We start from the raw sequence: 268,071 nt of genomic DNA on the forward strand, positions 1-268,071 counted from the left end.
GGGATGGGTGTGGGGTCTGGTGGTGAGATTTGAATAATAATATTTAAAATGTAACCGCTGCTGTTTGATTAAATCATCTCTCTGCCCCTGCAACTTTTCCTCCTCCTCCACTCTTTCTCCCTAGAGCCTCACAAGAAGTAGTTAAATGAGTGCAGACTATCAGGCCACCTTCGTCACTCTCATTTCATGGCTACCTCAAAGCAATTAACTGAGAACCTAAGTTACATTCTGCCACTCTCTCCTTCATCTTATTAAGCTGGGCTGCGAAGATGGGATCAATACCTGGAGCGAGCTGAAATCCACACCACTGCATACCCTAAAGTTTCAGAAGCACAAACACATTATTTTGCATGTGTATTCCCTTTATGACCTCCACTTTAGGACTTTTTTCTTAAATGATTTTGACAAAAATGATTTGTACAGTGGTGCAGTGGTCAGCACGGTAGCCTTCTGGGTTCAAATCTGCCCGACCGGCTGGGCCCTTCACGTGGTGTATAAATGGTAGGTGTGATTGTGAGTGTGAAATATTGTCTGTCTTTTTGTGTCAGCCCTATAATTGACTGGTGACCTATCCAGGGTGTACCCTGCCTCTCACTAAATGTCGTGACCCTTCAAATAATACGCGGGGATAGCTAAAGAATGAATGGATGGCGCAGCATAAGACTATATCTCCACAAAATGCAATTTAGTAATCTTGCAAAGCTGCAAACTCCCCACACTTTGAAGAGGTCATATTTCAAAACTCAAAGGAGAATTAACAAATTACTGAGTTCAAAAAGATCAACTTCAACAAAATACTATACACAGGAATTTCATTTGCCATTCCAAAGGCATCACCCCATGGTGAATCTATGATTTCACAGAGTGTGGTCACCCACTTGTTTTCACTGAAATACACATGCGCACAGACACACACTAACTCACACAAACAGCAGGTAAACAGCAGAATGTGCAAACACACATGCAATACTACCACTCTGTCCAACTCCCACCACAACCAGAATACACTTACGGGCTCTGGTGTGCCAGACAGAAGAAGATCTTTTACAGTCAGCGGGAAGCCAGAGGACAGCTGCGGTCTATGTATATCAGACGGATATTGTGTAATCCTTGTCCTGCCTGTTGGGAAGTCGGGCTCCCAGCCATCTGCACCCACACAGACACAAGGATACACATGAAGCCCATGCAAACAAAGATCATTAAGACACACTAGTATCATTGTTTGGATTAAGTGATAAAACTAACAAATGACATTTAGACAAATAGTAATTACTGTGTTTGGTCCTCAATATGTGTACTTTTGTATAATGTGTAATTGTTTGAATATTTTTGTACAACATTATCCTACTTTATAAATTGTCATATTACAATTACATTCATCATAGTCTGCTCACAACTATGACAGGAAATCCCTATTTCATAAAGTGTAATCAGAATGAAATGATGATGTTATCAGAGCATAGTCCATTAACAGAATACTAACTGGCAACAATATGATGTCAAGTTTGAACTGATTAACTGTTTAAGTAATTTTTAGTGGAGAAAATGTGTAGGTTCTCAAGTGTGAATATTTTGCTGATTTAATTTTGTTTTTCTCCTTTATAATACATTGTATATGTTTAGGTTTATGACACATCTGTTTGGACTCTAGGAACTTATGACAAGCATTTTTTTCACAATTTGCTAACATTTTATTGGCCAAACAATATATTAACTGAATGAGAAAATAATCATTAGTAGCATACCTATATGTTATAATGTGTGCCATTATGAATGTTTTTCTAGTGGTTATTTGTGACTCACTGATGTCAATGGAGACGTTGGCTTCCAGGGCTGCCTTAGTTTGTGGCCTCGTACCGAAATACTGAGTGTCCCCATGGGGGCTCTCAGGGCGCTGAGGGCTGTCCATCTGGTCTGAAGGAGGGTCCTCGCTGATCCCGCTGTCACTGGGAGAAGGGGACCACAGAGGCGAGCCCGACACAGAATCACTTCCACTCAGGAGGGCATTGAGGAAGTCATTGTCTGCCTGTTCGGCTGGCTGCAGCATCTGCTGGGTGAAAATCCTAAGTGTTATCATTAGTCTGTCTATGTGAGATGACAACATGGCCAGAGGTGGGACAGGCTTTTAAAAACAGACAAAGACCCACAGTATGTCAAGGACAAACTATACAGTAAACACAAAGAAATGGCTACTCATAGCATGTATGAGTGACGGTCTCACGCACAATTGGGTCCTGCATTGGCCAGGTGTGATGGTTGCCTGTTTCCTCATGACGGAGAATTCCATCGTTTTGATCAAACAGCCAGTCAAGCAGCTCGATGCCATCACAACCCTAAAATGAGATCATGACATTTAATGACAGCGTGCAGCACTATCATTTCATGCTTTTAGAAGCAAAGACAACAAGACTAAAGGTTTCAAATCCCGCCCCAGCTGGAGACGGCCATGATTACTGCCATGATCCTCCCTGAACACGCTGTACAATGTTTCCCCAATCTGACCAGTTATCTGTCTGCCTCTGTGAACATTTTTATGTAGTAATTATCCCCAGCCCTTTCTAAATACAGGTATTTCTCTATAGATTTAGGTAGACTGAAGATTTTGATGTAGGCTTTTAATTTGCTCTTAACCCATAACTGGCAAACTGCAATACAATAAAAAGGATAATGTTTGGTTATTTACCTGATCTCGGTAGAGCTCCATTGTTTTTTCTTGCTTGGGTGGCACACCAAAGAAGCTCCCAAGATACTGAGATCCAGCCAAAATATCCAATTTACTTTGTTGTGGATGAGCTTCGTCTCTGTTCCTAAAGGGTCTCCACTGAATCTCTCAACTCTTCATCTAGGGTCCAAAGTTTAAACTCCAACACAACACACCCAGTCAACTAGCTTGCTTTGTCCCCATTGGCTACAAGTAGATAAAATCGGACTGGTAGCCAAGAGTACACAACTAAGGAACTTCACAAGTTGGTCTATCTGGTGACGGAGGACATAAAGTCTCCACTAAGATGTAAAAAAACAGAAAGGTCAAAGTCTGTTGTTTTCTTTCCTCTTATTTTTTGATACCTTATTGACATAAGGCTAGCTCTGACCTTTGGCATATATTCATAACAATGGTCATACAATGGCCAGGTTCTAGAAAACAAAAGTCAACAACATTGCTTTAAAAATATTGCAGAATAAGAACACATCTGCCAATCTGTAACCGACTGAAGTATGTGTCAAAAATCATATCGTTTAAGTAAATAAATAAATAAATAACTGCACATAGTTTGCATTAGTGTGTAATGGTTCAGTTCTTCAGGAAACTGGATTATCAAGGAAATAATTTATTTGTACAATTGGGAATAACAAAAAAAGCATCCTGAGGCCTCTTAAAGCACTAATCAGCCTTTAAGGAGGCTTAAAAATATAAATGTACTGCAAAGTAATTGATGAAAACATAATTACAAAGACACAATTTGCACCCTCTCTTTATAATCTGGGATTTGTTTGAGGGTCTAATTATTTTTTTTCACCAAACCCGGAGTGTACCTCAGCAGTACGCAAACAAACTGCAAGTGTGCACTCAGTAGAGTACAGATATCTGCCAGATGTTTCTGGGGGCGTGTTAGTGGGGAACAGGAAGTGCTGGGCAGACTGTATGCATGAGAGTAGTGGAATGAAGAGGAGAAAGTATTTGTTGTGTAGTATTGTGCATGTTTTCTTATATATGTGTTTCAATAAATATTTTAGTGTAGTAGTCTCAGTTTTCTCTGAGATGCATAGAATAGTGTAATGGTATTATAACAGAGCATCATGTGTTCGCTTAACTGTAGCTATAAACTTAATAAGGAAACAATAAACAATGACAAGTCCAAACTTTAAATGTAAACATTATCATATATTTAGAACATTTTGTTGTAACCACACAAAATAACACCCCCAAACAAAGGACAGTTAAATCGCACTCATTCGCAACACAATCAGCCTACCAGCACAGGAAACCTGGATTAAACTAACAAGAGTATATATGTGAGCTTCAGAGGTGCATTGCGTTTATTTGACTTGGTACATGGATCTTCTCGAATGAGACTCCCTGCTGCAGCACTACAGCATACATACAATAGGGTAGACAACACATGATAAATAACATGGAGGGAGCACATTATTTGTCCTGTATTTAACTTAGCGATACAACCTCAGCAGGGAAGATTAAACCGAGCAGAGCCATGAGGAGGTGAAGGCTGTTGCTGAGGTTTATGTGATACAGCTACAGCGGCAGCAGTGATTATGAGCATGAAGGCCTTTAAATAGACCAACACATCAGCTCGCTGAGATTTGATGGGAATGATAAGCTATAGCTGTCAGCTGACACAGCACAGAGTTAGTGTCTTGCTGGGACTGGTCTATTGGTTTTTCATAAAAGAATGACATAATCATTATTGCTTTATTATCTGATGGAGGAAGGTTCCAAAGGGCAAAACCTCTGCAATTACTCTACAAGCTGTTTTTTAAAACTTCAGCTCTGAAATAAAGCTCTATGACAAACACAGAATGTGTGTACAGTAGAAAACTGTTAAGGTCAGGTTTCATAGACCCTACTTCTCTTTCTGTTATTGACTGTTTGTAGGTGTTTGTCAGGGTCTTCCCTCCAGGAATCTTACTCATGCTGTAAACATTTTTTAAAATGCATCAGTAATTGTTCAATAGTATGAACAAAAACAAATACGATGTATACTATGAGGTGTGTCATAAAATGCTGTACTAAATGTTGAAATTTGTCCACCACTTTGGTCTAGATTAAAATATCTCACCAACTATTGCATATATATTTATTTTTAAAATTGGCAACAGACATTCATGTCCCACTGAGGATTTCGTTATTATAACGTTGTTGATCCCCTGATTTTTAGTTTCACACCATCAGCATGCCTAAAAAATAATTTTTTAATTTGGGAAATGAATCACATTTCCATCAGCCTTAGCTGTGTTTAGTGCTAATTAGCAGATCTAAGCATGCTAACACGGTAAACTTACATAGTGAAAAGGTAAACATAATACTTGCTAAACATCAGCATATTAGCGCTTTCATTGTGAGCATATTAGTATTTAGCTCAAAGATCTTAGTCTTATTGAATGTTATATGTTAACCTCTAAGGTCAAGGTAAGATGAGAGGTCTGATGAAGATACACATTAGAGACAATCAGAAGTTTTTTTTCTGGTTATTGTATGTTGTACATTATACCTCAGTAAAATATCAAGACTTGCTCACCAGCATCAATCCAAAAGTGTTTTTTTATGTTGAATAACAGCTACAGAACAAGATAAACTCACACTTTGCTGTGTAAGTCTCTATTTTGTGGGTTTGAAGTGGGTGTTGGGCTGGGATACATCAATTTCAAGAGCATACTGTACCACCGTGCACACTGCATATGCCTTTACCTGTTCCTCAGGAGACAATGTCTTCAAACTATAAGGTCAGCAGCTTGACAGCACTGTGAAATATTAATTTGAAGGTGTCTGGAGGGATGCAGCTGGATACTTAACTTACTATTACTACAACACCTACCTTTTTTAAATTAATTTACTATATGTCAGGCCATTAAAATTCCAGTCTCTAGGGAAGTCATAGACAGTTGTGATCCTTGTGAAGTGATAAGAGCCCTACAGGGGAAATAACAGCTAAAGATTCATGTAGGATGAATTGGATAGACTGACTACCTGTTGTTGTTGAGTTTTGACAGAGCACTATTTATCCTCATTTAAACGCTAATCTCTGCTGTGTTTCATATTCCACAAAATTTCAAATGAGGGTCAGATGACAACATATTCCTAATTGAAAGTTGGGGGAAAGATATATGGTAATGAGCCTCTGAAAACATTACCGTACTGAGATTTACAGATGGAGAAGACCAAATGCCAATCATTACAGTAAATGGCAGTGTGACAAGAGCTTAAGACCTCACATGTGGCATGCACAATTTGAAAGAAAAAAAATCCCAGAAAACACACATAAACACACATCCCTCAAAAAACAAATAACAAAAGCTAATGAAATGAGATTTAAATAGTCTGTGTTGTACATCAGTACTGATGCTTTTCATTCTTTTAAAAAAGGTTCAGTGTGTTACATCTCTGAGGATCTATCGACAAAAATGCAAAATAAGATCCATAACTATGTTGTCAGTGGTGTGAGACTTTACATAATAAACATTATGTTTTTATAACCTTAGAATGAGCCATTTATATCTACATAACCGCGGGTCCCCCCTTACATGGACATTACCATGTTGCGTCGTCATGTTTCTACAGCAGCTAAAAACTGATAAACAGCACTACAGAGCACGTTTCATCACTATGTTTTTCTAGTTCTACTTCTGGTAGAATTCAGGCAGTGTAGACACTTATCACTATGTTTTTATACAGACGTTCAAAGAAGAAGAAGTAATAATAATTTACGGGTCGGGTCGGCAAAGAAGTTTTGCATCGGAGCAATATTTTCAACCATTAGATTGATGAGAATATGAGTCATAATATTGACTATTACTGACATGTTGTTTGGTTAGCTCAGTAAAGTGCAGGACTTGCAACCAATGGTTGAGTGTTGAATCCCACCTCGGGACAACCTTTATTTTTCTCTCTTCAACAAATGGATTCTGCAGCGAATGTTTCTCAGATCACGACATGTGCTACACTGTTTGTGTTTCGGTGTTTAATCCACAACTATCAACCTACGGACGCTATTAACTAATTCCCCAGTATCCCCAGACAGACAACATTTAGGGGAAACGTTTTCTGATGGCTCTTTCAGAGGTGTGTCAAGCAGTCAGCAGACTCTTTTAATGTCGTTCAGAAGTAAAAAGCTTAGTTCAACTCCAAATACAACATTACAGTAAACAAGCTTCTTACGCTTTTATTTTGTTATTATTAATTTATATATATATATATATATATATATATATATAAATAAATATACCTAAAGAAACCTCATTTCTTGTCTGGCTACTCTCTGCTGTCTTAGAAGGGACACCTTTTGTACTGTTTCAGCCACCGTAGCTGTCTTGCACTCTTTGAAAGGGTAGGGGGTAGTAGTAGACTGTAAAGTTGGTGGCAATTCACAACCCTCACCACTAGATGCCACTAAATCTTACACACTCAACCTTTAAATAGTTTTAGCATGTCATTAATGCATGCAATTTATTACAAAATGAGTTCAGATAGCTGAACACATGTCTCTTATTGTAAACTGTGTAAATGATTGTGGGGGAGCATTTTACTTTTGCATATTAACCATATGCTTTTTGTCAATGCCTTACACTACATTAGTGTATCTTATATGGTATTTAAATAAAGGAGGAGAAAAACAATTCTGTTGAACAATACACCACATAATACTGCATCTGCCAAGCATACAAAGTACCACCCAATGACTTGCTCTGAGAGACTATTAGCATATCAGACCAGAAATGTGACAATAGGCTAATTTGCATTAACTCTCTTGTGCAAGTTAAGGTCGACATCAAGGCTGTATGAATAACTCTGATCTGAGATCTGTATGATGTTGTGGGGTTTTTTTTTCTAAAGCTATTCTGTTGCAGGAGGCTTTATACACTGGAAGAAAGAATATATCCAGTATTTCTGAAACAATACTTTTCTAAGACCTTAAGTTCAGCACTACTTGCCAGTAGCACGGAACAGATCAGTCAGTTATTTGATCAACAGATAATTAATCAAAGAAAATGTGATAATCATTTAATTATAAGTGAAAATACCAAACTTTTAATGGCTTAAGATTTTAAAATATTAATATTTGCTTACCTTTCTCTGCTTCATTAATATCAACTGATTTCCTTTGAGCTTTTCTTTTCTTTTTTTTTTTTTTACTTTTGGTTGCACAAAACATGCAGTTACATGATCACTTTGGCCATTTGACATCATATTTGACAGTTTATAGAGTTGATTCTCTCAAAGCACCGAGAGATTCAACGAGAACACATATATAAAGTATAAAATTTTTTATTGTTTTACAAGCATTTGTCAATATATTCAGTGAGTGTGGCAAAAAGCATTGTCAAAATGTCATAGGAACTTTCTTTGTCAAAATAATGAGTTTAAACTTTACTAGCAAATAGACCAACCCCACCGGTATATGAACAGAAAATGAGAAAGACAGTGAAAAGAAGCCTTTTGCGAGACATGACATGAGTAATAAAGATTAGTGCGACCAGAATCTAAACCTAAAGTCTATCCACAGCTTGATGTTTGTTTGTCTGTCACTCAGCTATCTTCACAGTAACACATATGCTTCATGCTAATTAACCATGCTGAGCATGGACATGTCTGGCCGAAAGTTCATACATACACATATCACATCATGCAGTTCACACTTTGGCTGCAGTAAAGAACTGAAAAGTTGGAGCTACTTAAAAATACAAAGCTGATTGTGTTGTCCCTGTACCTGCCATATAAATTGCTGATGCCACACACCTTATCTCAGTTTACAGCACATCAATACAGTTTCAGTTCACCATTGAGATACATTTGCCTCTGGAGAAAAGAAAATTACTTGAGCATAAACAGCTCTAGCACAGTAATCAGATGGGAACAGTGTGAAACGTTTTATATTATTGAGTCAGCCTGCAACCATATAGCTTAATTGGAAGAATTACCTTGGATTTCATTATTTTTCCAGGATATAAAGAAGAGATAGAAACACATTCAACAAAGTTACAGTACCTCAGGGCATGTTCTACCTGTCTGCATTTCTTTAGGGTGCAGCATGTTGGTATAGGCTGCAGCCCCCTGCGATCCTGATCAGGTTTAACTGTCCAGAAGGTGAGAGATAAATGGAGTGGTCTGAATTTAGCATTTCAAGCCATGTGTGATGTTCCAATAATATGACCAAGGGCATAATTGTAACCCAGACATTTGTGACAACATCTCGCTGCAAACCCCAAGTGGAAGCCTTCTCACTTGAGGTTCTCTCTTTTCTGGCGTGTGACATTTTTCAGATTAAATGTAGGTTTGTTTTTTATGACATTTACAATTGCTGTATGCAGTGTATTTAAGCTGCAAATGTTTTCAGAGAGAGATAACACTTAATTAATTGGATTAGCAAGAGCTGAAGTAAATAGGGGACTGGTGAAGAGTCATCTAGACAGCTAGTGGCACCCAAAGGATTTGGCAGGATCAAACCACAGTTAAAAGGTGAGTGACTATTAGACATTTATCAGGTATGAGAAAAAAAGACTCCAACGGGATGCTCATATTGCTGTGTCCCCTGGATGGTTAGGCAAGAGTTTGCTAACATGCTCGTCATGAGAACACAAGGAGCTGGTACTATAAAAGAGCTGTGGTGCTGTGGTTTAAGTCTATCTGCCCTGCAGTGGTCACAATCTCTAATGCAGCCTTTTGGTGTTACTAACTTATCTATATAAACAGGCATTTCTTGCAGATATTTTGACCAATGTTGACCCAGAGCATGTGTAACAGATAACATTAATGATTGCTCAGTTTTATTAATCTGTGCCAGTATGTCAGTGAACCAGCATGCACAACAGCGAGGCCCTGGCAATTTCACAATGGCTCTTACTAAATGGAATCCAGCCATAATTAATGTTGCAGCTGTGTTTGACAAGTCATAATATTGTGCTTGGAGAAAGCTCACAGTTTTCTCTCCTTCTATGTGTGTCTCTCTTTGCTCAAAGACAGGCAGTGTAGCACAGGCCTTTTCAGGCATGCTGTTCATGGGGTTGTTATGTTGAGTCGATTTTTGGGCACATCACATAATACTGTAAAATTGGTGCATTCATGCTCCGTTGGCATTCAAAATAAAGACGCTGACTTTTGATGCTTAAACATAGTGACGCTTCACAGCATTTTCAGCTTCTCCATGGTGTTAAAACTACTCTTGCCAAAACCAGCATCTATTGGGGTTTTCGGCTACCTTCATACTGTACACCGTTATTAACCAGCCACTGTCGCCTAGCAACCTCAACCATGAGCAAGTGTTTTTGTATGACGTCTAGAGGTCATTTGCATTAATTATTTGGCCTTCTTTATATCATTTGCATACAGAAGGAATCTGTTTGTGTGCACCTCCTTTAAGAAAAGACAGCTTATTTGTTTTTCTTTATAATAATTTGACATTTTTAGTAACTTGAGATGCTTTGCACAGCACTGAAGATCAGTCTTTCCATCAGTGCTGGCCGATAAATTGTATTTTCATCGTCATCGTGATATGAACATGCACAATAAATACATTGCGAAAGACCTGAAATGCAATGAATATGCCTGTTCTTTGTGTTGAGGCTGAGCTAGGCAATCACATGCAGCGGACAGCAGAGCAGAGGGACAGTGAAGTGAACCTCAAAGCTAACGTAAAGATATTTCAAATTGATAACAACTACACTTGCTACTGTAAGTAAGTGCAAAAAAATAGCTTTTGTGAACTCAGCTGCTGGCTGAGACAAACCAGCCCCTCCTCTCTCTATAAGCGGCAAGTGCAGGCAATGAATCCACCAGCATTTTGAGGTCAGGTATATGATTTATTTTATTGACATTTTAGATTTGCTTCCAGTGAAATACTATTGACTTTGCTGTTGCTGCTCTAGATACAATATTTAGTTATGTTTAAAATATTCTAATCCTGAAGACAGCCAGGCTGACATACTGTAGGAACTGTAAACAGCTAATTTGCACACTTCAATATTTGTTCATTTATCGCAAGTCATAGGCTATCATAATTGCAATCTTAGACAGTGTTATAGCACAATGCAGATTTTCCTCATATCGTGCCTACTTTCTATAGCTTCAAACATTGCATCTGGTGTTCACACATACTGCAGGGACCTCGATGTGAATGTCTAGGGAATCAACCATGGCAGAGCTTGAGGGGTTCTGCTCAAAAGAACATCTGGGTTGCTTTGCTCTCTTGTCACAATGTGCCAACAAAATATATTTTTTTCTTTTTTATATTTATATTATTCATGTTGTTTTTCATGCAATATGTGGACTGTAGAATGTTTTAGTTGAAGATAATGTTGTTGTGCCCGTTAAACACCATTATTATCAATTACACTGTGTTTAGTTTAGAGTATTGTTGCTTTCCCTTGCTCTGCTCCATGTAGTGAAGTCACTTGCAGTGTTTCTGGCTGAGTGAGTGAAAGATGCAAAATGTTGCTAGCCTCAAACTTGCACCTTTGTGGTGTGTCTAATATTTTTTTGTAAATGCAAATGCTTTCTATTTGGATACCGCCTTTCTAGTCTTTGCGACCACTCAAAAGGCTTCCACACTACATCACATTTACCCATTCACACACTGATGGCAGAGATACTAAGCCAACTACACATCCGAAAATAAATAACATTCATACTCATTCACACAACATTTCAACATGCAGCCTGGGGGTAGACAGGGATCGAACCACAGCCCCTCCGGTTAATAGACAACTGCTCTACCCACGAGTCACAGCCGCCCCAATTGTAGTCTTCATGTATGTAAATTGTGACGGACAAAATGTATGAATACCTTTTCATATGATGCAGTTAAATGCAACACAACCACCAAAAACTGCCTAAAGAAATCATTACCTCTGAGAAATTAGACATAAATGCACGAGATAATATTTTTAATATTATGATATCATTGCACAACCATAGCAGTACAATCTAAACTGTTACCAGTTTACATGTCAGTTATTGTTATAATCATGAATTAAGCTGGCTACAAGCAAAGTTACAAAATGTGTTTCTGTGGTAAGTGGTCATTTTATAAGCTGAATAAAACACTGTATGCTGTCCTGGTATAAACAGCAATTAACTTAGCAGAGGGAACACAACTCTGCCTAATGTTGTGGGAAATAGGAAAAAATAAATTAGAACCACAAAACTGTGGAAATCACCAGAGATTGCTGCCAAACAACATGAAAATCAGTTCCAATTCATTTGTTCATTTGTTTTTCCTCCCTTTTAGTGAAGACGGATACACTTTATTCTTTCACCATGAAATGTATCCCACAGTTCACTGCAATGTAAGATCGCAGACACTGCAGTTGGACTGTTATAAATATATTATTTCATATAAAATTTGTGAATCTTCTGCGGTCATAGTCTATTCATTTGCAATTCTGGCACTTCGGACAGGTTGCAGTTAAAATAAGGACAGGCCTAAGAAAAGTTGTGTTTTTCACCTCAATGCAGAGTCAATGTAATTATATGTATCATACAGGCAGGAAAGTAGCCACAAATTGTATAAAAATAAAGAAAGCTGAAAAAGATATTGTCAGTGTTTGGGATATATAACCGATAGTGCCACTATGGCTGATGAATTCAATTCATATTTTGTACAATCAGTTGAAGAATTATCAAAAGATTTTCAGCCAGTTGATTCTCTCAATCATTCATTGAGTCACCTCAATAGATTCCTTTTATATTAAAGAGGTGCTGGATACAAAAGTTGCAGAAATAATCAATAAACTTTAAAATTCCAAATCTAATGACATTTTTAGGATGAATAGCTGTTTTCTTAAAAAGTATAAAGATGTTCTTGTCAAACCATTGACCCATCTTGTTAATCTTTCCATAAGAAACAGTACATTTCCCAGTGCATGGAAAAAAGGAATAATCATCCCTGTGTTCAAAAGTGGTAGCCAAGACTCAGTGAGCAACTATCGCCCTATATCGATTTTACCAATTTTATCTAAAATAATTGAATAAGTTGTAGCAGCGCAACTGATTGACCACTTAGAAGCCAGACAGCTCCTCCATCCACACCAGTTTGGGTTTAGACCAGGTTATTCAACTGTAGCAATAACAATAGCAAACTGCTGTTTAACTGAAAATGTAAAAAAGTCCCTGGACAAGGGCAATGTGGTGGGAGCTGTATTTATCGACCTTAAAAAGGCATCCGACACGGTCAAACACAGTTTGCTTTCATTTAAAATGTTACATTTTAATTTCTCAGATGAGGCAGTGTTGTGGTTTACATCTTATCCCCAGTCTAGAGTATAATGTGTTAAAGTTGATCAAGACATATCTGCACTCTCAAACATAAAAATGGGCATTCCGCAAGGCTCTATACTTGGCCCTTTGCTGTTTAGTCTCTTTATAAATGACTTACCTCTGCACTGCTCAGGTGCCAGTTGTCAGCTCTATGCGGATGATGCAGTTCTTTATGCACCTGCCAAGTCACCTGAGCAGGCTGCAGCTGTCCTGTCCACCAGTATGACATCCAACAGTGGCTCATTCAAAATCAGTTAGTTCTAAATCTCTCAAAAACAGTCTCGGTGTGCTTTTCCATTAAAAAAACTTGATTTAAAAGAAAGATTTAATATTAATTTACAAAATAAAGAAATTCATCCAGTTACAGAATTTAAATATTTCTCGGGTTAGTTTTAGATCCTCAACTTAAATTTGACAAGCATATAAAGAAAATCTCAAAAACAATACAGAGTAATCTCAGCTGTTTCAAACTAATCAGAAGCTACATATCAAACCAGGCAGCCCTGCTGTACATGCATGCTATGATTTTTTCTCATATCATACTGCATGACAGCATGGGCACAAGCCGCTCCCACTGCAACCAAACGCATAGGCTCTCTATACAACCGAGCAATAAAAATTATGGATAAAAAACCAATACGCCATCATCACTGTACCATCCTTAAGAAATATAATTTAATGAATTTTGATAGCTTTAGCAATCTTTGCTTCCTTAAATTGATTCACAAGTGCATTAATCACTTAGCACCTCAGCCACTAAGTTCATTTGTTGAGAGACAAAACAGCATTCGAGTCACTAGGAGCTCCACAAATCATGACTGTAAAATACCATACTGCAGGACCAGCTTTGGACAGACGACCTTCTCTGTGAAGAGCTCTAAACTCTGGAACTCATTACCATCTGACATCAAGACTGTACCTGACTTTAAAATGTTTACTTCCAGGCTTAAAAAGACAAACCAAAAGTGTACTCATTTTTAATTATTGTAAGTAGGTAAGAGTTGTATATGATATGCATGTTTATACATCATGTTTATATTATTTTTTTAAATTGAAGTAGTAAAGTATTGTCAGGGTTTGCTGAGTGAGTGCAGCAGGAGTGAGCCGAAACACATGACACTGTGAGCTGAGATTGAGTTCCAGGGTTTATTTATCCCAAGCACCACAAACAGAACTCACAACTACAGGAACTGGTACATCCAAAAGGTAGCAACGGGTAGAAACACGACATCCGGCAGGACAGGACAGGACAGGACATGCGACATGCGACATGCGACATGCGACATGCGACATGCGACATGCGACAGGACAGGACTGACATGAGACAATGACCAGACAGGAAATGAACAGAAACACCAGACATTTATACACAGTGACTAACGAGCAGGGCGGGAGCAACACAGGTGACTGGGATCAGGGTTAAAAAGGCAGAGAGACAGAAGGGAAAACAGACTAGCAGGCAGGCAGATTACTGAGGGGAGTTACTCAACACTAAACATCAGAGTAATATAAACAAGCGGACAGATCACAAATGAACTAACACCAACAAGGAACACAGACAGAAGCTAAGACTTGAACAGAACTCAGAACAGACATGGGCAAAACACAGAAGTACACAGACCAGGAGTAAACACTTAAGACATGAACTAAGGCACAGGACTAGGAACACAGACATGGAACAAAAACCCAGACTCCGCAACAAGACACACAGACTGAAACCCAGACACGCACAGGACAGGATTGTGACAAGTATGTAAATTCTATTGTTTATAAAAGCCCAACCAGTGACAGGAGTTGAAAATTAGCATTGGCTACAAACTTTATATGCAGCACTTCAGTGACAAGCTTTGTTTTGACACTATAATTGTTTGCATTGTCCCTGTCAAATAAATAAATATAAAATACATTCCACCAATGTCTCCTTGTGGCCTAACATCCAGGCCTTTCCATACATGTACATTGGTATCGTAATGTTTCCCGCAACAGTCGATTTAACACACTATAAAAGTTGTGCAAAGCCTCAACCGCGTACACTGTGCCAAAGCAGAGTGATAACCAGCCAACTAAGTAGGCCAAATTTCCCGAGCTATCTACTAAACCCTGCTTGTTTGGCTGGCAGTTTCTGTCAGAGAATGATGTCTGTCGATATGGATTATTAACAGCAAATGTGATATTTAAGACACAGCTTTAGGGGAACTGGCAAGAATTTATTACAGGTTAGTCATTATGAAGACAAGGGTGTCCTTTCATGACTGGTTGGATAGGAGGGGAAATCACAAAGGAACACAGCTTCCATCTGGTGGTTAGAAAATGCAAGTACAAACTAAACACTGCCTCAATAGCCACTGATACTTTTTTATATGTGCTGTAGTGGTGATGGGAAAATAGCCGCACAGGCCCAGATACTCTGGATAATCAAAAAGTCACCAAGTAAACTTATTTCTTTAAATCACTGTGAATTGTGTGCTCTGTAAAGATACACACTTGGCCACCATGACCATACACACTGGCTGTGACCAGACTTTAGATTTCATGACTACAGAGTCATGCTATGGCAGTCCAACAACACAACACAGAATTTCTTATAATGGTGGAGATTATAGTATATGTATTGTTTGCATTGCCTGTGCAGATGTGTATTCATTTTTTCCAAAAAATGCTTAAGGAACCTGGATCCTTTTGTTTGATGTTTTTAAACACGTACCAACCTGAACACACCCACTCAATATTCTGCGCCTTCTGTTTCAATATTGCAAGGATTTACTTGTGACCATGTGGTATGTTCAGCCTTTGCATGCCAGGAAAGATAAATATTCCCTCTAAAAAATGGACATGATTGATCCAGGGATGCAGAAAGGGATGACACAGGGGTTTGAACACCATGTAGTCTGCTGACAGCATGAAATGAAACTGAGGTAGTTGCAGATACTGCTCTCTCTTGTACAACAAAACTGCAACAACCACAGTGGGCGATTCTTTGAGTCTTTTAGAGGACGTTTTTGGATGATAATATGAATCTCCAATATGTCAAAATTAATTAATTCCAATCATTCCTGCCCTTCTTTTATCCTGCAACTTGTGCAATGCACAGTGCAGAAAAATATCCACTTCATGGCCCTGTGTGGCCCGAGATCCACCCACTCAATAGGAGGAAGCCACATCCTGGATTTGGGTCTGCGCAAAGCTTGAGCCAAATCAGCAGTGGTGGAAGAAGTACTCAGATCTTTTACTTCAGGAAATGTAGTAATACCACTGAATAGAAATACTAAGTTATAAGTAAAAGTCATGCATTCAATGCAAGAAACCTTCATTTTGTGGACAAAAGTGGTAGTGTTTCCACCTCGTCAAAAGCTGAATCTGGCTAGCGTGTGCATTTGTTTTGAACGGGAGTGACAGAAAGACACTTATTTTTAAAATTATTTTTCACAGCTGCATAATGATGAGGTAATGTATCGATTTTTGCCTACTTAAAATGAATAACTATAATATGATGATGGTGAAACAAATTAAACTTTATTTTAGTACCATTCATACACCTAAGTTACATGTAGGCTAACCCTAGGTCTAACAAACATATTTGGCTGCTCGGAACTAGTAGTTTTGTTGAGAAAGCTAAAGTTATCAACATTCCCTAGAAATGTATGTCTTCTTAATAATAAGCCAACAGCAAGATACAGCTCTGTAGCAAGGCAAAGCCAGTTTGTATTACAGTAATGTCCAGCGTGGCCTATCTTTACCTCCATGGACTATACACAGCCAAATAAAACAGACCTGTCTAGGAGGAAGAGGGACAATTCAGGGGCAGTTTTAAATCCTTTCAAATTCTGAAATTGTCTCCATCTGTTGAATGACTTCTCTTTGCTGCCCCCAGATCAGCCCTAACCACAAAATATAACTAAGTTCTCTATGGAAAAAATCTAATATGCTTGCCTTTAACCGGCTAACGTACTATTCAATGCAAAACTTTGCCTGGAAAAAAGGCTCTTCCGATCTGCGTGCCATTAATTGTTTCTTCTGATTTCAAGGTATTAAGAATAACAAATAGCTAATCTTCTCGCTGAGAGACACATTTACTTATGTAGGTAACACAAGGTATCGATGTAAATTGAGACAGTTTCACAACTACTTAAAAAATTAAAAGTAGCCTACTTAATATGTAGAATGGCCTGTATCAGAATAATGGAAATTATATCATTGGATTATAACTAATGATGCACTAATGTGTTAATTTGCTTACTTTAGTATATACTTCTGGGTAGCTTGTGACAATTCTCTTATTATATTATAACCTATAATAATACATACATACATTTTGTATTATTAATCAGAGTCTGTAAAGTAAGTAGTAAATAAGGCTATGATTTAAACGTAGTTGAGTTAAAGTTCAAAGCAGCATGAAATGGAATTGCTCAAGTAAAGTATCTCAAAAGTGCAGTACTTGAATAAATGAACTTACTTTTCACCACTGCTAATCAGCCAGCTGCCATAAACCAACCAGAATGAAATAATATCTAATGCAGTCTCGGCTAACTGGGAATTTGAGAAATGTTCAAACAATTTAATCTGCAATGGTAAGTGCTTATCAGATATGTTCGGCTATATCAGAGCAAATGTTAAGAAAGAGGCACTGCAAAATTGGTGCTGTTCAAGTCTGGTATTTCCATGAAAATATTTTGTTTAGTCTGTGGAAGGTGAAGCAATGTCGGTGTAATTATAGTTTAGCTTATGAGTATTAAGACAGCTAGTTGCAGTGAGCCCATATGCAAGAGTCTGTTCTCTGCCAGCTCTCTCCTAATGACTACATCTATGTTCTAACTGGAATTAAAAATGTGCTTGAATAGTTCACGTGCTTTTAATTTCATCCCTGCCCGCTGATTATTTACACTTCACAAAAAGAGAATTAATTGGTCCTACAATGATTTATGGGAGCAAGCGGAAATTTAGTTTGTTTTCTTGATCACATCCAACAGAGCCCATTCCTTTAATGGTTGGACCAACATCAGGATAGACGTGTTGTGAGTGTTGTTTAGTGGAAAAGCTCTGATCGATATTGAAGAGCTCTACACTACTTTCAGACCATGCAGGGACCTAAGGCATGGAGAGAAAGGTGCAGCACAATAACTCCACAGTTCAGCCTGCTCTTATCACATCTCATCAGCCTGTTAAGTCAGTGGTCCATAAAACTGTCTCCAGAGTGATATGCCATCGTCACATCACACCCTAATTTTCTTGAACAACACCTTACAGTTGAACGAGCATGCTTTGCAATGCATAACCAGAGTGCAATGGTGAATTAGGCACCAGGGACACCTTCAACTCTTACCGCTTATTAAACCACAACTACACTTTCAGAACTTCACCATGCTAGCCCAAGCAGAGATGAAGCTCCCCCTTTAACAGCAAAGTAACAGTACTTTTTTTATTTTGCCAAGTTCCTCATTCACTCACTGACTTCAACTCCTAACTAGACATATGGTGAGTTAAGTTGTGTGTGCTCATACACACTCGTATGCTGTTTGTGCCTATGCGCGTTGCTGTGTTTGCACAATATGCAAGTGACTGACTGGATGTGAAGAATAATGTTGAATTTGGGTAATTAGGAACTGTGTGTGTGAGCCTGTCTGCCTGTCTGTCTTGACTGTATGTCTACAAATGCATACAGAATGCAAAATGGCTCCCTTTGCGGCCTTTGTCTCCCTCTGGGCCTTCCAGACTTCCCAAGCTGAACAGATCAGGCCAGACTGCCTCTCTCTCAGGGTCCAGACTGGTTAACAAGCAGCAGAATAAACGCCAGCCTGTTAAATTGTATGTAACTTTTTAGTTCGCACTAATAGTGTGACCTTTATCGATTTCTTGTCTCCGCCTTCAGCTTGGCGAAACACTAATGGCATTGGTCAATAAAAAACCATGAAGTGGAAGTTCTCAATACCCCTCCCCCTGTGTTGACCACATCCCTAAGAATAGCCACTCAACCTCCCTCAGAGTCCAGTAAGCTAGTGCCATGACAGCTCAGTACTCTTATTCAATATGAGTTGCTCTGTGTCCCTGTTTGTTTCCTCACTACAGATGTAAGAGGGCTAACATGCTGAGGCATCCGCCAAACACATCTACTTTGACTCCTGTCCCTGCCAGCTCCCATTCAGACGACCAGCCACATTCAGTGAGTACCCTGCCTCTTTTAATCAATAAATTTATAACACGATGAACGGAGCATAAAACAACACTGCGACTTGGGCGTGCAAATCGAAAACAAACAGCAGTTTCAGCAACTGTTGTCTTACTTGCCACTCTGGGACCTACTGCTTCAAAGAATTACGTTCACATTTCAAAAGAACAAGTTTACAATAAAAAAGCCCTGTGTCTGTATAGCTACCACCCACTGTTTTATTGACTTGTAATGTCAATGTGTATCCCTGCTTGCTGATGTCTTTCCCTCTACACTTGCACTTATTGAGCTTTGCAGAAAGAAATATTATGAGCAGAGTTCAATACAGCTGAAACTATCCCCACTTCCCTCTCAGTGAAAACAACCATCTACTCTTGAATGCCTACGTCTTTCTCCAAACTTCTCAACGCTGAACTTTGTTGACCAATCTGTTTCTGCTGCACACCAAGGCCCTTTGGATGTGAGCCTTTCCTTGCTTCACGGGTATACTGCTGAATTCAGAGCAACGGAGGCAGTTGAAGGCGATTCTCTCACACAGTGATGCAGCCGTTCGTAAGTCAAAGTTCTGGGAGGGGACCCCTGTGGTGCCGCTGCTCCACAGTAAGAGGAGCAGCAGCAGCCAGCAGCGGTATTGATTCACCTTGCAGCCTTGAGCCTGCTGTCACAGACAGTATATATCACTTTATTTAATCCACTGTTAAATAGGCTGTAATTAGAAATCTGTCCAGCGGATGTGTTTTAGTTAATGGGTGGTTTGTGGCTAAGGTACAATCAAACTACGCTGCCTGTTGTGCATTTGCTTTGTTAGTGTTCATCTTTCAGTAACAGTTAAGTGAAAACTTTATTTTGATGATGGATTTGGATCTGAGTACTATTGACAGTGTCTACAAAGAAAAGGCAAATGATGCAAAACCCTCTCTCGGGGGATTAGCCTGCTTGCTATTTGAAAAGTACTTACAGTAAGTCTCGTAATTGTGGTTAATGTTTGCAAGTCCCTTGGCTCAATCCAATGACAGATAGATGACAGCAATGCTATTTACTTTTATAAAAAGCGCCCTTGTCACTTGCAGCAGCTTTTACTGTGCAACCTGTATGGTCACCTACAGTAATATCTTTCAACCTCTGTCATTCAGGGTAGCTGAGGCAGCTTGTACTGTTTTTCTACTTTTAATAGAGGTGTATATTTCATCACTATTAGCTTTTTGTGTGACACTATGAAGCCAGAAAATGTCTGAAAGTAGTTAGATTTTCAGATTTTATTAAGCATATTGTAATATACATTGTTCTGATTTTAAAGAAACTCAAATGAGCATCTAACATCAATGTAGTTTTAATGCTGAAAAGTGACTGTCAAGCTTCTTGATAGACCCACATTTGTGAGTAATCCTCCTGTATTTCAGTTTGGTAGACATTGAAATTTGTAGTTGGATTTTTGACATCTACATGCCAGTTTTTATCAGTAAGACTTGGGAATTGATGGATTACTACTTGTAGATTTGATAAATGGTTTGTGATTACCAGCAGAAGAAGTAACTATGGACATTTGCTCAAGTAAGCTACTGTACTCGAGCACAGTCAAAGTTTGCGTTTAACTTTGTGATACCTTTCTCCACATTTCAGAGAGGGAATATTGCACAGTTTCACTTTATTTATCTACAAAGTTTCACACGATTTAGATTAAATTTTATGCATCCACTGCAGTTAACTTTGTAGATTTTTACTTTACTACATGTCATTTCACTTAAGTCAGACTCAGCACAACCCACACAACTTACACTGAAATACTGGTGACGCATTAACGCACCAGTCATTTGAGTGTAGTATGACTTCACCTTACCGTCAATACCTGTTTTATTCAAGTAAAGTTTTAAATTAATTAAATTAAGGGCTTTTACTTGTAATAGGCTTTTTAATGACAACAACATTTTGACACATATCACAGCAGGCCACACACAAGTGTAAATAATGAAAACTTAATGATGACACTTATATTGAAAGGAGCAATCATTAACATTATTAGTTATTTTGGCACAGGTGCTGTTCCTTCTATGACTAGCCAAAATGTCTGCTGTGAGAAAGGCCTGTGGAATATTCTCCCTTGGGTTGTTACTTTTACTAAGTAAAGGATTTGCAGTTCTTCTTCCACCACTGTTTGGAAGGAAAGTAGCCTACTTTACAAACATGCCCAGTCATGTTCAAAAAAGCTGGTCAGAGCCCAAATGTCAAACAATACTTGCCAACCTCCTGGCACAACTGCCTTTACTAAGTTGAAGTACTTCATAACTGACACTGGGTGTCGCTCCAGAGTGTCTATTGTCGCTCCTGCGTGCTTATTCCGCCGCTATCACCCCCCTCTGCCGTGCATCCTACTGTGTGTGCGTGTGTGTTGTGTGTCGGATAGAAAGTCAGCCTGGTTTCCAGCTGAGTGCTTGCTCTCTCACAGTGTGTGTGTGTGTTGTCATTATTATCCACTCTGCTCCCAGCTCAGAATGGCCAGATTCACTCAGACTGAAACAAGAAGGCAGCACCATCCACAGCAGCCCCAGCCCGCTCACTCCAGCCTGGTTTTCACCGGACCGGGGGCACCAACGACCCAACAACCACTACTACTTATCCCACATCAGCACCAGTACCCTCAGATCACATTCCCGAAACCCATGAACGGGTCAGAACCCATTTCAATTCATCCGGAGAGCGGCAACATGAAAGACCAAGATGCCATTAAGCTGTTTATCGGGCAGATACCGCGGAACTTGGAAGAAAAAGACCTGAAACCCCTGTTTGAACAGTTTGGGAAAATCCACGAACTGACAGTTCTCAAGGACCGATACACCGGCATGCACAAAGGTAACGTGTCCACCCTCAAATGACTGCGAGGCCCATATAGCTTAATAATTGCTTATTATTAACTGTACCGTTTGAACTCTGAAATAGTGACGCGAAAAATTCTGATATTTGTCACTTTTTTATTTTTTTTTATATCTCATATGATATCAGTCTACTGTTCTAAACAGTCCTACATACAACCATCTTTTGCATCATTGCTTGAATATTTTCATCTAACAAAGGTTTGTCATTTTGTCCCAGTTATGATTTCTTTGTTTATAAAGCACAATTTCTTATCTATTTTTTGACTGCCTAATATTTTAGAGCATTTGTATTTTCATCTTTATAATTCTATATTTGTTTTTATTACGAGAACACTTAAAATGGGAGATTTACAAATATTATGAGCGCGTGCAGTATCACGAATGATAGGGTGGCAAACTGTGTTGGTCATGTTCGGTTTTATTGCAATTGAACAGTAGCCTACAGTCTTAACACGCTCTTAAGTGGGGCAGAGGCGCTTGGAAAGGATGCATTTTTAAAGAGGCTTCGCTTGCCAGTCCCGTCTTTTGCGGAGGGGGCGGCATCATTTATTCATTCATATGTTTTCTTTAACATCTCCCCATGTGCGAATGGGGCGTGCTGGTTACAAACCCGACACAGTGAAATCAGTTCAATACCACGATGCCTCCAAAGGGCGCAAGAACTGTCGCAAAATGACGGACGTCGCCACGGAGAGTGGGGCAGCGATGCTGCGCTGCTTCTTCTGAAATGGAAGGCTGCGGGAGGCAGAGGGTGTAAATCCACTCAGCTCACTATAGTGACAACTTCCACCTTCCGTAATGAAGTTGGTTATCAAAGATGTACGGTGTAGCCTATACATCACTGCCTGGGTGGGAAAACCATTTCGTTAACCCCCCCCACCCCTTTATCCACGCAGTGGCGTCATCATCATCATCGTCGTCATCGTCATCATCATCACTTTCAACCAACTTTCATTGTGTTGATCACAGTTAATTTGTAGTTGCACTCAGGCAGGTTGGACATGAACCCTAACCCCTTGAAATAATCACAGTGACATTTACATACATTAGGAGACTTCCATGATAATAAAGACTGTGACCTCCAGTATCATAATTATATTGGAATCATAGTTTCCGCATTTTGAAATTGTTGTAAACACCATATTCACAATTCAAAGGGAGGAAAAACAACACTGAGCAAGAGTTGTGACGTGCTTAGCTCTTTTGCACAACACTTAAGGTTTAAAATGTGCTCCCATCCGTCCTTCTGAATCTGCCTCCTAGATGTCACAGACCAAAAAACAGATGCGTGACTGTCCAACAAAAAATAGCCTCTTTCTAAATTCAACCTTTGGATTCCTCATTTTGTTCTCCTGCAGACTAGATGTTGATATGTGAAGGATGTCAGTACAGGAGATAAGCCTTTTTATTGCAGTGACATTTAGAAAAGACAAATGATAGGCTGTGACAATAATGTGAATTCCATTTGCAAACATTGCAAACAATGTCAAGTCTTCTATGACATATGGAATCACCATCCAAAGATATTACATTTGTTACCATTAGAAAGGTCGTCCACAACTGTCACAAAGCTCAAAGGCCATCTCAAAAATAGAATGATTTATTTTTGCCCTATATATATTCATTAACATGGATTAACATCCTGGGATTGATTGCACAGTTTTATTGACAGAAGACACAACAAGTAACAAGTAAGTACCAAAGTAAGAGAAACCAAGAAAGTATCACAGTATACTGTAATTACATAGATATTTTTTATGTACATATTCAAGTTGAAATTAGCAAGTGATATTATATTCAAAATCTCAGTGATCACACGTAGATCAAAACATGTGACAGTTAGGTTTATGAAGGTTTCATACTGGATGTAGCATCGATTATGCTGTCATAGCTTCTATTAGCCGCATATTTCTTGAAGCCACATGCCTGAATGGCAAATGGTCCTGATTCCATAGTTGACATTGTCTGTGTGAAGAACAGACCTTTCTTTCAGTGTAGCACTCATTTGGCATTCATTGTTATCTCTGTACATACGTATACTAAAATGTCCTTGCCCTGTATAACATAATGATTATTTCCATGGAGACTCAAATTCTAAAGAGCTGTGTAACAAAGCGAAATCTCCCCCCTTTTTTAAAGAAAAGTGTATAAAGTAGAAAATAATCTTGATCTTGTGCATTCTTATATCTATCGGAAGTCAATCACAAGTTCTGTTACTGTTAACTCAGTTTAATATGTAACCCCCAAAAATCTAAGACATTAGCTTGTATAAAAGCAGGTAGATGACGTCATCTCTTCGATCTGAGTACAAATTATAAAAACTTATTTCTAAATACACTTCTTAAAGTAAATTATTACCTTTGTTCATTAACTTGCAAACAATTAATTAAAATTAGATAGGTATTGTTCAGTCAAATTAAATGGCTTAAAATTTAATGAATCCGGGCCACGCAATTAACAATACATAAACAAACCCTAATATGTCAATGATCTCTGATGAGGTTATTTTATAGTTAATGATGTTATTAAGTTAAGCAGAAAAGGATTATTAGATCCTACTGGAAAGACTGGAACAGCACCCTCAAAGAGACATATTCGGGCTGACAAATACATTGACGGACACACACACACACACACACACACACACAGTGTTGTGCACAGTCATTTTGATTTTCATTTCATCTACATTGTGCTTTGTGTGTTTATTATTTCCTCTTTTCTTATGCAACTATTTTTTCCCCTTGGTAATCCATGAGGGAAAACAAGGAATTAGTTTGTAAAGCGTGATAATAATGCATGGCCATAATAACTTGACTCAAGAGGATTAGCAAATGTGCATTGTCTGAAGCAGCAGTCTCTTGGGTGATCAGCTAGTTGCCTCCCTAAACAGTGGCTGCCTCTGCCAATTAAAAATTCAGTCTAGTCTGCCTCTTCAAATGATTAATTCTGCCCACGCTGTCAATGGCCTGCCAATTATTGTCGCCCAATTGGTATTAATAGGTAGAGGATTTCTTGATGTTGAATTTATCACAGACTGTGAAAACTTCTCCCTTTGGCTCTAATTAGCTTCCACTTATTGCACATGCAGAACACACACTTACACGTTTATGCACATGCATATAAACAGAGCCAAGGCTTTAATCACCCCAAGGCTTTCATTTTTTTCATGTGTTTAGGTTGCTGTTTTCTGATTTTATTTATTTTTCACTTATTTATTTATTTTTGTCCATATTGACCGTTCTGCTTTGAAAAGAAAAAGATGTATACATGAAAAGCACTCGGAGCAAAGCTGAATGTGTTTCAGTGTGTGGAATTGCATTTTTTTTTCTTTTTCTGGTCAGATTTTAGCTTGAGTATGGTTGAGAATGATCTTCCCTCGTGCACTTAAGTAACATGCAGTCAAACGAGAGAGAAAGGGAGTGGGAAGAAAAGATTTTTTTCTGCAGGTGTGATTCAGCACCGCAGACAGAGAGAAAAACAAAACAATCCCTACGCTGCTTCAGTCTGCCGACCAACTCAGCCTGGGTATCAGTATTAAGCTATTGCCAGGTATCATTGCGTTAATGCATTTATAAATGGACCAGAGATATTGCCATATACCCTAGCAAAGCAGACGAATATTAAATCACAGAATAATCTAATGAAATATTTATTTAAGTTTTTATTTTTTTCTCCCTCTGAGCTGGTCTGATGGATAACGTTCCTCTGTGGGTTGCCCTTCCAATAAAAAAGTGAAAAGGAAGGAAACGAGAATAGTTCGAACATAGCATATGCATCAACTTAAAATGAAATGGCATCCACATGAGACTGCAGTTATCCTGTATAAAAATTATACCTGGAAGGGAGTAACACTGATTAAACTAAGCTCTGGTTTGTTAAAACATCTCTCTCCTCTTTCATATGAAGGGAGTGTGAGTTCATCTACACGTCTCCATATTGTGTGTGCCTTATGGAAAGTGTCAAAGATCACGACACTGCTGTAGGACAGCATCCCCCCTGAGGAAACAGATGGGATTAATTCACTTACAGACTATAAACAGAGCTGTAGAAGTGACATGGATGGTACACACCCATCACGCTGTGATGATGTTACTGATTTCACAAACATCAGTAGGCAGTATGACCATTGCATGGTTGCCGAAGGAATTAAACCATTTTTGGGAAGGAATTTATTCCATTTCAGCTGAATTTGTGAACACTGAGAGACACAGAAAAAAAACAATTCTCATGCTCCTTGTGTTTCTGTGCAGTGATTCGATTTAACAAATCTAGAATAAAATCTTCTGTCAGGGCTAGTGAGCAAAGGCCACCGAGCCAAGCTAATGCAGTAACAACACCCGCTTTGCAATCTGTAAACGTCTGTAAATATTGTAATAAGCAACAGGGCTTTCCTCATAAAAGATGCAGCAGCTCAACTGGTACTGACAGGCGCTATGGGCCTTGACTTCAGGATGAGGAGTGCTGCCTTCCTCTCTCTTCTTCTCTTTTCTGTTGGTTTTCCAAGGAGATTGCCAATCTTAGATGCCGACAAGGCCGTGCTCTGCTCGAGGTTAGTGTCCGCACACCAAACGCACCTGGCTTTTATTCTGTCTCCACTTCGTACCCCTTAATCCCTGCCCGAGAGAGCCTTTCAGATGGATTGATTTCCTGCTCCAATGCAACATTCATTATGGCTTGCAGTATATTATGCTTTCAGTATGTTGGAAGTGGCGTTATTTCATGACATTTCTGGAATATGTTTGCTCTTAATGGGTGCCTGGAGCAGAGACAGATAAGGGAAGATGTACTGTGAGGTCTAAGGGAAAACATTGACCAATTTCAACACCAAGGCACTTGTTTATGAAACTGTACACTGCATGTGCATTTCATTAAAATGGACTAAATGACAGTGTCATGTTTGGAGGCGTGACTGTAATGGCATGGGTGTTAAGGGTTAATGACACTTTTTTCATGACATGGCTACCTAAATAAACCCATTTGTTATTCTGTCTTGGTATTTAAAAAATGACCAATGATGTTGTGTCAAGCTCAAAATTAATAAATGAATGCTAGAAATATTTTTGATGTGGCAGATGCATTAAATGAGGTACGTTTGAATTTATTAGGATTGTTAGGAAACATTGTGCTGCCTCTTATGACTGTGCTGACAGCCATCAAAATTTAAAGAGAAGATTTTAGGTTGAATTTATTTTTGATGTGTTGTAGGTCGCATTTCTCCTGAAGGTAGAGTCAGTAGAAGCATACCGCCTTCTTGTTCACGCGCAAACGTCACAGCTATTTCCTTAGTCTAAATAGAGGGATAGAAGCCTATCTATTTTGTATGTGTAGCTTAGCAGAAAGTGCCATTGCCTACAGAGAAGAGTGTACTCTGACGGGGGGTTATAAAGGCGCAGAGAGAAAAAAGGAGGGAGCAAGAGAGGAGGGGGTTGGTAGTTCTGTTAGAATAGCATGAGCTCTTTAATGTTGTGTTTGAGCCTGGCTGGGCACAGATTCATTTTAGAAGGAAAATGAAATAACAAGGGAGAGGGGAGAGAGGAGATTTTAATGCAATGTTTTGTGATAATCCCTCTCCATTTTGGAATGGTTCAGGAGAACTCATGCGATAAAGCCTTGTACAAGCCTGGAAAATAATAAGTTATTTGTCTTGCCTTATAGTACTGTGCCCTTGGAGGGCTCGCTAACCCCCATGTTTTGGCCAAAAAAACAATCACAGATTAGTCAAGCTGTCACATCTCTCTGATTGCCAAATGGCTGAGCCCTTGATGTTGGTGTGAATGAACAATGCATAAATGTCGTACATGTCTCTGCCTGAGAGCGCACGCGAACACAAAGCTGTGTGGTTATGACTTAGCACTGTCACTCGAATTGGACAGGGAGGATGGCACATGTATGCAGCAGGGGCCACAAGGCAAATGACAGACTGACACATGGACACAGAACAATGGGTGTATGGACAGATGGATAAGTGGAGGGGCAAAAGATGAAATGTTTGTCAGAGATGCAGAAACAAATAGATACTTTTATCCCAAGGCAGTGGGGGAGTAGAGTGATGGCTCAGCTTGGGACATGGACTCCTCTGACAGGTTGAGAGCCATTTGGACACCGGAGGGTGGGATTGATGGAGGGTGGAGGAGGAGGAGCAGAGGCCAAGTTCGGCAGAAAATATAATCACCTGGAAGCTCTTAAAATGAGACAATCCCTCTAGTAACACTAGAAATACATCTATTCTTCTTCTACCACTCATTACCAATATTACTACTGCTGCTGCTAGTGCAAATACTGCAACTTCAACCTCTGATCTTGGATGCGGTTTACAATTTTATGGCTAATATTATTCCTAAATTACCAATGTAGGCAACAATAAAAATGCTTATATTTGCTGTAATAACAGACAAAAAATGTATGTCTGTATTTTGACAACATACCCGACATTACCTAAATTATGGCAGTTATGACAATGACCTTTTTCCTACAAATATTACTTCATTCCCAATTTGTAATGAAGAAACATTTTAGATTGGAAAATGTCTATGGATGCTCAGGTTTGTGAGGGATGTGTGAAGATACATGCTGCTCAGCACGGTTATAAATAGAAATTCTGTGGTATTTCCGAAAATAGGTTAAGCTGCCATCGCTGTACTGCTGGCATGACATCACTGATTGCCTGCCAGCCTCCCCCAAAAGACTGCTCCCATACTGTGCTCAAAAGGAGGGAGAGAATGAGGGCGAGACAGAGGGAGCATCTGTGGGCAACTGTAGGGCCATGTTCCCCTCATTTCCAGCCCCAATGAAGCAGCGACGCTGTAGCTAACAGCCTCTTTGCTTTATTGCCAAAGACAAAAACTGGTGAAGGGCTTTGTACTGGAGATTTATCATGTCCACATTTTTTAGTGTGATACAAGCAAATTGTATGCCAAATAGTAAAGAAGGCACAGATGAAAGATGGAATTTGTATTTCTTTTTTGATGATCAAATGTTAATGTGGTTGAATGAGCAGAGTATGTGGACTTTATAGGAGTTCCAACATGGCACCCATTCTGTGGTTCACTATTCAACGGTAGATCTGGCTTAATTAAAAAAGACTACTCAAATTAATTAATGGCTGATGGGTCCTCATATCTGTTTCCTCTGCTCTTTGGGTTGAGTTCAGAGTTTTTTCATTGCCATTCTTTTGATCTGTCTGTCTGTCTGTCTGTCTGTCTGTCTATCTATCCATCTATCTACACAGTAGATCTATTTCTTGTTTGGTCATTAGCAGGACAGTATTTCTGGAATCCACTGTGCTGAATATGGTTACTAGGAAATATACGTCAATGCAATTAACACCCTGGTGTCTGCTTGTTAGTCAGACCATTAATGTTAATTATTACTCTTCTCTAGCTCCGTGGTGACATGAGATAAATAAATAAAGAAGGAAAGCTGGGACAAGGACACAAAGTCACAAGGCATAATTGAAAATATGTGTTATGCTCCATTTGGTACATGCATTTAAGGAAAAGAACAACTATTAGAAGCAGAGGACTCAAGTTTGCGATTAATGTTTCTTCTCAAGGCGTATAGCCGTATAATGAAGAAGAATGTGTGTGTGTGTGTGTGGTATAGCCAGGTAGTGGTTTTTCACCTCCTCGTGTCTTTCTTCCTCATTCCTCTTTCAATCACTCCATATGAACAACCTCTGGGCCTTTGAAGCACTATCTTTAAAGACATCTAAAATCAAAGTGGCTGAAATCCCGCTCCGTCTCCTAGTCTGTAGTCGGTTTGCTGCTGCCAGTCATCTATGATTGTGGCTTTGATCAATTGGTAGTCTCAACGCCTTTCACCTTTTGAAAGAGGGCAAGCATTATTATGAATGTTGCATTAAATATACTTATTAGGTATATTAAATTAAGACTTTGCATCAGTGGAAACAATGCACTCTGTATTATATAGCAGTAGGCAATGGGTGTGAGCCAAGTGAAAGTAATTTTATTATTTCCTTTTGCCTGGTCTTGTTTGTTTTTCTAAGAGGTTGTTATAGTACATGAAAAGGAGGAGATGCAGTTTTCTGACTTTGACGGGGGGGGGGTGTTGGGGGGCTCAGAGAAACTTTTATTGATTTCTGTGTAAATCCCCTTGCCAGAGCAGACTTGGCTGGGGGATGGAGGGAGGGACAACGGGCTGGAGAGACGGGACTTGGCAGGTAAACTCTCATTGCCCTCCCAGAAGTAGCACGGCAGGAGGCAGTAAGTGTGAACCTACACATTATTTACAGGTCTGTGAAACTCCATCCATTAACAGTGTCAATTAGCTTGCTCATCAGGGATGCAGGCTACTAGATGTATTTATAGATCGCCCTGGCTTTAATAGCAGAAGAGGGATGAAGTGCACAGATAGTCTACAAAAGCCGACGGTTACTTAAAAGTTCCAGTACGGTGGAAGATGCCAAAGTGCTGTATCCTGTTGTGTTATCCAGAACCACATATTGAAAGAGTTCTGGCCAACTTGGGAATGGGCGGCCAGTTGCAATCTATCACGTCTCCTCTCGAAACTGCACCTACCGCCAAACAGCATTATCTTAGGAACTTTATCAGGAACTAGTTGTAGCTGTATTAATGTTCAGCCTTCCTAAAGTTGCTACACGTACAGTATATAACTAAAAACATTTGTCAGCTTTTGAGAGAAATACTCTACAGTTGGATTATATATGAGCTAAACAATAGACTGTAAGTGTGAAGGTGTCAAAATGTATTTCTCTTCATTGTTATGATGGCTCATTAGGAAATGCACGGCACACCATAACACGTATATGTATATCTCCTGTAAATACACAGGTTCACACAGGCAGTCCTTTGGGATGTACTGCTTATGGATCTGTTTGAGTGCTGCTTGGGGGCAAGTGTAGTCTATATGAGCAAGTAGCAACAAATCAATGCCTGAGGTCTCCTACTCAGGGGTCAGAGAGGGACCTTTTTTTTCTCTTGCCCTTATGATGGACGCCGATGCTCCTCAGCGCCCGGCGACGATCATCCTCCCCCAGACGTTGCTCAAGGTGAAGGGATGATGGGAGGGGTAGTGAAAGGAGAAATGGAGGAGAACTTGGAGCTGTGGTAGCAGCGATGAAGGGACGGAGTGATTGATGAAGGAATGATGGAAGAGTGTAGTCAGCTTCAGGATCATGAGATGGTGGCTGAGCACAATCTCTGGCTCCCTTTAAGGTGGCTGTCTGACTTAATTAAGGTTTACAGGTTACGCTAGGCTACTGCTTATATTACAGTGCTCATTACAAGCCCATTAGGCCTGGGCAGAGAAAATATTGTTGTCAGAACAATGAGTGAGAGCATTTTGGAAAGTCCCTGCCAACTCCATGCTCCAGCTCTTCTTTATTATACCTCTCTGTCTGTCCTCCCTCAATATGTCCTCCTTCTCCCTGAACATTGGCATGATTGTTTAAGTGTGGGAACAGATCTTTTTTTTCAAAGGTGAGGGAGTGATTATATGAGTTAAAAGCTTCTCCGAGACCAGACTGATTACCCCCCTCACAGTCAATCTGCGCCACTGAGCCTCCTGCCTCCCTGGCTGGCAATGATTCAGGTCATAATCACATTGTATCAGTGCTGATGATGTGTGTTTCAGCTCCCGACCCCTCTGAAAGGCTATCAGTTCCCCCGGAGCCCCACATGGCAGTAAATGAAGTAAGCAAGTAATCTACCCACAGTGATAGCATTTTCCAAAGAGTGCAAATGATGTGTGAGGGAGCAGGGGAGACTGGTGCCAGAACTGGCTTGGTTTGTGCTACCTTCACACTTTCTGGCCAAGGAAATGCCACGTTGAGAGCAAGTTCACACTTTTTCATAAGACTGGGGCAGTTTGGCTCCTCTGGGGCAAGGAGATGGAGCAAAGGGAGTGAAAGTAAGAGTGAAAATAGAGAGGCTGTTGTTTAAACCAGCCCAGTCTCCTAGGACTTGCATTCATATCTGACAATTCAGCAGTATATGATTCATGCCCAAAGTAGAAGTAGGACGTTAACATTGGGCTCCTGCTGTTGACGCCTGTAGCTGTCAGTCTCTATTGTACACAAATGACTGTGCTCATAGTCCGACTAGCATGTATATAAATATAATTAATTGCAAGATGCCAGTGTAGAGAGAATTGTAATACACTGTTCAGCCATAACATTATGACCACCTGCCTAATATTATGTAGTCCCTCCTTTTGCTGCCCAAACAGCCCTGACCTATCAAGGCATGGACTCCACTAGACCTCTGAAGGAGTGCTGTGATCGGACTTGTTTGTCTAGCACGTCCCACAGATGCTTGATTGGATTGAGATCTGGGGAATTTGAAGGCCAAGTCAACACAACGAAGCATTTTTGCTTTGTTGCAGGGCACATTATCGTGCTGATAGAGGCCACTGCCATCAGGGAATACTGAAAGGGTGTACATGGTCTGCAACAATGCTTAGGGAGGTGGTACGTGTCAAAGTAACATCCACATGAATAGCAGGACCCAGCAGAACATTGCCCAAAGCATCAGACTGCCTCCGCCAGCTTGCCTTCTTCCCAGAGTAGGTCCTGGTTCAGGTAAGCGACGCACATGCACCCCGCCGTACATGTGATGTAAAAAAACACGATTCATCAGATAAGGCCACCTTCTTTGATTGCTCCATGGTCCAGCTGTTCTACTGACACCTTTCTATGAAAACCAGCATTAACTTTTTCAGCAGTTTGACCTACAGTAGCCCCTGACAGGGGCTAGTCTTTGCTCCCCACAAGCATCAGTGAGCCTTGGCCGCCCATGACCCTGTCGCCGGTTCACCGCTGTTCCTTTATTGGAACAGTTTTGATAGGTGCTTACCACTGCAGACCGGGAACGCACCACAAGAGCTGCAGTTTTGGAGAGGCTCTGAGCCAGTTGTCTAGCCATCACAATTTGGCCCTTGTCAAAGTTGCTCAAATCCTTATGCTTGCCCATGTTTCCTGCTTCTAACAATCAGTTGCCTCAAATATCCCACCCACTGACAGTTGCCATGGTAACAAGATAATCATTGTTATTCAATTAATCTGTCAGTGGTCATAATGTAATGGCTGATCGGTGTGTACGACCTGTAGCCAAACAATGAAAAAGTAAATGTTAACAGAGTGCATATAATATGTAAAGTTAGAGTCTACTGTACTCCTGTTTGCCAAGGAGGATCTATTTACCAAAATTGTTCTTGTCAAGGTTAGTACGTCATGACAATAAAGAAATTGGCATATGGCTAATAAAGACATATTTGACTAGGGAGCAGAGAAGTTAGCTGTTAAAGAGTTGATGCAATGCTCAATTTGATCTATGCAACTCCTGTGTGTGCAATTGCTCAGTGTTACACTGTTAGCTGTACCTTTAAATAGCTGGTAAACATATGGGAGTTTTGGCATGTCTTTGAACTAGTATGGTGATGCTGATTTACAAAGAAGATAACGGTTGAATACCGTTTTATTTCTTACATTCTTTAGTTTTAATTAGTGACATCTATGTATTTTTGAGTTAAAGGAGAAGTTAGTAGACTGTAATGTATATTGTGAAAGTTTATGATATTAAAGGTTATTGCATTGATTGATATGTTTATTGTTTTCTCAAGAGAATTGATTTTATGCCTACATTCCCAATATTACTGTAAGGTAATTTATGAATGATAATAAGTTATGGCTTTAATTTATACAAGACAGGTTTATGAGTTCTTTTGGTGTTGATGGTGAACCTACCCAGTCAAGGAGGATTTTCTTCTGTTTTCCCTTACCTGCCAGTGATAGGACTCCAACGCAGAGGTTGCGTTAGACTTTCTCGTTGCTCGTCATTTTGACAGATAGGGCCATACAAATTCCATCATATTCCAAATATTTCCTTTAATGTTAATTTGCATTTCTGAATTATAATGAGACTATTAGCCTATATAATGGTAAAAACAACAACTCCATCCCAATAAAATGTAATATGCAGAACTTTGATTATTACAGATTATGTAATTATCACCACACGAAGCAGGTGAATGATTTTTACTTCTTTGCTGACACCTGCTCCCCCTGTAACATTAGCTAAACAACCAGGTCATGCATGCGAGACCAAAGAAAAAGCTCTTGGACAATAGGTAATTAATATACACACTTGCAACCAACTGGACAGGGGGGTCTACTACAGGTGGTCTACATCTGCATGTGAATTACATAATGTTACAGTAGATCGCCCTTAGTCTTAATCTGTCAAATTGATGGACGGCCGTCAGATTCTCCCATCATTGTTTAAAAATATAAGTCAGTGACAGAGAATATTCAGTTAACGTGACTCCTACCCCATTAGTTATGGTTAATTGGTTAATTTCCATTTAGGTCTTGTAATTTAAGTTTTCCATACAAATCCACACTCTGGAACTTTTATTCAATTGCATGAGAGACAGGGATGTATTTATTTTGGGTGCAAAATATCAGTAGTTTTAAAATTGGCTTTCATAAAGTGCATTGCATATGTGCCACCATGAACAATTGTGATCAGAGCCAATGATTCCATATAACAGGAACATCACTTATCTTGGTGTTGTGTGCCCAAAAAGCACTATGCCCCTTTGTTATTACCAGTACAAATAAAAAACAAGTGCTGCTCAGGTTAAAGTAAGAGTTGTTATTGTTGACCAAACTTTACTGTAACTGTGATGATGAGTTTTCTCTTAAGAGCTGAGTTTCATTTTCAAAACCGTCACCATGTCTTAATGTTTGCAGCACACAAACTTTGTATGATTTTTGCAGAGTTGTTTGGAAAATAGGTTCTTAAACAGAGGTGATGGGGACGTGTGTGTGTGTGTGTGTGTGTGTGTGTGTGTGTGTGTGTGTGTGTGTGTGTGTGTGTGCACTTACCAACCTATCTAACAGTGGACCTCGACGTCGTTACACACACACTAAGAGGGGACTAAAAAGTGAACAGGGGACATTTTTTAGGTCCCCTGTTGGACATGTGTGTGTGCGTGTGTGTGGGAGAGAGAAAGACATATAATACATGTAACAAGTCATACTATGTCTGTGTGTTTATATTTGTGACAGTATGCATGTACATTTGTGTATATAGATCTAGTGTTTATATGTACTGTAGCTGGTCATGTGACTGCTCTAGGTAAAGACAAAGGTTTGTCCCAATTTGATATTACGTTGTCATTTTAAGCAGATTTTGATTATTGTACAAAGGAACCTGAGGAGCTACTCACACCTCAGAAAACAAAATAAAGTATTAAATCTTTGGAAAACCATTTTACTTTCTCTTTATAAAATATTAATTGGCAGTGGTGAAGTGATGTCTGTCAACAAACGTCTATCATTCACCTATCAAATATAATTTCCTGTTGGTAAAAACAGTACATTGATTTGTAGAATACTAATGACAAAAATACTGCATATGTAATGTCTGTTTAATATTGAATTGGGGCACAATGTGTGTGAATAAGTAAGTGCTTAGACATGGTAAGAGAGAGTACCAGGATCAGATGTGTTTGTGTGTGTGTGTGTTTGAGTATACATACATGTTATCAACAGGACCTGTAAACTTGACAAAACAATTAGCAGAGTACCCTACTGTGCTACACCAGACACACATACTACACTAGCTCAAAAGACACACAGTTTTGGTAATGGAGAGCCTGGGTCCCAGTGAATGTTAATGGCTGCTGTCGCCACAACTCTAAATTATCTTCCGCTACTCACTCTCTCTCTTCCATGTAAGACTCTTTAATTACATGCCATTCAGTGGAAATGGACTATTTCCTATTTCCCAGTACACACACCGCAGACACTTAAAAATAAGAAACAGGAGACTAGAGGAGCGGAGTTGAAATTGGCGAAAAGAGAAAGAAGTTGTGTACGGAGCAGAGTGAGGAGGGGAAGGGAGCCAAGAGGAGAGGAGGAATTTCTTTTCTTTGGAGCTGAAATCACTGTGTGAGATAAGGCTGTTTTAGGTTTCTATCAGATGATGCAGAGGATCATCTCCTCACAATGGGAAGGCTTCCCCCATTGCTGTGTCAGCAGGCTCAGATTACAGTGGCTTTTTGTTGTGTTTCAAACAATTTCATCATGCCCCCCCCCCCCCCCCCCCCCCCCCCCCCCCAACACACACACATACATACTTTTGCACTTGGTATGCAATAGAGCACTGGCAATTTGTACGTGTTTGGATTCCAATTATGGAGTTGTTAAAGCTTTTTCGCCTGTGGCCTGCAAATTCTTATTAAGCCATACATTAAAGAGCACAGAATCACATTTAAATGGAGTTCATGTTTCTCTTTTGTTTGCAAGCGTTGTGGTTGTTATTAATTTATTCTCAATGCCCTATGCATTACACATTAACAAATAAATTGTGTTTGTGATTGTAATGCAAAATACTTGTTTCTTATTCAGAGATAGGGCCAGCATTTGTCAAGTAAACCAACAACACCAAGCCCAGTGAGAGCGAAAAAGAGAGAAAAACAACCACCAAAATGGAGCCATTCCCTGCTATTACCCTCAACCATTTGTGAAACAAACAAACAAACAAACCCAAAACAACAAGGACATTTCCGCAGTCTCGGTATTTCTTTACAAGCTGACGCAGAAGAGAAAAATGGAATTAGACAGCAGTGTGAGTGATTGAGTGACTGGCTTGGTGGCCATCAGAAATCATTAGGTTATGGGTGCTAGGGCAAGGGAGGCTATGGGGAGTGCTAAAGTCAGCCACCTCAAAGGTCATGACCCTGGACAGACTCCATCACGATCTGTCTTTCTCACAATGAAAAGCATGGCAGAGTGCAGACTGACCATCACAAACAAAGAGAGGAGCTTTGTGAAATAGAACAGAAAGAAAAATATTGATATGTGATTTGGATAAGAGTCAAATGCTCATTGTAAATAAACGTGCAAGTGTGCGAGCACATACGCACAGACACTTTAAGGCTTAGAGCAGCAAGGCAATACAGGTTACAGCTCAATCAATGGATCAATGACTATCCATTTATGGATTATTTATTATAATTAATATAAAACCCTCCTTTCTGATGCAGTCCTGCAGAGGTTACAGCGGAGACATAGCCATCGCGCAAGGGTCATTGAAAAAAGATACACACGCAGAGGCACATGACAAAAATGGATGGTGAATGTTTAGATGGGTAAAAGTGATCTCACATACAGCATGAAAAACAGATTGGAATATTATCCGTGTAAAGACACTTAATACATCACTGACCACTGAATACATTTGGCTGTTGAAATGAGATCCAAAATGCAGTGGCTGCTAATAAACCATCTTCAGAGTGGCAGAAATATGATGCATGGTAACCCATATGAACCTCATTAATAGAACACAAGCAAATCTATTTATTCAGACAGTCAGGGGGAAAATGATTGCCTCAATACTCCATCTGGTTTCTCTCCATCTCTCGTCCACCCTGCCTCTTCTCTTCTCTTTTTTACTTCTTTTCTCCTCTCCCTTTCTCTTCTCTTCTCTTCTCTTCTCTTCTCTTCTCTTCTCTTCTCGATGTATTCAGGGATTTTGACAGATGTTATGTGTATGTGCATGCTTAACATTGGAGCTTGGTGTGTGTGTGTGTGTGTGTGTTTGTGTGCACGCATGGCAGCATACTTGAAGTCTTGCAGTTAGGCATTCACCCTGGAGAGTTTTAACACCTCGTCCTGTCCTCCCTTCCTCTCTGTCAGTATCTCCCTCCTTCCTGCATCTTTATACTGATCTCATCCCTTCTTCTCTCCGTTTGCGTACCACCCCCCAAAACTCTCCTGCAGTCCTATTTCTTTTGTCTCCGCTGCTGTCACAACTGTTCAGGGTGGGGACGCTGGCCAGGCTGCTAGGAGCTTTTGACAGGACATGGCACTAGGGATGGGGAGGCTAGATGGGCCTGGCAATTCATCCAAAGAATTCTCTGCTCATCTCCTACTTTTGTGTTGTGGTTTTGTTTTTTTCTCCTCTTCCCTTGCCGCTATAGAAAATTGTCCACATGTAGCCTGGTGTATTGCACTGCTGCCTGTTTTCATTAACTTGCTCTGTTTATTCCAGGAAATGTTTACAAGGAATTTTGTGTTTTCACTAACTCATGAGACCCTCTAAACAGATAAATTGTTATTATATATATTGTTGTTAATTACCAGATAATTATCAGTATCTGGACGTAAGTACTCACTTTACTGAAAAAGGTCATACATTTTATTTATTTTCATTACTGTCGCCTAATATACTTAATTGATATTTCTTTTAAACTGCTGTGCAGTTTTGTAAAATTTTAAATGTATTGTTCATTATTTTTATCTTATTTAATTGTAATTCGCATGTATGTTGAAGTTTATATGTGGTTTCTCTCTGTGTTAGGTTGTGCATTTCTCACCTACTGCGCCCGAGAGTCTGCCATCAAAGCCCAGAACGCCCTCCATGAACAGAAAACACTGCCAGGGGTAAGTGTCTATCTCTCTCTCTTTCTGTATCAGTCTGTCTCCCCTCCTCTTCTCACTCTCCCTCTTTTCTCTCTATGGTGGTCAGCCATGCCATCTGCACCCAGCTGCACACCAGCCAGCATTCTCCTTGTACAGTCCCAGAAATGAAAAACACTTTAGAAGGCAATTCAATCAATAGCTCAGCCTTTTGAAGGCCCAGTTTCAACTTTTCCATGTGTCTGTTCTCCAGGGGATATTACCAGCATTGATCAGACCCACTCTGCCTCACGTTTTTGGAGTCAATAGCATAGAATGGGGGGCAAAGCTCTGCATCTCTGGAAAGATGCTATCAACAACAAAAAAAATCAAACAGAGCTTAGATTAATGATATTGAAATAATTCATGTGATAAAGATCTAATCGTTCATTTGTGCTCATTGTATTTGTATACATGTGAAATTATTTTTTTGGTATTTACGCATTTGTGTGTAAGTATACACCTTTGTTCAAACTGTTTCTGTGGAAGATTCTAACAAGTGTTAAAAGAATGTCAGAAAGAGACAAAAGGATGGGTGGGTTGAAATGGTTACCCAACACCTCCTCATAACACAACACCCCCTCTGGTTGCAGACAGTGAGTCAGAGAAACACAGGCAAATGGCACATACTTTCAGTTAAACATGCAAATACGGCTACCACAAACTTTTTTTCCTGGTGGCTTTCTTGAAAAACAAGTTGTTTCGTTTATCCTGCAAATTAGCCAAGCATGAGGCTGGAGGGCGTTGTTCTCCTCCTCTTTCTTCTGCTTTTGAATAATAAGATGGAAGAGAAAAAAAAGAAAAAATCTTTCACATAATGCCAGAGGTTGTGTTCATGAGAGTTTATAACTGTGTTTGGCAATGTGTTAAAAAAGGAGGATTCTCTGATTCTTTTACTGTTTTTGTCCCTGGTCTGGCTCTCAAGTATGTTTCTCTCTCCCCAGCCTGGCGGGGCGTCCGTAAGGGTTGAGCTATCATAGGGATTAAATAGTTGATGTGGCTGAATATATAAATGAGGGGCACAAGGGCACAGACATAGACGCTTACAAGTCTGATGCTTTTGCCTGCTTCCCCCTCCTTTTCCTAGTGTTTTGAGAGAGGAGTAGACATCAAAACCATTTGGGTTCTGAAAGGTCTGATCTCTGAGTCCTACAAACAATATTACCATTAACAGCATTACTTAATGTTAACAGAAAAAATAACACTTAATGATTTTACAGCCATGATACATAGAGTATGTATAGAACTAGCAAACACAGCCTAGCATGTTGCATTGGTCATACACAAGTTCTGAAAGTTTGTCCTTTTGTGTGAGCACATGCACACACATTTCAGTAATTTTCACCTTTTTTTTTTTTACCTTTCAGTCCTGCTTTAGCCCTCCTGCTGACTTCCCCTCTACCCCACCCGGTCCTGTCCACCCCACTTCCTCCCCTCTCCCGTCGCTCCCATTGCTCCTCTGCCTCTGCTCTTCCTGAGACAGAGCATGTCATAGAAATGTAACAGGCAGACATTGATGGGTGTCAGGCCTCACAGACGAGGCTGCCCTGCTGTTCCCTTCCTCTCAACTTCACACACACAAACACCAGCGGTCTAAGGAAAAACAGTGTGTGCTATAATAATGCAGCCACACATAGCACAAGAAGGGGCAACATTACCTACACAATTACAGCAGCGCGCCAGTGTCGCTAAACATTACTATAGAGACCTACGGATGAACCAACTGCTGAAGAGAGATTTACTCATAAGTAATGGTTGATTGAAAGAAAGGAAATTATTTATAATACAGTCAAAGAAAATATCATACAAAACATTTTGCGTTAAAGACAATGCTGCATTGTGTTGTGTGTTTTTATGTATGTGTGTGTAAAAATGTGTGCATTTGACTGCCTCCCATCGCTTCTCCTGTCTTTCCCTCTCGAGCCTCCCTGCTCCTAAATCTTTTGCGATATGACCCCTGTTGCCTCACTGCTTGATGGTAAGTAGATACGCCAGTTGTTTGTTTGAAAATTCCTGCTTGATATGCAGTTTGCCAGGGGCTATAGTGTAATTAATGTAAACTAGAAATTCTCCTGAGATGAGTTATGAGTTATTTACGTCTGCATTTTGTCATTAACCCCTGCATTACTGCTCTCTTGCAGGGGGCTTTGACTGGTGTGGTTACTCATACATATCTGTTTTTTTTTTTTAATGATTGTATCTGAATTTATGTCACGCCACCAAAATCCTGCAAATGAGTAGAACCATGTATGAAAGTGTACCACCTAACATGCTATTCTGAGTCTCATGCACGGCCCACCCACACACACCCACACACACACAAGCCAGCTTACACGTGGCAGGGACGGCTGGCCAATAAAGGGCGATAGGGCGCTTCCCTCCTAAAAAATACATTTAATTCATTATTATTATTTTTTTTTTTTTTCAAATAATTTATTCAATTATAAGATGTTCTACCTCCGAATACCATAGTCCTATCAGCTGCAGCATCAAGTCGTGTTCCGTGGAGTACCGACCCTTTCAGACGATTTCAGTCTGGCTAAAATCCCCCACATCGCTCAGATAGACTTTCATGTTTATCATGAAAGTCAGACAGCAGGTACTGCAGTGCAATATCAATGGGTTCTGCGTGTTTTCATCACGTGTAACCTGGTGCATTCACATGATCCTTGGATGGTCCCATTTCCTGAGTTGGCAAGCCATTCTTCCGACCTGTGTGTGTGAGTTTTAAGTTGTAATGTGGAAACAACATGGAAGCTACAAAGAATATGTGTTTTATTTTATTGCATCACAGAGCAGAGCATTTTAACAACACGTTTCCACTAAAATATTGCTTTACAGTTGGAAACTATTTTTTTTCCGACGAGGCAGGGCCACTTGCGCTAGCTCTCACGTTTAAGATGAACATGGCTAATATTTTAAATGCAAGTTATAGCCCTTACGATTTCAGTCCTGGTTGAGGTAGCATCACCTGTGGCTAGTGTTGGTAATGGCAAGTGCATTTTAAAACCCAGAGTTCAGTTTGTAATGACACTTATATCACCCAGTAGGGCAGAAAACACACCTTGAGTGACTACTCATGTTTCTCGTATGTTTACTGTGTACCTAAATGAACTGTGGGCTGAGAGGATTCATGTTTTAATCTCCTAAAGAACACAGTCGTCTGACAGGGTAATTTTGAACTCATGGTTGAATGATGTTTCTTTTGTCTTCCACATCACTTCTCGTACGTGCATGGATCGTTTTCTTTTATTCGTCGTGTGTGTTTATACATTCCTCTGAAGGCAAGGTGTACTCCTTCAAAACAAGAAAAACTATATACAGGCAAATTGCTGAAAACAATGACAGCTATAAATTATATCAAAAATAGGTTTGATAATTAAATGATTTTCTACATGTAGAAAATATCATTCAATTATCAAACCACATTTTTGATATAATGCTTACACTCAGATGCTTCTGTAGCATGGAGGCACTGGTTGCCACACACACACACAACCAAGTGTCCTCTTATTATCAGAAAGAAGCGCTTGTGTTCTTGGATGTTATTATCCATGTCCCCCTGTTCCACATTAGCTGCTGAAAGGAACAGTATGGCCTAATGGAAGTCTACTGGACTGGAATATAGATTCCTGCAATGAAGTGTGATGGGAACCTTGGGGACACTAGTGCCTGACACAAGTTTGGCCACAGAATAAGAGAAGCTCTGACAGTTTACCAGGTGTGTGTTGCTTGGCTCTATTAGCTGTGTGTGTTTGCGCGTGTGTGGTAAGCTGGCTTTGCATTGCAGCCAGCCCTATGTAGATACAGATAGCAGTGTGTAAAGGTGGGAAGAAAAACATGTGCACATGGCAGCGTGCCGTGATGACACACCGCCCACGACAGCGAGGCTTGAATATATTATTTGTGTGGTGTTTCGTGCTTGTTTGCTGCTAATCAAGATGCACTACTTTTTATATTACATAACCATAGGAGGGCTTTTGTGTATGACAATATGCTGGCATATATTAACTTTAAAGCCCAAGAATCAATTTTCTCCCGCCAAGTGAAATCTAAGTATCCCCTGATGACCCTGACACTGATTACCCTTTATAACATCATTTGTGAGGAAAAAACATACAGACAGAAACAGACTGCCAGCTAAGACCCGGTGGCTGTTTCTACATAGTTGATGTGTGTGCTTGTGAGTGTCAAAGCTCTCTACACAAGTCTACAGACGATTTACTCCACACAGCTCAGCATCATGACAAAATCCTTCACTATCCACCCACCTTTCCCCCTCCCTCAATCCTCACTTCCACCCTCTCTCCTCAAACTCTGTCCTCTCACTGCCGCTCCTCAAATCCACCAGATCCAAGAAATAATCTCAGTCACTGCAGAAAGTCTATTTGCTGTAGCACAGAAAAACATGCCACCCTCCCCTTTTTGTCATGCTAGCTCTGTGTAAAACAGTAATTGTCTTGGAGAGGCAATGGTGGAAATGTGTTTTCTGCATGCATTTACTCCTAGTATTAGTACAGCTCGACCTGGGGGGAGTGTAAAAGGCTGGCAGTGATTCAGGAGGCAGGTTTATGGAAATAGCACCCGCATTAAAAACCCAATGAGAGCAGGGAGAAGATTATGCTCCGGTACACATGTGTGGGCTCCTGCAATGTCAACACTCTAAGTAGATCCCCTCCCTCTCAATTGCCTCTGTCTCCCTCTGTCTCCATTTCTGTCTCTCCTGCTCCCTCATTCTTGTGCCATTTGCTGCGCACATACCTGCACTATTAGTCTGCTGTGTAAGTGCACATGAATTTGTATACATGTGCATGCATGAATTTCCATGTGTTTGTGTTATTGTGCAAATGTACCAGTGCTCAGCTTAGCCATAATAGGATGTATGAGAAGCGAGGAGCGGAGCAGGGCTGTGTTGCGGAGAGTGGCCGACCTTGTGCTGTGGAAATGAGGCTGCTGTGAGATGGAGCCGTTCCTTGACATGCTGCAAACCGCCTAGCCTTCCGTTGGGCTTTGCACACACACACACACACACACACACACACACACACACACACACACACACACACACACAAGCACAGCCACAAACATAACATAAACTTCTTTTGTGCGCATGCTAGCCACCTGTTTATCAACTACAGCTCAGCTTACTCGTGTGCCTGCCTAGCTGCTGCAAAGGCTGAATAATTCAATGCTACACTCTGTGAAGGTTGGCGGAGTATAAGTGTAGTCCATTGTATGATTGTGTGTGTGTGTTCTGTATGTATCTGTGTTGAGTGGGCAAGGGTGGGGGCGGGAGTGAAGTGGAGTGGTCAGCATGAAGCCAATTGGTGCTGGCAGGATTGGAGGCCTTGTAGTCAGGGAGAGGGAACTCATTAGAATTTAGCCTTTGGGTAACAGGAGCATGTGTGTGTTTTTAGGAAGAAGATCATAGTGGAGTGGAAGTTGAAACAGGCGTAGTCAAGGTCTTCTTCAAACAATTTTTTCTGCTTCGTGAATTATAATGGGCTATGTGTTTAACATTTGAGTTTAAGGTAAAATGCTATTGTATCTTTACTGCCCAGCGTATACTATGTTTTTCCTTTTTAATATTAGCCATGCGCATGTCTAATTTGTGTAATGTTTATTGGAGTTTCACTAGAAATTATCAGATCATATGTAAGGACGCAGATGTCTGTTTTGAACAACATCCGTTTATTTTCTCAGAAAGAAACCTACCACCAGCCGATCTCAGCACTACAATAAGCCGGATTGCAGCAGCTGATCTCAGAGGCCACAGGAGTCTGCCTCTGATGTCATTGAGATGAGAATAAAGAGGGCTTTGTAGATACTGGTACTCTAATGGTTTTATGTCTGTGACCTGGCCTGTCTCTGAACTTATTATCCAAGTTAAATCACACTGATGAATAGAAGGAGCAGTTGATGTTATAAAACGTCTCGAGGACTGGGGCTGTTGTGGATGTGTGAGTAGACTTTATTATGCTGCATCCTTTGCAAGGCAAGGCAAACTTTATTTATATAGCACATTTCATACACAGAGCAACACAATGTGCTTCACGTAAAGTGGCAATGCAATCGCAAATGCAAAAAGAAATAAATGCATATCAACAGGTGTTGCAATTTTACGAGAATCAGCGCAGAATGTATAAATGTCAAAATATACAACACACACACACACACACACACACACACACACACACATTATAAGTTGCACTCATTATAGGTTTCACTGTGGTACACCCGCACGCAGCAATATTACCATAGTGCCGGTAGCTGTATGTAAGCACAACAAAACTAGTTTTCTTTGAATGTGTGAGTGTGTCTTTGTGTGTGTGTGTGTGTCTGCTGTAATGGTATATTGGTTTAATGTACGCACAGTAACGAGCTGCTGTACCAGAGTGCTCCTAAGGGAACAGAATCCCCACACCCTTACAACACACACTTATGCTAACACACACGCGCACACACATGAATATACACACCCCTGAAGCAGAGGAGCTCGAAATAGACTAAAACACACACACAGGGTAACTGTTGGAGCCATCACAATGTTGCTTGTTTTCCACCTTCTGTCTCTCTCTTGCTGTTGCTCCTCTGGTACCCCTTTAACACACACAAAGACACACACACATACACACGCGCGTCGCCTTTGTTCGGCTTGTTTTTCTGCGTGGTAGATTAGCCACATATTTAGAGAAGCCTTCTTCTCCCCAGGGAATTGGCTTCCAAGGGTATTTGGAAAAAAGAGCAGGATGTGCACTCTGCACCTGCCTTTGGAGAATAAACAACACCCACTGAAATACTGAAAATGTGTTTCATCATGAAATTTCATTTCATTTCACACAGTACATTCTACCCTCATGCATTGGTCTCACTTTAGTTGCTGAAGGAGTGCCGTTGTAAAACTATAAGAAATACAACAACAAATATTTGTTGGATTTCAATAATTATTTGTGTGAAAATAATGCATTAGATGAGATATATTGGGGGAATGATTTTTTAGATGAATTCATTACAGTGAGTGTATAATAGCCATTGTCATCATATGTGAAGCAAATCACCTACCAACATTTCTAAAGTTCAGGAACTTGCTTTGAGTTACAGATGACCGTATTTTGACCCCATCTGTGACTGCGCTGATGACATCACAATGCTGCTCCCCCTCCCACTGCTCAAAGTACATCACACTAACTGGCTCTTGGGGGGGAGACGTTGTTTGAAATACCAAAATAATCCACTGCACACCCTGCCCGTTAAGCCACTTCACAGTGAGAAGTGTGCTATTTTTTTTAAACAGTACAGGTTAGCAAAAAAACTGAATTATTAATGTTTTTGATATTTTTAGTCTGTTTAACCTATTTCTGGTTGTGGCTGGAGACTGCTCGCCCGCCTGTCTGTGAGATTCAATCATGTGACACGGCTGTGATCTGGGTTATATCGCTGGGCTTTTTGTGTGTAATGGGGGAAGTTGTGTCTGTGTAGGTAGGTTTGTTTTTGACTTTGAATGTCACTGCTTGTATACCAGACTAACGTATGCTTGTCTGGCTCGTTTTGATGCTGTGCAGTTGAGATGATCTAATGTCACTTTGGCACTATGAAGCATTACCTGTACCAGTGGGGCTGAACCAGATGAGTCTGGTTTAATTCCAGGCTGGCGGGCATGGCTGTGCAGACCCGTGCAGGAGGCAAGGCCCAGATACTGACTGACATTGCATCTGTGGGTCCCTGTACAGGCTTGTACAGGTGTGCCACTGCCCGCAGACACAAATAGAAAGAGTGGGAGTGAGTGGAGGGGGGCGCACATGGATGATAAACTATGGCCTTGAATAGAGAGGAGTGTATGTGTCTGTGTCAGTGTGTGTCCGTGTGTGTATTTTGAAATACAGAGGAGAAAAGATTAGCTTACAAAAAACGGGTATCCAAATAGACAAGATGACAGTTTAGGAGCCACAGGCAAGTGTAGATGAACACATGTCACTTTGCTCAATAATGAAGGACACACTTAAAACGCATCACCCAATGTGGCTAATCGGAGCTGACATCTCCCTGGCTGGACCTTGTGCCTGTGGGAGAGAGAGGGGGATGAGTAAGGAGTGTGTGAAAGATTAGAGGGGGAGGAAGTGACAGAATTGTTGAAATATTGAGAAAAGACGAGAGGAGGCACAGGGTCATGTTGACAGCTTGGAGTCATACCTTCAGAGTTAAAACAGCCATTCCCTCGTCCGTGTGAGTGTGTATGCATGTCTGTGTGCATGCAGTCTGTAGACACACAGCATGTGCAGGATATCTGTGCTGAATTGAAATGGCACACTTGTGTGGTGAAACCAGAGGGAGCACATTTGTAAGGCAGATATAGCTGTGCTTTGGTTTAGTGTCCATAGAGAGGGTAAGGGGGCTGCATGGCACAACAGCCAGCATTTGTCAGCAAAAACAGGACTAATGAAATACAGTACACATGACTGGAGGGCAAGGAGAGGAGTGTGAATGACAGGGGGCATGAATGGAAACAGCCCATGGCTGCACTTCTTCATGGCTACCAACGCATCGGCCAGCTTAGCTGATTTGTTTTAAGCCCCAGCTCCCTTCCCTCCCAGATAAGGGTAGCAGTGTAAGGCATAGGCTAGATGAGAGGAACAGTGTGTGTGTGAGGGTCCCTGGGGGTAATGACATGGAATACAAGTGTATGGGGAGTGGTAGTGATGGGCCTGCTCATGTGGAAGTGGGTATTTGCATTGCAGAGAAGGGCTGTCAGTAGAGCTCTCTCAGGGAGCCAGTGTCAGGGTGATCGCTTGGCGGTGAAGGCTTCTGTCGTCTGCCCTGCAGAATACCAGGACACTGGATATAGCTGAGCTAGCACCGGCAAGATCAAGCAAGTCAACAAATTTCTTTGTGTTAGGATTCTGCAAGTGTCTTTGTAGCAGTTGTTTTGATTTTTCATTTTTATCAAACTCAGATTTTACCCCGTAAGTGGCTATGTTTTGTCCATCATGGCCTTAAAGCGTTTCATATAGAAAATAACAAATAAGCTGGGTGGCTGCAGAATAGCTGGTAATATAAATTATATAGTTGTATGCCAACAGCTATAGTCTGTGGCCTCTAAACTATTTCAGTCCTGGCTGCAATAAGAGGCAGCTTTTAATAATTCAGAGAGTAAAACAGTATACTGGATGTCTTCCAGGCAGCAAACTCACATTTAGGTGAAACACTAAATTCCCCCCTACCCCTCAATCCCACCACAACTCCAAACCATAGCAAGTCTGTATCCGATACCCGTGAAGGGCTTGTGGGGACACACACATCACTGGGTTGTTTGCAGAGTTTGTTGGCAATGTGGAGAGCTTTGCATTGATGTGTGTATAAGTGCATGAGAGAAAGTGAGTCTGCAGTGCACGGGGTCTTGTCAGCACTTGCATAGCTGTGGCACACATACAGTACATACGTGTAGCATGTTCTGGATGATACAATTTACAGTCGTACTGCTCTTCAGGGTTAGCTGGTGTGCCTTCTTTAATGTGCTTTCTGCAAGATCTCATCCTGGAGGTGTCTCTGTGAGGTCAGCTTGGAGGTAGAAAAGAGAAAGTGGAGAAGAGGGCGAAAAAGACAAAGACATGTAGATTAGAGAGGGAGAGAGGAGAAAGGTTGGGTCAAAAAGAAGACAGGGAGACTGTGAAACAGAATGTGAAGTAAGAGGAAAGATATTTGAATCACTTAGTTGTGAAGATGGAGGTGAGATAGAGGGAAATGCAGAGCGAGAGGTCTTGATGGAGGCTACCTGATCAGGACTGGTAGTTGTAACCTGTATGAATCAGGAGAGTAAGCAGCACACCTGTGGTCCTTCTTTTGTTGAATCCCATGATGAAGTCTAAAGGTGTCCCAGTGGCAATCATTAAGTTAACAGTATGGTGGCCTCTGGCTGGAAATGCACTGTCTATAAGATTGTAATTTCAGAATATATGGACTCGTTGGAAGGAAAAAAAATAGAAGAAAAGCAGGCAGGAGAATTGGAATGAACGACATGCTTAAGAACCAAAATAATTATGCAGCTTTGATCCCTGCGAATCCCCTGGATAATCCATTTTTATCAAATGAAATCAGATCTTTGTCAATTTATTAAAATATTATATTGACGGGGCTAGGGTTGGCTATCGTTTCAGTTTTATCAGTGCCAATTCCAATATCTTCTAGAGAGAAAAAAAGAACAAATATTTCAAGAATAAAGAACTGTAACGGGAAGGTTTCATTCTCCCTTCTCCCCTTTATTAAAATAAGTATTACTTTATTATTCTTTTTTTATGTTGTACGAGGCTGGTATCAAGTGATTGGCCTGACTATCCCTGGAGGAAGGGGGTTGTGTTTGATCATCTCCCTGCAGAGAAATCTTACACTCACATTATGCTACACCTACCACAGGGTAAGCCTTATCATAGTTTACTGTAGGCTTTAATGTTAGTTATTCTTGACGCAGGAAAATACCACCGAAGGCTAAAGTCCATGGATATTGCTGTGAATAAGCAGATATCAATAATGCATTACTGCAATACATAACTAAATGGAGGCGACTCAACCGTAGCAAAGGGATGTAACCCCTTCACCACAAATCTTGTCAGCGCTAGGTGACATTCATCCCCTTTCACCTTGCTCATCTTCCCCTCCGTGGCTAAAGTGAAAGGAGTTTCTGTTCTAGAGGGTTGTCTCTGGGGACTCGTATTTATGAAAAATATCTATTGGAATAATTTGTAGACATCATTCATTTACCTTCGGTATGAAAAGGCATCTGTGTTTTGTACCTGCGTGTGAGACGTTGCTACTGTTAGCGTTAGCTGTATCTGGGGCATTGTAGCTTGGAGACCGCAACACATAGTCACGGTGCATTCCTTCAGATTCATGCTGTGTTGAAGTAAATGCTTCGTCATATTGGAGGTGATTCTTCCCTTCCCAAAATATCCTTACTGCATATTTATACTGTGTCGTTATCTTTTTTAGTAAAGCTAATCCAAACTTTTGAGCATTTGCTTTGGCCCGCCATGGGCCAGGAATGTAAACTGAAGTACTCTCTTCTCTCATGCTTTGTTGACGTACTGCAAAACAAATGATACTGCAGTTCAATAGGGAGCATGACTGAAATATGCAAAAAGTTAGGAACCGATGAGCAGAATCGAAACACACTTCTTAACAAATCCACCGTTCTTGATACCCAACTCTAGATGGGGCCCATTAAATCTCTTCCAGCAATTCTGTTATACAACATTGGCAGTGCAACTTATTTCTGTGCCTTTTCCCTTATGAACTTAATTGATGACTGTGACTATGAGTATATTTACTTATTTACTTACTAACAAATTACTGTGGCAACTTCGATATTGGCCTTGTGTATTGTATATGCCATTTAATAGCTGCTATACTACACTGCTTGTGTATAATGATTTACAATGACTTAGTGCACTTACTCTTAGTGCAATGTGCTATTACATATGATACAGTGTTATGTGTTATAGTGCATGCTCTCATTTTGCAGGTACATTTTTATAGATCTTTTCCAGATTATAGCATGCAGCTATAAGGTAAGTCTAAGTTTTTGTGGTGAACAGATGCCAAAAGCACACATATTTAAAGCTGGATATTTTGATTAGTTTGTTTCCTATTAGAGTATATCTAACTTTGAGATTTAAGTAAAATGTTTTCCAGCTGTTTGAGAAATTCATATACAGAACGGACTGTTTAAAATATGCTAAAATACTTGAACCTGAAAATATGTCTATTCCATTGTTAACTAATTTAACTATTTATTGACTGACTGTGTGGTTCTTCCATTGGCAAAAGCCAATTTTGAGATGCGCGTTACACTTCTGTCAGCGTATCTCAATCAGCTGCACTGGCTGCTTACCTGGACAAGTCTGTGATGAAACAATGATTGATTTGGACTCAGATAAAACAATTCTGTTCCTTTGCAGTGCAGAACATATGGGTCTTAACTTAGTCCACAGCAGATTGATATCCACCCACTGATAATTATAAATCATGAGAAAACGGTAGCTTTTCATGCCATTTCCTTTATTTGCACAAAAAAATACAGAAATGTAACTAGTGAAAATATATTTAAAATATGATGTTAAATCTGATCAAATCCTCATTTAGTTTGATTTAATGAGAAAGTGCCAGGCTTGCTCAAAAAGTGAATGATCTTGAACTTGCCTTGTTGTTATCATTTTATTTAGAGCTCCTTTTATGAAAAAATGCCGTACTCTTTGCTGTTGTTTTATGACTCAGTACATATTATGTCTTTATAAATCTACTATATCGACTATAATCTAATCTACTTAGAAGATGGCACATGAATAAGAGTGCATGGAATATGCTCACTGACAGACCAACATAAGGATATACATGTGTGTGTGTGTGTTTCTACAAGGTAGGATAAAGCTGTCTCTTACACAACATCAGTAATGGGGCTCGGGGAAATGATTACTGTGGCAGCGTGGGCTGCCACACTGCTTAAATGAGTGAACATGCTCAAAAACACACACATAAATATACACTGAAGCAAAGATGTGCACAGGCACAATCCATTAGGCACTGGGACAGAGGACACATTTATTTTACCTATTTCTCTTGATTCATTATTTATGAATCTATCAATCTGTATGACACTGCGGTAGCATATAATGTTTGGCTGCTTTCCTGCCCATTTTCCAGTCTGCCAGCTTCTATGTGTCTGTCTGTCTATCTGGCCTTACAAGGCCTCTTCTTTGTCTATCAAAATATGCCGGCTATGCAAACTCTCTCTCTCCCCTTTTCTCACTTTCTTTCCCCTTTTTCTGCCTCTCATCATACATCTTTGTCATCAGACTTGTTCTTTTTATTCTTTGATCTTTTATTCAGTCTCTAAAACATTTTAAATTATGATGATGACTTGCAAATTTATCTCAGATTAATTTGATGGGTTCAGCTTGTACCCACTCGCCTCATGGGTGTGCTTTTTACTGCAGTGTTATTAATATATTCTTGAAAGACTACACTCCAGTGCCCGTCTTTCAAGATTCAGGAAAGGGCAGAGCATGTTGTCCAACCTCCTTCTTCATCTTCTCTAACATCTCTCCTGTTCTAACTTCTCTTTCCTAGTCTTTCCTCATCCAACCAGTTGACAGACTTGACGGTATTGCTGGAGCTGAAGCTTTTGACCACTAGTGGCTCTGTTAAGCAAATGTTTGACAGGTGGTCTCTGTGTTGTTTGTATTACATTTTCTAACATCATGCGCCAAGGACGCACATCCATGCTATGAGTATTGGGGTGATGTGATGCATATTTCTGCAACTACAGAGGGCGCTTAGAGTTGATGTTGGTAATGTTTCTTTAGTGTGCCAAAAAAGAGGAGAAGATAACCGTTGTTTCATGAAGAAGGAAACGCGTTCAGTGTGTATTTTTAAGGCCTAATCAGTTTTATAAACAAAGCTGTAAGTGTGAACATTAAAGCTCTATAGGGAACCGTTAAGTAAATTTACACAGGATGAATGGGAAATCGTCAGTAGGGCAGTGGAAGTCTGTCATGCCCTCTGACACATCTAAAAGCACTTAGGCTGTGTCTGCTGAATGACCAGGCTCTGATAATGTCAGATTTATTATAGTGTCCGTTCACAGTGAGAGCCCTGTGGGAGTAGGCTGGCCAGCTACATAGTTATGCTGCTGCCTGAGTATATTTCAGGTAGTGGCAAAGAAGAGAAAATAAAAGCCTTTTCTTTCAGTCTCTCTTGCACTCTCTTTTGCATTTTTTTGCTGAAAACCAAATAGGCAGAAAGAGCTATTCCCTCTTGCAATAAAGGAGAACAATGACGACCTATTGCCTGGGTTCCGTGTGAACGGAGCTATCACGGTAAAGTGTGTGTGTTTGATCGGTCAGACGCAGTGATACCTTTCCATGGCAGATACGGCTCTATAGGTGTAGTGTATGCTGACAAATCAGCAAGAGGTGGTTTGAAATGAGTGAATAAGATAGCTGTTAAATAGCTAGAGCCAAAATGCATCTGGAAGCAAAGGGACGTCTGCAGAACAACACACATCGGAACAAGTTATTTGTTTTTTTTTCAGGTTTTTTTTTCAGAGTCGCAGCTCACAGACCTTGTAAGACAAATCCTTTCTAATAGGAAGCCTCTAGGGCTGCAGAGGAGCATGGTCGATACAGAGAGACACAGAGGGCTTTGAAGATGGCCTATGTGTTTGCCTCCATCTAAATGAAAAGGCAAGAGAGGGGCCCACTGGGACAGAGCCAGACTAAGTTTCTGTAAACACTATCTACATAACACCTAAGATGTCCCTGTGTTTGATTTGACAGCGTCCAGATTAACTCACATTAGGGAGAACTACAAAGCCCTGGGTGCTGCGTCCTCTCTTATTGCCTGGTAGACAGGAAGAGACAGACTCATAAACAAGGACATTCAAAAACACCAATTCAAACATCTAAATAGAAATACATTTCTGTTTTCATTTTTGGCATGTTGTCAAAGCGTCTTTGTAGTCATGGGTGTGAACTCCCAGAATGTATATATATATTTTTACTTTTTATAAATGATTACTTAGCAAAATCTTTGTTACAAGAGCTCTTGGTGAATGATGTACACAATAATCATCACCAAGGGCATGAACTGTTCCTGAGATTTTAAAACAACACAAACATTTAAATATGCCCACTCTGGTGGTTTTAAATTGTGCATTTCTCTGCAGTCGGCAGACATTATTCACCACTCACCATTTGGAGCTATCACACTGTTGTGAAACAAATTATGTGCTACCTGTGTGTTTGACATTCTAAGTGTGAGTGTTTGGTTTGACTAATGGATTTCTTCTGACAGAGAGGTAGATGGGATTTCTTAGTGTCATGATGTGAATTGCAAACACAATGAACAAAATGGATGTCCTCGCTTTTTAAGTGTGTGCTATTCTGTTTCTTGCGTCCTCAGTGATGGGTGGACAGAGGTTAATAGAAGGTTTTGAGTATGTGTGCATGTTGTGGTGATGTCCTGGTCTGACATACTGGGGACAAAGATCATTCAGATCATCTTCAAAAATGCCCCAACTATGAATAGGCATATAAACTGAAGCTTATTGTTGAATTGAAATGATCACATACTTGGTTATATATACGTATGTTTTAAATAACGTCACTCAACACATGTTTGGGTTGAAATTTATTACATAAGGTTTCCTGTGAGTTTTGTGTGTTCACATTGAACTTGCATTACTTGCAGCAATTCATACAGGGGTGCTCTATTAGGGAAGGGTAAAAAGTTAATTGTATCATTTATTGATTGTATCATACTGATATGTTAATTTCTGGTTGTCTAATTACAAATAATAATAAAAGTGTTCACGTATACTGTGGTATAAAAATTGACGGTTATCATATCTATGGTATTGAATTCTACTTCTATTTGTTCAACCCGAAGAACCCTTCTAATTGTGTAATACTGTATACCATGATAACGTGAAACTGCACTATTTTCTGAGACTTTTGGCGTACTGTGAAAATATTTTGCTACCTAAATAATAATAATAATAATTACAAAATTTCCAAAAATATATATATTTTTTACTTTTGTAAAGATATTTTTCTCATTTATTGCATTGCACAATAAAATTATATATATTAATATTAGAGAAAAACATTATGTCATAATACTTCATCATAATATTTAATTGCAACCATATTACCCAGCTCTTAACTAGAAACATGTATCCTTCGGAGGGTTTGACATTGATTTGACATTGACTAAGCTGCTACATCGTAAAGGTTGGACCTGACTGGAAATACCTATTATGATATGAGTTAAACGTAACTTGCTCAAATTGTCTCTCTGAGCCTGGAGAGTTAAATATTAAGGCCCTTTGGCCCTCTGATTGAGATCCATTAAGTCAGAGTGTATCAAATTAATATCATTGCCTCACAGGAAATGTCTTTGTTTGACTGTTGATCACAGCGGTTGGGTTATTCAGGATTGCCATGGGTTACAGGATGAAGGCAGTTTTACTCTCCCGTTGAGAAACTGTGGAAATGGCTTCTCCCCTTGAGCCAAAATGGGCTCTAATGCATTGCCTCTTCCCTTTGATGTTGACTATAAATATGAATGGACTGGGGACTGTGGTTATTATTGTATAGAAATCCATTTTCTTTGCAGATGTTTGTGAATGTTTATAGAGAGGAACACTAACAGCAGGGAAACACTTGGTACCAAGAGATTTAAGTACATATAATCTTGGATTCAATGTACCTATCTCTTTGTACTCTGCTTTAACATAGCTATTAGAAAATAAATGAAGTCAGTCATAACATATTTTTAATTTTTCCCCCTAAAATATTGTGAGATAAATGTATCCTTCTAAACTAGGCTATGTGTTGTGGGAATGTGAGTGTTGCTCGGAGTGTGGAGAAAATGATAAGAGATATATGGCTGTCTTAATATTGCAGAGCTGCGTTGAAGGTAAGCATTGCATCTTGAGCTTAACCAGCCCACACGCTCCCACGTCAAGCCCATATATTTAGCAGGGGGAAAAGCTTTTTTCTTCTCCATTCGCTGTGGTGCGAGAGGTGCACGGTGGTTCTGAAATGTTTGTCTTTGTTCTCCTGGCAGAGTTTTCAGTGTGTGGGAGTTCACAGTTTCGAGGAGCACCTCGGGAACGCATTTCAACAGATGGAGGTTTTAACTGGAGTGTTGGCTTCCAAAATCAGGGCTATATGCTTTTGTAGCCTGCTATTTTAATTTGTTTGTTTGCTTGTTTGTTTATTTGCTTATGTGTTGTTTTCCAGCAGGATAATCACGGGGTGTGCAGACAAAAGTGGAATGCAATTATGTTGTCATGTAGCTATAGGTTTAACCTGCTAATCAAAAATCTGACATTTGACACAATCTTTGTGCTGTTTTCACGTCACAATCGATTAGAGATAGTATTTTTAATAGCTTAAACTGTGACACAAACAGTGAATCCAACTCACCATAAGTTAATGGTACAAGAAAAAGTACTGATCTCTGCTGGCTGTGGTGCTGTCCATGGTGCTGAAATGGACAGTGGCCTAGGCACCATTTCTTCTACATTTGTTTCTCTTTAGTATGAATCATGAACATGTCTATTATATAATTTTTTCTTATTTTCCATCAGGCCTTTACTAGTAGTAGTAGTGGGGAGAGAGACAATGTGTAGCAGCAGTGGAGTGGTCCACAATTCAATACACGTTACCTAAGTGAAATATGTGTGATGCAAGCTGTAGACCATTTGCTGCAAAATGTGCCCATTAAAGAAAATATTTTTTGCTAGGCAAAACAATTCTTACCACCTCAGGGCAAAACTGCAGTGTGTTATGACACCATATAGTAGATTGCTTTCCATCTTTTGTCTAAAACACATTTCTTATTCGATTTGACAGCCTCAGAAAAGAGTAATTGCTTTTCTGACCTGTAATTTTAGCTCAGCCTTTGTATAAACCAAAATGCATACTTTTTGATTTATGTCTTTTGTCATGCTGCCGAACTCCTTCGAATTACCTGAACCCATGTGGGCCTAGCTGTAACTGTGTTTTTCAGCTCTCCTTGAGCTGTTGACAGGTTAAACATTTTGGTCCACATTATGTTTTTTTTCTCTTTTGTTTTTGCTAGGCTAATTAATAAGTGCTATGATGATGATGATTCATTATACCGCTCTTCTGAGAACCATAAATCACATAGCGATATGCTATTGTATATGTCTATCCTTAAGCTGTCTTTATGTTTATGATGGAAATATTTTAAGGGCCTGTCTGAATGCACATTCTTCTCTTCTGTTTATTATCCTTCTTCTCTGTCTCTAATTCTTTCTCACCTTTTCTCTCTCACTCTGTGTCTTCCTCTCTCCCTACCTCTTTTCTTCATATTTCGATCTCTGTGTCTCAAAGCCATTTTTCTCCTCACTCAGCGGTGGTGGCACTCCTTTCGGGACCATTGGTGCTAGAGCGCCGCAGGCTTCCCTGGAGCAAGAACGTAGCCTACAAAAACTGTCTAAGACCAGACGGGACTCCTTTATATTAGCCCTGCTTAAATAAAGTATAGTGATCCAATATCTGGATTCCGTATCAGTGAGCGGCAGACAAAAAGGATCTGCTCTCCTATATAAGCCAAGATAGCAGTCCAATTTGAATAAATGTGGATGTAAAGTCAAATTCCTCTAACCGAAAAGCCCCTCAAAATACAGTGTCTAATTTAATCTCAAATGTTCAGCACATATTGTGTAATATATAAAATGTGTAGCCCAGATAGTTTAGAAACCAAACAAATAGGTCACTGTTATAGTAATGTGCTATAAATAGTTGTGTGTGTACGTGCAGGCTAATGTGTTGCTGTGTGTGTTTGTGTGTGTGTGTGTCAGGGATGTTCTGTCTAATTTTAGGCTCTCGGGAGAAGAGAGCAGTGAGGAGATCAAGAGAGTGAAGGAGGAGTGAGCCCCAGCTCCGCAAGCTAATGGTTTAGTGTTTTTAATAACATGCTTGGGAGCTATCTCCCGCTGTAATATATCTCCTCAGCAGCAGATAGCCATTCTATACATTACCAGCATGTGAGAGCATTATAAACAGCTGAATACAGCGTTGCCTTTCCAATAAACCAATATTATTAAAATGTCTACGTCTAATAAATAAAAAGGGATTTAATCTACCCCACCTTCCTGTTTAGACCTTATTCCAAGCTGGAACGAAGGCAAAGTACTTCCTGACAAGAATGAATACCGACAGGAAGGGTAATTTATTAATGCACTTTTCCTAACCTATTCTCTATCAGACTTGCTTGCTCTCTGTGCATAATTTTAAGAGAGGCTCATTAAAATCTAGATCTGCATAAATAGAGCAGATAAAAAAAAAAAGATAATAATACATTCATGGGATTATGGATATGAAATAACCGTTTTGGTGTCCAATTAAGCTTATGCTTTATAATTAGCCAAAAGGGTTCCATGCCTTAATTTCAAAACAGCTTTTTCTCTTCTCATTTGCCCCCTGAACCGTTGTTTTACTCAGTCCACCACATTGCATGAGAAATTAAATCACTGTGCGCCCACTCATTCACGTGGAAAGCCCCTTATTCTAGTACATTTTGTTTTAATGCAGAGAGACAGCTCTGTCCTTTATAGTCATGCCCTGTTCCTGACAAAAAGACCCCGAGCTCTACACAGCCAGTTGCTACATGCACAAGCTTTATGGTCAAAAAATGTCACTACCTCTAGTAAGTTCAGATTCTTTAAATTCTTTGTACTCTAATACCACTACAAAATTGACTCTGAATGGAAATGGATTTGGACTGAGAGGGGAATGCAGAATGCTGACACTGGTGATACACTGTATGATGATGCAATGCACAGTAACACAAAATCTTAGGATTCAATTGATTTTATTACTTATCTTATTAATATTCTGCTTTGTCAGCATCACATACTGCTTTACTTGAGCGTTTTGATACTTGCTAAGCATTACTCTAAGCTTTATCATCTTATATAGTGTCAGTGCTCGTTCATGGCTCCATGCAGCACAGTCACATTTCAACAGTGGATCCTGCTCATGTAAAGTATAGCTTAGTCTTGCTGGCTGCACTCTTGCTGTAGAAAGCCATCCCTCTCATGACCCAGCAGAGACAAACAGTCCACATAGTGGTAATTTTTTACTCTCCTTTGATACACCTGCTCAGTTTCCTTGAGAAGAAAGAACAGATTATTTGTTTTGCTGAGGCCTCTTTCATTTCGCACGGGGAGAAAGAGACCATTAATATTGTCTTGCCATACTTCTTATACCCTGATAATGCAGGCATTGCTTGAAGATGAAAAGAAATAGTGTATTACTGTCACCCTGGCAGATGACATATGAAGCTCTCACTGAGTGCCTGCTTTAGAGGTACCAGAGGCATGGAAAAAAGAGAGAAATAATTGAGGACAAAATGTAGAAAGAGGGAAGCTCATGTGGTTAGAAAGGAAGAATTAAGTTTGATTACAGGACAGTGTAGGAAGGAATAAGACTGTGTTTGTCCATAGCTTCTCCGACAGGGAGTTAGTAAAAAACATTTTTTTTTCTTCAGTCAAGAAGTCTTACATCTAGGATTCAAGTTAAAAGCGTTATAAATACTGATATTAAAAGTAAATTCGAAGAGTTTCAAAAGGAGGATGAGTGCCTTTGGTGAATGATTTGAATTTAAATGTTGAAATTTTTGATCCAAATATTTGCTGCAATTCACTATTAAGTAAGTGCAACAGACTTCAGAGAGAGGTTCAGCTCAAAAGGATAGAGCATCCTAATCCTTCTAAATGATGTGCAAATCTATCTATTACTCTCTCTGTTTTAAAATATATCATGTATTATTCTATCGTTCTTTGTTCATATATGACATGCATCTCACCTGAGTTTATAGAATTTCAGGCTGTCGGTGTCGTCAGTGCATCATCAGTGCTTCCTCTTTTTTCCCTTGAAAAATTTAAATCAGGAAATAATACATAGAAAGGGAACATTTAAAATGAATTCAAATTGAATTTCTCATCTCATGTTTGTATAGACTTGGTAGTACTTGATATATACTTGGAAAACTTTCAAAAACACTGTTTCTGTGAATAAAAATGGAGTCCTAGTGAAGTTATGTTACAGTTAGACAGTCTGTGATATTTAATCAAAAACACTTTATTATTCAAACAAACAAACAAACAACAACAAAGAAGCTTTGAGTGAATAACATGCACTACATTAATGACTGAGTTGCCTTCTAAAAATTATTTTTGATATTTACCGTAAATAATAAAAGAGGCTTCCATTTTCAAATGTATTGTACCTCCTACAGTACCATCTGGCAAAGGGATATAATGACAAAAATGCCAAATGTGTGAATTGCCATGTGAACTATTTCATTATGAAACAAAAACTCACACTTGTCTGCATGGTACTACATGCTAGACCCGGAGTGTGTGTGTGTGTATATATATATATATTATATATATATATACACACACACACATATAGACCGATGTGTATCCCCTGTAACATATCACAGCCTTAAAATCTATCATAAATTCTGTCATAAATTATCACCACCCTCCATTTTTGTTTTTGCTGCTCTCTCTCTTTCTCTGATATCATACTCCAGATGTCTCTCTCTGTCTCTCTCTGGGCATGTGACCTAGCTGCAGACTTGTGGGAACTGTAGTGATGCTGTCAAGCTAAAAGCCTCCCCAGAGCCTCAGAGGAAACAACAGAGGCAAACATTAGAACAACCTCAAAATGTCGACACAAACCTATGTATTTGTCAGGCTGACCTGGTTTTGCTCAAAACAGCACTCAGTCTTACCATAGAAAACTGTCACCACACAACATATTGCTTTTTGAGAGATAGAAAAGCAGATGGGTTTGACATTGTTAAGTGTAGTTCCCCTCTTCAGATGCGGCCGCGCTTGCTCGGATATCTACTGGATTACCCTTGTGAAGGCTAGACATTATTACGAGCCAGACTAACTAGCAATAGCAAGACTTTGCTGTTTAAAAACAAGAGGTGGTGCTACTTGAATTTAAAGTGAGAATAGTATCATTCTCAAGCAAAAAGCACCATAGCACATCCACGCGCACAAAAGCACACTCACTGTTATGCACCAACATCCTCATATGCACTCAATCAACCTTCCATTTCTGTTAGAAACCTAAAGTGAGAATGAAAAACACATAAAGTGCAGCAGGGAAACATTTCCCAAATCCCCCCTCCAGTTCTCTATCATTTCACTTTCACCCTACACCCGCAACACTCCCACTCCCACTTCCAACCCCCATTCCCACTTTTGACTCAGTGGCAAACCAAGGTTTATTTCCCTGGTGGAAATATTGGACTGTCAGTCAGATCAATTGTCAGTGTCCAGGGCACTTCATGGTTCCTCTAATTATAATCCTGTGCAGCTGGCGCGGGCCCACGTAGCTGTGGGGCAGCCATTGTAATAGAGGCATCACTGGGCTATAGATGGATAGAGCGAAGAGTCGGCCAAAGCCTTGCAGTCATCGCTCGCGTCGGTGGAGAGGCTTTACTCCAGCAGTCAGAGCAGGGGCCAGGGTGTCTTATCTGGCTCCTCCATGCGGCTCGCTGTATGCTGGGGGAGTGCATTACCAATTCTCTACCGCTCTCTCTCCTCTTTCTCCCTCTGTGCTGCTCCGCGCTCCACACTCCTCACATCCTTATGAGAAGTCTAGGCACTTTGCCATGTTCGCGTGTAGAGACAGAGGTGCTGTCTTCTCAGCAATACTCCACGCTGGATGGCACCAAATTATGGCTTCGGTTGCTTTGTAGAGTATTTAAAGTGTGTGTGTGAGTGAAACTTCGGATTTCAGGATTCAAACTAGTTTGTCAATAGCTCAAATGCAATTTTATTTATCCTCATGAATATTCTAGAGTTACATCTGAGTGAAGTGGTGGCACTGAATAACCTTCAGTTGTGTGTCTGTGACAAATATTGCCACATATTTTCTCCCTCCAAACATTGCAGCGCTCTCGCACATCCTCACCAGAGGAAGTGTGAATACTATGCAGAAATGGCACTCCGCCGCTCCCCTTCTCCTCACTGGCATTGTGCGATTCCCATCTCAACATGCTGAAGGAGGTGTGAGAGAGGAGAGCATGTGAGAGAGGGAGGGGTGAGAAAGACAAAAAGGGAAGGAAGGGAAAAAGGAGAGACTGTGACAAGGAAGAGAGCAAGAGTGGAGATGAACAAGAGAGAATGAAAATGAGTGCAGACAGCAAATGGGTAGGGGCAGATAGCGAGGGAGCGAGGCTAAGAAATGTGGCGGACAGAAAGAGACAATTGTAATACAAAAAGACATTAAAATGAGAAAGTGTGCAAAGGAAACACAAATGGGGAAGAATGTTGAGTGTATGGCGGGTAAGAACAACTGAGACAGGGAGGTGTGACACAAAGAACAACAAAGGAAAGAAATGAGGGATACCAGGAGCGAACCAGCTTCTGAAATACACGAGCTAACAGAGTTATATAAGCAGATGCTGCTGCTAGGGAACTGTGGGCTTCTGCTGGAGATGAAGAAAGCTCTCTGTCACCCGAAAGGGGGAAGACATAAAAACAGACAGAAATACTGAGAGAGGCATACAGAAATATAAAAATAAATAAACATTAAAGGGATAGCGTCAAGGGTGGGAGTCAGTCTGAAGAAACTACACTAGAAGGTCCTCTAGAAGGCTGGCAAAAGAGCCTAGGCTGAAGAGAGCGTAGAGATTAGTGAAAGTGGGTGATAGATTTGAGAAAAGTAAAGAAGAAGAAGAACGATGAGTTTGTATTGCTAGTCTGAAAAAAGTAAAGAGACCAGGATGTACAGTATATGTGCAAGAGAGAGTCCCAGAAAGCGAGTGGGTCGATGAGGGATTAAATGTCTTAGAAGGGAAATTGGGAATGTGTGTCTACGCTGGTATGATTTTGTGTGTGTGTGGGTGTGTGTGCATGTTGTAAGTGTAACCTTGTGTGAAAGCATGTTTCAAACCACTCAGGACAAGCTAAGCGTAACTCCACTGTTTTATTAATAATTTAGATATCTTGTATTACTCCGAAGTATTAAATGTCCTCGTCTGTAGTCGGCGATATGTGCACGCCATACGCATGCATCTGTGTTTGTTTGCACGCGTGACCCTGTATGTACTGAATATGCAAGTGTGAGTGTGTCCATGTGTGTGTGTTTTGGCCTCAACTGTGCATTTGCGCTGCTGCTGGTAAGCAGAGTGGGTTGGGGGGGGTATTTAAGCGGCATGGTCTGGCAAACCAAATAGACCATGAAAGGGAAAAATAACAAAATCTGCCCCCCTCCTCCCCTACCCTCCCCTCCATTCCCCTCCATTCCCCACTCCCCAATTCCCAGCGGATCACAGACTGCAGCTCTAGCCCACTCTTCACTCCATTGTGTTTCAAACCACTGGCTCCCTTTGCTTCCCTTTATCTTTTATTTCGTTTCATATATTTTTTGGGGGGGATTCTAGCCCTGGTAATGTTTTCCTTCGCTGCACTGCCTTTCTCTCTCTTCTCTTCTGCCTTCCTGTCCTCCCGCCCTCCCTCTCTCCTTCTCTGTTCTCTCACCCCCACCATCTTGACTGTTGGACTGTCAGTTGTGTGACAGGTGTGTCACGGCTCTCTCCGTCACTCTCTCAACTTGTTGACCTTTGTCTTAGAGATTACTCCGCTCACAGCTCTCTCCTTGCCAGGTCGGACTGACAAGATTGCCTGGCAACAAACCCTCCGGCTGATGCGCTGTGACCATGCCACCCTGTCGACTTCCAGTCAGCTGCCCCTGTCTCTATCTACCACTGATATGAAATTGGGCTGTGGGTGTGCGTGGGTGGGCAAGTTCATATTTGTAAGTGTGGATGCATGTGGGTGTGTGTACTTTAAAAAAAAAAAACGTTTAGACTTCTCTGTATTCTAGGGCTGAAACGATTAATCGATTAAATCGCCGCCGCCGCCACCGCCCGTCTATGAAATAATCTGTAGCTTCAAGTACTAAAATCATCATTAGCTGCAGCCCTACTGTATTCATTGTCTACCAAAAAGAAAGAGAAGCAGGGAGGGGATGAAAGTAACAAAACATGTAAAAAAAATGTAGAAATAGATGCACTGTAAATGAAATGAAAGAAAATAAGGTGGTAAACTCAAAAGACTAAAGAAAGAGTGAGTAAAGAGAGGAGACAAGTGTTAAGAAGAAAGTGTGTGTCAGGAAAGATGCCTATAGAACTCGCAACCATTGTTTCTCCCAGAGTGAGTGGCGTATAATCACTCAGCCTTACCACAGTAATGACACCATCTGGGCCCGGGGAAGACGGCAGCTTCTCTCCAGCTGAAAAATGGATCGCATAGATCCAGGGCGATTAGAGCATCAGCTGTACATGACCTACCCTAGAATGGATTCTGGCCGCTAATAATTACAGCAGGTATTGGTTGGGTGTCTCTACCCTTCACCAATTACAAAACTTGGGGTGGTAATGTTTATACGCTAATATGTGGCAATTTATTGATTTTCGGGAATATGCAGTTGGTTTTAGGTGTGCAGTATGTGTGGTGTAAGAGTCAGCTTTTGTGTTTACATATCAGCTGTCAGTATCTGAGACGTGATTTCTGCAAACAGAAATTTACTTTTAAACCTGCAGGCAAGGCCTCTTTAGTCTGATTGGACATTGTTCACCGTAATCCATCTACCTTTTCATTTACCAACAGCAATCCCACTTTAAGCCCTGACACATTGTTACTAGAAAATGGCTCCTAGTCCTACAATCTAACATACTCAAATAAAGGTATCTCATGTTACTTCAGGCTTCTAAAGCTTGTGCATTCATTGTATCTGTATTGCAGCATCCATTTTCGTTTTTGAAATGACACCTCTCTTTTATATTTTGTTTTTACATTTTTTTTTGTGTGAAGATGGTGCTGGAAAAAGACGGGGAAAAAAACATGACAGTGATGGTTCGCAATGACCTGTTGCCATGGCAACACTTCTCTATTGATCTAGCCAGCCCTCATCTCCTTTTACATTCGCCTTCACTCTCACTTTTCCCCCCTCTATCAGTCTCTCTTCAGTTACTCACCCACTTGCTTTCCGTCTGTCTGTCGTGTTCTGTCATGGAGATTGATGCCTTGTGGGGCTATGCTAACCTTCACCTGGTTCTAGCGTACATTCTGCTTTTCTGTTCCAATCTGTCAGATTAGATCCACCGCTACCTGCCTCATCCATAAACACATTTATTCAGAATTTAAATCCTAACCCCAGGCGATGATTCAGTAAATACTTTGAAGTGCAAGTGCATAACGTGATTGCATTATTAAATGTTCTTATGCCCAAATATAGACAAACTGCAGGCTAGGAACAAAAATGTAGTTCATGCTCATTTCGGCTCATTTTAATTCATTCTGTAATCTATGCTGCATTTGCCCCCTGACACTCCGTTGATAATACATGCCATGCGCATTTTTTCCCTTTATTTGTAGAACAGCTCTTGCATCAACTTGCACAGTATTTCGCTTCGAGAACTAAGAAATTAATGAGTTGTTAAAGGTTTGCAACTACTGTTTACAACCTGTTTTGCCCTGCTAAGTCTTCCAAGTAAGCAGCATGGCATTTATAAGTCACACTTCAAAGTAAGATAAGAGTAAGTAACTTTACAGCTATTAACCTTTGTTGATACTATACCTCTGCACAAACTGTAGTATGACATGAAATAGCTGTATATTATTGTTTTATGTTTGCAAATTAATTCAGAAGGTAATAATCTAATGCGGACAGAAATAAATTTAGTTTGTAATTAAACCATGTACACACACCAACTTTTCATTTGCAATCAGTTGAGCTAAGATCATGATGACGGGGGATTCAGCCAAGACTGCTGAACATGTTCACTTATATTACCGCACATCTGAGAGCACACAGTTTTTTCAAGGCCAATGTAATTGTGTTTTGTATTTCTTTTGCACAAATTAACCTTAAAATTCAAACCCATCTCTATGCCCGAGGGCTTCTCCCTAACTTGAGAATGTATCTCAATGTGTTTATTTAATTTTCTTATTCTAACAAAACAATGAGAACAGAATTGCTTGTTCTGAATGGCGAGTAGATCAGCAAGAAGACACACATATGCAGACGCACGCACGTGAACATTTCACATACTTCTTAGTGAGTCGTCACAAACATACACAGTCATGCAGTACATGCATCATTTACATTGCCACCCTATGGGGTTTCCTCATCTCTTTCTTTCAGACAGGACCATGACTAATGCTAGGAAAATGGCAGGGAATATTTTGAGCATGATGGAGGCAATTTTTTATGGTCCATGGAAGAATACATTTTAAAATGGAAACTGCACAGGCAGCTCGCAGACCTCCTACACAATAGCACAGTTGTAAAGCATGTGTGTATGTGTGTGCACATGTGTTGCGTGGGTGCATGACTATGTGCTGCTCTAGGCCCCTAGTAGGTGGCTGATACATCATATTATGCCTGTTAATGGACAACAGGCATCATTGTGATTTAATGCAGCTGATCTTCTTCCTCAAATAGAGAGTATACTATAATGTAAGACTTACAGCGAAATTCTGGTTTCATACACCCCAGGTGAAAGTGGTTATAGTAACATTATGCCCACCAGTTATTTGCTAAGAGACATAAAAATATGTCAACATGGCAAAAAACATTACAGTCAAGTGATCATACTGGTTCTAAATGAACTCCTAGGTTGGACAAAAATATGTACAGGAGAAAGCAATGGTGAACAGTAAAAATTATAACCCAAACTGTCTGTTGTTAACAACCATCACAGTTTACAGACTTTCTGGTTCAACTTTGAACAACCGTACCTACATTAATTGTGCTCGAACGCTGTAGGCACGTACACAAATATAGATTAACTTCTTATGTCAGCCTCTATCAGCCTTATAGCTCAATTTGTGAGTCATTCTTGACATGCTGCTGTTAAGATGCACTTGGTAAGAGAGTATGCCTGACGTTAATCTATCTATCTCCCCTGTCATTGTTTCTGCCCTCATACTGTCTGGCTCTCTCTTCCCCTTCCTGTCCGTCTTTCTTTCTTACCTGCATGACTCCCTACTCCTCTAACAGCCTGTCGGCCTGTTTTCTCTCTCACCTCCCTGCCTGCACTCCTGCCTCACTCTGTGGCTGCCTTCACAGTATGACAGCCCACTAATAAAAGCAAGATAAGCATGCCAAGCAAACTGTTCATTTCAAATTAGAAAAAAAAAATCCCTCACACATAAAAAAATACAAGCCCCCCCGCCCCTTTATCTTTGCTGTATTCCTCCCTCCCTTGCCTGTCCCCAGCTAGCCAGAGCAAATTTGATTGGGTCCGGATAGGGAGAGAACGGCAGCAGATAAGGCACCCGAAACTGTCGCCAAACGACGCCTGATGCAGCCGAGGATAAGGGCCGAAACACAATTATTCTGGCAGAATTCTTATATTAAACCCCAAACACCAGTATAACACTGCTGCCTCCGCCATTGCCATTCTTCCACCCCTCATCCCTCTCTCCTTCCATCCCTACCTTTCTGTGAATGATGAGTGTCTAATCTCTGTGGGTACAGATATCTCTCTCTCTCTCAGGTCTTAACATGGCTGTAATCACCCCCTCTCTCCTTCCCAACCCACCTCAGTCAGATGAACTGTGGCTGATAACAGCACCGCTGAAGAATTTTTCTCCCCCTCCGTGGAACAGGCCAGCACTCCTGTCAGCTTGCAGATAGTTACAGCTGTTTTCCTTTTTCTTCCTAAATGCATTTCACACTTACTATAAGCATCTTTGAGGCTGTAATGGGGGAATACATGTCACAGTTACAGTACCAGCTGCACGCATGATTTTTGAGTCTTCCCTTTCCTAGCCCACCAACAGTAAAGTCTGTAGTGCCATATTCCATTTTCTTCGGTATACATTGTCTTTATATTCCCTCCTGCCTTATTCATTAGAAAAGGCTTTAGGAATACTATGGAAACACTGGACAGTTGTTCCCCCTGCCTCTTAGTCACGACCCTTTCAGGAGGCAGTTACTAGGGCTGGAACATTTTCTGCTAATGACAGAGGGGCATTCCCCTCCCAAAGCTCTCTGTCAAGGAAAATGGACTCTAATTATAATAATGGCGACTAGCCCTGACAGTCAATAGAAAGGCCTGCCATTATCCCAAACATGGCAGTCTCAATGTCAGCCAACAAATCGGTTTTATTTTGTTTGTCTTGTATAATGCCAGTTTTTCAAAGGTTCTTGGAGAGCAAAGACTATGAAGTAAAATCCCCATTCCAAATTGTTAATGAATAATACAGTACACCAAAATCAAACAAAGTAGGACTTTGTATTTGTATTCAGATGACATTGATGACATTATTATGCAGGAAGAAGCTGCCTTTAGTTGCAGGGATTGCATCACTGTGAAATAAGGGTGATGATGGGGTGTTAAGGCAAGTGTGTTGGAGATTTATAGGGCTTGTTGTTTGGAAGAGGCGTTGGGTGGTGGTGGGGGCGGGTGGGCTGGCCAACATGCAGTATTCTGCTGTTTCCTGTCCTCCCGCTGTGAGGACCGCGGTTGCCACAGCACTATTAGGGGGTCCGGGTCACCGCCTGCAGAGTGTTCCATTGTCAGCTGCTTTCTTAACAGACAGAAAGAGGTCCAACCTCTATTGTGGCACCGTTGCAAAACAGCACAGGAGACGGAAAAAAAAAACACATCTGATGACTGTATAATTACACAGTGAATGCAGTGCATCCCCCACCCGCATTTTTCCTTTTTTTCTATTCATTCCCTTTCTTCCCCCCTGTCTCTTTCTTTTTTCCGGTAGAGTGTCTGCTAATTAAGTGCTTCCATTAGGCAGCCTGTAATTGGTTTGAAAAGTAATGACAAGCAAGTTTATTTACAAGGTAATTAGAATAAAGGCAGGCGTTGTGCTGATAATAATCATTTACAACTGCAGTAAAGGAGATGGAAAAAAATCCAGAATCACTATTATTTGATGGACAGATAGTTCAGCACACTATATGTAGTGATTAATGTTTTATTCTATCTGTAAACACACTGCACTCACATGGGTAGCCTTTTTGTTTTGTTTTTTCTTGCTGCTGTTTTGTTCAGTGTGCAAATACAGGCCTTTCTTTGATAAATGGATAAGATTGAGCTAAATCAAAGGAGACATGCTGGGCAGCTTTCTTCATATCTTCCCTCCCTGCCTTCATACTGTCATTATACTAAACGCACAGACCTGGACTGTCAGCTGAAAGCTGGAGACTCTGCTTAGTTGGTCTGATGGTGTGAAGGGAAGAAAAAAACAAAAAACATTGTTTTATTCCTATAATGTACAATTTTCCTCTCACAGCGGATTGGTCGGTGCATTCAACAGAGATGGCAGGCTTAAAGAGGGAGCGCTGACAGAGAAAGAGTGAGAGAGAGTTACATGTAGAGTGAGAGAGAAGGCTGATGGTGGTGGTGGTGAGGGGGGGTAATGCCCATGCACTTGGACATCTCTGCCCTTCACTTTCCAGGCAACAGATGGAAACAGTGTATTAAGGCACCCAGGGGCAACCCTGGGCACCCTGGCATAGCCGAGGCATGGCCAGGTTCAGGGGGAGCAGGTGGGCATCTGTTCCATGCCCTTAATCGCTTGCCGCACCCGCCATCCCTGTGGTGAGCTTGGCTTTTTGTGAGTATGTGGGTGTGTGGATGTATTTATATCTGTGTACAGTATGGGTGTCTCCGTGTGTCACCTCTCTGCTGCCTTCAGTCCGGGGTAAGGGGGATTTACTCTCTGGTTGCAGGCTGTTTTCACAAGCACAGGCTTAGGAGCTGCAGTACAGGAGCTTAGTCATTTGTTACAACCTTTTGTTCACACCAATGCAACTAAGTCAAAAACATCTTTCACCCTAAGTAGAGGACGATGTAAGACTTGTGGCTTTGTCAGGCGGGATAACAAAATCCGGCATTCAGCTAGACTGTTTATAGTTAACTGACCTTTGTCAATGGATGCAAGCAGACATAGATTTAGTTAAACATGTGCGATCGTCCTCATGGGGGATGGGTAAGTCCATAAAGGCCTCTGTGGGAATGGGTCTTTATTTAATTTAATTTAATGTGATCCTCTTTTTTGGTACAGTAGATAAGACATGAAAAAGCATGAGGGCAACACAAATCTAAGCCTTGGGCGACTTGATGTGGCTTTGTATCTCGTTGCTGTTTCTTTAGAGGTAGATGACTCCAGACAGCTGTTGTGTTGAAGCAGCATTGAAGATTTTGTTCTTCCTGTTGTCTGCTTGGACACGTTTCTATGCCTACCTTTTAAATATTGAGTTGCACTCTGTAGTACACATAAACAGCCTTCAGTAAATACGATTGGCAGTCATATTTCAAAGCCAGGCTAATTCCATTAAGCTATTGATCTCTCTCTGCCTCAGCTTTGGCTTTGTACTGGCTATGAATACCTGTTTACTTTTCCTGGCCCTGGGCTCTAGCTCGTTTCATGCTGCCCTTCCGTCTGTCCGTCTATCCACCATTCTTCCTGCAGACAACTCTCACCATGGTCCTAGTGCATAGTGGATAAACAAAGAGGAGGAGCTTGCACGCTTGAGCTGGTTACTGCAAAAACACAGAAATATCGTCTTTTTTCAGGATGTGAATGATGTTGTTTATTGGCCATAGTCTAGAGCAGTGTTTCCGAAACCTTGCCTGGAGTTCCCCTTGCCCTGCATGTTGTAGATCTTGCCCTGCTCCAACACTGCTGATTCAAATGATCAACCCGTTATGAACTCCCAAAGCTACTTTATAACAAGGAGAGACATGCAGGGCTACTCCAGGAGAGGTTTTGGGAACTGCTGGTCTAGAGTACAAAATCAAATGTCCATTTTTATAACCTTGTAATAATACTGTCTTCAAAGATTTCAAGTGTTGTTGTGAAAGTCCCTTGTCGTCCATCTATCTTTGTCTCTTTCAAGTTTGTGACCCATTCTTTGTCATCGTTTTGTACACTGTATTCATCTTCGGCCTTCTGGCTATATCTCAGTCGAAAATGATCTGTATGAAAAACGTATATTACTAGCTCTCCCAGCCTGAGCAGCACACTTTATTGCTGTCAAACCAAGCTTGAGATTTGGTGGGAATCGGGAGCAAAGGGGTGGGAGTGGGGGGATGAGGGGAGAGAGAGAGAGAAAGAGAGATGATGGCTCAGGCTCGACTGGAGAGTTAGCTGTTGTTCCACTTGAGTTTTACTTTACTGAGCAAATCATTTGGTTGACTGGCATGGTGGTGCCTGTACCCCTCCTCCCCTCCCCCACCCACCCACACGCGCACACACAGACACACCAACCTATTTCTTCTCATCTCCTATCCCACTCTGCCCTCTGCTGCTCTCGTCCTGATTGGAGAGAAGGGTGTGTGTTGGGGGGTGTTCTGTTTCCCCCATGTCCTGCTGGTCATGAGCTGGGGTATAAAGCAATGATAACTCACCAGAACTCCCAGATCACTGAGCTGTGTTGGTACAGGCGAATGTGTGGCCCGACTCAAGGACCATCATCCAAATGATGTTTGTGTGTGTGTGTGTGTGTGTGTGTGTGTGGAAATTGTCCTACTTTACAGTCAATGAGGAGCTTATGAAATTTTAAAGTTAGTCCCAGTTAGTTTTCGTCTGATTTCTGGGCACAGACCACACACATATGAGTAAGCCCACGCATGCACACACAAAAAATATAAATGCTGCGCTATGAGTCTACAGTAGAGTTTATTGTCTTTGCCCCTAGGTATGCTCCATGAGCTACTTCACAGCACTGTCGGACATATTATGGACTGAGGAATGAAGTGCTACTTAGGAAAGCAAGACCACATCCCGATCTTATTTCTCCTCCGCACACATGAGGGCAACTATACACACAGACGAAAGACACACATATAAACACAGGAACACACACACACACACACACACACAGACACAGTAGCTGAGCTCTGAGGAGTAACGAAGCAAACAATGAGTTTCCCCAGTGCATTGTGGCTCGGCTGCCCTGCTTTAAATGTGAGTCGAGTCATCAGCACTTAAACGCTTGATTGATGGCACAGAAGTGAGGATGATTGTGGGATATGCCAGCTCCAAATGACAAGCAATTACTCATTTTGTGTAATGAAAACCTTAACACCAATCATTGAAGCTTTACACCGTGCTAACGCTTTATGTAATATTATAGGTTCCCTTCATCCACCCCTACTTCCACCCCCGCTGCCATCCCTCGGGTGTTGCAGCAGACGTTTACTAAATAACATAATTTGTAATGGCTGAAGTGATGGCACAACAGGCCTGCTAAGTGAGTGAGCAGAGGCAAGTGTTTTATGGCTGAGGGTTGTTTTTTATTAAAGCCGATCTATGGTGGAGAGTCCTGGCAAGTATACTTACAGCCGCCCGGCAGACATTAGTGTCATTAGGTCTTCTGATTACCATTCTAAATGTTTGCACCGCTTTAGCCTAACACTATCAACTGTCCAGCTAGGTGTTGCTATGGCAACAAAGGCTTAATTATGGGTTTTATATGTGTGTATCTGTTTGTATGCCTGCGTGCATGTGTGCATGGCCCTCATTTTTAGCCAGTATTGTATCTCTGTGTGTGTGGGTGTGTGAATGCGCACATGCACAGAGGCGGGCGTGTTCGTCAACAGCTCTGTGGCGTGAGATAGTGAAAGTGCTGTCCTCCTTTCTCTCCTCTCCCTTTGCTCTGCCAAGACTACAATTACCCCTGCACTCCTCTCCTCCACAAAATCACTGTAATTATCTGCAGCCTGCATGGGCACACTGGCTGGCAACAGGTGCCATGTGAATGCTAATCACCTCCCTGTGGCCACATGCTATTCTTCTGCCTGGCCCCTGACAAACCAACTGTCACTGGCAGAAGGAAAGACACTCCAAAGCTGCACACTCCTTCAGAGCTGCATGCGTGTGGGCAATAATTAGGCTGCCCAGAGATGTTATGTTGTGGGATGTGAAGTGCAGCTTAAATGTAGAACTTTTGTTTTGCATGTACATTGGTGTGTGTGTGTGTGGCATACAGTACATGTGAATTATGACATGGCAGCCTTTTCTCCTCATGGTATTGTGTGTACATGAGCCTTCTGCTTACACAGAAGCAGAAGTGCAGACCCACACACACACACACACACACACACACACACACACACACACACACACACACACAGAGATTTGACATCAATCCATGACATTAAATGAAGTGTGAAAAACAGGTCAGAGAGGACTTCCTGTCTTTATAAACAGCCTAAACGCTATCCAGATGTTCCATGCCTCTCCTGTCCCTTCGAAATCTGCTCACGTCAGCGCTAAATGGCAAAATATAGCCTCTTTGAAGTGATATACACTAACTGAGGCAAGGACATAAGTACGTGCTACCTCGCTGGCTGCACTTTGACTATGGTCTGGAGTAAAAATGTCGGCTCCTCTACTTGTATTTATAGTGCCTTTCACTGTCTTTGCTTGAGTGCCATCCCAATGAAAATGAGCAGTATTTCTTTATTTCTACTTCTGCCTCCCAGGGATTAGCTGTTCTTTTTGTGTCACCTGACATGATGGTGATACACAGGAGGATGCACACCGGCCCACTCACTGTCATTTATATATGTATTAGAGAAGGTGAACACAAGGTGGGGAGAAGACAGAGAAGAAGCTGAAAAGCCCCAAGCACCAGTAGTATTAGCTTTTTAGGAAAGATTAGGCTTTCTCAAAACAGCTAGTACAGTATGTATAGGACATGCTTCAATTCAAGAGCACACAGACATGACAGTAGAAGTACTCAGAGTCAGTGTGATGTAGTCTGAAGTGGTGGATCAGGTGTCCCTTGTCTCCATGTGGTTGAGTGCATCTTGGCTGTTTGAGCCATAGTGTCCCGACCGGCTAGTTCTGGTAGCTCTGCGTGGCACATGAAACTGCTGCAAATGCATGTTAATGTCAGGAAGAGGCCTATTGAATGTAAAACATTTTGAATCTGGGGACAGATTAAATCAATAAATTAATAAGTGATGATGGTTCACACACACACACACACACACACACACACACACACACACACACACACCAGTCCACCACAGTGAGCCATGGCCTCTTCTCTAATGGCTGTTAGCCACACTGGCTTGACCTTTCCGTATCTACAAAGAAGCAGAAATATCCAGGAAGAGTGACTGTCGTCTCTCTTCATTCCGCCCCCTCTTCTCTGTTAACTCACCCATTATTCTGGACACAATCCTTTTGACATGGAGGCCATGTTCAATGTTTAATGCTGTTTGTTTTATATTCCTGCCTCATTTCCTTAGATAAAAATTTATGATGACATTCTCTACCTTCCATAAAATATTCATAAATGTCATTACTAATAACTTTCATAGATCATCTAAATTGATCCCTCTGTCTGCTTGTATCTATGCTGCCCAGCATGGATGCATTAGTTTGGATAGAGAGAGAAGCTCGCCTTGTATTTGGGTATGTATGGACAGAGAAGAGAGGGCTGCCCCCTAATAGTCAAATAAACTGTGAGAACCAACTTTTCAAAAAACTATCAGGGGATTGTTGTGATGGAAGTCACTTACTGGCGCGCCCTGCTCATGGATGTATTTTTATATGTGACACTGCTGCTAACTGTAGGCTCTACCATTAGCTAGTTAGCTCAGCAAGTCCTATTTGCTGACTCTACCCAGACCTGGAGCTTGGAGTTTTGGGGGACTGTTATCTGTCTGCGTGTATCATGTGTTCAAGAACGTGTGTGGTCGGCATGAATGCTACTACAATGGTATCAGTTGATCAGGAAGTTTTCTTTGCCCAGGCTTCAATGTCTTCAATTATTTGGTTCATGTGGAGCTCCCATTCCCGTGGCTCTTTTTTAAAAGTGGGACTTGAATGTGGCTCAGCAGGCTAAATTCCTTATTGGAACAATTTGTGAAATGATTGAATCACTTGAATTTAAAGCTAAGTCTCTATAAATAAATGTGTACTTATGTGTGGTAATAGCTATAGATCCAGCCCTGAATCCTCATCCTCTGGTCTGCCCTGATCTTTAATATATAATAGATTCCCCTCTCTCAATGCTTTGTCCTCCCTATGGAAATTTCAAATGTCCCATTAATCATTCACAGGTTAATTTCACTTACATGACATATGCATTACTCTGTATGCAAAACATATAAATGACTAATTTTGCCAAAAGATAACAGAAGTCATGAGATGTCATACATTTTTCTTTACCTATCACGTACTCCTCTTTCCCTTTTCTTTCTTTGTCTTCCATGTCTCCCCATTTTCAATCACTGTTTCGCTCTCCTCCTTATCTCCCACTGTCTCATTGCCATTCTTCCTTTATTGTATGGAGTGCTACTAAATTATTAGATTTCATCATCATACTCTAATTTTGAAATCAAAGCTTTGATTCGATAGACCAGAGCATATTGTCTTCTTTTTTCTGTTCACTGATCTGTTCAACTGCTAATACATATCACAGATGAAGAATTACTGGTAAACAACACTTTTTTTTAACTTAAAATCAACCTGCATAGATGCTCTAATTATTTGAGGTTGTTTATATATTTTTTTTAATTTTAATTAAATGTATATGTACACATGTCAAGCACTTAATAAGTGTAGTTTATGTGCTTTAAAAAAAGCAAAGTTTCTTACTTACTGACTTACTAATGCCATTTTCTATCAAAAAAACATTATATTGATATAGAAAGGAGACAAAAGATGACTTTTTCACCATGAACATTCATGCCAGTGTGGACTTGAGTGAGCCTTATTGATATGACAACAATTTGTTGTATTGTTCTCCTTGTCTGTTCCCCTGGATTTGCTGGTTGTCTGTTTTAATGATAGGTCTGAGCCTCAGAGTGTCCTTCTGTCTCCTGTCTGCCACCCTGACACAGAGATGAAAGATGAAATGGAGATTGTGACTGATGCAATTACGGTGCTGCTGATTGAAGGAGAGGCCAAATTATCACCGCCCTGATTGGGCTTTGTCTGGACTGAGAGCATGCCACGCTCTGATTAAAGTGTTGCAGAAATGTGTCTGTGTGTCTGTGCACGTGTGTGTCTTGGACAGTAGACAGGCGTTAGATTGGTAGAAGGGAAAAAAGACACTTTGTCATCTTTGACCTTCCCACATCAGAGTCCCTCATAACGAGAACAGAATATACGCACAATCTACTGAATCATATTTTATGTTATCAGAATATGTCAGACTTCTTTTTCATGTGTATCTGTTTTGTGCCTCTTTTTAAGAACAGCTTAGAATAATAAAATTAATAAAAATTCCCTTTTAGGGGTCCTACCTCACCCAGATTGACTTCTTTGGCCCTTAATTTCTTGATTAGTTTTTTTTTTTATCTCAGTTCACAGCTGCATATTGAATTTCTGCTGCAACATCCACCTTGTACCACTGGAGGCCTCCTTTCTATCTTTCTCCATCTCTTGTCTTGCATTATAACCTCATGCTCTTTCCATATATTTCTCTCACTGTGTCAGCGTATGTTTTTCTCATGCATCCTTTTCTGTCTTCCCCCAACCCCCTCTCCCTCTCCTTCTTTTTGGCCTCTCTCTCATCTCCTGCTCCACTCTTGCATCAGTATTTTTCAAACAGCTTGTGTTCAGCTGAGCCCCAACTTCAAACATACATTTTAAAAGAACCGAAACTATCTCATGTTAGAAAAAAAGCCCCTGAGTCTTATTTGCCCAGCACTGCCACACTCTCTCTCTCTTTCTCACCATTCAGCCCTCTATCCGTCCCTCCCCATCCAAAATGTTGTTTGTTTATCATCATTGGAGCATTCTAGCTCCAGGTTGTTGCATCAGAAATAGCAGCCTGACTAGCGCCGACGTATATCTGAGTGTGCGCATGCATGCACAGTGGTGCTCTTAGTTCATTTCTGATCTGATTTCACTGGGAGTTAGATCATCCCTGTGGCTGATCCCAGGAGCCAGCTGTTGGCTGTAGACTATTGCAGCCTCACAGCATGGCAACATGGAGGTAACACACATCATATAACTCACACCCACCCTTTTTTTGCTTAGGACCAACTTGAAAGGCTTTACTCTCTCTCAGCAGGCGCCTGATCCCTCCCTCTATCCCTCCATACTTCCATCCTTTCCTCTATGTTTCCTCCCTCTCTCTGCTCGTCCTGTTGTAGACTGTAATACAAGGCCTTTAAATAATTACACACAGAAGTCTTCCAGAGCGACCGAATGGAAAGCTAAGGCTCAGTGAAATTTAACTCCTTCACCGTGCAACGCTTTATGCCTTCTTAAAGCAGGCTACTGATAAGCGAAGCTGTGATCATCATGTATGTGTGTCTCTGTGCCTGCTTGCCTGGCTGTTTAAAACCAAGGCTAATGTAATCTGTGGGAAAAACAGCTTTCTAGTGACAGAGTATCTGGCTGGAGATCCCCAGGCTTTATCTGTAAAGGGAATCTGTCAGCTGAGAGTGCTCTGAGTGACAGGGTCTGAAAAAAAGAGGATGATCCTTACTTAATAGTTTAAGCAGATCAGAAGTTAGGTTTCTGTATGGCTGGGTGTTACTTGAAAATTGTTGTAACTTCAAATTTTTACGCCTGTTTTTGGATGAGGTGAACTTTTACCCACAGGTCTTCAACTACTTTCCTACACAGCGTTTACTAAAGCAATTTGTTGGAAAGACATTTCAGTCAAAGATGTATTATTAGAAAAGTTATGGGGCTTTCTGCTTCTATGGAGTGCTAATACACTGCTGTTTACACAGTATGAAGTGAAGCAGGTAGAAAAATAGAATAGAGGAACAGAAACAGATAATATACATAATAAGTTCTATGTCTTTTTATATTGCCAACAAGCAGCAAAGTACACAAACAAAACCAAAACACTATATTCTTCAAACTACAGTTTTGTTTGGAGGCATTTCAGAAACTAGCATAAAAGTGACACTCGCCCACTAAACGCTCCAAACTAAGATCATGTGGAGCAGCTATATATGGCAGAGGCCTATTGTACTATTAGTAGTCGAGCTGTACTTCTCACAATTTCACTTGCCAAGTGTAGGTCGCTTTGGAATTGGGTACTGGGATTTGGCTTTGCCCAGGCTCCCACTGATGTATATACGTATGAAGAAGGTTGGTGGATGGAGCCTAACTCACAGCTTGAGTCCTGTTAATGCAGATGGCTGCTTCTGATGGTGTATGGGTAGGGTTTACGTGCAATGCCAATGAATATTTATGTGTTTAAAGCACATTTGTGGTGGGAGGCCCCTGTGGATAAGAGAACAAGACTCAGAGCCGTGTCAGTGGGGTGTAAGGGGCATTGGAGTGTGGCTTAAGGGGATGAGGACTTGTATTCAGCTGGCTTTATGGCTTAATATGCATATGTCTTTATCAATGTGACAGGAACATGAATATACAATACATAGTCTGTAAAAGTGAGTGGGCAGTCCACCTTTCTTTTAGATTTTTAATATTTATAGTATAGTGAAGGAATTAGAGGAAGAGGAGCAAAGTAACTATGGCATTAGTACAGCTGGGGTCACACTATTAGTTATAGAACATATTGTGAGATGTTATTAAAAAGATCACATCAGCAAAACTCAAACTACAGACAAGTGTCTGTTGGGGTTTTGACTCATGTTTTTATCAGTTAATATGGTCAACCACAGAGGAAATGTTGAATTGATTCTCAGGGTGGAGTCTGCAGACTTTAATTGCAATAGTGTAATAATGGAGCCCCCCTTAGTACTTCCCTATTGTGCATGTACTGTATACAGTACATGGCCACCACTAATCAAATACTCTCTCTTTCTCTCCCCCATGCCCTCGCCTCTGGTGCACCTCCAACATCAGGTAAGAAATTGTTCTATCATCCTACCAATCAATAGCAATATGGCCTGTAGCTAGCTACACACTGACACTGTCTACGCTCAAAGATTTAGATGTGTGCAAATGGCAGCAGTGATATTTTACTCCAGACACCAACAATATTATCAGAGCCCAGGTGGAGCAGCACAGTAAATCCACCTCTCGTCCTTTGTTTGGATCTTTTATCAAGAATGATACTTCCCATGTAATGAAAGCTATTTGGCAAGAGCTGTCGCGGTATGGCGTCCTGGGAGGCAGCTAAAGATGTTCTGGCTCAGGCAGCTGTACTGCTGCTACCAATGCCTTTGTGTGGTGTGTCTTCTCAGCCTTCAGCCCATCTGTGACAGCTACCCCCCACCCCATTTATGAGAAATGGTGGGGTGCTAAGCAGGCTAACGAGGAGGTAATGCCTGTTGGTTCATTAGCAGGCCGGGTCACTGTGGGCTCAGGACCAGGCATACACTGCTCTATGCTCCTGGCTCTGGGGATGATGGACGGATACACTGGTCTCTTACATATGCACATTACATTTCTTGCGCTTCTATTCTGTTCCGTTGAACTGATGAGACAAAATTACCTTGGTGACATGTTAATTTTTCATATCACCTCCACATATCACCCAGTGATATTGGAATACCCTTTTAATGATCAAGTTATAAAGGATTTCCAAATAAGCACCTGACCTCTGACCTTGGCCTAAAGGTCTGAAATGTTTTTTTGGTGATTAACTGGCATTAGAGTATTGATCCCACCTTAAATGTCATCACTTTTTAATCAAAAATATCTTTATTGACAGTTGGGAACATCCTAACACTCCTTATCAATAGCACCATCCCTCTGTACCATTCTGTTCAAAGTCTTTTTATCTCTTAGTCACTCACACTCTCTCTCTCTCCATCCTAACTAAGGGCTCTCAGAGGGCCACAGCCCAAACTGCTGGCCCTGTCTGTCTATTAATAAATGGCATTAAACCACCTGGTCCTTCAGGGACTATTCATTTTAAAGATGAACTACCTTAAAGTACAACACAATGCCGTCTCATTTTTACTGCTTCCTCATTACTGCTCAGGGCGGCTCAAGACTCATCACGACTCTCCTCCTCTGCCCCCTTATCCCACCATCCCTCTGTCTTCTTATCCTGCTTTAACCACTCCCTTCCCTTGCTGTCCTTGTGAGCAAAAAGCGACCGCATCGTAGATAAATCAATAGCAGAACATGAAAAATGATTATGATCACACGTGTAAGAAAGTTGCCTTTTCCACAGATGGATTTCCAATTTTGCTAAACTCCCATCAACTCAACGGTTTGGCCTTTAAATATGCAGAGCCTCAATTCCCAGCTCTGTAAATGCACTTACAGCAATTGTAATGATAAATCTATGGCCTCGCCTTAAAGTGTTTTATACTTATATAATTACCATAATAATCAAGTTTATTGTGGAGTGGCGTGCTATGCAGTACCATGGGGATTTCGTTTGTAGCAATTATTGTTATAAACGTGCTACAGTGACTGTGTATCTGCACAATAAGCTGCCTAGGCCAGTTTACTGTGATCCATGACAATGTAGTTCACAGCTGGTCTACTAAATCATTTACAGCATAACATATAGCCTGTTCTTGGCTTTAATTACTCTCACTCTAAATAAACTCCAGTATCATGCTTACTAATTCCACAGTGGACAGCTAATATCAGGATAAAAGAGATCACTGCAGTTAAGGGGGGGGGGGGCTTTCTTTCTCATTTACTTTACACTATTTTTAGAGGGATTTTCTCCCTATTATTTTTTTGTTTTTGTAGAGGATAAATCAGAATGCTTGGAATCGTTGCACACGTCTTCCCTTGTGTCTGAATGTCAAAATATTTGTTACGGGTTTGTTTTAAAACCCTGGCAAACGGGTGAAGGGAAGGTTTGAAGTTGTAGAGGAACAGCCTCATTATACTCACCAAGCCGCACAGTTATTCTGTATGAAGTGGAGATAAAAGCAAGAGAAAAGCTGAGAGCAAGAAGAAATAAAGAACATGGTAAAAAAGAATATGGGGAAAAAAAGCTGAAGCTTAAAGGAAGAGAAATTTGGAAAGAAAAGGGGGCTGGATCAAAAGGATAACGGTGGAGGGAGAAAGGACCATGTGTTTCTAAAAACAAAGCAAAATACAAAGTGAAAGAGATCAAATTATAATAAGAGATAGTGACTCCACTGGTATGACTGGTTTATCAGCTGAGCTTAATGGTTGAAAGTCTCTGTCTCTTGCTCTTGCTTCTCTCTGAAGTATTAAAGACAATTTCAAATTACTCCATGCTGATATAGCTAATGTTAATTAAAAGCTGACTGATTTAGGCTTTATTGTGTGATGCTGACGAAGTGTCAGACCCTTTTCATTCTTTCTTTCTTTTTTCTTTCTCATTTAATATGGCCCTAACATATAGCCATATACATATGTATAGGAGCAAAGGAAGGAACACACCCTTTTGTTTTTATTTTTGTGCGTGTTTATGTGTTTGAGGATGGGATTTCAGTGCAGACAGAGTTTGTGTTGAGCAATGGGTTCAATTCCAGCTGTGACAGTGGAGTCCACACCAGGTTCTGTGTCACAGATATTTTAATCCATCATACATATAAGCCTCACTAACATCTGACTTCTGACTTTTGACTTATTTGCGTTTTTAGAGAAAAGTACATCTGGATCCTCTTAACACATCAATGCAAAGAATGTCTTTATGTCTAACAAGCTAATAAACACGTAATTCCAGAGTTCCTATTTTCCTATGATGTTTTTCAAAGAAATGTATAGATGTCTTTATACAAGTGCATTCATTAGAATTGTCCATGCATATGTGTAATTTAATTATTTTTTATCACATGCTCTCATCTTTATTTGTGTACTTATTATATATATGTTGATGTGTGTTTATTATTGGTAAAGGGGCTGCCATTCGCAGACCTCAGGGTTACAGTCATGGCCCAGTGTGCAACACAATGAAAGCCACTGCCAAGTGTGCCTTTGTTCACAGGCAGCAGCATACTCGTGCTTCTAGCTCACTAACAAAAATTCTTCCACCTGACACTACATAAACATTGTTCCCACACCAACACACTCACACTTTTACACAGGAATGCATGCAAAGCAAGCATCACGACGACTTACACACAGACACTAATTCACACGCCACGAAGCATGTGGATACACACGCACACACATGCACACACAAACACACACATACTGGCTTTTCCCAGGTAGATGGTTTCAATTTAGACAAAGTCCCAACATTCTTCAAAGAATAGGCTCCACTGGCTCCGTTTCATTCTTGTCTTGTCTGCCTGTTCTAGAAGACAGATGTACTGTATAGTTCTGTTGAACTACTGAGTCGAAGAAAATTACTCTGTTTTTGTCCTGAGATGCGTCAATCACAATCCCTCAAAAAGCCATCTGGCATCTTCTTGGCAGTGGCTAGTACTTATGGATGGCACAATTATATTAAGATTGTGTGACTGATTATTTGGCAAGAAAATAAGCAGACTTATTATGTTTCACATATGGTGGTTTCCTTCTCTGAACCATTCTAACTGCTGAAAATCAAGGTAGTGAACCAAAAGCCTTTAAGACACCAAATAAATTGCTGTTACAATGTTATGATAACATGCTTTCATATATGTGACCATGTATGTTTGGCCACATGAGAACTGCATTTAAAGCTTTCCATCATACATAAGATGGAATAATTTGACACCTCCAAAAGCTATTCTGACACACCAGAGCATCTGTAGCTACAATAGCTGCCTGGCTTGACATTCTATCATATTTGTATCCTCCCACATTGAATATGCAATCACATTGCTCCTCTAGCAGATAAAATGGCATCCAGTTGACTCTCATATTCTCCACATGCATGAAGTGAAGACTCCTCAGAGTAAGTGTGCATGTGTGATGAGGGGGTTGTACCAACCCCTGGGATCTGGTCTGTGATAAAACATTCAAGAAGAGTTGCCAGAGGAGTGTATTCAACACCAGGCTGTAAAATGAAGCTCTGGAAAAGCAATCTCCACACACAGACCTATTGCTTTCATTACCACCATAGCGCTGCGCATCAAAGGCAGTATTTTACTAAGATAAACTTTATGTCATGATTCTTCGATGCTGGGAGGGTCTAAAATGGTCATTTGCATACCTTATACATGTATGTTATGTACACAAAGTGCTAGATAAAAACATTACTGGAATCTTTTCGTTTTCATTCTGAAACTATCATACATCATAAAGCGTGGAGCTTGTACAGTAAGCTCATCCCTCACATATTAAATGAAGATAAATAGATTGCATTAATTGTACAGTATCTGTGCTAAAGCCACTGATTAATTTTTCTCTTAGCTGATTCAGACCCTGTAGTGATTTATGAGCACTTTTACAGCTGATAATTTTCAGCATGAACATTGTTCATTCTAAATTGCTGCACGTGGAAATATAAATATGAGTGTACACGTGTGTGCATAAACCGCCTGCACGACACACAGACAGTGAACAGAGAGCGGAGGTCCGTGTGTGTGTCTGAAGAGGTGAGTGAGGAGGTATTCAGTGTTTGTTTAGCTAATCAGGCAAATGAGTGTCATAAAGCAAGCCAGAGGCAGGAAGGGAGCAGAATGCATCACAGAGGAAACCCACTGAGGAAAGATTATCCCCCTCTGGTAATAGACCAGCCCACCCCATCCACGTCCCACACATAACATTTCAGCAATTAAACACTGACTGACGCCCTCACTGATCAAGGTTACTGGGCCAAGGTGAAGCCCAGTGAATAGTGTCACATTGCTTTGTATTTCCTGTCCCATAGGTCTCCTTCTGCATGGACCTGCATGTCCTCATCAGAAAAATGTCAACATTGGTTCTGCTTAAAACGGCCTCTTTTGGTCATGGAGACACCAGTCTCTCTTTCTCTCTCTCTCTAGAAAAATTACAGTATTTTTAAACAATATACAGTATGTGTATGTCTAGTAGCAGAAGTGAAAGTAGCATGACATTGTTTTACAGTACCGGCATTACAATTGTCAGGGAAGGGGTTTGGATAGTTGTACAAAGCAAAATTGTAAACAACTTTTCTATAACCTTTATGTGTCAGTCAGATGATTAATGGCTGAAGAATGATGATCCATCCAAATTATTTTTATTTATAATAAAAAGATTTGCTTCAGAGTTATGAATGTGCGGCTTCCCTCTCCTTTCTTAGGTTTAAGCGTCTGGATTTGACACCAGAGATTGTCAGTTCGCATTCTGCGACCTTAGACCAGTTAATGTTGGTTTATTTTAATCATGAAATGATGACGTGATATCTCCCTAGTCTTTCTATAACCTTATCAAAGTACTTGATCATAATTTGTTTAAGTGTAACTGTACCTTAATCAACTGATGAGAAAAGGCTCATCTGAGCCATAGAGCATCATTTGTATAAGTCAGTTTGGACGGCACTGACACGCCACTTATTTTATTGTTTAGGTATAAGGTTTGGGAGAGATTTTGGTTGCTCCTGGTTCTGGAAGTAGAACACCCATTCATTTTCTTTAGAAAATGTTAGCTGACTCACAGTTTGGAGCACTTTCACGACATTAAACTCACTAATACAAAAGAAGAGCAGCTTTTTTAAATAATTGTTTTTGTTTTTTTTAATAAAAAGTTGATTATTTGATAGCATGTGTACATAACAACAGATGAGTTAACTCTGACTCCAAAGGTTCATTTTGGTAAGAATTATACAGTGACACAGCTTAAAAATTCTGATTCATGCACTGCCAATGGCAGACATAAGCTAAAGATTACTGTTGAGAAAACAAACACAATCTTTAGCTTAAAGGAATTCATTTTTGGATTCTCTATAATAATCTGCAATCCAGCAATTATTGCTTTGGTTTACAAAAACATATAGTTTTGAATTTGCACTGCTCTGATGCACACCTCTGACTGTCAGTTAGTGGCCAACTGCCATGCCAAGCTGAAGGAAGAAGCATGATTTCTCAAAAGCAAAGTTGAAATCATTAAAACTGCTGGCCATACAGTAAACATATTGGATCATTACATTATGATTATGATCCATTACTTCTGTATTTATCTGCTGAGTAATGTTAGGATGTCATTGAAAGAAAACTTGCTGCTCCTCCCACTTCGCAGTTCTATTAGTCCATGGTAGAGAACGGTATGCATGGTCAGAACATGGAGAATAGTAACATATAGCTGTTGGTATATCTTTGTGAATGTATGTGAAAGTAGCGAACATAAACACATCTACCTGCCTGTTTTGGAGCATGTGTGTCTTTGTGTTCTGTCTTCTGCCAGGCATGCCGACCATATCCCAAAGGAGAGATGCAGGTTAATCAAACACGTTGCTCTGAATTAGAGTTTCACAGCCTGTCACCGCCACCATCCTCACTGATTTCCTCAGCCTGCCGTCCTCTGTTCTGTGCCTCTTCAAGACCAAGTTGCTCAGCAGTAATGGAGATAACTGCCGTGTAATAGACTTTTTGTCGTATCCACTGGTGTCAAAGCAGCGTGGGCTCCCTGTGACATGGCTATTGATTCCTGATTGGGCCTGCTCACTAGAGAGGTTAGAGATATAGGGACAGAGATGGAAGGCCAGCCCGAGGGCTAATGGGCCGAAGGGGAAAGGCTGAAGTATAGGGATAGGCCAGGATAGAGCTCTTCAATAACAGTCCCTTGGAGCTACACTGTCCTTTATTACTCATTTCATTAGTATCAATTAGTTTAAACCCCTTCCTCTGTCCGCCTGTCATTGCCTGACTTTTTAGTCATACTACTGCTTTCTCTTGTGCTCTCCGATGCTATTTTATTTTCTCTTGTATTTTTCTCTTCTCCTCTCCCACCCATCTTCCATCCCTCTCTCCATCTTTCTCTCTACTAGCCTATCAGAGAAAGGGTCATAACTCAGGTCAGGTCTATAAAAGCATCAGGATGGCAGCATGCATGGACTTTGCGTTATAGGGTCAGCTTGGACTTCATTACCACAATTAGACTGAGGTGCTGCTGCCCAGCTTAATGGGTGACCGCTCAACCCTTTTGCTACTGTGTGTTTCTTTAACTACCGAATGACTGGAAACTACAAAATGCTGCAAGCTTCCATTAGACAGCCTGTTCTAAAACACTGTGTTAGCGCTGCCATGTTCACTGCCAAAACTAGCACCAAAGAATGATTGCAGTAGAGCAGATGAGAGCCAAATTGATATGTAAGAGAATGTTGCTGCCGGAAAAGAGAAACAAGCTATAAATTTCATTCTTTTTTGGGGAGAGAATTCGGGTTGGCAAAAGTTTCAGAGACAATAGCCTTGACTATATAAATAAATAAATAAACAAAACCAAGCCTAATCTAATATGTGTAAGACTGTCTGGGGGGCTCAGGCAGGAATATTGTGCATGTGAAAGGCAATTGGAGGATTAGAGTGAAAGGCCAGACAAGGAGAGAGAGTGAGCACAACATATTAAAGGCAGAGCAGCTGTTCAAAAGAGGACAAGAGTGGAGGAGAAAAGGAAAGAGTGGCAAAGGGAGCTTGAGAAAGAGAGAGATTGCGGGAAGACTAGAGACTGTATTTTTAGGAATTAAAGATTTATTGAGTGGCTAAAGAGCAGAAGCAAAGAGAGAGAGTGGATTGGAGAGAAGAGTGGACACGGGTGATCATTTCAAAAGGCCTGAGTGGAAGCATTTTTGTCCTTGTAATTTTTAATCTGGAGAGAGAATGGGCAGGCAAACAACACCCACACCCACGTGGAGGCAGACGTTTCAGTAGGGTTTCTCATGCCTGTTCTCAGGCCTGTGAATAAGTAGCTGGGGCCAGAGATTGACCTCCCTTCTGCAAGGATCCTTCATTAATTCATAGAGCAGTAGACCTGGGTGCTTTCAGTGCACCAGGTGTGGCCTTGAACGATGCCTGTTAAAAAAAGACCTTATTTCCATTCAGGGGACTTTAAGCACTTAGGCTTGTTATGCCCAGGAGGGCAGTATGGTGCGGTATGGAGTAAAGCAAGCAAATCAGTGTGTGAACCAAGGCACTGTGACTCACACTATTTAAAATTGAACAGGAGCATGGATACTATGGCCTACTTGCCTCTGAGTTGCTTTGGTCTTTGTTACTGACTAGCTAGGTGACTGACTTTTAGGACTGGCTGGATAACTGATTTGTTGGCTTCATTTGGCTGGTCCGGCACAAAGAGCAGCCCCTTACTAACCCCCCTTTCCTAAATGGTTGCATTAATATGCACTAGCAGTATTTCCCCTATCCTCTTTAGCACCTAATCAGACTTTATTCAGATTTGCACAGCTGTAGTTCATGTATTATGCAACATTAATTGCTACTTCAATAGTCATTAATAAAGAGTTGGCTGGCCTCTGAATAAGCGATGATGCAGGAGGATGATGAAGTGTGTGAGAGACGGAGGACAGGGAACATAGCCTGCCATCTCCTACAATCTATGTCATTCAAATGGTTATTTATTTCCTTATTGTGTGTCATATTATGATGTCAACGAGGACGATGGTGTCAAACGTAATTATAGCTGTGCCAGGTTTGGTGAGCTGACTTTCAGTTTAAAAAGTTTTCGAGGTTTGCAGGGGGCCCTGAGTGCCCTCTGTTGAAAATTCTATTGAAATATTTGTTTGCACGGCTCAGTGGCATTTAATCTCCTGTTGTTTATCAGTTTCCGCTTGATTTATTTCTTCACCTTCGCCTATTTATTGAATTTAATTACACCTCAAATCCCAATGCAAACCTGCTGCTGTTAAGGGCTCAGAGAGGTGGGGAGGGAAGGAGGAAAGGGGAGGAGGATGGGGAGCAGTGTAGGGTATAAACCATGACTCAGACAAATAGCCAAAGACATACAGTATGTGTCCTCTTTTATTTAAGGAAGCTCACATGTAGACAAACACATATTACACACACGCACAAATTACCTGTGGAGGTCAGTAAATTATCCTGAGAGTGGTCTAGTAAGACACACATCCTCTTAAAACCTGGCAAATGATCTGCAATCTGTCTGCGGCCTCACCGACCACATAAAATATCGGCCAGTTAATTAGGCAGTAATTGTGCAATGTGCTCTCCTTTTTATGTGCCATGCATCGGGCCATAAAGAGGCCAGTGTGAGGATGACTGGGAGAGAGGGACACTTAGGTGTGTACTATAGCATCAGCCCATTTCAGGTCTACAATATGGCCAGAGGTCACATGTATTTTTTTTTTTTTGTGTTTTTTTGAAGGGGAAAGGAAGGGGCCCAGCCCCCCGCTGTATTTCTCTGAAATGGCTGATGAAAGAGGTAGTCACCTAAACTGGCTATGTGCCATTTACTCTGACTATCAATATAATATAATAAGTCATAAGTTATTATGTTCCATTTTCATACATAATATCAATAGGACTGTCGGGGTGAAGTAATTTCCCTTTGATTTGTTGTGGCTCAACTGCTCAGCATGTGATATTGTTGCACCATATTGCATAGGAAGCGTGTCTGTCGATCTCACCTCACTGCAGCTTTATTGTTGGAGCAAGGTAAACACACACACACACACCCAAGGACACTTCAACATGCAGCCTGGAGGAGCCACAGCCGCCCCGACTATGCTTCAGTAATGTTGTAACTAAAGTTCCACAGAAAGCAACCTGAAGAACAGCTGCAGGCATCTGAAATACTACACTCAGTATTTAGTGAGCTTCAAATGAGGCTTCTTTTGACTCTCAACATTAGTCCAACATCGCCGAGCCTGCTAGCCACATTAGCCGCGAAATATGCTAACACCAAGTTAGCTAACTTACAAAATAAACAGTTAAACAACATGCAACAGGGCAACACTTCCAGCTTCCAAGTCTGAAGTCAGGTCATGTACAGCCCATAGCGATCCATCTAACTGTTAGAGAGCTTATTACGCTTGTGGAATTCTTTCAAGCTCTAATTTATTAATTTAACACGCACTGTATAAAGCAAGAAAGTATGAACATTGCGGTTGTTGAGGTGCTTGACATCCTCTGCGGTTGGCCATTAGCGCGGTATTTTAAGTTTGCGGTTATCGCAACAGCCATATATATCAAATGTCCAGCCGGTGTTATGTATTTTCAAATCAAGGCACATTCAAGGCTCCTTCATTTGTTTGACCTTACATTTCGGATTCAGCCTCACTTTTGAAGAGTTTTAAGTTCTAGAAAGAAATGAAAAGACCCACAGAGACACCAGTATAGAGACAGAGTTGAAGTTTGAGGTATCATGTCGAGCAGGTCGTGTTCACCTTCACTTTGCTTGACTTTGTGCTTGTAGAAGCACAAAACTTCCACACAAGATTCTTTGTACATATTTGCTGAATACAGCAGAGAGCAAGCCTGAGACGTTACAGCAGAGACTATGAAGCAGGCTGCTGGATTAATTCTGCTCTCTCCATTAGTGATTGAATGAGTGTGGACAAGTTCACCAGGTTCACATATCAGAGAAGGGGCATGCTTTATACCTTCCATCTCAGGAATGTAAAGGGACTGTTTTGAGGTGTGCGCATGCGCAATATAAATGTGCTCAAATGATATCTCACTCTCTGTATTTATGTGTGATTCTCCATTTGCTTATGTATGCTGAGGTTAGTTTGTGTGTTGTGTCTGTGCGAGTGTGTTTCTGTATGTGTGTGTGTGTGCCCAGAGCCACAGGGCTGTGTGTGTATGTGTGTGAGTCAGTGCTGTGTGCTGCTGTGCTGCAGGGCCAGCAGCACACAGCAGCGAGACAGAGATGTGACAGTGATGGCTCCTTAGCCCCGGGCCACAGCTGGGAGGCTGGAGACACACCCACGCTACTGACCTTCACTGTCACCACTGCAGCAAACACAGACACACCACAGAGCCATGCACTCAACATGGGTCCATGTTCTTGCAGCCACAGCATTGAGTATGTATGTAGTTAACATACACGTGGTGGACACATGGGGGCGCACACACATGCACGACACACACACTCTCATGCAAACGCACGTTCTGCTCGTTTTCCACCTACACGCTTTTTCCTCCTCTCAGTGAGTCAGAGCTTATCAGGCAGGGCGCAATGATTCACCACCAGTGTGAGTAAGCTGCTTTCTACATCCAGCTCTGTCTCTCAGACCAGCTCCATGTACTCATACTTCATTATCATCAATACCCATACCCCCTCCCCACTCCCCGACCATTTCATCTCACACCTCCACACGCAGTGACTTGCTCCCCCTTCAACAGTATCTTCAATCAAGAACAAGATTTCTGACTCGAGGATGCTGTACTCAGGTCTACACAAGGTTATAATGACTCTCCTTGGCCTCCTGGCTTCTTTATAAATATTTATGTCTGTCGTGGGGAGCCTACAGGTCGTCACGTTGTGTGCTTGGTTCCTCTGTCAAATCAGTTGTCAGACTGAAGCATGATGTGCATAAGTATGCATTAGGCAGATGGGGAAAACTATAAATTTAACTTGGACAGCTACAGCCATGCACTTTTGAACCCGCAAAACTCGTTATTGCTAAAACAGAGACCAGTGGAAACACTGTGAAACCTTAATATCATCTCAGGGCATGAAAAATGTATCACATCCTGATTTACATTCAAAATCAACCAGTATATTTAATGCTGCATTAAACCACATCTCACTCAATAGTTCAGGCTAAGCTTTCCTGGGCACATTCTGTAATCCACTTCAAAATCCCGTGCCGCATACGCCCTTATACTGGCTATATGTAGGAATTCTAGTACATAATGCCAAAATGTTGTGTTAGCCTCCATAGCAGTGAATGCCTTGTTGGATTATTGTCAAACTGTGTTGTTGGTGTGTTGTGGTAGTGTCACAGTATACTAAGAAATATGCTAACAAGTGTTTTTTTTTATTTTTTATGGTTAGTTAGTCTATTACACACTGCAGGGAAATATCTTTAATAGCTTACAGAAGAACAGAGGAGAATCAGTGATAATAGGGCACAGGAGAGGGGAACAGGTTTTAATGGGGCGGTTAAGAGGAGATATGTTTGTATATCTTAACCACAACAGTCCCATCAGTGACTCTTGCTCTTTCTGAGAGCCACCTTAACAAAACTAAAAACACAAACGTGGAGAAAATGTTGTTTCTCTGTATTAGATGTGCATGTGTGCTTGCAGATGCTTTGTTTAGAAACATAGGATGTTGTCACAAAATATCTAATAAGACACACATTTAAGTCTTCTGCTATTACTTCCATCTTGGTGTGAAATAACTGCACTGTTCTTCAATGTGAATCAACTTGCAGGTTATTCTTGAATCAAATGGCAGTCTTGATTGCACTGACCTTCCCACTTGCAAGTTATTGCTAATTATTTCAAGAGGATCCTTGAAACAGGTGAAACTGCACTGGAAATACAAATTAATTACCTCAGTCTATAGTGTTCTATAGAAAATAAGCTTAAATAAATGTGCAATTTATCTGTGTTTCTGCAAAAAAAGAAGATAAATTGAAGTAGAGCTGTAGGAATGACTTTTTTAGCTGATATGTCATATTTAGGATAAGGGGATTTCTCTCAAATGCTATACTGAATGTATGTGCAAACCTGTGTATGTATGTTTATAGCTTGGTGTGCCATAAAAAACTACAGCCTTTGTACTGCTGAGCAAGTCAACTGTCAGCCACATTTAAGCTGCACATTATGTACTATATAAGCGTACACATGCTGGTTATGCTTGTATATAAATGCATTTGTGTGTCTACGTATGTTTGTGTGTACTGTGTGCACACGCAGTACATGCAACTGTCAGCAATGTATATCATGTCCATGCAGTACCATTAGATCTTTCTATGACATCTGATTTACACGGGCTGTCAGGAAGCCCTGTGGGACTGTCTTCACTTCCTGGAATAACTTACACCTCCTCTGAAAAAAAGCATTGAAACAAGGACTTAAGGGTGGAGATGCATTGTGTGTATATGTGTATGTTTGTTTCATGTTATTATATCCCAGTTAGGACTTTAAACTAAATGCACACTAACCCATGGTTAGTGGGGAAACCATGGGGACAGTAATTTAGGGCAATATTTTTTGGGTTTAGGCTACAATTAGTTCAGGGTTAGGGTAGAAAATGCATTATGTCAATGAGATGTCCCCACAGGGATAGTGGAGCAAACGTCTGTGTGTGTGCAGAGAATTCCTGCAACTTCCTTGTACTGTGCCTGAGCGTGATTGTCCCCCCTCCCCACTCCCCCGCTGGCCTGCGCTCACACTGCGCCTAACGATCCGAGCCGGAGCACATTTACATCATCACTCAGTCGGCGTTTCCCACATTTGTTTGTGCCGACCGCCACATATTGATAGGCTATGTGATTTTTTAACTAGGCATATTTAAAATCATAGTTGATTGCAGAGTATAGGCCTATTTGCACAGCACCTTGTCTGTCTCCCTCTCTCTCTCTTTCATGAACACCGCTGCACAAATCTGTCCAACAAATCTGTCAATGTTGGAGACGGACTATAAAAAAGTTAGCAAACATGTAAGTAGCCTAGCTAATAAGGAGAGCTATGTTAAAGTTAGATCACAGCTGGGTTGCCGAGATAAGCACACTGTACATCGCTGGAAGTCTAAATCAACTGTCATTCTGTGGGAAACACTGCACTCTTTTGAAAAAAAAGAACAAAGCTCTTACGGCACAGTGGAGTTTGTGTCGGGTTTCCCTGCTCGGGCACGGTTAGCGATCACGCTATGTTCGTACCGTGCCGGAGTCAAGCTTAAACATACCTAGCTGATGCTCAAGGAAGCATTTAGATAATTAGCTACTGAATTTATCTGTGTGTGTGCAACAGAGAGAGCCACGTAGTGTTAAATATGGGCATGTGTGTGTATATATGTGCAATGGGGGCAGCTGGGAGGGGATACAGTGTGGATTTAAGATTGAGTGCATGTGTACCATTTGTCCATCCTCACTCTGGTGGTTGCAGTGAGCTGAAAAGGTGAGCCCTCTGCCTTACTCCAGTTTTTACTCTGGTGGATTAGGGGCATGCTGGTTTTGACTTCAGCCATTCACAGTGCGCTGAGCAGTGAGGGTGGGGTTGAGCTTTTTGTTTGTGTATCCTTGCTGTAAGGATAATGATGTGATGAATGGAGAGAGGGAGAGAGTGGGAGAATGAGAGAGAGAGGGATTTCAAGGCTAATGCCTGGGGGGATGTCAGACAAACCTGTGTATGTGTAATAACCACGGAGGTTAAAATGCTACACCGGCACTAGAGATGGCTGCCAAATATTTTGACATCCACTCTACCTCCTCCGCACAGCTGCTGAGGTTGAGGAAGAGAGGGATGATTTACAGCGGACAGAGAGAGAAATTGATTAATGTGAGTGAGAGGAGGGAGAGACTAGAATGTGAAAGAGTGTGGGCAACAGAGGTGTTGATGTACAGTCAGTAAGAGGGATAGGGAGTGAAAGAAAGAAAGAGAAAGCTGCCTGTTTGCCTGCCTGCAATGCTCGCCTGTCTGTCTCCCTTGATTTCTTTCTCGCAGCGCTCTGTGCCTGAGGATGCGTCCATAGTGCTATTTGTTTCAAGGTTGTCCTAAATGTGACTGATGTGTACAGCCAACGTGCTGTTTGCTTTGCTTTCCTTCACTACAGCTGCATGCAAAAAGACTGTCATACCATATTAAATGTGGCAGAAAAACACGCAGCACAAATGATGCAGATGGACTTTACAAACAGGGTTATCTCCAGCCTAACCTCATACAGGGGTGTGTTTAATGGCGTATTCAGATTTCTTCATCCTTGTGAGCTGTTGAGTGCTGCTACAAAACTCAGTTATGGGCTGCGAGATAGGTCACTTGATGCACAGTGTTTATTACCAATTGAAATAGAAGGAAATTACTTTGCAGCAGATAGGACGCTTTTGTTTGTGTGTGTATGCATGCGTGCCTGTATGTGTGTGATGCCTCCACAACCCCCCAGAGGCAGTATATATAGATTGTGTCTCTCATCTTCTTTTTATTCTAGTGTGTATGGATAAATAACTCTTGTTCCCTTTAGATTAGCTGTGACCTTTCCACCCCCTCTATATGCACCTATCAGGCCCTTACAACCCTTATCCCATGATTGCCTTGTGAATTCTTCACAGTAACAAATGTCAAATTCATTGATTGGCCATCTTCGCTTAAAATAACAGACATCTAACAGACATCTGGAATCAGGGGTGCCGGCATGCTGCGGGTGCGGGGTCCCTGGGCTGTGCTGAAAATGTATGTTGTGAGAGATTGCAGAGAAAATAGAAAACCTTACTCATTAACTTCAAGTCCACAGCCCCAAGATTTCATGGATTAATCAATGCTAACCTACTTTATCAAAGACACTTATCTTCCACATACAGAAATCTATGCATGTCCCTGGCCAAGAGGTCGATAGCAGGAAATATTTCACATTGCCCACCTTTTTTCCATTACTAATTCTCCTTCTCTCTACTTCTCTCATTCGGTCTTCCTCAGTCAGTGCATCTGTGTCTCTCTCTTTTGCTTAAATGTCCTTGGGATTGGAATGTGCGTGGAGAAGGGAGACCCATATCAGATAACTTATTGGTTCATTTTGCCCATCTCTTTCCAATAATGTGTAACATTACCAGTGTTATTAGATAGGAGATTAATGGCGCTTGGCCCTGCTCCTCCTCTTCAGGATGGGACATAGAGGAGAAAAGATAAAGGAGAGAGAGAGGGAGAGAGACGAGGGAGGGAGGTGAATGTGAGTGAGAATGAGAATGAGTGAATCCTCTTTGACTCTGTAGGCCTTAATGTCTGATTTAGCCCTGTAGTTAGAGGGTCATTTCGTGGAGCTGACTGACAGACAGCAGAGCCCTGAACTTCTCTATCTGTCCCCCCTTTACTCCTCCATCCCCCATCCCTCCTTCGCCTCCATTCTCCTCCTTCCCTCTCTATCTCTCCATCTTCCTGAGTACTACTGTTCAGCAGCCTTTGATCCTCCTCCTTCACATCAATCAATGCAGACAGCAGAGAGAAGAGGAAGAGGGAGTAGAAGGATGACTCGTCTTCCAGTGCTCCAGGTGCTGTCTCTGCCATGTCAGGCAGAGGTCTGATGCTCTGTTTATTTATGCACTTATTTATGTATTTATTAGGCAGCGCCGCTCCCCATCTGTGCTCCGGTTTTCCCCCTTCGCACCCTCTGAGGCCCAAATAGAGAGTAGGTAGGGGCCTGTCAAGTTATTTGATTTTACAAGGGTCATAATGTTGTAAACACTGCTGATGTTAACAACCAAACAGAGTAGGGATGCCTCCTTATCTCTACTGCCTTTTAAATCTGAGTGGATGTTCTATCTCTCTCTGTATTTTAGCTCTATTTATATTTTCTCACTTTATTCCTTTTTTTCTTCCCCTCCCTCTTCCCCGCTTCTCTCATTTCCCCTGCTCTCCTCTCTGTGTTGTATGGAGTAATAACTTGCTCATTATTGGATGTAAGAAATATCTACTAAGAGATTATGCGAGATATAAAAAGCTCTCAGGTGATGGGAGTCAGAACCTCTCTGCATCCCTAATGAGGCCTGGGGATTGCAAAGCACGCTCCGCAGAGACCAAGCATCCTCCACTAGCCCTGCACTGAGGCCTAACTCGGCTTAGAGAGAGTCAACTTGGCCCAGCTCAGCTCAACTTAGCTCGGCTCAGTTCAGGTCTGCTTGGCCTTGGTCTTAGTAATTAATGTATTTACTGCAAGCTCATCTGCTGTTGCTCTGTCAGTCATTAGGGCTTGGGAGTTTTGTTGCACTGCTGCGTTGCTGTTTTGCCCTTTGCACCTCTGGCCTCCCTTCATCTGCTCACCTCCGCTGCTTAGTTCTGGGAATGAACTACTTACCTCTCTGGAGCTCAGTCAACTGGACGCACTACATTTCTCCTCTCATTTTTAGTCCACCATTGTGCCTGCCAAGAACTGAGAAAAGACTGCCAATTATATCCAAATACATCTCTCTCTGTTCCAGGCTTTGGGTTCAAGATGTGGGTTATTACTGTTTTAGGTTTATTAGGCTGTGGTCTTGCTTAATTTGCTAATGTCCTGATAGTCTCCAGTCAAAATTCACTGAAGTTGTATGGCCTAATTTATACCGTATCAAACATTTAATAGGCTTTTGATGCACACGGGAGGCTTCTTTGTCTGTATGCATATCGATGCTTATTAGACTACACATCCACCAAAAACAACTCCTGTGGTGTCTTGTTGTTCTACGGCACAGCTAATATACAGTACTTACCAGGAGGTCTTGGCAGGTGATGATCAATCAGAGGCTCTTTCAAAATTAAAGAAACTAAATTAAGGGAACAAAGCATAAAGGTAAACTTATGAAGACTATACGAAAATACTTTAAAAAACAAAAAGTAAAAGTAGAAAGTAGAAAGGCATTGTTGATCCAGTGTGTCGCTTGCATGAGAATGTGTGTTCCTCATAGTTGCATACATGGCCAGGTAAATGGATGGAAGTGGCCGAGAAGCTGTGTGACAGTGAGGACGAGGGTAGGAGGGAGGGGGAGAAGAGTGGGCACAGGAGAGGAGACAAGGAACATCTTTGCCCACCACAGGAACAGCGAAGGGCAAATGTTTGAATCATTTAAAACTCCAGAGACAGGGATCTGTTACAGTGGCCAATGGCAACAGTGTCTGTCTATTGGAGCGCATGGTACGCCTTGGGCCATCACTCCTCCTTCCTATCCCTCCATCTCTCAACCTCTCCATTGCTTACACTTAATTGGCATGGAAAAGGGAGAGGACAGGTAGCAGAGCAGCAAAGAAGCATTGGGGTCCACAGAAGAAGTAAAAATGTGAATAGTAGCAGATGGAGAGAAGTAGCAAGGTGGAGTTTCAGATTACTAGTTGAATTATTGAATTATTATCAGTGTAATGTTTTAAAAAGGCACACTAATATATACGCACTTATTCACTCTACTAAAGAAAGGTCTTTTTTAGGCATCTGGCAGCTTTTCCTTGGTGTTTGTTACCCTTTTTGACCTGTGGGGACTATTAAATGTCACTCCCCCTTAAGTGAAGAAGAAAGACAACTTCACCTAACTTCGAAACACTGTTAAAGGTCAGACATTGCTGTGGTAACAACTACCGCTCTCAACACACACACACACACACACACACACACACACACACACACACAATTACGCAAACATGCAGGTACAAACTAACTAAGATTTAACTCACACACACCTGACCCGCTCCCTCATTTGGATCTCTGTTTTTAATGTGTCTTTCCGTGGGTTTCTTCTATTTTCTCTCTCATGTGAGCGAGATTGGCTGAGGGTTTACCAATGGGTGGGTGTGTTTCTTCTTAAAAGGTGTCACTTGGGATATCAGATATCGACTCTGATGTTTTTATTAAAAGAGCTTGTTTTGTGAAAGAGGAGCAGCTCTGGAACAGGAGGCATTCGCAGGACACACTGTCACATCCACTCTTGCTCCCAAGCTGATGAGAATTAATGCACTGTCTAATATTCAATGAGTGTGTGTACCTTTGTGTTTGCGATGGTGCCATGTCTGTGTGTGTTTGTTTATAGATATTATTTTATGTGTGGGTACTGTGTGTATACAATATGGGTTACCAATATTTCTGCATGTGTGTTTGTGTGTGTGGTAGAACACCTACTTTTCAGTCAATGCACGGCAATTTATTAGAATTTGTATGCCTGGCCCTGAAGTCTTCATTAGGCAGTCGCAAAGCGCATAGAGACAAGGGCTGCAAGGTCGCCATCCGGCAGTCCAAATGAAGATGTGGTCCTCAATTTAGCAACTCTTTGGGGAACACCACACACACACACACACCAATACATGCATGAACATATAGATACATGCCACTACTTGCACTCTCAATCAGCTCTTAGTTTCCACGTATTAAATAGAAAAGCTGTGAAACAGTAATCAAGCACAAAACTAAATCAAAATGCTAAGTGTAACTAAAATGTTTTATCAACTGAATTTTATAATGGATAAATGATGAAGAATGAGTTTTCCAGTTGATCTGCCTGTCATTGGATGCTACACCAGTGGCAAAATGATGCTTCAGTTTGATGAAAATGAACCTGATTTCATATTCATCCGTGCTTCTCATTATAACTATTCATGCTAAGGATATCATTGCTGAGTGTATTTGATCACTTCACTACAAACAGTCCTCCCAGACGGCTTTGTTGTATCTTTCTTTGCCCATTAAGCTGTTCATTAAAGAACGGCCTTGTCTGAGCCTACAGGGTGTGTGTGTGTTTGGCATGCAGGTGCATTAATGTGGGTACAATACAGTAGGGGGTGCTTGCAAGTGAATGTTTGTGTGTACTACTCTGCGTAGATACATGAAGGAGTGTGTGCGTGTACTGTGTGTTTACATACTCGCCCCATTATCCACGCTTTGTGACACTATGCATGGAGATGTAGATTTGTTTCTGTCAAGGTTGATAAATGAAGAAATCAAGGTGAGTGTGTCTCAATCCAGACACAAAGACACTTGGGGGTGGGGGGAACAGACACCCAGCTGGTACCTCTAAAATTTTAATTAGGCCAGACTTTGTGGTTGAGTATCCAGACAATCAGTGGAACTATTTTCTCCCTCAATATCACCTAAGCCACTGATGGGATACTGGGGAGCTGTGGGTTCGAGTACGCATGCTTTATTGTGTTAATAGTTCCACCGAGTTGTCATTATATGGAGTGTGCAGAGTACACAACTGTGCACCGTATTCATAGAAACATGCATATTCATATACAAACGTGTGCATTTATCTGTGTGTCTGTATAAGCACAGCAGTAATCAGCAAGCTAAAGTAAAAGATCTTCACACTGGATTTCTCACTGGATTAAAAGTGAAAACTTATAATAGGAGATGCTGATGTGGAATTTTAATATGAGAATTCACGCTATATGTGTTTTAATTTTATACTGTATGTGCTTCTACATATAAATGAACATTCGTTACATTCTAGCCAAACGATTGCACACAATGCTGATTAAGTCTATCATTGCCAGGTAAATCTCTTTGTATTCGCAGTATACCCTAGTTTTTAAATCTGGTGTCTGTGGCGATGTTCCCGTGCTGGCACACAGGTAGTGTAGTGTGTGACGCCCACCAGCAATGATTGGTATGCCAGAGCTGATGGGGGGAGCAACCGTAGCGACAGCAGTAACTCAGTATGGCAGAGCCTATACTTCAAAGCATGTGTTGATTGTATTGTGTAATTACGCTCACTGTCAGAAAGGGGAGGCAAAAGTTCTGCTGCATGTTTAACTCAACTTTCAGATAGCAAATGTTCAGATATTTAATATATTATAAGTTATTTAATGTCACTTTGTGTGAAAGGAGTGGCACCTATATTAAGAGTACTTTTGTGGAATGCATACTTTTGTTGAGACCATTTCTTGCAAATTAAACTTTAATGTAATTAAGCTCTTGGTTGCCCTTCAAGCACAGTCGACCCGCCCGTAGTCCAATTTCACTACCACATTACAACTCATATTACCACATGACAACTCAGTCATTAGCATGTAGGGACATGCTACTCATGTATGTTTATTTGTTTTAGCCAGTGATAATTTCACCATGGACCATGGCATGTATTCTTTTATTTGAAAAACAGTCATAAAACTGCAGAGTTTAGATGCAAACAGCTTATTTAGATATGTGTGTGTGTTTGTATGTGTGTTGCCAAACAAATCAAATTTATTAGCCACTGTTCCAGTGTGATGTGATTTTATTGCCTTGGCAGTTGGGAAGGAATTGGAGAGCAGAGTGAATATAACAGAGAGGAAACTATGAGAATGGTAATGTTGTGTGTATGTGTGTGTGTGTGTATGTGTGTGTGTCTTTCCATAATACTCTTGGAGGTATTTTCACTAGCTGCAGAGTGGTACTTTATGTGTTGGCTTGCTACTGTGAGAAAAATGGTACATCCTCCCAATATTAACTCTAAAAACTCTTTTAGGCCTTACCAATTGCTTCACACACACAGAGAGACACAGGTGTTACAACCTAGATCTGGCACAGACAGATAAAGTTTTTGAAAGTTGTCTTTGAAACATCTTCTATGGGATTATCATCACACTTTGAACAGGCAGCAGGCATGTTCAGATCTCTCACTTAGGATGGAAAGGGATCAGAGTTTATTATTAAAAGGTATTTCAGTTTCACAACAGAGTTGCCTCTGTATCTTTGCCATACTCCATATGTATAGCAGATGGAACTATTTCAACACATAAATTATTTACTCAACTTTAATCCAAAACAGTTCAGTCCAGAGAACCAAATTAGATCTTTCCCACATATTTCAGCTTTCAAGACTACACATAAATAACAGACGCACTGTAGATGAAAGACAACTTAAAGATTTTGATAATGAAATCAATGTATCATCAAAGGCACCTCTTTCATGAATTAGTTATGACAAATAAACATGACTCACAGGCAGTGCAAAATATAAAAGCGGTGCAGCAATATAAATAAATGCTCACTTTAATGTGTCCAGGACTGTCAATTAGAGATTGTGTGTGTGTGGGGGGGTGTAACTCCCGTTTTTACACGTAGGCAAAAAGAGCAATAGTACCAATTCATATCTGTCATTGTCAAGTTATGCCCAATTCAAAACACGCCGCATTGCGTCACAGTCTACAGACATTACTGGTGGTTGATAAATTGGTCTCTCTATTTGGAAATAGATTTCTCTCTGTATTATGTCTGAGTATCAGTGCAAAGGAGTGAGCCTGGAAGAATCCTTTGTGCTTTTTTTCATAGGCATGCTTTTGAAAGCTGAAAACTTTTCTCCCATTAAACATAAGCTAGCTATGCTGAAGAAAATGTCAAATACAATGTCAACATGTGGCCAATTATCCTTCAGAATAAGAGAAATCCACCACCAAACAGTGAAGTGAAATGGAAGGAATTTCAAGAAATATTTGTGATGTCTTGAGTGAAACCAAACATTTCAACGATCAAACTGATTTACAGCAGATTCCTAACTTTGACCTTGTGTTTTAGCTGCTTCAACTTAACCCTAACCTTATGCTAGCCTAGTTGGTTCTTGGTTAACCTTTTAATATGAGGAGCAAGTGTGAATTTTTTCACTTTGTGGTATTATCACATTTCCAACTTGTGGTAGAGATATTGCATTGAAATTTCCTCAGAAGTAAATAATACACTGCCAGTAGATGTTGATAACATTGTAATTGTTTTAAGGGTGTAACATTCCTCTTAACTTAAAAAATAAAAAAAGATTTAAGATTTACCTGCCAAGTGTTTTCAGTTGCTCCCCGTATATTAATCTCATTAGGAGAGTTCTGTAGGAAACGGGCAAGGCACACTCCATTATTTATGGAAGTGTAATTATCTATGGTGTCACAAGCAGGCAGGAATTTACAGGACCCCGGTTCTGCATCAGCACAATGGCTAGCTAGGTAATGAAGCGAGGGCCTCCAGGCCCTACAATACACTATCTGATCTGCTCCACTGTTTTTTTTTTACTGCTGTTTTTTGCTACATTATTGTACACTACTGCAGTAATTCTCAGAAAAGACATGCCAGCTTCAAATAGCAGGATCACTAGTTTAACATTGTGTAATATAATTAGGAAATTTGGAATTTGCTGCATTTCTCTGTTTAATATGTTGTAAATAGAAGATCTTTGGATGGTATAACCTTGGGCTCTGGTAACTTGTGATGGGCATGGCATTTTAAAGAAAAGAGATGATTAAAAATGCATTCCAAATTCAGCGAGTTAGTTAGTTAATACAAACAACACAATTTGCTAATTAGAGTTTGATTCGTATTCCAAGTATTACTGCCACAAGCAATGCAGAACATTTAGAAATGTGGCTTTTCCAATTTATTCAATCGGACAGCCCACCAGTTCAGCAAGGCATACTAGCACATTTTTTTGAGCATGACTTTTTTCCTGTCACTTTACAAAACGATTGTCCAACTTCCTCCTTCTGTTGAATATACAAATATACTCAAGAATTATTACCATTGAGAAAGTCGAACAGTTGTGAGGTATTCTTAGTGTAGTGTAGATTGTTGTGATAGTGTAGTATACAGAGTGGCAGCGAAAGAAAGAGACAAACAAATTGAGAGAGAGAAAAAAGGCTACAGAGAGCTAAAGGAACGTAGAAGTAGATACAGAAGTCAGCCAGGCTGGCTGGTTTTCTCTCTCTGGCCCAGCATTTCAGTGTGTGTACAGACTTAGCAGCAGCTTCCACAGCAGCTGCTGCAGCAACGATGGGGTCATTTACATATAAATGAAAGTTGCCGATCACACGCTGCTGACCCCATTTATTTCAGCGGACAGACAGACAGGCAGGCAAGGCAAGCGCCAGCGAGTTGCCGAATTACTCCAAATTACCGCATTTCCATCTCCACATCAGGTCTGTCAGGCCTGCAACCATCGTCCCAGCAGTTTTTTCACTTCCCTTCCTCCTCCTCCACACACCCACCACCAGGTCTGGAGTGACTCTAATTGGCAGTGGTGAATTTAAAGGACCTGTCAGTGGCTGAGGCTGTCACCACCCAGGACAGCACAGCAAAGAAACAACATATCCAGCTTATCACAGCACAGCACAGCATTGCACAGCATAGCACAGAAACAACACAGTCAGGTTAGCATAGCATACAAACAGCATAGTAAACTTTGCACATCACAGTGCAGCAATAACACAGCTCAGCAAAGCAGCTCATCATCAGGCAGACATTTATGTTGGCTGCAAACATCCTGTACATCTTTAAATTTTCTGTCAAATTATTCTTTTGTTCTTTCCTTTATTTTCTATTTTATGTCTTATTTAATCCTCAATATCCAACCTTACTTTCGTCCTCCGAAGTTTTCCTTCTCTTCCTCCATCATGTTCACTTTCCGTGCTACATTCTTACACCATTGGTTTGCTCAAGCATCTGGATATCGGATCTTGAGCTATATGTCCTACTAGCATCTTCACAATGCTCCTTCCTTACACATGCAACCACTCACATGTTCTCACACACACACACACACACACACACACACACACACACACACACACACACACACACTCTAGCTCTAAGTACCAGAGTACTTTAGGTCTCAAGGTTTTACAAGACAGATTAATGCTACAGACCTGCATGATCTTAATGTGACAGCTGTGTCCTTTTCCAGGCGGCAACACACTAAACCCCCCCACAATAGACAGTATTATTTTCTTCTGTTTCTAACAAAGAGAGCGGTGAACCGTCGTAGAGAAAGGCGGTAAAGCTAGTGCTTGTGGTGGCTTTATTTAAGAAGCCCCTCTTCCTACTTATTTGTCTCTTTCCTGTCTCATTCTTGGTTAGCCAAGCACGTTGCCTTATTAGTTCGTTAAAAGGAGTCTGCCGCTGCTGCCTGACTTTGGTATGAAGCAAGCGAAAGAGGGAAAGAAAGGAGGAAAATAAAACCTCTCTCTAATTACTCAAGATTGATGCATCCAGTGAACATCCTGGTAATCAGTGTTGTTTTTATTTGTGTAATGGTAGGACAGGGATCACAGGCAGGCTGACCCTCTGTGATCATTAACAGAATTAATGCACGCAGAAGCACACGCAACTCCTCTCTGCTTGCTTCGTCTGGAAGAGTGTTGTGAATGCGTATTTCTGTGTGTGTGTGTGTGTGTGTGTGTGGGTGCATGCGCGCATGTAGCTTTACATTTGATTACTTCATTGGACTGAAACTAACCAACCGTCCATACACATCTGGATTCAGGATGGAGATTATTCTGAATGTGACCACAACAGTGTGGAGCTCATGTACTTGCTGTAACTGCTGTCATCATCACACACCATATTTATTTTTGCCAAGAATATGGTAATGAAGTACCTTGAAGTTCATGTATTGCTTTGGGAAATCATACAATATGACTATGAATAAGTAATTTGATAGTGGTGCAACCTATCTTTGTGCTAGTTAATGATAGTGAAGAGTATGAATTATTGAACACATTGACAGCCACACAGCTAAATATGCACATGTCTACATGTAATCCTGATACACTTGCAAAATCACAAAATCATTGTAAACGTAATTCTGATTTGTGAGATTGTTGATAGAGGAAACCATGTAGGCTACTAGACCCAGACTGATAAATTGAAAAACTGACATATTATCATATGAAATAAGATTATGACAGATATGTCAGCATAGTGTTTTTGACAGAAAAATTGCTAAATGCTTATATTTAAGCTTTCTGTTGATCTTAATAAAGGTTGTATGTGTTTTAATTATTATTAGTATTAAGCCCTTTTAACGCGCCTACAATAGTCGTTGTCAGTGCTGCATGACGTGAACCATTGTGTGGTGCAGCATGCGTGTAAATGTGACCAGCCCAGGATCGAATATAAGACTGGTCACCGGTCATGGCAGATTAAGGAGAAAACCTGCCGATTCCTGTCATTGGTCGGTGCATATATTTAAGCGTTTTAAAAATCTTAGCCATCTCAGCCGATAGTAATTTTTGTACACAACATTAATAAAGACATTTGGCAGATATCCCTTAAAGTTGTCCTTTAATCAACTTTTTACTGGGTGCTGTCAGGATTTTATTGTTAACCATTACTCATATTGGCCTCAAACAGCCAGCATTGCTCAGAGTGTACTACTCTGATGTGTTTTTTGTTTTTCTTATTGGCTATGGCTGTGTGCATCTGCTGAAAGTCCTTTACTGTCCATATGTCATTGTCTTGAATTCGTGTGAAAATACGCATATTCGTTTCTGTTATACATTGATACTGTTAGGGGCATATGGGTTTGGGTGAAGTCATGGAAAAATGGGCAGAGTGTAATGGAGCCAGCCACTTGAAAAGATGATACTCTAATTTCATGGTAATTAATTAAAGTACATTAGCTGTTTGCTGGGGATCTCCAAGCTGTCCCAGTGGTCTGACATGCTATTTAATAGGCAAATGTCATGACACCCACTGATAGGAGGACGGGGTTAGGCTTATCAATGGGTTATTATAGTCGGTAGAAAAAAATGACTTTTGATGCAGTTTGATATTACATACCCCAATGTTGGCTATTGTACATGTCAGAAATACCTGTTACACTGTAAGCCAGCACCCAAAATGTGATATTTGGCTGCAGGCCCAGCGCACAATTTCTGAAACTTGTGTCTCAAGCTGCAAATCCTGAGTGTGGTTGTTGGAGAGAAAATCCAGTAAAAGAAGAGCAGCAGAAGGCTCTAAAGTCCTCTGCTATATATGCGGGGTATGTGTGACACACACATTAGAACACAGAGAGAGTAAAAGTGGGAGTAAAATATGCAAAGGTTTAAATCCTCTCTTCATCTTCATCAGGAGCTTTTAAGACTCTCTGAGACATGTTTCCTCTGGTGACCAAGATTTGCCCTGCACTCATCGCTCACTCATACATCTGTGTGTATTTGTGTGTGTATAGGTGTTTATAGTGGCTTAAGAGCCTCTGCAGCCTGTCTTCAAGTGGAACATATGAGATGATTTGTGCTATGAATCATGGGTTTCACTGGCTCTACACTGCAGCGGGATGTCTGGGATGTTAATGAAGGCCTAAAATTGCCACTGTATCTTAGAACTGAGAAGGAAAAGAAGGGAATTTAAAATATGCAAAAGGAGAGAAGGCCTGGATTTAGTTTAAGGAGGATGCCCAGACTGTAAGGGACCAAAGAGTTTGAAGGGAGTGTAAGGAAGCTAAACAAGGTTGCATAGACTGCTTTGCCTTTTATCATCATTTATCATATCATGAATTTATACTTTGGAACTTAAAAGAGGCTAATATCTTGCATGTAAACACACCAAACTTTGGAACAGCATCTTCACAACTAACAATTTTCCTCTCTGTCTTTTTTTAAAAATATGTAACTTGCACACACTTTCACACACACATATATACACATGGCAGAGGAATGTGAAACATGGAGACCTTGAAGGCATTTTAAACCATGGCTGTCCTACTGTCCTACCTCAGGCTAGCCTCCAGCAGCTCCGGCAATGTAGTGTCAGCAATGACATTGGGATTCTATTAGCAGGTTGTGCGAGGCGCTGGCCCCCTGCCCTGTGGTGAGACCTACCATTGATCTGTCATGGGAGATGACTGCTCCCTGCTCCTCGCTCCCATAGGGCTCAATTTGAACCTTTCCAAAAACCAGGACCAAACCCTCTGCTTGAAATCTACCTGGGGAGCAGAGACAGGGAAGAACAGAGATCTCAAGGTCAGACGTGACACCGGTGTGCAGAAAAAGACGACAGGGTATTGTTGACAGCGGCCATAATGGCCGGTGAAAAGTGAGGTTATTTGTTATCGATTCCCAATGAGGGAAATCACCGGGTCTATATAGTGCTGTTTATGGCTCGGCAAGGGCTGCGTGTGTGTTTGTGTGTGCACACCAGACAGTCAATGTCTGGAGGACAGAGAAAAGAAATGAAAGTCCTCTCGTTCCTTGGCTCTCTCTCTCCTTCTATTTTGAATGAGTGCATAGTGATCTGTTTTCCCAGCCAGACTCATTTGTATTTTTACTGAATTACCCCGGATGCGCAACCTGAACCCACTTAAGCATGTCACTTAGCGTTTGTTGAAGTTTGCCGAGACAGGGCCCTCATCAGGTTTCAATGAGGGAGGCTGTGGCTAAGTGGCCACTTGTCATGTTTATTTATTTCATTTTTTCCCCGATTCCCACATGATGCCTATGTTGGCTGTCCAAGTTGTTTAGAAAGAAATGCAAGACCAGAGGGAGAGAGAAGAGGGCTTATGATGGATATATAAGTGCTATATCTTCTATTGTCTGTTGTGTTTCACAAACGACTTTTCTAAATTGAGACGGCTGTCATTTTTTAGCTTATTTGAATAGGACACGTTCTCTTTAAGAGAAATACGCAAAAAACATTGTCTCTCGTTGTGGAGGTATTTGAATAATCTTGAATAAAATATGTTTACATATAGTCATGGAGTCTTTTAATCCTTTTTGACTTACACAGTATGGAGCAACGCTAAGGAACACGGGGGTATATGTGAATTAACAGTATGAAAGTACAAACAGAACAGAATACTGAAATTGCCCCCCCGGGCGATTCTTGGCTGTGCTGTGGCAGCGAGACACTTCCTTGTGCTGCTCCATTTTATATGTATGAAAATCTCTCATGGATCTATGATATACATTATAGATGAGGACTCCCGTTCTGCACTCCAGTCACTGGAGCAGAATTTTCCATGATACCCACCCTCATCCCCACTGCCGCCCACTCCTCTCCTCTCCTTTCTTTCTCTCATCCCTCTCTCCATTAATTTCTCCTTCCATATGCCCTCCCATTGGAGCGTTGTTTCATCCCTCACCAGCTCCCTTTCATCCCTCTCCAGCCCTTTGGTCTCTTATCATTTCATCCTTTCATAAGTCAAACCTTACGTCTTTATTTCCACCCTTCCCTCCTTCACTTATTTTGCCCCTCCCCCGTACCACGGAGCAAGCAAGGAACATGTGACCAGGGAGGTGGGAGCTTGCTGGGCCTCCCCCTGCAGTGCCACCATACGTTGATTTGTCTCCTCTGGTTCCATATTGATTTTGTTTTAAACAAGGGAAAAATACAAGAAGAATGAGGTGCTGGAGGTGACATGAAATAAAAAAAAAATAGAGGTAAGGGGGAAAGGGAGTGAAGGGGGAGGAGAGGGGAAAGGAAAAGTGCTTCTATGTATCAAATCTATGAGTTGAGTCCCGGGTGGGTCCAGGGCATTATCAGAAGGTACTGTGCAGAGGCTGAAATCAAAAAGAAAGGGACAGAAGATTAGAAATGGAGCGGAGATGAAGAGAGAGCGTGAGATCCTTTATTTAAATATCTCTTTTTTTTATTCCCACCCTTACAACCATAGTCTGCGCTTGCTACAGTAAATGCATCTCATTCTATGTCATGGTAGAGTTCCTGCCTTAAAATGATTCTCTGCTTAGTTCAATTTAAGTTGTGTGCAGAATAATCGATCCCCCCATTAATTCTACTTAGCTGAGCTTCACAGTACAAGCCTGGGCTTGACTGGTCCACCAAGGCCAGCGCTGCTGAATGGCTGACCTTTACACGGCTTGGACTGCCATTGATTTTCAGCAGGACTTATTTCATGAACTGGGGTTTGGGACAGGGCACCCAGATGAAGATGAACTATGAAGCAAAATCTGTTTCTTTGGCCCTTTTCATTTTCTCTGCACTCGTCTTTGTTATTCCTCTCTTTTTCCTTGTCCTCTTTACTTTGGAATCACTACTGTACACTGTATTGGATGAGCTCCGTGGGTAGCATAGTCTGAGAGCAAATAAAGTGTCCCCTGTGTGACCCCCCCCCACCTTGAGCTAAGAGCCCCTCATGTCCCGTCTGTGAAGTGTTGGTGTGTGTGTGTTTGTGCACGTGCTTTATGTTCATGCTTTAATGTCTATGTATGCTTGTTTCTGTCCATGCTTGAGTGTATGTAGGTTACATTGTTAAGTGCTTAGGATGGCTCTCTCTGTGACATGGCCCCTTGGTATTTGCAGTTAAGAAATAATGCAAAGCAGGGAATGTGAACGAGCCATTAGAGCTCCCAGGACCGCCCTCAGAGCCAAAGAATTCAGGAAAACAATCCTGACCTCATGAACAACAGACACAATATCGAGCTCATGACTGGTAGGTTGAGGAGGAGGGAAAATAGAGAGAGAATGCATCTCAAATCCCAAATGTAATTTCAGCATGATTTAAGGTCCTATATTGCACAGTGCTAAACCTTTAATTCCTAATTGTTAGAGGAATGTGCTCAGATGAACATCATTAAAATTAATAAATTAATAAATAACATAAGCGAAGACAAAGAGGGGTGGAAGTGGAGGAGGCTTCTGAGTGTGATTTAGCTCAAGTTCATACAGAGTGCACAGGGTGTCTCCCTCCCTGTCTCTGTCTCCCTTCTTGTCCTGCATTAGCTGTATATCAGTAACTGTTGACTGTAAAAAACATATTTAAATTTAATACCTGCTCATGAATACATGCATGCATACAAATGTCTCTTGATGGTGGGATTAATGGAGGGCAGGTGAGGTGATGGGCTTTCAAGGATCCTGCTGTAAAAATGGAGAAGGATGTGGTGTGAGGATAGTGGTGGGGATGATTGAGTGGACAGGGGTGTGGCATTTTGATAGCACCTCAAGTGGCACCATAACAGAATGATATGGACTGTCTCCCACTAGAGGTCTTCACAGGTCTACTTCGTTCTAATAAATGAAGACCAGCTCCAAATTATGCTCTACTATGTGCCAGTAATATCTGTGTGGATTAGGATGCTATGATCACATGGTACGTCATAATTACAGTACATGGCACAGATCCCCCCACTACTGTCCCAAACCACAAATCACTCTGCAGTGTAAGTGCATCCTGGAGCACCTGAATCTCTGCGTCTTCAAAGGTTCCCAACACTTTTTCTCTTACAGTACATGACAGAACCTCTTAAATTCCCTCCCCGCTCAAACTTTTGACCAAATTTAGACATGAATACACACAAACACACATAGAAAACGCTGCCCCAAACCACATACGCTCACTCACTCCAGACCCTACCAACGAAATAAGTCACAGAAGGCCTTGGGAGGTAGTGTGGAGTGGGAGTTGGCAGAGACACTTCCAATGTGTTTTCCGCTTCAGTGCTTCTTGTTCTCACTTCGTCAGAGTGTGTTTGCTGCAGATTGGGAGAAATGGTGAGAGGTCAGGCCGGTGTGCTGCTTGTCTGGCCCTCAGGTTCTGTGCAGTTCAAGGTTGAACCAGACGCAGTGAGAGGATTTTTGTTTGTGTTTATTTAGCACTGTGTCAGGTTCATGAATTAGAGGGGAGACCTCAGTAATTTGGATGTACCTGTATCTCTTCACATTGACTAGGAGATTAATGATTTGTCGAAGTGCCCCTTTTTCTAGCAAACAATTTTACTGTGTGGCAGCTCCAGACTTGAGAGGAGGAGGAGACGAGAGACGGGGATAGACGACAGGCCTGTCCCTTTTGTTTGGTTCTGAATGCGCTTATAGACAAGCAGGGATTTTCTCTAAGTGTCAGGATGAAACATAAGCAGGCTTTACAGCCAAGGGCTTGAGTGGTGGGAGAGTGATGGAACCAGCAGAAAGTCGCAGGTGACAGAATGCTGTGTGTGTTTGTCCGTCTATGTATGTGTGTGTGTGTGTATGTGTTGTGTATGAGACACGGGATATTGATATGCTGGGAATGAAGCTCGGAGCAGATGGACGGAGCAGGCTGGCCCTGTGTCGATCCTGTGAGCTCTGGCTCCTTCTTGCAGTCCCCCCTTTGATGGACACCGACACACACACACACATGCACACACGCGCACACACACACACACACACACACACACACACACACACACACACACACACACACACACACACACACACGCACGCACTCATATATACACATGTACCAGGCAACAGTGCCGAGTCCAGATTTCACCAACTTGATAATGGTCCTATAGTATAACAAATTGTCGATCATCTTGTCGTTAATAACCAGTATGTCATATTGTAGCTATAGCAGATGTGGCTGGTTAATGAGATTGAATGGAGAAGTTCCCCTGTGGCGTATCAGAGTGGACAGCAGGATTTGGGGAAGAGGGTGAGTAGACTGAAACCATATGTACAATGAAAGGGAGAAAAAGAGTTAAGGCAGAGAGTCCATTACCGTTTTTGAAATAATGCACTTGGTTGAAGAAAGTATTGTTTTACTATCCACTTTTCTGGCATAGGTTTTCTCTTGTCTTTATTTTTGTCTGCCTCTCTCTCTTTGTAGCGCCTCTCACACCTCTCTCCAATTCAAAGCCAACATGCTTGGCTGCATCCCTATCTCTCTTCCTCCTTCCATCTATCTCTATCCTCCTCTGGCTTCTTCTTCTCCTGGTCCTCTCCCCTCCTAGGAGGGGTGGCATAGGGAGTGGAGGGGTAAAAAAGTGCAAGTGCTGGTGAATTGCTAATAGGCAATCATAGTGCTCAGGACAAGGATGCCTACTGGAGGTCTGGGGACCATTAAAGAAACGTCAACTCGGCATAGGTGTGCCAAGAATTATGAGTCAATGGGCACGCAACACTTTTTGGCTCCCATTGGTCAGGGCAGCAGGCTGTAATCTGTCACAATCCTGGAGTTGCTGTGACAGCAGCAGGAGCATTCTGGGCTCAACATAGAGGGTAAAGGAAACATGCAGCTAAGGGTGTGTGTATTTGTGTGTGTGTCTCCATAAATAAGCCTGTATGATTGTGGTTGAGCTCATGTAGAGCCATGCGATAAATGGAAACTGTACAGACACTGACATTATGTATATCTCTTTAATTTAGTCATGTTGGATGTTCAGTTAATTGATTCTGTAAGCAAGTTGTCAATTGTACGGTACCCCTTTAATGCACCTGAAAGTACAACAATGAATCAAATCTAATCCTACAACAACTAATCACTGTGCTTGTGTCACTTCTGTGGGTTTACTCCAAACTGCGGAAGTCAAGTGGACATTGTTCCACCAAGGAGTTTTAAGCGATTTTATTAACCATGCGTGCCCAGTTGAACTCAGATAAAGAAAGTGACTCAAACTGTATCCGGGGGCACTGGTGCAGTTCAGGAAGCGCTGGTATAAAAAAAAAAAGCCATATCATTTGGGCACTCTTTGGCTTCAGTAGACAGGATGCAGAACAAAAGAAAGCAAAATGTAAGTATTGTCGGAAAATAGTTGCGGCTTTGAGTGGAAACATGAGCAATTTGTATCACCTGAAACCCAACCATGTCATACAGATGTGGTGCATGGCTGAGAATGAAGTCTTGTCCAGGGCTTGTTTTGTCTTGTACAATAAGATTTGGTAATGTCACTCCATCCACTAAAATATCCAGCAGTGTCCGACAGATGGAATGAGATAATATGATATTCATATCTATTTATATGTAATACTTCTCATTTTGATAGTTTTAAAAGGTTTTAAACAGAGCCTGATTCTGTATTTTAGGAAACAAAGCCTTAAATTGTTTCACTGTAATTTTTCATCCTATTGTTTCATTTATTTTTACTGATGTAAATGTTAGAATTAAATTGTGATATGGTTCTAGGTCATATCACTAAGTGCATATGCGATGGTGTGCTTACATGCCCGCATGCTGTACATGGAGTTGTACATCATTACCGTAGTTGTAACTCACTGACGGTCAGGCAGGACATAATCTTCAAAGCAAATATCAAGGCAGTAGCCAGATAGGGAACATGGCGCCAATGCATAAGGGCACCTTTAAGCATTAAAGCCTCACCCAACTCTAGATCTGTAATTCTGTCACGGAACACATCCTCTGCCATTTCGCTACTTCCTGCTCACTCCAAACCATCGCTGTGGCACACGCTGGGATTGGCATGATCTTGCCCTTCTGAAGCCACCGGGTTGGGGCTGTCGTCATGATGTTATCTTTCTATGGACAGTTCCTCAAAATGAACTGAAGAGCGTAAACTACATCAAACAGCGAGCAGAATAAGAAAGAGAGTGTGTGTGTGTGTGTGTGTGTGTGTGTGTGTGTGTGTGTGGGAGAGCCCACCAAAAGCTTAAGCCTCCAGTGTGCTGTGCAGATAAGATTCATTAGATAGGTCGGCAAATGCAAGAGAGAGGCAAAGCGAGGCAGACAGAGAGAGGGGGAGATTGAGCTTGCTGCTGCTCCAGCATTTGTTGACACAGATTTACAATGAGTCTCCCACTGCTTCACGCATTACTGTAACACGCCATGTCAATAGCTCTCTGGGCTTGAAAAGCAGCCGTGCCAAAGATGTCTGGGAGTGATGCCCTTCCCCTGATAACCAAAGTGTGGCTCATAAGTCAGGAAGTGGAGGAGAAGGAGGGGTGGGAGAGGGAGAAAAAAAAAAGTTTGTTTTTTGTTCCTCTTTCGCTTATTAATAAATCCCCACCCACTCTTCTCTCTCAATCTCTACATCTTCTCAAGCATCTTTTCATAGTTTTATTTTCCTTTTCTGTCACTTCTCTACGATCCCTTTCCTCCCTCCTTCTCCATCCCCCTCAGTCTTTTACCGCTCTCTCCCTCTATTTCTCTTTATCTCTTGGACGCCCCGCTACAGGCTCAGTAGGACAGGATTTAGGCATTAGCTCAATCCCCCTATCTACTCCCCCTCATGATTGCACACTGTTTCTGTCACCCACATACCCTAGTCCACTGCACAAGTCTTGTAGGACTCAGAGTCTCTCATACAAGTGCTGGTGGAGTGCTTATTCTTCACAAGACAGGAAGACATAATCAAGTGAGAGCGAGTGACAGTGTCTGTGTGAAGGTTTGGGGCAGTGATAAGCAAACTCAGGGGTGAAGGGTGAGATTTTCATGTGGTACTTTGAGTTAATCAGACTCTCTACAGTAGTAATACAGAGTTTGATGAGAACCAACAATAGCTCATACCGTGCAGCTCTGTCTGCTGAGTCATGGGGCGCCACAAATGAGGTGGTTTTGATGTGTGACATTCACCTTCATGAAATCTTGATGAGAGCTGAGTTCTGCTGTCTGTGTAATGAGGGCTGTAGCAGCCAGACAGCTGGCCAACCACTTCAGCTAGTAAAGCTATGATAATAGAGAGGGCTGGAAAGCATTTGGTAGATGAACTTCAGGCTGTTTTTGGGAGGCAGTTAGTGTTTTGGGGGAAGAGATAAACATGAACTTGGATGGTATCAGACAACAGAAGGTCTAATGGTCTTAATCAGAGATGTAGTAGTGGTGCTAGTAGTAATGGTACTACAGATTGCACATGTTTGTGAGTTAGCTGTGGCCTCATTGCTAATTTGTGTATTACAAGAAGCATTCAGTGTAACAGATGGATATCAACAGTTTTGTTCCAAAAGGGGCAATTCAGCCTTTGAGAAAAGTAACACTTACTCGCACAAAGCAATTACAAAGCAAAAACAAATTGCACTTTCTAAACAAGAGCATGCGTTTTTGTCCTTGAATGACAAAACTCATCTTTACAGAATGTAAGTTCATGTTTTTTTTCCTACTTAAAATGCATATCACACCATGGTGTAGAACTTTATACGTATAAATTTGATACCGACTAGCTGAGGTCTGCAGGTGTCTGTCAGTCCATGTCAGCGCCTCAAGCCCTAAATCCTGTTGGGTCTGATAGGAATCCCAAAGCTTATAGTGGCTGCCATCTCCTCAGCACTGACTGATGCTTCTTATCAGAACCACCACACTGCTGCCGCCAGCACATTTTCACATATGGGTAAATTATAACATTTTCTCACAAGCACATATGTGAACACGCTCACATATATTCACACAGGGCAGGGCAGCTAGAACATGAGTACATCAACGGTCATACTTCAATCAGACATAGACATGCACATACCCACTCAACACGTGTATATCAGCATGCACATTGAACCAGAATGAATTTCAGAAAACCCACGTGTGAATGGACATGTGAGATATGTAGGAGAGATGCTTCATATACACATAAAACATCCAACAGCAAATTTTATATATAATAAAAATATATAATATTTTATAATAAAAATGCATTTCTTGCAGCTCATCTATGTCTTTCCCGAGGGTTATGCTTATTTTCAAGCTAAAAAGGCCAAACATTTAATGATTCAATTTCCAGCTTCTCGAATGTAAGAACTTTCTGGTTTTCTCAGTTTCTAGTTATTGAAAGAATAAGTATCTTATGGTTTGGAACAATCAATTTAAAAATGTGCATTTTTCTTACAGTTGGACCAAATGATAGATACATCAATATCAAAAACAATGCAATGCGCAGAACTCCACCAAAGTAATATATCCCCATATATATATAGTATACATTATATGTGTAAGGATGAGTAAGAGAAGCGGTGTAGACAAAAAACTGGCTATTTTCCACCTTTTTCCAGTTTAAGCTCTTTTCTACACAGGGGAACTAGTTCTAGTGTATATTGTGTTGTGTGTAGTTTTACTTTATGGTGATGAATAAAGAACCAGAACTCCTGAACCCGTTTTTTTTTTACAAAGGCTCTTAAAATTGCCACAGTGTTTTATTAGCTGAGTAAAAATGTACATTGTTTTGTTGAAAAAACTGCATCATGATATCATGCAGGACTGTAAAACTACGCCATTACTCCATCACAGTCCTATGTAAAAGTGGTGAGGTGTTTCTTCATATCCAGTAAATTTACAATATTAAGAAATAGTTCATTACCAAGCTGGAGTAAGCCTTTTAAATTTGATCTTCACTTGTAATTTGTGAATTTTTTATTGCTAATGAACAATTATTGTGATTGCAAGGAAGCACTTCATAACTATAAATCATTACACCATGGCTCTCTCTCTACTCTACTCTCTCTGTTTCCCTCCTACTGTATACAGTACAGATTTATTAGCTGAAGCTGGGGCACCCAGACAGCCACCACTCAGCACTCTCTCAGATCAATAATTGGAAATATTAATTATTTCAGCAGAGACGGCCCAGTCAGAAGGGGGCTGTTTATGCTCCCGTTACTGAGCAGTGCAGCAGAATGAGCTTTGATGGCCCACTAATAAGTATTAATGATCCCAGGACAAACATTACTCTATATTAAACCTGAGTGAAAGCCAGAAGACATCGTACATATTGTATGGCTATTAGTGTTATTTTATTGCAAGCACTGCTGTTGCATAACTGTTGTAAAAAGACTTTTACAACTGAGAGATGAGCTTCTGCAAAACCAGGACAAGATTTACTGCATTTTCTTCCCTTCTATTTACTGCATTCTCCTGTATTGGTGGTTCCTCTTTTTGAATTATTTGAAAGTTAAAGACTAGCAAATTTTGGGGCTTGGAATTGCACCAGGTCTTTCAAACCCTTTCCAAAGCAGTATTATTGTCTTGCAACTGGCCCTCTCTGGGGTTTCAGCAGTGTGGAGTCTGGGACTGCTACTGCTCAATCCTGCTAAACTCTACTAGTCATGAACTCATTACAGTCGTAGATAGTGCCAACAGTAGACTCTAAATCCTCCACACTACTAACAGGCCACGTCCTGCCTACAGTTCCTTGACGTCCTCTGTGTAATTTGAAGTCAGAAAGTGGAATGTCTTTTGTGGCTGGAGTCCAGCTTTTTTGATCCTTTTTATGGTTAATAATAGTTTCAGTTGAAAGGCGTTTGCTTCCCAACCAGGCCAAACTTCACTAGGATACTGAGGTATGATAAAATCAGAGAAAGTGTACATCTGTTGAGTTACATCTGTCTACGAAAAAGAGACAAACGAACGGACAATGTGTTTATATTCCAGGCCTATTGCACACTTTATTCTGTTCTGTAGGCCAAGGGGTTTCTATCTCACCCTCCATAAAAACAGCCGCATACTAGTGCTAAGAGCTTTAATTCAACTGACTGGAGGTCTAACTGGGCAAATGAGACGGCTTAATAAAAGCATATGGAACTATAGATTTGTTAAAGCCCTTAGAGCAGTACAGCTTGTCGAGTGAGAACAAGAGAAAGACCAGGGCTTGTAGAAGGAAAACAAAAAAAATGCATTTTCTACTAGAGGAGGAAGATGAAGCATAGGAACTAATTTGAAGGTTGTGGAGCTACTGACTTGTTGAGAATCACCACAGAAGCGTGTTTATTTATTCAGCTCACATTCACTTAGAAAGAAATACCAGACACAAAAGAACCTAATGGAAAGCACTGACTTTGTAAAAATGTCACTAATGTCCTCAGAAAGATGCCCCCCACACCCCCGTCCTTGTTTGCTGTTTCTTCAACATAGTATTTACAGTATTTTATAGTCTCCCACCAACATGTAAATGCAGCATAAGTCAGCACAGACTTGTCAAATGTCATTGTACTTTATTTTTAAATTCCTTTTTTATTTTATTAAACCTGATCAGATCACACGTGTGTTTTCATACAAGAACACACATTCAAAACTTTGGAAGTTTTTGACAGTGATGTATACACCATGTGATTTGTAGAGCTGAAACATGCAAAACAGTGTCTTTTAAGAAAGTGTTTTTCAGTAGACTGCAGCTATGTTTTCTCCATGTGTCGTCAAATGGAAATAATACTGAACAAATTCAGAAAGAACAAATATTTGTGGGAGACAAATTATTCGTGCTTCACTGAATATCACATTTGGATTGAGAACAACCCTAGCATTTTTATTTAGAAAAATGCATTTTTCATTATATTAACACAAGGAATGTCATGCCTGGTTTGGTAAACCTTGTTGAATAAATCAATGTACTGAATTCACATACACATCCTCAGGTAGATAAACCTGGAAAGGAAACAGAACATCAGGACAGCCAAATGAAGCTTTCTCTCTCAATATCTGTTCAAGTTTGAAACGCATTTTCATATTTTTCGGCCATTTGGTCAATTTATAATTGAAAAAAAAGAAAACAGTAGCCTATGTTTTTAGCAGGAGTGTCTATAGGGAGGCAGGTGGTTGATTTGTAAATATACAGTTTTTGTATAGTGGAGTTGTGCTGCTCTTTTTCTGTTTGTGAGAAAGGCAGGGGGCGGAGTCAGAGCAGTAGAAACGCCACTCAGCAGCGAAGCAATCTTATCTAGGAGTTGCAGGCAGCTTTTTCTTTCTCTCTCGCTCGCTTTCTCTCTTTATGTACTGTATCTCTCTTACCCTTCTCTCCATCTCTTGTTGTCTTTTTCCACAATCTATCCCCTTCTCTTCTTCAGGTTCTCTTTGTTACTCCTCCCTCACCTAACCACTCCCTGAACTCGAACTTAAATTAAATGGAGGAGTGTACACGGAGCAGCTGTGACTGTTTCACTCTGTTCATTGTGGGTGTGTCGAGAAGCTACTAGCTCCAGCCCACTAACGAAATGAAAACAATGCCCAACAGTATCTGGAGTTAATGAATGGTCTCCTTGGCAACAGCAGCACTTAATACATTTTACTTAAAGTTACCATGTCTGTGCATGCATATAGCACAAGTAAGTTCTGCTGGAATTATACAAATTTTCTTCATTTGTGTTCAAGGGGAATGGAACAAACTGAGAGTCATCAGTAGTGACTGTTCAGGACCATAATGCATTGCTCTCGGGCAAATAAATAGACCATTAAGCTGGCATGTTGGAGGGAGAGCAGCAACTAGCTTTGGAGAGAGCTGCCTCCCACACACAGGCACCCTGTAGAGACGGCTGAGATCATAAAAACAGCCACGGATTTGGCCTCCTCCACCGTGCGTTTGAGCAAAAATCAACTAGCAGGATGGAAGCATCTTTTGTCCGTTTGACATGTCAAAGGCAAATTCAAAGATTCCATGTGCTGTTGTGGAGGAGCAGAAGGTTGTAAAGTTATCTGTGAATTTGTCTTGCGGATGTTTTTTCCCCCCTCATTCGGAGGTGTTTCTGTCTCAGAGGCTGCTTTGAACGTGTGTGCGATAGTGTCGCGGTTGATTCTGTAATCTATCTGTGCATGCTGTGGAGCAGTGCGCCCTGTGGCTTTTCATTAGCATACTGTAGGGTTACTTTGCCCCTGTTGTACAAGGAAAAGAAAGCACTTGTAGATGTGGAGGAAGAGGGATGGGGAGTGAGCCAAGAAACAAGGAGCTAAAACCTCAACCTTCACAAGCATAACATCCCCCTTGTTTTCCTACAAAGACTTAGCCGGTGCTAGTTATTATTTACGATGGGTAAATTTATGGAATCATTTCAGTGAGGGAAGGTTACTCAGTTCCTCAAGGTGAAAATGGATACGTTTAGCACTTAATGAATCAGGCCTGGGCCTCTCCCCCATATATCAGCATGTTATTAAGACATTTTAAAATCCCATTATGGTGTTTCTCCTTGAACATGTCATGCTTTTATTGGACTGCCCTGTCTTTAAATCTGACCTTTTCAGGCCTAGTCTGAAATGGTACCCAAAAAATGATACATGACAGGGCAATGGAACGAAATATACATATGTAGGTATAAAAATATTAGTGTTGGATGGTTTCCAGTGATCTGACTGAGATGCCCGGTAATGGCAAATAGTTTCTAGCAATAAAAAGATGCTTAGATAGCAGCTACAAATGGTTTACTGTAAATGGCTGAGTGTGGTAAGAGGTTGCTTTTATGTTCCAGTAATCTTGTTATAAATGTGTGCCACTTTTGGCCCCAATTTTATTAAAATGTGTGCGTTTTTTCTCGTTAAATCTATTTGTTTTGGACTGAATCATGGAAGGAAGAGCACTGGTATCAGATCTATTCACATAAATTATATTGTAGACTTTATGCTCTGCTACAACAAATATATACAAATTATACATTTGGATGGGTGTTTAAACAGTATGTGCACTAATACAGTACGTGACGAGGAAGCTTATGTTCAATAAAAAAAATGGTGCTGCAGTTGTAACAAACACATTGTAAATCACAGCTACATTTTTTTTCAAACTTTTCCTCCAAACAAATCGTGCCCAAGTCTGGTGAAATTGTTCAGCTTGAACAACAATAATGAAAAAAGAAGGAAGTAAAATTGGGGAAGGAGGAGAGCGTGACACAAAGACTGTGATGACAGAGGCATCTAATCCAGGCAATGCCATTCTTATCAGGGTCCAGTGGATTAGAGAGAGCCTCCTAACCAGAGAATCCTTCCTAGCCAGACACTCTCCACAGCCCAAGGGCCCGGATCAATAGGCCTGCATTGATCTTTCTCCTCCTGTGGTTGAATTCACTTTTATTAGGACTGCCTCTTCCTCTATCACTTAGACACACATATGAAGCCTTGCAGCCTCTCCATGCACCTGCCATGAAATACCACAAATGCGAATGGACATACACACACACACACACACACACACACACACACACGCACACACATGCACACACATTCTATTTTATGTGTGAAAGAGAGCTGAGTTGTTTTGTTTACATTGAATAACAGGCAGCAGAAACACTATAGTGTCAAGTCAACTTAGCTGCATGATGGGATTTTGGTTTCCTCTCCAGCCAAGGCACTTTGATCAGTATCACAGAACAGCTATTAGTATGGGAGAGCGGGCCTTGACACCTCTGGTTTGTGGTCTCTTGTTGTAGCAACGACAGCCTGAGTCACCAGCGCTAACCTCTCTCTGTTGCTCTTTCTTCTCTCTCCTCCAGATGACTCGCCCCATCCAGGTGAAACCGGCTGACAGCGAGAGCCGTGGAGGTAGTTGTCTTCTTTTCTTCATCATTTATTCATGTCCCCTTTTCATCTGCCCCATCTAGGCTAATTCTTTTCATTCTTTCCCTCTGATCTCATCTGTTCCACTGTTCTCAATGCAATATTCCTTCAGACAACACTCACTTTTTTTCATTCTATTCTGTTGCTGCACTTTTTTTGATCATTACAAACAAAGGTTATCACATAGTTTAAAGCAAACTGTGTTCTGTATTAAATACATTATGTGATTGTATGACATCTTAGTTTAACTGCCAGTCTCTCTGCTTGTGGCAGTTGTAACAAATTTAAGTAGACATGTGTGTAATCTCAGCCCATGCATATTGTTGCTTAATGTATTTGTTTCTAGGTTTGTGGATTCATCTCACATAGCCTCATCCTGCGTGTGCCCTTGTATTGGTTGTAATTGATTAAATAGTCTGCTATTGAAAGAAAGTACATGTTCGATGGGCTTCCCTGCTACCCATCTCTCTTTTCTTGTTCCCTAAGCCAAGTACATTATCGTAGTGTAGCCAGTAAAGTGGCCCACATGTTAAAGCCCACACTGCTTGGTCTATGTGCAAAACACGAGAGTAAATGCTAAAGAGGGAGGGAGAAGTGGAGCAGGAGCACATCCAGCTTGCCAAACAATCAATACATTTGCAGGGTTCTTGCCAAGATCCTCATTACTTGGCCTTAATTCTGTCGTCTTTGATCTCTCCCGTTTTTGGAGGCTTTCATTTGCTCGCTGCCTATCTGCATATATGTTAATGGGATGAGGAGGCATCCTTCAAGTCAGTGGCAGAAACAATGAACCTTGCTTATATATTTTTGGTGAGCATCTTGTGTGTCACCCCATAACAAAGCAAATGCCTTTTTGTTGTTTAAAGAGGGAACGCTGTTTCCAGTCTTTCAAATCCTGGTGGAAGGAGAGAGAGATTTGGAAGTGAAGGCAGGGAGAGAAAATGCAAGCACGATGCCAACTGCATACAGCTGCCGTGCTGCACTTCTGAAGCTTTACCTAAAAACCTCTGCCTGTTTTGGGTGAATTAGGATGGCTGGCCACTTTGGCTGCCGGTCAAATGCACACAATCTTCAAAGGACAGGACAACCCCTTGAGATGGATGGAGGAAAGGCCAATAAAGATCACTGTCAGTGCTCAATGTTCTCTTTCTTTCTTTCTTTCTTTCTTTCTTTCTTCAACCATTCACTCAGAGCTTTACAGGAGTGGTTAGACAAGCAAAAGGGTCTTGTGCTGTCAAGATTGATGTCCCCTATAGCTCCATTGATTTTGCCATTGTGGTGTTGTGTGTCCACATTAACAATGACACTCAGCTGTCTCTTTACTTGGTTGTGAGTGGCTGGTTTTAGAGCTCCCAGGGCACTTTGGTCAGTATGGGGTCCTCTTACTGGCCAGCCGTGGGACCCCACTGAGGAACAAATGTCTGCTGGAACAGACCTGAGAGTTGCACATCATCTTAAATGAACAGGTCAGAGTGGTGCCGCAGGGGCAATCAAGCACTAGCCTGACTTTAACGGGTTAGGAGGTAGAAGCAAAAGGGGGAGAGAGAGGGAAAATGCAGAGGGAAATGGAATGAATTTTCATTTTTTTTCAATCTTGTATTGTCATCCTGCTTCTAATTTACTGGCTTGAGTTATGTCTGTGATTATCATTGGCAAAGATAATTTTGGTTTTCTCCATATCTGGTTCTGTCTTTAGCTGCTCTTGCTGCTGTTGGGTGATGGACTGTGCTGCTGACGCTTCTACATGGTCTACTTTTACAAGCCTTAGCTTCTTATTTGCTCATTTTATTGTGCTGTCTGAAATTCATATAATTATTACTCTCCTTATTTAACATTGTTAAAACTGCCAAAATTACAATTTTGTTATTTTGATCCTTATTTGGCTGCTGTTGCCAGAACTAAGATCAATAACTTCAGGATTTTAAACTCAGCGTAGTGTAGAGGAGCTGGAAGAGCGGATGCAAAAAATATTAATTAGCATCTCAGTGCAGTGGAGGGAGGGACACCAGGGAAAGACCCAGTATGGCCTGCTCTCTCAGGGGCCACACTGCAAGTCCGATAGGGGGAATATATTCCTCAGTGCACACAGTCACACTACAACACACACTCATACTAATTAGTCCCTTAATCTCATTATGAGGAGGACTGTTCAGATCACCTGTGCCAGGTTGGTCGGCCATTAGGGAAAGACCTGTTACTGTGGTTTTATGCCTGCTGGACCTGCGCTCCTCCTAGAGCAACTCTCGCTGTTATTAAGACCAGACAGACTCAGACAGTGTACTTTCCCTGGTTGCTGTTTCAGTAAAAATTTAAACCGCCATCCTATAGTCATCAAAGAGGAAGACACAAGAACGTATTCTCCTAACAAATTCAACTAAATATTTGATGACTCTTGGACATTTGAACAAACTGGTCAAACTTTCAGTACATGGGGCCACTAGGTAGCTTACAGAAATTAAAGGGAAATATTCGGTAGAGTAAATCCATCCAAATACTCTGTCATCCCTTGCTGCCGCCTAACAAAGACACACTGTGAAATGAATATTAATGGGCAATCACCTACCTAATCTAGCAGAACAGCAGCCGTTACACATTGAGCCACCAGCACCGTGAATGGTCTCCGTCACTGATGACGCAGACCATTCTGGGATGTTTCCAGAAGACGTTTAAAGAGGCGCAGCAGGGACCTGTCTCTCTCGTTTTCTCCTCGCAGGTCTCAGATATGAAATAGATTGATTTTCCATCACACATGGCACTGATGACTGGCACTGACTGCTGCTGATATTTCATCTTTGAAGGGCTGTTCAATGCCTCCTTGGATGGCTTGGTGTCCTTACACAGGATTAATCAGCTTTAACCACTTTGATTTCATCGTAAACCCTTTACCATCGGCACCCTCCTCAGCATTCCACCATTACTATCTGTCCATTCTTGTTCCCTCTTTTGCGGGCTGTCATTTCATCAGATTTATCATCTTTTTTTAGATCATCTTAAAAGATCTGGCCTGCTCTCTGCAGAATAAATTGTTTTTCTGTGTAAGTGCTGCAATGTTTGTTCCTTGAAGTTCCAAATTTCCCAGCTTAACCCATTGTTAAAGTTTTGAGCTCAGAGATTGTCTAGAAAGCAGAGAGATGAGCAGGCTAGCTGTCAGATGGGCCTCTGTTGGTGTTTCACCAGGCCTGCCTGGCACAGCTAGAGCTACAGCCCACTGAGGAGGCCTGGATTAGAAACAGGCTCTGGCATTATCAAGGCAGGCCTGCCGCCCACGCACACACCCACACAGAGAGGACAAACAGATGAACACATACATACCCATACGGCTCTGACACACACACACGCACACACAGAAACACACACTGTCTCTAATGCATACACACACGCAGTGGGAAGTTGGATGTACATAATGATAGGAACACGTGTGCACACACACAGGGGCGTGTTCGGTATAGGTATTTACACACAGACACACACACAGTGTACATATATGCTGAATGGAATGGGTCAATTTTCTTTTCATGAGCTGTGTTTCATGTTGCGGGCCAAACAGCAGCGTTGCATTGTGTTTGTGTGTTTACTCCAACTGAAGGACAATGAAAAGGTTTGCTCCAGTTCACTGAGATGTGACGGAACAAAGAGAGAGAGAGAACAAGAGCGAGAGGCAATAAGTTAAGAGATTTGGAATCTAGATTGAGAGAGCAGGTTTACATGCTCTGTTGCTGTTCTGTGCTCAGTTTTTGATGATGAATTTATCTGGTGTGAAAGACAACAGAGTGGTCCATGTATTAAACATCAGTGGTGTTCTCCTTTCCTTACTAGAGAGACGAGCTCCCCATGTCAGAGCAGCTCTGTAATGAACCAAGCAGGAAGGCCTCTAAGCTCCACTGATCCCCCTTAGAAAAGAGAGGAGGAATGAAGGAGAGAAGGGTAGTTAGAGGGAGAGGAATGGGGGGTGAAAAGACAGATGGTGAGAGTAGAGAGGTGGTAGAAGGGAATTTGTACTGAGAGACTGAAAGTGGAAGGGGTGGGGGGGGTGGGGGGCAAGTGCAAAATAAACAGAGAAAAGTGTGGATAAACTAGCGAGAGGGAGGGGTGGCAGGGGTGAAGCTGAACAGTATATCTTCTCCCTTTGGAGAGAGGAAAACTATAGATTACTGCCCACAATGTTCTTGGCTGGGCATAAATGGAGAGATCTTGAAATAGTAGGGAACATGTTCAGAGGTTGTGGGGATCAGGGTGAGCTAATCCAATGGTAAGGCCAGCTGTGGGTCACTCCTTTGGAGCTCACACTCACTTGTCCAAATCCCCTCTGGTGTGCTTACACAAACAATACAGATACACAGGCCTTGGCTAGCCCAGAGTTCAGTCAGCCAACTCCAACGAGCTGGCCTGGGATGTTCAGGTCACTCTGCCTGTAAGCTCTTAAATTTAACCTCACATCAGCACAAACTGGTTTGTTTTAAAGGGGAGGCGCTGGGGGTGGGGGAATTAGGTTTATGGAAGACAGACAAGGGGAGAGAAAGCAGGAGAGCAACAAACAAACAGAGCGAGAGAAAAAGATGATGGAATCATTTCTATAGGGATGTGCTCTGCTCCTGAGGGTCAGATTGTGCTGAGGCTGTTGGAGTTATGCAGAGTCAGTGGAAGAAGTAGATCACAACAATTCGCTAATACACTGGGTAGGTGGAGATCAATTAGCCTTATCTAACAAACTACTAATGATAATGCCAATGCAAAACTTGCTGATATGGCAAAAAACTACGAGAGAAAGCAGAGTGATGATGTAATGAATTTAGCTAGTTGAAAGATGCAGTATTTCTGCAAACACAGTGTCCCATACTCTTTTTCCAACAAAATACACTATACCTGCAACTTCTGTGGTATACTCAGTCAGCACATGCACAGATGGAAGCAGCAGCTACTTATGGCATGTAGACAAAATAACAGAAACACCTTAAAGCATGATATTGCAGGTAATGCATAAAAATTACAATGGCTGACAACAAACCGTAGAACCCCAAAGGTAGCATTTATTGCAGGGCTGTTGTATTGGATTGCATGATATTGTACAAGTGTTGCTGTTATTGCATTCACCCCCTGTACTTTAAATATGCATACATAAATAAATCCAGCTGAACACACATTCATCCTCACTCCCCCTTTTTTAAAAACACACACATCCCTTCCATTCCATCCCTTGTTCATTGTGATGGTCTCGTAGCGTAGGCGGATCAGCAAAGGTTACTGTTGAACACAGAAAGGAAAGGTCAGAAATCATGTTTAGTTTTCCTGGGGCCGGGAGGTAATTCCAGCCAGCAGATTGTGTTCAGACGAGCAAGCAGGCAGGGCAGGCCAGTGGTGGAGATGCTCATGCAGAAGGAAGCAAGGCGGGGATGGGGACAAGGTGATCCAGTCAGCCACTGCCTCCCAGCCCCTTCGCTGTCACCCTTAATAACACCCTCTGCCTTATCACCGCAACAATCACCTTGAGAAACAAACTTGTCTTCTTTCAGAGAGGGATAGAAATGGGGAAGAGACAGCCCCCGTATGCATCTGGTCTGCCATACTCATTACAGATCCTCAACCTCTTTGGGGAGAGACAGACTGCAGATCAATTTTGTGCTCAATTCTCTGAACTTTATAAGTCATTCTCCCTCCCCATCTCTCTCTCTCTCTCTTTCTCTCTCTTTGTCCCCCTCTGGTTCTCCTGCCCTTTTCTCTGTACCCTTTGAACACATCAAAACATGCAGATAATGTACCGTAGTTATCCACATTGCTGCGACAATAAGGGATTTTAAATTCTGTGTCAAATAAATGTAGTGCTTTGATGTTTGAGTTGTCATTTTGTGAGCCATGGTATATCATCTGATATCTCAGTGTCAGTAAAAAGGAATAAATTGTTATGGTATTAGTACAAGATAGTGTGACACATGACTTAACTTTGGATATCAGTTAAGAAATGTTCTTTTGATACAACAATCTCAAAAGTGCTTTCCTCAATTATGCAACATTCTGTACTGTATATTTTTTGTAACATAAAAATAAACATGTTGGCAAGATGCTTGTAAAAAATTAATTGCATGCTAGTTTTTTGTAACAGTCACATTTCACTGTTCATGTTACCTTAAAGGCCTGTTAGGACTTTGTGAATGCAAGCACTAATCTCACAGCTCTATTACACACTTCATAGAACCTTCTATTCACAGTTTATGCTAGATTAGCAAAGAAGCTTGCTATGCTAACCTACTTACTGCATATACAGTACAGTGGCGTCCTTAAGGCTGTCCTTGTTTTGTGAACTTTTTCATTTTATTTACCATTTCATTTCCATCTACTTTAAATGTGTAAATAAATTAGTGTTATCACAGAAATTCAGCTTAACCCTAACAGTTGTGCAGTTCAATTTATTTGATAATAATTAATAATTAAACATTTTTTTACAAGCCTATTGAATGTTGACCATGACATGCTGATGTCAAATATTCTGGTATATTACCTACAGTGCAAGCTGATAATGGCAATGACAAGCCCATAACTGAGGCTGATAAACTGGTGTGTGGATTTGTGTGTGTGTGTGTGTGTGCATGTGCCCTCTGTGGACTTGGTGCTCTGTGATTGCCGTGGAGCTGGAGGAGGCCTAGTAACTAGGGCTCTGATTGGAGGACAGTGTCTGTGCAACCTCTGCCAAATCACTGCAATCACCCCTTTGCTCCTTCTCTTCGTTAATGACACCACTTCATAAGGAACCAGGCTCATCAAGCAGCCCAACACACACACACTCACACACACACACATACCCACAGTGAGGTCAGGTTTGGCAGATCGGGCGGGGCATGGCAGGCCTCTGAACAGGGAGAGGAGGTCCACCAGCAGATGGGAGGAGATTAAAGGAGGCTGGAGACACATGCGCACAGGCAAATACGTGCGCGCGCACACACACACACTCACACACACACACACACAAACATATATAAATATAACACTCATACATTAGAGCTCCACTCCCTACTTTGGGTTGAGTTAAACTGAGTTAGACAGGTTTCTGAGGTCTGTATTTACAGAGTACAAGCTAATAACAATGAAATAACCATTTATACAGATGCTAAATATGTTTTTTTATATATTTTCCAGGCAGTTTGATCATTTTCAGGCCAACAGTATTTTCAGATTTTGCCCCTTCTCTCTTCACTTCCTGGCCTCTGCCCAGTACTGAATTGTCTGCCCTAATTTTGTGAGACCTTTGCTCCCTACACTCCATGTGGGAAGAAAATGTCCTATTTGTTTGCTGAGAGGCCAAAGACTATTTGGAGCTTTAGTGTGTACGAAAACAGACATGAGAGAAACAAAAATGATTGTTGCTCATGCACAAACATTAACCCATTTGAAGAAACTCAAACACTAAGAAAAGCCATACTGCAGTTTCCAGTTGTTAGTCGTTGAAAGAAAAAAGCTGATTGTGACTCAAATGAAAAGTTTTACTATATTTATAACATGTGACAGTGTTTACACATTCATATTGTGTTTAGGTGACGAAGAGAAATGTGCTTCTTTGTACACAATTGTTTACATTTTTTTTTCCAAAAATGATCGTGGTGGATCTCTCAAGACTGGGGTCATAAAAAGTGCACGAGTGACAAAAGGACAAATGTGAAACAGACAGAGGAGGGGCACCCTGGTAGCTCACCTTAAAGAGCGTACCATTAAAGCAAGGGTAGGCAATTTATTTCAGAATCATTTTTGTTATATTTGTGGAAATTTTCTTTACATCCCGATAGCAATCAAATCAAATGCTCTGAGACAAAAATGAAAAAGATCCATTATCTGTGGCTGTCACAGGACTGTAATAAGCACGACCAATCATTTTATACCTGCCAGTCTACCTGCAAACACTCTGCCCGTGCACTCACTGCACATAAAAATGTGTTTTTGGTAGTGGCTTTGGAGGAAGGCTGTAAAGGAGGGGATAAGATTTTTTTTGGATAGATACTTTTAAAATCTAGCTGCCTCTTGGTACTTTCTACCACATTGTCTTCCCTAGCTTTAAGGCTGAGTTTTTACGGCAGCAGCACGGGTCCGTGACCAGGGGCCTATCTCCCTTTCCCGCCTTTGCTATCTAACGCTGCAGCTGTCACTATCCAATAAAGGCAAAAATGCCTGAAAAAATAATCATAAGAAATTAAATAAAAATGAGAGACAGCGCAAACACAGCGGTGGAGGGGGGGGGGGGGGGGGGGGGATAAGTAATAACAAAGAAAGGAAAACAGCCAAAGAAGAAGACAAGAGCTTTTTCTACCTCAGTTTTGCCATCAGGGCAACACACCATTATTTCACTCATGTATTTGATTTTTATCATTTGTTTAATCCAAATTTTACACATTTGGTGCATGCATGAGGACACTAATACATTTTGGAGTTTATTTAAGTTCTGCTGGTATAAACCAGTTGCAGAAACAAGAAACAAAGTTATAAAAAAAACACACTGCTGTACATTTTGACCTGTATTCAGATCCAGTACCTGTAACTCAGCTGCTTCTTTTCCACCAATCTAACCTCTTCTTTTCTCTATCTCTCCATTTTAGCATATTACCTCTATTTGCCTGTCACATCACCCTCTGTCACTGCATCACTGCTACCCTTGGACTGGAAATGGTGCCTGCTTCAACCAAATGATTCCAGTATATATGGAAGCAGTAGATTAGACACAGATTAGTACTCCTGCAGGCCACAGAAATACAGTACATAGTGGAATATTTAATCTGTATGGAATCAGTCTATGTATTGTAATGAGTATTGTCTGTGACTTAAGCTGTGGCAGCTATTAAAGCAATGACAACAGACAAGGACAAAGGACATAGTGATGGTGAGGAATAGCATGGAATGGCGTGTCTGTGATGCACCATTAGGGAGTGCCAATGTTGGTTCAGTGGGCACCGTAAAGAGGCTTTTAAATAAGGTCCATCCGCGTCTCACCTGCCTTATAGGGCTGCGAGCATACACGCACTGTGACACACAGTCCCATGATTGCCCACCCGCCCACTCTCCATCCACAGTCTTTCCACCCATCTGCCAGTCAAACGAGTACAGAGGTAATGGAGAGAGAAGGAGTCATTCTGGGGCTGTAAAACTGCAGCAGCTGAAAAGATGATTGGGGTAACCTTAGCTTTGGTGCATGAGAGAAGAAGGAGTGTTTTAACATTATCCGTGTGTGTATTCCTGACTGAGTCATTATTGCAGCACTACTGCCTGAAGTACGAGTTTTGATGTGGTCATGCTCTAACTGCCCTGGCCTTGTCATGGTTCATGGTAACTTGTAATGCGAGTTTGTATTTTCTCCTTTTTTAAAACGTGCCCTATCTTCCTCTTCTCTCACTAGATCCTTTGGATCTCACAATGATATGTGTACCAGGTTTATACAATCCCTTAATGTGCGCTTTGTTTGCCTTTTCTTTTCTTTCTTTTTTTCCCTCACTCTGTTGACTTTTCCCCTGGCCGCCTCTCATCGATGAGTCTATCAGGCGAACTGGCATTGTCAAGGATGACTGGCAAATGGGTCTCTGTGCAAAGAAGTTAATAAGCGTATCCCCAGACACTTTAGTTCTTAGGGGCTTGTGGCCAGGTACAAACACAGGCCATCTTGATTGCCTCTTTGCAATAAACATGAAGAGGGCCCCTGCTAAAGAATACAAAGACAGCCGAGATTGCATGGGGGAATAACTAAAAAGAAGAATGAGGCTTCAAATGACTGCTGTACCTTTGGCTGCCAGAACTCTGACCTGACACTTGAACCAATTTTACAGAATGTGAACTTCAAAGAGTACTTTGATAGCGGATAGAGTTATTGGGTGAGATCTGAGAGGTCGAACTGTCTTTTCATTCTAGATTAGCTACCGAGTTGGACTTAGACTAATGACAGAGGTGGAGCAGTGTCTTGATAAGGAAGAGATCCCCATCTGGAACAGATGTTATTTGCTGTAGAATGACAACAGCTGATAGAGATCCACAGACATGTTTTTTTCATTATTGTATTGCAAATCTTTCTCCTCAGTATCCCCCTACAGCAATAAACTTGTCACAAACCCAAAACATGGCACATCATCGCTTGAAATATAAATAAGCCCATTCGTTACCTATTGATTTTCCTACCATTAGGGAAGCGAATGGCTCGGCTTTTGTTGATGTGGAAGATATTGTGGGTCAATATTGTGTTGCTTTTAAAAGCCATAGGAGATTTTCAAGAAATTCAGTAGGGGCAAAGAAAAGAGGCCAGTCTACAACTCTAATATTAAGAAAATGTCTGGACTAGTTCAGGGACATCTGCCTGGCATTAATGTTATCAGGGAGTCGGGGAGCAGTGCAGGCACAATGTGCTTTAGGGAAAGCTACAGCCCTCAACAGCTGCCTGCCTGCCTGGAATGCTGGCACACATCAACCTAATACACTGGATTGGAAGCAGGGATTCATTCCTGAATATTAAAGTCAAACCTTAAAGCACTGATGCGACCATCTCACTCCAAATGTTGGAAGGAGGGGTACTTTTGCAAGGCGATTTGGCATCCTAATGTGATTGGGTCTCTTAATCTGTGGCAGCTTAGTTTAATAAGACCAATCATACAGCAGAGGGAGCAACCAGTGAGATGAGGAACATGTTAAATCTGGGCCTATCAGTCGTAAGGCAGCTGCATTGTGGGTATAATATTAGCTGGTACTGCAATGCTATCAAGAGATGGTCCTTCTCCTAGGTCAAGGAGGGACTGGAGGGATGACGAAATCCCTGGCTTGCTGACTGTCACTACCCTCCAATAGTTGTTCCTACTCTTCCCCCCACACCTCCTCAAATCCTCCGCCCTCCTGTTATTTTAGGAATCTATTCTTGGCCTCCCAGCATGTACAATGTGAATTATTTATCTGAGGAAATGCGATCCCTGCACGGCAGTGAAACAGGATTTTATTTGAACCATTTGATTCCATTAAAATAAAAAAAACTTGCAAACCCTGCCACACCCCCACTAGGACTGGGCAGTAATGCAATATAATCATTTATCAATTTTCATCCGAGTCATGTTTTGATTATGATTTGATCATTGTCATTATAGTTCTACAAATGTATTTAGTCCTAATGATTCAAAGAAAGCTTTAATTAAAAACCAACAACCTTCGCTATTAAATTTTTTGAAGTACAAAACCATACATACCATACACTGCTTTGGAAATCAATTTATTTTATTTGAGATGTTGCATACATATCATATATGGAGATAAATAGATCAAATCAATATATAACATATCTTATAATTATATTAATAATTATTTTGATGATTAATTCAACCATATCGCCTAGCCCCACCCTCACCCTCCTCTTTTCCATTCCTTCTGTTTCTTCTACCCTCCTTCTAGTCACCTCACATGTTGTATGTGAGTGTGTGAGAAAATGATTGTACTTACTGCATGTGTGATTACAGTAGTAACCCACTCATTGATGTCCTTTCTGCCTTTATTGCACATGATGAGGGGAAATTGCCTTTTTCCGTTCTTATCACACAAGCCCGCAAACAGAACATAAATAGCTGAAAACAGTCTGCAGACAGACAGCTCCATCTGAGTATGAAATGAATGTGACCTACAACTGCAGAGAAGTAATGTACAGCAACAGCACAGAGGAAACAAAGGGTTCTGTCAAAATCCTGTGCTATCTCGACAGTGTGCCTGTGAAATCCGTTCTGCTCTCTTGTGTGCATGTCAAGCTGCCTTGCCTTCTATCTGGATAACATTAATGAAAGGTGAAAGAGGGAATAATCAAAGATCACAATATTTTACCCTTGATACAGATGCATGTTCGTACGCTGCTGGCAGGAGAGATCTCAGCTCAGCTCTGATCTGACATTAAGATTCAATGCTACATTTCTCTCTCCAGCTCACTCGTCTCACTTTCTTTTTCATTCCCCCGGTGCCCCCCCCTCCCACACCTACCTATGTCCACTCACCCTGCTTGCCTGACTGCAGTTAAAGGGTAAATGTAGCTCAGGGGAAGTGCGTTATACCTCTACCACAAGGTCCTGGGGCCCACCATGTGACCTGGACCTCCCAACATCTTGCTCCTCCTCCTTGCCTTTTGTCCATAACACATCTCTTTATCTCTGTCCACCTCAGTGACCTCATCCAGAGAGACTGATAGAACGAGCCTGTAAGAGCGAATGCCTTCTCTTCACCAAACACGGCACAGTTTAAAAAAAAATTCACTTGTTTTCCAGAATAACACTGTTGACAAAGCAAAGCAACTGATTTGAGATGAATATGTTTGAAAAATGCAACTGAAGGCTCAAAATTTAGTTACAGTATAGCATGTTTAATCTCATGACATGTATAGCTTTGCAAAACAGAATGGAGAATTAACAATAACTGCAACTGATTGCTTTTTGTTTTCTATGAAAATAAGTATTATAAAAAATAGCAAATTGCTTATTTTTAGAGTGTAAAACAACAAATAATTTAATGGTTTTTATTTATGTAGCCCAAAATCACACATTTTTTATGATTAGGTTTTATAATGCCCTTCTATCCTTAAATCATTTTTCAATAAAAGAACATCTCATTTCACAGAACAAAAGAGATAGAAACCAAAGAGCAACAGACATGCAATTGCCGTATTTTCAGTAGTAACATTACCATGTGGAGACACAGAATTACAATATTCAGTAAATAAAGTACATAATGTATAATATTAAGTAAATATTAGGATAAAGAGTTTAATTCCAAGTGTACTATTTAGTGCAATATTTACATGGGACATTGTGGAATTGCCAGCTAAGACATTTACTTGCTGTCGATGTGTCTGACTTATAGCTAATCCTGCATTCCTATTGCTGTCATTTCTCACTCTGGATGATCTGCATGTAACCTATTGCTATTTATTGCATTCCCTGTTAGATTATAGTGTTAATGTATGGCTCAGCTGAACAGGTTAGTTTGCTGTGTGTGGACAGCAGAAGGCGCATTTGTATACACTGTCTGTCTTGTTCTGTGTATGTGCATGTGTGTGTGTGTATGTGTGTCTGCTAGTATGCGTGGCCATGTGTGTCTAACTGTGTGAGGTTGAATGGCACCTTTCAGAGTGGGGGTGAGACCATGTGGTCTGTGCTGACTACTTTGGAGGGAGGCAGGAGGGCCCAGCTGGTTCAGGGAGAAAAGCTCTCTGACTAGCCAAGGCAGCCTCACAGCCTGCCAACCAACCTGACACACACACAAACACATACACACACACACACACACACAAACGCGATCACATAGTGCATGGTTAGAGGAAGATTGTACACAGAAAAAATGCTGAGAATCGCACACTACTCTCCATGCAATTAAAAAGATTTATTTTACCGCCAGTGTGGTTTGGCTATGACTTCTGCAAGGTGCAGTTTGTCAGTGTGTCTCAGCTGAGCTTGTGCAAGGATATAAACACAACATGCAAAGAAGTGTGAAGAACATATTCAGGCGTCCTGTTTACACAGGGACAGTGCTGTGTGCACCCACAGAGCTTACAGAGATTCAATCATTTCGGCTGACCTGCAGCCAGGATTTGGTGAAAATAGCCGCCTACCTCCAACAAAATTGTCCAATATCCTTGAATGCAACGTGCAGGAAAAAAAAAAATCTTTATTTGTTGGCAGCCAGGTGCTGGCCCTGCAAATTATACATGACCACAGGACCTATTGATTCTCTCTTGTTTTTCTCCGTCTCATAACACATTGTTAGAGGAAAGTTGGTTCAGTGGACTTTCACAAATTGTTTTGTAAACACAGAGGAAGTCCAGAAGCTGTCACATGTAACAAAATTAATTTTGTCTGCCATATTTCTCCCTGATTCAGTTTGCTGGGATCCTGAAGTTTAAAAACACCAAAGAAAAGCTCAATATTTCTTTACCAGTAAATGAAAGGGCTTAATTTGATTCATGTTTTTGTTGATTTTGTGGCACAGCAAAACTATTCACATTTTACTGTATTTACCCACAGCTGCAACATTTCATTGGCAATAACAATAATGCTCATTGCTACTTCAACAGCTTTGACAGAGAACATTGGTTGCTGAAACAATACATATTTTAAATTGATTTCTCTTGGGTTGTAGCAGCTCTATTTATTCTGACCTCTATCCCGCCATACGGTCCACTGGTTCTCTAGTGAAATCTGAAGTGTATCTCTAAATGGTGTGCAAGTGCTGCAAGACTTGCACAAATTAGCTGTGTTAAAGTATATGTATGCCGCAGATGGAGGGACGGCTCACCAGAGGCACTGTACTGCTTATCTGAACAGTAGGAACGTGGACAGAATGATTAGGTAGTCTAACCATAGGCGTCCACCCCCTCTAGCCTGGCCGTTTTCTATACAGCAGTTTCTCTCTCTCTGCAAAAAGTCTAAAGGGTAAGCCTAACCAGGGGCTATGTGTGAGTAGATGGAAGACAGGGGGAAACAAGAGCTCTTAAAGGAATTTGTCACTTTAAACAAATTGGTCTGGATAGAATCAAACTGAGCTTTTCTCCTAATTTAGTCCTGACTGTCAGAATGGACAGGAAAAATGCCTGACCTGAAGTGGGAGTGTTACTGCTTACCTGTAAAAGCTGTAAACCTGTGAGAGGACCTAACAGCGTGTGGTCCCCAGTTTCTCCATTAGGGAGCCAGCTTGGCATTCGGAGGGAGTAATTGGCTGGATTGGGTTTCAGCAGGCTTAGCCACCCTGCTGGCACAACAAGCCTGTCTGTCCCCATCCCTGAGTTGCTGCTCTGCTAGGCAGGATCGTAGCCAGCTCAACTGCTGCCACGTCCCCTTCAAAGCCTGTGGAGAAGCTGGGGATGGCAGCAGCTGTTGTCCCAGGGGAGCCGGTGGAATTCAGGGCCCCTGGTCATTAGTGGGAACCAGTGTGCTGGGACGAGCCTGGGTCTTAGACAGCTGGGAGACCTCTATCGCCCTTCATCCCTCCATACCTCCGTCCATCCATTCACCCGTCCATGCCAAGAAGGATTCTGTATTCCCAACCAGAGGAAAGACAGTTTGGTCTCTGCTGATGGATTTTCAAACAGGATAGTCTAACTTGTTGTGTTATTTGGGGCATTTAACATATTTACAAACAAATCAAAATGATCTTCTTTCAGAGGGACAGTAGGACCTGTTTCAGCAGCATATTTGCTTATATAGCTATTACACAGTTTTGATATAGCAAACATGGGCAGTACAAGTGACTAAGTCAAGTCTTTTAGTGTATTTGCAGCTAGAATATTTTGCTAAATGGATTTGTGAGAAAATTGGTAGAAATATGGATTCAACAAACATTCAGAGTCTTTTAAAAACGTCTTCTTTGAAGTAATATGGAAATCCTATGCACGTTTGCTTTTGAGTTTTGATCCTGTTTAGGGGTGCCTGGTGTGTGTCTGAGTGTGTGTGTGCGTTTGTGCGTGTTAGCGCGCACAATTCTGAGCATGTTGTGATACCATCTGATTTGAAAGTCAATGACATTTGGTGTGTGCTGAGACATAAGTTTCTGCTTAGTGGCGTGAAGGGAGCGTGCCTGTTTGTGCATGATACAGTATGTAAACATCTGGAGGGGCCCAGACACCACATAGGTCTGCACCCAATAGAATTTAGTAGGGACGGTAGAGATATGACCCACCAATATCCAGCAACTACTAAATTGTCCCTAGCAATAATTTTGATAAAAAACTGAGCGAGAGAATAACATAAAGTAAAAGGCGGAATTGTAGTCGGAAAACAGAGTATTAGGGCCACTGTTATATACAATAGAAATAACTGGAGATTTCAAAAATTAGGTCAAAATAGTGTGAGAAGAAATTTGTAATAGTTGGACAATAAAGTCATAACAGAACAGGTTACTTTATGTCATATGTGCATGTTGTAGTATTTCCTGGCACTCAGAAGGTTTGGACTGCAGTGTGGCGTCCCTCAGACTGGTAGCTCTGTGTCACTGCTGTCTCTCGGCCCCCTCACATTGAAGACACGTTTGCTGTGTCTGCCTCTCTGCTCTAGGATGCTTCGCTCTGAAGTAGCTGTGGGCTGCACTTTATTGGAGGTAACGTTTGTGTGGATTTGTGGTGAGATTTATGCCTGATGAGTGTGAAGTGTTTTTATTTTTTTTCCGTCTTCTCCACCTCTGATAAAGAGCAGCGCACTTGTCTCATATCCAGTAGCCTAGTCCCAAACGGGGTTATGTCTGTCAGACGGTCTGAAGGGGATACTACCATATCATCCATCCATCCATCCATCGTCATCCGCTTATCCTGCATACAGGGTCGCGGGGGGGCTGGAGCCAATCCCAGCTGACATCGGGGGCAAGGCGGGGTACACCCTGGACAGGTTGCCAGTCCATCGCAGACTACCATATCAGCAGAGCAATAATGTAGGCTAATGCACAGCACAGCATGGGGCAAGTAGATAACATTCTAACATGAATTGATGCAGAAAAGAAAGAAATGTGCATCTGGAAAAATTCACCAGAATACAGGAAATTACTTGTTTAATGCTCAAAATGTTCTGGGGATGTTGGTCCAGTCCCAGTACTCTGCTTGATATGTGTCCCCTCCAATATTAAAACAAAACCTATGCCCTTTTATGGGCCACCATCGACACTCATCAGGATTAGCTGTCCCTGGTTTTTACTATAGCTCAATGTCTATATGGAAAATACATAATGCATGCTTTCTCATCGTTGTGTAAGGATTAGGTGAAAAGGAGGCTGGATGGGGAATACCCAGCTGTTGCATATATATTCAAGCGGTGCAGTAACTATCAAGGGCATTGAATTTAAAATGACTAAATCACACTTCAAAAGACAGCTACATTACATACATTACATAAAATAAGATGCAAATTCTAAGGAAGACAAAAACTCTCAAAAGTTTCAAAATTAAAGTGAGGAAGTGACAAAGTAATGACTAAATTTGCTGTGTGTGCATAAAGACACGTGGAAAGTCCTTATAAGTCCTTGAAGTAATCAGTCTTTTGAGTTTCATGTACTATAGGCCCCCGAGGTAACTTTTTACTCCTCTACAAATAACAGCGGCTGAGGTCAGCTTGACTTCAGCAAACAAACGGATGGACAGTGGAGAAGTGGATAGTGCTGCAGGTTTGAGAAGTTTCTGTGGACGTTTTAATATTTTTTTTCCCACTGTGAGTCATTACAGTGGATGATCGTGCCTCAGCCTTTGTACAGGCCCAGGAGGGACCCTGTTGCTCAAGCATTGTTTCATCATGATGTTCCTGGAAGATGATAATGTCTGTATATGCAGTGCTAGACAAGTTCAGAAGTGGTGTCATGAACACTAGGGTAATGTCAAAAACATCCCATATTAATAAATAATACTGAAGCTGCATGGTGTCCAGTAAGAAATTCTTTTGTCCGTTGTTTATTTTTTGCAATTTAATGTATGTAATGAGAATTAAGGGTTGATACTGTCCAAAAAATATCAAAGCTAACACTGATCTATATGACTTTTGTTTAATGTATGTAATTTAACAGTCATGACAAGTGTAATATCTCTGCTGCATTCACAACACTATGCCTTATGTGATAAACTGCTCCATGCAAGTCTCCACACATGCCCAGGAGAGAACATTTACTCTCCTTGCATTTTCCTCTGTTGGCTTTGCATGCATTGTTAAATGGGACTGATGGAAGCGCCCTGCCCATTACTCACCGCATTGCCTGGCTAATTTCTGTGCTCTTACAAGTACAAAGATGTCAAGCAGGAGCAGCAGGCTTACCTTGGCTTCCCCTGAGACCATTAATCCTTTGGCTGGTGTCGTCCCTGCCTGCACTGGCTCACCTGGTTCACAGCGCTGCCAGCAAACTGCTGTTCCCAGCCCTTTTCCCGATCTATCTATTTATTTTGGTTCCGAGTCAGCTCCCATCACCAACAAAATCTGATTGCACTGGAAGAGCTGAATAACTCTTTAGGCATATAGACTCCGTTCTTACAGGGAGAATTGCAGAATCTGTGGAAATGTTTTGTGGTCTGGTGTGTGTGTGTGTGTGTGTGTGTGTGTGTGTGTTTCGAAGACAGGGGAAAGTTGTGGAAAGATAAAAGCTAGTAAACACGTAGAGATACAACACAATGAAACTTTTTCAGAGATTTGTCACCATGACCTTCACACAGCAGTTCGTTTTTTTAAATGACATGCAAACCTTAACAAGCAGCTTCTACAGTGGCATTGAAGCTCTTTGCCCTAACTTCATCACCACATAGTGGTTTGAGAAAATACATTTTTATTCCAATTATATCATGTGCGTTATCTTGGACAACTCAAGCTTGGTAATACGAATAAGAGGAAATGTCTCCCACAGCCAGATACTTAGATCAGGGATGGCTCACTTGGTAGAGTAAGTGTAAGTGTACACCCGTATATTATTAATACATAAATTGGGAGGCAACTTGGTAGGTTTGTCTGTATTATTTCCACATTTTACTATACCAATACATGTGCTATTTTCAGTTTTCTGTAATTGATAAGCTTACTGTGGATACTATACTCCAGAAGTACCTGCATTTATGTATATTTCATATAGAGGATAATTGTTTGTATTGGTCTGATCTATCAAGGCTATATAGTACCTGTATGTGCATGTCATTAAAGCATGTAGTCAGTGACTGTACTTGTACAGGAGTCCTTTGGTTCTTATTCTTATTGACTTTGTTACTTTTTGTAACTGACTGTGTGCCTGTTGTGTGCTTTTGTTTCAGCTTTGAAACAAAAGCAAACCAAAGAAATTGGCAAAAGTGTTTCTTAAGTGTTACTAATGCCATTCTGCACATACACTCATTGTACTATTTTATAAATCAATGTTAATTCATGTAAATTACCTAACCCCTGGATCAATAGGTTGATTGTTAAAGGCCATGACCATCAATTGAAGGTGTGTTGAAATATCCAGTCAATTCAGCTGCTGTTAAAAAAATAATAAAATTCATCTTTTCCACTCACATAAAAGTTCTTTGGCCTTTCAAATAAGAAATAGGTTTCTGAGCAGGAAAGCTGCTTTAAAGAGAGCTATTACAGTAATGCATTTGCCATAATGGTAAAATATGATGAGAATGTTTCAGACTAAAGTGTCATAATGGCATACAAACAGGTATAATAACCCAAGATGGTGTAGTTTGTAACCCTTAACAGAATTAGATGACACTGAGCATTACAATGATAACCATAAACTTTAGAGATGTAGTATAGCTGTAGTGTTTACAATATTTTGCTGTCTTTCCTGTTTCTTTGCATTTTCCCATCTCCTACTCCTGTATATTTTTCTCAACAATTTTTGGAAGAACACATCTTAATTTAAAGTGTGTGTTTCTGTGTGGGGGGATGAGGGGGTAGTATTGAGGGTAGAAGGGGAATGAGGGTAGTGGACTTTAGATTACCTTTGCAATTTCAAGAGGGAATGCAGCTTATAATGATCCGGGATGTTCCCGGGAAAGGTCAGTTGAAATTGCAACAAGCGTAATTAGTAGCTTATCAATAATGCATCCAAGGGTTCTGTGGGTGTGCAGTCTCTTCCTGTGTGTGTGTGTGTGTGTGTGTGTGTGTGTGTGTGTGTGTGTGTGTGTGTGACAGAGCAGGAACGCATGTGCAGGCAGGTGTGTGAGTATGTGTACCTACACACCTGTGTGTACCCAGGGATGACCAACGAGATCTCTTCTCCTGACATTCATTAACATAAAAACACCTATATGCCACTCAGGGGAGCTGCTATAAGCATTAGCATGCAGATCCCCACTAACAAACCATATACAACCCTACAATAGTGTGGACACAACAAATGGCAGTACAGCCTGATGGAAAACTTCAAATGACACATCGATCACTAAGTCAATTACTATTGATCACAGTGTCGAAATTAGGGGCCATACGGGGAGAAGAATATAAGATAAGGGTATATTTTGCATGAAATATGCAGAAAATATTGGCGTATTATGCAGAATTGGTATCAGCTCTCACGCAATCATTGGCTAATTATCTAATAGTGGAATATATTCCCTCAAGCACCGTCTAGGTCTGGGCACAGTCTATATCATTGGCTACTGTTGAACGTCAAGTCCTCTCTTTCAGGAAATACACACAATACTTTTTCTTACATAAAACATCCAAGACATGTATAGAAAGCAGTTCTGGTGCAGCGCCATTTAAAGCTGAAGAGGAATACTGGTATGACTATTTACTATGTGAATTATGTTAATTTATCATAAGTTTGTAACTAAATGTTTTACAGTTTTGTCATTTGTTATCATCATCTAGCAAATCATGCTGCAAGATAACACAAGTTGGGGTATAGTTAAGACGATTCAACAGCCATCTTCTTTTCATTTCATAGGATTGCATCAAAGACGTGATCAGAAGAGATGCTCTTTTTTAACTTCTTTCTTGATCAACACTATTTCCATTTTCTTCCATCGTGTTGCACATCCACACAAAGTAGCCACTAACCTTTGCTGAGCACATCTTTCAAAGATTTCAGTCAGGGCATATAACTGAAATATTAAGCTAGAAAAAGGAAACTTGCATAAATCATTAGGAATGTTCTTAGCTCAGACCCTGGCTCGCTGATAATGAGATCAAGATTGAGGTAGATATTACCTCACCCACAAAACCTTTTCCTTACCACCTTGTGCTCCTTAAGCAGGTGAAGCACGTGAGCTCTTAAGATCAGCATTGTGTTTGAAGGATGAGAGAAAACCTGAGGTGCATGTTATCAGTGGGGAACGGAGGGGGGAGATTGCAGGGGTCGAGTGGACCTCAGGGAGTGTGTTTGTAGAATTGTTGGTGTGTGTGATGTAATGATCCCAGATTCTTTGGCCCCTGCCTGTTGATAAGTTGCTGCAGAACACATGAACAGGGGAAACGGGAAGCAAGCGAGATGAATGTGATTGGATTGCCGGCCGAGTGGAGCCTCTCCCATCTGTCTCAGAGTCTGCCATCCCATCTCACAGGCGGCAGGAGGTAATTGGGTTCATTGTTCTCACCACAGGATCCCCCGGATTGAAAGCTTCATTATCTGGATAACCATGAATGTAAATGAACCACACGTATGCAGTAGGGTAATGGGAAAAAATAGATCATTGCTTGCCACAACCACAACACACAGCACATCCCCAAACACATACAGGGCTCATGCATTTTTTTGTGCAATCACTCTCTCTCTCTGACCCCCCCCCCCCCCCCCCCCCCCCCCCAGCACACACACACACACACACACACACACACACACACACACACACACACACACACACACACACACACATTTTTTTTTGTTGTTCTTTACTACATGTGAGAAAATGATTTGGCATCAGATCTTCAGATTTAGGTTGGCTTCGCTTGTTGCTGTGTGAATCTGACAAAAAAAAGAGTTCTCTTCAGACGGAACAAGAGAACAGTTCTGGCTGCTGACGTTTTCGCCCTCCGCAGGTTCGTAGCCATGATGTAAACTTTCATGGCTGCAGCTAACAGAATTGTATGTGACAATGCTGTGATGAGCTGCTAACTACACTTTCTCTGTAAGCATATTTGCATGAGTAGATGGCAGGCACCCGTATACTCACTGGAGTTTCTACCATGAATGGCAAGCGAGGGCCTGAAGAACAACAGTAAGCCTTACGTGCTTTGAATAATTCATGCAAAACCAATGTATAACAGAAACTCAGGCACATCTTTCTCTCTAATTAGGCAGAGTTTGTGGGTGAATGTTAGGCTAAGCCTTTGGACACTTATGTCACAGTCGATGACAGTGTGCTGCTAGCTCCAAGATTCACTGGCCTCGAGTTCTGGCTGGCAGCAGCCAGAGAAGGGTTAAAGCATCTGCCTTCTGAAAATAAACAGGGGCTCACAGAGCCCAACCTCTCTCAGATCCTCTGGCAAATCCATCAATTAACTGCAGATGTGATCTGCATTCGAGATTACTGCAATTTAAGCATGTCGGGAAATCAGCTTAATCTGGTCTCTGATGGGCGCTCAGGTTTTCAATTTGCTTTCCAGGAGGGACCTGGGATCTGGTAGGACCTGGGATGGAAGCCTACAGAGAAAACTGCGCCAATAACCTTAAATGAATGATCACCCCATCCCTCTGGATTCATGTATCCCATTTTCTTTCAGAGTGAAGTGCAAGTGAGATCATGAGTATAGCATATATCTACACAGTAGTGAGAAAAATAATCCAGTGTCCAGATACAGCAACGAGGCCTGATGTGTTGTGGAACATTGTACTGACTGGACGCTGGGAAGAAAAGAGGGACGCTGGAGAGGAGAGGAGTGTGGAGCAAAGTGCCTTCCTTACTGACTGTGTCATGCTGTGCCTTTGCGCCTGTTGTAGGGCCCTGTCAGATTGTGTTTACTTTCCTGAAGGACGTTTCACCTCTGGAAGCCTGGGAATGAATGGAGAACTCATTTCTCCAACAGAGACTAGTCAATCACTCCACATTTATTCTCCTCCCTTGCAGTGACCTCTCCACCGGCCAGGAGAACAATGGTACCCTCCTAAACTGCAAATGAGTTTGACTCAAAGCAAGGCCTTACATACCGGGCATGTCAATACTGCTACAAAAGCTCAGTGAAATCAAAGAAAAGCATTACATTAGACTGAGGCCAGGGGGGCATTTTTCTTCGTGAGTATACAATATAATTCAGTTTAAACTATGTTCTACAGTGTGTTGCATAGCCACAGTATATTTTCATGTTACTGAAAGTATTCAGTGCTTGTGTCATGTCACAGCTTTCCGTGAGATGCATTCGTTTGTGTATCAGCACTTGACACAGGACGGGTGAGGGCTGCTTCATTTCAAAGAGGTTTGAGGCTTACCATGGCTACATAGTTAATGCCATGACTAGGGTCTGGCAGATGGCAGAAACAGTTAGGGATCTCATTAGATCAACCAAGCGTCTATGCTGGTTGCAAAACCTTTCATTAATGTTCCATTGCTGGAATATTACTAACTCACAATATTGGTCAAAGTCAAGAGAGGGTAGAGCAAAGTGTTGTGATTTTACATCTGTGTAAAGCCGAGAAATTAAAACAACGCATGTGTCTAATCAGGACAGTGTGTGGCATACACAAATTTGTGTGTTAACTGGAGTCTTTATATCTATGTGTTTCCATTTATCTGTCCATGCTAGTGTTTGTGTGGGTGTGATGAGTGATGCATCCTTGCTGAGCATAGCAAACAGGATTGAAATGGTCACAGAGCACATTTTGTACCATTTGCCTTGCAATTAACTGGAATTTGTTCAGCACAAACGCACTGCAAGCGTGGGAAACTAAAAAAAATCAGCAAATTATTGACAGTTGGTGAGGGGAGGCTGATTCTTTTTTTTTTTTCCACGGGAAGTATTCAAAGTGTCTTCATGTTAACACTTATTTTATTTGTATTATCTTTAATGACACAGAGGCTAAATGGACCATAGAGGGAACTGATTAGCAGCATCCTACAGCTTGACAGCCCCGAGTCAATATGGATGTTTTATGGGTTTTTAAAGGACATTTAAAATGAATTTTCATATATGGTTTAAGGCATAGGGCTAATCACAGCACGCAGTCTTCTTGTGAATGATGCTATGCACTCCAAGGCATCAGATTTGCTGGCTGACAGCAGTCATCACAAAGAAGAAGGGCATCACTGTAGAAAGCAATAGAAGCTGCAAAGCAATAGAAGCTGCAGACTGAAACAACTTTCTATAAAGGCACATTTCCACTACCAAGTAAAAATACTGTTATTTTTAATGTTGATTTATGCTATTTGAAAAAGATAGGTAAGGCAGAGCTTCTGACATTCAATTCAAGGCCTGTTTTTGCTTATTATACCCAAGCTTAGTCAGTCAGTTACTGAGCTGAAGCCCGCAAATTTTTCCAGGATTTTCTCTATATTGCAAACAGAGAAATACACTGAGTAATATCACATCAAACTTCACAATCCATTACTAGCTTTTTGTTAAGAGACAAATGTACATATATACCAGTATATAGTTTGCTTTCATTGAAATTATAGGCTTTGTGAATACATACTGGTTAGCCAGAGAGTGTGTGTTAAAACCTTTTAAAGCAACATTATTGAATATTGTAATTCACTGCTGTCGTAAATTAGGACATCTGTGCACGTGCATTTGTAATGATTATATGACTTATGATCAAAAACTAGCTGACAACTTTCTCTAACACAGGCAAACATCAAGCAAGTGCAAACCCACAAGACATAGCAATATTACTTACTAATCCAACAGAAAGAATGCCAGCTCGGCATTTGTCATGCAGCCTTTTGCCATGAGCCTTTTGCTTGGCCAGTCTTTTTTTCTCGCTTCCTCCGACAACATCTTCTTTGGTATCTTTGCAGCATCTGCCATGATATCCATGCTGAACAATAGCAAGTCCCGTAAACATTCAAATGATAAAAACTAATAGATAAAATTAAGTGAAAATATTCTGACTGTGGATTATTCATTACATTACGTACAGTATGGTACTCTTTATGTCCTCACAAGACAAAGATGGGATAAAAGAGACTCTGAACGCCCAGAAACCTCTAGCACATCACAGGGTAGCACCATCAAATGCAAGACGAGAAGTTTGATCTTTCAAAGGCAAGTCGCAGAACATACTCTGGATGCCTTTGCCCTGGCAGACTTAGATTGAGTTTAGTTGTTGTGAGCATTACTGATCAACACCTTAGGAAAGCAATCGGCAGAACTATTATGCACAGTGATTTTCTCGCTGTTACCTCTGGTGATAGGAGAGCGTGGAGGCCCATGCCCACAGCTCCCTGGTAGATGGTGCTTTGCTGGGATCTGTGGAACAGAAAACCAAGCTATTTACAGGGAACACAGCAGCCTCAGAAGTAGCTCCTAGCCTCAGGGTGCAAAATACTTGAAAATAAGCTCCTGGTCTCTTTGATGTGTGTGTGTGTGTGTGTGTGTACCAAATCTAAAGGCATTTCAAGTAATGCTGCCTTTGAGCCAAGGACGAGTCTAAATTGTCTCTTGGAGCTGAAGATGGGTGAGGTGGGGAAGAGGGTAAGTAAAAATCAAGAAATATAATATTTTTTCTGATGGTTGCATTACCATAATGTACACTTCACGCGTATGCTGACAGGAGTAATCCCATTGGTGTTTTTTTTAAGATGGCTATCAAGGATATCTGGAACACCAGAGGTTTATTGTTCATTCACTGATGAGTGAAAGCAATAGTCTTGGGAGGCTCTTCTGATTCAGAAGATGAGTTTTTATATAGGGGAGACATAACGTATCTGTGCAACACTCTGCCCTGTTTATCAGCTCTAATATGATGGAAGAAAACTGTTCTGAAGCAAATTAAGTGAGTAGTTTATAGCATCTGCCTCTTCACAGCTACTTCATTTTGTAATGCTGCTGCATTAAAAGGCTCTGTTCTGCATGGCAATCTGTTGCTGTTGTTGCCACTCAACAGTTATTTGTCACAGCAGATAAGGAATCTAGCAGCCCAAACAGTGATTGCATGTCTCAGAGCTTGGAAATTACCAAAGCAACATAACATATTCAACTACAGAGCAGAGGGAAGATACAAATGCATGCAAGAGATATAATTGTCATACATGGAGGAATAACTTCTTGAATACTAATGCACAGCTAAAGTTATGCATCTGAAAATATGATGAAAAGGGAAAGAGAGTAAGAGGGGATGGTGAGATGGAGGAGTTATTCGCATGAGAACAGATCAGCCGTCAAGCAGCATTAGATAGCCGCTCTGCATGGTTCCAGAGTAAGCTATGGCTGGTATAGAAGGGAAAACGTTATGGCGTACTGTAAAAAAAGCTTTCCACAATTTCATCCAACCCTTAGACGTGGTAGGACTCATACAGCACACTGCAGAGAATCCCAGGAGGTCTGAATGGCACACAACATCTGAAAAGACCTCAATTTTGAAATAGGATGGTTACTAAACTGCTGTAACCGTGGCTTTTCAGGTTTCCTTGTGCCTCAAAGAAGGGAGATGAAAAATAACATTTCACAATCTCTGGACCTTGAAAGCTTTTTTTTGCTCCAAGAGGAAAAGGAAAAGAAATTTTTCAAACTTTCACGCTTCAACAGTTATTTGGCCTTTTTTTCTGTTCTGTAGCCAGTGAGTCACCTTCCTCCATTTTCTCTCAGACACACTTATGAAGCAAAGGTCCCTCTCTCTGTTGTGAAGACAAGTGTTGGTTGAAAGGCATGTTTGAAGATAAGTTTAAAGGAATCGTATTTCATATATTGACAAGAATGGAAGAGCCCTCTGGCACAAATACAAAGGTGGTCTGGACCCTGAAAGATTTACACGGTCAGGTCACAGTTCATACATAATGGTACAGGGGCCATTTTCTATCTCAAAATGAGATCCTGAAACTGATTTTACAATGATATTTTTTATTTGTTGCCCCAGGGTTTTTGGTCACTCCAAACGACTCATTATTCACAGAGTGGGTTGTGGCCTTCAGTGGGGCTGTGTGGTCAACCTAAGTTTGTGTTGGGTACAAAGTACTCCATATAGCTTCTTAAACCATTTAACATAATCTGCTTCTTTGCTTTTGATCCATTTGCTCAGTTGATTCTACATTCTCAAATTGGTGGCAAAATACACTGCTTTTGTTTGTTGCTGCACAGTCAGCCTCTAAGCTGTGCTATGCTCCCTGGTGCTGGTTTACGTGGCTATATGTATGGGGGTATATGTACTCTATTAGGCTATGTGTTTAGTACTTGAATGTTTAACTTCTTGATATGTTGACTGTACACTTGTATCCTTTTTCAAAACCTAGTGGTAATTCTGTCATGATAATGGATGCACCCATAGATTAGTATTATATTTCTAGTCCCAGAAATGCTGGAACCTACATTTCCCATAATGCAACTTAATAGCAACCATAGGAAGTCATGGATGATGATGACATCATCAGGGTTATTTTTTCAAAGATTGCAGAGTTCCCTCCAGAGCCCCAGAAGACATTGTAAGACTGTTTTTACACACTGAGTAGTACTTTTCATAATAAGAAAACAGCAGTTTGTTAAGACTGGTAGATAGTCCCTTACAAGATAACAAGACGATCACATGCAAAGCCATGCAAATTTTCTTTCTACAGAGAGCGCATAGTGTATTTAAGTTCCTCTTCACATAATACAGTTCACTCAGTCACAAGTGAACAGTTGCTCAGCAAAATGTGATTATAGCTTGAATGTTTTCACAAACACTTGAGCTATAGTACATGAGTGTGAAACAAATGTTAACCTGTACTGCCACATGAAGTAAATTAATGTTATCTACTGTACAATGGGTGCTATTGCTGTGAACATTTTGAGGTCACATATTTGTACTATTGTAAACCTAACCAACTGATGATTCATGTGTTGCATGGGATTAGTAGTTACATGCTGTACATCAGTTGAACTGACTGTTCATAGGAGGAAGCTTCGTGTCTGTATAGTTTTACAGTATGCATATATGCATACCATAAAACTATAAGGCATCTTGTCAGAGCACCATGTTGAACATCACTGAACATAGATAGATTAACCAGACTCAGTGATTGCAGATATTTACATCTATCACGTTCATTTACAAGATGGAACACTGGATAAACCAATGCTTTGTGAGAAATTTCCATTGGTTTCTATATCACTGTAAAACTTCAAATAATAGCCTGGGCTTTTATTTGGTTTAATCACTGAACTCATCCTGCCTGTATTTGGGACAGACGTCTATATGGAACAGGCCTTTAATTCCTTTCCCACAAAACTCTTTCTCAGGAAAGATGGGAAATAGGCTACTATTAAATTTTGTATTTAAACCAGTATGAATAATTACTTTAAAAAAATTAGGCTATCGAATAACAATATCAATTACGAATCATTCATTTGATCTAGCTCCGAGAGACAGCGCATCTAGACCAACCTCAGGCACAGAGAGAGAGAGAGAGAGAGAGAGAGAGAGAAGGAGCCCCGTATCAAAATAGCCTACATTAGAAAGCATGAAAGCAGAGGGTTACCGTAGTTATTTCAATTTGTATACATTTTTTATAAAAATCCATTTGGATTCTTTTGATCAGTGGACCTTATGGAGTAAAAGAATATAAATAATGACGGAATGGACACATATTCTGACTTTTATTTGTCTCTCTCTCTTTACCATATCATGCCGGTAAATCTGAATGAATTATACTTTGGTGCTCATGGTTCCCATAAAATGGACTGAACAATTGAATTGCTAAAAATCAGTTTGATCTAAAAATGTGTAATATGTCCATATTGATATAAGTTTAAACATTTGTTTTCATATGTGCGATTTAAGCAGTTTAGAACTAGCTCAATAGGGCAGCCCGGTGGGCTTTAAGAGGTTTTATACATCCAAAGAACTTCAATAAAAACCCGACCAGGTGTCTATTTTAGACCTGCATTTTTTTGTCAAAACGTGTAGTCACACCAGGCCAGTAAAAGGGATAGACGTCTAATTGGGTCTCTGCTTTTAATTGAAGTTTTACAGTATATTTCTTTTCACTCTTATTATTTTATTCTTTGAGAAATTAAGAAGTAGCGTTGCTGAAGGTCTGCTTTCTCGTTGAAGACACCAGATGTGATGCTCTAATGGTCTTAGAGGGCAGGGCCTCCATCATCGGCTGCTATGGAGACAGTACTTATTCTCTCCCTCTCGTTTCCCTATTATCCCTACATTTTTGAAGTCTATAGAGAGAAGATGTGGCTATAATTCTCTGCCGGATTTCTCCTCTAAGCCTCCTGTGTTAAATGGAAGCACCTGCATTAATCCCAGGTAACACCTCTGATCAAGGATTTAATTTAGACCTGGAAAGGGTGTACACACCACAATCCAACAGGCCAGATTGTTGCGTTGACAACACCGGTGATGGATGGCTTTTGCCTTAGGCAGAGGGAAAGGCATAGATCTCTCCTTAGCTCCTTTTTCTGGGTACTAAAAACACAGGATGTGACAGGAAATTGAGGGAAATCACAGTCTGTTTTCTTTATTGACATTTGGGCAAATTTCCTCTGTTATAGCAGTCTTCCGCTGAAACACTTAAGCTTAGGTTGGGTTATTTCTTTAAGGAAAAGAAACACTTTCAAATCTGCACCAGACTGGACATGATGCACAGGCCAGCTGTGATATCCTAATGCCATTTCTATAAGGCGAACTTGGAGGAGAGTGGATACGTCTGGGGTAGTGCCTACAAACTGCAGACAGCAAAAGTGCCAGTATTTTACTCCTGAGTGATTTATTTTTCACTGAGTGACCTTCCAAAACGAAGATGGTCTTTGGTTTTGCTAAAAAAATAGGAGGTCATTGCCATCCCTCAATTCAGAATGTTTCACTCCCAGCTGCATTGATTTCTCTTGTTACTGCAGGTCAGAGAGAGGAAATTGAATTGTAAATTGTATAAACACTCTATCATTTCATTTTCTGGGATTTGTATTTCCCCCCTCCCCCCTGTATTTTCAGAAGTCAGCACTGAAACTAGTGGGAAGAGCAGTTACTGTCAGGGCAGTTAAATGACGGCTCTGACTTAGGCTTTTCTAATAACACTGTTCTCTGATGCAAAAGGTCACATTTGCCCCTGTGGTTTTGGACCACATTGGTTTGCATTTATGAAAGCCCTTTCTCCTTTTCTTTGCCGTCTGCCCTCCCTCTGGGCATATGGGGTTAGCTCTGCTTTTACACGGAGAACATTGGGTCAAATTTTGTTGGATTGCTTACTGGGATATTTAACCACTAGGGAAGGAGTGAGGTATTAATGTAATAGTGAGGTGAGTGAAGGTAGTTTAGGGGTGTCTGGGTGGAAAAAGGCCGACTGGGTCGAGATGACACAGTATATTCAATGTTCTGTTAATTGCACACAAGCTTTGACTTCTAACTGTGATACGTTTCCTTTTACTGGCTCCAATGAAAGTATCTGCATAGAAGTAAATGGGAAAACTTTTTCAGAGGAAAAAAATATTGAAATATAAAGGCTCACACAACATTTGTGTGTGAAAACTGTGGACACTATATGAAGACATATCACTGTTGGAAGGTGTGATGGATGCAATTAATGATGGCTGCATTCCATTTAGCTACTTCGGTTTAAGGGTCCTGGTATTGTTCATGGCGGCTCACTGTCACTGTCATAGAACTAAGCCATCATTAATGTCATCAAAGGCACCTGTGCTTTTCCTGCTATGACAAGTCATAATGTCTGCTGCAAAGAAGCCTGTTAATTGGACACAGTTGGACTGGGATGACTGCATTTGTAAGCTGGGAATATGAACTTTTGTGTCCACTATGGTTGACTCAAATCCACTATGGTTGACTTAAGGAAATAAAAAAGGGGGTAAGAAACGGAACAAAGCATTTGTTAATAAGGAGCAGATATGTCACAGCACCAATAGGATTAAATAGGTAGGCTTTTCATTCTAAACACCTAATCAGGCACTGGTTTCCACCTGGTATGAAAGGAGGATGTAATTAACTTTATGGTAGGATATGCTATGAGCTGGTACTATAGGTCCCCAGGAACAGGACTAACAACCACTGTTGAATGCAATATCAATGGTGACAAAACCTATACTGTGGCATGTTTCTATGTTGTAAAGCAGGGGCGATAAATCCATGTGCCTCTTTGAGCTGAGGAAATACAGATTTTACACACTGGTAAAAAGCTGCTTTTGTATTTTGTTTTAAAGATTTTCAACAAAAACTTTTCATACCAGTTTTATACTCCATCTTTGCTTCTCCCAAATATTATGGACTTATTCATAGCATAATGTTTGTCATTCCCAGATGAATGTTGTATTTTACAAAAATGCAGGTTTAAAAAGCTTATTTTTTGTGTCTGTTTACAGTGTATCCTTGAAAAAGAATTGGCACAATGCCTCTCACACCTCCCCTTGGGTTGCTGGATTAACGAGAAAAGCATTTTAAGAATTAATTATGGGGAAGAGAGAAATGCTTGTTCAGTGCTGAATAAACTAAAAAAAATATTTTTAATAGTTTTTGGCCTGAGATATTGACCTCATAGTGCAGTTAAAAAACAACCTCTGGAGAAAGTATAGCAATATTCTCTAGTGAATTATTGTTACTAACATACTTTTGTAAATCAAGAAAAGTCACTTTTAGTCCTATATTTTATGTAGAATATAATTAATCAACTTCAAATGTTGAACTAAGAGCTACTGCTACAAATCCGATTGTCTTCGAACAAGTGATGTACTGTGCATATCTATTCACTGATTGTCTCTGACAGGGTTTTGACCAGGGTTTCTCTGTTTGGCCATATATAGCGTGGTGAGCTGAATCCAGTTTCGTAGCAACAGTAACTATGGGAATAGAAACCTGTGGAGAGGTCAATGTGATGGCCTCCGCTTGGCCTCTTTGTACAAAGGCTCGCACATTGATTTTTCTAATTCACAACATCCATAACCACCTCCGCCACACAACACCCACCTCTGCTCAAGAACAGAATCAAATTGAATGCCTTCATTTTTTATTTGCTAAAACTAATATAAAACTATATAAAACTATTTACTTTAGTTTCAACACAGATTTAAATATGAAAGAAACCCCATAGATTTCATCATTCCTTCTGTATTTTCTTCTTCCTTTGCTTTGCCACAGACCCCTCTCTGTTACTACTTGTCTGTCTCCCATCCCTTTTTTCCCCCGTGTGAGCATTTGATGTCAGCTTCAGTCCTCAGGGGACAGACTCTCCAGGGAGCCTTAATTGACAAGTGTGTACAATAACTAATCAGCTGCAAAGCAACTGCCCTTTTAAATGATGAATTAACTAAACTAATTTCAGATAATCCTTCATCATACAGAGCCATGCTGACTGCGCCGATATTTGAAATGCAGACACCCCTTCTCTCTGACTTCTGCCAGTCATTTCGCTGCACACCCAACCCCCCCCCCCCCCCCCCCCCCCAGTAAAGGTGGCGGGGTTGATAAAATGCTGATGGAGCTCTGAGAAGATTAAAACAATTTTCTCGACGTGACTGTGTGTCTGACAAACATACCCTGTCATATCCACACACAGCTATATAACACATACACAGTGACACTACCTTAATCGTTGACCACAGTGAGCTTGCATTTATGCTCAAGACATAATGAATTCATTTGAAAGGGCAGTGTTAAGTCTAGTAGGCATTTGTTTGTAAAAGTTCATGCCTTATAAGAGGTTTACCCATTTAAATTCTACTTCTGTGTTCATGCCTAACCTTTCCCCTCTAAAGCTCCATAATGTTTTCTGTCAACACGGTCCTCTGCTGCAGATTAACATTGTCAGACAGTTGTAGAGTGAAAAGGACAACATGCTGTTTTCATAGCAAAAGAAGAAACTCTTGACAGATCGACTTGACATTTGCCACCCGTGAAAGCTCTAAATATCTGTAGTACATATAGTCTAAGTATGTGTACCTACACGCTCTCATGTAAGTGAAATAAGTCAAGGGATTGTCGTGGATAAGAAGGTTTAGGTTCTTAAAATTAATTGAGTGTTTCTGCAGGTGTCCAATTGCCAGTTTTTCTTTTTCATTACATCACCTCTACTGTGTGCTTAAGAAGTCATGGGAAGGTTGTCAGGGAGAATGGACCAGAATACTGGTTCTTTGATTATAACTACCATTGTGCTGGGAGTTGACAGCCGACTGGTCTCCATCAGCTAAACCGAAAACATGTTGCACTTTCTTGAGCATTTTCAACATGTTGCCCCCCAAAAAATCTTCAAGCATAATTAAGGAAAAAGTCACCTTGATATAGTGTTTTATGCTACTCCAGCTAGCCATGTGGGTCAAGCTATATGGATGTGAAGGCAAAGTTATCCTTGAAAAACAACATAGTTGCGCAGCTAGCAATACTTAAGTATTCCTCTGGCAGCATTACACTGTGTACCAGGAAAACGGCAGCAATATTTAGCATAATGTTTGGATTGTTTTTCCACTTGTTTTGGGTACTTATTAACTACATGTGGTGGAGGCTGTTGTTTTTCATTTCACTTGTGAGTGACCAAAATATGTCTCTTGAGATCTGTATATAATCTTGCTTGCTGGAGATGGAGTAAAGCATGAGGTAGTATAAATAAATCCCACACTAACATTTACCTTAGGAAACATCCTTATGCAACATCAGTTGTACAAATGAGGTTCTGAGCTCATAGCCTATAATTTTTTTTCATTGTTTATACAGTACCTAAGATGGTGGCCATACATTCAGTGTCCTGGGGTTTCGGCATGTGTGAGTGTGTGTATGTACACTTTTTATTCTGTGTCTGGTCAGAGGTGTGCGTGGTAGGTCAGGGAAGCAGCACTGTCAGGCGATGCAACTGGATGAAGAGAAGCAGAGGTTCCATAGGAGCTTCTTAGTAGACAACTGTGTACAGGGAACCACTGTCCCCTTCTCCCGTCCATGCATTTTTCATCACACGCTCATTTCTTTGTACTATTTAGCTTTTTCCTCCCCTCTAAACTTCCATGTAGCGCATGCTGACACGGCATTTCTGAGCCTTGCACACAAAGCCCTCTGGTGCTCAGTGTCTTAAAGTTGGAGCATGTCTGTGTTTGTGTTCCTGCGTGTGTGTGTTTTTGTGTGTGCCATGTGCCTATGCTTGCATACATGTGAGTACTGGGGCCATTTTGTTCACTCCCACCCCCCACCACCCCAACAAATACACACACACACACACACACACACACACACACACACACACACACACACACAGACACACACACACACACAGACACTCACATCTGTACACACTCTATATGTGATCCCACAGTCCCATAGGCAAGAAAGAAATAGCGAGAGAGCTCTTACAGAAAGTCCATTTTGTCAGTTAGCAGCACCCAAACTACAAAATAGTTGAGACTCCCTGTATAGAAAGGATCATCTTAAATTATTCTGAACTGAAATTCAAATTTCATTTTGTTTTGGCCCTAAGCAACGGGTAAAACTGCCTGGGTGAGATCAGTAAAGGTCAGGGGGAATTAAAATGCTTACTGTAAGGTTTGTCAGTGAGAGAGAGTGAGCTAGTAAGAGATAGAAAGCCAGAGGAAAAGGCCATCTTCCTGATAGTTTAGTCTAAGTTGGTGAGAGAAATAACTCTTTTTGCGGTCTAATGCTATTAGGTATTAGCTTGACAGGTCCAAATTTCATCATATTCCAAGATATAGATTGCATTTATACATTCTGGATGCAAAATCGAGCCTTACGGTTCAAGGGTTTCATCAACAGACAGTGTATGCTCTACAATACATTTCTATGCATGCCAGGACACCAGACGATTTGCTGTGACAATAAATAAATCCACTAAATCTGATACGTGAAGTAAAACAGCAATGTGAAAATGTTACTGACATCCGATCCTCCCTTTATGATTTGTTCAATATATAGATGTTTATTTCATTAGATATCAAGCAAAATATCCTGGCAATGAAAACAAATGGGCTGTCAAGATGATTGGGGCGGGGGAGAGAGAGAGAGTGCAGGCCATCCCTCCAATGAGAGTGTGTGAGTGTGTGTGTGTGTGTGTGTATGAGATAGAAAAACCTGCACATGTCTGTATCTGTTCTTGTACGCCTCTATCTTTTCTTATAAACACATGTCACATGTCATTCTGTATTAAATTATCATACAGTTTGACATAAAGTGAGACAGTAAATGATCTGTAATAACAGCAGAGTGATAACAGCAGAGTTTGACATTTGACATCTTCTAAATCTGTATAGCTCCTTTTTCCCATAGTGAGCTGATCTTTGGATGAAAACGTCTGCATTTTGGCAACAGACGTTACATGCAGTTGTAACACTCCTTGCCATGGTGCACACCAGCATCTCTACACCTGTAGGTCTTAACTGCTGCTGCAGGTACTTTTCTTGCCAACAGGTGGCGCATGTTGGACTGAAGACTAAGGTCTGAGGCTACTAGTGCTATACGGCCCTGCAGGTGGATGATGTTAACTGAGCCCGGTTTACAGGCGCTTGCTTGATTTAAATTTTCAGTTCAGTTGTTTAGCATTTCTCCCTCAGCTTAGTAAGATTCGTTAGATAAAGTGAGATATTAGCAGAGTATAGAAAGTGCAATCTGGAATACACAATGGTGTTTTCTCTGTCTATCTTAATATCCCTTTTTTCAAAATGATTATAAGCACAGGTACTGAGCAAAGAGGGCCCAAAGGGTACTGTGAAAAATATAATATACAATATACAATATGGTCTGACATTTTCATTTATTCCCTCCAAAATATCATTCACAACATATGCCATAGAGTGCTTATTTTAGCAGTGTCAATAAACCAACTCAGCTCAGATAACAGTGTTCAGTTCTAGCTTGGGCTACTATGCACCTGCGAGGGACAATACAAGAAAGCCAATTTGGTAGTTAATAGTAGAGCTTTACAACAGTTTCCACTACAGGGTATAAATGCCGTTATTCGACTAGAAATAACAAAAAAAACAGGAAAGCAATAAGTAAACTGTTTTCTTCTCTGCTGCAAAAGAACACCCTGCTGCTAGCACATGTGATATAGGTTTACCCAGTAAAGTTGGCGTTGATGATGATGGCTGCACATCATTTCCTTGTGATAATGGTGATGCTGACAAGCCTGTAACATTCTCTTCACACATTAATAATAAAAGGAAATGCTCCAAAAAAAACCAACTTTCTTTTTTTAAAGAAAGCCGGTCACATCAGGTTTTCACGTCAGGAACCTGAAGGTAAGCAATGCATTGTTTATTCTTGTATAGTAGTCAGTGACAGTGGAAGATGACTTCAGTATGTAATGCACATTTATTTTCTCACTGATGGAATATAGAAGATACTGTATACAGTGGAAAGTAATGTTGTAGTCAAGACCACCCAAAACGAGACCAAGTCAAGACCAAGACCAGAGTTTATTGAGACAGAGACAAGACCAAGACTTTTAGGGGCTGAGACCAAGTTGAGACCAAGTTGAGACCAAGACCGAGGGAGGGCGAGACTGAGTCAAGACCAAGACCAGTTCCCCACATTATATGACACGAAATAAAATGTGGAACAAGATTACAGGTACTTCTCAGATTGATCTGAAAGATCCACATTCCCATTAAAACACCCACAAACAAACACTAAGAGCTGAAATCAACGTTAGCATCTTTATTCAACACTCCTTTTCCATGTTTACCATCGCAGGGAGGGGGGACAAGGGTTAACGGGAGCAACACATTTTTAATTAGAGTTATTGGTTGGATTTGAATCAGTACGTTTTACATCCAGTCAAAGTTTGGATGTTAACAAATAAATCAATGCAAAAGCGATTTATTGATATTCCCAAAGTTATGGTCTTGACTGGTCTTGAAATAAAATCCCAAGTCCTCAATGTCCGAGACCGACACAAGACGAGACCAAGACCATCAAAAAGTGGTCTTAAGACCAAGACCAGTCTCGAGTACTATAACACTAGTGGAAAGCTTTGCAGCATTTCATAAGTTCAGCAGTGCAGGGCTCTGTGAAAATATGTGATATAAGTAGATCTAAACACTCAGACAAGTAGGATGAAAAAGTGAGAATAGAGGGTAGGGGAGCTCCATACGCGTGTTTGCCTTAGGCCCCCAAAAAACTATGGCTGTCCCAGATTACGAAATGCTTTGAGTAGAATCACATAGTTTTTTTAAAAAGTGCTGATTGACCTTCTAGCCTAATTAAAGTGCACCATCGCCAACAGAGAGCAGATAAGACAGCCTGGCTGTCAGTGTGACTGACAGGGTTAGGCTCTTCCCCTGCAGTCACTTCAGCACTACAGAAGCCATGCATACAAAAAGCACACGACAGCACAGAAAGTGGAAAAGCTCTAAGTTTAGTATCTTCCCTCCTATCAAGAATCAGCTCTAACTAATAATATGGAAATGGTAAAATATAAAAGTACACCAGTGACATGCTTTAGGGCTTATGTATTTATTTGTGTATTTGCAACTCTACCTCATACAGCAATTCCCCATCTCATAACTGTTAACACTGCATTTTTTTTAAGAGTAAAGAGATGCTCTGCACTGAACTGGAGTATGTGCAAAAAGATGTTATATGTATAGAGCAAATTTGAATTCACTCTCCTCAAGGTCTCTGTAGGTCTAAGCAGGTGAGTGCTCGAGCGCACCCTATATTCCCGTACAGCTCTCACACTGCCGGCCGGGAAAAGCTGACATGCAGGGTGGCCTGTAAGCCCCTTTTGTCCATGTGCAGCAAAGTCATCTGCCAGCTCAGTTGCTCCAGCAGACAAAGCTTCAGAGAGATAGCCCACATTCTGGTACATCCCCACTCTCTCTTGAGCTGGAGTTAGGCATGGCCCCTCACTCTCTATCTCCTAAACCTCCTCCCTTTCATTCCTCTCTCTTGTGCTCATGCACTCTTTTCACATTTTCTTTTCTTATCATCTTTTTCTTCTGCATTTGTCTTTACTTTTGTAACTTTTGTTTGTTTGTATCCACACAGATATATTTCTGTTTTGCTGTCTTAATATCATAACCTTTAGGTATCATCTTACACTTTTCTTCCGTTGCAGCTTTGTCAGACTTTCAACCTTTCCATTGTCTTTTCTCAGACAGACCTTTCTATTCCAACGTGGGCTTATATTTTATAATATTACACTTGTGCAGAGGCGAGGAGGTGAGAGGATTTTGATATTGTACTCTATATTTAACACAATAAGATCAGGAGAGCAGGATATCGCATGGGGCTCAGTTTGGCTCAGTGTATAATCAAGTTTGTTGTCTTTTGCTGTAGTCAATTTTGTCCTTCCATATGAGAAAAAAACGTAATTACTTGAGAGTAACCATGAAGGCTAATGAGTTACCTTCATGGTAACTCATTAGCCATCCAAGTTAATCACAAGGTAATATGAGAGAAGAAGAGAGATGGAGATACTAAGGCAGAAGGAGAGAGACAACAATGGAGGATCAGGCAACTAAAGAAAAAATATGTCACAGAGACGATACAAGATAGAGCTAAGAGCAACTGTGCTGTAAGGATGAAAAGAGAGAGAAACTGTACATGAAGAAGGGAGGTGGGGGTTGGTTGAGGGGGCTGGCCGAGGGGGTGTGTCCAACATTACCCTCATGAATCAGTGTCAGTGGAGCGATGAGAGAATAATTAAGAAACAGGCTAGCACTGTGTTAAATACTGCCAAAGGTAAAAGGCCAATTCTACTGTATAGAAACACAATCTGGACGGGAAAGAAGAATGGCAAAAAATGGGATAGAGGAAAATGGGGGAGAGAAAATCTATATCATAACGGATGCCAAAATGCCCTTCAGATGGCATTATGAAGGGAGACAATATAAATAGCTCTGCCATATTGTAAATGTTTATATACAGTAGCTACGTATAGACGTTGCACAGCATTTTCAGGATTTATGACCGCAGCCGTAATACATTGAAGTCGACACAAGGCTGTGAGTAATATTTCACATTTGTTATCATATTGAGTGTAAATTTGCTGAGACGTATATGGTGGAGATAAAATGTTTTAAGCGATTTCTCTGTCTATTCTTCTACTTTCAGCTGTTCTGTTGTGGGGGCGGAGGGTCAGGCTGGGGGGGTACACACTGTCAACTGGGCTGTGAGCTGACTGAAACTGTAGTATAGAAAGAGAGAGAAAGGACCAAAACATACATGCATGTAAACAGTTATACTTAACCACGTCAGAGGTTTTACATGGAGCAATTAGTCAGAGGTTTTACATGGAGCAATTAGGGAAAGGGGAACCAAGTCAGAAGGCTTCCAGCAGGTCTAAGATGCAGCTGAAATCCTCCAACCAGCATAGAATCTGATGTGTTGGAAGGAATTCTGACATGACAAAAACCAATTTAGTGCACAAGATTTGACCTACAATCTGTTATGGAGCAATTATGCCACTATGACACAAGGGAATTCACACTTTACTATTCAAGTTGGCATTTAAGACTCAACATCAAGTTCTTTAATACTGTAAGTTTTTCCACTGAATGAAACTCCTCCTGAGTAAAAGGTTTAAGCGCCATCAGCACAGCTGGCCTCATTTCCAGACGCCTCTGGAATTCTTTCGTGAGTTGGTAAACTGTTCATTTTAAGACTTGTTCATTTGTTTTGAGAAAAAGTGCTCGGCCACTGTGATTTCTGACTAAACAATTAAAGCCTATGTCACATCAGGATCCAGGACTCTCCAAAGTGCTCCTCCATCTCAACACAAACCACATTAACAGCACTGAAATGCAGCCTCTTTCCTAGAAAACAGACGAGTATGGAACTTTGTTCAAATCCCTTGCTTTGTGTTTCATGTTCATCTTGCAGAAGTTCAGCAAGTGATAGTGACTGTTGTGCTGGCTGCACTTGCTTCACCGCTTTCTGTTTGTGTCGCAAATGCAGCATGAGTTGATCATTGTGCTTCAGCTTCTTTGTTACCTTTGTAGGTTCTGTATTTTTAAGGCATTACCCAATATCCCTACAAATATTTGGATCACCTTATCAGCTTTTTTCTTAGACCTACCTCCTAGCTTCACTATCTGTTTTACTGCCTACATCCTCACGCTCACTCAGCTACGGCCTTACATAGTAATGGCTGGAAGGACCCTTTAGCTGGTTGTGTCCAGTCATATTGTGTCAGTTTCAAAACTGACTCTGAAGGTGAGAATATTGGATTACGATGCAGCTAACTAATACTACTAATAAATACGAATTATGTTAATTATTATCAGGCAGCAACTTGTGGGGAGGGGAGGATATAGGATGCAGTAGGGGGAGTCATCCATGCTCACCCATAGTGCCGGGTCTGCATAGAACAGAGCAGCCATTAGATCGTAGTGATGTATAAAACCTGTGGACACTTTGGGGAATATGAGTGACGTACAGGTCCTGTATGTGCTGTATTTGCATTTTGTGTTTTTTCTATGTGCGTATAAAACGTGTGTCCATGTGGATGTGCATGCACAGATGTGTGGGTGAGTCTTTTAGGTGTCATATATAATATCCATCATCCTATCTGCCAGTGGCACAGAGAGAATTCATGATCACTGGTCTCCAAATCCCCTTTGAGATTGAATCGACTCGTTTGGTGCGCTTGGAGGAAATGTGTACGGTTGGAATGCAGAAGCTCTCTTCCCGTGACGCTGCTCTTCAGTAACACATTATAGTTTGATCTTGAGCTCTTTGGCCTGACTAATTCGCTATAGGGTTTGTGATGCAACAGTTACCAACCGCAACCTACCACTTACTGCAGTGATGTTTGTTTGTAGAAAGCGCTTTAGATGCCTGTTGATGGCGTATATTTGTAAGTGAACAGCATAGCATGTACCTTATATGTGTTTGTATATGTGCCGGTTGAAATAGCAGCTTGTATTTTCCAGCTGTAGTATTTGTCTGTGACACCCTGTGTATGTGTGGGTGTCTGTGTTTGTGTGTAATTTAATGGTTTCTTTGTGTGTAGCTGCCCGCATGTTTGCAGTGTGTGAGCATATATGAGCAACTTTGTGTCAGTGTGCTTATTTGTACTTACATGTATGTGAAAGCAGTGAGGCTTAATCCATCCCAGAGGAGTGCTTAGTGAGGGATGCGCTGTTTCTGCAGCACAGCTATCAAGGCCCTGCACGCAGTATTCAATGGCATTTTTACTGATGGCTTTTATGGGTCGCAGCGGAGCTGCCAATGAGCAGCCTTGACACCAAAATGATGAAACTATGACATGATATCAAGCCGGTGTCACAGTAGGTGCTGCTAGAGTTAGAGAAGCAGGTCGCTGTAGCTACTGTTAAAGGGAATGTGCCAAATTGAATTATAGGTTGAAAACTGTATATGCATGACTTTGGACTTTACAGGCAACCTGGGCAAGCATCAGAATGAAATATAGTATGTTTAACATTCATATATGATTAAATGTCGGTTCAGTTCCTGTAATTTCCGTTTCCCATCTTTATTCAGTCATACATGTTTCAATAGAAGTCCGTATTACATTTCTTTGGTGTTGAAATTGCACAACAGGGAGCACTCGGTTTGATGGCTTTTTGGTGAGAACTACATATTGTTTTCTTTACTTTGCTGTTTCCAAGCAACATCTCTGAAGTTGTGAGGGAAACAGCACTAATAAGCTACCTCATTAGGGCTGGTGCATGGTAGGCCTTACAGTTTGTGCTGTCAACTCTGTGGGTTAGCGTGCAGACTTCAAAAGACAGCTGCAAATACAGCCCATACACACAGGAGCGCTAATTTACTTTAGAAATTGGTAAACAAACTATTCTATCAACCCACATTTCTTTCTCAGTTGAAGGTGCGCTGGTGGAACCTACTAACTAGGTTCTGTCTGAAGTGGCTCCAGCATTATGACAAAATACGTGTCCATCCTCTTGCTGGTGAGAACGTAGCACATAAAAGGCTCATTATTCAGGAGTTAATTTGGCAGGGTTTTCTCACCCTAAGGCTGTGCCAAACCACAGACTCACTCCCTCATTGCCACTCCTACCACTGATCCCTTACTGTACACAGGATGGAAAGACGCCCTTAGCACACCTATACACAAAAGGCCAAACATATACTCACACACACCGCCTTGTGTCAGTATTTGGACCCCATGAATATAGTAAAACAAGCACAGACACACACACACATACTCACCATCTCATTAATGCAAACACAACCCTAGTTAGTTCCCTATATGTAATAAATTGGATTAAATTCCACTGGCTAAGCACTGTGATCTCTTAGGGTTAATTAATTTCATTCCATTCTGTCTGTGTTTTTTATGCTTGAACACATGCTGACACTGTTATTGTGTGGCATCCTGCTCATTGGAGAAGTATAATAGGCTCGTGAAGGAGGGAGAGGAAGCCACAATGTTTGGTATTCCGGCTACAAAGTGATTTTGATTCTTTCTTTCTTTCTTTTGACAAGGAAGTACGCTACAGTAGCTAGCTCTAATACGGTGGATCCTTCCCCTCCTCACAGCTTCTCTCTAGCTCTTATCTTCCCCTCCAAATGAGAAAACCTGGATGGCTTCTCAGGGCCCTAGTTTCTGCCTGGATGCTATCTCATTTGGTTTTAATATATTTATCCATTCATTATTGTTCCTTTTTATCGGCTCGCTAATATTGTTCATAATTTGTCCTTATCTCCAAGCCTGACAGTCAAATTTACACTCCGGCTCAGCAGACAGATGGAGAAATGACCCTTTTCCAACCCCTCCTTCCTTAACCCCTCTCCCCTCTTCATTCCTCTCTTCCTCTCCAAACTCCAATGAAACATGACTGACAGCCCGCTGTATAAGTAGTTGTCATAGCAACCTCCCCCATCCTTCTGACAAGTGCTTTTTCTCTATAGCACACTCTCTTCCTCTGTCACAATATCTCTCTCCCACCTTCCATCCCCACTCCCTTGCTGTTGCAACGATTGAGAAAGAGACAGAGAAAGAAAGATTTGAAAACCAGAGAGCACCTAAGGCAGTTGGTGTGCTTTCTTTCGCCGCATCACCCCCACTCCCGTTACTCCCCCTCTCAGTCTACTCCCACCCTTCCCTTTTCTCACCCTCCCCACCCTTGACAATGATTTACCAACTCCTATGGTGTACATCTTTCATTCATCCTGTCTTATCAAGAAGTACAGGACTGTATGCACATCAACTTACAGTATGGGCACATCGTTCTCACTCTCCTAAACATTCACTCTTACCTACTCTCTCTCTCGCATTCTTCCTCTACGTCTGCTTCCCCTAGCTCTCTCCTTTTCTTTCTTTCTCTTGTTGCTCTAAAAACTCCTACTCTGCCCCAGTCTCATTTCACTGTCAAAATCCTCAACAGTCTGCAGAGTAATCATTGGGCATACAGTAAAACGTCTCCAGTATGCTGGACTGTGCTGCAGAAAGTATATACAGTATGCTGTGCGGAGCAGCAGATCCTTCAAGCTTCCAGTGGAATTAAACATTATGTAACCAAAGAAGGTATTGTGCAGAGATTTAGAGCACATTTATAGGGAAGGAATTACAGTGGTATTGTTTGTGATGTGCATGCTGTAATGCAGAATCACTAACTGAGATATGAAATATTGCTGATATAATTTGCTTTTGCCTAGTGACTTGAAGACCTCACACAAGCTCAATGCGCTCATACTGAAAAGCTTATATTGATTAGAAAGGGCCCAAATGGACCCAGCAATCTTCAGTATGTATAACCAGGCAGCACATTGCTATTTCATTATTCTGGAGTTTAATTGCCAATGCATTTATTCCAAACAAGCGTCTGTTTAGTAACTCAGAGTAAATTAAACATGATGGGGGTGAAATTCAGGATAGCAGTGGTGTGTCACAATGAAGTTGCGTACAGTACTCTACCACAGCTGTAAATGCATCTTAATACCAGCATGCTGCACAGCTAACTTGCTGGTGGTTATTAGACCCCTGAATTGTTTAGGTGATAACTTTTCACTTTAAACACTACAAAGCAGAGAGTTGCTATAATTTAGCATGATATTCATGTCGACTAGGCTCTGTTGTGATGTGAGCGAGAAAAAACAGCTCATAATTTCTTGCCTTATTTTGTATTCATTTATGCAGGAGATGCCATTTACCACAGGTGAGTAGCTGTAACAGAAAGATGATTCAGCTGTTTTTAAAGGCTGCAAAAGAGAAAAGAGCCATCCAAAAACAGCATTTGCTACTAATCATGTTTTAACCTCTCGGTTTTGCAGAATGTTTCAGGGTTGCGTGTGACTGACAGTTCAACTCACTGAGCTAAAAACAAGATTCAATCAGAAATGGTCTTGTCATGACTTACTATTAATTATGTAAAACACACTTGACATTGGCTTAATGGGCCAGTTCAAAGTAGCTACCCTGTCCAATGAGTAAACCATCTTATATTATGCAGTGGGAAGAGCTTAAATGGAGTCGAGGCAAAACAGTGTTGTTTGGTGTTACCTGCATATAATGAAGGATTACATAATGTAGCTCTCGAGTGCGGGGGGTCAGTTCCCATACATATGGAATATGTCACTGGACAAAAAGATATTATACTGAGAAACACTGATGTGAAATTGAATTGCAGATCGAGGATGAATGATCTTGAGCTGTTCTACAGACTGAATTCATGTGAGTTTGGAAAAGTCTAGGTTTCTGCAGAAACTATCTTCCTCTTAGTTTTCCGTCCAGCACATGTAGCGAAAGCAGCACAAAAAGCAGAGCAGCATCTTCCGTTCTTCGTCTGTGTCTAGACACAGGGTGCCTTCAGGGCCAGTATCGAGTGTAGGTCACCCATGTTTTGGCAACGCACCGAGCCCAATGCAGAGTCACTGTAGTAAGGCACATAAAAAGTAAAAGTAAAAATATGGTTCGCAAACCATTACACGCCCTGTGTAGACAGCTTAATTGAATAAAATAGAAGCGTATAAGTTATGAGATGCGTATGCATATGACGTGGTTGTGAGACTCCAAATCTTTTGTCTATATTAAATATTAGACAGCACTTGTCTAAAGAATAGCTACCCTAAAGAAAAAGTAATTGTAGCTATAGGATGGTTAACAGTGGGACATGCAGCTTGTCACGTGTCTACTACATGTGTGGTCATGGTGGGGAGTCTGCCGTCTGTAATCCTCTGTTTCAGGGTGTGAGCAGATATCCTAGTTAAACATGCAATTTTTTCTCTCCCTTCTCCGTCTTTCCCTCGGCCTTAAGATATGTATAAATGACTGTAGGTGTTTTGTACTCTATATGTGTGTGCTGCAGTGTTGTAGATAAATGAGATAATGTTTCTATTGGCAATGAACACAACACCTGAATTCCCAAGGTAGCATTTTAGTTCAGAGCAGCCACAGCAGAATCCTAGACGGTGGAACAGATCTCCTAGATGATCTGTTTTCATGCGTTGTTAGCTTGTTTTCTAAGCACATGCACTCCATCTCTCTCTCAGCCACAGATGAGAAACTCCTACTAAACACTGCTGTAAATATAAAATTCATATAAAGACACATCATTCTTACATTCCAGTCAACTCCTGCATGTGTGTATAGATTACTACCTCCTTCAGACATAATGACAAAAGCCAACAGACTGAGCATCCAGTGTGTAATGCTTTTCTGTAGCTCACTGTGAACCAAGGATGTGATATATAGTGGCCAATGGTCCTGTTATACTTGGAGTCTTATAAATATTGTTCCATTCAGCTGGATGTGACATGTAAGTTAGCAATCTTTCAGCTGAAGGATGGATGCTGTGTCGTATTTTAAGACACGCCACATGCGAGCTGTTCATAGTGTGATCGTCAAAGTGCAGCTCATATGAAATTGATAAAGGTCATGCATTCATTCAAAACTTGTCAGATCCCATCATCTACTTGAAGAAGGGAGTTGCAGCCAAAGTAGGGGCAGGAGGAACGCAAAGGGCAACTGTAGGATGCATGGGTGGTCCTGTGTGCGTGGCTCTTCAGCTGTATACAGGAGCGTATATGAGATGTGGTCCGGCGGCATTCAGGGAAATTTATGCAGTCCAGCCCCTCCCCCTCTCCTCGACTCATCTCCCACATCCAACCTCAGAATTTATATTCTCCCTCCAGCAAAAGGAAGGACCATCTTGGCCTTTCATTTTCCAGTTCAGGGCTTTCCTTTTTTTGCAGATAAATGCTCTCCAATCCACCCTGACAGATGTCACATTGCATCACTTCCATTTTGATACATAGGCTCTGATCCTGCCACTTGCAATAAGGAGCCAGCACCAGGGACACCCCTCCCTAGACAACACTCTGACATGGGTGATTATTTTAAAGGTGCATCATTGGTGGTGCTGAGTGCTGAAACCCTAGCTGTACGCTGTGCCCGCATACACTCGCTGCCATGCCTGCTGCAGGAATGTGGGTATTAGCGTGTGTCTGGGTCAGGGAACGACAACAACACGACGCACTCAGTAGTCGTCACACGTCACTCTGACACTGTGCAATACCTCTGGCAGTGATTTATGCCGCTCTCAACCTCTTCACAGCAGCGGCCGCTAGTTCTGTCTCTCACTCAGTCTCTCCACTATGACTTCACAGGTCAGAGTTGGAGAAACAATCTGTATAAAGGGAAGGCTTTTTGCCAGCAGAGACATGCTGCATTTTAGCATTAATCATACAAGGCCAGTACATCAGTAAACACAGTGTGTCAGGTCAAGGTATAGATCAGATCCCACAGCATTTAACAGGACTCAATAGCATACACGCTATCTATTGAAAAGTCAGCGTTATTCATGGCATGTCTCCCAGCCTCCGTTGCTCGCAGGAGAGACACACCATTGTTCACTGAAGAGCATACTGAAATATTTCTCTGGCTACACAAAAAACACTGGATCAGCAGCAATTAGTAGAGTAAGAGAGAGATAAAGAGAGGAAAGGAGGCGGTTGAAAAAGAATGGGGGGGGATCAGCAAGAGGAAAGAAAAGCAGAAAAAAGAGAGATGAATAGAGAGGAAAGAGAGGAAGACCAAGGGAGAGAGTGGGTAAAAGTGTGTGTGAGAGAGAGAGGGCGGGAGAGTGAGTTTACAGCTAGTACAGTGTGGTGTGTAGGAGGCTGGAGCAGCCTGGAGCCCCTGGTGCTTTTAAAGGACCAAAGGCTTGCTCATTGTCTTGGATGCCTGTGTGTGTGTGTGTGTGTGTGTGTGTGTCTTTGTGTGTATGCGCGTGAAACCTCTTCATTAGTCTTCCCATTGCTCTTCCCTCCAGCTCCTGACCACTCACTTACCCCCAGCAGCTAAACTATATGTGCCCATATGGGACTAAATCCAGTTATGCTATTAAAATGATCAGTCTTAGAAAAGAGATAATACAATGTGACTTAAGCTGAACCAGTGCTAAATAAACTAGACAGATACTCTACTACACCAAGGCTCTGTGAAACTGTTTGTTTCTGTGGAAAAATAGACGTCTTCTTGAATTATACCCTGTTTCACCAACAATGAGGTTTCACTACTGTATGTTCTGAAATTGGCTTCATAATTGAGGTCAAAGTTATAATTTAACCTTTTGTCTCGCTGTTTGTTCCAGAAGACAGGAAGTTGTTTGTTGGGATGCTGAACAAACAACAGACCGAGGAGGATGTTTACCGCCTCTTCGAACCCTACGGAGTCATCGAGGAGTGCACGGTCCTAAGAGGTCCTGACGGAAACAGCAAAGGTAGGAGCCATGATATAGTTGTCAGCATTATTTAGGTCACTGGTAGAGAAGTGACAGTATGTGTGAGTGCCTATGTCAGCTGGGGCATGGAAAATATATATGACATATGCGTCCAGATATGGGTCATGGGTCATAATTACAGACATTTTTACCCTGCACTGTTTGATGTGCTAGTCGGCTGCAGGCAGTGACAAAAAGGTTAAACCTAATGTATCAAATATAGTTTGATTATATTGATTGATTGTCTAACTTTCATAATTAGGAACTGTGTGAGACATTAAGTGGATAATTAGTTGGGTTGACTTTTGTTCAATTTGTAGAGAAATTATCGTAATTTTTTTGTAGCAACAGACCCTAAAAAAATTTGTATTTTAATATGCAATAAAATCCAAAGGCCAGATACAAATCCAGGACTCTCCACTCATAGTAGTCACCAGCAACAAGATACCCAGTGTTTTCACTAAGTGTAATCTCATCAAATACAGCAATGGTTAAAACAAGTGCGGGCATTTCATTTTAAAAATGCTGACTTTGCCATCACAAACTCTTCCTCAGCATATATTTTGTTTAAAAAAAACCCTCCTCTACAGTATGTAACAAAGCCATCATTTCTATTCTGTCACTGTCCTCATTTTTTTGTGAGGGTTAATCTGAAGCATTTTTTTCCTATGGATGTACTGCAGGCCGTTACTTGGGTACTGTAGTGTTGATATCTTGCAGGTCTTTTTAAGACAGCCAAAAAACTTCTGGGGACATCAATTCCCTCTGACATGCAGCAAAGAGCAGAGGGACTAGTGGTTTTTCATGTCTCCAAAGCCTATTCCCCAGCCAGCGCTTATGGAAATTGTTGTGGAATTATATCTAAGGGGTTTGAAGCCAGAGCGTTCTGACTCTGCAGAGGTTTGGAGGAAGAGAAGGGAAAGATGGATGTCAAAACAATTCAAGTGTCCCCACTGTGAGGATGGGGGCAGCCAAGGGAAGTTGCATTCCTCTTTGCGGCTCTGCAATATTTGTGCTCTTTAAAAGTCAATTCATGAGGGTGATACACTCAAAACGTCAGACTCAAAACATTACTATCATATTCATCTGTGAACTTTGTATTAGTCTGTAATATTCTTTTTTTTATTATTATTATTTTAAAAACCCAAATCAATAAAATATCCCCGTCCCTTTCTGGCAAAAAACGGATGTGTTTTGCGCTTCGCCATCACAAACTCCTGTTTGTACAGGAATGTGAAACAGTACTAATACTGTAAGTTTAATAGTAGAATATTTTATACTCTCTAGTTATTCAATTTCATTTTAACACTCCTCTTTGTTTTATTTCAGTAAGGTAAAGGCAATGCATGGCTTGCAAAATATATTAAGAGTTAAATGCATAATTATAACAGCAAATAGTTTGTACCACTGTAGCAAAGTCCTTGTACAGGTCATGCCGAGCTCTAGCTCTTTTCAATCCATATCTCAGTGGGGGGTAGTGGTTTGACAGCTGAATGGGCATCTTGATTGGCTGGTGTCCACAGGGGTTAGCCCATTAAGAGTGGAAGAATGGCAGGGCGGCTGGGTCAAGCAGGATAGATGATAAGAAGAATAAAGTATGAAAGATTAAATAAGAATAGAAAAGAAACTTAAAATGAAATGAAATTAGGTGAAATAGGGTATAATTATAGGAGGGCATGGTGGCTCAGTAGTTAGTGCTGCTGCCTCACTGAAACAGACCCATGTACAGTCCTCATATGTTTCTGAGAGTTTAGGGGTGTGATAAACTCACACCAGAGATATGCAAAAAAACACTGGATTGTGTGCTGCATAATCTGCACATTGAGAATGTCATTGTTATGTAGCTGTGTGAGTGGACATCGATTTTTGTGTGGAGAAATAGGGACACCTTACTAGTCCTGGAAATGGATTACAATATGTTTCTGAATTTTTTGTCAAGTCATGCAGTTTGTGCCCCAGTACTGAGAACTGGAGTCTTTCTGAAGGAGACAAAGTGTACAGCTTTGAATCAATTTGTATAAAAAAATGAGCAGCTCACTTTATGAGCCCACAAAAAGCTATCTTCAACTGGTTTTCACTGTATCTACTCCTCACAGTATTGCTCAAGGACATTAGGGCCTAGAGTGTTGGCTCTGTGGTTTCTGGCCTTTGGACTGACATCTTCATATTCACAGATATTGATCAGAACATCCTGTTGTGGGAATTATAAAGTTCTCAAATGGAGTGGAGTTTAGCCACTTTAGCTAGTATTTAATATGCACAGACAGGCATGTGGTGCTAAATAGCATGCTTTTCTGCTTCATCAGTGCAATCTTTAGCCTGCAGCTTCTGCCTGCTTGTCTGCCTGCCTAATGCCGGGAGTGGGGCAGCCTACTGTGCAATGAGAGCATCTCACTGCACAGTGTTTTCTGTGGTGTCAAATATAATTCAACACCCTTTATTAATATACTGTAGGCTTTTAAACTCACTCGATTGATTACATTCACAGTATATATATTCTGTGTGTGTGTGTGTGTGTGTGTTCTCTCTTCTAGGTTGCGCCTTTGTCAAGTTCTCCACACATACTGAGGCTCAGTCTGCAATCAGTGCCCTCCACGGCAGCCAGACCATGCCAGTGAGTACAGCTCTCTACCTCACATATAAAAACACAGAAACATATACACGCAACGCAGCATCCATCATCGCATACAGAAGTGCACACAGACCAATGGCCGCAATACTTTTGTGCAGTCCACCTCTCTTGATGAAGAGGTGTAAACTCTTACTTTTACATTTAACGCCAACTTCAAGGTTTCAATCTACTTACAGAAAGTGCTACAATCCTCATAAAGATCCCAGATTTACAAACAGACACAACCAGAAATAGCCTTCTGTCTCTTTAATTAAGATTGTACTTCTTGAAAAAATCCAAATCTAATTCCCAGATAAAACTGTTTAGAATGATAATTGAATTTTGGGTGAGTCATCAATCAGTAGTTCTGCTTGCATAATCAGTGAATATAACTCCAGTGTGAGATTACATTTGCTCGTTATGTAAGCACACCGTGTCCTCTGAATTCTTTCTATATTGGATTTACTATGAGCACAGAAGCTGCACTGCTCATTTGTATGTGTCTCATGTTTAGGCATGGTCCCTGTATACCTGATGGTGTCAAAATAAAAGCTACTTACTCTACACTCTAGACCTGAATAGTTATTTGCCGTGACATCCAGCGAGCGGACAGAGAGTCACGTCCCACATTGTACAGTAGCTTGAAGTATACTGTGCTTTTATCCTCATTTTTGTTTCGATAGTTCTCGCCTCAGAGAAGCAAGGACCATGAACTTTCTCCCACCCTATCTCACAGATGTTGTGTTTCACTGTATGATTTCATTATTAATGGATGCCAATGTGTGGCTCAAGAGCGGAAAGCAGAGAGAAGCTCTAGAAGCCAGCTGTGCCTTTTTTGCGCAACCTCCGAGTCTATCTAAGTGCAAATGACTGCAGGTCATGAGGAAAGACTCTGGATGTCCATTCTCCATAGATACCCTCCTTCTCTGTTGCTCCATCCCCCTATCTCTGCTAGCTCTCTGCCCTCACTCGTCTCTGTTTGCCAGCCTCTCGGGATATTAGGCAATAGACTTGTTTACTCCACCTTTCACCACATTGGCTCCTGAATTATTCATCTAACTATAAGCAGGGGGCAGAAGGGAGGGGAGGAAGAGTTGGAAAGAGAGTGAGACACGGAGAGTGAGAGAGAGGCATAGGGAGAATGAGTGAATGGACAGGATTTATACCTCCTGCTCTGGTAAATTGATTATAGAAATCTGATCAGCATCTCATATCCTGTGGCTGCTGGAGGAGAGGGCACAGTGTGCCTGCCTCACTGAGATTAGTGGACCACCGGTGGACAATTACGCCTCAGCAGGATGGTGCTATTCAGAGCACAGTGTCCATCAATGTAGCAAAGATCCTGGAAAAGCCTTGCACCATACATCCTGTGTCCATTTGAGTTCATGTTGGTTGGAGTTGAGTCACAGCTGTAAATAGAAGTCATGTACATGTGCATCGATGTAATGTAATAACAGATCTTTCATTTCTAACACTTTGGGATGCATAAGAAAATAAGACATAAATAAAGAAGTGAAACAAAAGAAAAAAAGACATTTGACAGCTACTGAACCTTTAAGAGCATCCATTGCCTGGCAACTGTCATAACCTCATTTCTACTTCTCTAGGGCTAATAGACATGATTAATTGTTCTAATGAACTAAGACAAACAGAGCCAGCATATGTACATGTGTGCGCATATTAGCTGCTACACCAAGTCTGTGGCTGTTCTGTGGTTGTTGACTCAGAGAGATGACCATGAATAAAGCCGAGCCAATAGCGTCGCTAACTGAGGTGTTGAAGTGCATTGAATATTAACACTTCAACTAACTACAGCAGTTTGATAGATCTACTGCCAATCCCCCAAAGTATGAAGACTGGCTTCTTAGAGTTTATCAGTGTGCGCACACACGCACACATGAACGCATGAGTGTGCATATGTAAACATTTACAAACAGAAGCACTTTGTGACCAGCACATATGCATGAGCACACACACACAAGCACACGCACTCATATACACTCTTTCTATATTGCTCCTCTCTCTGTTTCACTGTCACATTATTTCATACAGCCACAGGCTGGGGTCAAAGGCTCCCTGACTGATCATATTTTCCAGCTCGGAGGACTTGAGTTGAATACATTTGTGTTATTCATGTAGAGGGGGAGTGAGCATTTTATATGTATTGTATGTGCAAGTTGGGAAGGAAAGACAAAATCTGCATAGTGTGTGTGCACGTGTGTGGAGATATGTGTACATAAATTTCAGTGCACGCAAAAAATATACTTATACGTGTGTAAGAGCATATATACTTTGAATACTAAATATTCATCTGTGTAGTAATGGACACCAAATGAAAAATTATCTGCCAATGGCTAACTACGACCTAATGTCACTGGATGAATGATGATAGTAAGATAGTGTAAGTGGATGAATTATAGGAGTGCATCTGCAGGTCACATGTAAGACCTTGGCTGGATCTCCATCACACCCTAACCCGTCATATTTCAAGCATGCATACCTCCGCCTCCCATACACACAACCACCATGCCTCAGCCTCCTTCGGCTATCACACACACACACACACAAACACACACACACACTGCCACAGTTCAGTATATGATGGATCAATTAAACATTTAAACGCTAGAGCTGTAAAGCAAATTGCTGGGATTCAGCAGGGCCGTGTAGGAAGTAAGTCCCGGGACAGAATTACACCGAGATGAGGGGGGTGTGGGTCAGGTCCATAGAGCCATGCTGATTTTTGCACAATCTACGGCAGCTCAGCCTGGGTTTGAATCTGTTTCAGCTGACACAGGGGCTAAGATAGAAACACTGGAGCAGAATGATGGAAGGATGAGATCAGAACATGGGAAAGCAAATGAGGTAAAGTTTTCATAGAAGAGACAGCTAGATGATTGAGAGTGAGGAGAACAGCAAAAAGAAGCATCCAAATGTGATTCCCCAGCTGATGAATCTCTATTACTTCAGACAGAGAACACACATACACACACAAGTGCAATGAGTGCCAGGATTTGATGCTCAACAAGTCAAGTTTTTTTAATGTACAGATCAATATGTCACTGCTTTAACTAATAATACAATTAAAGGTGAAAGGCAAAAAATGTCAGTATTTCACAAGGATGATTTCACAAGGATCTTTGTGTTGCTCCCATTAAACAACATTCTGCCTTTACATTTTTAAGTTAGTGTTTAAGACCTGTCATTTCCCCCAAGTTTTTTTCTCCCCAGGCAATTCACAATTTAATAACCAAATAGATTACGGTCATCCATTAGTTTACTAGCCAAGCTCAAAGAGGATGTGTGTTTATATGATTCCATGTGTGGTAATTTCTAATTAGTACAATAAACATGGAATGGTATCATGCAAAGGACATCAGTTATAAGCTATACACTGTAGCGTCAATATAGCACTCAGTGTGACTAAGGGAACTTTGTTATATTTTAAGATATGTGGAACTCGGCATAGCCTCAAAACAAACAAGAACAAATGCCAAATAGTGTCCAGATAAAATGCACGTTATGCACTGGAGTTGTTGAGGGAAATCTCTGGTCAAAGTAATTTTTAGTATTAAGTTGTAACTTCTTAAATATACTTTTTTTTTTTATCTGTGGTTAGCAATGTGGATGGAATATGATGCCATATGATGACAATTGTAGTGGCATTGCATTTAAATTAAAAGAGGCAGTTTATATCTTGCAGGAGGTGATGAAAAAATGTTGTAATAATGTTGCAATCACATTTATCAGAAAGACAGGATGGGGTTTTTTTTGTTGTTTGTTTTTAGTACTTGTATGGACTTGAATGGACTGAATCATAGTTTTTATGACTAACCCATGCAGACTGGGACACCCTTAAGGCCTTCAGCATGTGACACTATAAACACTACAGCTATTTACCATTACAGGACACAGTGATTCCTTCTAGCTTCACCCTACACTAATGCAAGCCGGCATATGTTTAAAGTAAAAGAAATATAGAAATGTGTAGCTGTGCATGCAGCTTGGACAAACACCAAGCCTCTTTGGCAATGAGAAAGACCTATAAAGAGGCTTACTTACATTTTGGTTCTGAATCTCTGTGGTGCCTTTTTTTTTTTATCATCCCTGTTTAACTCCCCTTCCTTCAGTGGCTCTCTAGGCAGCTGGGAGCCGCCTGGTGGGGGGATTCTGCTCACACTTGGCAGCTTAAAAATTTAATGAGACTTTTACTTCACACTTCATCCTCTTCTCTTTATAGAAATGGAGATTCTGCTCACTGATATCCTGACAGGCCTAACTGGGAAAACCTGGGAGATAAACAAATGTGGCAACGGATGCTTAGCCAACAAGCCATATGATTTGGGTGTCCTGAGGAGAACCAGTGGGAGGGCAAAGTCAGTGTATAGACCTTCTTGGAAAAAAAGCTTTGCAGAGAGTGGGAAATACATGCACGTGTATGAAAGACAATGGCACAAGGCGCTTATACAACCAGACAGGCTATTATTCAAGTACGCACACTCCCGTCTAGTTCTAGTTGGAAAAGAGGTTGATTTCAGTGTTCCAACTTAATATCCTCAGATTATAAAACTCAGCCTTCCCCAAAAATTAGAGAAGCAGAGCAGGAACACGCAGCTCTCATTACCAAAGCGGGTAGGCATTTAATAGCTTTTTTAACTGTGAGAGTGAGTTAAAATATTCAATATGTACTAGCACATCTCCTATGTATTCTGGTCCTGCACTGCGCTGTCCTGCATGCTCACAAAGTTAAACCTCATAATAAAGTTAATGATGCAGATAGTAAAGAGTTGGAGAGACACAACAGACAAACCCTAAACTGGCAACTATGCCAAGGTTAAACTTGAAGTGACTGAGTGTAGTCTTTATACGTAAGATGTTGCTTAAGAGATAGAGAAACAGAAAGTACATTTCTTATAGATGATGTTGTTCTGTCTCTTGTTTCTATCCTGTTTATTCAAGAATCATACATGACTCTTAAGGACCAGGAAAAGTGTTATTCCAACGTGGCAGAATGGCACATGCAGTGAGAAGCAAAACAATTAGTCACTCAGCTGGCCAGAGTATAGTTGTCAGCCAGCTTGACAGTCTGACAATTAGTCTTTTAGCCGACCATCCAGCCAACTATCCCAGCAGTCAGTCAATCACTCAACTAACTAGACAATCAGCCATCTTGCATCAATAGTTTGGCAGCCAACTAACCAACTGCCCGCTCACCTACAATCCTTCAAACCTGTGATTCAACCAGTGAACAAGCCAGGAGGAGAGCGCTCGGGGGAATATTGAAAAAAGGGGGAGAAAGAGTAAAGGAGGATAAAATCTATATGCTACAGTCAAAAGGTCCAGTGCCTGTCTTTAAACATGTCTTGCTATCTGTAGATGTCTTTATTAGCAGAACTCCTGACACCCCAGTCAGGGAAAATGCAAACAAAGGAAAATACTGATAATATAAAAACTGCTTGCCAATAATCCAACACAGCTCTTGCCAGGTTTCACCAAGATCCAACCAAACCAAGAAATACCCATTCAGCCCTTTAAAAGCCCCAACCCCCAACCTTCAATTCAGTCATTTCACCAGTCACCACTATTATTGACAATCTTGCATCAATTTCAGAGGTCCTCTTATTGTGACTGACACACAACCTTTCTACACTGTCAGATCAGAGTAATATTTCGGCCTTTTATGTGGATCGATTGGCCAGTTTGGGTGCACAGAGGGGAGGAGAGGCGGAGCACACAAAAGGTCAACTGTAGCTCTAAATCATTTGAAGATTCTTAATGAAGGGTGTGTGGCAGACACACCTGCTGTTTTCAATACTGGGCTGCAGAAAGAGGAAATAGTGCTGATAAGGGGATGGATGGCCAGAGCCATAGAAAAAAGGTGTAAGGCTGAAACAGAAGGAAGACAGAATGAGAGAAATTGCTCTAAAAAGCAACATTTTCTTTGAAGAACACTTTCACCAAGGTCAATAGGAACCACTAGCAATTGTAGCTTTTATTTCAAATCATTGTATGTTGTAGCTGTTTTAACCTTAACTGTGGGAGGGAGCACCAAAGTTACATATATGTACTGTACGAGAGGGGGAAAGCTGGGGGAAAGTATTTATGTCATGCACAGCAAGGCTGCTTTGCCCCGAGTGACTTTGTACATAAGCTAAACACTAATTGAATAAATGGATGGTTTCTGTCTGCACATCTGCCTACTTAATAAAAAGATTCTACTTACTGAGTGAACAGAGCTGTTCACTCAGTAAGTAGAATCTTTTTATTCTTCACCTATCTCTATTAGATTCATGTTTTTGTATGCAAGCCACATAATAAGGAGGCATGGTTTTCTGCAACAATACAAATGTGCAATAATGTTGCATCTAGAATGCCAAAACAAACTGACTTGCAATTAGAGTAGCTAGATATTGATGTAAACAGAAGTTGTTGTTGCTAATGAACACAGCATACTAAGAAATCAGAAATAATAACCAGTAACATTCTTCTTGCTCTTGTATAAGCCCTTTGTTAGTGGCTGTCTCTGAATATATGGTAAATCAGAACAGTCACATGCAAATTATTCCTGAAGTGTCGCAAAGCCTTTTGGGGATAGAGGATGAGATACTGTGAGTGTTGGCGGTGAAGGTGCCTACAGTAAAGAAGGGTTAAGTATCCACGCTCTTTTCTCTCTGATTTTCAGTTTTTTCTACCCCCTCAGGGTGCTTCCTCCAGCTTGGTGGTCAAGTTTGCCGACACAGACAAGGAGCGCACCATCAGACGTATGCAGCAGATGGTTGGGCAGTTTGGCATATTCAACCCAGCCATCGCCCTTCCCTTCAGCACCTACAGCTCTTACGCACATGCGGTGAGTTGGAAAAGACACATGTAGCACACACAAAACAACACAAACATTACATTCTTAAATAAAGATATGTACATGAATGAATGAAATTTCAATGCATGAGCTTTACTCACTGAATGTGAAACTGTCAGGATGTCAGGATACTGCTAACTCCCCTTGTTCTGTAAAGTCCTTGATTCTGCTGTAGTCATGGTCAAATAATATCTTTTATATTAACATGCATAAAGTAGAAGTAGAAGTAAATGCGCATGGGTATGTGAAAGGTATCGTCGATAATGACGAACCCACAAAGAGTTACCACTGGATTCTGCAGTTTCCCTCGGCTCGTTTCTGTGTCTTTCGGTTCAGTGTTTTTATGGCCTGCAACTTTACTGTTTCAGTTCACTATCACCAAAGATTTCCATCATTTTCAGCCGCAGTAGGCAGTTGTTTTCGGCAAAAAAATAAATAAAAACCTACTATACGCTCCCTGTCTAGCACCAAACAGCAGGCGGACACTAGCTGGTGAACACGGTAGCATTTAACAGATAAAGAGCCAGATATTTTCCTCAGTAGTTGGAGGAAAGCAAAGAAGACTGAATGTTGGGCTTCATAAGGGAATATGTCAGTGCTTGTTTCTGCTACCAGCATGAGGCTAAAAAAATCTGTTATTGTGCATTTAAATGCATAAATCTCATATCTTTTATTTCACCAAATTAACCAACATATATAGTCTGGGTAGCTATATTTGATGTAGCCAAAATGTTTTAAGCCATTAGGTGTAGAATTTGAAAAGTTCCAACTTGGGAGCCCTCCAATGGAAGAATCAAACCTCCCCTGTGGATTCAGCTCCAGGACAGTGAGATGGATGGACTAAGCAACATATACGCTGCACTAACCTTCAACAGGATTGTTTCCATTTTCTACACAATTTAACTACAAAGCTCACACAGCCAGAGTAACTTGAAAGACCATACACAAATGTGACACAGTGTCTTTTAGCAAGTGTTTGTTTGACTTGTAATCCCCTTTGGGTAGTTCAGTATATTGCTGAGGTAGGACCACTGATGTGTTAGAATTCACATCACACATGGCACACAAAATTTAACTACTTTACTATAACTGCCTTTAGCTTAGCTGTAATTTGGTCCAAGCAAACATCAGATATTTTAACACAGGATATCTGCCATTGAAAGCTGTCATTAATAACTTTTCTTGGAATTTCTTGTCATTTATAACTTTTTTCTTGTAACTTCAGTACACAGAGGGAGTTGTGTGTTTTGATACCTCTTAGTAGTGAAAATTTGCTTGCCAAACTATCATCACTTCCATCAGCACCACTTCTTTCTCCTCTCCTTTCCTTGAGCAGTGCTGCCCCACCATTACATTCAGGCTTTCACTACCCACAGCACGTAGGCACACACACATTTAGTTAACTTGTACCCTCCAACCCATCAGCTTCACTCTGCCCTCCTTCCCCCGTCCTCCGTACCCCCCCCTCAGGGCATGGCACCATACACACACAGCAGACCCCCGGCTCTTTGATGACTTCAGACAGCGTATGCAGCCCCTCTCACCATGCGCCCCCTCTACCCTCTATCACACTGCTTCTCTATCCTTCCCCTCTCCCTCCCCCAGTCCCTCCCTCTGGGCCCATGAGATGCTTCAGGGGCCACAGTTGACTCAGAATATTCCATGGGCAACTTATCTGCACACAAACTTTCTTCTCCCTGCTGAGACAGCGCACACGCACGCCCTCACGTGCGCACACATGCCCACGCGCGCACAACCTACTTGAAACAGGCAAAAATGAATTTAAGAAAAGCTTTCCATCCAGCACTGAGATAAAAACCTGGGCCTCTGTCACAACACACTGCATAAATGCACATAAGGATCCGCAGAGTATTTATTTAGAGAGAAGGAGAAAAACAAATTCATTTCTTCCTGTAAGTTATATATTTTTTTGCTGTTTCTAAATGCCAGGATTAATTGTTGATGTTAGCCAGGTCTTGGGGGCTTATCCATTTCCCTCATTTTCACATCACAGCCATGGGACTGTGTGAAATGTGCAAATTGACCATACCAGAGTAATTGCGAGGCCATCTCTTGTGCTCTCTCCAGTAAAACTCCCACCTTCATTACCATTCATGAAATGCAGCCCTTGCCCGGGAAATGTGGAGAAATGCAAATGTTTAAGGGGTGGTGGAGGCAGTGGCGGTCTGCGGGGAGACCATTGTGCCCCGCTCAGGTTGGCCATGACTCTTATTTACTGTGGCAGAGACCCGTGTCGACTCATACAGAGGCACACAAGAGTGTACACACTCACACGCACTGCGCAGCAAATGCTCTTTCTCTCTCTCTCTCTCTCTCTCTCTCTCTCACACACACACACACACACACACATATAATATGACAAAGAGCAGGATGATGCTAGGAAATTGAGTTCCGAATAAAAGTAACAAGGGCATGGGGGATACTTCAGCATTAGAGAGAATCAATTACCATTAAATCTAAAGGACAAATTGCACGTATGTGGTTTCTCGACACAAAGATTATACAGCATGAATGATGTTAGCGAAGGTGAAGCTCCCCTTGTATTAGTATTATGAATCACAGTGACTGTGGATGCCATGCACCTGCATATAATGAATTTAGCAAAATAAAGCAAGTCGGTGGTGGAACTCCGAGGCAAGCCAACCTTGGAGATAAACTCATCCCAACTTTTGATAAAGTAATGAGTGCACAAGAGGCAGAAATGGATTATTAGCGTGGCTCTTTCTTCATATCTCACTAAAGACTTATTTAATAAGTCTAAATATAGTTTTGGACTGCTAGGTATGAAATAATGTGCTATAAAGAGAAATATTAGTTATCTTTAGTGTGGGTGTCCAGCTTGTGCAGTAGCTGTGATTACATTACAGTCATTGGTGCTGGCTGCATGCACATGGTATCCAGTCTTGATTCTCCTGTAGCCACCGGGAATGTGCTGAATTGATACGATGAATGTTTCTTTACGGCAAGATAAACTACAGATATTCCCCCAAGACGAAAAACCTGCAGTGACAGAAAAAGGACTTTATCTCCAAAGACACACTGCATGTTCGCCTACTCTCCATATACACCGGCCAAGGGAAGAGGAGGTGGCACAGTATAGAATACAGACGTGGCGAGAGATGGTATATATAGCTATAACCAGGGAGTACAGTACATGGTAAATTCAAAGAGCTACCTCTCTACTACAGCAGTGGATAGGATTATAGAGTTGAGCTGACAGCCAGTAAATTGGATTTTAGTCAAACCAGGAGAGGGAGGGGGCTCCGAACACAAATTGGAGGGGTACAACACTGACAACATATGCCAAAGATGAGAAATGTGCCATTTTCAACGATTGACACAGACACTGGTGTGCTCTGACAGGAGACATCTATTTGCAAAAAGGTGATTTCATAAAACACAAGCTGAAGAAGAGTGAGGGAGTGAGATTCCATGTTTCCTTCCGGTGTTAGTAGTGAATGATAATAGTTCTCCCATGAATCGCTGAATGCGGGTAATAAAACGAGCTTTTATTACCTTTTGTATTACTCCGTCAAGACACAAACATCATATTTGTACACGATTAGATTTGATTCAAGTCACTTTTCATCCTTCGTCTTCCAAAGCATCTCTGTGAAGACAGCCATTTTATAGCTTCCCTTGGACTCTTTAGGCAGAGGACTACATGCTGTGTCAGAGGACAAGAAACAAGTTTTAGATTTAAAGGCACCTCCAGCCCCTCTTGCACCTCTAAAAGATGCATTAGACTGAGTGTGAGATAGATAAATGAGAGCAGAGAAAATGGTTTAACTTGGTGCTAATAGTGACACTGTGTGGGTGGATGAGAGGGAGGATGATGACTGTAAACTCACATTAGGAAACATCTCCCCCTGTTGGAGGGACTCACATTCAAACACAGCACACATGAGAAATGATGGTAACAGATTACTGCATCATTTGGCTGTGCTGTAAACTGCCTGCACACTTACACACGAGCATGTGTGTGACCTGGTTTAGCTATATTATACTTGCAAGGACTAGCTCTACACGCACACACACGCACACACACACACACACACACACACACGTACATACATAGCAAAGAGCATCAGATGGAAAAAACCTATTAAAATCTTTCTGTGGAAACACAGCCTGCTAGTATGGGGGTAACAAATGAGGCCCTTGAGCTTCAGTCTTCTGTCTTCAGTCTTTTAGTTCACCTCATTGACCCACTGTCTCCCTCTCTCTCTCATTTTTCAACCTTTTTCACCCTCTCTGTCTCTCTCTTTCCCTCACTTTGTCTCTCTTTCTCTCTCTCGCTCTTTCTCCCCCTCTCTCCACCTATCCCTCCTTCCCCGGCTGGCTGGGCTATAAGGGGTCACATGTGACAGTGCTGAGAGTCAGCGAGTCACAGAGCAGCGCTACAGAGATAATTGCCATGTGATAAAGAGGTGATTGCCTGCTGGCACCAGGGGAGAGTAATGCCATCAGGTTGCAATAAAAAAGCAGATGTCTGACACTAAATGAATGCTGCTGGAGCCCGGGCAACTTTCTTTGCTCCCTTTCATCTCACGCGCTTCTCCTTTGTCCCCCTTGTTTCTGCCTGCCTTTTCTTCCCTCCTCCTTTCTTTTCAAGAGGAAGCAGAAAAGGTTGTCTGTGATAATGAAGACTCAGTAATGCACATTCTCCGCCTGAGACATTTGCTATCTGCTGGTTAGTGCATAAATAAAGAAATGGGAATGGCTTTTGAATATAATGCCTTTGAAATTTTGAAAAAAAGGGAAAAAAAGCATATACATATGAAAAGTAAAATGGAACGACTTTGAATATGTCTGTCAACATAACCACTCTGCTTTCTGTTCTTTATTTTTTTTTTATATCAGAGCCAGTTTGTACTAACCACTGCATTCCAACATAATTACATGCTTGGGTTTCCAATTTGCTGCATTTTAATTTGGAACGAAGCATCAATGAATGCTAGAGTTGTTATCCATGACAATCTGACGGATGACATTAAGGATTGCATTATCTAAGACATGCATTGAGAGAGAGGCTAGCATTCTGGAGTCACTAGTACTCAAACCCACTCCATTATTGCTCCACCCAGGCCTGTAGCTTGTATAAGGCCACAACGAATCGACTGCAGCCTTTTCAGAAACAGCCCTAAGTCCCCAGTCTTCCCAAGCCCAAAAAAAGACAAAAAAACAGTGAGTGGTGTGACAGTGTATTTATTCTGTAATACCAGCCCAGTCAGACCCTTCATCCTTAAGTCCAACCCTATTCACATCCTAATGCTCACAGAATTGTCAAAGCAATGGAACCCCAGATCCTCTAGACCTCTTTGTTTGTTTCTATGTCATTGCTTTTGTTTAGTTTCTTGTCCCTTGCCGTATTCTGCAGCTATGCCCCCTTAAAGGCTCAATTCATCTTATTTGGAAATGAATGGATGATCCCCATTTGTCACAGTGGAATTATGCAAATGACAAAAGGCGTTAATAGATAGCAGTGGCCAGGCATGTGGCTAATGGATGAGATGCCAGCACTGGGCATTCTGCATCGGGACAGCCGCTTTCAGGTTACCTGACAGGGGTACTGAGGGAAAATAATTTCCTTTTCCGTTGCAGGGTCCCCATGCAAATACAAGCAGAGTGGCATGCTATACCTCCACTGTCTCATCGTCATTAGCATTATTGCCAGTGGCAGAGGAGTTTGATTTCTGCTTATACAAGTCATTCTCAGGCCACGGCCATCAGCAGCTCCCCTGACACATAGCAGCACATAGACCAGTGTAAGAGGTTGGTCCAGCTGTGTTTGTATTCCTGTGCCACACAGGTCTGCATAACTACACAGTCTGCAAAAGATTGTTGATTCCCTCGATAAACCCAGTTGTTCACAAGCTGCAAAAGCCACTGTACAATAATGGATTTTCTTCTGAATTAGGCATTCAGCATGTGGTTTGCACAGGGAGAATTTAAGCTGAGTGTGGAAACTCAAATAGTCTCTATCGCACTTCATGCATGTTGTGTGTATATGTGTGTGAGCGCAGTGCAGGGCAACGGTGCATGTGAGCATGTCCTATGCATATGAATAAATACTCTGTGGGCTGCATTTGATGGAAAATAGTTTCAGCACCAGAGTGAATGAAAGGGTATTGATTTTATCTCTTTGTAGGACTGTCCAATGGGTGAATCGACTGCCATTGCAATTTTCTGACTAACATACTGTATTACTAATATGGTCTGGAATCTGAGCTGACAGCTACGCCTGCTTTAAAAATACAGTTTTAATGATTCATTCAGCATCTGGATTCAGTGACACCTCAAAACAGAGTGCAGTTCTGCGTACCAAAAAACACAATGTTGTCTGGCAGAAGTGTGTCTCTCAAACAACTCATCAGTGGCAAAGACTGTAGTCATTGAATGAAGTTCCCAAATGTATTCTGTTTGCAAAATGCCTTCTACTTGGCAAAACTAGCCCAGAGACATGCCTAGTGTTTTATCACTGAATTATAAAACACAGCAAATTCTGGACTCTGGATGAATGTCAGTCTACAAGCAACAATCATTACAAAAACATCACAAAAATTAGAGATGAGTCCTGGGAGAAACAGACGAGAGTGTGAGACGTCTGTAGCATTTCTATACAGCCAAACTTCCCGATACTCAGTGCATTGTGAAGTTTGATGATTGTAAGGAAAAAGCATTGCAACTCTTCTGCAAACTTTTCCTGTTCCCTGAGCACAGAGATAATGTGCACATGTCAATGCCTTGATTTGTATGAGCCCAACAGACAGCTATTAAATAGTTTCTGCAGCTGGTGACAGGCCTCCTGCTGGGAGGATAGACAGATTCACTAAACATAGGTTGACAGGCTTCTTTTTTCTTCCCTTTCTTTTATTCCGCTCTACTTTCTCTGTACTTCCCATGCACTATCCATCCATCAACCTCAACATACATCCCTCCCTCTGTTCTACCCTTGCCATGTTTCTCGCTCTCTCGCTCCCCTTCTCCCGTCTTTGTCTGACTCCTTCCCAACTTACTATATTTTTCATTACCATCTGTCCTCCCCTCACCTCTCCCGCACTTCTGCTCTCCCACACACCCCCCATCCAACCCTCCTTTCCTCCACCCATCTCTCCGTGTACCTCTTCTTTAGCTCATGCAGCAGCAGGCAGCCATCATGGCAGCAAGCCACGGAGGTTACCTCACGCCTAGCGTGGCTTTCCCCGCCACACAGATCCACCAGATGGGGGCGCTCAACATCAACAGCCTCCCACCCACCCCCATGACCCCGGTGTCGGGTGAGTTTCATCAAGCCCTGGGTGAGCACTCGGTTTCATTCCCTTTCCTCTTGTGAGTGTGTGTGGCTGTGTAAGTGTGTGTTTGCGGATTGATGGTGGGTTAGTGATGCAACAAGCAGGGCCTTTTGTAGGCTTTTGTTAATGTCTTACTTTTAGTGTGTGTGGGTATATGTATTTATACATGTCAGTGATGTTGTTGTAGGTCAGCTTGTGTTTTTGATAATGTCTATGTAAATATTTGCATATGGGTGAGGGGGTGTATGTGTGTGCGTGTTTGTGTGTGTGCATGTGCACTGCACAGCAAATGAAAAAAAAATAAAAAAAATAGGGCTGCAACAAGGCCAAGAAAAAGGATGTCTGCTTGCTGGTAATCCAAAATTATTCAACTGGTGACAAAGACATAGACACTAACATGAAAAAGTAGGTTCAATGGGATTTGCATGTTTATGTTGTTTGTGAATGCAGAAAGTATTTGGGGATCGTAGCTGCAGAATATGGAATATCAATAAGTAAGTTTACAGATAAGGCACTAATTTCCCTGTAGTATTTTGACCTTGTGCTTTGAAGCACTTGCGCATGATCTGCATGCAGTTGGTTTTGTTTTCCATAACAAACACCTCCTATGCAGATACATTACAGAGGAAAGGGAAGGACTTTGAAATACCTACCCACTGCATAACATTTGCTTATTCAGCAGTGCTTCATTTTCCTTGAGACAGAGGAAACTTCAAGATTCTCCACTCAACAAAAGCATGAGCTGAAATAAATAATACAGTATCCAAGTCTTTGTTGTGTTCCACTCACCTATCTTGTCAACACTGCAGTATTGAGTTTTTAAGGTGATGACTTTGGTAACTTTAAACCAATCAGTGTGAGAGAGAACTGCCACCAGTGCAACAAGGCCTATTTTAGATTTTCTTTAAAGCCATCATAGGAATCCAGCTTCTTAATACAAACTTACTCACTATATCAAATTGTCTCTGCACTGTGGTTTCTGTGGGGAAGAAAAATATTCTCTTAAATTGGTATTCTGTTCACTTCTTCACCCACAGACACAAAGAAAGGACAGTTTTATTGTACAAATCCTCTTTGGTTTGGTTTCACTTTCACCTATAGTCATTTGAATTCAAACAAACAGAACAGACTGCAGGCCAGGTGTGGAAGTCAATGTTAAAGGAAACGTATTCACCTTTTAATCACGCATGCCTCCACCTCAAGCCAAAGTAATGCATGTACATAAAGTGAGATGGTGGAACATGCCAGTGGACACACATTGCTGTATGTGTACAGTACATCTGCAATCATTTTCAACATCGAGCAATATATCTAGAGAGGAGACCCATTTGTCAAATATTCACGTTGATGTTTTCAGTGCAAAGTGTGCACTTTTGGGCGAGCATAATCAATCAGAGACAGTGATTAAAAGTGGAGCTCAGTCTTGCTGAGAAGCCTTTTATTTTGATGTGTAAAGCACTGGCAGCATGACAATTTAGATATGTGTGTTCTGCATGCATACCTGTATTTTGCAACACAATAGTGCTGATGAAAGATAGTGCAACTGCACTGCAAAGAACTCAGTGTGTGTGTGTGTGTGTGTGTGTGTGTGTGTGTGTGTGTGTGTACTGGAGGCTCTGTCCTCCAGCCTGATTGTAATGTTTCTGCTGTTTGTTTGAACTGTAGCATCTCGGAAACCAAAAATCAGTGCCTTAATCGAAAGGAAATATTCCTGTGTTTTGTTAGATACTCTGTAAAAGCTTAACTAAACTACTTCTGTATCAGAGAATGTAAGGCTGTTTTGTATTAATTGGCAATGCCAGGAGCTAACAACTTGGCTTAGGCAAAGAAAAAATATGTTTGTGCTTCTGATACAGAGACAGAGAGAGAGAAAGGAAGAGAAATGAGTGCCTTTAAGTCTGTGAATCATGTGTGTGTGAAGTGTTGCCATATATCCGCTTTCTGTGTACGCTACAGTCGACTGATTACCTTTTATTATTGAATGTAATATATTATTAATCCTTAAGAGAAAGCATGGCAGATTTTCAATGACTATTATAAATATGAAATGTTTTATTTCCCCTTTCTTCATTCATTAATTTGAACGTGGTTGTGCAGGAGTGGTATAGTCTAGCTTGCTGCTTTAGTATACACAACTATTTTCTCACTCCCTTTTCACACTTGTGGCTATGACTTATTTAGAGTTCATTGAAGGAATACATAACATTACTGGCAAGGCTGTCTGTATAAGTAGGCCAAGAGACTCTGACACTACTGAGAGACTGTAGGATGTCTGCCACAAGTCAGTGGAATAATTCATTGTAATGTCAGAATCTGTTTTTAGGTTCTGGGTACAGATTGCTTCTCTGCTTTGACAGAGGTGTAAGGTATGCATTAAGTTGTTTCATCAACCAAATTAGAGCCAAAACAGATCTATAAATTCTAACATTTGGCAGCTGTGTCAAATGTTCGAAAGCATTAAAGGTAGAAAGGTTAATGTCCCCTTTCCTTCCCAAATGAGAGCAATTGCCAATTGATGGCTAAACTACTGCCTTTCTGAATTACACACACTGCTCTGCATTAACATAAAGCTCCAATAGTAGCTTAATAGATGAAAAACCCTGTCTGATCTTGAGGTAAATGTGTAACATTAATCTTTTATTTAAATGATCAGTATAACCTTTGCAAGTAAAAAAAATCTTGTTTGTGACAGCACGCCAAAGTACAAAGAGGCTCAGAGGTTAAGGGTGTTACTCTGCAAACAATGAGACATCCATTTGATCAACAGATGCAAAGCATTTAAGCTTGATGGTGCATAAGCCGTTTGCCAGATGGTTCAGCTGATTAGAGCATGTATCCTTACAATGATGCATGATGATGCTTTTTGAAAATAATGTTCGCCAGGTGCCGCTCCCTGAGCGCTGCAGAAGAAATAAAAGTTAAACAAAACAAGGGAGAGAGAGGCAGAGCTGCGGTAACAGGAATTGAGAGAGGGAGATAAAGAGGGTGAGGGAGGAGAGGAAGGGAGAAATGGAGATGGATGCGGATCCTGCTGGGTATATGTGGTGAGGAACACATAGTGTCTAGGATGCATTGTTAGGATGTGAGAAGTCTGTAATCAAAGTAACTCTAATGTTCTGTCGCATGGTGCTGCTCTACACTGAAGATGTACATGCACAAGTACACATTACACAAAATATACTGCAGATGCTCCACAGCCAGGGACAAGCCACTCACAGGCAGGCTGGATATGCCACAACACCCCTGCTGGATTCGAGCATGGTTATACTATTGATGCAGAACACTCCATGGTGACAAACACCATGAAACTAATGAGCTATTTGACATAGTGATCTTTCTCAATATAAACACCTGTCTTCCACGACTCATCATACATGTTACAGACATTTTATATTTAATACAAACAACATTCAACAACAAATACAAATGGCAAATAAGGTTAGAAGTCAACTTAAACAAAAAAGAAAAACAGCACCGCATGGTGGTGACTTAGCTGATGAGAGTAAGTGAGAATCCCAAGTATTTACTACTATGAGTGAAGTATCACATCCAAGCTATTTGAAATGGAACATAGTTCTGTAGTCTGTTCAGAGCCAGATGAAAGAGCGATGAACACCTGTGTGTCTTTCTTGACAAAAAATGCATTCACTTTAGTTGCTTTCTTGAAGACTTTACTCTTCCAAACACTACTTTTACATTCATTTCATTTTCAAGGGCAAATATATCAACTTAGAAACATGTCCAGTTGCACAAAGGGTCTTTGTCCCTCAGATACACTGAGATAGATATTTTCCCCTTGAAATCAGGCCATTTGCATCACAATCATAACAAATCCCTGGAGTGAAAGTGAACAGCTCTGTGACAGCAAAAGGTATCCCTGTTCCTGGTGGGTTCGAGTACTTTCAAAGAGCACAGACACAGCTCTCAGATGGATTTGTGTAAGCAAAACGAAGGCTCGCACGAGCAACAGAGCTTCACAAGCTGCCCAGCTGGTCTGCTCGGGGACCTGAAAGTCAAGCACATTGGTATGGTCAATGCATTGTGTGTACATTAGCCTCGAGAGTGGAGCAGACGGCACTAGAGGCGTGTGGAAAGTTGTATTTAGTATATTGCCCTACATTGTATTTAATATTGTTTGGAGGTCCAGTGGTTGGTGCACATCTTCTACAACACTTTAATATAAGGAAAAACTGGTTCATCATGGCCCCGTCCACTCCATTACTTTTATTATCAAGCAGGCCAAGGTGACTACTGTAGGCGGAGCACACTCCAAGACACTGCAGACCTGTCCTGTAGAGATTGTTGGTTGACTCTTCATCTTCAATTTAGATGCAGCTCTCCTCAAAGCCCATTTTTGTGACCTGTCCTGATGGAGATGATGTGATAGGTGTTGATGGTTTGCTTTTTATTGTTACTTCCAGCAGGCTGAGCTCTTTAGTAGACACTAGCTGGTAATCATTGAAGTGCTGCCCCAAGTATTCTTTTATTCATATGTTGAGACTAGCTTCCACTTCAGCCGCCAGCCAGAGATGTTGCATGACTGTACAGAGTTATGTCATCAGCATACAAGCGCATTCTCACAAGCATTAACAAGGTAAATCAATCAAATAAAATCGGTGGAGATGACAAACAGGAAGAAGATTTAAGCAAAATTCTGAGCAAAAAACATTTGAGGTTTTATTAAGTAATAATTTATTACTACTCTGTAAAGCTGGTGCATCCTGGCTGTGCGGGTGTGGTTTGATCAGATTTGATTGACAGTGGCCTGGCAACCCGCCAACAAATTCATCAGTTGTGGATGACATGATTGGTAAGAAAGACCCATGATCTAACACAGAACAGACCATGCGTCAAGCACATTTAAAATTGTATTTTGATGTGCTGATAAATATATACTAGACAGTGAAACATTTTCTCTTCGAGTCTAAATGCATCACATTTTAAATCAGTTTGATGAAAGCATCTGTTTTGAGTGTTTACTGCTTGCTCCAGCAAAATACAGTCCTAGTGTTGGTAATGACTGCACTCTGATCGGCATAGCATTCCTCGTTGATTTGAATGTATAATTAGCATAATAAATACTTCTGTCGCATGTGAAGACTTCATCACAAGGAGCAAATCAACAGTCTTCCTCTCCAAGTAACAGCCTGCACAAATATGAATATGATTTCTGCTTCCATAACATTAATATATGACATACACATGTACATACTGTTTAGCAGTGCTGGCTTATTTCTTGTGCAGAAGACATAGTTAAGAGCTAGCTGTATAGAATATGTAATCTGCTGTCCCATAACTTCATATTCACGCATGCCAGAGTAGGGAACAACATATCATTATTACAGGCCAATACACGCAACACACACTGACAGCCAAGTGTATCTACACTCTTGTGTGTGCATTGTAAACAGTCAGGCTATGAATACATTTTCCCACAATGCAAGAACTATATATCCACTGAGGTATAAAATGAAAATGTCTTGTTATTTTCTAGTTCAGGATAGTATGAAATGCTGAGGAGAACATTCTTCTGCTTATGTTGGATATTGGGCCAATGTGACAGTGTGGAGGAAGATGATGACTAGGCTACATGAATGGCTTTCTCTTGTAATCATTGTTTTATTGGCCATGGAGTTTATTGTCTTTTTCTTATATCATAACTCTATTGTGTGATCCAATCCATGTATAAGCCAGCTACTGTAGTGTTTTTAAGCATTTAGTTTAGTAATTGTGGATAATTTTTTCAAGCCTCACAACAATAGCAATGCTGTCTTTTTTATTCATGATTCTGATGCTTATTCTGTGCTGTGACATTTCTAGCATGATAACCTGACTGGACTTGGTGGTACCAATCTATTACTTCTGTCACGTGTTCTCCTTTACAACAGATGTCACGTCCAACTGCTGACCCTAGAGCTTATGTAATTGCATGTAAGGGGTGAACACTACCACCTACTGCCACCACTGCTACTCCTACTATCACTACAACTGCTGTACATACATAGACGGGTGCTCCCATAGCACTGCTAAGCCTTGGAAAATGAATTTGCCTGATGATGGAGAGGGTGCATTATCTGGCGGTACAGTAGAGTGCGTGTGGCCCGAGCAGACTGGCTGTCTCTAGGCCTCCGAATAGGAGCGGCAGTCTCCTGGGTCCTGGTAGGAGAATGGGCTGAAGCTGCAGTCTAATTCATCACAGCTCCGTAGGAAACAAGCAATCGTGGGGAGGCTTTAAAAAAAAAAGGAAACTAGTGCAAAAGACACAACAGCTCTCACTGGGCCCGGGCAATTCCCCTGGTCACTGCAGTTGCCTGCCTGACTGTCAGCCTCCTCATGACTTAAATGCTGAGGCAGGGAGAGGAGAGGGAGCAGGAAGGAAGAGGGGAGGAAATTGTAGGTATAGAAGAAGAAAAGCAATTCCATATGGATATGTAGATGATATTACTCAGAGGTTTCAGTGTGTGATGTACAGCATATTTACAGCAGCATTAGCATGAATCATCGGCATATGTTATGTGTATACTGGATGTGATTGTTTACCCTATCTGGACCACCTCTCGCAGGGTTTTTTTTTTACCCAAGCACCAGATTGTGGGGATATGGCATGCTGGAGGGTTTCCGTGACAACCTGGGCTTTCTGTCCAATCAGGGCGAGGTTTTCCAGATTGAGAGGTGGTCCTCAGGGGAGCTGTACTTCAGCGAGCATGGATGCTTTGCCACGGAGCAGCCCTTTTAGAGAGACCATCACACAGTGAGAATCTGCTCAAAATGGGTACTTTGATGTTCCCGGCATAATTGGAAACACTTTCCAACAGAGGGTCCTTTTAAAATGCATTGAATGAGAAAGGACAGGGAGCATCCAATTTCAATTCCACTCATGAACCATCCTGCAGCTGCCTTTCAGGCGTGTACCATATATGTTATGACCCATCCATTTGTCAAACTGCCAACTGTTGTTATTTTGTCTTTTTTTATGATGTATAAAAGTAAGAGGCGTCTTTGTGTTTTTGCTACCTGCTCGTTCAAGCAAATCTCCCTCTGTAATCTCTGTCTTTTTAGTCCACATCTTTTTCTTCTCTCTCTCTCTCTCTCTCTCTCTCTCTCTCTCTCTCAGAAGTTGCATAGTGGTTTCATCATCTCGAGCAGTAGGAGCCAGCAGGGTATCGTACAAACACTACGGACAGGCTCATTTTTCACAGGTTGACTTCCCTCCTGCAATCCTGCAGGATGTGTCACGACAAACAGCGGATATGTGACAAACTCACATCGCACCCGTGTCCTTGCGTTAGAGAGGAGATGCAGTGTAGCTTGCGGAGCTTTGTGTGTTTGTGCAAGTGCGTGGGTGTCTGTGTAGATTTTCCTGTGCTGGGTTGCGTGCTAGTGTTTATAGGAAAGCTTGTCTATGTGTAAACTAACTATAAAACTACTGTTTTGTTGTATCCTGCAGAACTATGTAGATAGAGTTCTTATGATCCAGAAACAGTAAACCTTTATTCCCAGCAGGCCTCAGTTCTCCACCAGCCAACATCACCACCTCCGCCGTGCCCAGCATCGTAACGCCCATCGTCAACGGATTCACCGGCATCCCTCATCAGCCCAACGGACACCCTGCTGTGGAGACTGTGTACACCAACGGCCTGCCGCCCTACTCCACCCAGAGCCCCACCGCTGCTGACACCCTCCAGCAAGCCTTCACTGGAGTACAGCAATACACAGGTGTGAGACAGGAATGCTTTGTTTACTATGCTGTATTTCTGAGATTGTACAATATGCTGTAAATGCTAAATGTGTAGCAGCTATGAGACAATTACTGAAGGGTAACTACTGTATGAGTGAGAGGTTGTGTGTATTCAGATAGTGTAGGGCAGAACCTTAGAACATAACATCAGAGAGCCTTTGATTACACACATTACGCTTGTGTGATCGACCTTAAGCATCCTTGACACCATTCTCCGTGGGATCCCCGTTTTTAACGCTCGTCTCTCTCGTACTCTTTTCCCCTCCTTTCTCTCCCTCTCTCCACGTCTCTGCAGCAATCTACCCAGCCACCACGCTGACTCCCATTGGCCAGACACTGCCCCAACCACCCCAGGTCATCCAGCAGCAGCAGCAGAGAGAAGGTGAGGGTGAGAGAACATTATTACTTTTACACTTCACACATCTCATCCCATGTAATAGACACATAAAGAAGACAAGCATGAGAGACCAGTATTACTTCAGCAACGTACACACCTCATTCTGTGTAATACATATATAAAGAATGTGAGGACGAGAGAAGAATATTGCTGTAACACTGTACACATCTCTTTCTCTGTAACAGATAAACAGAGTGTAGCGGCTGAGAGAACATCTCATCTTAGATAATAGACATATAAAGCATGAGGATGACAGACCAATGTTAATATGACTATATCATACTGTACATCTTGAAAATAGGTTATATATTGTCTATATAGGCCCCTGCTTTCTATCATGAGTAACAATTTAAGCTTGTATAATAAAATCCTTAGCTGTGAGAATAGCCCAGATGGAATTAATAAATGAAATGAATGAAAATGCAGAATGTAAGGTTACGTGAAAATTGTGTCAGGTTACTTGAAGATAAAATACAGTGCAATATGATGATTTTCACTAACACCTACCTAACTGTGGTTCTTTTGGTACTGGATATGTCATGAAATTTGAAACATGAAAACAATACATGAAAGGTTTGATATTTGTTATTGTTTTTAGCTCTTTTTTATTAACTTAGGTGTGCCCAAGTAGGCTCAGACGCAAAAAAGAAAGTGGGGAGAGATTTAAAGGGGAGGGCAAAGGTTCCTTGGGCAAAATCCATCCGCCAGAACCTCAGCGCAGGTCATCCCATGGTCCAGTGAGAATCTGACAAATGAATATATAATGAATATAAGTATTATTCTTTTGCAGCACATTGATCACACCACATATAGCTTTTAGATTGGATAAATTTAGTCCTTCATATTCACATTCATTCTAAAAGGTTTGTTTGATAGAAATAGAAATTTTAAATGCACTCAATCAGTATCTTTACAGTATCAGCAAATCAAAGCAAAAACTCTTCAATTAGTTTTTGCGTGTAATGTGTATTACAGTTATGTTTTACCACTAACAATGTCACAGACAGTTCTGAAAATCTGTTTCCACTTCTCTTAATTTAGGCGACATGCAAGACTGCATAGATCAAAATGACAAACTCACAGCTGTCTCTCTCTCTCTCTCTGTCGCTCTCTCTCTGTATCCAGGTCCGGAGGGTTGTAACCTGTTCATCTACCACCTGCCACAAGAGTTTGGAGACAATGAACTCATGCAGATGTTTCTGCCCTTCGGCACCGTCATCTCCTCTAAGGTCTTCATGGACCGGGCAACCAACCAGAGCAAGTGCTTCGGTGAGATACTCACTGCCACTCACACACAGCTATCAAGTCTGCGACAAGCAGTATTGCTGTTGCATAAGATGGGACATTTACCTTTTTCTTTACCTTGTTACTGACTTATTCTTAGACAAAGCTTTGATAGGAGTGAAGGTATTATATTTTATTTGTTTAATTTGTTTAAATATTTTTGTAGCCATTGGAAAAACGATGCATTAATGGAACTATTATGATTTCTAATATGTAGAGAGAAATGCAAGGGGGAAATTATCTCACTGCCTATTTGAGTAAATACATTCAGGGGAAAGTGGATGGATGTTTACAGGAGCTCTTGCATAAAACAAAATGTGTTTTTACAGTCTGATCTCTTATAGCTTTTTCATTTGTGGGTGTTGTGTAAAAACTCACAGCTAAGGCGTGAAGCTTCATAGTTACATTTTCACAATAATAAGACGTTTTTACTTTCATACTGCACACCAAACAATAGACATTTGTTTAAACATAGTTTTTTAAGTGCTGTAGATTTTGACGATGTTTGACAGCACCCAGACAAAGGATTGGATGATCGTACCCCTGACTGACTGACCTGAATTTGCATCGTGTTTTGGCATCAGTGCTGTAGAAACAGAAATTTGCTGAATACATTGGAGCCAAACTTGCCATGATGCAGTCGATCAGAACCCATGTCCTTGCTTCTGTTAGGCAGCTGTGTGACCTGAAAACCTTGACATGCTGTATCAGCATCCACATCACCGCTCTGTAACCCCGATATCTGTCAATACCCTCACTGCTGAGGCTGATCCACACACCTCTACGCCTCCCGTCCCATTTAGCTCCGTCAGGCACACACACACCAAGCCCCAGGGCTTATACAAACTTTCAGAGGGGGGTGGCAAAGGACAATTATGGATCAGCATTTGTTTTCACTTCAGGGAACTCCAGAACCTTAGGCAAAATTGATCACCAGTCCTGTCTCCCTTGGGGGACTTAATAACGTATAAATTCATGAAAGAAGAGCTATTTGCAGTATTGACTTATACACTATGCATTTACAACATAATGTTAGGCCTGGGGAAAGTATGGAGCACACTGGTGTAATTAATCTAGAAAGGAGAAAGAGGAGATAAACCTAGATTGATGGTGTGCAAAAGACAGGGGGAAAAAAACAGAAAAAGAGAGACAGCACACTTGTAATGTGTGACAGGACTGAGCGGATGGCTTAGAGCTCTAAGCCTTGCATCTCCTCTCCATCTCATCTCCGCTCCCAGCCCGAATGTGTTAACCTGATGGCGGGTTAGGAGGTCACCTCTTTTCCCTGCCTCTATACTTTGACTTGCATTCAGACCTCCTCTGCGCTGCCCAGCCTTTGCCATAGTGGGCCAACCCAACAGCCAAGCAGGCCAGGCAGACATCTCTCCCAGGTGGCTGTGGACGTGGAGAGGCTCCTGCTGTTTTTCATGGGTCATCGGCTGTTCCTAATGACACCACAGACACAGGGGAGCACATCAAGCGGAGACACACTCCACTGCAGTTTCTGGTCACTGAATCCTCAAGGCTTTATTTTTACACATGATGAAAACAGGATGTTCAGCATAGGTTTGAGGAGGGGTGTATCTTGGGGAAATGCACTGGGGCTTTTTTGTGTTTGTGGCAGACTAGTCTCCTCGTGATGAACTATGTTTGCTCTTGTTTTTTGGAACTACTGTGCACTGTGACTTGTGCTCATTCAGTTTTGTATTTTGGGCTTTCTAGGGATGTCAGAAAGCTTTGTTGAAAATGATATTATTAAGTTAAAACCTGAAAATCTTCACAGGAATGACCTGATCAAAAAAATGATTGCCAATGGACTGGAATCTCATACTGATCACAGATTGTTATGTGTGTTATTAAACATTTTACAGACAGCACCTGCAGACCAAGTAAAAGACACATTTGCCCACTCGTGTGTCTTGCCCATGTTACCCGGATTGTTACTATTTTTTCCATTACAAACGTAACTGTATGGGATTAGGGATTCATAACATCATTTATATTTTACATCAAATCTTCCAAAATCAGCAGCCACCTTTCTTAACCTTGAAAATTCTGGATATGTCTTACTCCCTTACATGCCTTTCTGTGGTATCACAGGGCAGCTTGATATTACATCTCTTCCAGACAAAAACTGTCAACCGCAAGACATCGCAACAGTATTGCCTTATGACAGTAACACCCCCACACTTGTTGCATCTGGAGTCACACAGTGGACGTTTTTTTTATATTTTTTTTCTAGCTGTTGCAAATGTTGATGACAAGTTGTGCATCAACTGGTCAAAGTCCAATTCTAACACATTGGCGTACAGTGTGGTTTAAAAACAACTTCATAGCATACTGTCACATGCACTCGGCAGCCAAAAGGTGCTACCTGCCTCACCAACGCCATCTAGACTCCTTCAGGAGGTAGACAGGCCGTGATGATCAAGCAGTGAGAACACAGAGAGAGATTTCTTTATATTGCTCACCATTTTAAGAGCAGATTCCTCTGAATGCCAGCAGAGTAACATGCAGTAGATATCGCCTCTAAATAATTACTTTAATCCTTTAGCTTGTACTCATAAGTATCTTAATTCTCCACAGGGCTAATGCATTTGTACTTTTTTTACAGGCTTTGTGAGCTTCGACAACCCTGCTAGTGCACAGGCAGCTATTCAAGCCATGAATGGCTTTCAGATTGGGATGAAGAGGTTGAAAGTCCAGCTAAAGAGACCGAAGGATGCCAGCCGCCCTTACTGACACAGCCTACCTTCAGTATTCATTGCAGCAGCACAGGTGAGCCCACAGAGTGTCAAAGCCCCTGTCACCGATTCAAGATTTAGATCCTCAACATTGTTTCTGTTGAAGGGTTTACCTCTGGTTTAATAGTTGTAGAACATTTGGCCTGGCATGTTGAGCCTCAACTTGTAGTTTTCTTATCCATTTGACAGATCAGTATTAAATATTCTTTCTGATTGGTGAATGTAAGGCTAAATATTTTAATGTTCCTAGAGTTTTAGTATCTGCAGACGTGCAGAAACTAGGGTTGATTTCATATGCGAAACAGCAGGAGTATTAATTATGGGAAAAGCTGTCATCATCGTGATTGACAAAGACTGATTGGTGCGCCGGTGCGGGTTAGCTCTCTCCAGACCATTACACTGATATAATAGAGCCATATTGAACTATCCAAAATTTTAAGAAATGGATCTTTGGAATGACAGTTTAATGAGCAGTGTGATCTGAAATTGCCCTTTTCTTATATTTTTCAGGTTTTAGAGGACACGTGAAGATATCTCGGAGGAGTTAAACTTTTTTTCTTTGAAAGCAAAATATGTTTTAAAAAAATCGACACATACAGAATTTTTGAAGACATATCAGCATTTACTTATGAAGATATAGGTTATGGCAGAAAAAGAAGATAGAAGCGAAAGAGGAGGAGGCGCTTCACCGGGGGACATTAACAGTAACAGATGGCACAGTGCAAGGAAGACGAGAAGAAAAAAAACTGAAAAAAGATGTGATGAGACTGAACAACAGAACTTTTTCTTGTTGAGACTTGAATTGTTAATTAAGCAACAAACTAACAAACAAAAAAGCAGCAACAACAAATAGATTTCTATATACATATTATATACACATATATATAAGGAAAGAGGCGCTTGTGGCTTTTACTGTACTGGACAAATGAGGGTTAAAACTTGAAGATCAAGAAAACAGTGGAAAAAAGAAGCTATTCTATACGTCCACTGACAGACTTTCTTTCTCTTTCCCTCTTTCTCTTATTCTCTCACCGTCTCTCTCAGCAAGTGCAGAACTATGACTCTTGCAGGTCACTGAGGTTTCCATTAGCAACAGTAGAACTGCAAATCTTTCACCCCTAAGGGACCAAAGGACCAAACATTTTTATTGTTCTGAACAGTAATATATAGTATTAATGATACTAATACTGCAAACTACTACTAATAATATTACAAGTTAAACTTAAGAAGAAATACTAGCTTCAGGTTGAAAAAAAAAGAGGAACGTTTTGGTTTCTTTTCCTTTTACATTTATAGTTACTGGGTTTGAGGATATTAAAACAAAACAGAAAAAAAATTATTAAAAAAAACAAAGCTATACTATTTTAGTGGCGTAGAATATGTGGGTTAGACATTGATTCGGGCATGTTCAGATATGTTTTTTGGCATTCTTCACTGCTTCATCTGCATCACAGCATTTCATCTCCAAGGTGTGATCTGTCTGTGTTATTGTGTCGGTAAAAGAAAACAAGAAAAACAGTCCTGTAGTGCCAAAAGTGACACAATAACAGCCTCTTAAACCAAACACTACTGATCTACAGTGTATTTAGCCATGTCATGATGCCTTGTGTCCTTGTCAGCACATTGCAATTCCATAATTGAAGCGAGAGTAATTCCATGTTATCATTAAAGCCTTGATATTACAGATAATCTGACCATAAAGCACTGTGGTAAAAGTGCCACCCGGCTGAGCTGGATACGCAGCAGTAAAACAGCACAGCATCTGTAACTGCTTAATAAAATATACAAATGAGCCTGACAGCAGTTGTAAAAATTTCCATCGGCGTGTCACAGTGGTCCCTGCCGGGTCATGCCCTCTCCCGCTGCCAAGCTCCTCCAGCTGCTCTCAGCAGGCAAGAAGCAGACTCCCCTCCTCTTTCTCCTCCCCTCCCCTCACCTCCAAGTGCCAGCATCTCTCTCTCTCTTCTCTCTCTCTCTCTCTCTCTCTCTCTCTCTCTCTCTCTCTTTTCTCTCTCTCTTAATAGGGACCATCAGTTCACAGGGGCCAAGAGCTAACCCACAGCATAATTAGGATAATGATAATATTGATCAGATGAGGAGCAGCACCGCAGGGCAAGAGATGCACGATCAATTACACATTGGCATTTTGAATGAATTGACTGAGTGACAGAGTCTGTTTTTTCTCTCAGTTGTTAGATGGGTGTTTTCTCACTACTCCCTCTCACTACTACAGAGGGGATCCCGAAGCATACAGTTGCAGATTTTCCTGTGGGGCACTTGGAAGGGACTTAAATCTACGTCATGATCGCAAAGAAGCAAAAAGGTGCAGAGGTTTACATGGCTGTGACAGGACCTATATATAGAGTTTATTGTACAAGTTCTTCAGTGAAGAGCAGCTGTATTTTTTTCTTCAAAGGATATAATAGCACAGCAAGAGCTTGTACATGGTGAGTAACAGCCTGGCATTATCAGCCTTAGGAGGTCAAATTAAGAACAAAATGATCCATCAATTAGACAGCAGCAGGCATGTAAGTGTAGCCGCTACAGCTGCTGCTGTTTCCACAAGACGACAGCTAACCATTAGCGCCGGTCACACATGGCTCCTATACAGTGTGGTCACGACACATCACATGGTATCAGATATGATTAGTTAACCAAACTAGCATCATCTGCTTTTACAAAGAGACACGCGTACAGTGCATCTGAGATGAAATCTGTTATTTCATGAATTGTTTGCTTTTTACTGGATCGCCCTTTTTTTTCTCCATCCATTTCGCTCTCAAATTTGTTCAACTAACATCCACTCAGTTCATTTGAAATGTTTTTCCAACATGCGATTTATTGACTCGGTTTGCTCTGAAGCAGCTTGCCCCTCAGGACTCTGTGAGAACTCAGCGCTCTAAACTTTAAACACATCAGTGCTTCAGTCATCGAATCGCAATGCTGTCTCTATGGCCCCATCCACACATGTAGAGTCTTCACAAAACAGCACTACTATGCCTTTGTAGTCTGGTATAACAAATGTCATCACCAGAATGGCTTCCCAGGTCCTGATGCCAACTTTTATTTTCATTCTAGCCACTGTATTTGTATGATTATGCTTCACAGGATCAGTGTTACTAGAAAGGGGGGCGTTTCATTTCCAGGAGACCGTTAACAAATGTTGCCCTCAGTCACTGTATATTGTTGGGTTGCAGTCAACACTTAGAGGGTGTAGAAAGAAAGTCTTTAAAAATGCCTTTTCTCATCATGAATTGCCAAATTATGCAAACATATCCACTGCATTTCTTCATCAGACTTTAAATATATGCCAGATTCCTTGAACATTTAAGCTAGTTTCTTAGAAAGGTGTTAATTTTGAGGAAATAATGATTAGAAATATTTTATTTTGTGATGTACTGTAACGTAGGAGGAGGGTCAGTTCAGACTGTAATAGACATAGAATAGGGTTTTCCAGTGAAAAGGTTAGATTTCATATATGTTTGCCAGAAGACAGCTCATTTTCGCCCTGCTGAGTTACTGTTAGTTTCCTCTCTCCTGTCGGGGCCCAGCAGCTTTAGGAAGCTGTGATATATGCCGTCCTTTCCCCGGGCCAAACAGGGCCTTATAAACCCACTCAAAAATCTTTTCTTATGGGATTTCTACTGGAGAGTTTTTTAAATTATTAAAATCAAATTAAATTTGGCCTTCACAACAGCTTGGGTAATGCAAATTAAAGATGCCAGCTGTGGCTGAAATGTAATGAGTTTGAAAAGATGGTGAGTTAATTTCATTCTGCCAAGAAGGGGGAAAAATTTAATTTGATCGAACACAATTAAAACAGAGAAGGTTTGTGGACGGAGACAGTTTGCATCTAATGCATAAGCCTGAATATACTGTACATATCAATGAAATTCAGAAAAGGAAAAGGTAAGTAATGAAATCACTGAAACTCAAGAAGCTGTGAAGCTCACAAATACCAGAACTGACTGGAAATCCTCTACATCAGACAAAAAAATAGCAGCACTGATTCCAGTAGTGTTACAATTAAGCTGCATGTGGTCAAACTTAAGTTTATCTTCTACATTGTTTTCACTTTTGCATCCCGTTTTTTATCATTTTATTTTAACATTTGTCATCCTACCATGGTGCCCTTTCAATCTCTGAGCATGCTCAATGGGGGCTGGGAGGGTTAAAGATTATGATTATGGTACTACTTGTATTAACAATATGATTCTTTAACTATGGTTTGAATGCTAAGGATAGTAGCTTATTATAAATATGAAATCTGTATATTATGGAAAATCAGCACAGGACCTTTCTTTGGGTATATATAGGTTAGGGTTTGAAATGGGGGAGGGGTTGGGGGGGTCGCTTTATGAAGATGTTAACTTTCTGGTTTCTTAGCACAAAGCATACAAAAACATATGAACAGCAGTATGGAGTCTGTGAAGAAGACTGTACTGACATACAGGGCGCAAAAAGAGGAATCTCAGTACTATTCTTTAAACCTGGAGGAGAAAATGCAGGTTGTGTTGTTTTCCTTTCTTCTTTTTTTTTTTTCAAAGGAGAGCGCCACCTGTTTCTGTGGCAGCGTCAGTACAGCATGGATTAACTGACAGGGAAAGCAGTATCTTTTTATAAAAAAAACTTTTAAAAAAACTATGTGTTCTGTATTAGCCTGAGAAACCAAACATTTTTCCCCTGTTGAAATTTCTTAATACTTGCTGCTTAGATTACTTCATATTAATGATTGATGATTTAATAATTTTATAATTGATTATTGGGTCAAGTATGTAACTTGATGTTTATTTATTTATTTATCTATTTATTTATTTATTTATTTATTTATTTTATTTATTTATTTAGCCTCTTTTATTTTCTTTTATTTAATGATTATGGTAAGATAAAGATATGTATCAAAAGAAAATGCTTATTGGGGCTTTTCTCTCTTTCTCTCCTTTTTTTCCAATTTTACAATAAAAATTCAAACTGGACATTTTGTTTCTCACAGTTATGTTGAATGGGGTGCTCAACCCCAGTGCAAAGAGAGAGGGAGTTGTTGCACAAGTATTTACTCCCCTCCGCATCTCACGGACCTTGGACAATTGCAAGTGCAGGTGTTGCAGCCTCACCTTTCCACACCTGGAGTCTGTCACTGATGCCTAATCCGTTTTAAGCAATGCAACTGATAATGGTGCCCTTTAAAGGATAACCGGGTTCCTGCTGCACATCCACAGCTTGAACTTTTTTAAACATTTTATTTTTCATATGAGGCCATTTCTGTTGCTCTCACACTAGGCAGGAGTCTGCTTTGGAATTCATCACAAAACGCTGGAAGCCTCAGAAGAAGAAATGTACCAATTTCAGACTGATGTGGAAACTCAGCGGTGCAGTATGTAGGATGGTTTGGACTATCTGTCATTGTGGAGACTGGAGGCTTTCCAAGTTAGCAGGTCACCTGACACTGCTCTGTTGCAGGGAGACACACTACAACTGAAATATGTGTCAGGGAACAGAATTCAAAAACCAAACACTGGCTCATAAACATCAGGGGTGGGGGGTATGGAAGCAAAAGAAGGGAAGAAATAACATTATTATTTTGACAAGCAGGAAGCAGTAAATTGAAATTGAAAAGGAAGGCATCGGGTATCAGTCAAGTTTCCATACAGTAGCTACAGCATTGCTTTGATGCTATAAGCCAAAATAAGATGCAACATCTGCCGGCAGTTGAATGTCCACATACACCTTTCAATCATCAACTTCATACATCAAAAGTCAGTGCAACATCACAAGCGGTACAGCTGAGACACTACATTCACATTTTGAACAGCAGCAACTAGTGGTGGAAGAAGTATCAAATATTAAAACATACTTGTTCTTCGAATAATATATTATTATATACAATTTTTAGATTAGGCATACTGATGAGATAGCTAGTCTAGTCCATTGGTTCCCAAGCAAGTGGTCAGGCCAACTCAAAGAGCCACAAAATAAATCTGAGAGAAGAAGAAAAAATTAAGTTCTGCTACACACATTTCTATTACTACTTTGGACTTCTCTCTAATTTTTAGTCAAATGTTGGATCATTTGATCTCTTTGGGTTTTGAACAGTTATTTAAACGAAACCGTCTGAAAGGTTTAGAGGGGAAAAGTTCCATCAACAACTCAGACATCTTGAGACATGACAATGGGGCAGCTGGTTTAATCTCAACCTATAGAATGGGTACTGCTGATCATGTGTGGGTTTTTTTATGTCAGATCTTAATTTGGAAAGTAACTACAGCTGTCCGACAAATGTAGTGGAGTAGAAAATACTGTATTTCCCTCTGAAATAGTGGAGTAAAAGTATAAAGTACCACAAAATGGAAATACTGAAGTACAATTACCTTAAGTATAGTATTTAAGTAAACGTACTTAGTTACTTTCAACCACTGGCAGTGACAGATATGAAGGTAAAAAAGGATAAAAAATGAAAAAAACACAAAAAAAGTAGAGCCACTGGCTCATGAAATAAATTGTCCCAATTACAATAAAGTGTGGCTCTTGGTCAGTGTGCACGGCAGGCAGTTCATCTTTATTACAATCAGTTAATGAAAATCAATCCCCCTCCTGATAAACTCTTATCTGCACGGCCTTTGCGCGCCCCTCGTGCAGGGAGATAATAAATTAGGGTAATATTGCCTTTGATGAGGGAGTGAATTGCAAATTATTGTAACTTTCTAAGATTTATGATGCAGATGCTTAATTTCCGAGCTGGGTTTTTCGGGGCGTCAGGGTGCCGGAGGGCCATTTGTTAAAAGTTTGGTGACACAGGCTCGTTAATAAAAATACACACTCAGACAACCAGGTGTTCTCAGCTGTTCTCTACTGTTACAGTAGCAGAGAGAGTGCTGCTGAAATGGCAGGAACTCCTGGCTTGTAGGATTTGCAGGCCATGTTTTCCGTAGACGTGGTGTTTTACCTATAACAGAGAAAACATATGACGAGGTCCAAACCCGGTGCATGCAACCTGTTTACTAAAGTAGGACTGCCAATCATACAGTGTTATTTTTTTACCACCCTCCCACCTCCGAATCTCTATCACACACGCCAGGAGCGTATGATTTGATATGTAGGTCAATACCCATTCTGCCGTAAGCCAGTGGGTGAGATATGTCTAGTTGCTCGCTGTCACTCTGATTATTGAGGAGACACAGAAAGATTGAGTTGGTCAGGTATGAGAGAGCCTGCGGAACGAGATAGCTGTGTAATCGCTGTGACTAGAGCAGTCTAAAAACACACACACACACACACACACACACACACACACACACACACACACACACACACTCACTGAGAAATTAGTAACTTCTCCCTCTGTTCTGCAGCAGTGACCCATGTAACAGGGTGTTAATGTACGTGTATGTTGGACGTCTTCTGCTCAGTGCAACAATCAGACTCTGAGTGCATCATTAAGCAGAATGCCTCGGCGAGAGAAGGTTAGAGGGTCTTACGAGTCACCGGGAACTGCAGGAACGATGGGAGACAGTCGTTTACTTGTGAAACGGCAGGCAAACGGGCTCTCACGAGAGTGGCTGAATTAGTTTACAACTATGGCTGACCAACATCACCATGCATCGTTTAGAATGAATAAATCAAAAGTCTCAACAGCTAAAGATTTGATGCTCATGTAAGATCCACACATGCTAGAATCACTAACCATCCTCTACTAGATCTGTTATTATCATGTAACATGCATCTGAGGCCTCTATTACCCTCTCTAACTTGAGGTAGTATGGCACCTTAAATGTCAATATCAAAGTGATTGTAAGCCCCATAATTCTGTGAACACTTCAACTCGTGGTCTCCCCTCATCAAGGCCACCTCATTTAAGTTTAAGGAACATCTTGCGTTAAGACAGCCATCAATCTATCCAGTATCAATCAAGGAGAGGACTCACACACCACTATCTATTTATCTTGCCAAGTGCTCTATTAATATCAAATTAATTTCCCCATTGAGAGTATCAATCACTTAATCATTTTTTTTCTCCACTCATTAGCTTGGTAATTGTCCTTGTTTACGGGAGAAAGTCAAGACAGGATGGCTCGAAGAGGGTGGACGAGCAGTCTATACAGGCTTGAGCAGTTTTCTGCAAACCTACATCCTCCCTGCTAATACAAGGACGGGACTCCTCTTCAGTCTATCAGGGGTTGACTCTGGAAGATTTTACATATTTTTCATTTCCAGTAGAAGTTTTCACTGTCAATCTACATTTTTTTAACCCTCAAAAAAGGAGCTCCCAAATTGTTGATGTTCAGAAGTTGTCAAGAATCTCTCTCTCACACTCACACTCACACACGCACACACACACACACACACACACACACACACACACACACAGGGTGTATATAAGGCTGGTGCTGCCTGACAGTGCTGTCAAATGGCTGCATCTCAACAGATGACATCAATCAAGACAAGGCCTGCAGCTTTTTATTTTATGTTTTTAATCTATGTTTAAAATTAAAAAGCAACACAGCTTACATGCCACCAGCTCACTTTACAACTTAACAATTAAGAGTCATGTAGTTAGATAAAAGATAATATGGTGAACCCAGGGGTGGAAGATATTTTCAAATCATTTATTTACGTAATAGGACCAATTCAACAATGTAAAAAAGTATCAAAAGATAAAATGTCGCTTGATATTTATGACAGTATTAGATTGTTCATACTGATGTATCGATGTGAAAGCAGTAGTTTACTTTTGTAGCTGCTTGAGGTGGAACAAGTTTTAACTCTATATGCAACTAGTTTAGTCCGGTGGTTCCCAACATAGGGGTTGGGTCCCTCCAAAGGTTCACAAGATCAATCAAAGGGGTCATGAGATGGTTAATGGGGAGAGGAACGAAGAAAAGTTCTGCTACATGTTTTCTTTTTACACTTTGATGATGTTGAATAATTTCACCTCTTTGGCTGTTGAACATGACAGGGTCCCCAACTGAACACTGCTGCTTTGAAAGGAGTCACAATGTTTGGGAACCCCTGATTAAATTTTTAAAAATGTATTGTATTTTATAAGCGCATCTTACGTTTTTTAATGGAAAATCATAATCTGAAAAGGAATTATATTTGAAATAAATGTTGTAGAGTAAAAACATATTTGCCATATTTGCCTGAAATGCAGTGGAGTAAAAGTAAAAAGTAGCATGAAATGGAAAGTACAAGTACACAGAAAGTGTACTTAAATAAAGCACTTGAGCATGTGTACTTTCCACCACTAACTGTGTCACCAAGACAAGATTTTTTACCACCAAGGAAGACTTGATTTAAACCAGGAATGTGCTTCACATATAATGGGAGAAAATGGTAACATGTTCCTCCAGCTCCTTCCCAACCACGCAGATCACTGCGGTGTTGTCTTTATTTGAAGAAATGGGACATGGAGAGATTAAGTATGATTGCATGTGTGATGAAACATGCTGTCAACCAGAGAAATGTAAGGACCGAGATACCTTTAACTTAATACAAGATTACATGAAATCTACAGCTATAATTATAGAGCATTAATTCTTAATGGCTTCATAAGAAGTGTGCAGGAGCTTTCTTAATTGCATTCTTGATGGCGATAAAACCTGATCACATCCCTCTTTCTAATCGTAGCACTCATTGTTCACATATAGTGCAAATATCAGCAGCATGTGTGTGTGTGTGTGTTGACTCTAACCTGGTGTTAACCACGGACTAAATCCTATTTGGAGCCATGCAGCGCTCTGGCAGACAAAAGCAAAGCCAGCAGCCAGCTCAGCACTCAGAGGTAACATTTGCACAGGGGACTGAGAACATACTGTGGATCCCTACAGCTACACAGCCAGCTTGTCAAAATTGTCTTTATACTATGAGCTGTCGGGCCTTGTGGACTGAGGACCCCAGCAGGACAGAAGCAGTATTACAAGCACAGTTAGAAATGGAAACGCAGCATTGAATAGTGTCTTGACCCAGAAACAGTAAATGTGTTTCCATATTAATGCTATGCAATGCAGTGATGTGATGGAATGAACGTCTGTTCTCTGGACAAGATACCAGTATAAGAGAAAGAAAGAAAGAAAAAAAAAAAAAAGGATAAGCCAGCCTTGTTCTGGAGTGTCCAACACTTTAATACAGAAACTTACAGATATAGCACAACACATTTTAGTTTACTCTTGTTACAATGTCTCAAAATAACCTACTAAACACAACAAATGTAAAACATATTACAGTTAAAAGTAAACATCTATACACAGGCAAATGTACACAATATAAAACACATATATACACTCTTTTAATATATTATTATATAAAGATTTGTTTGTTTGTTTTTTACTTTTAAAACTGGAAGACAAACAGCTTGAAGAGGGAGTGTTTCACAGAAGATGGGAACTGGGAGAACTGTTAAAATATCACTCTGACACATTATTGAATAGGTAGTTTTTACATAGAGTTGTTGGATCCTGTGTATTTAGCATGGCGATTTCTGAAATAGCAGTTGAAAAAGACAAAGAAATAACACTTAAATACACAAAACTTGTTGTTAAAACCGTTAAGTGCTATTGATATTCCTGGACTATACAGGTCCTAGAAGCCACATTGCATAAAAACAGCTTACATACATAGAGTTATATGGATATTCATACATGGTGGTGTGTTTGGATGTTGTGCATTTTCTCAGTAAAAACAAAATATTTACAAATAAAAAAAACAAATTATTGTTCAGCTGCCTTGATGGTGGCACACACAATTATGAGTTTAACCTTGAGACCAATTAAAAGTGGTCAACATGTTGACCCCAAACTACATGGTTGTATGTTTTTCTTCAAATTATGTGACTTGTGTATGAATCCACAGTAATGGTAAGCCATCTTCATGATAGTGAAATCCTTCAAATTACAAAAAAAGAAAAAAATCGCAACATTCAGTCCCCCCCCCCCTCCAAAAAAAACAACAACTTACAAATTCATACGTCTGAGCTCTAGTCACTCTTTCCTCAAGCAGGTAATGCTTCCACATTATGTTTGTCTCCATGTTTTTCTTTTTAAAAATCATTTATATTCATTTTTATTTCACAAAAGCAGCAGAAGGAGGAGTAGGAGTGAGAGCAGGCAGCTGTTGGCTGCTGCTGCAGTCGACGTGTGCGTCACCCCTTGGTTGAAAACGTGAGGAGTCCTCGGGGAATTCTGCTTCAGTTTACTGGGCGGCAGCGCCTTTAAATCCTCCAGGGCGCCGTAGGCTGCCATAGAGAACTCAGGGTCTCCTGTGGTCAGCAAATCAAACACACAGGACTGAAAGTACACGTCCTCCACCTGCAGAGTCTCTCTACACTTGGCCGTGGCTCGCTCCACCGTGTAGACCTGGTGAGGAGGCCGCAGAGGACCAAGCTCTGTGTTGGTGCCCTGAAGGCGGGGCTGCTGGTTCTGACGGCCCAGCGTGTGCTCTTTAATGAGCTCGTTACGTGGGCAGCCGTGCAGGCAGAGCTGCAGGCCGCCATTGTCCTCCGAAAAATCCAGGGTGTCTTCTGGCATGCGGATGGCAAAGGTCAGGTAGCTGCCCACACGCCGGACAATGATGGAAGTGCCGATGTAACGTGCCTGTATCTTCACCTGCCGGCCCACTCCAGAGCCACCGCGCTCTACGATCGTCAGGCTGCTGCTCTCACCGCCACTGCGAGTCCCATCCTGAAAGGCCAATGGCAGATCTTCTGTGGTAGCCTGGTACACCTTCTGATCTGTGCAGCCGTGGTAGGATTTAAAGATCACTGTGATCTGAAATGAGGGGAAAACGTAAGATCAGTATTTATATATAATATCACAGCATTATACAATACTAAATGTTATTTTATGTCATAGTTTGAATATTCTTCCTTACAACTGGTAAATAAACTTCAAGGCCCAAATTAATCTTAAATAAGAGCAGTACCAGATCACACCACATGGTGGCAGCAGGAAACTGCTGGAGGGTGTTGATGGTCCACACCAGACTTTTTACACAGTGACAGTATTTCCTCCCTAATGCCAATTCATGATTATGACAAAATGTTTGGATCGTTGTCAATGATCTGCTGTATTGTTATCACCCAAAGAGATAACTGTTCAAATAAACCACAAATACAATCACTTCACTGGCACCTCTCCTTTCTTATATAAAACAAAATTTCTCGCACTAAAAAGAATAACTCCTCTAGTCTTCCCTAAATTTTGGCTCAAATAACACACTTTCATAACAGCCTCAAATCTCCATGTATCTTCCAACACTCCTCCTATGCTGGCACTGCTAGTGCTTGCTCGATGACTGATTGTATTCCAGCTGAGCTTTGAAAATTGGGGCCTAACCTCTGTTTCTTCAAAGTATCTTGATAGAGCAGTGGCTGTGGTTAGGTTTACACTTACAGGGATACTGTATGATGGATGTATTTCATGGATGATTTCCTGTCTTAAGTCTGGCAGTTGAAAACAACTCCAAAAGCATGAATAGGGGCATGCGGGTGCTGGCACAGACATACCCACACTACAGGTTTGCATTAGTCTGTGCACCCAGAACACATTGCAATTGCCTTTGATAAGGGTTTATTCAGAAAACTCTGATGCAAAATCAGCCTACTTCATTAACAGAATCAAAAGCCCTTTTTGCCGTCCAATTATTCCTTTATTTTTCCACATTATTCCATATTTACACAAAAAGCACCCAGTTAATTATTTGACCAGAGGGGTGAAAAAACATTCCAGATTGTGGCGGTGGAAGAAAATGTTTGAGTGAGCGTTAATCACTACCATATGACCACCCATGTGTTAAAGGTAGAGCGCTCAAGCATGTCTGTGATTCAACACCACTGAAGGACTCCCCTCCTCTCTCTTTTCCCCTCATAGATCTGAAGGAGCTCCAAGACAAGAGGAATGCTGGAGGCTCGAGAGGCACCGTGGAATGACGATTAACTTCACATGTTTGATACTTTATGGCAATACTTGAGCTAGCAAGCCAGCACTCAAAAACAGTCTGCTGATATAGGCCATTTGTTTCAGACTTGCTATAATCAGAGAGTTCATTTCTAATATGGACGTATGTGGTTGTCGTGAGAAAAGCAATGCTCCCCCCCAGGGAGTCGCAAAATAGATCTGAGGAGCTGTGATTTGGTTGATTTTTGCCAGATTTTTTTCTTGTGAAATCTTGAATGGATTTACCTACTCAGGCCTCTAAACTGTGTTCAAATGAAACAATGTAAGAAAAGAAAATCAAAAGACATATGCACAATGTGAGAGGTAGCCAGTACACACTACTTCATTTTAAGGGGTCAAAAATGTCGGGGACCACTGCTTTACAGCAGGGCTGAAACTAATGATTAATTAGTCTGTCAATTATTTTGACAATTTTACTTGTTTTTTTTAAATGTAAATTTCTCAGAGCCCAGAGCTCACTTTGCTTGTTTTTTTTCTGACCAACAGTCCAAAAGTTAAAGATTTTTAATTTGCTGTCACATGTGAAAAAGAATATTATCAAAGCTTCACATTTTGGAATCAGAAACCAGAGAAAAGTTGGTATTTGGATGGTTTGGAAAACGTCGACTATCAAAATAGTTGTCGACTAATTTCCTGTCACCCGACTCATCGTTGCAATCTACTCTAAAACCATTCTTACCTTGCTGGTTGCTGTGGCGCTAGAGCCTAGGACGACAGGCACGTTGGTCACCTGCACAGACAGGAAGCGGTTGTCAATCAGAGGCCACGCCCCTTCCACCTTGCAGGTCTGAAACTCGTCCCGGAAAGTCCGAAGGTGCGGGTCTCCGAATAATCCACAGTGGGCGTATTTCTTCTGCTGACCTGGCGAGCCCGACATCAGGACCCGGTTCTCGTAGTCGCACAGCTCTGATACGGCCGGGCGAAATGTACTGGGTACCTTAGCGGAAGAGGTGGGCCCATCGCTGGAGCAGTTATGCAGAGAGAATAACTCCTTAATGCGGAAGACGGCCGAGTGGTAGACCAGGTCACCCCTACAGCTGCGTGCCTGCCGCCGTGTGCACAGAGCATAGGCCCGCAAGGCGATGCAGTAGTCCACATCCATAGCCACGTCCTCCTGCAGACCACTAGAGGGTGAGGTAGAAGCCACATACTCTGCATTGCAGCGCTGGATCCGACACTGCTGACAGTGAGCTGGAAGACAAAAACAATGACCATCAGCATTTTGTACTGCAATGTCATTAATGCATCACACTTATTGTGAAAATGTTTGCTTCTCTACTTCATCATTAACCTCCCTCTCTGCAAAAATGATGCGGAATAGATTTACCAATCTGAACAAAAAATATAGTTTACTCCCCAAAAAAATCTTAAAATCCATCTGACATTTACAGATACATTACCTCAGCACAGCACACAAGGCTACAGAGTCAAAACTTTTCCACTATCAAGTTTAGCTCAATCAGGAGAGCCATTAAAACCCAAATGCATGAGCTCACAAGGCCATGATCCCACACTGTGCCCTGGAGTCAGTCAAAACTTATTTCCCCTAACTAGCCCTCACAGAAATAGCATGTAACCTCGCTGTAGGAGGAAACCAACCTGTGTTAGTTTGCCTGAGGGTGTTGAATGTGGTTTGGCTGTTGCTGAGGTAAGTGAAGTGCATAAAGCTACGCTACACAGCGCGGCAGGACTCAGTGTATGGAGCAGCTAACTCGAAGGGGATCACAAGAGGAATATCAAAAAGTGTCACACTTGTTCAGAAACTCAGGGTTCAAACTGGAAGCACAGCATGTGATATATAGGAGGTATCGCCAAAATTCAGGGCTTCCTGAAGGGCTTATGACTCACAAGTGGGATGTTTATTACCAAGGAAAACAAATAACCAACTATTTCTGTAGGAAGCAAAAGTGTGGATGTTCATCAAGTTCATGTCAGCGCTGTGTTACTTTTGGGTGGGGTGTCTCAGATGCTGAATGGGATATTAACTCGTGCTGCATTGTGGATTTTTTTTCCCCATTTTTAGATCGGATCAGCCACCATCCACAACACGTACGTCACTTTTACTGCAAAACCGGGATCAGTTGCAACAGACTGCTCCTCTATTGCAACAGAATAATCTTCCGTTTACTCCCCAAAAGCTCCATCTAATCTCCCCACAGCCTGGAGAAAGACAACAAGATAAGCACGGAGATTTCGCACCAGTGCACATGAATATTCTTCCCGTTCACATACGTCTGACGGGGCATGACAGGTGATTAATGCATATCACAGCCGCTGCACTTCCACACGAGCACTGATAAAAACTGAGAGAGTGTGAGAGGTCAAGTTAAGAGACATTCTGCATCCCTCCTCTGAATTCCAACAGGCCTCTCCTGTCTCGCTGCGAGGTCACCCAAGTCCACTGTGATTGACACTTTTTGACAATCACTGCCTGCACAGCCATCAACAACTATGCATCTCCCTAAAGGGTCTTTACGCTTCAGCACTTCGTAGGCTACCAACAAGCGTGAGGACCATGTGGGATATATGAGAACAGAAAAGGAAAAAGCAAAATGACCACACAAGCAGTATTTATATTAGTATATTAAAGATTAACATATTTTAGTTAGAGCTGGAGATGAAGACACTACTTTTTAATGGCATGGGCCTGGTCTTTAGGCTGCAGAATAACAGCAGTTAAATACTCAACATTTTCACCAACAGAATAGATGGTTTTAAATGTTGGATAAACAATTTAAAAAAAACCCCAGATATTTAGATTAAGTAAACTTAAATACTTAAATTTTTCGAAAAATTACAGTACAGCTGGACAATGGTATATTTTAATGACATATTTAATAAATAACCTACATTGAAATGTCTAAATGCATTTCAGCAACTATGTTTGCATATTTTGACAACTTTTTAAAAAGGCATTTAGGTGCTACATCCAGTTAGCACAGGTGCTGGACAATAATTCAATATTATTGTTTATCATCTTTACACAAAATTGTATCAAGATTTAATTTGCAGTGTTCATGTCTAAATAAAAAACATTATATTCTATATTCATATTATGTTATATTCTGTCACCTGGAAATCTTAAATGCCTGTGATTTTGAACATCTAAAACTAAAATATCCATATAAAAATAATGCTGGTTTAATTATTGGGTATTATTAATGTCTATATTGCCAGGAGACAGGAGATTGCTATTTGAGAATAGTTTTACCGATCCCCCAACAGAGTTGACACATGTTGAAGTTTATCTAAACATCGCCATCAGTTGAAAACAAATCTGCTTCATAAAACAATCAACTCAAAATGTGGGTCCCGACGGTCTCAGTTTGCCATAAACACAAGATCGAGAAAACGCCTTAAGATGTGAAATATGACATAAATCAACTTCATAATCAGAACAAAACACGCTCCTGAGTTTGTCACAGTGGTTTCTGACATGTGGCTGCGGTAGAGGAGCGAGCAACACGTTCAGAGGCCAAAAAGTTGTACCCCCATGCATGGCAGCTAACAAAGTTAATAAATGAAGCATGAATAGTGGAAAATACCAAGCCTCGCGTAGCTTCGCCACCTGCTCGAAACTAGGAGTTAAAGTTAAATCCTGTCTTGAATAACAATGGTGACCGTTTATTGTCCGATTAGCGGTATTTTCTGATTTAAAAAAACAAGCTCCCTGGTTTTCTTTTGGTCTGACTGCGGGTGCTGGACACCAGATGCTAGTGAGCTATGCTAACTGGAGGCTAAGCCGTAACTTCTCACAACTTGGTAAAACCTTATAACAGCAGCAGTACTTGTCTTTAGAAAAAACGCGATAACTGTTACACGGTTGGTGACAAATAGTTTGGTGGCGTTGTTTTACGCGAGCATCGCTTGAAATGTGCCCGAAAACAACTCCGTAAAGTGAGTTAACTCGTGCTGCTCGGCTAGCAGCGATGCAAGTGTTGCAGCGCAGGCTGGAGGGGCTGGGATAACGTTACTCCACAGCAACAGGGCATTATTTTGTCCCCGCAGTGGATGAGATACTTTGAAAAAAGGCGACTTTTCTCCTTCTTCAAACACCAGAAACACTCTTAGCTAAGCGTGTGTGTGTGTAACGTTAATTTATGAGAGAAACGTTTAAAGTCGTTAAAGAGTTTGAGTTCAGCCACACGACGCCAGGGAAAAGTTAACTTTTTTCATCTCCACCTCCATTCCGGGGAGAGCGGGACACATCTTGCATGCAGGAGAGGAGTGGAGGAGCACGGATTGGGAAAAATCACCACTTACCTGGTCGAAACAGCAGCGAAAGTAAAACCATCATCAACGTTACACAGTCCCAAAGCTGCCGCTTAGCCGTGATTTGTGGTCCGCTTCTCCCCATACCAATCCATTCAGTTAGAATGGAGTTCCTCGACTGCTTCTCATCGACACTGTGGCTGCGGGAAATCAGACAAAATTTCGTCTTCCTTCCCAAGCGCTGTCATTCAAAAGGGGCCCCTGTCTTCAGGGCGGCTCTACGAGGGAGGGGTCTAAAGTGTAGACGGGGCCCAGAGGTGATTGCTGGCCAATGAAAGACTAATTATTCACTAACCACTTGATATTTACATGTAGTGACAATTACTGGGGATGAGGACAGTGGAAAAGCGCCTTCAACAACAGAGGGGGCGGTGTGAAATTATAATTGCCCTGATTACAATTGAAAAATCACAGGGCGCTGTGGTTATAATAGTTTTACAACTGCTTACTATTTGTAGATATAGGCCTACAAGTGTCCATGCTAATGGTAAAACTTGGGTCCATTCAGAAGTGACAAGTAATACAACTTTTCTCATGCACTGAAACAGACTAGTAGAAATTTAAACTCAAAGCACCAGGGGGCAACTGTCTTGTTTGACTCCCCCTCCTGCTGAGGACAAATGTTTGTGTGTTTTCAGCATCAGGCAGGTTTCTCCCACCTGTTGTTTTCTTACTCCAGACTTACAGCTTAAATAACAAAGTTTGATTGACAATTGCGTGTGCAAACTAACATATTACATTTTGTTTAGTCTGTCTAGTGAATATTTTAAATATAGCGCCTGATAAATGCATCACAGGCACACTATCCTGAAATTACTGACTGAAGAGGAATGACTGACGCTAAAGAGAAATATAGCTTTAGCCTATATGACATGGCATTTTCTCCATTACAATGAGGGTTAGGGTCAAAGGGTCTGTTTTTGTCACTTGAGAAAAGTCAGAGAAAACACCCTGACTCGATGATTTTCTCTCAGCAAATCTCTGTGTGCTATTCATTTTTCCATTACATTTTCAGTTAGCAACTTGCATGTTACTATTTTCCTTTTGTGGCCAACTTTCCATCTCTCTCTCACTCCTTCAACGACACTCCGTCTTTCATTTGCACAGCTGCTGTGAGGCTGGACCATCTGCAAGGCACGTAGACACACCAGCTTTCAGCCTTCGCCCCAGATACACTCTGTGGTTTTTGTGCCATGCAAATAAAGAATTTTAATGCACTAACCAATTACATGATAAAATATTGGAATTAAGGAAATCAACAGTCAAAAAGTAAGCGTACTTTCGAGAATTAAATTAAAAGTTAAAGCTTTGTTTTGGTGCAGCTGGAACATTTGGCTTGTAGCTGTGGGTCTCCCTCTGTGCCTCCCTTCTGACTTTATGAGAGAGAAGTGAACCCAGACAGTTATTGGATCACTGGTTTTTCTATACACATGCAGGCTCCTCCGGCCACACAATTGTGTGATTCAGGTGGCCTGTCAGTCTTGTGAAAGGTCTTCACAGGCCCATGTTGATGTGGGGCTGATATATATAGTGGACGGGGAAACGAAGACAGCTCAACCCAAGTGGAACGTTTGGATTGTTCTGAGCTGCCAGAAGGGCCCCTGTCACACTGGATCCAGTGTGCCAAGTTTACTTACTCTGTTTGTTCAGCTAATTTTTGCTTGATCTGCTTTATGGTTGTGTATTATGGGCATTTTAAACAGGTTACACGTCGTATTCCCCGTGACACGAGGCAGTGACGCAGTGTAAGAGTATATCTGTTGATGCCGTGGATATACTGTGCAGCAAATTAAACTGAAATTCCTGTAGGACATGTCTCACCTGTCACAGTGCTTTTCTTCTGGAGCAAGTGATGGCATTTCCTGCGGGAGAAAACACATTGTTTACTTCAATTCAGGTGAAAATGAGAAAATGCTAAGTTTTAGTAGTAAATAATAGTAGTAATAATAAATAATAGTAAATAATCCATCTGCATACCTAATGTATGTTACATACCAATAAAAGACAACAACACTATCAAAGCCATAGTTTTTCTCAGTGATCTGCTGTCTAATAAATGCGCTGAGGTTCCACACTGCGGGACTGATGACCACTGAAGCAAACAGTTAATTGATCCAGGTGGACGGTAAGGATGAATTCAGCACATGAAAGAAACTCCGAGACCGCCTGTCAGGCATGATGGGCGGAGAAAGACTTCTTTCTTCCCACATTTCCTTATGAGCGTATTGCATTGCATGACCCAGCAATATGTATATAACAGCTCAACGCTCAAGCAAGTTGGAGAGAGTGGGTCAACTACAAGTACATATATCAGGTAAAAATAAGGCCGGTATATTTCTCCTGCTGACAGTGGGTCACTTGTTCTGGTACAATAGGGGGGTAAAAAGCCTAAAGAGGCAGTTTGTATGGTCAAAGTTTTTTGAGTTTAGGACAAACATTAAGAAAATCTGACAGAGACACATACAAGAACAGAGGACCTAAAAGCAGTGCTACTTAATAAAAAGCTTCAGACATAGCGGCAGAAAACGTGGAGAGTGAAGCGAAAGAGAGTGAGGAAGGAAGAATGGGAGTATGGGGGGAAGGGAGAAAGAAGGGGGAGGAAAAGGGGGAGTGAGGGATTGGGTTTCCTCTGACTGTGTGTCTGGGCAGCTCCACATGTTCCTCGTTAAGGTCCTCACACTGTGGGACCAGCTCCACACCGGGATGCTTGTTTTTGTTATTAGGCCCAATGTGCTGCGGTCTGGTGGAAGCCCGAAAACAGGGCCAGTCCAGGACCATCTCCTCAGCTCGCTGTCCTCAAACCAAAGAAAAAATAACTGCAGTGGCCTCACATATCTACACCGCAACATGGTCAACATATATGCTCTTCTGTAACCTGCTGGTAAAGCCTTTAAAGACACATGGAACTGGAAAATTCAAATCATTTCAAATCTAGTCTGATACATATAAATTATGCATCTGTGCTGCACTTTTTTTAACCTGTAAATACAACGCTGCTTAACCATCTGTTCGCTTTGCCTATTAACAGGGCCTTTAAACCTTAAACAATTTAGTTTTTTTTCTAGATGTTTACAAAACAATAAAAAGTACAGTTGCAGGAAATGGTTTATGTTTCATGCTTCTGATTTTTGTTAAATTTCATACCCATCTAGATTTGTCAACTGAGACATGTATCATGTTTCTTCTAGAGGCTGATAACATCAGAGATTGGAATCAGAAGGAGCACACGCCCTCTGTGGCCTCCGCTTGCACCACACGGTTGCAATATAAGAGACACACTTATTGAATTTTAAACAGGAACCAGAGCAAATTGACTGGGTTTTTTTGTTGTTTTTTTTTCTGAGGGCCTCTGTCCCGAAATGAAGTGGCCTATAGCACAGCTGAGACAGAGATGGAGAGAGATGCAGAAAGTGAGTGTGTCTGTTTCAGGCCTCTCGCTGTTAGAGGGGATCTGTTATCTCAGCGGAGATAAGGGAAACTGTGGTGTGAGTGTATACGGGGCAGGGCTGATAGCATCTCCACTCAAGGATCACACTTACGGCACCCTGATTGATAGCTGACAGCACACACAGGGGGAGCTTTTGGAGTGTTTTTGTAGCTATCCCTCAATAGGTCTCCATGCAGGCGTCTGTTTACTGTTCTTTGGATCTTTGCCTCTGAGTAAACAGGAATGATCACACATGCATTGTATCTGTTTATAAAGTCTCTACCTGAAATCAATGTGTGAAAACAAAGGAAAATATATTTTTATTCATTGATTTCAATATAAAATGAACTTTTGAACTCACTCTGCCTATTCTGTTACTTTGGTTCTTCACCACACTGAACCAAACTCCTCTCAACTTCCTCCCTCCTTTCTCACAGAACAAATGTTGACAAAGCATCAAGCCCAGCACTCATGAATAGACAGTCAACTGACAGGTAACCCTAGCCCCAGGGTCGTGGGGTCACCCCGGCCTGATGAGGGATGATGGGTAAAATAAATGGAGAGCAGTACACAGAGGGACTTCTGATGTCCTCAGCCTAAAGGGAGAGAGTTTGGGGCCATTTGACCTCTGACCTAAACCCTTCCAATGTGTTTGTGTGTGTGTGTTTTGAGGGTTAAACCTTTCCCCATTCTTAAACTTCTCCCTCAATTCTCCAACATTTTCTTTTCGTGGCCAAGTTTTTTCAAACAGTTAAATCAAGCAGCAAAAACAGTTAAATGTATCAGCCTGTGAAGCTGATTCCAATGCATAACTTTGTTTGAACATGCCTCGTCTTTCTCTTTTCATGACGACACCGCCAAGCTTCAAGTCACCCAAGCCATGATGCATTATTGAAACAGGCAACAAATTGCATTGTTATGACCTACAACAACTGAAATGTTAGTAACACCTCTGCACCTACCCGCTCAAGAATAAATGCTCATTATTTTCATCTCATCATATTTCTACTTTCAATGTTTGCATAGGTATGAAAGCATTTTTGTGAGGTGCAGAAAACATACTTTATTCTATTTGAGATTTTATTTTGTTAATTTTATTTATCAAGAAAGAACAACTCAATCAGATCTCCTTAAAAGATTGCTAGCCAGATGCTTAATGTGGGATGTTTTAATTTGACAGTGTTTGATAGCATGCGTAAGCTCTCCAAGACCTATGATCATCTCATGGTATAATCAAGATCATCACTTTTTACTCATTTACCCTTATGGATAAATGCATCTTAAACAGGTGGTTAATGTTTAAGGGAAGATTTTTACTCTGTCCTTCATTTTCATTAGATTTGAACAGACCTTTATAATTATGGGTTTTAAAGTCCTGCCGTCTTAAAAGTTGGTTTAGTTTTTTTCCCATCTACCCCTTGCCCTTTACACCTGACGGCTCACGACTTAATCTGCATAATGCAGATGATCCATTTCTGATAAAGTGTGTCCTTCAGTTAGTCAGCAACAGTTGGTATTGTTTCTGCTCTGGCCTACCCAGACAACTGCCCTGAACCAGGAATAGATGGAAAGACAATAACTCATGAGTGTTTAAATGTAGCCATTCTAATCTACCAAATTTTTTGCCAAGAAGGCATTCGGAGAATGTTCCCTCCTGCCTGAGTTGGTTTAAGGCAGTGAAACATGGAGGAACATGGCAAGAGTGTACACTGCTATGTGCAGATCTGTTAGGTGGAGAAAAGTCCTCATGAAGCACTGTGAAACTGATATGGCTGTTTTTCACCCCCTTTGCTTTTAAGCAGATGTTTCTCACATTCACATTTACTTTAAAGAAAGCCAGTCCATGTATGGTTATATTGGATCTTGCATGTCACACTCTATAGAAGACGAATTTTAAACAATCCATGCTGCGTTTGTGTTGATAAGTTCCTGTCAGTGACACTCCAGTATGTTAGTGAATTACAATGCCTGTTAGCTCTTAAGACAATCCTATTCCGTGGCAAAAAAAAGCATTCAAAACCAGTCCAATAGTGTTTCTATTAACAATATTTTATCTTTGTGAACTCTTGATTAGCATCTTCAGGCATGTATGAATCTGAGGATGTTGTAAATGCCAGGGAGGAGGAGAAAAAAAAGAAACTTACCTTGGGTCAGTGTGTTTGTGGTATATGCTGTATTGTGAATTGGAGCACTGCTCTAACAGGAGTTTGAATTGGAAGAAGCAGTTCCCCCTACAACTTCAGCTGGCCAACTAAGAAGTCGGGCAGCTAACGTTACAGGGACAGATAGCCATTGGAATCGAGGCACATGACAACAGCTGTCTGTTTCAAGAATCGGCACTTTGATTAGAGTAGGATGGTAGTGAGCAATGTGGCCTAATTTCCACATATCTGGGTAGGGCACTTCTGTGAAGAGAAAAAAGAAAAGCAGCATTGAATGGAAAAAAGATTGAAGCATGATCACATGAGTGCATATTCGGAGACACTTACAAACACACCCACACTTCCACTGCACTTATGCTACTTATATTCATAGATATTCACGGGCTAGAAACCATGTGTCACACTTGGAAAGCTTCCCATATTTTCTGAAAGTCCATCAAACACAGAGACAGAAGGATATGAGTGCAGCCGACCATTGGCCCTGGTGTAAGCTGGGCATGTGTGCAACGTGAATGAGACCTCTGTCTGTTATTATGGTCGATCCTCATCTACTGCTACCCCAGCCCCACCCCAACGCTATCTGTCTTTCAAGTCACCCAAGGAGACTCTTCAAACTTGGCTTTTTTTGTGTTGTTTAAATGCTGTTTATGCTTGGTAACAACCACCAAAGCACTATGGCTCCCCATCTTTACCTTCAGCCAGCTCTTTTATGTGGCGTCACTGTAAAAGCACGATATGAGCAGAATTCACAAACAAGAGGGATCTTGCCCCGTAATGTGTGTTTGGTTATCAGTTGGCTGCTGCAAACAGGCCGAGGAGATGTGAATGTGATTAACCTTGCCAGACTGACTCAGCGTGCTCGCTCCGGGATATAAGCATGCGTTCCTGGTGATTTATAGATGTGGAGTAGTCTGCCACAAGGCCTCGGGGCTGAGGGAAAGAGAGAGCAAAACAACAGTACTTAATTCATGTCTGACAAATATTCTGCAGGAAATCCATACAGACTGCTCCATCAAATCTTTCAGACCCCCTGGTTCTTCCACAGTTGTAAATTGCAACTTATAAACTATAATTCCACATTAACAAAACTGAAACAAGGAAAAAACATTGTCTGTTTTAGTTTACTTTATGCAGTAATACACCATACTGTTTCTGTCTTGCCCAGACAGCATAGAAAATGCATCTTTGCAAGCTCCCTGGGAAATGCGCCTCGGAACAGATGTGAATTTCCAATAAAAGTGATTCTTAATCCTGCATGCATTTTTCAAAGTTGTGAAATTGCAAAATACCTCATAGGCTGCATATGATTCATCCTCCATTGTTCTTTCCTCCCTCCCAGAGTTTGTTCTGTCCAATCTTTTTAGACAAGCAGCTGTTCATGCAGACAGCTGCACTGGCCATTCATTGCAGCCGAGAGGCAATTAAAAAATCAAGCCAATGTTGTGTTTCAGTCGATCCATTTCTATTTCTACACATAATCCTCACTCTCATGCCTCCCGTCTCTTTAACGTGCACACGCACACACAAGCTCTTGCTATGGCACACACACATGCTCATGAGCAGTCCCATCAAGAGTGTCAGACCAATGACCAATGATGGTGGGGTGATATGGAGATTCACTTTTTTCCCAAAAGCCCCAAATTACAGTGACATGGCACCGTTGGATTTAAGGCATTGTTGAGGCCAGCGCTGAGAGGAGCCATATAATCTCCAAGCCTTACTGGTCCACAGATTTTTTCCATATCTTCTAAAGTGGAGGTATGCAGCCACACAAAGTCTGACTGGCGTCACAGTGGCATTCAGCGGAGAGTTAAATCGAGCCGAGGCCATGCCTTGTGCCACAAGCACCGATGCATTCTTACAGGACCATACACACATAAACACACACATTCATACAAGAGTTTGCATGCCCAGTTGTGCTCTCTTCCAAACACACACACACACACCGTCCATGCCTCCAGTTGTTCCATCCTCTCACAGCACACAGCAGGTGTGAGACGGAGTGTGATAGAGCTGGGCTGGGCGGGGGTGGCTGAATGATCTGCAGTCTTAAGAACAGCTTTTCTTTTGTTTCTAGAATGTGTGTGCACTTTTGGAATTGATTTTGAAAATGTAATGGGATTAAGCCATTGGCCATGCACTTTGACGACCAACACAGCACAAGCGCAGAGCCATTTACTAAACATGCGTATAGAAGATCTGATTATTGGAAAGATTCATATTCTGATGGTTGTGGTTTAATATTTTAACTTTTGGGGCGTTTTTAATCAATATCGTAAGAGTAATCTCCCTCCTCACACCCATTGTCATCACCCAACATGTTGCCAAACTGGTTTGAGTTGACCGAGGTCAGCTGTAGTCACAAAGAGAGTGATGGTCTTAGGTGAAAGAACAAGCCCCTTCAGTGGGAGATTCAACAAATCAAATGCATCCTCAAGCTGCCACAGTTTACTTTAGCTGAAGCAGAGGCACACAGATGGGATGATAAGAGGACACTCACTAGCTGACTAGGAATCAGAAGTCAAGTTGGGAAGCAGATGAGCAGCTTTCTATGTCGGAAAATTGCAGAAGCAGAAATCTTATATCGTGGATTAGACAAGTTATTACCATTATTCAAATGATGGAAATAAAACTAATACAGTGCAAAGAAAGATAATATTTTGTATAATATGACAACTTTGCGATACCTACCAAGCTTTACTGAGAAAAGAAAAGTATTTTATTTTCATTAAATGCTGAACAAGCAATTATTACTTACTTATTCTACTCTCTAGACAACATCCCTGGTGCTGCCAGCTCTTACAGCTGCAACTCTTTTTCAGTTCTGGAAGCAGGACGAGATTTAAATTTATTTTCCAGTGATTTATTTTCCTGAAATGTGCCAAGATTATTCTCCACCCATTGTTCAAAATTCATTTCAATTTGAAGGAGAAAAGTCTGACTTTTAGATGGAATAGCCAAAACCTTTCTTTTTATATTGACAGCATAAACTAATAATGTTCCAATACAGCACCCTTTAATCAGTCACACAGGGTAGATTCATGGTAAAACTACCTTGAGCCCTTATTTTCTCTTTACCTTCCACAAAATTAAAAGGTATTTCAATATAAATATTGTTGATCCACTGGTTTAGCCTGTGCTCTTGCTGTCCCTCTGTGCATTATTCCTGGCAGATGCCATCACTTTGTCAGTGCAGAGCATAATTGTCCCTAACCAAAGAGATGATCCACATGATTTATTTGTCATGGCTGGTGCACAGACAGATCATTATATACATTGAATGGCAGGCTTTAACCAGCTGTGGACTCTGTGGACTGTTTCCACACATACTGAATATTTATTTTAAAAAGCACCCGTTCTATATTCTGGGAAGACGGGAAGTATGGATCTTTTGGGATGATGATTTCTGACTTCCCCTTGTCTAATTATTGCCGGGGAAAAAGAGGCCATCATCTTTCCTGCTCTCCCCCCATACCCATACTTCCTGTTTGCCACATGTGTGCAGCAGCATCCAGACGTCCATAATATGCTTTTTTTTCCTTTTTTCTCTCAGTCCAGGAATAGTGATTGAGTGGGAGAGCTGCCAATCAAGTTGTTACAGGCTGGGATGAATTTCCTCCTCCTCTAATTTGAATATTTGAAATTCATGGACCTTCTGTGTCAAATGTACGGTAATATAATCTTGTGTGGGAGACGGTATCAAAACAAATGTTGCTCTTCCTTCTTCTCCTTCTTCTCCGTCTCCTATTCTTCATTCTTCTTCTCCTCTTCCTCCTGCTCCAGACAGGAGCATTACAGAGTAATAGCAGTCGGCTAGGAGCTCTTTCATAATTGCCTGGGCTCATGTGCTGTGGAAAGCCAGGGCAGGGGCCAGCGGCATCAAAGCCTGACTGATCATTCCTCAGCCTCCCTTCACTGAAAGGGGGGACAGAGGAAAAGGAGGGGGAAGAAACACAAATACAGATGGACAAACAAACCAGGGGAAGTCAAAACTGAAGCAGATGTGGCGATAACAGTAGATGGACAGATAGACGGCCTGGAACCGAGGAACCTTAGCCGAACGGATTCACTTCTCCTCCTCCTCCGCTCCAACACCTGTTGATATTTAACAAACAATGGGGGTGGCACCAGCATGAAAAAAAATCAAGAAAAACAAAAAAGTGATGTTGAGGTGACATCATGGATTATTAAGGTGGGGGTGGGTCTAATAAGGGCCTGGTTTGGCCTGGTCGGTATAGAGGGCAGGAAACTGAGGCAGAAGCAATTTGAGAAGCTGAGGCCTCAGTCTGCAGCTGTGCGCTCACTTTTTCTCTCCCAGCTACACAGCTGCAGGATTGACAATACTGCAAGTATTTACCCATGACCTCTCCTCTACTTCACAATCCAATGCATGCTTATTTGACACATATGTTACAAAAGAGTATACATCTCTAATCTATTTTCCTGTAAGCTCAGGCTTATTTTTACAGTTGAGAGGGGGGAAAATTTAATTCTTGGTAAGATGAGAAAAATATCCATGTAGCCGCATGATGCAAAGCTTAAGACAAAAATACGTCAAATATTGTCTAAAGCCTCTTGAAAGTTATGCTTGGCATCTTTTTCCAGAGCAGTCTGAGTCAGTGGAGCGGCTTACTTCTTATTCATGTCATGTGTTTTTCCACGGAGACATTATAACATGAGCAGCACTAACATGGAAAACACACAGTCATCCCAGCAGATGCTGTCCAGAGCACAGAGATTAGTAAAGACTACAGTGAGACAATGAGGTGAGGATTTATAAGACATACTGCTGGATGATGCTGCTGCACCACACACTGTGATCAGAGTCACAAACTGACAAAAAGATCTCTGCAGATTGTGATGCTCCACTTTTGAACCACTAATCATTGTGTGTCTGTGTGTGTGTGGAGGCATGTGTGCCAAACATAAAGAATTCATCTCTAGGATCTTTTTATTGGCTGCGTTGCCAGATTGTGAGCAGCTTTCTCATTTGAAAATATGTGCTGCTTGCAGTGTCACAGTGCTGCATTCATCTTTGCAGACGCCTCAATTACAACCCACTGATACCCTTAAAGTCGGAGAAGAGCTCAGGAATGCTCTGGCGGGAAAACTGCCAAGCATCACTACAAACACCATCAGCTCCTAGTACCCCGCAGAGAGAGAGAGAGAGAGAGAGAGAGAGAGGGGATGAACATCAGTACATTTGCAGACCAAACCAGGAGAGAGAGGAGGAGGAGGGGATAATATGTGGCACCACTCTGAGAGCTGAGCCCTCCGCCACGGCGCTTTTGTTGCCAGATCACAACCAGATGTGCCAAGTGTGTCCAAACAGGAATGACTAAGTTAAGGCAATTTTCAGCAATTTGTCAGATTTTAGAGTTGTCCCCCCCTCCGCCCCATGCCTCCTGAAAGACAAATACAAACGTTAGAGGAGCATAGCAATCATTTCAAACAGGCTCCCATGAACCACTGCTCGCTCCACTCTACGCCTCCAGCGCAGTCCTGTGATGAGAGATATACAGTACGAACAGAGGGGCAAGACAAGGCCTGTAGTATTGACAAATAACCACCCACCTAACTTTCATGCATCAGCATTACTGAATCTACCAATCCAAATGTGCAGCGCATTTATTTACCCTTTGTTTGTAGATTCAAAATCCCTGACAATGTTCACACATGCTAAATCCATCATCTTAACTCACTCTGGACAACGCAACCAAAACAAAGAGAGAGATAAATAGAAAAAAGGTTGTTAATCTTTCTCTAGACACCTCATAAATTACAACTTGGCTTTCAAGGTTATGCAACCAGTTTAGACCAGCTTTTCTCACAGCTCATGCTACTTCTTTCTACCTTTTTCTGCATACATATTATAAATATTATTAAAGGTGAATTCTAATCCAATACATGTCTTTTAGTCAAATTCCCCTAGCTGTCCGTTCAGTGTGTGTAGGTGGAAAAAAATCTGATGTTTGTACACAGGCCTGGCTCTTTTAATAGGAAACAAACAAAGTGACTTGGACTGAACCACACAACTCCATTCCAGCCAGTATACAAAAAATTGTATAAAGCCCTTGGTGTCTCTAGAGGGAGCTACATGAAATCTGGTAAACTGTCTTTGATTAAGTCACCTGAGTCAGCGTCAGTTGGGGCTTAAGACTACGAGTTAGAAAACAAAAAAAAATCTGGAAGTGTGCAGTTAGAAATAAGTGAGCTTACCAGAACTCTGTAGCCCGCTCCTAATTCAGGCTACGTTTGGCGGTACTAGCATAACATTTGAATCTCTAACCAAACTTTCGGCAGTCGAGTTGCATTTGTTGTGGGTAATGTAGGCGCTAGATTTTGACAAGGAAGAAGAATGTGTGGATTACAAAATACAACATCCCTGGTTCTGCATTGATTTTGATATTTTTTTAATAAACTGTTAGTTATGTAATGTTAGCGCAATGCTAAATCTGTGGACTACTAGTCTCATAATAATCACATTTTCCTAGACAATGGGAAAGAAAGTATGCTATGTCGCCTCTACCTTATGTTGGCCCCTTTCATAGGAAATTGAGGGCAGTGTCTTTATGGCAGCCATGAAATGTGTCAGCTCAAGGGATTGGAGAATGGGGGGTTAGGGGCGGGTGATGGCTGGTACAATGATGCACCTCTCTCCCCCTCATGCTATCAAAAAAACCTGCACATACAACACAGTCACCGACCCTCACCTGGGAAGAGGATCGTGTGAAGTCAGCTTGCAGCTCCCATCGGGTCCTGCTCTGTTGTTTAGCACCTTTTAACATCACCAGAACAATCTAAAGAAATGCCTTTTGTGCCCTCACATGCCATTGCATGCAAGCAGGCAATTCACTGACAGGGGTAAGGAGGTATGGTCTGATGAGACTCACAACTACGTTTTTGGCTCAGGGTGGTGGTCACAAAGGCCTCGTTGCAAACACACGAGCAAACCAGGAGCATCAGACAAGAGCTGACTCTGTTTAGTGCACCGTGAGAGGACACATGACACTCTTAGATGCTAATGCGCAACCACATGGAAGTGGTTGGAGGCTCCTATACAGCTGCGTCTTGATTGTTATGTCGTATGTGAATTCCTGGTTATTTCGTTATGGAGTTAAGTTTTCTCGCAATTTTTTTTTAATCCCACCCACCAAGACCTAACTCTCTCCCTTTCCTTGAGTCACACATTTGGAAGGCAACAAGTCTGAATCCCGGGACCGATGAAAGGGACAATTGTGGGAGGGTTTGCATAACGTTGCTGTCAGTCATGTGTCTTGTTTCTCCCTAAGAGAGCTCAAATTCACCACTAATGCCTGTTTTAATTTGTTGCCTCATTGCTCTGGAATCTGGGATAACTTGCTGCCGTTGTTCATCTGGGTAGTCTCGCTAGGAAATTTAGTGAGTGTTTACCATATTTATTAGAGTTTGTTGTTCTGGCTTACATAACATATGGAATTTTGCTTATGTTTAAGGGAAAAGGGATGTCAAACAGACTACCACTCAATATTTTAACATAGTTACATTTACAACACACTGTATGTACTGTACTCACAACTTGGAAATGTATCACACAAGTGCTGAAATTTACTGTTGTATCACACTAATGAAAAGTCAGTAGAATTCCGTATATGTGGAAGTTTGATTAAAAATTTAATTGCCAGATTGAAAGACACACGGCTGTTGCGGTGCAGACTGTCATAACCCAGAAATCAAGTCAATTCAAGCCAATAAAGCTGTAAAGTTGCGGGTTTCCCCTCCTTGGAGTGTGTGTCTAGCATTACAGCTGAAAGATGGACAGCAGCATTGGAGTTTACTTACAGGAATCTGTGTGGGTGTGAGCACATTTTTTTTTCAGGAGAGAGGTACTTTTTTTCCTTTTTTGTTTCATGTTCGAATGTGTGTGCTTGTGGTTGATCTAACTTATGTGTGGTGTTTGCATGTGTTTGCGTGTTTTTACCATTGTGTCATGAGGGAATAATTTTTTCTCTTTGGTCCTGAGTGATGGGCAGACTTTGTGCTGGCATGCGTGCACACCAGATGAGGGTAGAATATGTTAAACAATAGCATTGGTGTAAGAGTGTGTGTGTACAGAATGCATCATTTGGCTCAGCAGTGGATTGTATTTGTGGAGGGAATATCTGAGTGTGTGTGTGTTTGGGTGTGGTTGCCAGTATGTATGGATGAATGATTCTTTATCCTATAGTGTGGGCCCCATATGTGTGTGTGCATGCTGTGCCATGCATTTGCATACCTGTGGTTCCATCCACGAGTCTTCCTTTGACACAATTATGTTGGCATGCACTATACACACTTATATACATACAGTCTGATGGCATGTGTGTGTGTGACAGTGTGTTCAGAGAATGTGCATTAGTGTGTGTTTGTGTATACAGACCCATAGCAGCTGCTGGACACCACCTGTGGCCGAGCCCTCCCTCAGGCCTGTTGTGGCTCCAAATAGGCTCACAGGGACTCAGGCTCTGGATGTCAGAGATGTTCAGGCACAGACAGAGCTCTCCCAGGGTGAATGGATTGTCTGTTTGTCATTTGTTCACCTTTTTTCTCTTCCTATCTTTCCCCCTATTTTTGCCAGTTCTGCAGGTTTGTTTCTTCTTTGGCTTGCCAGCTGACAGATGTCCATCAGCTCTGTCGTTTACCCCCACCCCAAGCACGACAAGAAAACCTGCCAATAACTGCTCCATGAAACACAGCCCTATAAATGGACACACGGTATTCTGGCTGTCAAGATGTTAATGGTGTTTAAAAAGACACTTTTTTGCCCATCATATTTTTAACTTTAATTGTAATCAGAATCATAAACTCAGTGACCATAATCCTTCTATCAGCAGTCAAAAAAATGTTTATTGTCACAGTATGATTCACATGATTTCTGTTTACTCTCCCCTTGCTGAATTGTATTTAGTTCTCCAAACTGCACAATGTGAACAGAGACTTTCTCACCGTAAATGTATGTAATAATGACTCACAGCAGCCCTGATTGTGAAAAAGACCAAAGACACATTTTTCATTCATTATCTTCCTAACTCAATTTCCGGCCAAGCGGCAGATAGTTACAGCCCATAACTTTAAAGTATGATTACTAATAACCTGTAATTACTTTCCTGAGAGAAGAGAAGAGAAGAGAAGAGAAGAGAAGAGAAGAGAAGAGAAGAGAAGAGAAGAGAAGAGAAGAGAAGAGAAGAGAAGAGAAGAGAAGAGAAGAGAAGAGAAGAGAAGAGAATGATTTAAATCCTCCAGCTGCATGCTGTAATGAATTACAAACATTTGCCTCTCCAAAAGAACAATCTTGTTTGTCTGCCTTATCTTTGTTTACTAATACAATAGCCCTGTACTGTCTCCATTTGGTGAACAGATAAGAATTGGTTCCCAGAAGTAAAGCCAGAGCAGTGTGATAAACAATTGTTAAATACCACAAATTGGACTAGTGTTAGTAAGTCATCCATTAGTGAGGTCATCATGGGCCACAGTTTAAAAGAGATAAAAAGAAAACCATAAAAACAGGTGGTGATGTGTTCTTTTACACTGAGAATTATATGCACGAAAATACAATAAATTAAAAACCCACTCGCACTAAGTAATCATTTTCCCCATTACTTAGTGCGTGGGTTTTTAATCTACATGTGTCTTTCTCACTAGTATTATGACATTACACATTCCCCCGTTTTACATCAACCTTTGGGATTTTTCCAATGCTGAAATGGCAGACAGGTTTGAGAATGTATGTGTTAGTAATTTGGAAACTTAGTTGTGGGGGTTACCGGTGTCATATCCCACAATGCACCGTTGAATTCCTTTAACATGTGGTGAGTCAGGAAAGGGGTGGTTGACCTATGCCTTCTCATGAGCCCATTGGGAACAGCTTTGCTCGGTTGCTCAAGAAATCTAGGATCACTGCACAAACTGCTGTGACTGGAATTGTAATCACCTTATTCTTCTTCTACCCCTCCAAACTGAACTCTCGCTGTTCCTTCTTATTTTCCTCTTTTTACCTTATCCTCTTTTAATACCGTACGATTTCTTATTTGTGCTTTTTTCCCTTCTTGTGTCTGTTTTAGTCTTTTTTAGTATTCGGCACAACACCAACTCCACACGTGCAACCCATTACTATAGGTAGAAGAGGGAGAAAGTACAGGAAGCTGAAGGTGAAACGTGTTGCTCTACTTCTCTCTGCTTCCTGTATGACACACATTTCTACTGTCTGTGCCTCCCAACGTATAATATCAACGCCATATTGTCCAGTGAGTCACAATGACATTTTAAGAGTAATACTTAAGTACAGCACTTACGCATAATTGTGGGGTACTTATACTTGAATATTTTCTTGTGCTTAAAGCCCCTGAAAACGTGATTTCAACCTTAACATTTTTTAAAATAACATTAAATATTCAACTACAGTTACTAGTTTTGCAGGTTAAGATTTTATAATCAAAACATATGAGCATCTTAGACAACATCTTAGAAAAGTATGTTATAGAGTAAACCAGTAATACAGTAGTTAATAAACCAGTAATAAAGCAGTTAAAATTAGCTTCACCTTGACCATAACATGTAAATGCTTTTGACAATAATCTGTAATAATCATCCAACAATGTTTATGTCTGACAACAGCTTTTTGTGACTGAATTGTCTTAGTTGTTATGATGCTGTATGTAGGTCATTTGTTCTCGGGCCCTTTTAAAACAAAGCTTGATCTCAAAGAGAGTTTCTGAATAAACAAAGCTTAGCTAGCTAATAAATATGATCATGTAATATTGAAAGGGCATAATGAATGCTTTTACCTTTGCTACTATTTGCTTGAATATTTTGCAATACTTCTGTAATGTAAGTAAGATTTTGAATGCAGGGCTTTTACTTGTATTGGAGTATTTTTACATTTTTGTACGGGTACTTTTACTTAGTAGGACCTTTAAATTTCTCTCCCCACTGCATTTTAAGATATGTAATGGTAGTTTAAAGAACAGGTCATGCCTCTCTCATATGTAATACAGTATGCAATAAGGAATACTCCACAATAAGGCCATATAAATAAATGGTCTGTCAACTAATAATACTGAGTAGTAGCAAAATGTAAAAGAAAAAATACCACCACCCTTAAGAATGACCCCTAACGGTGTTTGCCCCATTCATGTAAAAAGATTATTTACATTATGTTGTCAAGTAGAGAAGCCTAGTTTTCACAACAAACACTTTGAGCTATGCATCACATTACAGGTGCATTAATCAAGGACAGAGAATCCCTAATTAGTGGTACAACTTTTATTAAAGAGAACTAATAACAGATTCAAAGGTCCTACAGATGTCATTGAAGCCTTGGGGCGTGAGGAGGCTAGAAAGGGCCTCTGGGTCAGGGTCATGAGAGGCATGTGTCCTGATTTCTTTATTGTGGCAGTGAAAGAGGCTGTGTTTTGGGGACGAGTAGTGGCTCATCTCTGGTGGTGGTGGCGGTGGGGGAACCGTTGGAGGGGACGCAACTAGTGGGGAGGTAGAGATGGGAGAATGGGAAGTAGACAGCTGCGCAGGGGTGAATAGGAGGTCCCTTTGTGTCCTGCCAACAAAAATCTGTGACCAATTATCTGTGTCTGTCTGTCAAGGGGGAATTCTTGAACACTTTGGGTGGGTTTATAGAGGATGCATAAGGAGAAGCTGTGGGAGAGAGAGAGAGAGAGAGAGAGAGAGAGAGAGACAAAGCTGGGGAGCCCCACTGGTGGTGGGTGTTTGAGGAATGGGGTGCTGCCAGCATTAATTTCAGATCTTGCCTTTTTCTTTGGCCTGCAACTTTTAGAGGGATTGCAGGGAAGTGTTTCTACTTGTGTTTTAGGTTGAAAATGAACCAAAATTAAAAAAAATTGTCAGGAAAATTTTGTATTAAAATACAGTGCAAGCTGCCAAAGGTAGACCCAGTAAGAATATCTTTTTTGCATCTCCTGTGTGTCTATTTTAAGCACAGGAAAATAACAATTTGTCCCACAATTGCTGAATTACGCCTGCCTGTGCCTCACCACCACCCCACTGAGAGAGCTTCCTATTTGTGTGGTTAGATTTCCAGCTATGTGAAAAGTGTGTCCTACAGAGAGAAGGGGAAAGTGGTTGAGAGAAGGGAAGTTGGGCCCATGGATGGCTTGTAAGCCATGTGTTATACATTAAAGGGCTAATTACAGTTTTAAAAGCCTCGTGTTTACCGCTGAGAAAAGCCTTGTTAGGTATATTTTACTGTCTCCCCTGAAATTATTCATCCTTGACAAGCTCAATTGACATTATCATAATTACAAATGTGATTGCTGCTTAATCACTCCAACTGCTGTTTTACCGTTTTAAGTGTCTGCAGCGGAAGTCAATAATGCTCAACTGCTCCTCTCTGACCATTTATCAGAAAACACGATGCAGGATACAGGATACAGGATAGTTGTCTTCTTGTAATGGCACGCTTGAAAGGAAAACTAACACAGTAGTTAACACAGGTACTTGTATTTATGCCATTCATCATTTCTTGTTGACAAGAGAGAGGAATCAGTAAGCAGTTAGTAAGTGGTGGTTCTCTCGCTGTTGCCTTTGGAGTTAAATCTGATATAGTGCTGCAGTGTGTCTGCAGGAAGAGGATAAAGGCATGTTGTGAACTCTGCCCCAGCCGGGTGTGTTTTTGGATAGGTATAGAATAACTCCGCTGCCCCTGACCCCGTGGCCACCTCTCCCCCCCCAATCCCAGATGGTTGCCAATAGCGATGACTCAAGTTGATCTTCACCTGTCAAAGCAAAGCTCTGAGTAAAGACTTGCAGCTTGAAGGGAGGAAAGCAAAACAAGAAGAGAAGAACAAACAAGCCAACAAGTGGCTTCATGCGTGACTGAGATGGGATTTTTTTTCTTACATCTGAGCACCAGCACCCCCGGTAGCGGGGGCAGCATACGATTGCAAATGGAAAAATCATCAGTATGAAACTACTATTGCATCACCCTATTCATGCTACACACCTCTGTGAAGCTAGGAGGCTCAGCTAGAATGTCAAACCAACCATTTTTATCCACACCAAACACATATCAAACACCAAGCATCTAAATTAGCTTATATCACAACATGAATTTCTCTGTAATCACTGTACATGGTTGCATTTTTTGCCATCCAGATATCTCTCATCTCATCCTACACTGCAGTCCGACCACTTTAAAGAGAGAGTTATTAGCTGGATAATAATAACAACAAATGCACCAATGTACATATACAGTTACAACTGCTGACTTATTGTAAAACTTTGAATAATAGCCCGGGCTTTTATTTGCTAAAATCACTGAATTGACCCTGCCTACATTTGGGACAGGCCTTTAATTCCTTTTGCACACAACTGAAACTACTATGAAACAGTTTATTTATTTCAAACAGAATATTTCTTGTACAAAAATTATCAAATAATATCAAATACACGTCATTCATTTGATCTAGCCCCGACAGACAGCTTATGCGCTATTATTTTGAAGGCAGCAACTAACAAAAACAACAACATGGTGCAAGATGAGAGAAGTGTGGGAGAACTTAGCAGAGAGCAATGGACCTCACATGACAGGATTTACAACTTAATTGAGGCAGGCTTTTATTTGTCAAAATGTGTTCCCACACCAGGCCAGTAAAGGAGATAGGCGGCTATTTGGAACTCGGCTATTAATTGAAGTTTTACGGTACTTTTGCCGTTTTCGCTGTTTTAGTGTTGCTTTGGAAGAGACTGTCTTTATCGTCGTCTACTGGCCGACTCGTAGGAGCTACACTGTATCCAATATACCAAATGATTCGTCTGCTCAATACGAAGAGAAGAAGCCCACTCACAGATGTTCTCTTCGCAAGTTGTGGGCCTTTAAAGCATGCGAGTGCTTTTGATCATAGGAACGTTGATCAATCTGTACTGTTTTTATCAATATCTAAGTGTTTTGGAAGCTTTATGTTATTTGGAACGTGCTTGTATGGACAGAAATAGTGCTTTGAAGAAAACTCCCAGTGAACATATAAACAGTATATATGGCCAAAACATGGACATTCACCTGGTTTATTTTTGAAAAAATGTGTAATAATTGTTGTCTATTAGTTTCTTTTCATCAAATTTGCAGTTACAGTTGCATTCCAGGTGTATTATAATATATTCAGTTGCACTGTATTGAGTTGGATGATGGTTTTGATGGTAATTGCTATTAAAATATAGATTTTATACCAGGCAAGGATGAAAATATCATATTCCTTTATTGCATCTCCATTTACTCTTTAATAGAAAAATAAACACAAGTTAATCAAAGAAGACTAGAATAATGCATCTAGGCCAAATGGTTAAGAAGTTATTACTGATTAATTTTAGGTGTTTTTCCTGGAAATAGGTGGTAGTTTCCATGTGGTTTGAAAATAGCATTGAGATTTGCTCTTGCTTAAGCAAAGCTGAAAAAAAGGCTCATTCAGAATTTTACGACTTGGCATCTAGGATTTCTCCTAAATTATAACTTAGTTTACAAAATTTCAACTCTGAAATATTTCAGCGCTGGTGGATTTCATGAAAAGTGCAGTTAAATACTACAGCATCTTGAGCATCTAGTTTGTCAGAAAAACAACAGAAGAGCAGCTGCATGTCTGTTTTCAGTGTAGTCAGACAAACTTATATTGGTTTAATGAAGAAGTCAGTCAATAATAATTGCAACAGCAACCTGATTTCATGCTGCATGCTGCCGTGTGCATTCTGTCGCCTGCAGCTCTTCATCTAACAGCTCACTGTGACGGCTCCTTCTTGTTCTATTACTCCCTTGCAAAAATGAAAAATGATTGACTGACTTCAAAAGACTGTTGTCTTGTTTTGTAGATGCATTTTTGATGAACATAATAATGAACATCATAATAAAAGCCACCTGATGGTTTGACAGTTGAATGCTTTTAGTGTGAACTAGCAACAATAGGGAATGTTTGGTTCGCATTAGCATTAACTTAATAAAGCTCTGATACGGCCTTAGGAGAGTGAGCAGTGAACAGAGAAGTTAACATCAGTGAGATAAAGCAGTAACTTAATTAAAAAGAGTAATGCCGGATTACACACACACATTGTGTCCTGTGAATGCCTCGTGCGTGTGAATGCAATCTTAGTCCATTGAATGGCTATTCAGCACATAAATAAGAACAAAAATTGGACTGATTTCATGAAAATCTTGTGGATTATTATAATTATTATTAACTCTTTGTGTGAATTAGGCCAGAGGTCTAAACTTACTCCTCCACTGCCTTCGCAATTTGAAAAGAAGAGAAATGCGACAAGTCCCAATCAATCAATCAGCAGCTAGCAGGAGGTTGGGATTGTTTTGCATTTCTTCAGTTTGTTTCTTCCTGGGATTTTTCTTCTCTTGACAGGAGGTGCCGCGAGCATACCAACAGTTGAAAGAGGAGCCACATTCTTTCAGCACAGATTCCTCCATCCCTCCTTTGTTCAAAGTTTGTGTTTGTTTGAGGGGTTTTCCTCCCCTTGAACTCCTCTTCTAGATAAGTAGACTTAACCAACCACAGACAGGGTGAGGCTCAGAAGCTGCCATCGCATCTCTGGCACAAAATTGACCATTTGAGATTTATATTATCATAGAAAGCCTCACTGCTGCTGAGTTACAGATGAGTGGCAGGAGTCACTTGTTTCAGTTTGTTTACGGTATGTGGTTACATTCTGTTGTCATAATGTCAGGTCAGTGTTAGCATGTGGGCTATTTTATTGGCTTTTCACAATTACCCGTGTCATGTGGTTTCTGTCAGAGTGAAAGTACAATGACAACTTTCCGTGTTTATAGGAGGAACAATTCTCAGGAAACTTTATTTAAATTGTCTGGCTTAAAGAGAGAAGCCTCCTTGTAAAAAGCCACTAAGTCCTTAGTTCTGCTTGACTAGCGTCCAGCCCCCCTAAATCTTGGAAAGATGGGAGTCAAACATTCCAGCCTGCAGATCCCCCTCCTTGGCAATCTTTTTAGAATTAAAAGAAAGACAAATTTGGCCCCAGATTCCTTCCCTGGGAGTTCTATTTATCTTGTATCAGCGTTAAGAAAATAACCTCATGTCTTTACCTCAGCGTTAGTTGGGGTCATGGGAGGGGGTTGGGCAGGGGCAGGATGCCACGCATTCATCCACAGGTCATTGTTACAGTACAAAGCAGCATGGGGACTGCCACAATAGAGCTGTAGGGTGAACAGACTCTTCTTTTCCTCTGTGGGTTTGTTCACAGTGAGAGATCTGCAAACTGCCCTTTTTCTACAAAGCTGTGGGGGTGAATGTGGAATTTTAGACTACCTGTTGCATGAAACAGCTCAGGCATTATGCATGCTGCCGGCCTGCCACCCTCAGGGGAAGGAGAGTGCAGGCTGCTGATGGAGACTTGGCTGTGGAGCCTAAAATCACATCTGGTACACGTTGTGGACTTTTACTTTTTTTCTCAGAAGTGCAGATGGTCTTGAATTGCTTTATTAAAAAAATCTCCATTCTATAAAAAAGTCATACAAAAAAATAGAATCTATGGGGAATTTTGACTTTTCCTGGTTCAGTTCCTAAACTGTTCATGGAGAACCTGCATGAAAGTGAACAGAGATCTGGCTTCAGAGCTGCTAATGTATGTAGAATAAAAAAACCTTTAGAAGGAAAAGAACCACATTGAACCAGTCTAAAGAGGTTATGTAATGAGATCCAAACAGGTGATGTATGTGTGGGCAGCAGCACCGAGCTGTGGTCCTGGCTCTGTTGACGTTGGCCACGTTCTTCAGGATCTTTCTAAAGAAACAGATCCGAGCCTGTTTTCAGGCCTTCTTCACTCTTTCCCATTCTTTTTAGTCACTCCACCACTTAAGACCTATATTATGCTCTCCCTGCCCTCCAGTCTGTCTTGAAACAAACAACTGTGAAGACACATAAGCTAATAAGAACATACATTTAAAATTTGTGAAAGAAATTTGGTGACAAGCAGTAGAGCATAAAGGCTTCTAGAGGCAAGTGCCTCTACATTAGCCTACAACACATAGACCTTTTCTTCTTCTGTTGACTCACCGAGGTGCACCATGCCAGCTATTCATACCTTCCACCCACTCTCATTTTATTTCGCCAGCACATCGGCCAACTAATGAGGCAGGAAATTCAAGACGAAAACAATAGCTTTGACTTCATCTATCTATCTATCTATCTATGATGTTGTTTACACAAAGATAAGAAGAAAGGAATATAAAACCGTAACCATCCTGAGTAAGCTTCAGATGAACACTTTTCCTGTTGTGTCTTCGAAAACATATTGTAGCCGTGTTATTAACCGTATTTACACCTCTGATAATGTCGTACTCACCAAAGATCTGGGAATGTGGCACCACCACTAAAATTAACAACAGGGCACACAAGTGTTCAATTGTCCAAAGGGGATCAGGTAGGTTGTAAACAAGCCAGATAATCTAAACCACTTTATTTGGAGGTGTAATAGAAATTAAGCTCACCCAAAGGTGTCTCTCACTGCACAGAAAAATTGTGTGCGTTCACAAACCAAGTACGGTATAGGTTAAACCAGGAAGTCGGTCTGTAAACAGTGATTAATGTTTAGTTTGGGTAATAATTTTAAACTTGGCCTTTGCTGTCTCTTAAATACCGTAAATTGTTTACCTCTTACCCCAACCTGTATGTAGTCAAACACTGAACACTGTCTCCAGCCACATATTACAACCAACCCACACAGTGAAGTTCAACGTCTGCTCTGAATTATTAATTATTTTCTTATAAAAACCAAATCTCTTTCAGACAGGACCATTAAAACCAAAATAGTAGTAGTAGTAGTAGTAGTAGTTACAAAATTAAATGCATTCACTGTTTTACAAACTCAATTGTTTTGGTTCAAAATTCACATAGATATTGCCAAATACACAAAAGCAAACATCAAACACAAAATTACAATCTTTGTTTGTGACCCAGCACTGACCCAACCATTTCCGCACACAGTGCCATGCTGTTCCAGAGTGGACAGACTGTTTACAGATGTCTGTTCCAGTGGTGAAGGCCATGATGATCATGAGACGAGAGGTTTGTACATCAATTCCCCTGGAGGAGCATCGAGGAGCAAAGATGGGCTCTCCCCCGCCGCTCCAGCCCCACTGAAGCCCCTGTCTGGAATGCAATCTGCTTGCCATCTGCAGGCCTCCACAGCTCTGTTTGATATTCAAACAAACACCTGTCAAAAGTCCATGTCTCATCTCACACAGCTCTTGGAAACTGGCAAAAATCTCAACTTCTTCCTCGCACCAAAAACAGAGGGGAAGAGGGGCAAATGTGGGTTTTATTCCAACCATCTGTGCATGTGTTAAATATAGATTTTTATTGAAGGCTCAAAGGACTAGTTCTACTTTCCACTAAAATGTCAAAGAATAATAGGCCAGTCAATGTGCTGCATTCAGTGAGGTGTTTGCACAATAAATTATTTCAAATTCGATTTGTTTTTTTCTTCTTAACATCAGCTGGAACTGCTGATTGAACTGTGGGTGTACAGTCACGGTGTAATGATGCCAAGGGCTTTGGAGGATGTTCTCGGATGGAGGAATAGTCATGGAGCCTTTGTACAAAATCTATCCATGTCCCCCTTTTCCTCCTCCTACTCCCTGCTGTTTTCCACATCTCTCTTTCTTTCTTTCTCACTCATATTGAGATGAAGGGTCTGCTGTAGGATGACGGGGCGCTGCTTGGCAGCCATCCAGGCCCCACATCTGCCTGACTGCTGTTCCTCTCTTTCTTTTTCCCCAACAGCCCCCAACAGTATTGGTTCAGTTGTCAGCCCATTTCAGGGTCTGTCTCAAGGTCTGCAGATGTGTTTCTCAGAGCAGCAATGATGGACTCTTGCAGAGATCTCTAGTGTGAGTGACTAATGGCGCGGAGACATCTCTGAAGGCATTGAGGAATGGATTTATCCAATGTCATTTATCACACGGCCTGTCAGTGCCAATATAAATGCCTGATGGAAAGCACACGCTCACCTTTGAAACCAACTCAGTTGCTCCACAAAACTGGGGAGAAAATCTGCATTGAATCCCAGCATGAAGTATGTACACAACATTTGTGAGAGAAATATTTGTGTCAATTTTAATATAGAAAATAAATTTAAATAGCAGCAACAGAGTAAAGCATGGAAAGCACATGCTACATTTTGAGAAGAAAACGCTAAGTTCAATGAGAGTAGGAGGAATACTTATTTTGGTCAAAGGCATACACACACTTAGACACAACTACGACAGCTTGAAGGCCACTTGGTTTTCCCATGTCAATGACTGTGGCCCACAAAGACCATCTGTGGAGGCAGTATAACTTTAGCTCTCCTCATCTTTGCTCTTTTAAAGATTTTACGGCATGCTTCTTGCATCTGCCATCAGTGAGGTTTAGAAAGCCCTACTCTGCAGTGTATCATCTCAGCAGCCATCCTACAATGAGGATAACCTTGAATTAGTCACTTACACATTTACATTTATCATAAAAAGCAATGGAACGTAAAACAGCATCCATTATTCAACCACACTGAGTCAAGAATAAAGGCTATCTGAGCCTTTAAATTCACCTGACTGTCAGTGAGAAGTAAATTGTAGTGATGCGTCGATAGGCCGGCACTGCATGTTCTTGTGAGATCAGAGTTACTGGATGTGAATCTGAGAGGAGGAAACTCGTGTCCAGATGCCAGAAAAGGAGACTTTTTTTTCTTTTGGGGAGAGGAATTATAAAATGTTGCAAGACTCATCCAAAGAATAATGAAGCAGAAAAGAAGCCCAGCCGAGTGCATGGGACAATAAACCAAGTGCCGAGTTTTCTGTAAAGATGTTCTAACTGGTGAAGGGGAGAGAGACAGAGAGAGGGAGAGAGGGGTAACAAGGAACTGACAATTAGGGACAACTAATCACCAAGTGTGTAGCCAAGCGCATCCCCCCACGCTGGTGCCAGCGCTTGCACTGTGCTTGAACCTGTGCTGAATGCCAACGGCAGATAATTATAAACCTGCAGGGCAGGCCTCCTCTGTGCAGAGGGAGGGATGGAGCCTCAGCCAAGTCTGAACTCCTGACCTTCTTCACACACCAAGCGTCTGTTGTGGGCTTCGGGAGGTGCAAGATGGGTCACAGCAAGCCGTGAGGCAACTGGGAGAGAGCAAGAGAGAGAAGTAGAGGGGTGGTGGAGGGCTAGGGGCGAGCATGTAGAAGGAAGGGGGAATGGGTGAGGGACACGGTGCAACGAGGGAGAGGTGGGGGGTGTAGGGATTTGAGGGAGGAGGTGCTCACTAGAGGGTCACTTTTTTGTTGGCATTCTTTGGTGAGCGCTCCCAACCAATGAGAGGGGAGAAGAGACCACTTGACAAATCAGAGTGAAACCCTCAGTGAGAGAAATCCCTTTTGGTATGCCTGTTTGGTTATCTCCTCTCACTTTATCAGCATTCATTAGGTGGGGAAATGTGGTCTGTTCAATTCCTTTGTTTGAGCTTGGTACTCTTTCAAAGTTTTCTTAACTTATCATTAGATCCTCACACATTATCAACAGTTAATTATTTAAATCCTTGATTTGTTTTAAATACATAATCTTACTTATTATTGCCCCATTAAACACTTAAGGGATCAAGTTTACAGACTGTTAGCAGAATATTTTAATTAATCAAGGGAGATTAACATCAGTGGAAACAGGACATGGTTGAAGATATTTGTCCTTCATCCAAGAGACTTCTTCAGTTCTGTTCAGTTCCAGAAATGAAGAAGTCTCTTAGATAAGGGATGAAACATCTTCAGGGATCTTCATCCAAGTCCAGTTGCTCTTGATTTTAACCTTCCTTGGATAACTGGACCTGACCTGGATGACTGAGAACCTTCACAGACATCAATATTTTAATTGCAGTATTGGGGTTAAGTTACTGGACACTGTAATCAATACCAAAATAATTTAAGTAATTACTTTACTAATTACTCAGCAAAAGTAATGTGTTGTTAATCAGTCTAGTAACATCAAAGGTACATTACAAAGCTTAGGACACATTGAAGATAACCGCATATGGCCACATTCTTTTAGCAGTGTGTACACAAATGTGTCCTGGATCAAACTGATGAGCCACCTACACAACTGACATCCTCTGTGTAAGCCAAAGTATGTACTCATTTGCACACCCGTGTCATATGAAAGTGCAAAACAACAAAAGCCACATGGATGTACAAAGAGAACTGGATGCAGCATTGCAGGCTGGGCTTTTTTCATTTCTATGAAAGCTGCGCAGTGGTACATGAAGGCAAAAAAGTTGGATCTCTGAGTACAAAATTACCTGGATCTTCGGCATATCTTCCGCGTTCTTCAGCCCCATATGAGCAAGGGCCCTAAAGACTTCCGCTGCTGAGCGGCTGACTTCCAGTTTAGCCCTTCGCTATCTTGAATGGAGATATAATCATTTTAATTGTGTGGCTCTTCTAGACATTCCAAATGTTCTCGAACCAAATGAATCAAAATCCTTCATCTTGTCCACACTTCCTGAATCATTGTGAATTTCATGCGTCATCGAAATCATGCGACTGCAAACAACGCATTGGAGCGCTTTTAGCTAATCGTGATATGATACAAGTACAAATGCTATAAATTCAACTTCTATCTATCTATTTATGTGTTTTTGGATTTCTTCTGCAATCTACTTCTTGTTTGATGTTGGCTTAACAATCCTTTAGTTATGTGTTACCCCTAGTCCAAATGTGAAAAATTCAGAATGAAAATAAAATAGCAGTGAAGTCAATGCTGCACAGAAGAAAGAAATCATGGCGAAAATACTCCAAATAATAAAAGGCGGGGGGGTCTTGACTAGAGTCCCAATCTTCATTTTCCCGTCTACTCTGTGAAGTCAGAAATGTCGGCGGACCACCTCGGCTCATCTGGCCTCCTGCTCTCATCATGAAGATCTCTCTCGCTTTGCACTTTGCCAATTTCCCATGATTGAATGTAATTGGGACCAGATAACCCTCTCCCTCTCTCTGTCTTTCTGTCTCTCTCTCTCTCTCTCTCTCTCTCTCTCTCTCCTCAGCAGTCTTTGATCACTTCTGACCTGGCTCCAGCTCAACTCTGACACACAGGCAACCATTTCTTGGGTGGTTTGTGATTGCTCACAGACAGACAGCGAGATATAGTGAGTATTGATGTGTGAGCCTCACAAACCAACATGCTGCAGTGAATATTACCACTTTATTCTCTGGGATTGTTAGAGCTTGTGCAACAAGCTATCTTACAGGCATAAATACATCTGTGCAATAGAATAGTGTCTTATTTGCGTGGAGTTGTTTATGCACGTCTGCGTGCATTTCATGAGTGATTGTCCTGAGGGAACAGAACAAGATGTCCGCAAAGATTCCCAAATTCGATTCAGGAGATTTGTAAATCCTGTGCAAATTACTGTTGCCTCTTTCTTTTCTCCCCGCCGTACTCCTCTTTGAAACTCGTCTTCTGAGGCAATCACTCCCAGATGGAGAATATTAGATGTAATCACTTCCATTTGCCGGCTCTTTTACTCTCACTGCGAGGTGACATGCAGTCTCCCCCTGACATCTCCTCACAATGGACAATTACTGAGCACTCATCAATCACTTTCAGCAAAGAACTTTGACACCCAAAATCTGGTAGAAATCATCTCATTTGATAACCTAGAGAACTTAAATCTGTCACACATCTGCTTATGTGTATGATAGGTTCATATTCTCTCCATTGAGTGTGAGTGCCCCTATCAGTGCTATTCTGTGAGACCAAACTGTCGAGCGCACTCAATATAGCTTTCATAAGCCCTTAACTGATGACTGAGTGTAAAGTACATACATACCAGAATAGTTGCTTTTGATCTACTGCTTGATACAAATACTGTGTCAAGGGTATTGGCTCAGCTTTAAAGATAGCCGTGTGCTTACAGCCATTCTGCTAAGGGGAAACTGCCTTTCAGTCCATCATATGGACAAGCTGAAAATCACAGATGAGGGAGACTGTCATGTGGAATGATAGGTGTCCACCTCTCTACCCCTAAGATTTTACCAAATTTTCTCTCCATCTACCTACTTGTGAAAGCATCTTCTTCTAGCCTAAGTTTTGATGTATTCCTCCTCTTCCATCTCCACTCTTGCCCAACCAGCAACCTCCCTCCTCTCCCGCCCACACTCACCAGCTACCATCCTTCTCTCTCTCTCTCTCTCACTCCCTCCCTCTCTTTCCTCTATCCTTCATTCTCTGAGACAGACAATAAAGCATTGCCTTTCCATGGCTGACCTGTAATTCACCCCTACCTCCACACCATCCCAGACCACAGACAGGGGGTGAGTTACAGCCCGAGATCCAATGTGGTGCAGAACGGTCCTGGATCCTGAGCCAGATTTGGGTCCCGCAGGGCTTTTCGGACCCTGTTGCCGGTCTACTCTGCTCTGTTCACCGCTGATGGGGTCACACAGACATACACACACGGCTCACATCGCGGTCCCATCGAAGGAAATTCCTATGGGTTCGGGAGGGATAAAGGATGCAAGATTGAGGGGAAAAAGAGAAGAATGTTGAAATGAAGGGAAGAGGAAATCCTGTTTCACTGAGAGAGCCCTGCAATTGCACTTAGGTCAAAGTGAGTCATATGTCCGTTCTTGAGACCGAAGCAGAGCGAATTTTGACATACATCTAATTCTAGGCACGTGCTCCTTTCTGCTTTTCTCACGACCCTCATTTGACACAGCCACATCACTGACCTTTGAATCTGTCATTTGGCAAGCAGAAAGTATAGCTCATGTGAATCAGATGTTACAGAGAGGGGAAGTGGAAGAGGGGAGTGCTCCTTCACTGCCTGGCAGCTCAGCCAGAGGAGGAGCACCTGTTTCCAAATAAATCTTCAGATAAAAATGATATACTGTAGCTTGATCATATGTCTGGAAATGTGGAAATCTGATTCTATGTGCATGCATACTGTTTTTTTTACTCCCACATGTATTCTTCATCTATCGCCCCAAGTTATACGTTTCCATTTTGTGATCCCTTTATCTTAAGTAAACCCCAGAATTTGAAGTAGAGGCCAGAGTCACATGTCTCTCCAGCCGCCTTCATACCAGAGAAACATCAGAGCATTTTGACCCCGGGGTCCCAGGGTTGAGGTGGAGGCCCAGCCAACCCTCGCTGGTGGAACCATGAACCGTGTCAGGTCATGTCAGCTCTCTGCTCAGCTCCCCTTACTTGAATGTAAATAAAGCCAGTCCGGCTTGGTTCCACACCATCAGCACCACTTTGTAGGGCCAACATATGACATCCTAACAGGAAGGCGTTGTCTTTAAAGCTCTTCTTCATCTTCTGGAAAATAATAATGTAGGGTAATTAATATTCTTACAGCAAAGCACTGGTAATAACTATGTGATCATGGTAAATGTTAAAAACAGCAGCACAAATAGAGTCATAAGAATATAACAAGCAGACTAATGCTAGAACTAATGGTCAGACCAGAGAAAGAAGAAGGCTGTATCAGCAAACCCCTAAGAGTACTAATCATAGCAACCGTTTTGTTTTATTGCTTATAGATTCAACATTTCATTTGTAAGTGGAGGAGTGTGTTATGTCTTCTTTCAAAAGTTACATACACTTTCTTTAACGTAAAAGTAGTTTTGCTTTTAGATACAAGCATTAAAAGATAATTAGCATTGCAGTTCTATACCATTGTCTCACTCATGATGGGACAGTTATTAAAAATCTAACTTGATGCCCCAGAATTAGAAATATTGTCTTTTTTATTCCACACATTATTCCTTGTCAAAACCTGTCAACTATACTACCCAAAATGTAATTAATTTCATTTATTTGTTTATTTGACAGGGACAGTGCTCATTAATTAACAGTAAAATAACTGTAAATGAGCCAGAGTTAGCTCAATAGGCTAATTTTCATCTGTTGTCCCAGGCCAGTTATTATGAGGGCTACCTAAAATAAAGATTTAAAATTACATAAAATGACTTATTACAGTCCACAAGTAATAACAATATATACAGAATAGTATTAAGACAGGTACAACACACAACAATAAGTAACAAACAACATATCAGCAAACAACATAGGCAAAACATAACGAGAGATGAAAAAGACTGACAAAAGACAATCTGCAAACAAGCAACAAATCTCAGTAGGCACTCAGTAGTCTAATGTGCACATATCTGATTATTAATTAGCCAGTTCTTAAGCTGACCAGTAAAAAAACAATAAGTATTTGCTTCTCTTATCAGCATTGGCAATAGATTCCATTGTTTACATGCTGTTACAGAGAACGCAGACTGACTAAAAGCACTTCTTCGAGTGGGAATGATACAATCCCCTCTTGTGATACCTCTGGTAACATGAGTGCCTGCTCTCTGCATAACAAATCTTTTCAGTGGAGGTGGGGCAGTGCTGTGCAATATCTTATAAATTAGACAATGGTTACTATAATTGATCAAGTTTTCCCAACTCAGAAGCCTATGGGTATTTCAAATTTGACAGGTGTGAAAACTATGAGGTTTCCAATCTAAAACTTTGATAGTTTGTTTATAAAGACTTTCGAGTGGCTTCATTGTGGATTTGTTAGCCTGTGCCCAGCTTGTCAAACAATATGTAAAATGCGGGATAATCATGGAATTCATATATATCATAGCAGTTTCAAAGCTGAGTGATTGCCTAACAAATCTAAAGTTACATAAATTAAATCTAACTCGTTGGCAAATGCTTTTTACATGAGTTCTAAAAGAGAGATTCGAATCAATCCAGACACCCAGATACTTGTATTCAGTCACAACATGCCAACATTTGAGTCAGAGATTCTTGTGTGTAATGCTAGTTTTGGCTAATGTAGCGTCATGCTACTAGCCTCAAGCAGAGATGAGGAGCAGGCTACAGCGGTCAGGTAAACTTACTTCTTTCTATCTACCCCCTCCAGATTTTTTTTCTTTTTCAAACATGTAGTCAGCCCCAGTCGATGCTGACTCAAGTGACATCACTAGTAGCTCTCTATGGAGCCTTAAAAAAAGCCACAACTTTTTTCATATATGCAGTAGTACTCCCCAAGACCTGTAAACAGACTTAGATATGTAAAACTGGAACAGTTTCCCTTTACATGCAAGTCATTTAGTGTGTCGTTTTCAAACTATATTGTGATCGAGCAGAATCCATGAAGCCTTTTCTCAACATAAGCACAATCCAATTCAAGCTTTGCTCCATTCCCAGGGATAACCCATTTCAACTGGGCACCTTAGCCCAAAGTAAAGAAAGAGGAGAGACCTGGTACCAAGAGGTCATAAATTGTCAAGACAGACCCAGTTGGCCCAGGGAATTGAGTGCAGGCAGAAGCCCTCTTAAAGAGTCTAGTGGTCTCTGTTTCTCTCCGAGTTTAACCCTCTCACCTCTTCTCATTGGCCGCTCTTTTATTCAGTAGGCTGATTTATTGGAGTTCACAAGGGAGAAAAACAAGCATAGCACAGCCCTCAGCCCTGCCAGTGATAAATGACCCACGCTGCTATCTTCATCTCAAGTGGGACCCACAGTCCCAATTGGCGAGAAAAGCTATGTGTGCGTGCACATAAGTGTGTGTTCACTTGTGTGTTACCTCGGGTCATGTTTGCATTATTTTTTGCATACAATGTGCTGATGATGGAAGGAGAAATAGCAACAAAAAAATAAGGAATAACTCATATAAATGTCTTCTTTAGTGACAGAAATTAGAGTGAATGATCATTTGATGCTTGCAAAAACTATTAATTTATGGTTGTGTCTCTTTCTCTGCCTCACCAGGCACCCACCCCGCAACCCTCCCTATCCCTGGCTGTGCCCCTGGCTGCCCCAATGCAACACAGCCCCTCTTCTCCCCAAATGAAATTCTTTGGAAAGTCATTTTATATCACTCTTTGACTGTGCATTGAACTGTAAAACCACCCCATTGGAAACAAAATAAAAGGATAGGAGAGGGAGAGACGGGGGGATGGGGCAAGGAGGAGAATTATAATTCTTTGCAGGCCTTTGGTATTAACCCAAACACCAGAGCTGTCAGCAGTTCAGAGAGGGAGGTGCGAGGGGCAAACATTCAGTGTTAATTGGCACTTTGTAAGCTCTGAGCCTTCCTTTTGTGAGGGAAGTGGAAGAGAGAGTGAGTGAGCAAGAGGGGGGAGGAGGAGTGGCCAGCAGAGTGGGACAGGAAGAGAGAGGGAGAGCGAGGGAGAGAGAGAGAGAGAGGGACAGCTCTTGTTCTCGTAGGTTTGTTGGGCCTTGTTGAGGGTGTTTACGGTTCACTTCTTATCCTTTGTTAATTGGGCTTTCTCTCCCCCAATGAAAAAAAAGAGAAGAATTCATGTAACCCCCAGCCTGCCACCCATGCTCCCTGTGACTCTCCCCACCAGCCAGATCAGCAAGAGAGGGATAAATGACAAGTACATAATAAATGCATTGTCCTGTGAACATCATTAAACTCATACATACAGGCAAATCTCTATTTTTAACTCCACATTTAATCAAATGCAACTGAAACATATTTGGATGTGTTGGGCCAAATTCTTCTTTCTTGCTTCAGCAGGTGCCAAATTATTGAAAGAGAAATCAGCAGCGGAAATTTTATGAGTTAAAAGTGTATTCCTGTTAACGTATGCATTAACGTTTTAAACTCCCAACCTCTCCCACCCCCACCCCAGACCCAATCTGATGCCCTCTGTGTTAATGGTGATACAGGATGTAAAAACACCCCGCCTCTCCACTTTGTGGATCCTCTCCTTCTGCTGATGTGTTTGGAGTTATCTGAAATAATTAAAGAGGAAGAGACTGGCAGACAGAGAGAGGGAGAGATAGAAGGGCACCTGTCTTTGAAAGAGAGAAGGGAAGAGGGGGTGTTGTTGGCATGAGGCTGGTGCACTCTGCTTCACAGCACCTCTGGCCTCTTTCTGTCTGTCCCTCTAGCTCCCACTGACTGATGTAAATAATAATAGTGCCAGTACTGAAAGGACACAGGTGTCAACCATTGTGCTACTCTCAATGGACCTGGGGGAAGGAGGTCAGGGGTCACAGGGCCACCTCAGCCACCTCTCACACCCACAGTTTTTATTCACACTGACGCTCCCTTTCATAGGTTTTCATCCCCCCGTCCCCTCCCCCTTTGTCTCTCTTGCTCGCTCTCTCCTTTTGTTATCATAGAGCAATGTTTTGTGAAAACTTTTTGGAGGTCATGCACAAGCTCAGTATTCAGGAAGATTAACATTCTTTTAAACATTAATCAGCTCACACGAGCTACGTAGAGCAATAGCCAGTTTCAACTTAATGATTTTAGATCAACATTTATTCCACAGACAATTTGCAATTTATTTATGGAATTTTCCTACCAGCAGCCTACAAAGACAAACCTACTTGAGTTGTACAAATATGTGAACATGTACAGAACACATGTTCACATATTTGTTTGTTTTATGCAGCAGCAACTCCTCAGTAGGTCTTGCAGCTTCAAAATAATTCACATTTCCAATCTAATACAGTATACACATATAGTATATTCTAAGAAGATTGATAACACTCGCTTATCTGTCATTTAAATATGTAGCTGGAACTGGTTAGCTTAAGTTAGATTAACATATGACTGGCAACAGCTAGCTTGGCTCTATCCAATGGAATCAAAATCTGCCTACCAACACCTCTAAAACTAACTGTAAAGTAAGTGTAAAAATGTTAATTTTCCATTTTAAAAAGGCCTATGTGCTGAATATTTCTTGGGACCAGTTGTCAAGGAATCAGTGGAGACTCATGTAACTGATCTTTATGCCAAGCTAAGCTAACCGGCTGCTGCCTCCAGCTATATTCTTACTATCAAAAATATGAGTGGTATTAATCTTTTCATGTAATTCTCAGATAGAAAACAGTATTTTGAACAAAATGTTGATGTATTTATTTAATGACCACATTTGTCCATCCATCCAACCATCATCAACCGCTTCTCCTGCATACAGGGTTGCGGGGGGCTGGAGCCAATCCCAGCTGACATCGGGCGGGGTACACCCTGGACACCCTCCATCAGAGGGCACCACATTTGTTTTTATTATTTTATGAATGCATTTAACTAAAAGCAGTACAGTTGAGAGACCAATAAAATGAAAGTACATTTATTAAATTACAGTAATTATTTATATTTTTTTGTGCTAAGTCTCTTGCAGTAATAACTTTCAATTGCTCCTTACATCTTCTTTTCTGGAGTACTGTCATTGTGTCACATACATCATGTGTTACCTTTTTACAGTGTACTCTGCCACCCCCACTTCCACCTTCACACAGGAGGCTCCTAAGTCCTGTTCTCATCAGTTGGTCATCCATTTATAAGTCGGTGGGTGATAAGTGTTACACACACACACTACACACAAGTCAGCAAACATGCATGACATGATGTATGTGTGTGTGCATCAAGGCCGCTCTTTCTGTAGTGCTCAAAGTAACTGAGGGATGAAGCTGGACGGAGATTTGTGGAGCAGTGTCCTTTGTGCTCAAAGAAGCAGGACAAGAAAGCATCATAAATTGGGACTGGCGCATGATGGTTGAGGTGCACTCTACTATCGCCATGGATAGGTGACTATTTATGGTCTGAAACATGACATTTCTGCAGCTTCAGCAAACGTGTAAACATAAAAGCGAGGACACTGTATGCTATCTGGAAAAAGGATACGGCCTTTTTTACATGTCATTTGATTTTACTACTGTAGCACATATACAGATAGTCTTTCTTTATCTGTCGACATAGAGATTTAATAATATGCTGTATCACGGATATTAAAGCAGAATTCAACCTCCATTACAAACCTCTGTGGGTAAGAGTCCAATTGGCCAATCAGTCTGCCACCTTTCAAGTTTTATGTGTAGTAAGTAAAGCCTGCCGAGCTGAGCCAGCTTTGGTCTTGGCCTTGGTTGTTTGCAGTCATAATGAAAATGTTTGATCTTAATATAGAGCCCAGTCTACAACCCTGGGGGAGAACCTCAGTTATACTGAACCAACAAGATAGAGAATATGCAAGCGTAGAGTAGTTTAATTTGCAGCAGTAGAAAATAACAGAGAAAGACAATATATATATATATCTATAGATGTATCAAGGTTTGAGTGTTTGACACTATATTTTTTGTGTGTTACAGTGAGTGTGGTGGGTGGATGGTCTTCAGCCTATAAGGTCTACGCTTGAAGGAGATGGAGATTCTAGAGAAGGTGAGAGGATTTATTACCTAGCATTAGGAACACTAATCTGTTGCAGGTGTTTCTGGCTGTTCTCCCAGGCCATGCCTGCTCTCCTCCCCAGGAGGCCCCACCATATTTGTGTGTGTGTGACAGAGAGAGACAGAAGGAGCGAGAGGAAGGAAGAGAGGTTTTTTATTTCTTACCACGGCACCTGCAGGGAGATTATACCATCTCCACAATCAAATCAGATCATTGTGTCCTTATCTCATGTCAAGATAAGGACAAAGAGAACATGTATTCCAATAACGTCTCCCATCAGTCATATCAATCAAAAGACGACAAGAAAAAAGCAAAGTGCAGGAGAACGGTGCAAACTTTTATATTACAGATTCAAGGCCACTTCTTCTTGCTCTAGGAGAGTCATTTATATACATCAAAGAGAAAGTGCTCTACTTTTTGTTTCTCAACTTTTCAAATCACACTCTAATTTTTAGCAAGGCATTTCTTTTGACATTGACAACTCACTATACAGTAGAAATCCATTCTATCAGCAGGGTACAACCTCTAGGGTGTATTACAATAAAGAAAAGACCACCAGGACGGATTGAGCCAACAGCTTCACAGGAAGCCTGCGGTGCTTTTGAGGGATGATGAACAAAGACACAAAGGAACCCACTGAGAAAGTCCTGCTCTGTAGGAAGTCTGCAACGCCTACTGTGGCCAGCTTTGGAAAGAAGAAACTAAATGAAACAGAGAAGAATGGAGATGGAGAGGAACCCAGGGGTAGAGAACAGTGAACTCAGGAAAAAGAACAGGGAGGGTTGAGGATTGATATGGTGATGGAGGTTTTAAAAAAAAAAGGAAATTTTAAAATCGGATGATTCAAAATGTGAACACACTGGTCCTTTATATATATATTTTATTACAATATTTAGATAAAAATATTTCAAATCAAATTAAGGATTCCTATTAAGGATTTTTATTAACAGACTATGCACTTCGCTGGTTGCTGTAGATAGATAAGTAATCTTACTTACTTCACTACTTTGGTACTACTGCCCTCATGTGGACATTTAAAGTACTGTTCCATTCAGATTAAAGCCTCTTTACAGTATTGAGCATGTACTTGATCCTTATGAGTGGCTGGTATGACTGAATGTTTTGATTACAAAATACATTTTTAAAAAAACTATTTGTGTTATCATTTTTTAAAAATTATTATTACTTTTAAATTATAAAGCCTTACTAATACGTAGTTGCGGAGTTGATAATTGTTCTTTGTGCTGTGATATTTCTTTGTGTCCAGGTGGCTTAAGTGTTTTAAGACCTTATACTCTGATAACAACATCTCAGGTTCGATTCCAGCTAGATAACCTTTGTTGCATGTCATTCCCACCCTTTCCCTCCCCTTCTTTCCTGTCACATCACAACCATCCACTATTAAATGAGGGCAAAAATACCCCCAAAACAGGCAAAAGGTAAATTAGGATAGTGGAATTTATTAATCACAGACAAGGCTGTCTACAGCATCATCATGCCCAGTGTATCAATGTCAGATAAATATGAAGATCTAACCAAACAATAAACCATGTATTTAATCTAGAACATGCATAATGGTACTGCAGATGCAGAATGTTTCTCATGGGCTGTAGTTGTAGGAGTTCTGGATGATATAGTTTGTGATGGAAGGGAACCAGTCTTTGGTAAGAATTATAACCTGGGTGAACCAAGGGTAGAAGAGCTCCGGCTGTCTTGTAGCTCCTGTAATGATGATGTTCAAGGCGGCATCTGTGGCAGGGTAGGCTGGAACATTAGTGACTCCCCTGGGGTACAGAAAAATACTGCTCTTAACTACTGTGGATAACAGTAGTAAAAAAAAGCCAAATAAGTTGCAGCATATCAGTATGTAAGTATCAGTGATCATTTTGCTGTGTGACACTTTGGTTAATAACACTCATTGTAAACTTGACTAACCTGACTTTCTCCATAGCTGATTCAGTATCAATGAGCCCCAGTGTACATATAGAGATGGACACATTGCTCCTCTTCATAGCAAGCTCATGATAAAAGGCCCCAAAGAAACCATTCAAGGCAGATTTTGTTGAGGTATACGGTGCTACGAAGGGACTGGACATTTTACCTGTGAAGCATCGATAAGGTTTTCCAACAAAATCTTGTCAGAAACTATTGTGGCCTTTTAAGGGGCCTCATTTAAAACTACTTGCACATTTGATTTTAACAAGTGCACACTTACAAATTACAAATAACCTTAGAATTAGGATCACTATACATAAGTACAACATTTACAAGTGGTTAGGACTATTTATAAACTCATCTGCCAAACTCAAATCCTTACTATAATGAGTGGCACATTTTAAACCATGAAATAGCAAATTAAAACACAAGTGAGATTAGGAAAATACAGTATTTAAAATATTTCAATAATTTCAGTATTTTTCAACATGTGACTAAACAATCTGACCTTGAGATCTATTTAGTAGCTGTTCTGGAGCTTTTGATCACATGACATGATCTTCTTCAGCAGCTCGAGTATTATAGTAGAAAAAGTGGGAAAGTGTTTTGTGTTTTTTTCCTAGTAAGAAACCCTATTGTAAGTGGTCAGAAAGAAATGGACTTGGAAACTTAACATTTTTCATCATGTTTTCAAAATGGTTTTAGTCCAAGTATTCTTTATTTTCATTTTACTCTTCCTGGTAATGCACTTTGTAACTTTATTATAAAATAGTGCGATACAAGGGAAGTTTAAAGTATAAAACATAAACTATGTAACATAACATATGGTTATTATTTATATAATCAGGCCAAACTATACGTTATTTGTAATTAATGGGCGAAAAATATTTGCAAGTAATAATGCATGTATAGGCATATGGTTTGCTGACTTAAAATGTGTATGTAAATGATGTGGTAAACCAACCTAAAAGTGATGAAACAATCACCAGTGATCCTTTACTTTGCTCAAGGGAGGCCAAAGCTTTCCAAGCCATCTGAATATAGCTGAAGAAATTGACCTTTGAAAAGCACGCACACACACACACACACACACACACACACACACACACACGTGCAAATACAGAGATCAGTGCATAGCCCTCATTTTATGTGCTAATATAGACCATGAAAATGCTGCACTACCTTCATCAGCCACCTGGTGTGCTCCACATCTCCCTCCCACATGCTGAAGGGGCTAGGGCCAATGTGGTTGAGAACTAGGTAATTCAACCCTCCAAGCTTTTCCAAAGCAAAATTTATCACCTTTTCAGGGTCTGACTCACTGGCCATGTCTGCTGCTATGTACAGAGCTTTCTGGGCTCCCAAACTCAGGCACTTCTCTGCCACCTGTAAGCAAAGATCAGAAAGAACGGATCAACTGGCCAATGCAGTTGCAAAATAGAGAACACTCGTGGCACTTCAAACAAGTGAATGTTTGTAATTAACCAGGCATGATGTATTGGTCTGAGCTTTGAGTCCATTTGTATGTTGCCAAGTTCACTGACCTGCTGTAACACTTTCTCCCGCCTTGCTGTAATTACTACCTGGGCTCCAAAGCGGGCATAGTGATATGCAATTTGTTCACCAATACCCGTACTGGCCCCAGTCACCAATACCCTGGCACCTTTGAGAGATTCTGTGAGACACATGAAACACACATTAGATATACTCATATTAGCTGTAAACACAGATGTAAATTGATGTAAATGAATAAACATTTAAGTGGAGTTCCACTGATAAAAGATAAACCAATCAAAGTCCACCATATTTTGTTTCAACATAATGATTTTTTCAGCACGTAAGCATTTACCATAGAAAGATAAACCACTCAAAAGTCTACTATATGTTGTTTCAACATAATAAAACTTCTCGACTTTGACTCATTGCTCATTGGACTCAAAACATCATATGTCCCCTTTGTGATAAAATAGTCAGATACTGTGTTTATTTATTACTCTGCACTGTTTTCTGCCCAGGTAACCAGTAGAAACTCATTCAGTGCCTTGATCACTCCTTCAGATCCAGGTTTAATGTACAACCAACCACACTTTGTCCTCTTGTTATTTCAACACGAAAAAGATAAGAATTTGCTGAAATTACATGCAAAACTGCACTCCTACGATAATGCACCGTTGTATGTCTTTAGATGCAGAGTGCAACTTAAAAAATACCATCATTCAAATCATTCATTGTCCATTTATAAAATGCAACAAGTAAAGCTATCGGCCTATCAGGAAACTCCATAAATCACAGAGGTGAGGCAGAGCAGCCAGAGGACATCAGAGGGAAAACCAGAAAATATTTTCTACATAACATATTATCCAGTTTCACCTAAATCAGCTTATAAAGTTGTGGTTTTGTACAGTTTGTATCAGTGAGGTCCGGCTGTGCCCCAGAAAAACTAACTAATAAGTATGTATACTTTTTTTGTCATTTTGTTTTGTCACCAACCACACTTGGTTCCCCCGTTATTTCCACATGTAAAAATACAAGAAAGTTAAGAATTTGCTGCAATTTCATGCAAAACTGCACTCCTACGATAATGTCTTTAGATGCAGAGCGCATCTCAAACAAACCATCAAGTTTCACTCTCCATTTGTAAAATGCCATCATATGAAATGTCACATTAATATCTTCATTAAGCTGTTGTATCAACTGTGGTAGTAGTTTTTTTTACAAGGTGACAATGTTACAAAACTGAACACGGGGATATGCAAGTACATTAACACTACCCCATTGACTCAAACCATATAATTTCATTATTTTTGGAATCTTGACTGCACATTGCATCCTCGCAAAATGGACAAATGTTCTCTGTCTGCTCAGTCACAGGCAGAAAGCATGTCAGATTATCACCAATTACTCGCTCAGTTTGTGCTTCCTTTCCTAAATTTCCCCAGGGGAACACTGAACTTCATCATCATATTACACACAGATATTTTATGCAATGCAGAGCAGTAAACATGTACAGCATCCCGTCACTTAAACATTCACATGATGGGTTTACAAGGTCCATATTCAAGCGTGGCATGGAGACTGCTGATTAAAGATGAATTATATTTGAGCATTTTAAATAATGTTAATGTGTTTTTAACCCTTGTGATTTGGGATTATACATGGTATGGAATTTTGTTCATCATAATCCTCCCAAGTGTCCTGAGTTTATATTTACTCCAATTCAGAAAGAACAAACATTTGTGCAAATACAATTGTTTGCCAAATATGATACCGAGATTCAGTGTTCTATTTTAAGAAGTTTCTTTATCCTTAGATGATTTCTTTAGACTCTCCCACTAATGAATAGTTACTGTTGCGTAGACAATCTTGCCCCCTAATCAACTGAGCGTGTTTCACACCAAGCTGTCAATGAATAACCTGTAACACCTCTAACTCCTAACCTCTAACATGCACTTCCTGTGCCCTTCTTTTTATATCCCCTCACAATCATCTTGTATTGATTGCACTTTTTGTTACTTCTTTCCCTAGGTATTTACCCAATTGATGCGATATGTGCTATTAGCTCTTACTAGTATTTATTAGTGTTCTTACTAGTATGTATTATCAATTGTAGATCTTGTGCTGTATTTGATGTTTTGTGGATCCTTGTATGTTGTTTCTCAAATGTAAGTCGTTTTGGATAAAAGCGTCTGCCAAATGAGTAGGTTAAATGTAAATGTAAATGTAAAGCTAAAGTTGCATTCATGTGTTGTTGGAATAATCGGGAAAGAGAGTTCCAGATTCCCCAAAATTATGCAAAACTATATTTCTGCATACTAAGTGCTGTAGTATCACAAGCAGGAGATCACTGACATGTGAGGTGATTTTGGAGACGCTACAGCTCATAACAGTGTAGTTATTGAATATTAAAAATAGGCATGTTACAAGAGTTCAAATCACATTCCCTTTGTTCTTGCAAGAGTATCTCTTACCTGCGTCAAACCTGGGTGCAGTCCACTTGACAGCTAGGAAAACAACAAATAAACTTGCTAATAAGATTTTTGTAAAAGTTCCCATTTTGTAACCTTTTGTAAACGTGATAGTAGTTGTTTTTCAGCAGCTTTGAGTGTTTAGTAATGAGTCCAGACTTCAAATCTGTTGCCAAACTGCCTTGCACGAGAATGTGAAAAATGCCATTTATGCAACTTAACGTAAATCCCTCCTCTCTTGCTCTTGGCCATGAATGAACGGGGTGTGTTCACTTGGACGTCGAGGTTCAGATAGCTGATCAAGTCCTGAGATACAAATTACAAATTGTATATGTCAGGTGTTTCAAAAAGCACTTCCTTTAAATGAAGGCGTCAAATTGTAATTAATATGACTATAAAGATATAAATGAATAAAAAGAGGGTTACGAATCTGCTGCTCTTAAATAACGTTTGCGCTAGCTTTTGAAAGGGCAACTTTATTGACACAACCCCTGTGTACAGGACTCAGGCAGGGTCGTCCTTCAGTGTATCTGGATAGCTTTCACCCCAGCTCATAATAGGCGGAACGTTAATAGCAGTACGTAAAAGGAAACTACACCGCTGTGAACCATGGCTGCAAAGATTTTGCCCGTATTGAAGTTAGTATTTTTAATTTCACTCGTAATTCCCGTTAAGTCAGTGATGCTGTCGGTGCTAGCTATTCAGTTAGCCAGTTAGCTACCTGAGGCTAAGTTAACTGTTAGTCTGCTCGAGAGCTTTCCAGCTGTCATGTTACCATTTAGCTTTCTTAGTGGTTTGATTGTTAGTTAGTTGACCCAATAACTATATTTTATTCCATAAATATATGAATGGACGTTGGTCAAATTTAAGTCGATTTTCTTCGTTCGCTAATGTTTTATAAATAGCTTACTAACGTTAACCGGTAACTTCTTCTTAAGTGGTGTACTGTAGTAATAGTAGCGTGTAATCGTGTTTTCGACTGGATACAGGGGTGTGTAATCCTGGTTTATAACCTGACTGTCTCTGTTGTTTCATTTTCAGACTGGCCACCAAGGTGACCATTGCAGGAGGAGCTCTTTACGTCGCCTGTGACTCTGGTCTGCTGGGAAGCAGTGAGCAGGGCTCAGAGGCCCTGGGGAAAGCCAAGGCTGCAATACCCCCTGCCATAGAGGAATGGATGAAGTACTTTGGCCTGGAGGTACAGATAAGATGCATTGTTTAAGTGTAGTTCTGATCAAGGGCGGCCCTGGATCTGGGCTAGTAGGCATAATACAATACAAGGATGGAAAATATGTCAAGCAGACACATTTGTATCCATGTTTGTAGAAATGGGCCTACACTAGGCAAATAGGCCAATGCTGTAGACACCCCTGACAGTGCTTTTGACTCACACACACGAAATGAATGGGTTGGATTTCAATTAAGTGTCCTGCCATCTCATGGCCCACCACTTATGGGATTATGAGACACATTTACAAGAGGGGGAATACTGTCACAAAAGTGAACAGTTTCCAGCTGTGTTGTCTTCAAACCAGTCCAGATGATTTAACAATAGTAATCATCCACTGCTTGCAGATACAAGGTTTTCTTCCTGAACTCTCATGGAGTCACTAAATAAGCTGCCAAATTGAAGTTCTCTCTTTTAAACAACTATTTCAGATAATGTGAGTCATTCATATCCAGTAACTCACGTGTATGCTTCATGTCATTAAACAAAAGATCATGAAATTTACAGTACAAAGGACAGTAAAAAATTTAATTATGCTCACTCTTTATTTATATGTGATCACACACGGTAAATTTGACTTTCTTCTCATTGTACCAAACCCTTTCAGTGTGAAATGGGCAGTATACCAGCTCTAATCTGTACATAAGTACACCTTATAAAGAGCACAATTTTCATTAAAATAACTAATTTTTTTTTTTAAATAATTTGACAATAAGTACGCAGCTTTGGTTTATTCCAGATCTCATAAAACTGATTCTGATTTTCAGTAGACATCTTAGTGTAAGTAGTTGATAACTAGTTTTCACTATGTTTTTTTTCTACCAAATAACCCAATGATTTTTCAATATGTGCTTTATATATTCCTATTCTGGTGTAACTCAGGAGTAATATGACTTTTCCAAGTTTTCAGTGAAGCACCAATCTGTCAATCCTCAATCATTATTGCCACTGGCAGGTATGGCACACTATTTAACCCCATGATGTTAAAGGTTCAGTGTGTAAGTTCTAGTGACATCTAGTGGTGAGGGTTGTGAATCGCACCCTCCTCCCCTACCCAAGCGAGCAGTATAGCTAAAGTTTTTAATGGGCATTTAGCATGTGAAAGTACAAATTACATATTTGTGTGCACAGTGGGAAGCAATAGCTCATATGTTTTTTTTAATGCAAATTTGGAAAGTATTTATTATTGGTCACTTGATAGGCGCACGCTCTTGTTATATATCACCATTAGCAGTAAAAAGAAATACATGTTTTCCACCAGGGTAGTAAAATGTGAAGTTTAGCTGCTGGTCTGAGCTTCCCTACTGTTACCGTTTCATTACCAATAATATTCATCAGCTGTTTGTCTCAGGAAGGTAACGGCGCATTTCTGTCCACGTAACAAAGCCATAACAGAGTGCTGGAGAAGAACTACATGAAATTACAATCCAACTACATATTTTTTCAAAGTTTAGCTGGCTGATCTGAGCTTCGATGCTGGAAGCTGCCGTTTTATTGCCAATTAGCGATCAGCTGATTCTCACGAACATAACATACAAAGCCAAAAACAGAGCGCTGGAGAGAGAGAGAGAGTCACTACATAAAATTAATCCAACTAACGTAACACCAAACGCCAAAGCACAGCGCTGGAGAATAAACCAATCCAACTAACAATAAATGGTTTTTCTACCAGTCAGTAAAAGTTTAGCTGGCTGATGCTTCCATGCTCTAAGCTAACCTTAGGGTTTTATTGCCAATTAACGTTACTGATCAGCTGATTGTCTCGCTAAGTAACCGTCAAAGCCAAACCACAGGCTGGAGAATAAGTAGGCGCCATGAAATTAATCCATGTTTCACACCACTGACAGGGGAAACATGTCACGGCTCTCTGTGATTATGGCCAGCTTCTAGCTAAAGCTATCAAACAACAGTTTTCATTTGCATCGCTAAAGTCTGACAAACAAAGTTAATTACTTGTCCAGCAGAAAACGGACAACTTCAGCACCGCTTTGAAAACATCTGTCCCACATTAATGTTATAGCCTTCCATCTGGGAAAATCCACAAAATCTGTGATTTCTGCCGTCAGCGGTCTGTCCCCTGAGTGCTGTCTGTCCCAACTCAGTCAGGCTGTTGGCTCTCCTCCTAAATAACACATGTGTGTGCTCCTTCAGTTGTCCAAATGTCACTTCTCTTCTTACTTCTAATAAACCAGAAGACTACTCAGAGACTGTATAATATTATTATTATTATTATTATTATTATTATTATTCCCTCTTCTTCTTCTTTGTACGTATTCAACGTAGTGACAGACGTCTACACTACCAGACTTACACAAGCAGAAGAAGAACGGCGTGATGACGAAACGCGCTCTGTCACGCTGTTTGTTCGCTGACGGCTACGGTAGAAACATGATGAGAAAATACAGCGACCTCCATAAAAGGGGGTGCCCGCGGTTATGTAGTAGAGGTGCTCCGATCAGGATTTTTTGGGCTGATTGCTGAAAGCAGCATCGGCCGATACCGATCACTGGGTCTATTTGGAGCCTTTTATTTATCATGTAGCATTATACAGTATACTGTATATTTATTTAATTGGTCCTAAAAACAATTTATTAAGTGTTAAAGTTAACAGATGATAAAGTATCATGAAATGACAACTGTTTATTTTATTACCAGGAAACATGGGCAACAAATTCTGCTCAATCTGTGTTAGAGACTTAAACCACTGCAGCCTTTGCCTGGTTACTGTGAACATCTTCTAGCTTAACAAATATAGCTTTACTGTGGAATAAACTACAAAAACAGAACAAACAGCATCTTTATAAATTTACTACAACCATAAAAACTGCAACAAAAAAGGCTGTAGCCAAAATATTTAGGAGATAAAGGAGCACAGGCGTCATGAGTCGATGATAAACTCTGAAGTAGCTGCTTTTTGTTCTGGAAAGCTCAGGCAGGTTCTGTGGGCTTTAGGGGAGAGAGAGGAGCAGATAGAGGGAGAAGGGCTACAGAGGGGAGTCAAAACTGCCTTCAATGAGATTTGAAAATAAGGAAAATTTAAATAAATAAAAATAGGCTACAATGTAAATTCCATATTATACTGTCAATTGTTAATATTACATAGGCTACTATATTCATTATAATTTCATATGGTTTGCCATTAGTAGGCTATAGGCCTTTATATTATTTCAGTGGATTGTTTTCATTTTTAATCCTTGTGCAGCAAGCACAGTCTACATATCTTACATGCTGCCACCGACTTTACCAGAGGAGAGAGTAGCAAACACTTTAAATACGGAGAAGGTTTTTATTTGATTTCATAAAGGTGAAAAATACGGGAGATTTCCGGGGAAACATTTAACGGGTGGATACCGGGTGAGAACGGAAAAATACGGGAGAATCTGGGGGAAAACGGGAGGGTTGACATGAGAGGAGTAGAGAGAGGAGTGGGGTAATGTGAGGCTACATCCACACTGCTACGTTTTTAAAACAGTTTTATAACGAAACCGATCTTCTCCGTCCACAGCAGCGTTTCAGCTGCGTATCAGAGTTGATCTCTGTCTATATTAAAACGACTGAAAACACACTAGTGGCCGTTCAGGTAGCTACACTGGGCATGCGCGTGCCAGCGTAAACACGAAGCAGATGGTCACTCCGCCTTAGCAGACGATTGAGCGAAAGAAGAAAGTAATACAGACCAAGAACCACACCAGGTACCACACACCACTCTCGTACGAGAGACGGCAGGGGAAAACAGACTGGGAGTTGTCGCAACATACATACAGCGACATGCACAGTAGGCTAGGCTTAACTGTGTTATTTACACAGTACTTATATTTTAATAAAAATACCAAAACTAAAACGCATCGTGTCTTTGCTTTGCATGACTGATAAGACCGAGTCACAAAGCCAAATGTGAGTGTCATCGTTTTATAAAGTCCTGTTTTGTCCACCGGGTCAGCAGCGTTTTCAAACAAACATCTTCTGATTCACCGTTTTAATCTGGACGGGAGGCGGAAACGTAGCAGAAGGTCTCCGTTTTGTAACAAAAACCGAGAGAGAGAGGCAGTCAGCTGATTGAGTGGCACCGCATCAGGAAACTCACACTGAAGGGTCAGTCTCTCTCTCTCTGCCCGCTGTGTCTGTTAAACTCCGGTTGCGGGTGGCGCGTGAGTGAGATGAGCACAGCTGCGACAGTTTCACATGATCACTCCTGCGTGTTGCTCCACTTGTCTGATTGCTGCTCAGCTCTACTTGTAAATGATTATGTGGGCGCATTAATCCCTTCTTGTCTGAGAAGGACTTTGGTGCTAGCTAGCTTTGAAAACCGCTCACACAGCGAGGTGAAACATTTTAGCTGCCATTGAAAATTTGTCTGGCGAGTATCGCATCATCTGATCGGCTTTTCTTATCGGCCTTTTTACCGACCACCTATCAAACTAGTTAAAGCCATGATCGGTGACCTATCGATGGGAGCACCCTTATTATGTAGATATAAATGTCTCATTCTAAGGTAATAAAAACATAATGGTTCATTATGCAAGGTCTTTATACACCACTGTAGTTATAGTTATGGATATTATATTGCATTTCTGTCAATAGAGCCTCAGAAATATTACACACTGGACCTTTGTAGTAGTAGTGTCCCGAGTGAAGGGTCGAAATTATATCTTTGACATTTCCCTCATTATCTCATTTTATTTGTTTTATTTTAAGTGTTACAGGGTTTAATGTGAATTCAATATAATGTTCATAACAACAAAGTAATGTTTTATGCTGTCTCAAACTAACAGTTCCTCTCTCTCTACAGGCTCAGCTTCCAACCTTGCCTAAGATTGAATTCTCCCCTGTTCAGACATGGAACTCCGGTAAGAAATGAATGAAAAACAACATTTCTTTTAATATCATGTTTCTGTTTTTGCACCTAGATTGTAAACTGTGGTCATGCACTTCAGCTGTTAGATGCTGTGCTACTGTTAGTGTTTCACTGGGGCAGGAATCAATTTTAGCATCACTATTATGACTCTGAGATTAGTATTTGTCTATTGATTAACAGCTTAAATGTTTTGTATATATTTTGTGTGTTTAACCAAAACCATTGATTTGTATTTTATTGCAGGAGTGCGGTGGACAATTTCAAGTCTTTCGGAGGCTCCAACAAAAGCAAATGAATACACAAATCAGGGTTTGCAGTACCTGAAGGACCTCACCAAGTAAACAGAAACTCTCTGGACAACCTGACATTTATCAGCCTTTTTGAATATTGCACTTGAGAAATGACGTTACTTCTTCAAAACTTGTAGCCAGTCACAAGAAAGAAGAAACACCCACCATGAAAGAAAAAGTGTTAGATGAAAAGTGGGTACTGTAAATGTTAGTGGCATTGGTTGGGAGTTGTATTGTACATAATGCTAGGAAGCAAAATGTATTTTTCCCTTTGTTCTCAAACTACCCAAATGTTATGAAGATAATGTCTGTTGTGTATATATGCAGTTTCACCATTTGTGACTAAATAATACATCGATCTTAAAACACGTCCAGTCTATAGTTTGATTTATTAAGGCAAAAATAGAACACATGTTGATCATGCATCAATGAAAAAGATCAAACAAATGTGCAAAAATCTTTATTACTCATGAAACAATGACACCAATTGACGCTGCTACAACTTCAGAACAGGAGGCGATTTAAAGCGTGAAGAAGAGCGCACAGTCATTTGTAACTCCACTTTACACAACATAGAAACACTCCACAGCACCACAGGCAGTGATGTACAGTGGTAGCCTTTATTTTTTTAGGTCGGTAAACGAACAGTACTGATTCAGCCACGCGTTGTCACTTCTCTACTGTCAAAATAAAATTTGAAAATCTCCAGGCACTCTGTTCATATGATGCATGCAGAGTTTTGACAGAAAAAAATAACTATATTTTCTAAAAGACTCGAAGAAGGCTGAGAAGGCCAAGACCAATTCAGCAACTAGGACACACTAGCGACAGAGTATGATGCATACACGTCATGAGACAAAGTTATAAAGACCAGAATCAGAATTATTTAGTTACCATCAACAAACTTGTCAGTTGATTATACCTGTTAAATATTCAGTTGATAATTGATGTATATGAATGACCCTTTCACTAAAAGCTGGTGGTGTTTTGATGAGATATTTGTATAAATGATAATCACAACAGGCAACATTACAAGGCATTTTACACAAGTTGTACATATTAAATACTGTCATCTGTATTGCCACAACTTTTTTTTTTCTTTTCGTTTTTTCTTCATGCGTATGATATAAAGCATTTATTCTGCCACATTTGCTCTTAAGGAAAAAGCATTTGGGGGGGGAACTATGTAGCGTATCATAACCTAAACATGTAAACTTTATACAGTAAAGTGCTCCCCACAATATCAACAGTGAGATTATACAACCAAAGGATGGTGTGTGTTATATTTAAAGAACATTTTCATACTGCATTAAGAGCAAAACACTGCAGTAACATAAAGTGATGGTTGCAAAACTTTCCTTAAGCTGTCAGTGTCACCACTTCTGAATGAAAACCAAATAGCAGCCTTCATACGCAATGATTCACTGAGAGCGCAGATAGTCGGAGATGAAGTATGTACAATATTGCAGAATGGCAAGCCGGAAGGCACTTTATGATTTGTGTGGGGTCAAATTTAAATGAGAATTTAGCAAACTGCATCTTCATCACCAGTGCAAAGGATCTGATACATTACTAAACATGGTGCAAAGGAGTATATTTCCGCATGAGCACAATTCATGTAGGAAAATTAATAAAAGGCTTGAGAAAATCTAAGGGCCCCATTCAGATAATTTGACAATGCTGCTTCCATTCATCCCTTCCAGTACTAACTTAATTTGATGATATGGTTAGACAAATACAGTACATCTATTTACCGGCCCATTTCATTAGATAAGTGCCTCAGTGGAAGACATTAATCCCAAATATAATGTGTATGTCATGCTTACTAGTTACTTAGATGAAAATGGCTTCAAAAGGACATTTTGAGAAGCTAAGTTGGTCATACAGGGATTTAATTAAGATAATTACTTTAAGGACAGATCAGTGAGTATCTCAGAGATAACAATGCAAGTGCAGTAACAACTGCACTTTGCAGCTGTTGTGCAGTGCAATCTTGGACTGTCCAAACTTAAAGTATAAAGTAGAGCAGCAACAATAAAACACGCTGACTCCCTCCCCTCGAAATAGCCAAGCATAGCGGTGCTACAGTTCTGCTGTGCATATAGAAAAAAAAAAAAATACAGATTGCACTTTCTTCTGAACAGTAAAGCATATTAACTATTCAACCCTGCCATGGCTTTGAAGAACAAGATTAGAACAATGAGTGGAACCGAAGCAGATGGACGGAGGCTGGAGAGTGAGAGCAAGTGTCCACTATCTCTAGGTGGTTTTGACCAGGTCATAGACATGGATATGAAAGTCATCGTCATATTTGATGTAGTAGACAGAGGGCTTGGCTGGGACCTGGTAGATAACCAGGCCTGTTCTCTTGACGCCCTTGTCAGTAACATACTCCACTTGTTTCCCCACCAGACTCTCCGTCTCTTCTCCTGGCTTCCTGTCTGCAGGCAACAGGTGCTTGTTTTCTGAGGAGTGAAACGATATATAACATTAGCATTACATATGAGTTACATCCATGTGAGTTTGAAAATGTGCACATACGTAAGTCACCAAAAACCACCTACTTAAAGTATCCCAAAATGGGTATAAAATAATGTTGTCTGATTTGGTTTCTGAGCAAAACATGCATGAAAAATATTAAACCAAAAGGACCCTGCATTATTCTTTACATGATCCATCTCAGTTCACCAATCATTACTCTTTATCACAAACATAAGGAAAAGTGCTTCCTCTCCTCTAAGTGTGTGACATAATTTTCTCAATTGTACCATTACTTTAATAAATTTACAGGCTTAGAAATTAAGAAAAAAAAAAACATTCTCCAGACTTCAGAAGTATAAGAATCCTCTCAATATATACTTATATTTTTTTTTATCATGACTTAGTTATTAATCATGGACACAAAGGCCTTCACAGACTGAAATAACTAAATACATTTTTGTTTTTAAGGCTGTAGTATCTTGCATAATGCCTCAGCATTCTGATATAGCTCACTATCCAAATTATACTTGCTGTCAATTTTTATGTGTGCCAAATAATAAGAATATTCTCAAATATCCCCGTTACCTCTGGATCTTCTCCAGAAACAGCTGTCTGACAAAACAACTAATTAGAGTCTTGGCTCTCATTATTTTACTGTGGAAAAAAATTGTTTCATGATCATGAATATCTAATCTCCCCAAGAAAAACCTGCTTCCTGATTTAAACTCCAAGTACTTACTTCAACAAACGTTCACTCTTGACAGCATAATGTAAAGAGTGTCTGTGTCCATGGCTGCGGAAAGACCTTACTTTTAAATAAGTAATTTTGCCTGTTGGTTACTAGGAGTCAAACCCCCTGATGAAGACTGATATGACCCAATGAGTGATAAATACAGACTTTCATGACCGCCATGCTCACATGGTATCCATGGCAAATTAAATTAAACCATCCACAGTGGAAAAATGATTCACTATTATTCACTATTCATTTAATCTATAGAGCCTTAGGACAAGATTATCAAACACTTAATAAAGCTTTGAGGAGTATCAATCTGTCTTTGTTATGTTCAAATTACCAGTACCTGCTTCAGGCAGAATCCTGAGGTCTCCATCAGCATAGTCGTCCCACAGCTGGTACATATAAAGAACGGGGTCCTTTTCATAAGTGATATAATACCAGTTGGTCATGATTGGCGCTCTGGAGAGGACCATGCCTCTCCACTCATTCTTCTCTCCGTCCTCCTTTTCAAAGAGATGCTCTACAGCTTTGCCCACCAGCTCCTCCGCCCCTGGAGGTATCTTGATCTTGTTGTTTACTGTGGAGACACAGCCACAAAGGATATGCAATATGAATGTAAGGCACAAGGAAATCTATAAACACATCACCTTTATTATATGAAATATCTTGGGTCACATTGGAGTCTAAAACATAAATTGATCAAGCTAGCTGGTGCAGGTTAAAAGAGAAGCTAACTAACTCACCGACATTTTCCGACAGGACTTGGAGGTTCGACACTCTGTCGTCCTTGAACAGCTCGATGCCGTAGACGCAGTCAAAACCGTCATACTTCACCATAAAGAGAGAGGGGTTCACGCTAAGCCTGTCCAGTACTGTTCCCTTCCACTTGCTCTGGTTGCCCTTCTCGCGCCAGTTATGCTGAATGCGGACTCCCAGAATGCTGTTTGGGTCTGGGGTCAAGGTGTCACTCAGCTCCCCGCTACTCCGCTTTCTGGTAAAACAGAATGAAAGTCCGCACCTTACACAAATACATCAGACTGTGTAACTTGACATGCAACTGTCTAGTCTTTGATCACATAACAATACTTGCATTTGAGACATTTCTGAAAAGTTACTGTAGATTAAACTGAGGCTGCTTCAAATAACCTATGTTTCTTATTCAGAAGCAGCTGTTTATTTAATGCAATATTAATTTTGTCATTCATTCCAGACCTAAGTCAAATATTAGCTATTGGTTAATTCCAGAAGATTATACCTGGTGTTTGTGACTTTACAGTTTTACCGATACATTATATTATAAAAACACCATTAATGGCATCATGTGATGGCACATACATGATGCTTTGTTTCTACATACCTGCCCCTTTTCTTGGACATGCCTCCAGAAATTCAAAGGCTACTGATTAAGAGAAAGACAGGGCAATGTTCAGTTATTATGTGAGTGAACGTGACAGCTGCCAAACTTCACATGTACTGTACACTACAGCATGAGGAAGGCCTTCACTTCAGCTGAGGCGGGCCTGTTTGAAGAGATGTGACAGCCTGCTCAGCAGAGACTGACAACTCCAGCAGCCAATAGATTAGCATGATGGAATAACTTCCTGGGTATTTCACTTTAACTACACAGCTATGGAGGTCACTGTTTTCTACTCAGGGTTAGACTATGTAGCTTGTCATGATTACTCAGCTGGTAGCACAATTCTCGCCTCATTACGGTTTAAAAACACATCTTCAAAAGACTATCGTGCCAGCCATTTCACTGTCTCTGACGAATTGTTACAGTATGAAACGTTTTGCGGGTTACATGTTGGTCCAAATAACTTAACTTACATTAGCTACATACATGAGCGAGCCCGATAAACTACACGATACGTCATGCTGTGATGCCTGTCCAACACAACTACACCTCACAGTGTAACGTTAGGTTTTCATTACACTCGGCTGTCCTAGCTCTACCTCAATGCAGATGTTACTGTCAGATAAGTGGAGGCGGCTAGCTAACGTTACATCCGCTCCTCGGTGTCCCTGACGGCAGGTAACAAACGACAGCAACAACCGGACGTTAATAGCCTTATTCTCCCTCCGGAACATATCCCCATTACCTTCACGCAGATTTCATTTCAGTATTGTTCACCTCGTCTGGCAGAGAAATGTTGCCACACACCAACCCGCCTATGTAAATCTCGCGAAACCTGTGGAAAATGGGAGATACGGCGAACAGACTCAAGCTCCCAGAGAGCTTGCGTTTACCATGACCGCAGAGAAGGACATGAACACGCGCGCAATGAATAGTGGGAATTGATGTCTTAATGACAATGGTAGCTGGACTTTTAACGACCAGAGTTAAACAGGTGTTGTAGACAGTACTGCATGCTGCGTTCGAGTGTTGTCGGAAATAGCGTAATTAAGGTGTTAGTGCGCATGATCGACACGAAAAGCACACACGCAACCGAGCACAACCGGTAAAGTGGGGATTTTCTGTGACGCAGAAGTTGCCGTTGAATTTGACTTAAAGGGGCAGACAGTATAAGAGAGGCGTAAAAGATATAAAACAACATTAGTATTAGTAAGTTAGTATTATCCAAGTTCAATCTTTCTTTAACATTTAAATGTGCCTATGACAAGTTGACATCATATAGCGTTTACAGTAACAGAAATGCAAAATATACAGACCTTCAGTTACATTTTATATTGCCAGAAGCTCAAATTAAGTTCAGTTCTTCTATAATATTAACACATTTTATTGCTTTCTTATTTTTTAAGAGTTCTATTGAGGTGCAGTAGTGTTTCAGTTCAACTGTAAATCGATTGAAGCAAGGTTTGGATTCAGTCCATTTTGACTTGTGGATATGGAATTTTCCAAGTATGATGAGGAGTTGCACAATATAGTTAATATTGTCTGGACCATGTAGTACAAAATATAACATGACATCAAATACATTAATCAGAATACACTTACCAGTTTTTCTGTTAATAAAATGTTCCAAATCTTTCCAAAATACATTTGTATGTTCACAGTGGTAAAAAAGATGAAATATAGTTCCTCTTTCTAAATTGCAAAAATCAAAGTTATAATCAATGTTAAGTTCCAAATAAAGCATCTATGAGGACTAAAATTATGATTGTATACTAGTGTCCAGGCTAAAAGGGCCTGCTTGTGGAAGTTAGCTAATCTAAACGGTATTTTGTCAACAGAAAAGTTACACTCCTAATAAAAGGAAATCTATGCCACCAGTAGATTTAAACAAGTATGCAGGAAAAGCATTCCAGATACTGTTGGGATTCTTCAGAAATTCTATAATCCATTTTACTTTAAAGGTATTATTCTATATAATGGGGCTTTTTTTTATAATGGTATAATGGGGCTTTTTTCTCCAGATATAATCGTTAAGTATTTTATCTAGCTCCTTAATAACAGTGGCTGGGACGCTAAGTGATAAAGCCACATAAACAGACCTAGATATCCCCTCTGCTTTGGATAAAAGGATCCTACCGTATATTGAAATATCTCTCATTAACCATGAGTTCAGTTTTAATTTGTTTTTTTCAATAATGGGGTTAAAATTGGTTTTATATCGTTGCTCTGCACTTTTACAGATATTAATTTCCAAGTAGGTTACCTTTTCTTTACCTGGGATTCCATAACAATCCGACAGATTGCAGTTTTAATTGGAAACAAAACAGATTTATCTAGATTCATTTTTAAACCCGAGACTTTGGTAAACTCATTAATACAGAACACTGCTTTAGTGACTTGGTTGTGGTTTTAAAAAAAAAAATTGCATTATCATCCGCTAATTGACAGATTTTTAAATCTTTTTCTACCGCCCTTATACCTAAGAAATCTGACTTTTTGACATGAGTAGACATCATTTGGGTGACCAACAGGAACAAAAAGGGAGATATTGGACAACCTTGTCTAATACCACGGTAAATATTAAATCTTTCTGATGTACCATGCATTAGTTTTACAGAGCTTGAACAACCATTATACAATGTCTGAATAGCATTGAGGAAATATTTTCCGAAACCAAAAAAAGAGATGGCTTTAAGAAGAAAATCATGTTCAACGGTATCAAAAGCCTTGTAGAAGTCAATAAAAAAAATAAAACTTTCATCCAATATTAGGTCCTTATAATCTATCATGTCCAGTATTAAACGAATGTTATTGCTAATGTGCCTATTTTGCATAAATCCAGATTGCTCTTCGTCAATTATTTGATTTAATCCTGGTTTTAATCTATTGGCAAAGATTAAAGCAAATAATTTACAGTCATTATTTAAGAGACTTATAGGTCTCCAATTTTCTATGTGCAATCTATCTATTTTTGTTTTGGAATTAATGTGATTAATCCTTGTTGTAATGTAGCAGGAAGCTCACCTTTCTGGAGAGATTCTTGGAATACAGCGAGTAAGAAAGGGCCAAGTTTTGATGAAAATGCTTTATAAAATTCTC

The 268,071-nt window shown here is 41.0% G+C and overlaps 6 protein-coding genes across 10 annotated transcripts in view; 2 read left to right on the top strand and 4 right to left on the bottom strand.

The window, feature by feature from the left end:
• creb3l3a (cAMP responsive element binding protein 3-like 3a) overlaps window positions 1-2,850 on the bottom strand; it is a 6,462-nt gene extending 3,612 nt beyond the window's left edge. Inside the window, exons 1-5 of one of the 2 annotated variants that reach the window (XM_038716209.1) lie at window positions 2,684-2,850; window positions 2,226-2,333; window positions 1,858-2,047; window positions 1,013-1,146; window positions 1-16 (exon numbers count right to left, since the gene is read on the bottom strand). The exon at window positions 1-16 is cut by the window's left edge and continues 95 nt beyond it. In XM_038716209.1, coding sequence (XP_038572137.1) covers window positions 1-16; window positions 1,013-1,146; window positions 1,858-2,047; window positions 2,226-2,333; window positions 2,684-2,704 — 469 coding nt within the window. In that variant the 5' untranslated portion in view covers window positions 2,705-2,850. Of the gene's footprint in view, window positions 17-1,012; window positions 1,147-1,803; window positions 2,048-2,225; window positions 2,334-2,683 lie in introns of both variants that reach the window. The other variant, XM_038716208.1, reaches the window with a different exon arrangement.
• Window positions 2,851-14,435: 11,585 nt separating this feature from the next.
• Window positions 14,436-196,333, top strand: celf5a (cugbp, Elav-like family member 5a). Its single transcript, XM_038716210.1, has 14 exons — window positions 14,436-14,734; window positions 19,052-19,145; window positions 21,635-21,998; window positions 38,368-38,450; window positions 118,942-118,990; window positions 166,012-166,140; window positions 168,675-168,754; window positions 175,452-175,598; window positions 182,764-182,908; window positions 190,427-190,639; window positions 190,957-191,049; window positions 192,184-192,327; window positions 194,957-195,120; window positions 195,597-196,333. Exons 2-13 carry the CDS (start codon window positions 19,068-19,070, stop codon window positions 195,082-195,084), a joined length of 1,653 nt encoding a protein of 550 aa, XP_038572138.1. The 5' UTR covers window positions 14,436-14,734; window positions 19,052-19,067; the 3' UTR covers window positions 195,085-195,120; window positions 195,597-196,333.
• An 8,847-nt stretch (window positions 196,334-205,180) lies between these two features.
• rgmd (RGM domain family, member D) lies at window positions 205,181-212,489 on the bottom strand. The gene is made up of 3 exons (XM_038716212.1): window positions 212,297-212,489; window positions 208,713-209,224; window positions 205,181-206,845 (listed from the first exon to the last, which is right to left on the bottom strand). Exons 1-3 carry the CDS (start codon window positions 212,388-212,390, stop codon window positions 206,147-206,149), a joined length of 1,305 nt encoding a protein of 434 aa, XP_038572140.1. The 5' UTR covers window positions 212,391-212,489; the 3' UTR covers window positions 205,181-206,146.
• A 35,433-nt stretch (window positions 212,490-247,922) lies between these two features.
• On the bottom strand, window positions 247,923-254,261 carry hsd11b1la (hydroxysteroid (11-beta) dehydrogenase 1-like a). The gene is made up of 6 exons (XM_038716213.1): window positions 254,026-254,261; window positions 251,602-251,732; window positions 251,240-251,443; window positions 251,022-251,115; window positions 250,058-250,223; window positions 247,923-249,906 (listed from the first exon to the last, which is right to left on the bottom strand). Exons 1-6 carry the CDS (start codon window positions 254,108-254,110, stop codon window positions 249,723-249,725), a joined length of 864 nt encoding a protein of 287 aa, XP_038572141.1. The 5' UTR covers window positions 254,111-254,261; the 3' UTR covers window positions 247,923-249,722.
• Window positions 254,262-254,500: 239 nt separating this feature from the next.
• Window positions 254,501-260,763, top strand: micos13 (mitochondrial contact site and cristae organizing system subunit 13). The gene is made up of 4 exons (XM_038716218.1): window positions 254,501-254,660; window positions 255,064-255,220; window positions 260,040-260,097; window positions 260,349-260,763. The coding sequence occupies exons 1-4, from the start codon at window positions 254,632-254,634 to the stop codon at window positions 260,444-260,446; spliced, it is 342 nt and encodes a 113-aa protein (XP_038572146.1). The 5' UTR covers window positions 254,501-254,631; the 3' UTR covers window positions 260,447-260,763.
• A 233-nt stretch (window positions 260,764-260,996) lies between these two features.
• LOC119900900 (spindlin-1-like) lies at window positions 260,997-265,965 on the bottom strand. Of its 4 annotated transcripts, none has more exons than XM_038716216.1 (5): window positions 265,750-265,965; window positions 264,973-265,014; window positions 264,359-264,606; window positions 263,959-264,192; window positions 260,997-262,860 (listed from the first exon to the last, which is right to left on the bottom strand). In XM_038716216.1, the coding sequence occupies exons 2-5, from the start codon at window positions 264,990-264,992 to the stop codon at window positions 262,655-262,657; spliced, it is 708 nt and encodes a 235-aa protein (XP_038572144.1). In that variant the 5' UTR covers window positions 264,993-265,014; window positions 265,750-265,965; the 3' UTR covers window positions 260,997-262,654. The 4 variants fall into 4 exon arrangements, with proteins under 4 accessions (XP_038572144.1, XP_038572143.1, XP_038572142.1 ...); XM_038716215.1 differs by having other exon boundaries at window positions 264,973-265,011; window positions 265,718-265,965; XM_038716214.1 differs by having other exon boundaries at window positions 265,718-265,963.
• Window positions 265,966-268,071: the final 2,106 nt, after the last annotated feature.

Source organism: Micropterus salmoides, unplaced genomic scaffold (genome assembly GCF_014851395.1).
Source record: "Micropterus salmoides isolate LMB-PRFRI ecotype aquatic unplaced genomic scaffold, ASM1485139v1 Ms_hic_scaffold_13, whole genome shotgun sequence".
NCBI lineage: Eukaryota > Metazoa > Chordata > Actinopteri > Centrarchiformes > Centrarchidae > Micropterus > Micropterus salmoides.

What these genes read in the sequence shown, in the direction of transcription:
- LOC119900900 (XM_038716216.1), bottom strand. Translation starts at nt 264,992, where the DNA reads ATGTCCAAGAAAAGGGGCAG. An exon ending in ATGTCCAAGAAAAGGGGCAG is followed by an intron (nt 264,607 to 264,972) that starts GTATGTAGAAAC and finishes CTGTTTTACCAG; the next exon opens with AAAGCGGAGTAGCGGGGAGC. An exon ending in AGTCCTGTCGGAAAATGTCG is followed by an intron (nt 264,193 to 264,358) that starts GTGAGTTAGTTA and finishes GTGTCTCCACAG; the next exon opens with TAAACAACAAGATCAAGATA.
- rgmd (XM_038716212.1), bottom strand. Translation starts at nt 212,390, where the DNA reads ATGGGGAGAAGCGGACCACAAATCACGGCTAAGCGGCAGCTTTGGGAC. An exon ending in TTCGCTGCTGTTTCGACCAG is followed by an intron (nt 209,225 to 212,296) that starts GTAAGTGGTGAT and finishes TTTGTCTTCCAG; the next exon opens with CTCACTGTCAGCAGTGTCGG. An exon ending in GCGCCACAGCAACCAGCAAG is followed by an intron (nt 206,846 to 208,712) that starts GTAAGAATGGTT and finishes CCCTCATTTCAG; the next exon opens with ATCACAGTGATCTTTAAATC.
- celf5a (XM_038716210.1), top strand. Translation starts at nt 19,068, where the DNA reads ATGCTGAGGCATCCGCCAAACACATCTACTTTGACTCCTGTCCCTGCC. An exon ending in ATACACCGGCATGCACAAAG is followed by an intron (nt 21,999 to 38,367) that starts GTAACGTGTCCA and finishes TCTCTGTGTTAG; the next exon opens with GTTGTGCATTTCTCACCTAC. An exon ending in ACGGCAGCCAGACCATGCCA is followed by an intron (nt 168,755 to 175,451) that starts GTGAGTACAGCT and finishes CTACCCCCTCAG; the next exon opens with GGTGCTTCCTCCAGCTTGGT.
- micos13 (XM_038716218.1), top strand. Translation starts at nt 254,632, where the DNA reads ATGGCTGCAAAGATTTTGCCCGTATTGAA. An exon ending in TGAAGTACTTTGGCCTGGAG is followed by an intron (nt 255,221 to 260,039) that starts GTACAGATAAGA and finishes CTCTCTCTACAG; the next exon opens with GCTCAGCTTCCAACCTTGCC. An exon ending in TGTTCAGACATGGAACTCCG is followed by an intron (nt 260,098 to 260,348) that starts GTAAGAAATGAA and finishes ATTTTATTGCAG; the next exon opens with GAGTGCGGTGGACAATTTCA.
- hsd11b1la (XM_038716213.1), bottom strand. Translation starts at nt 254,110, where the DNA reads ATGGGAACTTTTACAAAAATCTTATTAGCAAGTTTATTTGTTGTTTTC. An exon ending in GGGAGAAAGTGTTACAGCAG is followed by an intron (nt 251,444 to 251,601) that starts GTCAGTGAACTT and finishes CTTTGCTTACAG; the next exon opens with GTGGCAGAGAAGTGCCTGAG. An exon ending in ACACCAGGTGGCTGATGAAG is followed by an intron (nt 251,116 to 251,239) that starts GTAGTGCAGCAT and finishes TGCTTTTCAAAG; the next exon opens with GTCAATTTCTTCAGCTATAT.